The following is a 246,963-nucleotide window of genomic DNA, read 5'->3' as shown; positions in this document are numbered from 1 at the left end:
AGTCCGGCACCATGTATCGCCACCTATGTACAGCCAGCCAACTTGCCCTTCAGCATCAGCTGCTGAGGTCCCTATAGTGCCCACATCCCAGGGTGGCTCAGCGGTGTGGAAATTTTTTAATGTGTGTGCCTCAGATCGGACCAAAGCCATCTGTTCGCTCTGCCAACAAAAATTGAGCCGTGGAAAGGCCAACACTCACGTAGGGACAAGTGCCTTACGAAGGCACCTGGAGAAAAGGCACAAACAGCAATGGGATGGCCACCTGAGCAAAAGCAGCAGCAGCACACAAAAGCAAAGCCACCCTCCTTCTCCTCTTCCTCCTCCATCCGGTGCATTATCTGCTTCTGCCGCTTTCTCCCTTCCACCTTCACAGGCACCCTCCTCCACTCCGCCTCTGCCCTTGAGTGGTTCCTGCTCCTCTGCCCACAGCAGCAGTCAGGTGTCCGTGAAGGAAATGTTTGAGCGGAAGAAGCCAATTTCGGCCAGTCACCCCCTTGCCCGGCGTCTGACAGCTGGCGTGGCGGAACTGTTAGCTCGGCAGCTGTTACCATACCGGCTGGTGGACACCGCAGTGGAAGATGCCAGGCCGCACTTATTTTTCGAGAAAGGCCATACCCCAACTGCACCGTGAAGTTGAGAGGCAAGTGATGTCATCTCTTGCGAAGAGCGTTGGGTCAAGGGTACACCTGACCACGGATGCCTGGTCTGCCAAGCACGGGCAGGGCCGCTACATTACCTACACAGCCCATTGGGTGAACCTGGTGGTGAACGATGGCAAGCAGGGCGCAGCGGACCAAATTGTGACACCTCCACGGCTTGCAGGCAGACCTCCTCTCCTCCTGCTACATGCTCTTCGCTGTCCTCCTCCTCCTTGGCTGAGTGGCAGTTCTCCTCTCCAGCTACACAGCCCCAGCTCCGCAGGGCCTATGCTGCATGCCAGGTAAGACGCTGTCACGCCATCTTAGACATGTCTTGTCTCAAAGCGGAGAGTCACACTGGAGCAGCTCTCCTGGCTGCTCTTAAGAAACAGGTGGATGAGTGGCTGACCCCGCACCACCTGGAGATAGGCAACGTGGTGTGCGACAACGGCAGCAATCTGCTTGCCGCTTTGCATATGGGGAAGCTGACACACATACCCTGCATGGCACATGTCATGAATCTAGTGGTTCAAAGATTTGTGGCAAAGTACCCTGGCTTAGCGAATGTCCTGAAGCAGGCCAGGAAGTTCTGTGGGCATTTGAGGCGGTCTTACACAGCCATGGCACGCTTTGCGGAAATTCAGCGCAAAAACATGCCGGTGAGACGCCTCATTTGCGATAGCCCGACTCGCTGGAACTCGACCCTGCTCATGTTCTCCCGCCTGCTAGAACAGAAGAAAGCCGTGACCCACTACCTCTACAACTACAGTAGAATGAAACAGTCTGGGAAGATGGGGATGTTCTGGCCCGACAACTGGACACTGATGAAAAATGCATGCAGGCTCATGCGGCCGTTTGAGGAGGTGACCAACCTGGTGAGCCGCAGTGAGGGCACCATCAGCGACTTAATTCCCTACGCTTACTTCTTGGAGCGTGCTGTGCGTAGAGTGGCGGATGAAGCTGTGAATGAGCGTGACCAGGAACCGTTATGGCAGGAACAGGCATGGGACCAATTTTCATCAGACCCAGCTGTTTCCTCAACACCTGCGGCAGCACAGAGGGAGGGGGGAGGAGGAGGAAGAAGAGAAGTTGTGTGCAGAAGACGAGTCAGACTCAGAGGATGATGAGCAAGGTGTTTCTTTGGGGGGGGGGAGGAGGGGACGGCGGCAGGAGAACACCCGCAGCAGGCGTTGCAGGGGGCTTGTGCTGCTCAACCTTCCCGTGGTATTGTTCGCAGCTGGGGGGAGGAGGTTGACTTACCTGACGTCACTGAGGAAGAGCAAGAGGAGATGGAGGGTACTGGATCCGACTTTGTGCAGATGTCGTCTTTTATGCTGTCCTGCCTGTTGAGGGACCCCCGTATAAAAAAACTCAAGGGGAATGAGCTGTACTGGGTGGCCACACTACTAGACCCTCGGTACAGGCACAAAGTGGCGGACCTGTTACCAACTCACCGGAAGGTGGAAAGGATGCAGCACATGCAGAACCAGCTGTTAACTATGCTTTACAATGCCTTTAAGGGTGATGTGATGGCACAACGCCAGCAAGGTACCACTGCCACTAATCCTCCTCCTCCCGTGTCCACGCAGTCAGACAGGACGCTCCAGCGATCTCATGGTGATGTCGGACATGCGGACGTTCTTTAGTCCAACGCCTCGCCGTAGCCCTTCCGGATCCACCCTCCACCAACGCCTGGAACGGCAGGTAGCCGACTACCTGGCCTTAAGTGTGGATGTAGACACTGCTGTGAACAGCGATGAGGAACCCTTGAACTACTGGGTGCGCAGGCTTGACCTGTGGCCAGAGCTGTCCCAATTTGCCATCCAACTTCTCTCCTGCCCTGCCGCAAGCGTCCTGTCAGAAAGGACCTTCAGCGCAGCTGGAGGCATTGTCACAGAGAAGAGAAGTCGCCTAAGTCACAAAAGTGTTAAGTACCTCACCTTTATCAAAATGAATGAGGCATGGATCCCGGAGGGCTGCTGCCCGCCCCAAGACTAAGTCAGTCCCCGCACACACAGCATCTCTGCCTGCACGCCGTGTGACTGGCTGCCTGGCCTGCCCCAAGAAGACTAAGTCGCTCCCAGTCCCTCCACACAGCATGTCTGCCTGCAGGCCGCTTGACTACCTTCTCCACCACCACCAACAGGGTCCGGGACTCCAGGCGGATTGCTGAATTTTTTTAGGCCGCTGCTAGCAGCGGCCGCTGTAATAATGTTTCTGGTGCGTGTACATGACTGCCTAATTTTTCTGGCTGCACTGCGAGCAGCTGCAACAACAAAAGAAAAGGCATGTACATGCGCCCATTCCCCTTCGTGATCATTACCTTGCCGTGGTGAAGGGGCTTGCGTATCACAATGAAGCAATGACCGGCGCCTAGATGAGTGTCTCGGGGCACACCCACGATAATAAGGTCGTTGCCTCATTGTGGTCAGACCAAATTTGATCAGCTGGACAGTCACTGTTCTGTCATTCAGCTACATCAGCCAGGCGACCATATGGGCTGTAAAGCCACCAAAACCTGCACTCTCGCCATGGTGCGCACCAGTCCAGCACGGCCGTCGCTACACAAACAGCTGTTTGCGGTGCGTTACACGGTGAGTTTGGTGTGTCAGTGTGAAGCAGTACCTTAATTGCACTACCTGATTTATACACATGCAAGATGTTTGAAAGCACTTTAGGCCTGTCATTTAGCATTCAATGTGATTTCTGCCCTTAAAACGTTGCTTTGCGTCAAATCCAGATTTTTCCAGGGGACTTTTGGCATGTATCCCACTCCGCCATGCCCCCCTCCAGGTGTTAGACCCCTTGAAACATCTTTTCCATCACTTTTGTGGCCAGCATAATTTTTTTTTTTCAAAGTTCGCATCCCCATTGAAGTCTATTGCGGTTCGCGAACTTTAACGCGAACCGAACCTTCCGTGGAAGTTCGCGAACCTAAAATTGGAGGTTCGGCCCAACTCTAATCCTAAAGGTATTCATTGGACTTTGGGCCCCTTAGCGTACTTAGGGTGTAAAAAGTGTCACACATGTGGTACCGCCGTACTCAGGAGAAGTAGTATAATGTGTTTTGGGGTGTATTTTTACACATACCCATGCTGGGTGGGAGAAATCTCTCTGTAAATGACAAAAAAAAAAAAAAAATTGTCATTTACAGAGAGATTTCTCCCACCCAGCATGGGTATGTGTAAAAATACACCCCAAAACACATTATACTACTTCTCCTGAGTACGGCGGTACCACATGTGTGACACTTTTTTGCAGCCTAGGTGCGCTAAGGGGCCCAACGTCCTAATCACAGGTCATTTTAAAGCATTTGTTTTCTAGACTACTCCTCACGGTTTAGGGCCCCTAAAATGCCAGGGCAGTATAGGAACCCCACAAGTGACAACATTTTAGAAAGAAGACACCCCAAGGTATTCTGTTAGGAGTATGGCGAGTTCATATTTTATTTTTTGTCACAAGTTAGTGAAAAATGACACTATGTGAAAAAAAAACCAATTTCCGCTAACTTTTGACAAAAAATAAAATCTTCTATGAACTCGTCATACACCTAACAGAATACATTGGGGTGTCTTTTTTCTAAAATGGGGTCAGTTTGTGGGGTTCCTATACCGCCCTGGCATTTTACGGGCCCAAAACCGTGAGTAGTCTGGAAACCAAATGTCTCAAAATTCAGGGGTATAAGCATCTGCAAATTTTGATGACAGGTGGTCTATGAGGGGGCGAATTTTGTGGAACCAGTCATATGCAGGGTGGCCTTTTAGATTACAGGTTGTATTGGGCCTGATCTGATGGGAGTGCTAGGGGGGTGACAGGAGGTGATTGATGGGTGTCTCAGGGGGTGATTAGAGGGGAAAATAGATGCAATCAATGCACTGGGGAGGTGATCGGAAGGGGGTCTGAGGGGGATCTGAGGGTTTGGCCGAGTGATCAGGAGCCCACACGGGGCAAATTAGGGCCTGATCTGATGGGTAGGTGTGCTAGGGGGTGACAGGAGGTGATTGATGGGTGTCTCAAGGTGTGATTAGAGGGGGGAATAGATGCAAGCAATGCACTGGCGAGGTGTTCAGGGCTGGGGCCTGAGGGCATTCTGAGGGTGTGGGCGGGTGATTGAGTGCCCTAGGGGCAGATAGGGGTCTAATCTGATTAGGTAGCAGTGACAGGGGGTGATTGATGGGTAATTAGTGGGTGTTTAGGGTAGAGAACAGATATAAACACTGCACTTGGGAGGTGATCTGACGTCGGATCTGCGGGCGAACTATTGGTGTGGGTGGGTGATCAGATTGCCCGCAAGGGGCAGGTTAGGGGCTGATTGAGTGGCAGTGACAGGGGGTGATTGCTGGGTGGCAGTGCCAGGGGGTGATTGATGGGTGATTGACAGGTGATCAGTGGGTTATTACAGGGAAGAACAGATGTAACTAATGCACTGGCGAATTGATAAGGGGAGGTCTGAGGGCAATCTGAGCGTGTAGGCGGGTGATTGGGTGCCCGCAAGGGGCAGATTAGGGTCTGATCTGATGGGTAAAAGTGACAGGTGGTGATAGAGGGTGATTGATGGGTAATTAGTGGGTGTTTAGGGTAGAGAACAGATGTAAGCACTGCACTTGGGAGGTGATCTGACGCCGGATCTGCGGGCGATCTATTGGTGTGGGTGGGTGATAAGATTGCCCGCAAGGGGCAGGTTAGGGGCTGATAGGTGGCAGTGACAGTGGGTGATTGACAGGTGATTGACAGGTGATCAGGGGGATAGATGCATACAGTACACGGGGGGGGGGGGGGTCTGGGGAGAATCTGAGGGGTGGGGGGGTGATCAGGAGGGGACAGGGGGCGGGATTAAAAAAAAATAGCGTTTACAGATAGTGACAGGGAGTGATTGATGGGTGATTAGGGGGGTGATTGGGTGCAAACAGGGGTCTGGGGAGTGGGCGGGGGGGGGGGGAGTCTGAGGGGTGCTGTGGGCGATCTGGGGCAGGGGGGGGGGGAGAAATCAGTGTGCTTGGGTGCGACATAGGGTGGCTGCAGCCTGCCCTGGTGGTCCCTCGGACATTGGGACCACGAGGGCAGGAGGCAGCCTGTATAATACACTTTGTAAACATTACAAAGTGTATTATACACTTTGTATGCGGCGATCGCGGGGTTAACATCCCGCCGGCGCTTCCGTATGGCTGGCGGGATGTTGCGGCTGGTGAGCGGAGACAGGCGCCGGCGGAGGATCGCGTCACGGATGACGCGATCGCTCCGCCCATGCCCTTACGAGGACCGCCGCCTCTGTGGGTGAGCTGGTCCTTGCGGGCTCCACTTCCCGGCCGCCCCTGTGCGTTAGGCGGTCGGGAAGTGGTTAAAATCCCCCCCCCCCAAAAAAACAAACAAATGGCTGTCAATTCACATCAGGACTAGGTTCCAGACAGCGGTTGTGCAGCCCACATTGTGTCCAAAGTCCAACCGCACAACTGGGACATGACAGTTTTCAGCCCAGACACCTCCAAAAAATTACACAGCAATTGTGTTTTGGGTTCAATATAGGTGGTATCAACACAGCAGCAGTGGCCTGTGGCACCCTGACGGTGGGAGCAGCATAGGCAGCAGGAGCAGGGCAATGCAGCAACAGCAGGTGTAACATCTGCAAGGAGCATGCCGGACATGGCACTTGGTAGTGGAACTTGGCACTTTGCATTTGTCACTTTGCACTTGGCACATGCAAAGTGACAAATGCAAAGTGCAAAATGCCAAGTGCCCCGAGTCGAGTGACAGTCAGACAGCAGAGGAGAAGACACTAGTGCACACTTATCGTCATACTGGCACTGCTCAGCAGCACAGCAGTTCTGTAGTAAGTTAACACAGTAGTACTACTACTCTAACAACTAACTAGCACTGACTGCAGTACTACAGTACTAACTACACAATAACAGAGTAATCCTATTCCCTAACCTAACCTATACTGTAGCTAAGGCTAGCAGACCAGCAGGCAGCAGCTGGCCTGGTCTGTGCACAGTACACAGACACATAGCAGCTGCCTGCAGCAGCCCTGCAGCACACACTCTGACTGTCACTGAATGAAATCAAGCTAGCTACCTAATTAACAATAGTGTAGTGATAGTGAAGGGGTTAATTACTGAACAGCTTTAGGTTTATCACTGTATACAGCACTTGCTAGGCCAGCAGCACTGGAGCATGTCTCTCAGTGAGCAGTGACAAGCAAGGACAATATTTCTCATCATGGCAGCCATCCTTATTATACAGGGAGGCCTGGCCAGGGTTCCTTTCTGTGATTAGGTGCTAGGGCTTAGGCTGGGAGCCCTCTAATTGGCTCAATGAGGTCAGGTGGGGCTGGCCAGGGTTCCCTTCTGTGATTGATTTCTAGGGTTTCTGCTGGGAGCCCTCTGATTGGCTCAATGATGTCCTCTCCTTAGTTACAGCATTCTGATTCGGATATCCAGGTATGCGACCAAATATCCACATATGGCTATGCGGATTTCAGCCCAGATATCCGGAATCTGAAAAAGTTTGGCTATCCGGGTTACCCGGATATCTGGAATCCGGATGAGCACCACTGGTAGGGACTAGATTGTGAGCTCCTCCGAGGGACAGTTAGTGACAAGACTATATATCTACTCTGCACAGTGCTGCGGAAGATGTCGGCGCTATATAAATACTACTACATAATAATAATGTCCTTTTCATTATAGCCTCTGGCCATTAACCTAAGGCCCAGCTCCTCAGACTGACAGCGGTATTCCGTATCGCATGCGTTTTTCCCTCTTGGTGCCTGATATCTATTCAACTGCTGCACCCATTTTTGGCTGCTAGATTGAGTGGTCTCACTCTATTGCGTCCATTTGCACGCGTATGCCAAGCATAATAATGCTAGACGTGAACACCAACTGTTTACTAGCTAGGGGACGTCTAGATGTGACGTTTTCAATTGTTAATCAACCCTCTACTGTCCACCATCTATACTGCTTTAGCTTAGTACATTGTATTGTTTCTGTCCTATATGCTTCTACTATCCTCCACTTCTTTCTTTCCAATATGGCAATTGTGTGGTCTTATTGTGATATACCACATTAGGAATTCCTTTTTATTCTTTTTCCCTTCCTCCGATCCTCCACCAATATACGTAGTGCGTGTGCGTGTGCGTGTGTGTGTGTGTGACTTGGGTTCACAGTTTGATATACTATGCACCAAGAGATCTATTTGCCTAATTTTTATACCTCTTTCCAGTTTTTTTTTACCTGGTCTTCCACCTCTCTCCCACCCCCCCCCCCCCCCCCCACCTTTTCCTTCTCCTCATCTTTTTCCTCACCTTCCCTTTTGGTGCCTGGTATCTATTCAACTGCTGCACCAATTTTTTGGCTGCTAGTTTGAGTGGCCTCACACTATTGCATCAATTTGTACATGTATGCCAAGCATAATTATGCTGGACGCGAGCACCCGTTGGCTTGTGTCTATCATATGAGTCAAACATACTTTCATGCACATGCGCTGCAGGACAGATGCGCTCCAAGCAGGCGCACACGCTTAGAGGCTTTTAGGGTGGCACTATCTTGCGGCGTGATGCCACCCGCCGGCTTCCAGGAAGTATGTACACCGGAAGCCCATATTTAAAGGTTTGTAGCCTCCGTAGAAGCGCAGCAGTGTGCAAAAGGCTGTCAGGCAACCTGTACCCAGCACCCACCATCACCACCATGCCTCCTTTCACAATTGGTATGTGCACCATCACTTTTTGAATACTGCAAGTTTGCTTCTATGAATTGTATTCTTTTGTACCAATAAATCAGCGTTCACAGCAGTGTCAGCTTCACATCTCCTCTATCCACTTTATGCATCTTGCTGAATTGCTAGAGCACGCTAGTGAAGCTGAGTAGGAGTCCACATTGAAATGGCACTAGTGCACAGCTCACCACGCATGTGATTGCACTGCAGTGCTAACCTGTAACTACTTTCTCGACTATTCCATCTCTCTTAGGCCTGGAACCCACTAACAGGCTGTTAATTAGTTACTGAGCAGTTGTGATTCGAAAAGCTCTTGCTAATGTAATGCTATGGGTGTGATCCCACTTGAGTTATTTGATTTTATAAAAATCCTCCATAGCATTGCATTAGCAAGAGCTTTTTCAAATCACTAGCACTTAGAAAAGGCTTTTAGTGGGTTTGAGCCCCTAGGCCTCTTTTCCGCAGGCAGTTGATAGGCAGTGAAATACTTCTCAAACTCTCAACTGCTTGCTGCTGCCTGGTAACTGCTTATTGTGCATACAGTTCATCTGCCTGTGGAAAAGAGACCTTAAAGAGGAACTCCAGTGAAAATAATGTAGTAAAAAAGTGCTTAATTTTTTTACCATAATTTATGTATAAATGATTTAGTCAGTGTTTTGCTCATTGTAAAATCTTTCCTCTCCCCGATTTACATTCTGACATTTATTACATGGTGACATGTTTACTGTGGGCAGGTTATGTAGCTGCTCCTAGCTGTTTTGGCTGTTAGAGACAGCTGTAAACAGCTAAATCCTGTCTGTGAACCTTGTTACATTGTAACAAACTGCCAAAAGTACCGCGGTCCCAGAGCTTCTTGTGGGAGGGGTTTCAGCACAAAATCAGTCATACAGCGCCCCCTGATAGTCTGTTTGTGAAAAGCATTATATTTCTCATGTAAAAGGGGGTATCAGCTACTGATTGGGATAAAGTTCAATTCTAGGCTGGAGTTTCTCTTTAAAGTAAACCAGAACTATAATAAAAGCAAGTCTTGATTGTCATAACATAGCAGCCATTTGTGATATTGCAAATAATACAGCAGCCATTTGGTATAACTTGTATCCATTTGAAGCCATGTTTCATTTTCTGTCTGTGTCGTGTATGCCTGCTAAAAGCAAGTCTGGCTTTGGGGGGTATAATTGTCACCTGGCTCAAGGAAGCTGCTAATGTGATTGTCTGTATGGCAGTGTGAAGTACATTAGCATTCAGTTCCTCTGGACACTGCGGTCTCCAGCAAGGAAACAGGTAATTACATAACAACCCCCCCCCCCTTTTTTCCTGAATCTGCTGAAAGGGTGTTGCATTGCTTTGAACTTTGTATGCATGTAGACAGCCCCATTGTCCCAATATACAAATCGGGACTGACTGAGTCTGGGAACTTCAAAGGCTAACCAGAAACCGGAAAATTTGCATGTCACAGCAAGCCCAGCTGTGCTGTCACACTTGAGGGATTGGATTATTACTGGATCTGGACATTTGAGTGGCCCCTGGCCACAAATCTGGCTATAAAACCTCAGCTAGGAAGACTTAGAGTTGTAGTTCCCTGGAGATAGCAAAGACACTAGAACTGCCCTGGTACAACCAGAACCACAGGCACCCGCAAACGACGCTCTGTTCATGCTGGTAACGTTTATTCCCGTTTTTTATTTTTAAGCAAACTGTCTTGTTGTGTGTCTTCGTAATTTTCTTTGTTTTTGTAAATCTTTTGTATATATTACTTTCTGCACTGTTCCACTTTTTTTCTGGAATATTAAATATTTATTTAATAAGTTTGACTTCTGCTGTACTAGTCAAAACTCATAGTCTGGAGAGACTGCAGTGTAATTTGCGTTACAAGTTCAGTGCCTTATTGTGCCTTGCTACTGTACTATTGTATTGTGTGTGTGTGTGTGTGTGTGTGTGTGTGTGTGTGTGTGTGTGTGTGTGTGTGTGTGTGTGTGTGTGTGTGTGTGTGTGTGTGGCGTTCCCGTATTCAGCCTAAAGCGCAAAGCTGACCCGAATACGGAAACACCGGACTGCATGCAGGCCACTTGACAGCAGAGTGGGACTTGTTGAAGTGTCTAGCAGCAGCTAGTGGTGGCAGTGAGAAGTGTTTTGAGGGGTGACAGCCTTGTGTTAGCTTGAATAAGGCTGCTTCCCCTCTCGAGCTGGTCAAACCCGCAGTCGGGAACCGTATCTGCAGGCGTGCCGTGGGGCTGGTTCCTGACATAATTGGTGTCAGTGGTGGGATCGTTTAGTACATTAGTACGCAGTTTAGCTCTCTATTCTGAGTACTAAAGGCTGGAAGCTGTTAGAAGCGACTAGCCTACAGAAGTCTACTCAGTGCAGAATCTACAAGTATATACTTTTTTTTTTTTTTTTTTTTTTTCACAAAGGTACACACTTGGCATTTTGCTTCCCCTCACCCCTTTTTCTTTTTATTTGGCAATACGATGGCTCAAAAAGCAACCAGCTATAAGAAACAGAATCAAAACGACTTACTCAACCTGTGTGAGCACAGAGGCATTGAGACGGTGAGAGGCCAGACTAAGGAGCAGTATGAGGCAGAGCAAGCCCGTGCTCCAACACCAGCAGATGCAGCTCACAACACATCAGAGGATGAATCACTCCCGCTACAGGATGCAAGTGGAGACAATGTCCTGGATGATCCACCTAACACAGAAATGGCATCTCTGGAAGCTGATCTACAGCTACTGGGCTCGGCTCATCCCGAACTGCGCCTAAAGCTGATCCTGGAACATGGGCAAGCAGAGAGGAAAATGGGACAAGCCAAGAGGGAACAAGCTGAACGGCAACATCAGACAGAGAGGGAAAGTGCCGAGCGGCGACACCAGGCAGAAAGGGATAGAGCCCATCACCAACACCAGCTGAAGCTGGCTAAACTTCAGCAGCAGAACCAGTCTGCTGGACCTGCAGAACGCGAAGGTGAGCGAGTCCACAGAATCCCCCTGGATAAGTTCCCCGCTATGGACAAGGACTCTGACATAGACACTTTCCTACGGGGGTTTGAAAGTACTTGTCAGTATGGGGTGCCCCAAAAGCAGTAGGCAAGGTATCTCACACCAGGGCTGAGAGGCAAGGCCCTGGAGGCATTTGTGAGTCTTCCCCAGGAGGAAGAAGTGGACTTTGAGGCAATTAAGCAAGTCATCATTAAGTGATACCACCTCACGCCAGAAGTGTATCGCAAACGTTTCAGGACAGTGCAGCGAGGTCCTAATGACAGTTACCTGGATCATGCTTGCAACCTGCGCACTGCCTTCCAGCAGTGGTTAAAAGGACTGGCAGTCAAAACCTTTGATGCCTTGCATGAACTGATAATAAAAGACCAGTTCCTCCACACTTGTCCTGTTGAGGACCAGCAGTTTGTACTGGACCGAGAGCCGAAGACCATTGATGAGGCCATGAAAGTCGCTGATTCCTACACTTCCCATCGAGCATCTGATTTCCGGAGGACTACTGCACCCAGCTAGAAGGGAGAAAAGACCGCAAGACCTTCTCCTCTGATCACCCAGTGAAGCCGAGCACTGCAGCCTCCTGGAGTTAAAACAGCCACCGTTGACACTCGGAAATGTTTTTTACATGTAACAAACTGGGTCATATCAGTGCTACGTGCCCAGAAAAGAGGGAAGCCCCAAAATCCAAGCTGTTTTGTGTGCCACCAGGAATGCAGGTAGCTATGCAGAGAATCTGCAACCTGTCATGGTTGGGGATACAGTTACCACCAGCCTGAGAGACACTGGAGCAGAGGTGACTCTAGTGCACCCCCAGCTTGTGAATCCGGAGGTGTACATTCCTGGCAAGACTATGGCTGTCAAAGGAGTTGGGGGTGTCAGCCCAGCCATACCCACTGCATGGGTCCACCTGGACTGGGGTGCCGGCAGTGGAATGAGAGAAGTGGGGGTAACTGATGCCATCCCCATGAACGTTTTGTTGGGTACTGACCTGGGACAGTTAGTGGCCCGATATGAGCCTACTCCAACCCCCGTGGAGCATGCATCCACACCAGAAGTCCAGGACTCATGCAAGGTACTGTTTGATAACTCTGTGCAAGTGTGTGTGGGGGGGGGGGGGGGGGGCTGGTGAGCCTCCAGGAGCTAAGGACTGTGTACTAGGAGCCAGCCCTAGTAAGTCTCCAGTGCCCAGGCCTGAAGGGGGACCGGTTACCATGAATAGAGATAATGTTGATGTAATATGTGATGTGTTGCATAATGACATGTGTAAGATGAACACTCCGTAAGCTGCAGTGGTTACCCACAGTGCTCACCGGGCTGCAGCAGACGAAGTTGTCCACCGAAGGGGCGGATGTCACTGGGTCAGAATCTTCCACTTCAGAGCCTGGTGTTGAGGGTCCAGAGGTCTCTGTTTGCCACCTCCCTGGTGCCTGTGGCCGACAGCGCTGAATTCTCTGAGGTTGTACAACTTGATAGCAGCCTGGAGGAACTCAGGGGCCTGGCGGACAGGACGAGAGAGGGTGTACTGGGAGCAAGGCAGATTATACAGAGAGGTTATTCCCTCTGAGCCGTCTGAGGTGGAGGAGGCAGACCGGCGGTTGATTGTTCCCCACAGGTACAGGGAGCAGCTATTGAGAATAGCACATGAGGTGCCTCTGGCTGGTCACTTAGGGATCCACAAGACCAAAGCCCATCTTACTCACAACTTTTATTGGCCCCACATGGGGATAGATATTGCCAATTTTTGTCGGTCTTGTGTCGCATGTCAGCGAGCTGGGAAAGCAGGTGACACGGACAAAGCCCCACTGAGGCCTTTGCCCATCAAAGAGGAGCCCTTCCAGAGGGTTGCTGTTGACATTATTGGGCCTCTAGCAATACCCAGCAGCACAGGGAAACGTTTCATTTTCACGCTGGTAGATTATGCCACTCGTTACCCTGAAGCTGTAGCCCTGAGCTCCATACGGGCAGACAAGGTTGCGGACGCATTGGTGCGCATTTTCTCACAGGCCGGTTTCCCAGCGAGATGCTCACCGATCACGGCCTGCAATTCATGTTGCGCCTAATAGAATGCCTCTGTAAGCAAATGCAGGTAGAACATATCATGGCCAACCCTTACCCGCCCCAGACAAATGGGTTATGTGTTGGTTGAATCGCAAGGGAGAGACTGGGAGTGCTACCCACTTACTGGTTTCTTATCATGAGGTGCCCCAGGCATCCACCGGGTTCTTGCCTTTTGAGCACTTATAGAAAGGTACGCGGACCCCTCGATCTCATTCGATAGGCCTGGGAGGGGCAGGATATGGATCCCAGGGTCTCCATAGTAGAATATGTTCTAAAGTTCCGGGAAAAGATGGATACCCTGGTGGGGTTGGTGCGCGAGAATCTTACTCAAGTCCAGGCCACCCAGAAGCAGTGGTATGACCATGGGGCTAGGGAGAGAGTTTATGAGGTAGGTTGCGAAGTGTGGGTCCTAAACCCGCTGCGACAGAATAAGCTGCAGGCCGCCTGGGAAAGGCCCTATACCATACATAGGAAAATTAGTGATGTGACATATGTGGTAGAGCTGGATGGCCGAGGTAAGCAGCTGAAAACGTATCATGTAAATATGTTAAAGGAACATCATGATAGAACCACTTGCGCTCTCCCTGTCTGCAGTTTACTACCGGAGGGTGAAGCAGAGGCCCTGGTTGACATCCTGGCCTCCATCCAGGAGACCGACTCGGTTACCGAGGTGCATATCAACCCGGAGTTGACAGCACAGCAGCAGGCTGGGCTATCTGATATGCTGACCCTCTACCGTGGTACCTTTTACAGCCTGCCCTGGTCTGACCAGCCTGGCTGTACACCATGTTGACACCGGAAACACCAAGCCGGTTAGACAGTAAGCGTATAGAGTCTCCCCTGAGGCTCAGGCCAACATCAGCAAAGAGATTGAGGAAATGCTGTCACTAGGGGTGATCCAACGGTCGCACACCGCATGGGCATCACCTGTAGTGCTAGTACCCAAACGGGACCAGAACCACCCGGTTCTGTGTAGATTATTGAAAACTAAATTCGATAACCGCTTCAGATGCTTACCCAATGCCAAGGGTCGACGAATTGTTAGATAAGCTAGCCGGCACGCAGTATCTAACAATCATCGATTTGAGTCGGGGATATTGGCAGATCCCGCTAACGGTTGAGGCACAGGAGAGATCTGCCTTTATCACTCCCTCTGGTTTGTTTGAGTTCAATGTGATGCCTTTTGGGATGAAAAACATCCCAGCCACCTTCCAAAGGGTTGTAAATGGTCTCCTGGGTGGCATTGGTATTTTACTCCAGAAAAAATCTCTAGGTTTGATAGTAATACCTCATCCCTATGCTGGAGGAATTGCAATGGAACCGGCTCACTAATACATCTTTTGGTTCTGTCCTAAAATTACCAAACTTTGGGGACAAGTGGAAACATTCCTTAAAAAATCTACCTGTGTTTTTGACCACTATAACACCTGAAATGGCACTTTTACATATTAAGACATGTGATCTTCCTCCTAGTGAAAGATTCATTTTCAATCATATTTGTGTAGCAGTTAAAATATCCATAGCAGATAATTGGAAATCCCATTATGTATCAACTCTGGAAGACATTCTGAAGAAAGTTGATTCTAATATAAAGGCAGAAAAATCATGGGCGATAAAAAAAACAGCACTATTAATGCCTTTTGGAAAAGGGCACATCTGTGGCCTACTATTTACAGGGAGTCTAAACTCAATGAAGTCTAATTTACCGTATTTTTCGGACCATAAGACGCTCCGGACCATAAGACGCACCAGGTTTAGAGGACAAAAATCAGGGAAAAAAATATACTAACCCTGGTGCATCCATGGTGCAGGGGCATCTTGTGGATCTTCTCCCCTTAATCTTCCCCCCAATTATTTCCCTCTTGAGTCCTTCTTTGACCATCCTGTGTCCTCCTCTCTCCATTTGTCCTCCTCTGTCTCCTCTGTTCCCATGTCTTTTCTGTTCCCTTGTATCTCTCTTGTCCCCCGGTGTTCTCCTACCCCCCTACCCATCTTTGATGTCCCCGGTGTCCTCCTTTTCTCTCCCCTGTGTCTCTGATGTCACCCCCCCCCCCATCTTCCCTGGTGTCATCCCCCTCCCCCATGTCCCCTGGTGTACTCCCCCCCCCCCCCCCCCTCCATCTCTGATGTCCCCTGGTGTCCTTTTCCTTCTCCCCATCTCTGACATGCTCCTGTGATCTGCTGCTTTCCCCCTTGCCCTTGGCTCTGATGTCCCCTGGTGTCCACTTTTCCCCCAGTGGCTCTGATATCCCTCTTTCCCTTCTCCCTTGTGTATCTGATGTGCCCCGTGTCATCCTGTCCCCATCTCTGATGTCCCGGTGTCCAACTTTCCTCCCTTCCCCATGTCTCTGATGCCCCCCTTTCCCTTCTCCCCCATATCTCTGATGTGCCTGTCATCCTTGACCCCCTCCGCCCTCTGATGTCCTGGTTTCCTTCTTTCCTCCCTCCCCCATGTCTCTGATGTCCTCCTTCCTCTGTCCCCCCCATGTCTCTGATGTCCTCCTTCCTCTGTCCCCCTTAAGGTGAGATCGTTACCATCAGCAAGAACGGTGTGGAAGATCCTCAGTGCGACGAGCAGGGATTCGGTCCTCGTTCATTCATGGATCCAGCTTTAAAGTACTTCCTTCAGGTTGCAGACGCCATGCGGCCAATCAGGAGAGGCGCTGCACGGACAACATCCAATCACTGCTGCCGCTGTTCTAACAGGACGTGATGGTCCCGCGGGCGGGACAAGGCTCTGTCATTGAGCCAATCGAGTGCAGTGATTGGCTCAATGACAGAGCCTTGTCCCGCCCGCGGGACCATCGCGTCCTGTTACAACAGCGGCAGCAGTGATTGGATGTTGTCCGTGCAGCGCCTCTCCTGATTGGCCGCATGGCTTCTGCAACCTGAAGGCGCACTTTGAAGCTGGAGCTGCGAATGAAGGAGGACCGAATCCCTGCTCGTCCGCACTCAACACCGATCACGCTGATGGTAATTATTTCACTTGCAGGGGGACAGAGGCAGCACATTAAGCCACAGGGGGCAACGATACACGGGGTGGGGGAGGACATCTGGAAACACGGGACATCAGAGATGGGGAGGAAGCTGAGGAAGACAAAGGCACATTAGAGCCCCTGGGGTTGCAAAGGAGGACATCGGAGACAGTTGGAGGGGGGAAAGGAGACAAAGGGGCACATCAGAGACAAAGGATGGCAGCCTCCACAGGACACCTTCGGACTATAAGACGCACTGACTTTTCACCCACGCTTTTGAGGGAGAAAAAGTGCGTCTTATAGTCCGAAAAATACGGTACTCAATCTTGATTAATCGTACACCCTCACATGGACAAAGGATGTTGTTAATTATATCAGAGACATTGTTTTGATAATTGATGCTGTGTGGCCTGACCTGGACTCCTCATTTCGAATACCATTGGACCATGTTTACTTTACAGTATAAGTATTTGCCGAAATGTACACAAATATTCAATTAAGAACTCACAATAAGCACATGTTAGTTTTTTTAGTTAGTATAGTTAGTTTAATTTGGTATAGTATAGATAAAATATTTCAGCCTACTTCAGTGAGGAATTTACAAACTCATATTGGAATTGGCAGTTAGTAAGACATATATGATTCATATACGAAAATATATGCAAATTGTTTCTAGCTTAATATGGTATATTACTGGAAAAAAAGTACAGCGGTTCTGTGGCGATAAAATTGTTAACGTTGATTTGATATCATAATAGGGATTGTATCTGGAGTCTCTGTAGGGAGGACTTAAGGCCCCCATTCTCCAGAGGTTCTGCTCCCTGGATTCCCTCAAATCAGATTTTGAGTTGTGCATCCTTTGATATCTCACATGCAGAATTGCTGTTTGTGGCAAATATACGCATTATTTATACCATCTAGATTAATTATTGTTTGTTTTTAGCTAAATTTAGGAAAAGTGCATCTTGCGCGTTTTCGCGTCATTGACGCGTTTTTGCGCTTTATTTTGGTGCTTACCGTTTTTGCGCGTTTGTACGCATTCATGGTTGTTAATACGCATAGACATACACTTGTACGCGTTTTCAATTTTTTTTCAATCAGTGATGCATACTTTCAAGTGTACTTGCGTAAAATTAACAGCTTATTGTTATACATGCGGAAATGCGTATGGGGATAATCCCTTATGCGTAAAATTCACTAGACAATTAACACGTAAGTTATAAACACAGATTGGATTTGATTTAGCTCACAAGAATAAAAATGTATATATAAAAATGATTAAGCAATATATAGACTTTATGCAACCATTTTAAAGATTAAAATTCTCAGGGATTATCTAGAACAGAGTTTGACAGCCTTTTAAATAAACTATATTACCTCAGATATATGTAGAATTACTGTATATCTACTCTAAGGATGTATAAATATGTTTAAGGTACATCTCTACAAATAAGTTATAAAGTTTGTACTTAATAACCTGTTGTAAGTAACCTTAATCTTATGTATAAAGTATTCATTTGTCAAGTGTAATAATGTCTGATATATATGATTAAAAAATTCTGTTTGAAAATTCCAATAAAAAATATTGAAATGTAAATGGTCTCCTGGAAGGATTGGAACACTGCACTGTCGCCTACATAGATGACATTGCAGTGTTTAGTGCCAACTGGGGAGAACACTTAGCTCAGCCGTCACAGGTCCTGGGACCAATCACTGCAGCAGGACTAACAGTCAAGCCTAACAAGTGTCAGATAGGTATGAAACAGGTACAGTACCTGGCACATGTGGTAGGGTGGGGGAGAGCTTTGTCCAGATACTGGGAAGGTAGATGCCATTGTGTCCTGGCCCACCCCCAAACAAACAAACAGATCCAGTCCTTAGGAACTGCTGGGTACTACAGAAAGTTTGTCCCCAACTACAGTGCCCTCGCCAAGCCATTGACAGACCTCACAAAAAAGAAGCTGCCAGGCAGATCATCTGGACGCCAGAACGTGAACAGTCATTCACAGCTCTGAAGAGGGCCCTCGCCAGCCCTCCAGTGTTGCAAGCGCCAGTCTTCAGCCGACGGTTTGTAGACCAGATGCCTCAGCCTTTGGCCTAGGTGCTGTGTTAAGCCAGGTAAACCAAGCTGGGGAAGAACATCAGATTCTGTATTTAGGTCGGAAGCTGCTACCCCGGGAGGTAGCTTACGCCACCATAGAGAAGGAGTGCTTGGCAATTGTATGGGCCCTACAAAAGCTGCAGCACTATCTGTACGGTCGCGTATTCACGGTCGTCACAGACCACAACCCTCTTAGTTGGTTACATCAGGTTTCTGGTGACAATGGCAAATTGCTGAGATGGAGTTCAGTTCTCCAGCAATATAACTTCACCATTCAACATAGGAAGGGAAGCAATCATGGGAATGCTGATGTCTCGTCAAGCAGACAGCTGTTTCAGCTGTGGCATCTGTAGTCCCCGCTGATGTGTGTGTTTGTGGTGTCTCCAGAGACAAGTGGCGGAAACAACAGTGATAAAAATGGAGTGGCCACAGGCAGGAGGGGGTTTTTAAGGGAACCTAAACTGAGGGTCCCACACACGATTATCGCTGGCTAGTGGGACTCAATCTTCTCTCCCCGGCCACCGGGATCCCTTCACCTTTGCTCTTCTTCCAAGATCCCAGTGGCCAATCAGTGGCGATGTGTCGTACACATATGTAGGAACGTGTACATTGTGACATCATCGGGGTGCTGCAAAATTTTAAAGTGGACCTTAACTTTTGCACAGGGCAGAAGGAAAACAGAGACATGTGTATAGAGCGTTTAGCCAGTCTGACACCCCCCCCCCCCCATCTGGACCCCTCGATTTTCTGCACTGCATAGAAGGTAAACGGAGAAAAATGCAGCCTCCTGTATATGTGTAGAGTTTAGCAAGCTTGATCCCCCATCTGGACCATATCTCTTACACAGCACAGAAGGTAATCTTCTCAAAAAATTAGCATATTGTGATAAAGTTCATCATTTTCTGTAATGTACTGATAAACATTAGACTTTCATATATTTTAGATTCAAATACACACAACTGAAGTAGTTCAAGCCTTTTATTGTTTTAATATTGATGATTTTGGCATACAGATCATGGAAACCCAAATTTCCTATCTCAAAAAATTAGCATATTTCATCCGACCAGTAAAAGAAAAGTGTTTTTAAAACGAAAAAAGGCAACCTTCAAATAATTATGTTCAGTTATGCACTCAATACATGGTCGGGAATCCTTTTGCAGAAATGACTGCTTCAATGCGGCGTGGCATGGAGCCAATCAGCCTGTGGCACTGCTCAGGTGTTATGGAGGCCCAAAATGCTTCGATAGCGGCCTTAAGCTCATCCAGAGTGTTGGATCTTGCGTCTCAACTTTCTCTTCACAATATCCCACATATTCTCTATGGGGTTCAGGTCAGGAGAGTTGGCAGGCCAATTGAGCACAGTAATACCATGGTCAGTAAACCATTTACCAGTGGTTTTGGCACTGTGAGCAGGTGCCAGGTCATGCTGAAAAATGAAATCTTCATCTCAAAGCTTTTCAGCAGATGGAAGCATGAAGTGCTCCAAAATCTCCTGATAGCTAGCTGCATTGACCCTGGCCTTGATAAAACACAGTGGACCAACACCAGCAGCTGACATGGCACCCCAGACCATCACTGACTGTGGGTACTTTACACTGGACTTCAGGCATTTTGGCATTTCCCTCTCCCCAGTCTTCCTCCAGACTCTGGCACCTTGATTTCAGAATGACATGTAAAAGTTGCTTTCATCCGAAAAAAGTACTTTGGACCACTGAGCAACAGTCCAGTGCTGCTTCTCTGTAGCCCAGGTCAGGCGCTTCTGCCGCTGTTTCTGGTTCAAAAGTGGGTTCATGCTTCCATCTGCTGAAAAGCTTTATGGAGATGAAGAATTCATTTTTCAGGACGACCTGGCACCTGCTCACAGTGCCAAAACCACTGGTAAATGGTTTACTGACCATGGTATTACTGTGCTCAATTGGCCTGCCAACTCTCCTGACCTGAACCCCATAGAAAATCTGTGGGCTATTGTGAAGAGAAAGTTGAGACGCAAGACCCAACACGCTGGATGAGCTTAAGACCGCTATCGAAGCATCCTGGGCCTCTATAACACCTGAGCAGTGCCACAGGCTGATTGCCTCCATGTCACGCCGCATTGAAGCAGTCATTTCTGCAAAAGGATTCCCGACCAAGTATTGAGTGCATAACTGAACAAAATTATTTGAAGGTTGACTTTTTCTGTTTTAAAAACTTTTTCTTTTATTGGTCGGATGAAATATGCTAATTTTTTGAGATAGGACATTTGGGTTTTCATGAGCTGTATGCCAAAATCATCAATATTAAAACAATAAAAGGCTTGAACTACTTCAGTTGTCTGTATTTGAATCTAAAATATATGAAAGTCTAATGTTTATCAGTACATTACAGAAAATAATGAACTTTATCACAATATGCTAATTTTTTGAGAAGATCCTGTATATTTAGAGAATTTAGACTGTCTTATTCCTCATTTGCCTCTAATCACAAGTTGTAATTTGATCTCTCCCCTGTGTCACCGAACAGCCATAGCATAGATGGCAGATGAGCTCATTTGAAAGCACAGGATGTTAAAGAGTAACTGTTAGGCATAAAATACACAATAACTTCTCTATTGCAGTCTGATATACTAGTAGAAAGGATACTAATCAGGCAAAAGTTTAAAATCTTTTTTTCATGTGCAGTTTATCTCCCCTTGCCCCCAGATCGTACGCAGGTGCAAAAGAAGCGACAGGCATGCTGAATCAGCCTGATTGGCTGATGCATCGGTCACTCACTTCTCTCCTCTGATTAGCCACCTTGGTCTTCCCTTCTCTCTGTAGCGGCTGTTAGATTGCAGGGAGGGGGGCCAGAGGCCATCTCCTGTCACTGTCCTCTGCCCCCTTCCTCCAGTGGCATGTCTGCACCCCCCCCCCCCCCGCATTCTCTCCCTTCCCTGAACATCGGGGGAAGGATAAAGGCAGCGCACAGAGTCACTGAATAATGGTTCCTGGTACTGCAGTATCCTTTTATACTCTCTGCACTACCGCCAGCAGGAAGGATCCAGCTGGAGGACACAAGATGGCTCCTGCCAGCAACAGGAGTCATCTAATTTTACATTACACAAATCACATAAATCAAAACATGGTCACTACAATACATCTGTTAAGTAGAGCAAGTATTTATCTACTTACATAAATGTTGGGGGGGCATTTTATAGCTAATAGTTTCTTTTTAACAATATAGCCAAGTGCCTTATTGTTATCAATTTTTGCCTGGATTTTGACTATCTGCCGGCCGGCTGCACGGACCTCTGCTTGGGTTTTGACTGCTCTCTGCCTGCTGCCTAAGACTGATAGCAAAGGGAATAAAGTCCAATAGGAATCACTCTTCTACTGCCCCAATTGTGAGGTCACCCTCTGTGCCATTCCCGGTTTCAAAATATACCACACATGGGAGGTATATTAGGTATGCATGTACATACTGTATAGTCTGGTGCCTTATTTGTACAGTTTCACTATTTAAACGTATTCATTAAATGTAATCATTTCAACAATTGTGTTCCAGTCTTTTACTTATACATGCAGGATGTCTACCAGGCCTTTATTCTGATATGTTTTGGTGAGTTAAAGGGACACTTAAGTAAAAAAAAAATTTTACACACCTAGGGCTTCCAATAGCCCCCTGTAGCTGTCCGGTGCCCTCGCCGTCTCCCTCCGATCCTCCTGGCCCCGCCGGCAGCCACTTCCTGTTTCGGTGACAGGAGCTGACAGGCTGGGGACGTGAGTGATTCTTCACGTTCCTGGCCACAATAGCGCCATCTATGCTGCTATAGCATATATCATATAGCAGCATAGAGGGTGCTAATGTGTCTGGGAACGCGAAGAATCACTCACGTCCCCAGCCTGTCAGCTCCTGTCACCGAAACAGGAAGAGGCTGCCGGCGGGGCCAGGAGGATCGGAGGGAGACTATGAGGGCACCGGACAGCTACAGGGGGCTATTGGAAGTCCTAGGTGTGTAAAGCTCTTTTTTTTTTTTTTTTGACTTGCGTGTCCCTTTAAGGTCTAACCATCTCAGTGTACGGCAGGAAAAGGAGAGATTCCAGGCTCCTCCTCCAAGGGAAACACAATTGACAAGAAGTTTAAAAAGCCCCCACCCCCTGCTACCCTCAGTATCTTGTGTTTCCGGCCTGCCGAGGACACAGTTGACAGCTGTAGTTTATCTATTTGGCGACTTTGTGTAGCTATGCAGAGCAGTTTGTTTGGGATAAGATCCCATCCTGGCCTGTGATCAGGCGTTGGGAAGTTTATCCTGCCTGCAATAGTTAGACATAGTGCTTCTGTTCCCAGGTGGTCATCAATCATGTCTGTGTGTTATGACACTGGGAATCTTCCCCCTTCGGTAGCCTGAAGGGTCGCAGATGATCTCACTTAGCTCGGCCAGGTGGGCAGTTTGAGCAGTGAGTGCACGCGGGTGCCCAGTGGCATCTGACAAGGGGGAGAAGGCTAGGACGAGACGGCGCCAAGATTTTTGCATATGGACAACGCCGTCCTCCAGCAGCCGTAGGAAGTGATCACAGCAGAAGCTTAAGGATGTGGTACTTCCGGATCACTCCAGTATAATGGAGGAGACTGAGACGCCGGCTGAGCGGTTGCTGTTACAAGTCATGGCGGATCCTCTGTCGGTAGACAACACGGTGATGTAGCGTTTACCATGTATTTGCTTGGGGGGGAGAATCTGAGGTGAACAGTACAAAGATTAGAATCCCTAAGTTTCTCTTTTCTCCAGATGGGGCTCAGCGATTGCTAAAAGCCCTTACCCCTGATCCTATTCCTGTGAGTTTACAGAAGTAATTTTCAGGTCTAGCATTTGCATAGGATTGTTACATGCTAGCTGTGGGGACTGATAATTATTTGCTGGGGGAATGCATTCACATGGCTGAGATTAGAGTGGTTTCCCTTGTATGTTTTGTGCTATTTCTTCTCCTGTGTCCAAACAAGCAAGCAATAGATGCAGGACTGGATGAAGGTGGAATGTTGCCATTGCAACAATAGGCTTCCCCGGGATTATAACAAATTAGCTGGTCAAGCCTGCACAGGAATAAAGTTGATTGGCAGAATTGGGTGTATAGAAACTTTTACCCAACAAATCTCTGAATAATTTCAGGTGGTCCCCTGATTTGCATTTGTGTGCAGATTATAATTTGCTTAGGCTGGTTAGCCCTGCATTTATTTGCTGAGACTTGTTAACCTTGATTTTATTTGCATATGCTTGTTAGCCTTGCTTTCATTTTGGATAGGCTTGCAAGACTTGATTTCTTTTGCAGAGGCTTGTTAAGCCTTGCATTTATCTGCATATACTTGTCAGCTTTGCTTTTATTTACATATGCATGATAGCTTTGCTTCAATTTACAGAAGATTGTCAGCCGTGCATTCATTTGCATTCATTAGCATTTATTTTGCTATGCTGGTTAGCCTTGCATTCATTTGCATATGCTGGTTAGCCTTGCATTCATTTGCATATGCTGGTTAGCCTTGTTTTCATTTGCAGAGGCTTGATAGCTTTGCTTTGATTTGAAGAGGCTTGATAGGGTGCTTGTCCGTTAGCCGGGCGCATCCTCTAGGTGGCGACAAAACTCCACCAGAGTTACATCTTTCCCTACTATCCATGTCGGCCTGAAGGGGGAATAGTAATTAGCGCCACCTGCCGGATGCGCCCGGCTAACGGATGGGTACCCTTGATAGCTTTGCTTTCGTATGCAGAGGCTTGATAGCTTTGCTTTCATTTTGCAGGCGCTTGATAGCTTTGCTTTCATTTTGCAGGCGCTTGATAGCTTTGCTTTCATTTTGCAGGCGCTTGTTGGCCTTGCGTTCCTTCTGCATAGGCTTGTTGGCCTTGCGTTCCTTCTGCATAGGCTTGTTGGCCTTGCGTTCCTTCTGCATAGGCTTGTTGGCCTTGCGTTCCTTCTGCATAGGCTTGTTGGCCTTGCGTTCCTTCTGCATAGGCTTGTTGGCCTTGCGTTCCTTCGCACAGGCTTGTTGGCCTTGCGTTCCTTCTGCACAGGCTTGTTGGCCTTGCGTTCCTTCTGCACAGGCTTGTTGGCCTTGCGTTCCTTCTGCACAGGCTTGTTGGCCTTGCGTTCCTTCTGCACAGGCTTGTTGGCCTTGCGTTCCTTCTGCACAGGCTTGTTGGCCTTGCGTTCCTTCGGCACAGGCTTGTTGGCCTTGCGTTCCTTGGCACAGGCTTGTTGGCCTTGCGTTCCTTGGCACAGGCTTGTTGGCCTTGCGTTCCTTGGCACAGGCTTGTTGGCCTTGCGTTCCTTGGCACAGGCTTGTTGGCCTTGCGTTCCTTGGCACAGGCTTGTTGGCCTTGCGTTCCTTGGCACAGGCTTGTTGGCCTTGCGTTCCTTGGCACAGGCTTGTTGGCCTTGCGTTCCTTGGCACAGGCTTGTTGGCCTTGCGTTCCTTGGCACAGGCTTGTTGGCCTTGCGTTCCTTGGCACAGGCTTGTTGGCCTTGCGTTCCTTGGCACAGGCTTGTTGGCCTTGCGTTCCTTGGCACAGGCTTGTTGGCCTTGCGTTCCTTGGCACAGGCTTGTTGGCCTTGCGTTCCTTGGCACAGGCTTGTTGGCCTTGCGTTCCTTGGCACAGGCTTGTTGGCCTTGCGTTCCTTGGCACAGGCTTGTTGGCCTTGCGTTCCTTGGCACAGGCTTGTTGGCCTTGCGTTCATTCTCCTCCGCATGGGCTTGTTAGGCCTTGCGCTTGTCAGCCTCGCGGTCTTTCGCAGGGGCTTGTCAGCCTTGCATTATTCTACAGAGAATTGAAGCGATAAGCTTTTTGGGAGAACCAAAGACTGATTGGTCCAGATATGCATTTTAGATGGGACTCTTCTTCAGTCAGGGCCAACATTTTGGTCGAAAGGTGCTTTAGGCAGCAGTCCCTCCCTCATGTGAGTAGGGGGTTACTTGCCTATCTCTCCTTTTCCTGCCGTACACTGAGATGGTTAGAGAAAGTTCAGTTTAGACTTACCTGGTAAAGATGTTTCTAAACATCTCAGTGTACGGCATACTACATCCCTCCCTCTATGCTGCCTTCTATCCTTTCTTCCTGACTTTTTTTGCACTGTTTTGGTGTGGATTGAGCTGTAGACAGGAGTCTGGGTCATGTTTGGGTGTCTCATTGGCCGGATTTCTTGTCTATATACTGAGGGTAGCAGGGGGTGGGGGCCTTTTAAACTTCTTGTCAATTGTGGTTTCCTTGGAGGAGGAGCCTGGAGTCTCTCCTTTTCCTGCCGTACACTGAGATGTTTAGAAACATCTTTACCAGGTAAGTCTAAACTGACCTATTGTATACCATATAGCAGCATAGAGGGTGCTAATGTGTCTGGGAACGCGAAGAATCACTCGCGTCCCCAGCCTGTCAGCTCCTGTCACCAAAACAGGAAGAGGCTGCCGGCGGGGCCAGGAGGATCGGAGGGAGACGGTGAGGGCACCGGACAGCTACAGGGGGCTATTGGAAGCCCTAGGTGTGTAAAGCTCTTTTTTTTTTGTTTGATTTGTGTCCCTTTAAGGTTTAACAATTGGAAGCCTAAAATTCTTGAGGAAAAGAAAAAGCACTGCCAGGGAGGTTAAAGGAAGCCAGAGCTGTAGCTTAGAGAGAATCAATACTTTCCTGGGAATTCCTCCACCCCCATATGCACATGCGAGTCCCTTGCCGTTCTCCTGCTGTATGCCGTGCAGCTGCTATCAGCCGTGGTCTTCTGCGTATGCGTGGACCTCCCACCCATACACAGAAGACCACGACTGATGCAACTGAGCCAGTTACCCTGGCTGATTGTGGCTAAACAGCAGACCACGTGAGGACGGCGTTGGACTCGCATGTGCTTATGGGGCTGGAGGAAGCCCCGGGAAAGTATTGATTTATTTTTATTGCTACAGCTCTGGTACACTTTAAAGCTTTCTGACTTGTGCTCCCACACGGGATGGAGCAGTTGCCATTCCGAAGGATGCTGAGAAAAGAAAAAACAAACTGACAAATGCATATGGTTTCAAGGCTTTATTTAAAAAGAAATCAATATAAAGTTAGTGAAACAATGCACCATGACACCTCAAATTAAGAAAAGTGTGTTTTCTAATCAAAATGCAAATATTAAAAAGTTTAATTACAGTGGTGCTAATAAAGTCAGATAAAATGGAGCAGATTCTCATTGACTGTATAACTGCTCCATTTTCCAGCTTTCCTTGCATCTATATATAAATCACTTCATCGCTGGCTTCTTCTCTTACCATAAGCTACAAACACTATAAAGAACCAGAATTATAATAACAATTGATACCTCAAAACATTTAAGTGCATTCGTTTTCTGTTTCTGGCTTATAAACCTCTATTCTTTAAACATAGATCCTCTATGCTGTTAAATTGCTCAGTGGTATAGCCCATTTTAATGTAATTTTCTCACTTTAAATGAGAGCCATTAAAACAAAAATAATGCAACCAACTTGGTAAAATTAGCAGCGCACTGATAAGACTGCCAAATATAATACATAAAGAAGCACTCTACCTAATTTGGCTTGGAAAGCATTACATTTGAGTGGCACATTTATCCTAGCTTGGGTTATGCAGAGTGCTCAGAATAATATTTCATACATACAGCAAAAACACTGGGTTGTTAAATTCTGCCTGATGCAGAATTATTCAGGCAAGAGTCCGTTTCCACTGCTGTGATTCCCATTAATTTCCTCGCATGCAAGTTTGGATGGGAAATTGCAGCCTATTAACATTAATAGGCTGCTGTCCAACTTGCTTGCAGGGGAATAAAATGGACAGCATGCAGCAAGAAAAAAAATGCATCACGCATGCAAATCCCTATAGCCATGCATGGCACAGCTGGAGGTATTCGGATGTGTTCTTGCATTGCACAAGTGTTGGTATGGCGTCTTGCAAGACGTATGCTGGCAACAAGGAAATTCATTTTTACCACAATGTAGACCAGGAAACTATGAAATTTCCATAAAGAATGTCCTACTACTTTGAGTTCTGAATTATTTGCATAAAACCCTTAATGTAGAGTTGATGCAGGATTACGCAAATTATGTACTCAATCGCGCAACGTGAAAATTAACCAAATTCAATTGGAATCCCATTGGTACATGTTCATGATGCATACATTTGCATAATTCTGAATCAACTAAAGATTTGCATCTAACTTGTCATCCTTAGTTTTTACATTAGAAAAAAGTCGTTTGTGATGCAGCCAAATATTAAATCTTTCATATGTACCAATTATATCTAGTAGTAGGTTTTATTTTTTTTACAATAGTAACATGCATTGTGGCAGCCTGGCTAACCAGATTGAACAAGTCTGTTAAGTATAAATCTGTTAATGGATATTATCTTAAGTTATAATTTCTTGAAGTCTGTGTAGTCTATATATGAAATATTCAAAGGTAATCAATAAACTAGTTTTATATTAATGAATATCCGTTAAATCCCTATATTAAAAGCGCTGTCCCTGCATCATCCTCAGTCCCTGTTACCATGTATCCGCCCCGTTGTGCCTGGTATGCATGGGTGGCACAGCTGAGGGGGGGGGGCCACGTTCAGGCGTGTGCACAGCATGCACCAAAATCCCCCCCCCCCCCCCCAAAAAGGGTGCTAGGCCACACGCAGGTGTGTGCACGCATGTTGCGGGTGAGTGCTGTGGGGGGATAAATCACAGCTGTGGCCTGGCATTTTTGCTAGTTAACCTATAAAAGGACCAGTACTGGCAAGTGCGGTCATAGCCTTAGTGTGTATATTCTACAGCAGTGCTTTTAAAAACTTTACTCCTGAAGTATCCAGAGCTCCAAGGCACTCTGTGAAAATACAATGCCTGAGATTGTAAAATGTGCAGTGTGCAATAGAGAACAGGCTATAATACATAACCGAGGTAGGAGTTTAAAAAGGATCCCAAGTTAATCAGGCAATCTTTGTGATGAGCAATGATTGAATGCAGCAATAAATAGCATAGGACTAGTGTTTCACATGGTCACATGCCTTTTATTTGCTGCTGTATTAATACGTTTACTGCTCCTTGGTAAAAATTGCTTGTGTCACACAAGACCAGTCTTTACACTTATCCCCGTGATTTCTGGCTGGTTTTTTTTTTTTTTATTTGTCAATTCTGCGGTTTGAAATTTCAGTGCCAAATGCCTTTGGTTGTTTTTTTTTTAATTTTACACATTTCATATGCCATTTTTTTACATTGCAGTCTTCCATGCATACCAATGAAGTCAGTTTACATGGTAGCTTACTGTAAATAATTAACTTCAAATTCACACATTAATTTTTTGCATACTGATTGCAAACTTTCTGGGTTTACATTTAGGCTACTTTCACACCAGGACGTTGCGGTTTGATGCGACGTTAAAGTTGCACCGCAAACTAACAACGTAACATGGCCAAAAAGTCACACTGCAGCGTTACCAACGCATACAGCATATACAGTAGAAAAGGTAGCGTTAAGTGTCGTTTTAACGTGCAACTTTAATGTCGCACTGTGAAAAAGCCCTTAATTACATGGATATCACATGCAAAAAATACAAATTTAAAAAAAAAAAAAAGTAGCACTGCTGGCAGTGTTAAAGAAAATCTGTAATGAATAAACCTCCCCTGGGGCGTACTCACCTCGGGTGGGGGAAGCCCCCGGATCCTATTGAGGCTTCCCCCATCCTCCTCTGTCCCACAAAGGTGGAGAAAATCCTCCCGGAGCGGTGGTGATGTAAATATTTACCTCCTTGGCTCCAGCGCAGGCGCAGTATCTGCTCTCTGCATGGAGATAGGCGAAAATAGCCAATCTCCATCGGGCCGCTCTACTGCGCAGGCGCAAGCCGCCTGCGCAGTAGAGCGGAGATCGGCTATTTTTGCCTATCTCCATGCCAAGAGCCGCAACAGCGCCCCCGCTGGAGCCAAAAACTGTAGATATTGCACAGGCCGACAAATTGTCGCCTGTGCGTTCCGTGGGCTGCAGCGACACCGCCGTGCGACACAGGAGGACGGAGAAAGCCTCGATAGGGTCCAGAGGCTTCCCCCTACTGAGGTGAGTACCCCCCAGGGGAACTTTTTTTCAGTACGGGTTTTCTTTAAAGACAGAAATATCTGACAAATTTGCATGAAACGTAATTTCAATGTGATGCCATAGAAATAGATTAACCACTTAAGCCCAACTGGACGAGATTTCTCGTCCAGTTGGGCTGCGCGCACTCCCGCGGGTCCCCCCGTGCGCCCCCCGCTACTGGCCGCTAGCCCAACGATCAGTGAAAGGGATTATAAATCCCTTTCGCTGATCGGACCCCCCCGGAGAAAAGCAGACAGCGTCTCTTCAGACGCTGCGGCTTTTCTGAGCTCTGGTCTCCTTTCTTCTGCCTGGGAGCGAGATCGATCGCTCCCAGGACTTTTTGATTCTGGCCAAATAGCAAATTACACCCCCCCAAAAAAAAGTTTTAAGACTAAACCTATAAATATATAAAAAACACTTGTTTACCTCCCACACCAAAAAATACCAACATACAAGTTTAAATTAAAAAAAAAAAAATTACAATAATAAAAAAAAAAACAGTTACTTAAGGGTCTGAACTTTTTAAATATTCATGTCAAAGGAGTATATCAATATGATTTAATAAATGATGGGCTTCTAAACAGTGATGGACGCAAAACGGAAAAAAATGCACCTTTATTTCCAAATAAAATATTGTCGCCATACAATGTGATAGGGACATAATTTTAACGGTGAAATACCCGGGGCATATGGGCAAATACAATACGTGAGTTTTAATTATGGAGGCATGTATTATTTTAAAACTATAATGGCTGAAAACTGAGAAATAATGAATTTTTTCCATTTTTTCTTTTTCTTCCTGTTAAAATGCATTTACAGTAAAGTGGCTCTTAGCAAAATGTACCCCCCACAGAAAGCCTAATTGGTGGTGGAAAAAACAAGATATAGATCAAATAATTGTGATGAGTAGTGATAAAGTTATTGGCAAATGAATGGGGGGGTGAAAGTTGCTCGGATGTTAAATTTCAACCCTTCGGGCTTAAGTGGTTAATTGTGCGACAAACAAAAATCACAATCTAGCATAGCCCTGACTGCCAGCGTATATGCTGGCATGTCCCAACTACGTCATGTGATGCCCTGTGGCCATGGAGACGTGACGCTGGGAGTGGCGATCAGGTGAGTGTTAATCCCTACTTATCGCTTGCTCGCAACTCTGCAAAGAGAGGGAGGGGAGGAGGAATCCTGCCACCTTGGGCCAGATTTACAGCTCATGTAGACCATAGTTTGCCTGGCGCTGATCTAGCACGATGCAAGTATATTCTGTTAAGTGTTAAAGGGGCATACAACTAGGTAAAGATTTGATGGTAGTCAAATGCAGGGCTGCGGAGTTGGCACAAACATCCACCGACTCAAACTCCTCAGTTTAGGATTCCACCGACTCAGACTCCTAATTTGCATATTACAATCTTGTTGATTGAAAGTATGTAACATGAAATTCATCTCTTAGGCCCGGTTCACATTAGGGGTCGCCATCCGGAATCGCCGTGCCGAAGCCGGACCGCATGCAGAACGGACGGAACGGACGCACGGCATAGCAATGAAAGCCTATGCGTCCGTTTCGACCGGACCCAGACTCCGGCATAAGACCCAACATGCGCTATTTTTTGGTCCGGCTCCTCCGGCAGCCGTATCCGGAGCGGAGCCGGACTGCACCATCCGGCCAATACAAACCAATGAGAACCGGAGAGCGCATAACACACTGGCTAAAAATCCAGATGTTCTACTCCACTTCCTATGCGTATTGAAGTGGCGATTTTGGATGGGGACACATGGGCAAGCATTTTGGAGTGGAGCAGCAGTGATTTTAAACGTGCTGGAGATGTTGGCAGTATGTCGGAGGTGGAGGTGAGTGCTAAACAGCGGAGGGCCTGATTCCACAGGTCCACCTTCTGCTGACCTCCCAGACCCCAACATTTTTATTCCTTTTCTACTATCTTTTGCCAAACTGATCCAGATCGCATCCTGATGAACACCTGATGCAAACTGACTGGATCTGGATCAGAACCGTACGGTTCCGATCCGGATCCGGTCATCCGGTCCGTTTGGCAGAGAACCGCAAGTGTGAACGGGGCCTTAACTGCCAATGCTTAGGAATTTTAAAAGACAACTGAAGTGAGAAGGATATGTAGACTACTATATTTAAACCATTTAGTCATAGACTAAAACTAGTCCTTGGTAAGAGTACTTGTAGAAGGTACAGACCGGAACAAAGAACATCTATCAGGTCCTAGGCAATGTGACTGTGGGTACATGTAAGAGTGATGTGCAGGTACTCTGCAGGGGAATGAGATTCTTCCTTTATTACACATTCTTCATGCACAATCTGAACGAGGTTTATGGGTGACAAACAACATCACTGTGTTAAATGTGCACAACATTCTCAGTAGATTCCCTGCAGCTCTGTGGGGAGTGCATATGTAGAGTATAGTACTACTGTGTAACAAAGTAAACCTGAGAGAAGAAATTAAAGTTTTATACATACCTGGGGCGAGTACATTTGAATTCGGCACCGGTAGACTTGGGCGCAGGATCAAGCTGTTATATGGCTAGTCCTGCTTCTGCACAAGTCCGGGCCAAACTAATTACTATTCCCCCTCCAGGCCGCCATGGAGTGGGGGAATGAAATAATTCGGCTTCCAGCGATTGCTGGAAGCCGAATTATTATGATTTTTAAGCAACCTCGGCTCCGTCTTCTGATGGCACCGACGTTACTCACTGAGCGCCGCTATAGACTGAATCCCTTTATAGTCTATGGCTGCGCCCAAATCTAGCAGCGCTGAAAAGCACTGCTCTGACCTGGGACTTCCTCCAGCCCCCTTCAGGCTAATCAGTCCCTCGCTGTCCTCCTCCGCCACCTGGATCTTCTGCTGAGTCTAGGTACTTGAGCCAGTCTGGCATAGAGCGCATGCACACACTCCGCTGCCGGGAGTGTACTACACCTGCGCAGCACTATTGCGCAGGAGTAGAATGCTCCTGGCTGTAGGAGCGGCAAACGGCCGGACTGCGCTGACTGGCTGAATTACCGGGACTCATAGCAGAAGATCCAGCGAGGGACTGATTGTCCTGAAGGGGGAAGGAAAAAGCTCCAGTTATGTATAAAACTTCTTTTCATCCGTCTCAGGTACCCTTTAATTCGTAGTCACCAAATTTTAACAACATATTAAATGATTTGATTTAATGAGCAAAGAGAGTGCATACATTTGTATAAATCAGCATCAACGCAGAATGATTTCCATGTCACTGACCATCTTGATTAGTGACACAGCTACACATCAGGCTTTATTCTTACAGCATAGAGGTTATTTAGTATATATAAGAGATTCCTGTGTACACATCATATATATAGTCAATCAGATATGTATATCTGACTTTAAAAATACGGGGACTGCTTTATTGAAGCAGCACAAGAAACGAATTTTGGTTTGTTTAATTTTTGTGGACTAAGCAAAGCTATTACTGTATGTATAAATTATGACTATTTGAGAAATAGAACATTTATCATATTTTCTATTTTACAGTTTAAATTCATTAGGAGTCTGTATTTTCCCCCGACTCCAGGCACCCAAAATTGCTCCGACTCCTACTCTACAGCCCTGGTCAGATGTACAAAATGATCTAGCACAGTGATCTGCAAACTTGGCTCTCCAGCTGTTAAGGAACTAAAAGTCCCACAATACATTTGACTTTATGAATTATGACAGTGGCTGTTAAACTGCATTGCGGGAAATGTAGATCCTAAACAGCTGAAGAGCCAAGTTTGCAGATCACCGATCTAGCAGGTAAAGCATGAACGGACTGCCTTATTTCCTGCTGTACACATGCATGCTTTCCTTAATCAAGATCACATACTACTTCCTTTTGGAGGGCGGAGAGGAAAAAAAAAAGTCTGCCCTTGAAAGACTCAACGCTTACTTACAAATAAGTAACTATAATCTTCCAGACTGTGTCGGGTAGATCCATACATAGTTTCTGCACAATAAACTCGGTGTCTCTCGGGGTACTTACAGAACTCTGATCTATGTACGTGCCTGGTCACAGGGATTAATCATTCTATTAAGGATTAGGTACTCTAAGCTTTAAGGAGACTTTTAAAGCCAATATAACAGCACATTTTAATAAAAAATTACATATATTATGCCTAGCCTATATATAAGCGTTAATGCAGAAAGAATGTACGACATTTGAAATTGTAACAACTGGTTTCTTTTGAGAACAGCTAAAGCCCACAAACTCTACATTTGCTCGCCTTCAGCTCCCCACCCCACTCAATCTGAAGAAAAGAACATCCTAGATTGATGAAAATATTAAACAAATGTGCTTTAGTTTTAATAGATCCTCATTAGGTTAGGTGTACGGCTGTTCCATATTCTTAACTACTCCACAGCCATCTTTACAAATAGCTGCTTGATATGCTATCCTTGCAGTCAGCATGAAAAAAAAAAAAAATCACATCAGTGTTTTTTTTTTTCAAAGACAATTTCAAATGCCTGACATGCTCTCTGAACTGACCCCAAAGAGGCTTTGAACAGGGTCTACTTATTTTGGGTTGCTGTCTGGGGTACAGCTTTAAAAGGCATATAAGTGGAATAATGAATTAATAAATACCAACATAAGATTTAAAGGGAACCTAAACTGAGAAGGATATGGATTTTTTCCTTTTAAAATACCAGTTGCCTGACTGTCCTGCTGTTCCTGTGTCTGAGGCCGGGTGCACACATGGCAGAAACGCTAACAGAGCAGGAAACTCTGCGTTGTATGCAGCAATGTCTATGGGAATCAGAAGTACCAGCATTGCACTTGCGATTTACAGCAAGCATTCTGCAGATGCTGGTAGTGTTGCACAATATGCAGGCTGGCTGCCAAAACGCACATAATGAAAGTCTATGGTGACGCATATGCATTGTGTTTTTTAATGCATTTTTCAATAAAAAGTATAGAACTGTGATATGTTTCCACTAGACAACCACAAATTTGCATTCTCCATGCATTTTGCATTAGAGAACCACAAACGCATTAAAACACATGCAAGAAAATGCATATGCATAAAAAAGCAGCAAACACTTAATAGCAAATCACAAACGCACCATCCGAAAATATTTTTTCACACTATGTCATATGTGAACCCAGCCTAATACTTTTAGTCACAGCCCCTCAACAAGCATGCAGATCAGGTGCTCTGACTGAAGTCAGACTGGATAAGGTGCATGCTTGATTCAGCCACTACTGCAGCCAAAGAGATCAGCAATACTGTCAAGCAACTGGTATTGTTTAAAAGGAAACATCCACATCCCTCTCAGTTAGGATTCCCTCTAACATTTGTTTTCAGACTTTTATGAGCTTTCCATGAACCAGAATTGTGTGGTTTATAATAAACAATTCATACATTTTACAAAACCTAGAATGATCTTTCAGATTTAGATCAGAAACTTCAGGCTACAGTTACTGCATGCTACATTATCAAGACCTAACCGTCTTTTTTTTATTATTTTGTCCTTCTTAAACCAGAACCATGCCCAGGAATTAAACTTTGCATATATTTTGATCAGGCAGTAGCCATTGTTACCTAGTGGTTATGCCTACAAGACAGTAACTAACAAGATGGACAGTGAGAAATGTACATTAGCAGAGGCCACAGGAGGCAAACCCCAGTTTAAAAAGACACTGAAGCGAAAAAAAATTATGATATTTTGATTTGTATGTGTAGTACAGCTAAGAAATAAAACATTAAGATCAGATACATCAGTCTAATAGTTTTCAGTACAGGAAGAGTTAAGAAACTCCAGTTGTTATCTCTATGCAAAAAAGTAATTAAGCTCTACGACTTTCAAAGTCGTGGAGAGGGCTGTTTTCTGACTTTTATTATCTCAACTGTTATTGAACTATTTACTTTTTCTCTGCCAGATGAGGTCATTAGTTCACAGACTGCTCTGAAAGAATAATTTTGAATGCTGAGTGTTGTGTAATCTGCACATATTATAGAATGATGCAATGTTAGAAAAAAACACTATATACCTGAAAATAAAAATATGAGAATATTTTCTTTGCTCCTAATCTTCTAGTAATTATTCATAGTACACAACCAATTCATTATATTATATTTTTTCGCTTCAGTGTCTAAGTTTCTCAACAGTCCTGCGCAAAAAAAAAATTCTTGTTTTTCATATCCATTACTGGACTAGTTGAACAGTTTAGATAGTACCTGAAGAGTCTTACGACTAGTGTTATTCAGGTTCAGATTTTGGCACTGAATGAACCTGATTGCTGCAAACAGCCAAGTCACAGGCTGAATGTTCCCCATGTATATACATGGAAGTCCACCCAGTGCTGATGCAGAATTTCAGTCATCCCTGATTTAGCCTACTTACAGTGATCACTATAGCCTAGTGCACACCAGAGCGGTTCGGCTGCGGTTTGCGATTCCGCTTGCGGATCCGCTAGGGTAATGTATTTCAATGGGCTGGTGCACACCAGAGCGGAAGGCGTTTCGTAGAAACGCATACTCCCGGGCTGCTGCAGATTTTGGATTGCGGATGCGTTTCTGCCTCAATGTTAAGTATAGGAAAAACGCAAACCGCTCTGAAAAACCGGCACTTCAGAGCGGTTTGCCAGGTGGTTTTTGTTACAGTAGCTGTTCAGTAACAGCTTTACTGTAACAATACATAAAATCTACTACACCAAAAACACTTCACAAAACCGCAAAATGCTAGCTAAAACGCTACAGAAAAAGAGCATTTCAAAATCTTGCGGATTTGCTAGCGGTTTTTGGTGTGCACCAGGCCTAAAAGAAGATGTGCTAATTAAGTTTTACCTATTGCTAAATCCAGTCCCAAACAGCAAGAATTTCTTACAAGGTTTTATAAAGCCAGGTGGTATAAGGAGCTACAATCTAATGTAATGCAGCAATCCATAGCATCTAAAGTATACCCGAGTTAACATGAACTATTGCCCTTTTTCTATCTCTTCCCTACTCTCAGACATATTCTGCCAGGAAAATTTTTATGGCTGCAATTTCCTTGTCTGTGATGATTACCATGTTCCTGACAAGGTACTACAAGAGATAAGCTGTCACTTGCATGCCTGAAAATGAACTATTCAGGCAGAAAAAAACATGATAAACAGCCTTGTTATCAATAGGTTTTGCATGTCACATGTTTCCTCAAGTACACTTTAAGTTCTATGGGTTTGTGGAGTTAAAGAAAAAGTGTGTGTGTGTGTGTGTAACATTTTAGCATTTTGGTAATCCTTAAGTATGCTGCTACAGATACAGGGATATCATTTATGATAAAAAAAAAAAAACCTTGACTGTCAAATATAATTAAATGGCACATACTGGAACACTACTCTTGATAAAGAGTTTACCTTTATGGTAGAAACAAATCCTTACCACATAAAAAAAAGAGGTAGCTCTGACAATAATTAAAGGTAAAAGGTGTAATCCACAGGATTCTGAAAAGTATGCAATTATAAGCCTCTACTCTTGTACTGCTTACCAGTGACAATGACAAGTGTTATTCTGGTACCATACATAACCACAACTTTTTTTTTGCTCCACAAAGTATATGTATAAAGACAATTTCCTATTACAGCTTTCTGTGCACTTTACGCACTGAAATTCTTCAATGGCACATAATGGTCGAACATTCACGGTTTTTGCTTATTTAACCAAATCATTTTACTTAAATTGCTGAAAGACAATCTTTCAACAGAATGTACCCAAAATGTGGTTATTTATGTAAATTACTTGATGCTACAATAGAACATCTGGGCAGTTGGTGAATATCACCAGAAGAGGGCACCAGGTGCTGTTCTAGATCACCACATCAATGTGTGGCATTGTGAGGAATATACTGTAATTAATACATATATGTGCTCTATGCTATGTAGTCTAAAGAACAGAGCTCAAATGTGAGCCAGTTAGGCATATGATATTAGCAAGTCAGTGTATATGCCCCTTGTGTCCCATCACACACCAGAAGCTCTTCATTATTTCTGGATGGCAAGAGGTATTCTCAATCCACTTCATTGCAAATTTCTTCAACCACCTCATTGAAGATACTAGGCTGGTCTGCATATACATGGTGAGACGCACCTTTGATTGCCTGTGGATAAGAAGATATCACAGTGAACCTCATCAAAAGGTATTGTAAAAACCATAATATTCAATTCTAAAGATATTTCTGTATTAACTGAACAAAATAAAGGCCTTGAAAACTATTTCTTCATCATTTAAAACGATAGCTATAATTTCCTTTTTGTGGAAATGTTTGAATTTAACATATAGAATAAATCTCGCTTCAGAGCTTAAAGAGGAACTCCAGTGAAAATGTAGTAAAAAAAGTGCTTCATTTTTTACCATAATTATGTATAAATGATTTAGTCAGTGTTTGCTCATTGTAAAATCTTTCCTCTCCCAGATTCACGTTCTGACATTTATTACATGGTGACATTGTTACTGTGGGCAGGTTATTTAGCTGTTTCTAGCTGCTCTGTCTGTTAGACAGCTAATAACAGCTATTTCCTGTCTCTGAACATTGTTACATTGTGGCAGTTTGCCAGCAGTACCGCGGTATTCAGAGCCTCTTGTGGGAGGGGTTTCAGCACAAAATCAGTCACACAGCGCCCCCTGATGGTCTGTTTGTGAAAATCATTGTCTTTCTCATGTAAAATGGGGTATCAGCTACTGATTGGGAAAAAGTTCAATTCTTGGTTGGAGTTTCTCTTTAAAGTTAGCAGGGGCACGTGTGCCCCTGCTAAACCGCCGCTATCGCGCCGCACAAAGGGGGTTCCTTCACCCCCAAACCCACCCCAGCACGACTTGGTCGTGCATTTGGTCGCTCCTGGAGGCAGGGCTAACGGCTGCAGCCCTGCCTCCAGTCGCGTCTGTCAGCGGCGCATTGCCGCCTCTCCCCCACCCCTCTCAGTGAAGGAAGACAGAGGGGCGGGGAGAGGCGGAGATACGCGCTGACAGACGCACGTGGGGCAGGGCTGCGGCGGTTAGCCCTGCCCCAACCAGGAAGCGCTCCCCCGCATTACGGAGGGGGATTTGGGGGTGAAGGGACCCCCGTTAAGCCGCGCTATAGCGGCGTTTTAGCAGGGGCACACATGCCCCTGCTAACTCAGAGGTCTGAAGCGAGATTTATTCTCACTTCAGTCTCTCTTTAAGGAACTAAAAGACAGACAATGCATTGCAAGAGTCTTACAGCCACAGTCAAATGCATTGAGGGACTAGTAGTTAATTAACAGCTGGAGGGCCAAGTTTGCCCATGCCTGGGTTATACAGTCATGCACCATAATGCTTCACTATAATGTGTTTGAATAAGCAGAAAATTACATCTGCCATAATCCTATGGACAGAAATATAATAGCCTTTTCACAAAAAGAACAACAAATGCTGGTTCACTTAAAGGATACCACAGCCCAAAGGCTGTGGTAAAATCAAAGTTGCAATGTGGAGGGAAAGAAAGATACATACTTACCGCTTCCCTCGTTCCCTGCCGACGGGTCCCGCTCATCTGTTACAGCTCCCGGTACCGACCCGACTCTCCTGACCCTTCACCCGGACATACTGTGCTGCGCATGCGCAGTATGTCACTATACTCTTCGCTTCTGCCGTCGCATCGTGACGGCAGAAGTACGGACACTCCCCCGCCTCCTCCTCTCCCAGCGTGTGCGCTCCAATCTAAAGCTAGCGTGACATGCTGGCTGGAGTTCGCACTGGGATAATCGATGTGGAGAGAGCGGAGGGGGGGTAAATTAAGAAAAAAAAAAACAGTGCCGGCTGGAGGGAGCGAGTGAGTGGGCGGGAGAGTGGGCGGGCAGGCAGCGAGTGGGCGGCGAGCAGGCAGCGGCAGTACAGCCCAACCATTCTGTACATAGATGCAATGACATCTATGGTACAGCGAGAAAATTGTCCCCACATTTATCTCTGCATATGTGCATGTATATACATGTGTATATATACATGTACACACATGTATATACATGCACATATGCAGAGATAAATGTGGGGATAATTTTCTCGCTGTACCATAGATGTCATTGCATCTATGTACAGAATGGTTGGGCTGTACTGCCGCTGCCTGCTCGCCGCCCACTCGCTGCCTGCCCGCCCACTCGCCCGCCCACTCACTCCCTCCCTCCCTCCAGCCGGCAGTGTCTTTTTTTTAACTTACTCCCCCTCCGTTCTCTCCACATCGATTATCCCAGTGCGAACTCCAGCCAGCATGTCATGCTAGCTTTAGATTGGAGCGCACACGCTGGGAGAGGAGGAGGCGGGGGAGTGTCCGTACTTCTGCCGTCACGATGCGACGGCAGAAGCGAAGAGTATAGTGACATACTGCGCATGCGCAGCACAGTATGTCCGGGTGAAGGGTCAGGAGAGTCGGGTCGGTACCGGGAGCTGTAACAGATGAGCGGGACCCGTCGGCAGGGAACGAGGGAAGCGGTAAGTATGTATCTTTCTTTCCCTCCACATTGCAACTTTGATTTTACCACAGCCTTTGGGCTGTGGTATCCTTTAATCAGCTATTTAAGCTAACAAACTGCATGTGATGAGCTCAAGGGCCAGGCCGATCAGTCAAGCCCTGCAAAAACAAAGAAACACAGGCTCAACTCACATGAAGCCCACAGATATACACAGGATCTCACAAGACGAGCAAGGAAATAGTAGGCAGTTGTATTACTGCCAAAATCCTACCTGCCCTCCCCTTCAGTGCAATACAGCCTATCACAATCCTACCTGCCCTCCCTTCAGTGCAATACAGCCCATTATCACAATCCTACCTGCCCTCCCTTCAGTGCAATACAGCCTATCATCACAATCCTACCTGCCCTCCCTTCAGTGCAATACAGCCTATCATCACAATCCTACCTGCCCTCCCTTCAGTGCAATACAGCCCATTATCACAATCCTACCTGCCCTCCCTTCAGTGCAATACAGCCTATCACCACAATCCTACCTGCCCTCCCTTCAGTGCAATACAGCCCATTATCACAATCGTACCTGCTCTCCCTTCAGTGCAATACAGCCCATTATCACAATCCTACCTCCCCTCTCTTTAATGTACTGCGCCAAAACTATACACCTTGTATACTCTTAACGGGGAGCCAGTGGAGAACATGTAATCCTAAAGTGCAAAATATCAATACGCCACTGTCTACTATACAAATTCACTTTATTCAAAAATTGCTAGTACAAATCCCCCCAAAACCCATTAAAAGAGCAGATCTGCAGTTTCTGTCCTAAGCTGACTAACAGCCGGCTGTGTCACTCATTGAGGACCATCATCACCACCGCATACACACAATAGGGTAGTCCTATTACTCTCGGGAGTAGCACACACGGTCTGCTATTATTGGACAGTTCACATTAGTGCTCCAGAGCTACAGAATCCCTTTTGTGGCAGCAGTATGCCGTGTTGTCAATACTTGGGAGCAATATTCACCCTGCTGGCAGGCTGTATTAGGGCTTGTTAGTAAGCGCTTGTGGTTGTTGTCAGCGTTAGTTCATGCAAAGCAACGTATTAGAGTTTGCCAACGAGGGCTCTCACCACCTCCTATTATGCAAGGCTCCCGCAATTGGTCTGCAGTGTTCTCACCAGAATTTTTTTTCCAGCCGGGTGGCATGAAAAAGTAGCCGGGTGGGAAATTATGGTCACGATGGGTGGGGAAAGAGGGTGATGTCTGCTACTAATAGGTGAGAATGGACAGGGAGGATCATGCTGGGGAGAAGAGTAGGTGGAGCACGCTGGTTGTTACCTGGTGAGGTAATCATGCTAGGCATTTCCGATAGGGAGAGAGGATTACTAAGTGATGCTAATGGAGAAAGGCATCTTGCACTGAATGGTGCCGTTTTGATGTGCAATCCGATAAAGTGCTGCCAAAGCCGGATTGATACCAGAAAGGGGCTGTAGACAGGGTGACTAATTTAGGCCCAAAACCACACATCCCCACAGACTGTTTTGTTATCTAATTCAAAAAGTCTCACAATAGTTTTGGCTGTCATAGCAGTAGCAAACCCAGTGTAGACATGCTTGTTGTTTGTCTATGGCTAAACAGCATGCACTACAAAGGAAAATGTTTGTGCTGTGGCTTCTCCTAAAAATCAAGCACTGGTAAACAAACATACATACTGTATACAGGAAATACAGTATATAGAGGACAGAGGGGGGGGGGGGGTGGAGTAGAAGAAGTGAATGCAAACTGAAGGGAAGAGGAATAAGTGTGAGTGTCTGGGAGGAAGATAGATTGTCTTTGAGGGACAGAGAGAATGTGTGTGAAAAGGACTGGGAAAGGGGAAAGAAAAAAAGAGGGAGAAAGTGTGTGAGAGATAAATGTGTAAGAGGGAGACAGACTAATGCAGAAAAGAAAATGTTTGTGAGTGCACAGCACACTGCAGGAAGTCGGCAGACTGATGTCCAGGACAGCTAGCTATGTAACCTCTCTGGCAGAGCAGTGGGGGAAGGGAAGCAGTAGTGGCTGTAAAGTTGTTTAATACCTGTCTTGGTAGCACAGAGACGGCAGCTGACAGTCATCACAAGGATTCCCTTGCTGGGGGACCATTACTGCTATCATATAACCATCTGCCCTGCTGCTGCTCTCCCCGGCATGAACGAGCACCGCTCCACGCTGTTCTCTGTGCTGTGACCTCTGATCAGGGGAGGCTGGGGCACGTGCTGGGAAATGTCCTGCATGGCCATGATGGGAAGATAGGAGGAGAGCCGTTCTCTGCACTACTCACTCAGGCAGATTAGTGAGTGACTCATCAGAGGGAACACAGCAAGCCCACGTTCTCTCTCAGTTCTTTCTCTGAGTGCTCCGACTCCTTCAAAGCTCCCGCGGTCTTGCTTTGTAATCAGGAGCTGAGGAGGAGGGCGGAGATTGTGTTAGAGTGACAGCGGGCCAGCTCCAATGCCACAGCCGCTGAGCACTGTGCTGTGCTGGACGAGTGTGGAGGACGGCAAATACGCTGCTGACAGGGAGTGATCACAGCAGCCGGGCGGGGACTGACCACCAGCCGGGCGCTCCGCCCAGTTAAAAGGCTCTGGGGAGAACACTGGTCTGGTTCACAGTCCTTGTGTTATACATGCCGCTCATGCTCCATCCACTCCGCGCTACCCTGGCCTCACAAGCCTGCTGCTCGGTGTCTCCGCTCCCAGCGTGTAACAACCACGGCTGTCGGGGAACTGGAAGTGACGTCACCGCTCTGCTCATCACTAGTATCGGCCGCCCACCGGCCTTCGTCAGATGATAGTGGGCGGCTGTTCCAACCTTCATTAACCTCCCTGGCGGTTAATTTTTTTTGCCAAATTGGCAAAAAAAATTTTTTTTTAATTTTTTTTTTTTGTTTCATGTAAAGCTACCAGAGTGGTAGCTACATGAAACACCACTAGAGGGCGCATGTGTCCCTCTAGTGCGATCGTCGCCGGCATCTATAGCAAACAGGGGAACGCGTATACAACGCGTTCCCCTGTTTGGCTTCTCCTGTCGCCATGGCGACGATCGGGATGACGTCATGGACGTCAGCCGACGTCCTGACGTCAGACACCTCCGATCCAGCCCATAGCGCTGCCCGGAACTCATTGGTCCGGGCAGCGCAGGGCTCTGGCGGGGGGGGGGGGGCCCTCTTTCGCCGCTGCGTGCGGCCGATCGCCGCAGAGCGGCGGCGATCAAGCTGTGCGCGCGGCTAGCAAAGTGCTGGCTGCGCGCACAGCAATTTACAGATTAAAAATCGCCCCACCAGGGGCTGAGATCTCCCCCTGCGCGGCATAGCCCGAGTTCAGCTCGGGCTTACCGCCAGGGAGGTTAAAAAGTCTTAGCATTCCTTTTTCATTTGCATACTCCTCCCACCCGCTGTCTTAAAGCAATATATTCTACTAGTGACAACATCATTGTCCAGGCCGTTCTATTATATGTTGCCAAGTGGAGAGATTCCCTTATGTTGTCTTACATTCTGTATCATTTGACAGTACCCATAATCAGCATGGAATCATCTTTAAAAACACTTCAAATACAATCACCTTGCTGCACATTCTTGCGTATACCATGCAACCAATTCACATGCATCCGCTAGCTAGATAAAACTAAAGCTAACCGTCTGCTGGGCACATTCAAAACGCTTATGATGTGTAGTTCAATGCTTCCAATCTATCACTTATTCATTGAGGCAAAAAAGGTGCTAGAGGGAGGTCAGAGTTTAAACCATGAGGAATTACAGTGCCTAACCTAAAAATCCAGTAGGACCAGTAGGACAAGAAGTCCAGTAGGACAATTGATGAGAGTACGTAGAAATTGTACAAACGGGGACGACTATGAGAGAAGCATCTGACATGTGTGAACGGTTCAAGAGAAGAGGCTACAATGATGAAACCCTATCTAGAGCTAGGCAGAGAGCTGATGCAACCCCTAGAGAGAACCTTTTGACGGGAACCATGAGTAAGCAGCAACCTAGAGACAATCACGTGAGATTGGTGACGCAGTATGGCACACACTGGAACCAACTACGAAAAGCCATGGCCAAACACTGGCATCTCCTACAATTGGATCCTCGAATTCTTGAGGCTGTAGGGGATTATCCTAAATTAGCAGCAAAAAGGGCGCAAAATCTTCGCGATATACTGGTCAAATCGGATTTTCGAACGGTTACGCCACAATTAACGCGAATGTGGCTCGGACCATCTATGCGACTGGTATGCATCGATGTGGACGGTGCAGTGTGTGCCATCTATGTGACCGAGTAAGTGGTTTTGAGGACTCACGAGGACGGAAAACATATGAGATACAATCATTTATAAACTGTGAAAGCAAATATGTTGTCTATATGATTACATGCCCATGCGGGTTGAAATATGTTGGCAAAACGACACAGATGCTTAAAAAACGGATTCAGCAACATGTATGTAACATCACTGGAGGTGATGAAACTAGCCCCTTAGGCTTGCACTTTATGTTGAATCACGAGAAGAACCCAGAAGGTTTAAGGTTCAAGGGTATTGTAAAAATGCAGATCCCTGGGAGAGGAGGGGACTTGGATAGAAAACTCTGCCAAATTGAATCAAGTTGGATTTTTAGGTTAGGCACTGTAATTCCTTATGGTTTAAACTCTGACCTCCCTCTAGCACCTTTTTTGCCTCAATGAATAAGTGATAGATTGGAAGCATTGAACTACACATCATAAGCGTTTTGAATGCGCCCAGCAGACGGTTAGCTTTAGTTTTATCTAGCTAGCGGATGCATGTGAATTGGTTGCATGGTATACGCAAGAATGTGCAGCAAGGTGATTGTATTTGAAGTGTTTTTAAAGATGATTCCATGCTGATTATGGGTACTGTCAAATGATTCAGAATGTAAGACAACATAAGGGAATCTCTCCACTTGGCAACATATAATAGAACGGCCTGGACAATGATGTTGTCACTAGTAGAATATATTGCTTTAAGACAGCGGGTGGGAGGAGTATGCAAATGAAAAGGAATGCTAAGACTTTTTAATGAAGGTTGGAACAGCCGCCCACTATCATCTGATGAAGGCCGGTGGGCGGCCGATGCTAGTGATGAGCAGAGCGGTGACGTCACTTCCAGTTCCCCGACAGCCGTGGTTGTTACATGCTGGGAGTGGAGACACCGAGCAGCAGGCTTGTGAGGCCAGGGTAGCGCGGAGTGGATGGAGCATGAGCAGCATGTATAACACAAGGACTGTGAACCAGACCAATTGCGGGAGCCTTGCATAAGAGGAGGTGGTGAGAGCTAGTGTTGGGCGAACAGTGTTCGCCACTGTTCGGGTTCTGCAGAACATCACCCTGTTCGGGTGATGTTCGAGTTCGGCCGAACACCTGATGGTGTTCGGCCTTTTAAGTTCGGGTTCGCCCCGAACTTCTGTATGCCCCCGAACAGGGCCGAACAGGGCCCCTGTTCGGGCGAACAGGGCCCTGTTCGGCCGAACAGGCCGCAATACGGCCCCCCTATGGGGTCGCAGGCATAAGGGGGGAGCATGCCCCGATCGCGGGGGGGGGTCGGAAATTCCCCCCACCCCCTCCGCTAGCGCTCCCCCCTCTGCCCGCTTCCCCATAAAAAAAGTTTAAATCAAGTTCAATAGTAGTGTACCTGGGCTGGTGGCATTGGCTGGCAGTGGAGTGAGGAGGAGGAGGAGGAGGAGTCCGAGTAGCAGAGTGACGTTGAGGCCGGGCAGCGGGCGGTTCAGCGCTAGTATCCTTGTGGTACTTCCGCCCTTTCTCTGACCTCACGTCCTCTGCATACGAGGGTACGCATCACGCGTACCCTCGTATGCGTCATCACGCAGAGGACGTGAGGTCAGAGAAAGGGCGGAAGTACCACAAGGGTACTAGCGCTGAACCGCCCGCTGCCCGGCCTCAACGTCACTCTGCTATTCGGACTCCTCCTCCTCCTCACTCCACTGCCAGCCAATGCCACCAGCCCAGGTACTATTGAACTTGATTTAAACTTTTTGTATGGGGAAGCGGGCAGAGGGGGGAGCGCTAGCAGAGGGGGGAGCGCTAGCGGAGGGGGTGGGGGGAATTTCCGACCCCCCCCGCGACCGGGGCATGCTCCCCCCTTATGCCTGCGACCCCATAGGGCCCCCAAAATGGGCATGTTCGGGGGTCCCATTGACTCCCATTGAGTTCGGCGTTCGGGCCGAACATGCCGAACATCTGGCCCATGTTCGGCCTGTTCGGCCCGAACCCGAACATCCAGGTGTTCGCCCAACACTAGTGAGAGCCCTCGTTGGCAAACTCTAATACGTTGCTTTGCATGAACTAATGCTGACAACAACCACAAGCGCTTACTAACAAGCCCTAATACAGCCTGCCAGCAGGGTGAATACTGCTCCCAAGTATTGAAAACACGGCATACTGCTGCCACATAAGGGATTCTGTAGCTCTAGAGCACTAATGTGAACTGTCCAATAATAGCAGACCGTGTGTGCTACTCCTGGGAGTAATAGGACTACCCTATTGTGTGTATGCGGTGGTGATGTGGGTCCTGAATGAGTGACACAGCCGGCTGTTAGTCAGCTTAGGACAGAAACTGCAGATCTGCTCTTTTAATGGGTTTTGGGGGGATTTGTACTAGCAATTTTTGAATAAAGTGAATTTGTATAGTAGACAGTGGCGTATTGATATTTTGCCCTCTCTTCAATGGCCATCATTCACAAAGCATTCCCGCATGCAACAGCTTACTTTACCAACCACTTAGCAAAATGTGTATTCATAAAGGCTGTTTCCGCATGAAAAGTTGACATTCCTGAGCAGAGCGATAAATTACCGCCTTGTGCGGTGATTATCTTAAAAGAAAAATGTAACAAAATGTCAATTCATAAAGATTAACACAAGCGGTATGCGGACGGGGAATACCGCTCCCTTAGAAGTAGCGATAAGCATGCGGAATACATTTAAGTGAATGGAGACAGACCTCCCAAGCAGCAGCAGAGAGAGCAGCGCACGGAGGGACCCAGGCAGCTTCTCTGTTTCCGCAAGCCTACCAACAGCCTTTTTCGGGAAATCACTGCACTTGTATCGCAACTGGCAACATTTTAATGAATGACCACCCAGAAGCACTGGCATAACAATAGGGGATGCGACCCCTGCCGTCGCGGGAGGGCCCGGGGCCCCCCTAGGGCCCGCTCAGGGACTTTTGGGGGGCAGAAGGGGTCGCAGCATAAGAGGAGAGTGTGGCAGATCGGTGGGGAGGGGGGGAAATTCCCCCCATCCCTCACCTCGGGCTCTTCTCTCAGCGCTCCCCCTCCTGCAAGCATTGGTGGTGTTCGTGGCAGCAGCGGCGGTGGCGGCAGGATGACTCATTACCTCCTTCTAGCTGTAGGTCTTCCGTTCTCTAAGTGCAACTTCCTGTTTACACAAGAAGTTGCATGAAGCACTTAGAGAACGGAATACCTCCAGCAAGGAGGAGGTAATGAGTCATCCTGCCGCCACTGCCACGAACACCACCAATGATTGCAGGAGGGGGAGCGTTGAGAGGAGAGCCCGAGGTGAGGGAGGGGGGGGGGGAAATTTCCCCCCTCCCCACCGATCTGCCACACTCTCCTGTTATGCTGCGACCCCTCCTGCCCCCCAAAAGTCCCTGAGCGGGAACTGGGGGGGCGTATTTTTTTTTTGCAGGGGGGCCGGGGATTTCTAGGTATGCCCCTGCCCAGAAGGCTAAAATACCGAAAGCGGTATTTTCCCGCACTGATTTTTGTTACAGACCACACTTTTATGAACGATAGCCAATGTATTAAAGTCAACCACAATCCTGTATGCCCTCCTTTGGTAAAATACTACTACAAACTAGTAAACTCCCATACCTTAACGAATATGTATTCTTGCTTCATTTTTGCTAGCAAAAAAGAGGCGTACAATTTTTGGAGGTCTTACCAATGTGCGCACATAGGAGTCAGGTCGCATCTCTTTGGCCTTATCTCCAGAGCTCCTGTCTAGCCACGTTTCTGCTCCATATATGAACGTGATGGGAAGGGTTTTCGGAATCAGATTAAGACGAGGTATCATTGGTTTCTTAGCCCAACCAAACCTCTCCATCATGGTCTTGAAAGCACTTTCACCACTATCAGGAACACAAAGATAATATTAACATTAACTTATTTATAAAGCACAAACATTATGAAATAAATGTGCAATAAATTAGGAAGGCATAAAGATAACAAATGTGTGACAAAGCATGATACAGTAGGGGAAGCAGACACTGGTCCGATGGTGTAACAGTGTGGTGTGTTACTAGTTTTTAAATAAAATTATTCAAATTATTAAATGACCACCTTGTATGGTAACTGTCTCAATACATGTCAATTCATAAGGATTAGAATATGTGGTAAAAACCAGAAACGTGCAGTGATTACCGGCAGCTCTGATGCGACGGAAACTGTGCGGGAGTCAGTGACTCACAGAAGCAGAGAAGGATAACCTATGACTGACAGGAGCAGAGAGCCAATAGGAGCAGCCAGTCTCCTGCAAGTCCAGTTGATAGGCTGTGACACCTTCTCGGGAGGAACAAGCCTCCCTACCCCCCCCCCCCCCCCCAGAAGGCAGAGGAGAGAGAACCGGAACAAAAGAGGTTTCCCCCTGCAGCCCTTCAGATGTTTAACCCTTTTGGTTCCTATCACAAGCCCTCTAGTGGCCAGACCACACAATGCCTTCCAATCGGTTTCAGCACACAGACCATGCAATCTGTGGTCGCAATCGGTGCGCAGAAACCGCTGGTATTTTGGCAGCAGACCTGCTAGAAGGGAGCTTGTGAGTTACGGTAATACAATTGACATACTATTTAAGGGTATAACTGCCACCACTCCTACAAAAGGATAGGAGTCCTTAACTATACTGAGACCAATACCTGCAAATAAAATGTTTAAACACACTCTATTTGATCTAGCTATCAACAATAGTAGCGACTCTTCAGAAACTAGAGTTCAGTTTGTGCGGCTGATGAATAGCAGGTGTAGCTGAACAAATAAAATGACTTTTTATAAAGTCTTTACTATAAATGCAATATAACTAATTAATATGTGCAGAAAATCATTAAAAACAACAATTAGAGACATTGGTAGCGCAGTATAAAAAGAAATGGGGAAGAAAATACTTAAGTTCATGTGGAAATATGTCCTTTCTGGGAAAACACGTGCAGTTCTTGGTTTCAGTTCAGGAGCCTAAGTTCAGACAAGATGGCCGCTACTGTTCCTTAACCCCCTTGGCGGTAATCCCGAGCTGAGCTCGGGGTATGCCGCCGGAGGTCGCCGCTCAGGCCCTGCTGGGCCGATTTTCATTCTGAAAAGAGCAGCACACGCAGCCGGCACTTTGCCAGCCGCGTGTGCTGCCCGATCGCCGCCGCTCCGCGGCGATCCGCCGCGTGCAGCGGCGAAAGAGGGTCCCCCCAGCCGCCCGAGCCCAGTGCAGCCGGAACAAACAGTTCCGGCCGGCGCTAGGGGCTGGATCGGGCGGCTCTGACGTCAGGACGTCGACTGACGTCCATGACGTCACTCCGCTCGTCGCCATGGCGACGAGGAAAGCAAAACAAGATAGGCCGCTCATTGCGGCCTATCTTGTTACTTTCGATTGCCGGAGGCGATCGAAAGTACGCTTCCGGAGCGCCCTCTAGTGGGCTTTCATGCAGCCAACTTTCAGTTGGCTGCATGAAATAGTTTTTTTTTAATTTAAAAAAAACCCTCCCGCAGCCTCCCTGGCGATTTTAATAGAACGCCAGGGAGGTTAAGGCAGCGGCAGGCTCACATGAAGATGGAATTGGAGGAATGAAGGAGGAGGCCCTGGCAAACACTTTTGAATAACCCACAATTTTGGATGGGGTCTCAAGTTCAGCCCAAGGGCTGGACGGGGTTCAGTTAACCTCCTGGGTGGGTTTCTAGTGCCCACCAAATATGACAGTTTTCATATCTCGGCTTACGCTTCCTGCACACACATAACAGTCGGATTCATATTCCTCAGAATATGCCAGTTCATAGGACATCAAACTTGGGTGCTTTCGCATGCCCGGTTACGAAGTAGCGGAATAACTCGGGTTCTGGTTAAGTCAGGGGCCTCAATTTAATATTAAAATATTCACCAGATCCGGACCAGCAGAATGAGATAACTTTCATACCTCTCATATGAACGGTATTCCTTTAACCGGGCTGAAAATCATAAACTCCATGCATTTCTAAGCTGTCTAGATGGCTCTGTTGAGTCTGAGCCCCTGCTGTGAGGAAAGCTCACTTTGCTGGGGGCTCACCAAATGGTATCCTTTCCAAATGGCAAGCTCACACTTAGCTATGATCTGCCTGTGACAGGAAAACCTTTGTTCCTTGCTAATAAAACAAAACCTTGGGACAGTCACAAACAACAGGCTTCATGAAAAGACTTCCTCTAGCAGCTATGAAAGCTAGATTTCCAAAAGAAGACCCCCCCCCCCCCCCCCAGACATAACATCCTGATCTGGCAACACAACAACAATCGGTTCAGGAATCCTATTGCATTTTATGGTCTCACAGCTCTTTCGTGACAGTTCCTGTTTGAAGATGTGAAGGAGCAAGTGGGGAAATCACCTAAGCATGGCATGTTTAATGTTTCTTGGAAACTCATCTAAACTGTGGCAATAAAACAACAGGTTAAGAAAGACTAATTGACAGATTCAGAGGGATTAGAACAAACATGTACATTCTAAAGGGATGTTGGGGATGCCTTTTACTATTGTAATGCCATCATTGCACAAGTATAGCTTGTAGCAAAACGGACACAAATCCACAATTCTGTTACCAAACAGGTTTTTTTGAATTGAAGCCCATTTTTCGATAACTTGCCAAATATCTACCCACCTGTGAAATTCTTTATGAATTAGCAAACAAAAAAGTCTAAAAATACAGAAGGCGGTATTTTACGGACCTGATTTTTTTTTTTTTTTTATAATGTTCATGAGAATAGAACAGCATATCTGTATCAGCAGTATAAAAATATAGTCAGTGATCAAGACATTAAAAAAGAAAGAAAAAAAAACTAGCTCAGTTCAAAACATTTGCATCTATGGCAGAGACAGTACAATTAATAGCACACAACAAGAGAAATGGTTCAGCGGTTAAAGATGTAGGTCTTAAAGTGGCATGACACAGACTTTAGAATACGCTTGTATCTATTAGCTACAAGATTTCAGAGCTGAATTTCAATTCTGGGTAGCCGCTTGACTATTACATAGCTGAGGGGCAGAGGAAGTGACTAGGACAGAGGTTGATGCAGTATCGAGTTCGGCCACATTGTAGCAGAAATCACATAGCGCCGATGAGCACTTGGCTATCATATAAGCTGTACTTACATTTGGCCTAGTGGTTCAGTATGCAAACAGGGGAAGAGATGGGAAGGTTAGACTTGGAAGGGGGGGATAAGATATGTATAAGAGTGGAGAGGAAGGTTGTCGATAGGCATTAAGAGGGAGGAGGTTAGGAGAGGGAACAGGACTTAGATATTGGTGAAAAAGTAACGTTTGCAATATCAGGTGCCATATAGAAGATGCAGCGGGTAAAGATTGTACGTGCAGTACAGAAGGAAGCTCTGCACAGTATACTCACATTCTTCCCTGCCTCCTTCCTCATAGTGATGCATTGCTGTGTCAATGGCTGACTTGTCACATGCAAATGGACCCAAACAGTGTGGCTTTCATTGGCCTGAACACACTGTCCGCCACAGCAACACTGCGTGTTTGGGCAAGTAGAAGTGGCACAGTTCACACAGAGATGCAGAACTACAAGGGAAGAGTGCGAGGATGCTGTGGAGAGCCTTCTGTTGGCAAGGCACTGCAGGATCAATCAGGTAATTATATAAATAAAAAAAAGGGGGGGGGGGGGGGGCATCATGGTAAACTATTTCTCTGGTATCTAGCAAGATGTACAACAGTTTTCTAACATCAGTTTCAGGTCTCTTTTAGACTTTATAAAGAAATGAAAGGTGGGAATCTGAGAAATAGAATTGTACTGAGTGACAGTAGCCCAAAGAGCCTTTAGTGAGAGGGGTTATGAACAAACATGGCATAGTGGAACAAAAAAGGAAGAGGGCACTTTGGCATGAGGGAGTTTATGAGATCAGGGATATAGCAGGAAGCGAATCATAAAAGGTAACTAAAGGCAAAGCACAGTATAGGGGTTAACAGATAGAACAGCACATAAGGAGTGGTGTGGAGTATGGAAAGCAGATTGACAGAGGTGGGGATAATACTAATGAATAAAACAAGGATCTAAATGTAAACTGACAAAAACTGATCACACAAGTCTGCAACAATATGTTTAGGAAAAACATGTATGAAAAGTTACTGTTACACAGCAATATAAAACGAGTTGCTTTACTGACAATGAAAGGTTTCTGCTACCATGGTCTTAAAAAAATCAGAATCAATTTATTTTCGCCAAGTTTGCACCTACAAGGAATTTGTCTTGGCAGTTGCTTAACAAACACAAACAATACAAGAACAGACAGTGTGCATATTACAAGTCCAGGACAGTATGTGAGTATAGTGGCAGTAAGCAATGTGAGAATTGTTCATTTACAGTTCTGTGCTGATTACTTTCCAGTCCTAGCAGCTCTAGAGTGGTTCTGCATTAAAGGGAATGGGAACCGCATTTAAAAAAAAATAAAGCAAATACTTAACCTCTTGAGAACTGCAGTGCTTAACCCCCCTAAAGACCAGGCCTTTTATTGTTAAAATGGCCAAGCTGCAGGGCCGCACAACACAGTATACGAGTGACCCCCCCCTCTTATCCCCCCCACCAACAGAGCTCTCTGTTGGTGGGGTCTGATCGCCCCCCCCCCCCCTTTGTTTATTTTTTTTAAATAAATATTTAGGTTATTCATTTTCTTTTTTTCCCTTTACCATTTTCTTTTTCTTTTTTTGTTATCCCTCCCACCCCCCAGCCAGCCAATAATGGCGATCAGCTGTCATAGGTTTCTGTCTATGAGAGCCCATCGCTCTCATGTGCCCCAGGGGGACAGCTGTGTCACACGGCTGTCCCCAGTACAGCGCTGCTGCTGCTGATCGCAGCGCTGTACATGTAAATACATGGCGGTTTTGCCGTGTAACAGCTCCGCCCACCAGGCAGGAGATGCGCGCGCAGCGTGCGGGCGAAGTCCTGCAAACTGCTGCCCCAGGACTTTACGCCAATCGGAGTTAGCTGGTCCTAGGGCTGCCGATGCGGCCACGACCATTGGCGTGACGCAGTCGGGAAGAAGTTAAAGTGGATCAGAGATAAACTTTTACTCATTGCATAATTGTGTTCCTTTCCTATTGTTTATAGGGCATTCCTCAAGCCAAATACTTTTTTTGTTTTTGTTTTAATACTCTAATTCCCTATAAACTAAATAAACCACGCCCACAGGTTTTCAGAGAGCCTTGGCAGTAGCAAGGGCTCATTGGAGCTCAGTCTGGGCAGGAGGAGGAGGAGGTGTTACTAGCCATTGATTTCAGAGGCAGAGGGGAGGAGGGAGGAATTAGGTTTTTTCCACAGGCTTAGTGATCAAGATACAGATAAGCCTGCCTCTGTGTAATGTTTACAAACAACATGGCTGCTGTCATTGTATCACAGGAAGAAATAATTTTCTATTAAAGCTGTTTGCAGCTATATTTGCTGTGTAAATTTTAGATACAATTATAGACAAGTTACTTGTTATAGTTAGTTTTTCATCTCGGATCCGCTTTAAGGAGAGGGAAGGCTCTGGGTTGTATAGAGCCTTCTGTCTTCTCTCTCGGTGCTCTCTATTCTGTGCTGGCTCCCCCCCCCGTTTCAATCCCCCGCCGAAAGGGTATTTGGAAGTCTTCGAGAGCCGTGCCCTCCCGAAGATGTGCGGCTCCATACTGCACACATGTGAGCGTGCAAGAGAGCGTGCTTGCGTAGGTGCAGTACAGTGCCGCCCTTCTTTAGGAACACTCGGGCTCCATGAAGACTTCTGAAGCCTCCTTCGGCCGGGTAAAGCAGTATTTCACTAAATTAGTCAAATACTGCTACCGGGCGAGCCAGCACTGGATCGGGGGGACCAGGAGAGGAGCGGGAAGGCTCTATAGAACCCAGAGCCTTCCCTCTCCTTGAGTAAGTATCTGTCTCATTCTTTTAAATGTGGTTCCCATTCACTTTAAGCATGGCTACCGCTTGAGGAAAAAAGCTGTTCCTGTGTCTGGAGGTTCTTGTAGCGATTGACCGGAATCTTACTCCTGAAGGCATGCGCTGGAAGATGGAGTGCGCTGGGTGAGAGGGGTCAGAGGCAATTTTGGTTGCTCTCTTTCTGCACCTGCTAGCGTAAAGATCCTTCAGGGAAGGCAAGCTACAGCCAATTATCCTTTCCGCTGTTCGGATGATGCGCTGCAGCCTCCCCTTTTCTAATGCTGAGCAGGAGCTGAACCATACAGTCATAAATGATGTTATGGCGGATTCGATGATTGCAGTGTAGAACTGCACTAAAACCGGTGAACTGTGTGTGAATGGAGGCAAGTTAATATAAATACTATTTCCAAAGTGTATTTGGAAATGGCACCTACGGTGGAGCATATGTAAAACACACATATGTAAACTGCGCCATTTACAGATTGATCCATTTGCCGCATCCCGACTAAAACGTCCTTTTTTGAGCCTGTTAACGGCACCAGGACGCTGCTGCTATTACCTGCTTAGGCAGCCGCTTCCTAATCCGTGGTTTCCCTCTCAAATTGTGTATAAGTGATCACAGCAGCGCGCCCGGCGCTGCTGTTGTAACGATGCAGGAGGCAGGAAAGCGCGCCGCTTCCTGTAGTGACGATGTGTATCGCCGTTACCAGGAGAACAGCTCTTTCCTGCCCCCTGCATCGTCACAGCAGCACACAGCTGCTGTGATCACATACACAACTTGAGAGGGAAACCACGGATTAGGAAGTGGCTGCCCAAGCAGGTAATAGCAGCGGGGTCGCGGGGAGCGAGCACTATACTGGCCACTACCTACCTATACTGGGCACTATACTAGCTATACTGGAGCACTACCTACCAATACTGGGCACTATACTAGCTATACTGGAGCACTATCTACCAATACTGGTCACTATACTAGCTATACTGGAGCACTACCTACCAATACTGGGCACTATACTAGCTATACTGGGCACTATACTAGCTATACTGGGCACTATACTAGCTATACTGGGCCACTACCTACCTATACTGGGGCACTATACTAGCTATACTGGAACACTACCTACCTATACTGGGGCATTATACTAGCTATACTGGGGCTCTATACTAGCTATACTGGGGCTCTATACTAGCTATACTGGGCATCAATACTAGCTATACTGGGCATCATACTAGCTATACTGGGCACTATACTAGCTATACTGGGCACTATACTAGCTATACTGGGCACTATACTAGCTATACTGGGAACTATACTAGCTATACTGGGCACTATACTAGCTATACTGGGCACTATACTAGCTATACTGGGCACTATACTAGCTATACTGGGCACTATACTAGCTATACTGGGCACTATACTAGCTATACTGGGCACTATACTAGCTATACTGGGCACTATACTAGCTATACTGGGCACTATACTAGCTATACTGGGCACTATACTAGCTATACTGGGCACTATACTAGCTAAACTGAGGCACTACCTACCCATACTGGGCACTATACTAGCTATACTGGGACACACTGGGGGGACCCCCGGCTTATATAAGGGTCAATAATTTTTCCCTGATTTTTCAGGTAAAAGTCGGGGGTCGGCTTATATGCGGGTCAACTTACATGCGAGTATATACGGTACACACTTCCAAAGCCCCCCCCCCCCCCCCCCCAAAAAAAAGTTTTAAACAAATAGTTGCCTTGGGGACTCAGCTTTTTTCATCTATATTTGATGAGGGAAAATTACTTTTATTTTACTACACAGGGGCTTTGTAGTTATGGACCGGACAAAAAACCCCAAAAAAAAAAAAAAAACACACAGAAAAACAACAACTATATTTCCAAATATATTGTCACCATACATTGGGATAGGGACATAATTTCAACGGTTTAATAATCAGGACAACTGGGCAAGTAAAATGTGTGTTTTATCCACAGGAGAATTCATTTTATCTATTTTCTTATTTTTCCTGTTAAACGCATTTAAAATAAAAAAAAATTCTTAGCAAAATGTACTACCCACAGAAAGCCTAATTGGTGACGAAAAAAATGAGGTATAGATTTTTTTGTGATAAGTAGTAATAAAGTTATTAGGGAATAAAAGGGAGGAACGCTGACAGGTGAAAATTGCTCTGGTCCGATAGGGTAAAAACCCTTGGGGGTGAACTGGTTGATATTGACTGAACTTTGTAGCAAGTGTTTTTGTAGAATCTCTCCTGCAGGCAACTATTGGCTGCCTGGAGCTATAATGTAATTGCGCTGGTTTTACCGTTTGTTTATATTTCCAAAATGTGTGTGACACTTCCTGTACAAAGGGCACATTGTGATAGGTTTCTTGATTTTAACTATTCGATTTAGTATTAAGAACAAATTGAAGTAATCTGACAATTATTAAATATATAAACGGTATATACAAATAATCCACTAGATGGCAGCATCTTACAAGTAAATTGCATGACTTGTAATGCTAAAGCTTACCATACTAAAGTGGCTAATTATTTTTGTACAGTTAAATCCAAAGGCCATTATTCCATACTGAACTTCTTGATCTGTCACTGGCATTTGATACTGTCAACCACACCTTACTCCTACAGATACTTGTAGGCATATCTGTATCATCTGTAGGCATAAAGGGCCTCGCTCTCTCCAGAATATCTTCATACCTCCCAAAATTTTGAGATGAGAAAGAGGGACACTTAAGCCACGCCCCTGCCACACCCCATATCACGCCCCGTCACACCCCTAGTCACGCATACCATAAAGATTTCCTAAGAAAAATGTGTGGTTTTATAATTCAAACCACATTGGTCCTTTCAATCCTGGTTCATTTTCCTTCAAATTAACATTTTAAAATTAGTAATATATCAATTTAAAGTATCTCCACAGTATATGTAGCCAGGTGTATAGGTCTCCCCAGTATATGCAGCCAGATGTATAGGTGTCCCCGGTATATGCAGCCAGGTGTATAGGTGTCCCCGGTATATGCAGCCAGGTGTATAGGTGTCACCAGTATATGCAGCCAGGTGTATAGGTCTCCCCAGTATATGCAGCCAGGTGTATAGGTCTCCCCAGTATATGCAGCCAGGTGTATAGGTCTCCCCAGTATAGCCAGGTGTATAGGTCTCCCCAGTATATGTAGCCAGGTGTATAGGTGCCCCCAGTATATGTAGCCAGGTGTATAGGTGCCCCCAGTATATGTAGCCAGGTGTATAGGTGCCCCCAGTATATGTAGCCAGGTGTATAGGTGCCCCCAGTATATGTAGCCAGGTGTATAGGTGCCCCCAGTATATGTAGCCAGGTGTATAGGTGCCCCCAGTATACCCAGGTGTATAGGGAGGCAGCCAGTGAAAGGGAGCTGGTGGCAAAGTGGCGGAGAAGGGGGGGGGGTGGAGTCCCCCCCCCCCCCCTTACTTCACCTTGGTGCTCCCTTTCCTGGCTCTCCCTTCCGGATCAATGTGTCTCCTCCGATGGCGCAGCAGCAGAGTGATAGCAGGCGGAGAGGACTTACCGATGTCCTTCCAGCCGGCAGAGGGAGCTGTGATCTGTGCGCCGCTAGTCTGGTCTTGAGTAGACCAGACTTGCGGCGCACAGATCACAGCTCTCTCCGGCGGCTGCGTAACAGCGGTAAGTCCTCCCCGCCCGCTGTCAGTCGCTGCGTCATCAGAGAGAGACACATTAATCCGGATTCCGGAAGGGAGAGCCAGGAAAGGGAGCACCAAGGTGAGGGAAAGGGGGAGGGGGAATTCCCCCCCTTCTCCGCCGCTTTGCCACCAGCTCCCTTTCACTGGCTGCCTCCCTTCCTGTGCAAACAGTCCGCCCCTGCGTCTGACCCCCCAGACAGCCGGGACACTGGGGGGGTCATAGCGGGAGAGCCCTCCCAAGTCGTGCCAGTCCCGACGAAAACGGGACGGTTGGGGACTATGTATCTTCCTATTTCAATTGAAGGTCTTTGACGGTGTCTCTCAGACCAGATCTCCTCACCTACATCCTTTGTCTGAGGGGGTACCTCAAGGCTCTGTCCTTGGCCCTCTTCAAGCATGGTGTTGGCAACTCAACTTAATCAACTCATTTGTGTTTCAATACCATTTATATGCAGATGATACACAACTGTACCTCTTGGCCCCAGACCTTAACTCCCTCCTCACACGTGTTCCTGCCTGCTTGTCAGCTACCGTATATCCTTTTTCATGACCTCTAGATTCTTAATAAAAGTAAAACAGAATGAATCATTTTTCTAATCTCTGTCCACCTCTCTGCCCGATATAACAATAAATGTTAATGACCCCCCTATAACTTCAGTTCCCAAAGCATGGTGCTTAGAGGTAATACTGGACTCCTCTTTCTCATTCCTCACATTCACTTCCTAACCTGCTCCTATCATCTCCAATTTAAACACATTTCTCACATCCTACCTGTTCTCACTCAGGATTGAAATTTGCCCACTTTCCCGTTTGCCAAAGTATCTCAGCCACCATTTCTGATGCTTTTCCTTGTAGTTGGCTGGCTACCAAAGTAAGCCTATTAATAAAGGAGTATGAATGGTACGTCTGACTTCATAACATAGCACTCAAGCTTTGACATCTTTGCCAATTCTTTTACAGTCGATGTCAATGTGTCCCATCACCTTCAGATGACGTTAATTGAGCTTCAGACTGACAGTGGCCTGAAATCAAAGTCTCGGGATATTGCAATTGAGCAGTTCTACCCCCTTCTGCCCCTTGACCCAATGCCACAGCTTTGACTTCATGCTGCCCGTTCTCTATCCATATTTGGGAGCACCTATCAGTGTGAACAGATGTTTTCAGTAATGAATCTGAACACAAGCACAGATTACACATTACTATTGACAAACCCCTCAGCTCTTCTGGTTTTTGAGTTTGAAACCCGTGCTATACACTAACTGAAGGTTGTAAATATGCATGGACCCGGAAGCAGCAGCTTAGTGTGGGCGACACAGTTGTGGGCGGCAGTGGCGGGTGCACACAGCTGCATCAGTGCATACTTAAATAGGCAGACACCTGTGGGCAGCAGCTTAAAAAAAAACACATCAAAGTTGGATAAGATTCTAAAAGCCACATATATTTCCAGTAATTACTAGCAAATAGCAATACAAAGGCTTTTTTTTATCTTTTCATTTGTGTGAAGAAAAAAAAAATGAAAGAAGAGATCTCACTGTGGGCATTACTATGGAAGACTGTGTCCAGGACATGCAGCATACGGCGACAATTCTTACTGGCTCTAATAAGGTGAGTAAAAGGAGTTAAGAATGATAGAAAGCAGATATACCTTTAAATAGTGTGTAAATCATCATCAGCTGTGTTCCTGATCCCGTCTCTCTCTGCCTCAGCAGTGTAAAGTAAACAGTTTACAGTCAGGGAGACGTGTAACCTAGCTACATAGTACAGCTCTGCCTCCCTCCAATGCCGCCACAAAATTGTTACAAACAGCTGGGTAAACTTTTTTTTTTTTTTTTAAACAGGCTGTGCTGAGACACCTCCGAAAAAAATTCTAGTGTTGCAGGCTAAAAGTTCTTTAATGTAAGCGGCATAGTGTGGGTTGAGGCGTAGTGTTGGCATTGCAGTTGAAGATAGCAGCATAGGAAGTTGCTTAGTGTGACAGTTGTGTTGTGCTTGCTGCACATTTCCTGGATATATAGAGAGCATGGCCCATTATAGTTAATCAGTGAGTGGCCATTAACCTAGAAAGTTGCATGGAGTGCAGCCACAAGAGGCTAAAGGCACCTGGATAACAAAAGAGACTAAAGCCCATTATGTGTGGAGAGTGACAGACACAAACATACCAACTTACCTTGGTGTCTGAGCATTGCAGTGGTAAATGTATTCCATGATGGTGTCATCTTCAAAGAACTCCTCGAATTTCACTTTCAAGTCTGGTCGAAACCTCCTCACTAATCTCGGCCCTGGCATTGACAACAATAACATTCTTACTATATAGTTGTGAAATTATTTCAGTTTCAACAGAGTTATAGTTTGCCAAATGATACTTCCAAGGGTTCAGGAGGTATGTTTGCTTGTGATCAAAGAGTGCGAATAAAGAGGTTGAGAACCAAACCGGTTATTCAACTACATATGTTAAAAATGATTTTCAAAGTACCCCTAAAGTGAGTTGGATATGGAGGTTGTCATTTCTTTCCTATTACACAATACCGATTGCCTGGCAGCTCTGCTAATCCACTGTGTCCAATACTTTTAGGTATAGACACTGAAGAAGCTTGCTGATCAGGTGCTCTGACTGAAGTCTGACTGGATTAGCTGCAAGCTTGTTTCAGGTGGGTGATCCACATACTACTGCAGCCATAAAGATTAGCAAGAAAGATAGGCAACCGGTATGGTTTAAAAGGAAATAAATATGGAAGCAAATACAGTGGCTTGCAAAAGTATTCGGCCCCCTTGAAGTTTTCCACATTTTGTCACATTACTGCCACAAACATGCATCAATTGTATTGGAATTCCACGTGAAAGACCAATACAAAGTGGTGTACATGTGAGAAGTGGATCCAAAATCGTACATCATTCCAAACATTTTTTTTTTTACAAATAAATAACTGCAAAGTGGGGTGTGCGCAATTATTCGGCCCCCTGAGTCAATACTTTGTAGAACCACCTTTTGCTGCAATTACAGCTGCCAGTCTTTTAGGGTATGCTAACTATAATCAGAGAAAAAGCTCATTGCTCCAGTGTGCACAGACACATAGCATAACATTAGCAGCAGATTTAAAAACTCAAAACGCTCAGAAAATCTCCTCTGGTGTGCACCAGGCCTAAGCCTGCTTTAAATTTCTCAATAACTTGATCCATGACCTGTCTTGTGTGTTCTTTGGACTTCACGGTGTTGTTGCTCCCAATATTCTCTTAGACAACCTCTGAGGCCCTCACAGAGCAGCTGTATTTGTACTGACATTAGATTACACACAGGTGCACTCTATTTAACCATTAGCACTCATCAGGCAATGTCTATAGGCAACTGACTGCACTCAGATCAAAGGGGGCCGAATAATTATGCACACACCACTTTGCAGTTATTTGTAAAAAATGTTTGGAATCATGTATGATTTTCGTTCCTCTTCTCATGTGTACACCACTTTGTGTTGGTCTTTCAGGTGGAATTCCAATAAAATTGATGCATGTTTGTGGCAGTAATATGACAAAACCTGGAAAACTTCAAGGGGGCCGAATACTTTTGCAACCCACTGTATATTCCTCTCACTTCGGGTGTCTTTCAAAGCACTAAGGTGAAGGTATTTAAAAAGCTGAAAACATTGAAAAATGCCTTCTGCAGTTTAGAGCACTTGCCGACCAGTGGCTTTCTGGCTGATCTGTGCTGCATAGGCTCTCCAGCCCGCAGCACAGATCAGGTTTTAGCCAGGGTGATCAGACTTACCCCCTTTTTTCCCCACTATGGAGATGTCCTGCTGGGGGGGTCTGATCGCCGCCGGCTCTCTGCGTTTTGCGGGGGGGGGCTCTTCAAAGCCCCCCTCCGCAGCGTTTTCAGCGCTCTGTCCCTCTCCCTCCCTCTCCCTTCCCCTCTGAGCTGCGCAGGACGGATATCCGTCCTGCGCATTGTAGGATAGGCTTCAGCCTATCAAATGACAGCGATCCCCAGCCAATCAGAGGCCGGGGATCGCCGATCTGCCTTACGTATGATGTAAACAGCAGGGATTTCTTCCCCGCATGTTTACATTTTGCCGGCGAGCCGCGATCGGCGGCTCTCCGGCTGTTCACGGAGACAGCCTCCGTGAACGGACATGGAAAGGCCGCTCAAACCAGCGGCCGTTTCCATGGAAACTTGCAGATGACCAGTTTACGCCAATCGGCGTTAGCTGGTCGTCAAGAGGTTAAATGAGTGCTCACTGCTACTACCACCTATTCCAGTAATGGCTAACCTTGGCACTCCAGCTGTGACAAAACTACAAATCCCATCATGCCTCTGCCTCCCCGAGTTATGCTTAGAGCTGTCAGAGTATTGCAATGCCTCATGGGACTTGTAGTTCCACCACAACTGGAGTGCCAAGGTTAGCCACCACTGACCTATTCTGATGGCGTAGGTCCCTGTTACAGTGCTTCAATATTACACCCTGCCAGTAACATTTCTGGTTGTAAGACAAACCTACCTTTGCCCTTAAAAATGGTTAATACTCCAGAAGCTGTGCTAGACACAAGCGATAGTGTCTGGGTGCACATAGAAATACCAGAGCCAGAATTTGGAAATATCTAAATTTTCATTGGTCAAAAATGCAAGTCACAGCCTGTTGAGCACTGAGGGGTTTTTTTTTTCTTATTTAGTTAAAGTTATTAATTTGCACTTCAGGTGCGACATTGATAAAACCAAACAAAACTCGAATGAAAATTCAGAAGCATTTTTGATTTTCAGCACTAATAACAATGGCTTCTAGAATTTGATAGAATCAAAACAAATTTTAATGTGCACATATAGAAAAATAGAAAGCTTATTAATCATATACAGCAATGTAACTCAAAATGTATACATTTCCAAATCATTGCACTGTGTAAGTCAGTTATAGTATGCACTAAGAGTTTTTAATCAGGATGATACCATTTATTGGCTAACTTAGAGATGGATAACCAGTGAGCTTTCGGCTCATAAAAAGCCTTCGTCGGACATAGTATACACTACAAATATTCAGCTTCTGTTTTGTGAATTTAGAACTCCAGCTATTTTCATTTTAACCCTCCTGGCGGTCTATTAGAAACCACCAAGGGGCAGCGCAGAACCACCAAAACCACTAGCAGATCCACAAAATGCTAGCGGTTTTTGGAGCGGATTTCAGAGCAATTCTAGGCATGTTTTCTAAACATGCCTAGCGGTTTTGGGAGCGATTTTGGGTAGCAGGTTACTAAAACTGTTACAGTAAAAGCTGTTACTGAACAGCTTCTGCAACAAAAACGCCTGGCAAACCGCTCTGATGTAGTATTTTTCAGAGCGGTTTGAGTTTTTCCTATACTTTACATTGAGGCAGAAACGCTTCTGCAAACCGCACACGTGCAGCAGGAGGCACGTTTGCGGTTTGCGGTTTGCTACAAACCTCAAACCACCGGTGTGCACCATCCCATTGAAATACATTAGCCAAGCTGTTTTACAAGCGGATGCGGCCGGCGGATCGCATCCAAAACCGCTCGGTGTGCACTGGGCCTTAGAGTTTCCACTGCATGGATTTCATTTCTCGGAGTGACTGCATTTTTTTTGTTTGTAGTGATGCTGACACCATCATGCACATTCTGGTGTGTGCTTTTTCACGAGTGCAATGCATTTTTACACAGTCACTTTTTGAACATTTCCACAATGTTCAACAGCATACACACGAAAAAAAAAAATTGTATTAAAGAAAGCAATGTTATGAGATTATCTTGCGATACCCCAGTTTAAGGGACAACTGAAGTGACAGGTATATGGAGGCGGAGATATTTATTTCCTTTTAAGCAATACCATTTGCCTTGTATGCCCCACTGATGCACTGCCTCTAATACTTTTAGCCATAAATCCTGAACAAGCATGCAGCAGATCAGGTTTTTCTGACACTGTCAGATCTGACATTATCATCTGCGTGCTTGTTTCTGGTGTTATTCAGACACTAATGTAAGCCAAATAGACCAGCAGGGCTGCCAGGCAACTGGTATTCTTTAAAAAGGAAATAAATACTGCAGCCTCCATATTCTTCTCATGTTAGTTGTCTTCTAAATGTTATTTCTCTAGCCAATCCAATCGCATAACACACACAATGGCAAAATACAAAATATTAAGCCATTAAACAAAATTTGTGAAACACCAGCAATTAGTTATTTCCCTTCTGGTTTCCTGTATCTCCTAGGTACAACAGTAATGCATTCGTTATTTCATGAAGCCTCACTTATTCTGCTGCAGTCTAACACACTTTAACCACTTTACCCCCTGCGGTACGGATTTCTGCGTCCCTTTTTCCATCCTTATAAAACCAAGGGACAGAGAAATCCATACCTCCTGCGCTACCGCCGATGTCCGCGCTCCCGGTGCTCGTGCAGAGATCAATGAACGGGAAAATCCATTCCCGTTCGTTGATCTAAGCCCCCGCAATGATCTGCTGCTTCTATGAGAAAAAGCGCGATCATTGTGATTTTCCCAGCCTCATAGTGCTTCCTGTAAGCATGAACAAAGACTCACTGTGGCCATCTTGTGGCGAAATAGTAAAACTACACCCTAAAGCATTTTACATATAAATACATTAGTTTTACACAATAAAATTAACTCATTACCTCCCACACTCCCCAATTTTTTTTTTATTTTTTTTATTTATTTTTTTGTAATAAAAAAAAACAAAAAAAAAAAACAACAACAAAAAACCCCATAAATAGTTACCTTGGGGACTGAACTTTTTAAATATTTATGTTAAGAGGGTATAACACTGTTACTTTATAAACTATGGGCTTGTAATTAGGGATGGATGCAAAACTGAAAAAAAATGCACCTTTATTGCCAAATAAAATATTGGCGCCAAACATTGTGATTGGGATATAATTTAAACGGTTTTATAACCGGGACGAATGGGCAAATACATTTCATGGGTTTTAATTACAGTAGCATGCATTATTTAAAAACTATCATGGCCGAAAACTGAAAAATTATTTTTTTCCCCCACATTTTTTCCTATTTTCCCATTAAAACACATTTAGAATAAAATAATTCTTGGCATAATGTCCCACCTAAAGAAAGCCTAATTGGTGGCGAAAAAAACAAGATATAGTTAATTTCATTGCGATAAGTAATAAAGTTATAGATGAATGAATGGAAGGAGCGCTGAAAGGTGAAAATTGCTCTGGTGTTTCAGGGGGTAAATCCCCTCTGTGGGGAAGTGGTTAAAGGAGTTATCAGGCTAAATGATGTAAAATAAGTGCCGCCTGTGCAGTACGCTCCGGTCCACATGGCACTGATTAACAGCACCGCAGGCGCAGTACAGGCCGACCTCCAGATCGCCCGGGACCGGGAGGCAGCAGTGGCGAACGGCTGATGGCAGAGCTGAGGCGAGGGACATGCTGGGAGCTAGGGGCTGGATGAAGCCCTGGGTAAGTTACACTTATTTTACTTCATTTAGCCTGATAGACAAAAATTACTTACGGTAATGTCTTTTCCAGAAGACGAAAAGGACAGCAACCCTGAGACTTGTCTCCCTCCAGCATTCAATGGACAGGAAGCTAGATAAAACATTTGCATATTAGATTAGATAGGGATTAGATAGGTATATACACATGGTTTCCCCTTACCCCATCAGTTGTAAAAAAAGACTCCACACAGAATGATGCTTCAAAATAAATTTTAATAGGAAATATCCGGGTGGGTAGTAAGGGTGCTGTCCTTTCGTCTTCTGGAAAAGACATTACCGTAAGTAATTTTTGTCTTTCCCAGGACGTCTCAGGACAGCAACCCTGAGATGATAGACAAGAACAAACTAGGGGGGGACAACAGCTTGCAACACTTTTCTGCCAAAACATAAATCAGAATTTGACAATACATCTAATTTATAATGTTTGACAAACGTATTGTGACTCGACCAGGTGGCTGCTTTACAAATTTGCTCAATAGTAGCTCCTGCCCTCTCTGCCCAAGAAGTAGAGACTGCTCTGGTTGAATGTGCCTTGATTGCTGACACCAGCTGCCTTCCTTGATGAACATAGGCTAAAGCAATGGCTTGTTTAATCCATCTGGCAATAGTTGGTCTCGAAGCTTGTTTGCCTTTGAATTTTCCTGCAAATAGCACCAGGAGAGCATTAGATTTTCTCCATGATTTGGAACGTTGAAGGTACTCGATCATACATCTTCTCACATCTAAACAATGCAACTTGCTCTCTTTTTGATTAGATGGGTTATTACAGAAAGATGGTAGAAAAATCTCCTGGGATCTGTGAAACTTGGAGGATACTTTCGGCAGAAAGGATACATCTAGACGCAGAGTAATTCTGTCCTCACCGATGATGCAATAAGGTTCATTTATTGAAAGAGCCTGGAGTTCCCCTATTCTTCTGGCAGTTGTTATTGCCAGCAAAAAAGCAGTCTTTAGGGTTAACAATTTTTCAGATATTTCTGCAATTGGCTCAAAAGGTGGTTCACATAAGGCCTGTAGTACTGTATTTAGATCCCAGGAAGGGATTTTTGACTGAACGATTGGTCGAAGTCTTTTTGCTGCTTTAAAAAACCGGACTACATACTCGTCCTCAGCTAACCTTCTCTCCAGGAAGACACTTAAAGCCGATACCTGTACCTTTAAAGTGCTGATGCTAAGGCTTTTCTCAAATCCACACTGTAAGAATTCTAATACAGAATTTGAATGTGTCAAGTCCCTTTCGTTCTTCAAGCACCATGAATTATAGGTTTTCCATGCCTTCTGATATATTTGGCGTGTAACCTTCTTTCTGCTCTGAATGAGTGTTTCCGATAATTTATTAGAGAACCCTTTGCCCTTTAGTATTTTCCATTCAGGCTCCATGCCGAAAGCCGAAGCAGACTCAGGTTGGGATGAAGCGCTGGGCCCTGTGTCAGAAGATCCTGACGACCTGGAAGAATCAGATAATCTGTAGCTAAACGTTTTAGCAGAGCAAACCAAGGTCTCTTTGGCCAGAAAGGAACAATCAGGATTACTTGTGCTTGATCTCGACATATCTTGTTCAACACTCTTGAGATAAGATGCAGAGGAGGGAAGGCATACATCTTGTGATGACTCCAGGTGATTGAAAATGCATCCACCTCCCATGGATCGTCCCGCGGGCACAGAGAACAAAATAGACGACATTTCGCATTGGCTCGTCTCGCAAACAGATCTACTTGTGGGGCCCCCCAGAGATTTGCTATCCTCTGAAACTCTTGTTCGTTCAGACTCCATTCGTCCTGGGAGAGATCTTGTCTGCTTAGATAGTCTGCTAGATAATTCAGGGTCCCCTTGAGATGTAACGCTTTCAGGGAAAGTAGATTCCTTTCTGCCCAATGCAGAATCTTTAATGCTTGGGATCTTAGACCACTGCTCCTCCTGGTACCCCCCTGATGGTTGAGATAGGCCACTACTGTACTGTTGTCTGTACGAATAGTCACATGCGTTTGGAGAATTTGAGCCTGAAATGATTGGAGTGCTTCCCATACAGCTTGCAATTCTCTGCTGTTTGAAGACCGTCTGCGAAGATGAACAGACCACTGCCCTTGCGCCAGAAGAGTATTCAGATGTGCTCCCCAACCCCAGGAGCTTGCGTCTGTCGTTATAACCGCCTGGGTTGGAAAATCCCAAAGGTTTCCCCTGGAGAGATGCTCTGTCTTTAGCCACCATAGCAGAGAATGTTTGACACTCCATGGAATTTGGAACTTCTTGTCCAGGGAGGATAGATGTTTGTCCCATTTGGATAAGATCCAGGTCTGAAGTTCTCTCGAGTGAAGTTGACCCCACTGTACTGCTGGGAATGATGCAGTCAACAGACCCAGTAATGCCATAGCTTTTCTTATCGAAATTATCCTCCTGCTCTGAAAAGAAAGAACAGAATTCAGTAAAAAAGTCAACTTTCTGGGAGGCAAAACAAGTTTCTTATTAGCAGTACATATTTCAAAGCCAAGAAACTCCATATTTTGTTGCGGCTGCAGGGATGATTTTTCCCAGTTAATCACCCACCCAAGTGACTGCAAAAATTCCAGTGTAAACTTCATTTGAAGTTCCACCGATTGGACAGAGGGACCCCAAATTAACAAATCATCCAGGTAGGCCATAATCTGAATAGAGTTTAATCTCAGAACAGCTAGAACCTCTGCCATGACTTTTGTAAACAGCCATGGGGCTGATGATAAGCCAAAGGGGAGAGCGTTAAATTGAAAATGTCTTACCTCTCCCTGAAGAAGGACTGCGAACCTCAGGAATTGTTGCGACTCTAGATGAATCGGAAGATGCAAGTATGCGTCTTTGAGATCCAATGAGGTTAATAGACAGCCTTCCTGCAGTAGGTTTACCACTGAGCGAATGTTGTCCATTCGGAATTTCCTGTAAAGTACTGCCTTGTTCAGCCTTTTTAGATTCAGGATAAATCTGTAGCTGCCTTGGGGTTTCTTTATGAGAAACACAGGGGAATAAAATCCTAGGCCTTCCTGGCATCTTGGTACTTGCCTGATGACTCTCTTTTCCAGGAGGGTGTTTACTTCTTTTAACAGTGCCTGTGACTGATCCGGAGTGTTTGGAGAGGGAGTCACAAAGAATTGCGTTGGTGGGCGCCTGATGAACTCTATTTTGTATCCCTGTGATATTATGTTTAACAGCCAAGTGCTCTGGAATGTTTCCTGCCATCTTTCGAGGAAGTGGGCCAGTCTGCCGCCCACCGGGATTCTGGCGTCATTGTTTTGATGGAGGATTCGTACTGGTGTAAGTCGGATTTCCTCTTGGTCGTTGCATCTTATTTGGTACCCACTTTCTCTTCTGGGTATTTTTATTCTCCGTTTCTTGTTTTCCTGATGAACGAAAGGAGCGATTGAAACGAAAATTCCTCCGTTTAATTGGAAAGTTCTTCTTACTATCAGCAGATCTTTCCAAAGTTTCTTCCAGCTTTGTTCCAAACAAAAGTCTGCCTTCACATGGGATACCGCATAGTTTAGATTTGGACGACGTATCTCCCTGCCAGGTTTTTACCCAAACTCCTCTTCTGGCAGAATTTACTAGAGCTGTGGTTCTAGCAGTTAGACGGACCGAGTCATCTGCCGCGTCTGCCAAATAATTTGTAGCATGTAAGATCTTGGGAAACATATTCAATATATCCCCTCTAGGCATCCCAGATGCTATTTGTGATTGTACTTCCATCAACCATACTTTCAAGGACCTAGCCACAGCTGTAGCTGCCACAGACGGCTTGAAGTTTAATGAAGCCGCTTCCCATGCTCTCCTTAGGATGTTATCCATTTTCTTGTCGATTGGATCTTTCAAGCAACCGAAGTCCTCAAATTGTAGATCCGCTCTCCTGGACACCTTAGACAAAGAGGGGTCCAGCTTAGGCGCGGTTCCCCAAAACTTCTGATCATCTGCACTATACGGGTATCTCTTGGCCAAAGATTTTGGCCAGAAGGCTCTCTTTTCTGGATTGTCCCATTCTCTCTTAATGATCTCTTTAAGACTATTGTGTACCGGTATAAACGACATCTGAGGGTCTGACAACGTTTCGTACATCTGGTCTAGGGGTGTTAACGTTTTCTTTTCTGTAGTGATCCCCATTGCCTGGTGCATGGCTTCTAACAATTCTTTCATAAAGTCTGTAGAAAAAGCGAATTTATGACTCTTGCTACTCTTTTCTTCTGCCTTATCTGTCTCTGAAGGAATTTCATCAAAGGAAGAAATTTCCGATCCTGCATCAGATCCCTCTGAATCTTCTGAAAGCAGAACGTCTAATTTTCTCTTTTTTGTAGGGGAACTATCAGCAGGGGCTGGATTTGACTGTTTAACCCCCCTAGAACCAGAGGGGCCCGGTATTGACCCCTCTGCCCTAGGTGGCGAGGCGGCCGAGCTTTTCATGGTTTCCACCGCTGAGGAAATTTCGGCTCTAATCCAACCTTTCAAGTCTTTAAACATTGAAGGCGATTCCTCTCTGACAACCTTCTCTGTACAGGATTGACATAAGGGTTTAGATGAAGATGATGACAAGTGACCCTTGCACACTGCACATTTCTTGGCGGGCTTGTGAGTTGCAGAGCCTTTGGGTTTGTCACTGTCATTTTTATCAGGTCTGCTGGGAAGTTCTGTCTTATCAGCTCTAGTTTCTGATTTCCCATCCACTTTACGAGTTTTAGGCTATAATAAAACAGAAACATAAAAAAAAATATCAATCAGCCTGAGAACCCTCTGATTAGTGCCAATATGAATCATAGAACCACAAATGATGCATACCAGAGAGGGTACGGAGCTTGACTCCACAGAGCCCTGGGAGGAAGATCCGCCGGCAGCCTCCATAGTCACAGACACTGAAAAAAGTGACTAAGTAAGTTTAATAGCCCTGCTATTATTCCTGCCCTGCCCACAGAATAAAACACATTTATCACAGGCCCCAGAAGATCCTACCAGTCCTGAAGATTTCCTCTCCGATAAGTCACGCCAGCCTCCACCTCCGTCAGCAAGGAGGAATCTGCGCTGAACGCCGCTCTGGAGCGCACGCCGGGCCAGGAGACTACCTGCTTCCGGCTTCTGGTCACGTGTGGTGCCAAACACGTGATCCGCGGGCGGGACTTCCGTAATCCGACGACTTCCGTATCCTGGGGAAGGCTCTAGCGTGCAGCGTGATCCCGCGCGAGGACAACTAGCCTGCGCAGACTAGGGGGATCGCACAAGCCGCGGCTCCTGCAACAAGCATGGGTGGCCAGCCAAATCCCCACCACTAGCATCCTGCTGGACAGGATAACAACTGATGGGGTAAGGGGAAACCATGTGTATATACCTATCTAATCCCTATCTAATCTAATATGCAAATGTTTTATCTAGCTTCCTGTCCATTGAATGCTGGAGGGAGACAAGTCTCAGGGTTGCTGTCCTGAGACGTCCTGGGAAAACTCCTTTATTGAAATGAAAAGGACTAGAATACCCCTTCACCTATAGTAACTACAAACTTTATGCTAAAAAATACAAATAAAATAAGTTAAAGGACACTTTAATTGTATCTATCTTCCTTTTCATGAAATGACTTTAAGATATTCCATTTTTAATTTTATGTTTAAAACTACTTTAAGTTTTAACTGTTTTATTGTTCTTGCTAAATGGCACATTCATTGAAGTATGCCAGAGCTAAAATCTATGAACTATTGACCCTTTTAATCTCTTTCCTGCTCTCAGAAGCCAATTTCTTCTAGGAAAGTGTTTTATAGTTGAAATTTATCAGCGAGGGACTGTAGTCACTTCCTGTCTGAGTCAGGACTGAGTCAGCCACTTACATACCTGATATTTAACTTTTTCAGGCAGAGAAAGGAAAAGAGGAACACAGCATAGTTATTTGTGTGCTGTACATACCCAAGTCTATCTCATGTCACCTCGGGTATCCTTTAAAAACAAAGTTCAAACAGCTCCACATAATAGTAGTAGAATATCTGCACAATTACTGTCCTGATGAATTGTGTTTATAGGCCTCCTAACAAAGTAGTGGAGGATTTAAACTGAATCTCCCATCGGTGTCTCTATAGTTATCATTGCAACTATGTTAGATATTCTAATAGCTGCTACAGGTGACTTCAAAGGGTACAGTCATGTTAAATTTGTTGATCGATATAAGACACCTCACCCCAAGGTCCTGCAGCTCTTACAACAGCTAAAGGATTGGATCGGCCAAGAACTGCAGCTATAGCTTTCACCCATGCAGGAGGAGAACGCATCTCACTGGGGTCTGTAGGCAAAGGAGGGAAGCCCCATGGATCAACAAGGATTAAGTGTTTCACCCTGAAATTGAAGACAAAAACACATGTAAACCAAGCAGAAGTGAGCAATTACTGTAAGATAAGACTTAAAAAAAAATCCCAAATACTTATGCATGGTTATTTTTTGTATTATAAATTTTAAACAGGAGAACATTGCCTATCACCATATGGTAGCATGGGAGCAGGTGAATGTAGATATGAAATGAACAGCGGAGTCTGAAAAAGCGGAAGTAGGAAGAAAATAAATATTGTTGTAGATAGGCTTTAAGGCTGGCCAACACAAGAGGTGTTCTGTGATTAAGGCCCGTTTCCACTGGTGTTTTGGATGCGAGGCGATTGTCGCATCGCCTTGCATCCCTCCGCAAGTACTTCAGGTTGTCTTCCGTACAACTGGATACAGCGTCATGTTGCTTCCCGTCAGTTGGTATGGGGACTCTGATGCGTGCTGCCGAAAACTGCAGCAGGTTATCCATAATTTTCCCCGCATCGCGTAGGTAAATTTACGTCAATGGGAACTACTCCATTGACGTGAACTGGTTGCAGTTTCCTTGCTTTGCCGTTTCCGCATCGCAACACGTCTAGTGAAAACGGGCCCGTATTAACTCAATTGTTGCTGGAAAAAAAAAAAAAAAAAAAAAAGCTAGCCCCTCAAGTCAGCTCTTTTTGTAGAAGAGATTAAAGGTACGTCTGATTTTACAGCTTGCTTCCATGTAAGCCTGTAAAGCCCATTAATAATTCTGGATTCTTTACAGAGATGCAATTTTATCTCTCCGGTGCGTTCACATCACACATGTCAGCGGTGCAGCGGGTTCCGACAGCAGATAGTGCATGGTGTGCGTTTACTGGCAACATGACTGTTCACAGTGGAAGTAAAGCATGCTTACACTGACATTCAATGGGCTTGATTCTACGGCATTAACTGCTAGCACAGGCGTGCTAAGCAGTTAACACACGGAGCGCCGCTTGCGCAGAATTGCGCGCACAAAAGTCCGCGATTGCGAGGCGCATGCGCGGCGTCAGAGAGGACGGATGTAACTCCTCACTGCTCCGCTCCCAGACCGAGTGCCGCCGCTAAATTGAGCCATTTTTAGCAAACCACCTGCTGCCAAACTACCTAGTGGGACGGCGGAACATGTCCAGAACCAAAAAAACCAAACCTGGAGAAGAACCGAGCACTCTGGACCCCCATATCCAACTCTCATCTACCACGCCTGGCCACTAGATCCAAGATGGCCGACAACACGCTGCAAGCCTCTCGCAGCTCCTCTCCGGCACAAGACGAAAATAGCAACGACATCTTCGAGGGTCAAGATGAAGAGGAACAAGCCTCAATCCCCTCTGCCTCGCAAGAAAACTTAATTACTACAATTCAGAAAGTATTCAGAATCGAGCTGAGGGCCGCAGTGAAGGACATCAAAATGGAGATCAGGGAGCTTGGAGGTCGGGTCGCTGATTTAGAAAAACAAACGGATGACATTACCGACACGCTCACAGCTGACAGGGCCCTTATTGATGCCCAGGCTGAAAAAAATCGATACTCTTGAACTCCGTCTCGAGGACGCTGAGAACCGGAATCGGAGAGCTAACCTGCGCATTAGAGGGATGCCGGAGGATATCACCGACCTCAAGCCCATGGCTCACAAGCTCTTCAAAGCCCTGCTTCCACAGGAGGATCTCTCCTCCTTCCGTATCATCCGGATCCATAGAGCCCTATACAAGCCCCGCAATACGGATCTTCCGCGTGACATCGTGCTCAAGCTGCACCATGAGGAGGTCCGGGACCTCCTGCTGGAAGCTGCCCGCAACCTTACAACTTTACCCGAGGTCCCCGACACGGTCCAGCTCTTCGCTGACTTGGCCCCCACAACGATCCAGCGTAGACGGGCTCTCCGCCCCATCACCCTGTCGCTACAAAAGGCTGCGGTAAAGTATAAATGGGGATTCCCCTTCTCGCTAAACTTCACGCACAATGGCCGCAGCCACACGTGTCGCACATTAGAAGAAGGGAGAAAGATCTTACAGGCTGCCTCTATTCCGGCCGAGCCGATGCCCCCGGCCCCTCTTCCCCAACAGCCCTCCAGACCAGCGAAAATATGGTCCTCCAAAAGAGCCCGACTGCGCACCTCACAAAATTAAGCGAGACCGAGGCCCTACACTCCTCTCGCTACTACTTCTACACATAGAACTCGCTCCCAGGAGCCACTAGAGCCGCTGAAAGGGTTAATACTCTATGAAGCCCCGTGAGTATCCATATGGCTATGAGGGATAAAAAGATATAACTTATGCCTACCCCTGCAATGACTTTATTACAATGGGCCACTAATATCCCCACTAACCCCCAATCTGTTTACTCCTGCCCTCTTCCCATCCCTAGGGGGTTAATAAAGTAATGCGCTACCCTTAACAATAAAGGCCGACCGAGATGACCACCTGAACACTGACTCTGAATCTAAATGGCCATAACCTACTGGGTCTGGCAAACAAAGGCTGGAAGCTTTTTACTTGATCTCGCACTAGGATAGACTATACTTTACCGAGATAAGGTCATGAACATTGACTCTGAACTTTATCAGCCACAAGGTATTTGACCAGGCGAGCAAAGGTTAGAAGCTATCGGTTTGACCTTGCACTAGGTCAGTCTATACCACTAAGGCCAGCCTTATCATCTGGAACATGCCCCCATCCCAACCATGGCTGAAGATACCTCGGGAACTAAACCTGCCTCACAGGCACCCTTACATAAAAATGTATCAGGCAAAGCCCTTTTGGCTCCCTGGGCTTGACATATTAATCTTTGATAATATACATATCTTGGTTCTGACTATTTCTATACTGTTTATTATAATGGCCACTAGATGGCAGCGGTGGAATGATATTTGTACTGTTTAGCCTGGCATACTGTGTTACAAATTTCAAAAATGGCATAAGGTCTGGGTGTTCAAGTGCTGCCTCACACTATGAACTGTGCTGTCAGTCTTATTTTATTGCTGGCAACCCACTTCATACATAAGGGACGTTTGTCCCATCAGGAAGTTCCTGAACACCTCATGGTCCATTCTGAGCCATGTTGGTTATGTTTACTGATGTTTTATGTTTTTTTCTATCTGTTTAAATATCCACTTACTAATATACTGGTTGTTATACAGTCTCAATGGTATCCGGGAAGAAGCAAATTGGCCCCTAGAGCACAAACGCTATTTTACTTTTATCAAAGCATCTCTTATGACCCTTTTTGAACAATGTCCCCGATTAATATTATATCCCATAATACCAAGGGCCTTAATTCGCCACAAAAAAGACGCAAGGCATTTATTGACTATCAAAAATGCTCTCCAGATATTATTTGCCTCCAGGAGACACATTTTACAAAACGAGCAACCCCTAAATACTATCATAAAAATTACCAACGATTTTTTGCTTCCTCGGCGGATACGAAACATAGAGGCGTACTAACCCTATTGCATAATTCATTGCCGTTTGTCCTAGACAAATGTGTAACAGACTCATCTGGCTGCTATGTAGTTCTTATTGGAACACTGCAATCCCGCCAGGTATGCATAATTAACCTATACGCCCCCCCAGAAGCTCCCTTGACCCCTTTAAGAGAAGTGTTAAAATTGCTAGAGGAATATCCTAACACATCTTTAATCTGGGCTGGCGATTTCAACATAGCCCCAAATTCTACATTAGATAGATCCCACGCCACGCCATCGGCAAAACAAAAGCAGCAATCTACTACATTGCAAACACTACTAACTGCAGCCCACCTTGTAGATACCTGGAGAGAATATAACCCCCTTATATGAGGATATACCTTCTATTCTCCCTCCCACCACACCTACTCCAGAATAGACATGATTCTCCTATCGACCCCATTAATACCTAATCTATCCTTCTCCAGACATGTCATCAGTGCGTGGTCCGATCATGATATTGTCTGGACAGCTTGCGCCTCCCTTACTACTCCACTTGCCCGCCCTCCATGGAGATTAAATGAGAGCCTGCTGGCTGATGGCGAAATAGTACTTGACCTACAGGAACGCCTTACAGAATATTTCACGATAAACGACACCACCGACATTAGAACAGACACACTGTGGCTGGCCCACAAACCCACCATTAGAGGCCAGATAATCAAAATAGCCTCCCAACGCAAAAAATCCCTGACAGAGAGGCAACGCTCACTAGAACACAAACTAACCCAACTCCAACTAGCCCATTCACACCAACCTTCTAGATTTCTCCAGAAGCAAATAGAGACCACCCAATCACAGATAAACATTTTGCTATCAAATCGCACAGAAAAAGCGATTCGCTGGACGAGAGCGAAAGTTTATGCACAGTACAATAAACCTAATACATGGCTTGCCAGAAAGCTACGCCAGACCCAAGCCCTTAACAAAGTCCATCAAATTAGAACTAAGAGGGGACCAGTCACGTCTGACCCTTTAAAGATCCATAGGGAATTCGCAGATTATTATCAATCCTTATATACAGCTAAAAACAACAGTGGCCCATCACACCATCCCAGTGAGTTTTTAAATAACTTAAGAGCCCCTCGCCTCCTCCCAGAAAAAGCGCTAGCCTTAAATATGCCGATCTCAACACTGGAAGTCCAGATGGCCATTAAACGCCTGAAACAAGGTAAGGCTCCTGGACCAGACGGTTTCTCGGCCATATACTATAAAAAGTTTAAAAATATCCTAACCCCATATCTAACTAGACTATTTAACACACTCTTGGATGGCAAACCCCTGGCTCCAGAGTTTCTACAATCTACCATTGCTGTGATTCCCAAGCCAAAAAGGGACCCACTGGACATCAAAAATTATAGGCCAATCTCACTGCTTAACTTAGATTATAAACTATTTACCTCAATCCTAGTGACAAGACTAAATAAAGTACTAGGCCCATTAATTCATAGAGACCAAGTGGGGTTCATCCCGCAACGACAGGCCTCTGATAATGTCAGGAAGGTCGTGGGCCTTCTCCATGTCGCTGCCTCCAGGAAGCTGCCTTTAGCACTGGTTTCGCTCGACATGGAGAAGGCCTTTGACACAATAGACTGGCCATACATGCTACAAGCTCTGCAGAGGGCGGGTATTGGGGGCTCCTTTCTAACAGCTATACAGACCCTATACTCTACTCCTTCTGCCCAACTTAAGCTCCCCACTGATAACCCAACCACAATCTCTATCCAAAGGGGAACCAGGCAGGGCTGTCCCCTTTCGCCAGCCTTGTTTGCCTTAACCATAGAACCACTGGCGGCCAAAATTCGCCAATCACCCGACATCCAGGGAATAACTGTTGCAAAAACCAATTATAAAGCCAACCTATTTGCTGACGACTTGCTCCTCACCCTAACATCCCCCCACACTTCCCTACCTAATTTAATTGACCTAATGAAAACATTTGGCAACATTTCAGGTCTCTCCCTTAATATTACCAAATCAGAAGTGCTCTTCACAAACTTATCTAAAACACAGGCAGCTGCTATCACTTCTTCTTTAGGTCTCTCACTTCAAACCAAATACATTACATATCTAGGAGTAAAGATAGCAGCTAACCCTAAAGAACTATTTAACCTAAGTTATAAACCAATGTTAGCTTCCTTAAAAGCAGGATCTAATCAAATGGAATATGCCAACTATATCTTGGACAGGAAGAATACAAGCAATTAGAATGACCCTTCTACCCCGCCTATTATACCTTTTTAGAACACTCCCGATCTTAGTAACCAAAACTTCCCTTAACCACCTGAGCGGTCTGGACGAGCTGAGCTCGTCCAACACCGCCGGAGGTCGCCGCTCAGGCCCTGCTGGGCCGATTTTAATCAAATAAAAAGCAGCACACGCAGCCGGCACTTTGCCAGCCGCGTGTGCTGCCTGATCGCCGCCGCTCTGCGGCGATTCGCCGCGAGCAGCGGCGAAAGAGGGTCCCCCCAGCCGCCTGAGCCCAGCGTAGCCGGAACAAAAAGTTCCGGCCAGCGCTAAGGGCTGGATCGGAGGCGGCTGACGTCAGGACGTCGGCTGACGTCGATGACGTCACTCCGCTCGTCGCTATGGCGACGATATAAGCAAAACAAGGAAGGCCGCTTATTGCGGCCTTCCTTGTTTATTCTGGGCGCCGGAGGCGATCGGAAGATCGCCTCCGGAGCGCCCTCTAGTGGGCTTTCATGCAGCCAACTTTCAGTTGGCTGCATGAAATAGTTTTTTTTTTATTCAAAAAAAACCCTCCCGCAGCCACCCTGGCGATATAATCAGAACGCCAGGGTGGTTAAAGACCTTCAAAGTGCCATCTTTAGGTTCATCACAAACAATAGAAAAGCAAGAATAAACCAGAGAATAATGTATATGAATAGAAGCCGGGGGGGACTGGGAGTTCCAGATCTATTTAACTACTATAGGGCTTCACAACTAGCCCAAATTGCCCAGATACATGCTGAACACTCCCCTCCCCTATGGGCTGAAATAGAAAATGGCTTACTGCAACCCCTCACATTCCAAGCACTACAGTGGTCATCTCGAGTCCCCCTATCCAAGTACCAAAAACTATCCCCGCTAACTGCCCATTCCTTATTGATCTGGAACAGACTCAAAATCCAAAAAGGACTGCAATCAAATATCCCCTCTCAGACTCCTCTGTTTGGTAACCCCAAATTTTCCCCCTGGTCTGGAGACTGGAGCACTGGGATGGTGGAAGGAAAGAGGTTATACCACTCTTAAAAAATTTTTACTGAATGACAAACTACCCACTTGGGAACAATTTAAAGAAACTACCTCCTTTCCGTCCTCTGAGTACTTCCATGCTATTCAGATTTATCATTTTATAAAATCGCTTTGTCCCAATAATATCACACTTCCACCTAGGACCACATATGAAGCTTGGTGTGCTTTACACCCCTTAGAAGGCGGTCTTATTTCCTACATTTATTCTTTGCTCTCCCAACCAACGGAATTCACAAAAACACGTACAATGCTGCAATGGGAAAGAGACTTAGGCACCACTCTGACAACTGAGCGTTGGTCTAAATGTTGTTTAACACTTACAAAAGGCAGTAGCTACTTTTCCCATATTGAAACCAACTACAAAATACTACATAGAACCTATGTTACACCTATTAAAATGCACGCAATAGCTCAGACCAACTCTTACCTATGTTTTAGAGGTTGTGGCTTGCCCGGAACTATTGATCACATTTGGTGGTTCTGCCCCAAAGTTAAAAAATATTGGTCTCAAGTCACCTCCTTTCTCAGCACAGCACTTGAAAAACCTCTTTATCCAGACCCCTTGCTCCTACTCCTAGGAGATAGGCCCTCTGGCTGGAATTATCCTCAGCACAGACTCTCCCAACACATAGCCAAGGCAGCCAGACTCCATATTGCGAGACAGTGGAGACAACCAACACTGTCAATGGATCTTACCGATCACATTATCATTGACATCCTAATCTCTGAACGAACGCTAGCCATTATCAACGACACCACTGATGCCTTCACTAGAACCTGGCAGCCCTGGCTTTCATGCTCACATACGATAGGTCTCCGATCCTGTGCCGTTTCCTTCTGAAATAAAATCAACTAATGCTCTTGATGGCCAAATACATTAACCCGGACCTCAAATTATCATATATGACTGGTATAGCTAACCTAAAATATGTATATTTTACACTGCTGATTTTGCTGTAAGTGGACTGTATTCTCTCACCTTGTACTGTTATACTTATACTATGCCCTATGTTAAGGGCTTATGGAAAGCAAATCTGTATTCATTTGATTCTTTTCAATAAAATACTTTTGAAACTAAAAGTCCGCGATTGCGTGACTTTGCGCGCGCAAAACTGCGTGAGGGGCACTTCGCGTGTTAACTGCTTAGCACGCCCGTGCTAGCAGTTAACGCCGTTTAGAGAATCAAGCCCAGTGTGACCACCACCATTGCAACACTGCTGCAATGCAACATGAATAATGTGAAAGTCGCCTAAGTCTTGAAAATGAGTTACAAACTCCTACTCTGTGTAGCTAATGCAGCAAGATATGAATTGCCTGGCTGTCCATAATCAACAAACTATGGATTCCTGTCTTATGAAAAAAAAAGTGCAGATATAATTTCTGTCCATTTCGGAACATCATATCTCACTGAATTGAAATGGAAAGATAATGGTCAAGAACAATATAATTACCGAACCTCTTGCAGAGCACTGAAATAGGTTGGTCCGTTTTCAGTGAATGTATAATTGCAAATCGACCTAACTGTACATTTCTCACTAAATGTATCATGGCAGTATGGAAGGTACTGATTTCCAAGCCCACTGCTAGGGCTGCGAATAACATCATTGCCACTCTGTGAAATGGCTAAGTGTTTCCAAAACCATTAGCAGTTAGACAGTTTCAACTTTAATGGAAACATGCTGAATGATTGTGTTACAGACATAAGTGCTAAACCGGGCTGTTTGCCAACAGACCATCATGGATAACATTACCTAGTCTTAACATCTTGAAAATCTACTCTCAAGACACCTAAAATACCCAATTATTAAACAAATTATACTTTATATAGATTTATCCAACCAAGTTTTAGACCTTGACAGCAGTAAAACTGGTTTTACAGCTCAAGTACAAATAAATCCAAAAGAACAGTTCCACAGAAGGAAAACCGAAGATTTATCCGACATGAGAACTGCAAGGGAGACAAAAGTGGATCTCGGAATCACAGCTGTCTGAAAACTATTAGCAAGAGACATTTAATAAAATGCAATAGTTGACTCCACAGCCCTGCTACATGGCAGAGAACCGAGACATGTTGAGTCGGTGCATGGATGCAACTCCATGGGGGGGGGGAGCAGCTGCTCGTATGAAAGAGCCCTCAGTGATGCAAGCAGGTGCCAGGATTATTTGTAACTCAACCGCTTGCCTGTAAATAATTAGAAGGGCTGGTTCACACTGCAAGAGCTTTTTCTAAGCACTTGTGATTTTAAAGGCTCTTGCTAATGTAATGCTATGTGTGTGTTCTCACTTGAGCAATGTAATTTTATATAAAAAAAAAATACTCACAGCATTGTATTGGCAAGAGCTGATCATGTCACTAGTGCTAAAAAAACAAAAAAAAAAAAAAACAATGTGAACCAGCCCCAAGTCTGAAACTCTGCCTATCTTGGCAAAAATCGCCATACTGTTTCGAGCCCAAAGTGTTTCCGGAGCTCTGTGGCCACCACTATTTGCGATATGTCATGGATCACCTCCAGTTGGGTGGCCAACACCTAATAGGTGGTTGCTAAACTGTAGGCGGGTCACGGCAATGCAGGTGGGGTGGCCACAGAGCTTTGTAAACACTTCGAGAAGCTGACGGGGCATTGGTGTATTTTAACACATGCATGGCACAAAGGCGACTTTGGCATTATAGATGGAATTAAAGTCAAATTACAAAGGTAATTGTTGGCCTACTGTAATAATTCATCAACAGTGCACAATACCGCAATTTTGCAAGATAAAAATGAACATTTAAATTTTTAATAGATTGTCTACTTGAAACTGCCAAGCAATGATACTTCTCTTACATAACAGTATCTGAGTTTAAAAGCCAATGCTGGACATGCAGGTATCTTAAAGGGAACTTAAACTGAGAAGGATATGGATTTTTCCTTCTAAAATACAGGTAGTCCTCGGGTTACGTACGCCTGCTTTACAAACGCCCCACCGATAGCTCCGCCCCATTGATGTCACCGCGAGCGCCGGATTCCTATGATTTACATGTTTTTAAGTAGTTTAACATTGACCTAAAGAGGGCATGTGTGTGGGGAGGTGAGCAGCTACATACCGCACACCTCCCGTGCCCTGGCGTCACCCTCTGCCTCTACTAAACACCTCCGTATCATTACAGAGATACGTGTCCTCTGACGCAGGCTGGGAGGCGACCCGGCATACTGCGCATGCGTAGCGCAGTACAGTATCCGGGTCAGAGGACGCGGATCTCTGTAATGATACGGAGGTGTTTAGTAGAAGCAGAGGGTGACGCCAGGGCACAGGTGGTGTGCAGTATGTAGCTGCTCACCTCCCCACACACACATTGCGTCTTTAGGTCAATGTTAAACTACTTAAAAACTTTTAAATCACAGAAATCCGGCTCTGTCCCGACTTAAGGACAGATTCAGGTTAAGAACGAGATGACAGTCCCTATCTCGTTCGTTAACCGAGGACTAGCTGTAATACCAGTTGCCTGCCTCTCCTGCTGATCCTGTGTCTCTAATACTTTCAGCCACAGCCCCTCAACAAGCATGCAGATCAGGTGCTCTGACTGAAGTCAGACTGGACTAGCTGCATGTTTGTTTCAGGTCTGTGATTCAGCCACTACTGCAGCCAAATAGATCAGATCAGCAAGACTGACAGGCAACTGGTATTGTTTAAAAGGAAACATCCTTATCCCTCTCAGTTTAGGTTCCCTTTAAGTATATTACAGCAAGTGCCCTCTCATTTTTTAAGATAATTCCAATTTCTAAAATATTAAAGTTTATTGCTAGTAACTGATCTTGCCTTTCAGATTTAGCTTACAGAAATAGACTCTCTCTTTCAAAACAATGTGATTTTTCCAGTTATAAATTTAAACAATGGCAGCCTATCAGAGGCGTAGCTAGGGCTTTCAGCGCCCGGGGACAGACTATTAATGCACCCCCTAAGGGGAAGGCTGCCGTGCCAAAAAAGGGGCGTGACCATATAATAAATGTGGGCGTGGTTATGGGTGGAGCCAAATGTACAGGAAGTTAGCAGGCTCACGCTCACCCACCCTCCCTCAGTATGTACCTTCCAGCATGTTCCAATACAAATTCAGCAAGCATTAGCCCCCCCATCAAGACAAATTCAGCTATCATGAGGCCCCCAACAAGACAAATTCAGCGATCTTGAGGCCCCCAACAAATCATGAGGCCCCCAACAAGACAAATTCAGTAACCATGAGGCCCCCAACAAGACAAATTCAGCAGTCATGAGGCACATAAATAGACAGCATTTCACATAAATAGGCAGATGCCCCCTTAATATGGTAGACACCTCTCACCTGGCAGCAGTTCCCCAAAATACACTCAATCCGACAGCAGTGGTTCCCCAAAAATAGGTAGCCCCAGGTCTATAGGTGTCCCCAGAATAGGTGGCCAGCAGTATAGATGTCCCCAGAATAGGTGGCCAGTGGTATAGATGCCCCCAGAACAGGTAGCCAGGGGTATATGTGACCAGTATATGTAGCCAGGTGTATATGTGCCCAGTATATGTAGCCAGGGGTATATGTGTCCAGTATGTGTAGTCAGGGGGTATACGTGCCCAGTATGTGTAGTCAGGGGGTATATGTGCCCAGTATATGTAGGCAGGGGGTCAGTGTTCTCCCCAGGCTCTTTTAGCCGGGTGCTCCACCCGGCTAGTTTTGGTGAGCACCCGGCTGTCATCTCTTCTGAGTTGTGCAGAGAAGCGCCGGCCCAGTATTCCCTCATCATGCCCCACCCGGCTACTTTTCCATGCCACCCGGCTGGAAAAATTTCTGGGGAGAACACTGGGGGATATGTCCCCAGTATATGTAGGCAGGGGGTATATGTCCCCAGTATATGTAGGCAGGGGGTATATGTCCCCAGTATATGTAGGCAGGGGGTATATGTCCCCAGTATATGTAGGCAGGGGGTATATGTCCCCAGTATATGTAGGCAGGGGGTATATGTCCCCAGTATATGTAGGCAGGGGTATATGTCCCCAGTATATGTAGCCAGGGGGTTTATGTCCCCAGTATATGTAGGCAGGTGTGTCCCCCAGCAGGAGGGGAGCAGCGCAGTGGAGGGAGAGCTATGGGCACAGTGGGGAGGGGCAGACCTCTCCCATCCCCTTCCGTCACCTTAGGGGGCTCTCCCTCCCTCGCTGTCCCCTCCACAACTAATGTCCGGGTGGCTGGCGGGACTTACCTGCGTCTAGTCGCAGCGCCGGATGGATCTGTCGCTACTCTGGTCTAGTCCAGACCAGAGCAGCGGCTGCAGGACCCGAACTTCCGGCGCTGGAGCGAGACGGAGGTAAGTCCCGCCCGCCGCTGCCAGCCACCCGGACGGACATTAGTTGTGGAGGGGACAGCGAGGGAGGGAGAGCACCTAAGGTGAGAGAAGGAGGGGGGAGATGGCCCCCCTTTTCCACCGCTGCTCACAGCTCTCCCTCTTCTCTGCGCTGCTCCCCTCCCAAAAAAAAAAAAAAAAACCTGCAGCTCAGCTGGGCGCCCTCGGGGACCCGGCGCACCTGTCCTACCCCGACCCCCCCTAGCTCCGCGTCTGCCTATCATATTTACTCACCTCTGAGGGTGTTTTATGGAATAAGAAGCAGCTAGGAATCCACCCAAACTATGTCCCAGGAGAATCATATCTTTAATTCCCATCTCCTCTCTCCATTGCTCAATGGAAGACACAAACTGTTCTTCTGCTGCATCTGGATCACTTGGGAAAGTTGGTCGGGAACTTCGTCCAAATCCCAACAAATCAAAAGCATGGAGAGTTCGACGTGAACTTAGGTGGTCCAAGTTCTGAATCCACAGTCCTATACCCCCTCCAAAACCGTGCACCATAACCAAAGGGGTTTTATCTCGTATTTCAGGGCTCACTGTCAAAGTCCAAATCTTGTTCTGATCTGGTAGAGATACATAGTGGGCTGAAAACCTATTCTTGATGCCTGAAAAGAGAAGAGGAATAAAGTATTAAAAAAAAAAAAAAAAAAAAAAAAACCAAAACAAAACAAAACAAAACAAAACAAAAAAAACACACCCACAATCTCTCTCTCGCTTGAACAATGAAACAATAAGTCCTATATATCAGGATTTAGAGGCTCACGGTACAAACAGGGATTATGCCTACATATATACACAGTGCTGTGAAAAACTATTTGCCCCCTTCCTGATTTCTTATTCTTTTGCATGTTTGTCACACTTAAATGTTTCTGCTCATCAAAAACCGTTAACTAGTAGTCAAAGATAACATAACTGAACACAAAATGCAGTTTTAAATGATGGTTTTTATTATTTAGTGAGAAAAAAAACTCCAAATCTACATGGCCCCTTTGTGAAAGTGATTGCCCCCCTTGTTAAAAAAATAACTTAACTGTGGTTTATCACACCTGAGTTCAATTTCTGTAGTCACCCCCAGGCCTGATTACTGCCACACCTGTTTCAATCAAGAAATCACTTAAATAGGAGCTGACAGAGAAGTAGACCAAAAGCACCTCAAAAGCTAGACATCATGCCAAGATCCAAAGAAATTCATGAACAAATGATAACAAAAGTAAATGAGATCTATCAGTCTGGTAAAGGTTATAAAGCAATTTCTCAAGCTTTGGGACTCCAGCGAACCACAGTGAGAGCCATTATCCACAAATGGCAAAAACATGGAACAGTCAGAATTTTTTAAAAGCGGACACTCCATCCTTCTCTGGGTGCTTGATGTGGTGACCAGGCACGTCACCTTAGTAACATAAGATAGCGAAGTACATCAGCGCACCAGTCTCCGTTCAAAATGCAACGCACATTTTATTGTGCATAAGTCCACATAATAGATCCGACAATTGTTTCGGGGGCCACACAGGGTACCCCTTTCTCAAGGCAATGTGCCACATTGCCTTGAGAAAGGGGGACCCTGTGTGGCCCCCGAAACAAAAACATGGAACAGTGATGAACCTTCCCAGGAGTGGCCGGCCGACCAAAATTACCCCAAGAGCGCAGAGAAAAAACTCATCCGAGAGGCCACAAAAGATCCCATGACAACATCTAAAAAACTGCAGGCCTCACTTGCCTTAGTTAAGGTCAGTGTTCACGACTCCACCATAAGAAAGAGACTGGACAAAAACGGCCTGCATGGCAGATATCCAAGGCGAAAACCACTTTTAACCACTTGATGACCCCAGCCTTTACCCCCCCTTAAGGACCAGCGCTGATTTTGCTGATCTGTGCTGGGTGGGCTCTACAGCCCCCAACACAGATCAAACACCAGGCAGAGCGACCAGATCGCCCCCCTTTTTTCCCCACTAGGGGGATGATGTGCTGGGGGGGTCTGATCGTTCCTGCCTGCGTGTGGCTGGCGGGGGGGGCACCTCAAAGCCCCCTCCACCGCAGGATTCCCCCTCTCCCTCTCCTCCCTCCCCCGGAGATCGGAGGCTGCACAGGAACGGATCTGTCCTGTGCAGCCTCTAACAGGCTCCTGCCTGTCATGTGACAGCGATCCCCAGCCGCTGATTGGCCGGGGATCGCTGATCTAGTACAACGCTGCTACTGTTAGCAGCGTTGTACAAATGTAAACAAAGCAGATTATTTCCGCTTGTGTTTACATTTAGCCTGCGAGCCGCGATCGGCGGCCCGCAGGCTATTCACGGAGCCCCCCGCCGTGAATTGACAGGAAGCAGCCGCTCGCGTGAGCGGCTGTTTCCTGATTAATTAGCCTGCAGCCGGCGACGCAGATCTGCGTCGCTGGTCCTGCAGCTGCCACTTTGCCGATGCGCGTTATGAGTGCGCGGTCGGCAAGTGGTTAAGCAAAAAGAACATTAAGGCTCGTCTCAATTCTGCTAAAAAATGTCTCAATGATTGCCAAGACTTTTGAGAAAATACCTTGTGGACCGACGAGACAAAAGTTGAACTTTTTGGAAGGTGCGTGTCCCGTTACATCTGGCGTAGAAGTAACACAGCATTTCAGCAAAAGATCAACATACCAACAGTAAAATATGGTGGTGGTAGTGTGATGGTCTGGGGTTCTTTAGCTGCTTCAGGACCTGGAAGGCTAGCTGTGATAGATGGAACCGTGAATTCTACTGTCCACCAAAAAATCCTGAAGGATAATGTCCGGCCATCTGTTCGTCAACGCAAGCTGAAGCGATCTTGGGTGCTGCAGCAGGACAATGACCCAAAACACACCAACAAATCCACCTCTGAATGGCTGAAGAAAAACAAAATGAACACTTTGGAGTGGCCTAGTCAAAGTCCTGACCTGAATCCTATTGAGATGTTGTGGTAGGACCTTAAAAAGGCAGTTCATGCTAGAAAACCCTCACATAAAGCTGAATTACAACAATTCTGCAAAGATGAGTGGGCCAAAATTCCTCCAGAGCGCTGTAAAAGACTCGTTGCAAGTTATCGCAAACGCTTGATTGCAGTTACTGCTGCCAAGGGTGGCCCAACCAGTTATTAGGTTCAGGAGGCAATTTCTTTTTCACACAGGGCCATGTAGGTTTTGAGGTTTTTTCCCCTCACTAAATAATAAAAACCATTTAAAACTGCATTTTGTGTTCAATTATGTCATCTTTGACTAATAGTTAACGGTTTCTGATGAGCAGAAACATTTAAGTGTGACAAGCATGCAAAAGAATAAGAAATCAGGAAGGGGGCAAATAGTTTTTCCCATCACTGTACACCGTATTTTTGGGACCATAAGACGCACCTTGGTTTAGAGGACAAAAGTTGGGTGGGGGGGGGGGGGGGGGCGCGAGGGGATACTACACCTGGTGCATCCATGATGCAGGGGTGTCTTGTGGACGTTTTCCTCCCAAGCTGTCTCTCTTCAAAAGCACCCATTGTGCATAGAGGAGTTAAAACAACTGGAAGCAGATGAGCAATGTAGCAAAAACACAAGGGGGAGAGATCGCAAATTCCAGCTCCACAGGCATGCTTTCAGCCCTCAGGATAGTACACAATGGGCATGATGCTATTCAAGGTGATAAGCAAGTTGCAGATGCGAGCCACTTATCACCTTGCCATCGCACGAGGATTACCGGCAAATCCTATTGCCAGTTTCACTCGTGCGATGGCCGATCGTTAGGGAGCACTACTCAGGCGAAAGCCTGAGCTAAGCTCCCATGATACGGGTGATGGGGAGCGAGGTTTACCCTGTGGTGCTGTCCATCAGCACCACGGCCTTGTTCCCCACACATGCGCACACCCGCTGAACATACACCGCCGCTGCATCTGGGGGCCTCCTTTAATAAGGAGACCCCCCAGAGCTCCCCGCCGGCAGCCACTAGTCTGTGCAACCCCCCACGCAGCTGCACAGATACTTGGAAGCAATTTCCCTCCCGCCGCATCTCACTGCAAGTCCCCGCCATGTAATTACAGTGTATGAGTCACTGCAATTACTCTCTCTATAGCAGAGAGAGTCCCGGCAAAGCATCTTTGAATCAGCCGCTGGGGCTCCCCATTGGTTCACAGTCTGGACCAATGAAAATGGCTCAGACTGTGAACCAATGGGGAGCCCCGGCAGCTGATTCAAAGATTTGGCGGGACTCTGCTATAGAGACAGTAATTACAGTGACTCATACACTGTAATTACACGGCAAAACTTGCAGCAGGAGCTAAGCGGCGGGAGGGAAATTGCTTCAAAGCATCTTTGCAGGTGTGTGTGTGTGTGTGTGTGTGTGTGTGTGTGTGTGTGTGTGTGTGTGTGTGTGTGTGTGTGTGTGTGTGTGTGTGTGTGTGTGTGTGTGTGTGTGTGTGTGTGTGTGTGTGTGTGTGTGTGTGTGTGTGTGTGTGTGTGTGTGTGTGTGTGTGTGTGTGTGTGTGTGTGTGTGTGTGTGTGTGTGTGTGTGTGTGTGTGTGTGTGTGTGTGTGTGTGTGTGTTGCACAGACTAGCGGCGGTCGGCGGGGAACTCTGGGGTCTCCTTATTGAAGGATGCAGCGGCGATGCCGTGCGTTAGCATGTTTAGACCTGCTTTTTGCAGGTCTAAGCTAAAGCTCATGCTTGCCAGGAAGGCATGCAAAGTGTAATGGGATAGGGTGTAAGGAGCTTGCTGGGCGATATTATCGTCCAAGAGAGTTTTTTTTAACGCCCTGCCTAGGGCTAAATGCAATTGGATCAGGTGACTTTATTGTCGCCTGATTATCGGACTCACCAGCATTTAACGCTGGCGAGTCTGACAATTGCATCAGGCCCAATTTGTGCTCAGTGGATAAATAGAAGCAATCCCGCACATACAGATTAGGGCAGATCAACTCATAAACAGAAATTTCCATGCATGGAGATTGCAAAGCCAGCAGGACAGTAAAGGTCCATGAATCTCACCACACTGACATTCATAATATATAGTGTAAATTATATTTTTCTTACACTGAAGGATCTTGGATTCTACTGCCTTTAATTTTGACATGGATGTTGGGCACCAGGACGGTATCCAGCCAGTTAACCAGCTTTGAGACCTATACCAAAAGAAAAAGAAAATCATAAAAAGATGGGGAATGCAAAATTAGTAAAGTGGATCCGAGATGAACTTTTACTCATTGCATAATTGTGTTCCTTTCTTATTGTTTATAGGGCATTCCTCAAGCCAAATACTTTTTTGGTTTTGTTTTAATGCTCTAATTCCCTATAAACTAAATAAGCCACAGGTTTTCAGAGAGTCAAGGCACTTTCAGACAGTAGCAAGGGCTCATGGGAGCTCAGTCTGGGTAGGAGGAGGGGGAGGTATTACTAGCCAGAGATTACAGAGGCAGAGGTGAGGAGGGAGGAGGAGGAGGGGGGGGGGGAATTAGGTTTTTTGCTCAAGATGCAGATAAGCCTGCCTCTGTGTAATGTTTACACACAACATGGCTGCTGTCATTGTATCACAGGAAGAAATATTCTTATTCTATTAAAGCTGTTTGCAGCTAGATTTGCTGTGTAAACTATCTAAACTTTAGATAAGATCTATACACAAGTTACTTGTTATAGTTCGTTTTTCATCTCGGATCCGCTTTAAATAATATTTTTTACATTGCATGACTTTGGGGTATAATCACTAAACTACGGCAATCGCAATAGCATGTAAGTCTTAAGCACGATAAGCAGAGCATGGTAACGGGTTTTTACCATGCTGCAAAACGCTCCACCTATCCTACCAAATAACATCCCAGGTGTTTGTGTCTGTGTGTCCTGGGAACCATACTGCGACATGCACATGTGTATGCAGGGCCACAACTGCGACCCAACCCAGCGCCCATTAATGACAAAGGGGACTAATTGTTAGTTGTGTATAAGACTTTACCACAGTTTAGTAAATATACCCCTGTATTTGATATAGAGATAAAGTCAAACCATTCTAACACAAGTTTAAAAACAGTAATCTTGCATGCCATGCCTATTTAAGATGGTGGACAGTTTTTGTTAGTAGTGAAACTATGATATAGCAACCCTAGAGTCTAGTTCAGGTATGGGCAAACTCAGCCCTCCAGCTGTTACGGAACTACAAGTCCCACAATGCATTTGCCTTTATGAGTCATGACTGTGGCTGTCAGACTCCTGCAATGCATTATGGAACTTGTGGCTTAAAGAGACTCTAACAAAAATTGAATCCTGTTTTTTATCATCCTACAAGTTCCAAAAGCTATTCTAATGTGCTTTGGCTTACTGCAGCACGTTCTACTATCACCATCTCTGTAATAAATCAACATCTCTCTCTTGTCAGACTTGTCGGCCTGTGTCTGGAAGGCTGCCAAGTTCTTCAGTGTTGTGGTTCTGTGATGCATCTCCCCCCTCCAGGCCCCTCTCTGCACACTGCCTGTGTGTTATTTAGATTAGGGCAGCTTCTCTCTTCTCTCTTATCTTTTACAAGCTGGATAAATCCTCCTCTGAGCTGGCTGGGCTTTCACATACTGAGGAATTACATACAGGCAGAGCTTTCTGCACTCTGCAGAAAGAAACAGCCTGACACTTCAGTGGGTGATAGCTGCAGAGGGAAAGAAACACACAAATGATCTATTGAGATTCAAAAGGAAGGCTGTATACAGCCTGCTTGTGTATGGATGTATTTTCTATGTGTGGACATACTGTACATCAACCTACTTCCTGTTTTGGTGGCCATTTTGTTTGTTTATAAACAAACTTTTTAAAACTGTTTTTAACCACTTTTAATGCGGCGGGGAGCGGCGAAATTGTGACAGAGGGGAATAGGAGATGTCCCCTAACGCACTGGTATGTTTACTTTTGTGCGATTTTAACAATACAGATTCTCTTTAACAGCTGGAGGGCCAAGTTTGCCCATGCCTGGTCTAGTTCCACAAAGATATTACATTCCACACATTTTTTCCCGTATGCAAATGTTCGCATTTTAATGTGCATTTTCATTTGCGTCTAACAATCATTACATGAAAACCGGAAGCGTGGTGCAGAACCGTCATCCATTTTTTTTCTGCACTAATTGTGACTTTGCAATGCAAATTTCCACATTGAAAATGTAACCAATGGACGTCAATAGATTAATTTTCCATTGAATGTGAATTTTTGCTTGCGGTACGATGCAGAAAAAAAATGGATGACAGTTCTGCACCACGCTTCCGGTTTTCATGTAATGATTGTTAGACGCAAATGAAAATAAACTCAAATACCACAAACAGAGCATAGGATTCAAAACTACATGGTCAAATCATGCATACAGTGAAAACTGCATGTCTAAATATTCTGAAAGTTTCTTATATTCAAGATTTACACTAAAACAAAGTGAAAGAGCCAAATTCCTATGCATTCCTACTAGTCGTGGAAGTCATACATCATATTGGACAAACCAACAGGGAGGTCTAAAAGCTTAAAGAGGAGGCATTTACTCCTTGGATATAAATCTCCAAAGTACAGTACATCTCCAGATTAAATATAAAGAATTTTGCCCTGCAGTTTTCACCGATTGCTGTAACCAGAGCAAGGAAAAAAAAAAAAAGAAAAAAAAAAAAAAAGGTACTTTTCCGTTAGCCGGGCGCAACCGCTAGGTGGAGTTAATTACTATTCCCCCTCCAGGCCCCCATGGATAGTAGGGAAAGAAGTAACTCCAGCGATCGCTGGCAGCAGAGTTACATCTTTCCCTACTATCCATGGCGGCCTGGAGGGGGAATAGTAATTAACTCCACCTCAACGATCGCTATCTTTCCCTACTATCCATGGCGGCCTGGAGAGGGAACAGTAATTAGCACCACATAGCGGTTGCGCCCGGCTAACGGCCAAACAATGGATTTTTTTTTTTCAAAAACTGAAATTTAAATCTGTGTGCTAAAGCAGCCATGGAACTCAATCTAATGCCAGCAGCATAGGAAGTGTCAAACCTTTGTGCAGGCCCCAATTAAAAAAAAAAAAAAAATGTAAAAAGCTGTAAATGAGCATGGTTCCCAGAACAATGCAAACCATGATTAGCGCCAAACAAATGAACTGGGCTTTATGCACCTTTCCCTAGCAACACGGTGTATATTGCCAGGTATTCAATGCACTGCATGGAAGAACCCATCCCTCGAAGGTATAACTGATTTACATGCTCTGAAACAAAAAGTAAAACAAAAAAATAAATAAATAAAAAAAAAAAAACACGTTTGGATGTACAAACACTTAGCTGACTTACACGAATCAAGTTTGCCTTATCCTAGCTGGTTTCATATTATTCTCAGACTTTGTGAGCCCGCACATCTCTGGTATTCAGGTCTGGTGACTGGTTAGGTTATTCAATGACTCGTAGGACTGCAGGTGATTTTTACCGTACATTTGTTCTAGGCGCCCATCATTTTGACACAGGGGGAGTGGCTCACCTGCTGCCGCACAAATTCCAGGCAGCGCTAATAAGTATTCACGCTCCAAGTCGTAGCCCTCAGAGCAATTGAGCCAGCAATCGCTGGATCCCTGATTACCTGTACATGGAGCACTGATTATAGCATTGCTGCTTTAGCCATGCTGAAAGCTATGCAGAGCCCTGCCCCGGATTTTTACTCAAGATACCATTTACACAACTTGGAAGTATGATTGGCATTATAACCTTGTTTGCAGGTAAATCTGTCACCAATTAGACGAAGACCCGTAGGAATAGCTCGTCACACAACAGTAGCCATTCTGGTTCAGAATTACTTCCACATAATACAAGCCTCCAATTTTCTATGCTCCAAAACAGACCCAAACACACCTCATCCGGGAATATGGGAGGTAAACATTCTGTTAACATCTGCCCCTCCTTTCTGCCATCTTAAGATTTTCTCACTGGGCCAAAAAGCTGTAGACATGGACTCCTCTGTCCAGAAGACTTTCTTCCAATATTCTTCTGTCCTATACTTATAGTTTTTGCCTGAGCAGGCATCACTTGTTATTGTAAAATAAAACCATATACATCTTAAATTATCATCCACTTTCAACTCCTTAGTGTACACCCAAAGCATGGCACAATGCAGTAAGGTGTAGTAAGCCATAACAACCAATTAATTTACCCTTTAGTGAGGTCATGTCAGTGGAAGATGAATTTTGAATAGCTGCAGTAAGAATCATGGATGTCATAATTATTGTCATAAAAACAAAAGTTGCCTGGATGCCATAACAATTATTTGAATTCAGGACAGTCACACACACCCAAAACAGAACAGCTAATGAAGAGAAATCTGGGTCAGAACACCTGAACTGCAGACTATTTCTGGATCCTGAGTTAAGACGGAGCAGCTAAATTTAGTGCAACAAAAATGGGCGTGCACTAAAGGCTGCCCTACCAAGATTAGGTGCCACTGGAAGGGGGGGTTATTAGTTGTCCAGGTTGGGGGTGGGGGGCATTAGTTGCCCACCAAGGTAGGGTTCAGTGTGAGAGTAGGGAGAGGTTTGGACAAGCTGAAATAGTGGCAAATATTACTGATATTTCACTTTATCAACCACGTTGTAGAATATCAGTAAATTTACCAATATTCCAGTACTGCTATAACGTGCTCCCTTAACCTTTTTTTTGTTAGTTTTTGTTTACACCTGCGCCCAAATTTCGCATGGCATTTTTAAATGTACACGAGTTAAGAACGTATTGAGGCAAAAGATCTGTTTCTGTGACTAGGTTGATATCGGAGGTCAGGTACAATGTTTAGTTTCAGATAACAGACTCTACAGTGTACATAGCTTTTTATTGTAGATCCTGTAACGATTGGTGTCAGCAAGCACAGTTTTTCTGATTATTGGTGATCTGCAGTATCACCAATAATACAGATGCTATACCTGACTATATGGTGATCTGCAGAATCACCAATAATGCGAGTATAGGGAGACACAGGACAACCAGATGTAGCATAGGTGTTTGGTGCAACAGTAATGTGTAGAGATACTCACTACCCCAGAGGAGCTGGTATAGAGAGGTATCTATTGAACCCAGGAATTCAACCTCCAGCAAGCTAGAGATGTAGACAACAATAATAATCAGTTCACTCGAGGAGCGGGTGGTATACAATAGGACAAGGTATTGATCACCCGAGGAGCGGGTGATTCAGACTGCACTGCAGCAGGAGATCACCTGAGGAGCAGGTGATGAAGAAAGTACTATAGTAGCTAGTCACCTGAGGAGCAGGTGATACAGACTGTACTGCAGCTACTGATCACCTGAGGAGCAGGTGATACAGACTGTACTGCAGCTACTGATCTGAGGAGCAGGAGATGCTGCAGCTACTGGTCACCTGAAGAGCAGGTGATTCAGACTGTACTGCAGTATCAATCACCTGAGGAGCAGGTGATTCCTAAACAGAGAATCCCTCACCAGTGACTAGGTTCACTGGTGAGGACAGGATAGTCAGACAAGCAGATTCGGTAACAGGCGGACAGATACGGTACAAAGACAGAAGGCTGAATCAGAGTAGTATTCAGGCAGAGTCGGCAACAGGATCAGATAGGCAAAGGCACAGAATCAGTAAGCAGAAGAGTAGTCAAAGCTAGCAGAAGGTCATAACAAATACAATTCAATTAGTACTTTAAGCTATCAACAGAATCTGGCTAAGTGTGGATCCCCAGCTCCTCCTGGTTCTAGGACACTATGGGATCTGACTAAGGTCTGAGTGCTAACACGTAGCATATGCAACAGCAGACGAAGAGCAACTGATAGGCAGGTCCAATATACAGGATCTTCTCAAAAAATTAGCATACTGTGATAAAGTTCATTATTTTCTGTAGTGTACTAATAAACAAAAGACTTTCATATATTTTAGATTCAAATACACACAACTGAAGTAGTTCAAGCCTTTTATTGTTTCAATATTGATGATTTTGGCATACAGCTCATGAAAATCCCAAATTCCTATCTCAAAAAATTAGCATATTTCATCCGACCAATAAAAGAAAAAGTGTTTTTAAAACAAAAAAAGTCAACCTTCAAATAATTATGTTCAGATATGCACTCAATACTTGGTTGGAAATCCTTTTGCAGAAATGACTGCTTCAATGCGGCGTGGCATGGAGGCAATCAGCCTGTGGCACTGCTCAGGTGTTATGGAGGCCCAGGATGCTTCGATAGCGGCCTTAAGCTCATCCAGAGTGTTGGGTCTTGCGTCTCAACTTTCTCTTCACAATATCCCACAGATTCTCTATGGGGTTCAGGTCAGGAGAGTTGGCAGGCCAATTGAGCACAGTAATACCATGGTCAGTAAACCATTTACCAGTGGTTTTGGCACTGTGAGCAGGTGCCAGGTCATGCTGAAAAATGAAATCATCTCCATAAAGCTTTTCAGCAGATGGAAGCATGAAGTGCTCTAAAATCTCCTGATAGCTAGCTGCATTGACCCTGCCCTTGATAAAACACAGTGGACCAACACCAGCAGCTGACATGGCACCCCAGACCATCACTTATTTTGGGTACTTGACACTGGACTTCAGGCATTTTGGCATTTCCCTCTCCCCAGTCTTCCTCCAGACTCTGGAATCCTTGATTTCCGAATGGCATGTAAAAGTTGCTTTCATCCGCAAAAAGTACTTTGGACCACTGAGCAACAGTCCAGTGCTGCTTCTCTGTAGCCCAGGTCAGGCGCTTCTGCCACTGTTTATGGTTCAAATGTGGGTTCATGCTTCCATCTGCTGAAAAGCTTTATGGAGATGAAGATTTCATTTTTCAGCATGACCTGGCACCTGCTCACAGTGCCAAAACCACTGGTAAATGGTTTACTGACCATGGTATTACTGTGCTCAATTGGCCTGCCAACTCTCCTGACCTGAACCCCATAGAGAATCTGTGGGATATTGTGAAGAGAAAGTTGAGAGACGCAAGACCCAACACTCTGGATGAGCTTAAGGCCGCTATCGAAGCATCCTGGGCCTCCATAACACCTGAGCAGTGCCACAGGCTGATTGCCTCCATGCCATGCCGCATTGAAGCAGTAATTTCTGCAAAAGAATTCCCGACCAAGTATTGAGTGCATAACTGAACATAATTATTTGAAGGTTGACTTTTTTTGTTTTAAAAACACTTTTCTTGGGGGGCGCATGCGCGACGCGCCGGAAGGAGGTAGCATGAAGTGGTAGCTCCGCTCGTAGCCGATCCACTTCGCCGCATAACGGAGGGTTCATTAGCGCCTTCGGACACAAAAACATAAGCCATCCCCTCCTGAACCGCTGGTGCATGTCTCGGAGGAAAAAAAACGAATCCTCATCACAGAGGTCAGTCACAGACTACTTTCTTAGACCAGGAGTGGCAGCCATGTCGATCCAAGATGGCCGCAGCTCTCCAACTGCGTCACAAGACTCCCTGCCAGATACAGGCCCAGACTGGACGGAATTAAGACCTGAAAGGGCGAAACCCCTTACCAAACAAGACTTAGAAGACAGCCTGGAGCAGATGTACACTAAGCTCGCAGGGAAGTTTCAATCCGAGCTGCGGCGGGTAGAGGCAACCTTAGCCCACGAGATAGCATCACTCGGTAGCAGGACTGACCTACTTGAAACCAAGCACGATGAATTACTCAAGTCCCATAAAGAGCTACAGGCCGAACATGGATCTTTGCAGGAGACGGTACAGACGCTTCAATTACAGTCAGAAGATCTAGACAATCGTAATCGACGGAACAATTTGAGGATAAGAGGCCTTCCCGAATCTTATCAGGAACTAACCCCGCATGTTAACAACATCTTCAAAACGTTACTGCCTGAGGCTGCTGAAGGCGCCTTCATATGCAACAGAATGCACAGAGCACTGCGAGCTCTACCAGCACCTAATTTGCCACCGAGGGACATTATCCTATGTATGAAGGACTTTTTGGTTAAAGAGCAAATTATACAAGCTGCAAGAACCACTGGACAAATTAAATATGAAGACCATGATGTTCAAATCTTCCAGGACATATCTCCAATTACACTGGAAAAGCGTAAAAGCATGAAAGCAATTACCTCGGTTCTGGTTAAGGAACAAATTCGATACAAATGGGGCTATCCCTTTAAATTAATCGTAACATCCAATGGCAAGACGCATGTCATCCAGACGCCAAAAGAAGGTGAAAAGCTCTTAGTATCGCTGGGCTTATCCAGGATGTCTCCACAAAAATCACTACGAGGGCCTCTGACCCCAATTTGGTCACAATCAAAGAACCGACCTGGCACCTCCTCTGCAAGAAGCTCTCCCCCGAGATCTCCAGATCCTACCTGATGCCGAATCGGAATGGGCAAGCATTACCCTAACTTTGTATTGCATTCTTTTTTCATATTATATGATAGCGCCATCGGGACTTTTTTTTTTTTCTCTTTGCACCAATATTGAACTAACTTTCAGATAGCAGCGGCTCCCTCTGGATTGGGCCTAGTGCACTATTCCCCCCCTCAGCGTTCGGATTTATATCCCCACCGCTGTTGTATCACAGGAACTCTTTCCCTAATAATATTGGGGTTGATACATGCTGAACTCATTACTTTACTGATAGTTCTACAGTAATGTTTGAACTAAGGAATGCCTTTCTTGTTGTTTTCTTGATTTTTATTTTTAGTAATTTTGTTTCGAACGCCTATGATATGCTTGCTCCAGGGTTAATTATACACACCGTGTTTTTATTTGTAAAATGTACATTCCGAGCCGATTTGAATACACTGGACCACTCTCCCAAAATTGCATCGCCTCTAGAAAACCCGAACATTAGCTATTTCCCCCACATTCTCTAACATGGCCCTCCGCCTGATCAGCCATAATGTACAGGGATTTAATTCCCCATCTAAAAGAAGGAAAGCCTTTAATCAATACAAGCAGCTTAAGGCTGATATCTTGTTTCTACAAGAGACTCACTATAATACAGGGGCTTGCTCTCGATTTTTTGACAGAGCCTATCAAAAAACATATTTTACTACTTATACCAATAAAACTAGAGGCGTTGCAATTCTAATACGAAATGGTATTGCTTTTATTCCTGCAAAAATATATAAGGACCCTGAGAGTCGATTTTTGATCATCCAAGGATCTCTAAATGGGAAGGATGTCACTCTCTGTAATATATATGCCCCATGCTCAGCTCAAGCAACATTCTTTCGTGATCTCTTTACAACACTTGGTAAATACACTTCTGGTCACTTGATAGTAGCAGGAGATTTGAACTGTGTGAACAATCCTCTGACAGAAGCTCAATCTCGGAAGTTAGCAAATCATTCCCCAAAACACTTCGTAGGGCTCTGAAAATGTATCAATTAACAGACCTTTGGAGGGCCTTCAATATGGGAGACAGATCTTATTCTTTTTACTCTAACCCACACAACACCTATGCTAGGTTAGATTATTTCTTTCTTTCTCCCATCCTGATGGCTAATGCCACTTCTTCAGATATCCAACAATGTGTGTGGTCTGACCATAACATTGTCATAGGTAATTTGGGCTGTCTTGGGATGCCATATTCGCAAGAAAGCTGGCGCCTTAATGACCTATTACTACAAGACCCTGCCATAGTGCAAGATATTCATGCCTCACTTGAAGAATACTTTCTATTGAATGATAATGGGGAGGTGTCTATTGGAACCTTGTGGGCTGCACACAAAACTGTATTAAGGGGTAAGCTTATACAATTGGCATCAAGCAGGAAAAAAGAAAGATTATCAAAAATTTTGAAGCTTACTGCTGAGTTAGATAAACTATACAGCCAACATAGCTTAACATTGAACCATGATAGTTTGCTCCAGATCCGAGAAAAGAGGCAGACACTGAATCAACTTCTCTCAGACTCAGTGGAGAAAACATTAAAATTTTCAAAGGCAAGATTCTTGCTTTATGGTAACTCACCTAGCACTCAACTTGCTAGAAAACTGACACAGTACTATAAGCCTCCCCATCTGTATAGATTGCAAAACAAACATGGTGCAGTTGAATCTGCTCCCCACAAGGTTCTAGAGATATTTGAAGACTTTTATACTAACCTTTTTAACGCCCCCCAGCTACCACCCAATCCTGATTTGGATGGATGGCTGGAGTCATTACCCTTACCTAAGATTACCAATGAGCAAAAATCCCTTCTGAATGCTCCAATCTCTACTAAAGAAATTGAAGTAGCAGTCTCTTCCCTAAAAAAACTCAAAAGCCCCGGGTCCGGACGGTTTTACTGGAATGTATTTCAAAAAGTTTAAACAAATTCTTATTCCCCAGCTACATTCTCTGTACAATGATGCTTTAAGTGGCCAGAAATTCCCACCAGACCTTACAAAAGCATTTGTATCCCTGATACCCAAACCCAAGTTAGATCACACCCTCCCACAAAATTGTAGGCCGATATCATTGATAAACAATGATATCAAAATCTTCTCAAAGATCCTGGCTACTCGTTTATCACCAATTATTATGGATTTAATCTCCCCGTCACAATCTGGCTTTGTCCCAGCGAGGCAAACTACGGACAACACCAGATTGGCCTGTAATATCTTACAGGATGTTAAGCTGAATGATCAAAGACTCCTCCTTCTGAGTTTGGACCTACATAAAGCATTTGACTCTGTCCTGTGGCCCTATTTATATGCAGTACTTTCAAAAATGGGCTTCTCTGGAGAATTTGTGCAGGCAATTTTAGCTCTGTATAATGATCCACAAGCAAGGCTGAGACTACCAGGAATTCTCTCAAACCCAATCTCGATCACCAGAGGCACCAGGCAGGGATGCCCCCTTTCTCCGCTACTTTTTTCTATAGCTATTGAGCCCCTTTCCTTAGCAATACAAACGAACCCTAATATTAAAGGTTATGTAAAAGAAGACAAAGAATATAAGCTCAGCTTATATGCTGATGATGCAGTATTATTTTTATCGCAACCTTTAACATCTATGCCCACACTACTCCCATTACTTGATCATTTTGGAGAACTGTCTGGTCTCAAAGTTAATCCCTCAAAGTCTCAAGCGTTGCCTATAAACCTACCTGAGCAGCTGGTAAAATTATACAAGGCTAACTTTGATTTTAAATGGGTGACCAAGGAACTATCTTATTTAGGGATTAAATTAACTCCTACTTTTGATGGTCTTATCAAAGCTAATTATGAGCCATTGCTTAAAAATATCGAAGGTACACTTAAGGAATGGTCACAGTACAGGATCTCATGGCTGGGTAAAGCTGTTGCTATAAAAATGGTGATACTCCCCCGCATTTTATATTACATGAGAGCCCTCCCTCTAAACCCTGGAAACCAGATAATCTCTAAAATGCAGAAGTTGTTAAATAAATTTGTGTGGGGTGGAAAACCTGCAAGGTTTAAGAATATCTGTCTATATAGGCATAGTTCTAAGGGTGGAATAGGCCTACCCAACCTATTTTATTATCATTTGGCAGCTAGATTTGCACAATTAATAGCGTGGTTAAATACAGACAGGAGAACTCCCTGGATACAATTTGAGAAAGACTCAGTTAGCCCGTTTAATTTAACTTCTATATTATCCTTTAAAGAGAATCTGTATTGTTAAAATCGCACAAAAGTAAACATACCAGTGCGTTAGGGGACATCTCCTATTACCCTCTGTCACAATTTCGCCGCTCCCCGCCGCATTAAAAGTGGTTAAAAACAGTTTTTAAAAGTTTGTTTATAAACAAACAAAATGGCCACCAAAACAGGAAGTAGGTTGATGTACAGTATGTCCACACATAGAAAATATATCCATACACAAGCAGGCTGTATACACCCTTCCTTTTGTATCTCAAGAGATCATTGTGTGTTTCTTTCCCCCTTCTGCTCTCATGCACTGAAGTTTCAGGCTGCTCTTTTCTTCTTGCAAACAGCTTTGCCCTTGTCTGTAATCCTCAGTATGTGAAAGCCCAGCCAGCTCAGAGGATGATTTATCCAGCTTGTAAAAGATAAGAGAGAAGAGAGAATCTGCCATAATCTAAATAACACACAGGCAGTGTGCAGAGAGGGGCCTGGAGGGGGGAGATTCATCACAGAACCACAACACTGAAGAACTTGGCAGCCTTCCAGACACAGGCTGACAAGTCTGACAAGTGAAAGATACATTGATTTATTACAGAGACTGTTATAGCAGAAAGTGCTGTAGTAAGCCAGAACACATTAGAATAGCTTTTGGAACTTGTAGGATGATAAAAAACAGGATGCAATTTTTGTTACAGTCTCTTTAAGAAAGCAAATTATAAAAAACAAATCGCTCAATTTAGTAGTGGCAGACACTTTTTTATTATGGCACACTCATGGAGTCAAGCTGAAGCTGCAGTCCACTAAACCTCCTTGCCTTTCATTTATTGGTCACCCAGAATTTCCACCTGCCTTTGAAGACCATTCACAATTCCACTGGTGGATAGCAAATTCACTGACCACCTCAAACCGATTTTGATAGGTGACAAATTTCTACCTTTTTCCTTGATACAATTTAATTATAACGTCCCCACAGTCGAGCACTATAGGTATTAGGCCTGAACGATTTTAGGAAAAAATTGAATTGAGCGATTTCTGTCCGAAATTGCGATTTCGATTCGATTCACGATTTCCTTCAAATCAAGCTTAGTTCCCCTCTCTGTGCCTGTTTATTCCCCCTCTGTCTCCCTGTCTCTCCTTGTGCCCCCTTTGCCTCTTCATGCCTTCTCTGGGTCTCTCATTTGCCCCCTTTGTTTCTCTGTGCCCGCTCTGTTTCTCTCTGTGCCCCCTCTGTGTCTGTCTGTGCCTCCTCTGTCCCCCAAGCTGCATCAGTTCTGGACATTAGTTTCCAGCACGAGTCCAGCGATGCCCGTCTATCCACTTCGCCTCCTGTTTTGCCAAGCACAGGAGCCGGCAGAGGGCGACAGAGGACGCAAGGTATGTCTAACGCTGTGGGCTGCACGCACTGGGACTTTGGGAAAGTTTGAAGGCGCTTCTTCAAACTTCCCCATGTGGAAATGACGTGATCGCGATATTCGCCGCTTTGACGATTCTGAAATTGTGACCTTGGTGATCACGATTTCGATTTAAATTCGATTTATCTTTCAGGCCTAATAGGTATCTACAAATTAAGAACTTTTTTATAAAACATACAGCCCCAAATGCCAGATTTAATTGCACATTCTTTGAAAACTTCTACCTAACTCCATTACCCAATTCTGGAATAATAACCAGAATATACTCACATATACTTGATTTGGCACAAGAGACTAAAACTAAAAGTATGTTGGACTGGGAGAGGGATCTGCAGCTTGACTGGGACATCCATGAGTGGCATAAAGTAGGCCTCAATTTGATCAGCTCTACTAGAACACCAGCATTAAAGGATACGGAACTAAAAATAGCTACCAGATGGGACAGAACCCCTGTCCATCTACATAAACTCTTTCCAACAGTATCTCCATTATGCTATAGGGGCTGTCAATGCGAGGGCACCCTTAGACACCTGTTTTGGGATTGCAGGGTTGTAAGTACGCATTGGGACAAGATTAAAATTGAAATGGGTGTACTAATTACACATACAATCACAATAGAACCACATCATGTGTTATTATTCGCTCCTAACCCTAGCATTCCTAAAAAATGGAAACGTGTGTACTATGCTATGATCAGTGCATTATTATGGGCAATCACTAAAAATTGGAAACAGCCTATTGTACCTTTGGAACAGGTCTATGCTAGGACAGAAGATATTAGACTCATGGACTTCATTTCTCACACTATGCATGACACTATTCTTAAATAGAATTATGACTGGGAAGAGTGGTCCAGTTCGCGGATTACTTCATCTAATAACTCTTAAATTGGCTCGGAAAGATGGAATAATAAGTAACCCTGAAGATATATATTCTCCTTAGGCGGTTCATTTGTCTTTGTCCTCTTAAAAGGACTATATAGTTTGAATTCTCTTAGGTTGATGTTATGTTATATCTACTTGCATATTCAAGAAAAGTGATCAACATATGCTTGAAGAACAAAATTGATATGCACAATGTAAGAAATGCGGTTGCTTTTCATTACTGAAAATTCTATGACTGTTCATGATTTTATCTTTCAATAAAACTTAGTAAAAGAAAAACACTTTTCTTTTATTGGTCGCATGAAATATGCTAATTTTTTGAGATAGGAAATTTGGGTTTTCATGAGCTGTATGCCAAAATCATCAATATTAAAACAATAAAAGGCTTGAACTACTTCAGTTGTGTGTATTTGAATCTAAAATATATGAAAGTCTAATGTTTATCAGTACATTACAGAAAATAATGAACTTTATCACAGTATGCTAATTTTTTGAGAAGATCCTGTATACTAAGAGCGCTCCACAGCGCCGACCCAGTCACTCAGCCAATCCGAAGCACTGCTGGAGTCAGCTGACCGGCTGATCAGCTGACTCCCCTTCTACTCGCAGAAAGGTCCTGTCGCATGGCGCAGCCCTCATTCTATGTGCAACTGAGGGACCAGGCAAAACTCCAATATGTAACTGCGCAGCGGAGGCCGCAGGCTGAGACGGGGAGACGGCCGCCATGCCGCTCACCGCAGCGGCGGCATCTCCGCTATCCATTACAGATACACTTTCCTTTATTTTCCAACTTCCTCTCAAATATCAAAATACAAATACATAGTGAGGTGCAGCAAAAGCTTTACTTCACTGAATAAAGACTGCCAAAAGGAATTATCTGCTAGTAATAGGTTGGCTGAAACAAACAAGTACTTGCCTCTGATTTCCTGAGTTATTACTTCTTCACAATCATTCTAGATCCCCAAACAAATGTATATTACAAAAGACAACCTAAGGGCTCGTTTCCATGGCCCCGTCGCTCTGCACTGCGTGTCACTCCCCGGAGGGGGGGGGGGAATAAGGGGCTTGCGATCCCACTCACTATCCCATATTTGGGATCCCATTCATTACACTGAATGGGATTGCCGGCTGAATCGCCCCCGAAATGCAGCAAACCATGTGCGGCGATTCAGTGGTTAAAGAGAGCCCGAGGTGGGCTCAAGAAAAAAGTAGGCTACTGAAAAAGGACTGAGGCAGCCCGAAACGCCTGTGCGTCATCAACTTCACAGATACCCACATATATACTACTTTTATGATGTAACATTTTAATGGAGTATTACTTAATAAAGAATTTTAGATGGTGCGAATCTGACGAATCTACATTGCCGCGTCTTGTGACTCCAAAGACGATTTCAGCACATCTATTATAATCCATCGGTGCGGTGACGATTGTGGATTCTGAATGAAAACAGCAGACAGTGCAGTCTATGCACTGACTGCTATACCTGCGCTCGCATTTCCATAAGCGTGCCTGAAAGCACATTATATGGAAATGAGCACTTAGTGAACACAGTACAACATTATTTAACATCTGATATCTTGAATGGAAAAAAAATATCAACTCCCATGTGAAGTAGGTAGCAGTCACCAATGATCCAAATATTACTGGTAATGAGTCAAATACTAGGCACACCCAAGCCCGTCTACTGCCAGCATTGGGCAATAATGTAATATAAATATCAATTTAAAATGACCTTTTCAGCATTGCAGAGCTGTCAGAAGGTCTCAACAAGCAGCACAGAGATCATTTTCCTTCTTTAAAATAACTTTTTAGCACACTGCAATTGAAAAAAGTACTAAAAAGTAGATGAGGTAGAAATGTCAAAATTATTCAGAGTATTTTCTTGCTTGTTTGTGATTTAAAAAGGAATTTTATTGATTAGGTGAAAATATCACCTGGGAGAAAACTTGGAGAAAAAGTGATTTTTATGAGGGTCCATGGGCCATATGCAATTCACTTTTTCTCTTGAGTTTACTCCTAAGTGATGTTTTCAAACCTGTCAATAAAATGCCCTTTAAATCACCAGCAATATTTAAAAAAAAAAAAAAAAAAATTAAATAGTTTTGAAATTACTTTCCCACCTACTTTTTGGTACTTTTTAAATTGCAAAGTGCTGAAAATTTATTCTAAATAGAAGATGAAAAATGAACACCTAGGAAAAAACACAGGAGAAAAAAAAATTGCACATGGGCCCATGGCTTAACAAAAAAAAACAAAAAAACAAAAAAAAAACCTCCAGGAATAATAGAGAGAGTTACTCAAGTGTATCTGCTGAAAAATTACAATGCGAACTTGTAGACCATGGGAATCCAGGAAACTACTGTGACAGCCATGATCTCCAAATGAACAAACAAAGTAGTAATCGAACCAGGACTGGTTGTACTCACAGAAGTACTCCTAGAGTGTATAGAAAATAAAAACGCATTCAGAAACTTATTGAGAAACCGAAACAAACATCTAAGGAACTGCAGGTTCCTTTCAGCTCAGTTAATGTCCTTCCTCTTATTATTCCACCAGGAGGAAAAAAAAAAAAAAAAAAAAAAAAAAAAAAAAAACTCAAAAATGGTACAAGGGAGAGAAAATTCTATCAGAAAAAAAAAACTAACCTCTCTTCTGTTCTGCTAACACTAACCTCTCTTTTCTTCTGCCTAACACTAACCCCTACTATGAGGCATTGGAGAAGAGAGGTTAGTGTCCAGTAAAGGAGAGGTGAAGTTAGTGTCAGGCAGAGGAGAGGGTAGATGTATTTTAGGTACCGGGAAGTTTTACTTTAGGCAGAGGAGAAAGGAGCTTAGCGTTAGCTAGAGGAGAGATAAGGTTAATATTGGGCACAGGGGTGTAAGTATAGTTCTCCTGGCCCCCACTCTCCTCCCTCCACAAGTAAAAGTAGCTTTACACACAACCCTCTCCCCCCTCAAAGTCACAGCAATAGGTGTTTTTGCGCCCTCCCCCCCCCCAACCAAAGCTAGGCAGAGCAGCAGTGAAGTGTTGTACATTACCTGCTCGCGGTGGCACGAAGGGTCCTCAGGAAAACGCATTGGGATGCTGTGCTACCAATCATCTTGCTGTTCTGGTCTTTGCATGTCATGCGATATGCATTGAGAGGCGCATGGTTTATGACACCCTGCTACATTGAAGAGGAGTGAGGAAGACCTGTCTTGGCGTCGGGAGCAGGTACTGTATAATGCTCTACTCCCGCTGCTGCCCTACCTATTGAGGAGTGCCCCCCCCCCTCCCGCGATGGTGGGGGTTGCAGGAGTTGTTACGCTACTGGTTAGGCAGAGGAGAGGTGAGTTAATAATAAGCCTGGTACACACCTTAAAATTTTAATTGGCAAATGATTAGCCAAAAAAAACACTTCCATGTAGTATGGGGGCCGAAAGATTTTGAATACTGTAAACTTGTGTTGCTAAGCTCTCATACTATATGGAGGTGATACAAATGACCAGTGATTGACTAATCAAAATTCAAGGTTTGTTCCAGGCTTTAGGCAAAGGAAAGGGGAGGTTAATGCTTGGCAGAGGAGAGGTCAGTGCTCTCTTGATGGAAGACCCTCCCGTCAAAGCAGCTGTTAACCAATCAGCTGTATAAAACTAAAATTAATTAACCATTTGTACAAATTGACATGTAAACATTTGGTATAACCGTGGTTCTCCCTTTGCAAATCATTTTCACATAGCACAACCTAGTAAAGATTGCATGTCTAAAGACAACCCCCTTAAAGCAGAAATACAGTCGACATAACATACAGTAAAGAAAAAAAAAAAATATGTCCAACTGTCTATATAGTTATTCTAACCACCAAAGAAATATCACCTGTGAGACAATGACCCCACCACCACCCTCTAGTTTTACTGTGATGCTCATTATACCACCGTATTTTTCGGACTATAAGACGCACCTAGGTTTAAAAGATCATGGTAAAGGGGCATCTTGTGGATTATGCCCCCTTTGTACCTCATGCCCCCTTGTACCTCTTGTGTCTCCCTGTGTCCTCCTCTGTCCCCCTTGTGTCCTCCTGTGTCCTTGTGTTGTCCGCTATGCCCCTTTGTGTACCCATGTGTTTTGTGTTGGAGGTTCGTATTGGCAGGCGTTCACAAGTCAGGAACTCCCTGCATTTGGACTATAAGCAAAAAAAAATTTCACCCCAGTTTTGAGGGAGAAAAGGTGAGTCTTCTAGTCCAAAAAATACAGTATATAGTTGGATTACTGTCCTATTGCTAATGAACCTAATTATTTGAGAGAGGTTGACATCAACAGAGACAAGTGGACTTGTAAATCTTTTGCTAGAGAAATGTAGGTTAGATTTTCCATGCCATGGGTTGCTCCAACCAGATTAAACTGGTTTGAGAAGACCTGCACTTTATATTTATCTTGAGACCAGCCACAAAATAGGAAGTAAGAACTCATTCTAAACCAGAGAATCATTTTTACCATTACCATATTTGTAAATAGCTGGTGAACTGTATTGCTACATTTGAAGTGCAATGTTTAGTGATAGGACGGCTACTTTTCACCTGGCCACTAAATAATGCTCACATAAAATCATGCAGAAAACGGCAGTAAATACCTTAGGTGTTCTGAATCTAAGCACACCTAAAAAGAAATGGAGAGACATACTCAAAAAAGGCAACAGGTTCATTACACACCCCATTTGTTGTCCCTACTACCAGTACTTCTACAAAGCTTCTTGGCTGACAAAATAACTCCATATACCACAATATATGTGACCTTCAATAGAACAAACAAATCTTCTGCATAGAGACTGCTGCTTTAATGGAATGGTTTTGCCAACTTAGTTTGAGTTACATTTCATTCAATGCTTCCTTAGACTGCTGCTGACAGGTGTTCTGCGTTTTCCGATCCATACACCACAGAAGTCTAAAAGTTTTTTTTAAATACAAAACTACTTCCACCTGCTACAGAAGTCTATAAGCATTTTTTTGTTTTCCTATATTAAAGAGGCACTATGGCGAACATAGCTGATTTTAGTTAATAAAAATAAATAACGCGCACAAGCGGCCCAAGTTATATAAAAAAAAAGCAGCACACATTTCTGCAGGTGGGAGGGGGGGAATGGAAAGATCCTCGATCTGTGATGAGGAGTTACATGCTGCTGGCGACGTGGTGTTTAATCTCTGAGGCCCCCTGCAGTGCCGAGAACACATACATAGTAAAAAGTCTACAGTGGTGTGAAAAACTATGTGCCCCCTTCCTGATTTCTTATTCTTTTGCATGTTTGTCACACTTAAATGTTTCTGCTCATCAAAAACCGTTAACTATTAGTCAAATATAAATATAATTGAACACAAAATGCAGTTTTAAATTATGGTTTTTATTATTTAGTGAGAAAAAAAACCCTCAAAACCTACATGGCCCTGTGTGAAAAAGAAATTGCCCCCTGAACCTAATAACTGGTTGGGCCACCCTTAGCAGCAATAACTGCAATCAAGCGTTTGTGATAACTTGCAACGAGTCTTTTACAGCGCTCTGGAGGAATTTTGGCCCACTCATCTTTGCAGAATTGTTGTAATTCAGCTTAATTTGAGGGTTTTCTAGCATGAACTACCTTTTTAAGTTCATGACACAACATTTCAATAGGATTTAGGTCAGGACTTTGACTAGGCCACTCCAAAGTCTTCATTTTGTTTTTCTTCAGCCATTCAGAGGTGGATTTGCTGGTGTGTTTTGGGTCATTGTCCTGCTGCAGCACCCAAGATCGCTTCAGCTTGAGTTGACGAACAGATGGCCAGACATTCTCCTTCAGGATTTTTTGGTAGACAGTAGAATTCATGGTTCCATCTATCACAGCAAGCCTTCCAGGTTCAGAAGCAGCAAAACAACCCCAGACCATCACACTACCACCACCATATTTTACTGTTGGTATGATGTTCTTTTGCTGAAATGCTGTGTTACTTCTACGCCAGATGTAACGGGACACGCACTTTCCAAAAAGTTCAACTTTTGTCTCGTCGGTCCACAAGGTATTTTCCCAAAAGTCTTAGCAATCATTGAGATGATTTTTAGCAAAATTGAGACGAGCCTTAATGTTCTTTTTGCTTAAAAGTGGTTTGCGCCTTGGATATCTGCCATGCAGGCCGTTTTTGCCAAGTCTCTTTCTTATGGTCAGAGTCGTGAACACTGACCTTAATTGAGGCAAGTGAGGCCTGCAGTTCTTTAGATGTCCTGTGGTTTTTTGTGGCCTCTCGGATGAGTTTTCTCTGCGCTCTTTGGGTAATTTTGGTCGGCCGGCCACTCCTGGGAAGGTTCATCACTGTTCCATGTTTTTGCCATTTGTGGATAATGGCTCTCACTGTGGTTCACTGGAGTCCCAAAGCTTTAAGGCCCATACACATGTCGGATTTCCGCGGACGGGTCGTTTGAACGTCCCGTCGTTCGCCCGCTAAATCAGGCGTGTGTACAGACTATCGTTCGTTTGATAAGAGTGAGCTTGAGCGCTCCGCCGGGCGGATCGCTCAAACCCACTCTTATCAAACGAACGATAGTCTGTACACACGCCCGATTTAGCGGGCGAATGACGGAACGACGGGGCGTTCAAACGACCTGTCGTTCGCGGAAATCCGACGTGTGTATGGGCCTTTAGAAATGGCTTTATAACCTTTACCAGACTGATAGATCTCAATTACTTTTGTTATCATTTGTTCCTGAATTTCTTTGGATCTTGGCATGATGTCTAGCTTTTGAGGTGCTTTTGGTCTACTTCTCTGTGTCAGATAGCTCCTATTTAAGTGATTTCTTGATTGAAACAGGTGTGGCAGTAATCAGGCCTGGGGGTGACTACAGAAATTGAACTCAGGTGTGATAAACCACAGTTAAGTTATTTTTTTAACAAGGGGGGCAATCACTTTCACAAAGGGGCCATGTAGATTTGGAGTTTTTTTTTTTCACTAAATAATAAAAACCATCATTTAAAACTGCATTTTGTGTTCAATTATGTTATCTTTGACTGATAGTTAACGGTTTTTGATGAGCAGAAACATTTAAGTGTGACAAACATGCAAAAGAATAAGACATCAGAAAGGGGGCAAATAGTTTTTCACACCACTGTATGTGAGAGAAAGGAGTGGGGCCGGACTCACGAGAGCTTCTAGCAATGTTTTCTAAGCTTCCTGTGTCTCCTAGCGGCTTTCCGCTGTCTGTGCAAGGCTCCCGGTGTATCACATGACCTGTTCTGGGTCAGGTAGTATGCCAGGAGTCGCGCACAAGACGGCGGAAAGCCGCCAGGAGCTTCAGGATACATAGAAGAGGTCGCTGGAGACTCGGTAAGTATTACAGTGGAGAAGGGGAGGTTTGTGCTTTTAGACCGGTTGCTCAAGTGACCAGCAAACACTTGTATCTGGCTTCAGGCGATCCCAGCTGGTGCTGGATACTGGGAACTTTGCTGTACATGCATTTATTTGCTAGAAGAAGCATAGTTGCGGCACACTTACACATTATGCATCTGTTACAACCAGACAACCCTCAATTCTCAAAAGAACCGCCACCCACACTAAGTTACCGTCCACAGATGATTCCAGGTCCGTGCATATTTACAACCTTTAGTTGGTGTAGAATATTAGTGTTAAAAACTGGTCAAAATCCTTGTAATATAAAAAAACAGCGCTGTGGTACAAAAATTCTCAAAATAATCTGTGGTACAAAAATTATGGACTCCTCAGTTTATGAAACCACCAACTCCAGGTACCCAAAAATTTCTCTGACTCTACAGCCCTGATATAAAAGATGATAGTTGCCAGGATGTCATAGTGATCTCTTAGCTTCCCGGTCCGTGAATACTTAGAACTCTGGATTAGTATTTTAAATGACTACAAAACAAGAGCTCAACTAAGTGCCACTGAGTCACTTATTTCTGTTCTAGTTCACAGCCAATTAATAAAAGAAATTTTCAAAATCAACAAATAACTAAATTGATACACCATGCACTCAGCAGTTTAAGGTGGGGCCTCATTTTTTTCTATTTATCTTTTGCAGCCCATTCCACTTGTATGCCTCCACCCCAAAAAAACAAACAAAAAAAAAAAAAAGTTATTTCAGTTTGCTCTAAGGATTGCAAAGATTGTGGTGTCAAATAATTCAGCTTAGCAAGGCCAGACCTACAATAGAGGCAAAGGGGGTCTCTGCAGGGGCCTCGCGCCGCCAACCCTGCTAAATTATGCCTGCTCCTCCCGCTCGCACTACTCCCCGAGGCCCTTGTGTGAAGCTGCAGTAATTAACCTAACAGTAATCAACCTATCTTGGCGGGCGGGGGGCTGCACAATCCGGGGCGCTCTCTCTCCACGCACTCCTCCACCTCCTCCATGACCTAGCGCATGTTTTGTGTAAACATGCGCCGGGTCATAAAGGGAGGAGGAGGACTGTGTGGAGAGACAGCACCCCGGACTGTGTAGCCGCCACCGCCCTGTCAGGATAGGTTAATTACTGCAGCTTCACACAAGGGCCCCGGGGCGCAGAGAAAAAAAAAGGTAATGTGGGGTGGGATGTATCAGTCAGAGGCCCCCCGATTTAGTTTGCCCCAGGGCCCCTTAAATTGGCCCTGCATCTTAGTTCTATCTGCACATAAAAAGTCACCCCACTGTGTTTTTAACACTAGCAGTTAGGAGTGCTGTAGTTTACTACCAGTCACCAGATTAGTGAAGATGTTGAAAATTAGAAACAGAACATGCACACACCTTTAGTCCATGGAAACAGAAGTTTTGCTCCTAGCGCCCAAATAAAAAACAAGTACCTTGGAAGAAGCTGCAGATAATACACAATATGGAAAATTGCATCACTGTGCAATAAGACACACAATCCATTGGAGAATAAGTCAATACTAGTCTTCATTTTTTTTGTAGTCTTTTCTTTCCTTTCTTATGTATGTGAAAGGATTTCCAAATTAATAAAGTGAAGATGGCCCCATGTAGATAGGCGACTGTACAGTCCACACTTGTTAGTATAGTGGCATAATCCCCTGTTAGAGCAGTCATGGACTTCAGCTTGAGGCCTAAAGCCTGTTTTCCATGAGCATCTGAACTGCATGCTTGTTGTAAGGCAGTCCAGCCTCCTGGGCCATGAGTGCCATTCAGCTGCACTTTCAATTTCATGCAGCCAAAAAGCAGCGTTTGTAACACCACACGTCAGTGACACTGCGTTACTCCGTAACAAAAAAGGCAACATGTCACGTCTGAGCATGACCACACTCGGATGTAAATCTATAGGAGGGGTCTACCTTTCCTGTGACGACCACTAGACAAGCACGCAGTCAGCGCAGGGCAGCAGCTGAAAGGCGGCAAATTCACCACCTTCAGCCTCCAGAGGTAAAGGGGCCCAAAGCTTGGTTCACACAGAAGGTTGTGAAGGACTGTAATTACTAGCGTCTCAAACCTCCTACTGGTCAGACTTCTGCACAAGCAGTCGAAAGCATTTTCGCATAGGTTTACACCATGTTCTGATCAAGAGGATCACTTATGTTTATAGATGATGGCAGTTGGTGTTTTTTTTTTCTCTTGTCTACCCCTTACAAGCTTATTGTGGATCAAACATGAACAAATTGCAAGGTGAATATCAATCACTTCTTGATATAGCTTCTATGATTTTACTTTTCACTTTGCAATGTATCGATTTACTTCTTTCCGCAGTACTATTTTTCAGGATGCTCCTTGGACTACTGTTGCTTAGATGGTGTCACCACAGACAACCCCCAATATTTTATGGTTTATTGGGGCCTTTCATTTTACTTCCGTTTGCTGAATCGGTTGTATCAAAATTTCCTCTGTAGTTAGTTTTTCCCATGATTAGTGCCCTTTGTTTGCAGCAGATCACCCACTGCATAGTGTTGTGGAAAAGCAGCCCGTATCAAGCACCACACGGCTCTGTAAATAGTTCCTGAATCTATATCATGGATTTTTTTCCTGTAATATATATTGTTTAAACAGTTGCTGGCCTTTGGATTCAAGGTTCCCCTCAAAGCCAAATGACACAAATCTGACACAAAAATGACACAAAAATGACAAAATCTGATAGCCGCTGTTCAGCGGCATCCCCCCAGCCCCTCCGATCGCCGGAGGACGGGATCTCTTGGAGGGCTTCCCCCGTCGCCATGGCGACAGGCGGGATGACGTCAGACGTCGTGACGTCAAAGGGGACTCCGATCCACCCCACAGCGCTGCCTGGCACTAATTGGCCAGGCAGCGCACGGAGTCTGGGGGGGGGGGGGGGGGCGCTGCACGACGAATTCCGGCGGATCGGCGGGTAGCGGCGGCGATCGCATTGCACACGCAGCTAGCAAAGTGCTAGCTGCGTGTAGCAAAAAAAAATTATGCAAATCGGCCCAGCGGGACCTGAGCGGTGGCTTCCGGCGGCATAGCCCGTGCTCAGCACGGGCTTACCGCCAGGGAGGTTAAGCAGTGCTTGGCATATTATTCCTAAGAAATGAAGTACAAAGTTTGCCTTCCATAGAAATCAAAGTAGATCTTGAGAACGCTTTATCTGAGTAAAAATTTGTGAACAAGGGCTAACTGAACATAGGCAGGTCTGTTCATAATTACTCATGGCAATAACCACTTTTCTTTTGCAGTCATGCCATACATCATGTGCTCAATTTAAAAATGTCCAGTTACAAATAAAGGTAACCCACGGTGAGAGGGATATGGAGGCTGCCATATGGATTTCCTCTTAAATAATACAATTTTCCTGGCAGTCCTCCAGATCCTGTGTCTCATACTTTTTAGCCATAGACCCTAAACAAGTTATGTAGATCAGGTACGCCGATTCAGGTTTTGCTGTTTTAGCCATATGCTTGTTCCAGGGTTTTGATTCAGAAGATCAACAGGCAACTGGCATTGTTTACAAGGAAATAAATATGGCAGCCTCCATCTACCCCTTACCTTATATTCCCTTTAATTATCAAAAGTGTCTGACTGGGAAACTGCCCATTTTGAACTTTTTTTCCCCCAGTTATACTAGTTTTATTTTAACAGATTTTAAAATTGCCAGCTCGTGCTACCTGAACATGCATTGATAACAGTCAGAAGTTCCTCAAGAGATGGCTGAAAAAATGCATTGCTATTTGAAATGTTACTACCAGTACTCTGACTGGCCACAGCACAACTTTACTCATGTCACTAGTGAAATTATCACTGTCCCTTACCCAACTGAGGAGGATTATTCCAAGTTCCCGTCCTGATTGGAAGTGCATACATCTCCAAAAGAGGGATAGAGACTACTACAAATACAACATTTCTTCGTAGGGTTGGTAATGGTTACCTTATAAATTTTTAGCACACTAATGGCATTGCAACGGAAGTGCAAGATCCAATGCAAAATGGACAGCACCGTCGGACTTCCATGACAATGGGAAGTATTAGTCTAAGTCAATAAGCATCGCAGGAATTTTAAACATGTTGGCAGCAGCACGCATGTGCGGAACGATGGGAATACCACGGGGGAATCCCAGTGATGTACTTCCTGTCCAACAGGGAACTATGCATATGACCCTGTTGGCGCACTCTGCCGCAGGGTCATATGACTGACATTTTCAGTATTGCAATGTGATGTGATGGGGGCAAGGCATCACAACACAAAAGCACAGGGCAGGTGTAAAACCGGCCTTGAGGAAATTGTCACAGTGATACTTTCATACACCAATGCAATGTGAATAGCTGAAAGTTTAATATATTGTCATGTTGGTCTTTGGTGTACATGCAAACACCAATTTAAAGAATATTCACCATTTATACATTAAAATGGCAGCAAGAATGCAGGGCAGGCAAGCATAGTGATCATTAAAGTATAACACCTTACCAGTAAAGCCGAGAATGTTTGGCCACAGATGGGACTATAAAGAGAATCTGTAGGTGGTGCACAGATCAACACCACCCAGTTAAGTTCACCTCTCCTGTATTCCACTCCGGAAAAGTCCTTCAGATATTATCTTGGATTAAGTTTCCATGTTCTGTTCTCTAAATAGACACACACAACAAGAGCATACAGCTAATGTTTTCTCAGTTCTCTCTGCAACTCTCAGATACAACAAAACACTGCATAAAGTAATATAATGAGTCATCTAATGCCTTACTCTGGACCTGCATGCTCAGTGGGAACATATGTTCTTTATCTAACATCCACAACTCTGCAGCACAATTTATCAACAACTTCATAGATAATACATATCAAGACACTAAATACCTGACAGCTCAAATCCAAAAGGAGTTTAGTAGGGCATGTAAAGCCCAATCTACACAATACGATTCTTTGTACGATTCGATTACGATTCTATTTACGATCCGATTAAATCAGACATGTCAGATCGGGATTTGATTCGATTCAATTCGAATTGCCATTGTAAAACAATGGCATATCGAATCCCGACCGGACATGTCGGATTTAATCGGATCGTAAATAGAATCGTAATCGAATCGTACAAAGAATCGTATCGGGTAGATTGAGCTTAAGGTATAGGCAACGACACAGATTCACATAGCCGATGTCCACAGGATTTAGCTGCTGAAAGATAGGTTTGGGTGCGAGCTCAGATATAACACTGCTGATGTCCAGAGAATTTAGCCACCACAGCTGCTATTTCTGTTGTAGTAGTTTAGTTTGTGTGATGGACTTCAGCTATTAAAGAACAGAAGTGGCAGATGTGAAGACTGCAGACCTACATAGCTTCAAAATGGTGTAAAGGGTAAAGACGACGGAAGGCACATAAGCTATCAGTTAGGGTTTGACTTAGTTTAGGAGAGTAAAGGTGAGTATACACATTTAAATTTGATTGGCCAATTTTACCAACTTCATGTTGTATGAGGGCCAACAGATTATGAGTACTATGAACAGATTGTGTATGTATTGTGTATGTGATATATGAAGCTCTCACACACCTTGTTTAATGGACATTCATCTGCAGATCAGACAATCATTTGCAGATCCATCCTGGTGGATCTGATCTGCAGATGAATGTCCGTTAAACATGGTGTGTATGACATCTGCAGATAGACTATGAATGCAATTTGCAGGAACTGATCTTTTGCATGTGTGCAGCATCTTGCAAAGATTTTTACCTGATAGGGAGTTCAGCTCAATAGAATAGACTGTGTAGGTATGGCTCTCATACTACAAGGAAGGGGGTAAAATTGGTCTGTGATATTTCCTTCTCCAAAGACTTTTATCACAAGTATGTACTTAGCCTAAAAGCAGCGGAGTAAGTTGGTCATTTTCTTACCTGGCCTACCAGCACACTTTCCCTGATGACTCCATGTCAGTATACTTATGGGCAAATCCCGCCTCCCTTTGCCCCAATAGGACATCCCAAGATGTTAAATAGACCTGCCCCAGGCCATGACTGCATTCTTTTTCTTGTCCTTGCCTCCAGCAGAGGATCCCTTGACGTTCTACAGTTCCTTACCTCCACCTTTTTTGTGGGTACCGGCAGGTTTTTTGAGCTTTTTCCTGCCAGAGTTAATGCTTCAGGTTGCTAAATGCTCCTAAGAGTCATGAAACCTCCCTCTAGCACTCTCCGGAGGTATGTTACTTTAAATAGGTCTCTCGCCACGCTCTACACTTAAATAGTGTTGTGGTGTTTCTCTGCAGCTGATTTTTTGCTGTGGAGCCATTTACCTTGTTTCCTGTGCTTGCTTGTGTTGGTACTCATACGCATTCTCAGTGAAAAATATCTCGGCAGAGAGTGAAGCCATAAACGGCTTACCCTGCTCCTGCAGAAACTCTGAGCCTGTGGTAATTACTATTCACCACCCCCTCAGAGCTGTTTTTTTTTTTTTTTTTTTTTTTTTTAAATACACTAATTTGTGCGGAACCCAACAAACTCCAGATGCCCAAATCAGGCACACAGCACTGATTCCAAAACTATCTTCACTGAGCAGATATCAGCTGGTTTGCCTCGGACTTTTAACCACTGCATAAGTCTTGTCATAGCTGTCTGCAGCCGAGACGATCACTATTACTGTAATATGATCCTGTGATCAAGTCTGGTCAGGAAAAACGACATGGCACAGAGCCATAAGGATTCCCGAGCCTGATCATCTATCCTAATTTTTTTTACAAACTTGCACATCGGTCGAAACAGCAGGTAGATTTGCCTATGTCAATGAACCTGAACAGGGCCAGGATATGGTTCCCCTGCACCAGAAGCTGATAGGCTCAACTAAGCTTCTCTAGAGCCATCACACAGGCAAAAGGTATCCATTACCTTTTATCCATACATCTAGCGAAAATGGGCAGATTCAGCCAGGAGACAAATCTCTCTCTAACTGAATATGATTAGAGAGAAATCTGTCGGCTGAAATAGATCTGGAATCGGCCTTGTAATGCCTCATCTGCCACCTCGCTGGGCCCAACGCTGTCCCCCTAATGTGCTCCGTCCTTCATCCATACACACGCCCCACATGGTTGCTGACGTACACGTGGGCCTTTGTGACATCACACAAGTGCACACATTATTCCGGCAACCATGTGGGGCACATGTACGGACAGAAGACTACGCCCGGAGCAAGCGGAGGCCATGGACAGGTAATGTATAGTGCACTGGGGGGGCACATTGCACAATAAGTGGGATATCACAGGGGGTTCTGTCATGTCCGTTGCTCGTTCTGATATCACACACAGTTACCGCCGTGCACCCAATTAAGCAAGTCGGCCCTACATCTTGCAGCATGTCCAAACGATTCATGCGACTAATTTCGGCCTGAAATCGGTTGCATACTTGATCGGGCATGCACTTGGCAGCACCAATTTTCATCCGATAATAATAGAGTCGGATGATCGATCCGCCACCAAGTCATCTGATGTGTGGCCCCCTCGGGACTAAGAGGTGCTCTCTGGCAGCCCCAATCCCCCCCATATATAGATGGATGACCCCAGGAAAGAAAAATAAAGTAGCCATGAGCCTTGACATAAAATAATTAAAGCCAGGTTCCCCAGATGAAAAAAAAAAAAAAAAAAAATAAGTAGCTATGTGTCCCAGACTGCAAAATTGTATTAGGTAGCAATTATGTGCCTAGATATTAGTAATCGGTAGACGTGCGCCCCCAGATATCAATATTAGGTAGTCGTCTCCATCAGGGCTGTGGAGTCGGTACAAAAATCTTCCGACTCCAACTCAGACTCCTCAGTTTATGAAACCACGACTCCGACTCCAACTCCGACTCAGGGTGCCCAAAATGGCCCCGACTCCGACTCCACAGCCCTGGTCTCCATAAATGTCAAAGTTAGGAAGCCATGTGAAGCTTCACAGCTTAGGAAAGCATAGAAGGTATCAGATTGTAATATTAGGTAGTCATGCTTGGCCTCCTGATGTCTGCCCTTCAACACCACCTCACCGTTTCCTGCAGCATGTGCAAATTGATGCCACTTTACAGCAGGTTACACAAGTACAGATACTGCGGAGATCAATGGAGACCGAGGACATCGGGCAGGAGGAATGCACTGGCGTGAAAAGAGAGTTGGACCTCCTAGCATACACCACTGTCTTCTCTGTACTGAGGGGGCAGATATGAGCCCGGGTAAGGTATGTCTCCTGTTACCTCTTCTCTTTACTGTACCCAGAGTATGAAGCCTGCATCACCTCTACCTAGACCTGGCCATAATGCTGAAGATAATTGAACAAATAGATTACTTTTATTAAAATTCAAAAGACATAATAAATGTCCAAAAGTAAATACTTACCGGTACCCAAGGAGAGAGAAGCCTTTCTATCCCCCAGACACTTCCCATACTGTCCTCAGCAGTTGCCTGGGACCCCCCTTAACATCCTCTCCCGCCACAGGCACGCATGCGCAGAACAGCCACACTGGTGCCTGAAGAGGAGCGCTGCCCCGATGTTCCTACCAATAAGCCCTTCTCTGTAAACTTCTGGACTGCCTCAAACAGCAACAGGGTACAGGAGTATGGTGTGGGTTTCCCTCTTCTGTTTTTGTACACAAAAGGTTCACCTCGGGTACACATTCACATAAAAATAAATAAAAATAATAATAATAATAATAATAATAATAATAATAAATATAAAAAGCAAGTTATTGGGTGTATCACAATAACAGGAAGAGAGAACATAAAGTAAATTTCACTCTCACACTGATAGTATTTTTGAATAAAAAAAGTAAGCAAAAAAACTATTTTTTTCAAAACATAATCACTGGAATAAAATATTGAAACGTCACTTAGGCCTCGTTCACATCAGGGCCATTTCTGTGCGCTTTTCACAGTGCATTGCAAGGTATTGATTTTTCCATGTAATTGACTGTGAACCTGAGCTGCTTTACAAAAACGTGGTGTGTCATGCATTTCTATGCGTTGAGCTGTAAAGCGCACATAATTGCAATGGTAATGGGTGCACCTTTTTTAGCGCATAGAAGTGAATGCGTTTTTAACCAGAAAGTGAAGGATAAAAAAAAAAAAAAAAAAAATCCAAATGAAAAACAAATCTGCTACAATAAGCAAAACATGCTGAAAACCCCCCAATCACACAAAAAAGAAAAAAAAGTTTAAAAAGACCCCAAGGTGGGATTTAATTATGTTAGTGGGGCACAGAGGCTGGTTGTGCACACTAACACCAGCCTCTGTTGCCCCATGGTGTGCCTCCAGGACCCCCCTGCGTGCCGCTATTCCCTCCGCAGTGCTAGCGACACAGCGTGTCGCCAGCACAATGTTTACCTATGCCGTGTCTGTTAGCGCCGCTTCCCCGCCTCCTCTGTATTGGCGCTACCCGCCCGTGTCCCTTCTCTCCCACTGATTGGAGGGAAGGGACGCGGGCGGGTAGCTCCGATACAGAGGAGGCGGGGGAGCGGCGCTGACTGACACTGCATAGGTAAACATTGTGCTGGCGACACGCTGTGTGTCGCTAGCACTGCAGAGGGAATAGCGGCACGCAGGGGGGTCCTGGAGGCACACCATGGGGCAACAGGGGCTGGTGTTAGTGTGCACAACCAGCCTCTGTGCCCCACTAACATAATTAAATCCCACCTTGGGTTCTCTTTAAGTGCATGTAAACACATGGGTCAGTTAAAAAAAAAACAACCCACACAGACAGAACTAAGGCCTAGCTCACACTACAAATCGCAAGCACATTTGTGAAGTGATTACTGCTGTATTTTGTGCCATTTGCGTTTTTTTGCAAGTGACTTTTGTATGCATTTTTGTTTTGCGATTTTGTGTGTGCAGACAAACAGGTAGTACACTCTTTGACCTGGCACTGAATGTCTTTTAAAGGGACTCCGAGCTGTAAATATAATCAAAATCTGAACTTACCTGGGGCTGTCTCCAGCCCACCGTAGGTCGGGAGGTCCCTCGGCGTCCTTCTGGCTCTTCTCCCAGGCCTTAGCTCAGAAATGGCACCCGGCGACATTGGGCCCGACACTCGTCCTCTGGCTCTTCTCCCAGGCCTTAGCTCAGAAATGGCACCTGGCGACACTGGGCCCGACACTTGTCCTCATCTTCCTGAAAGATGACGTCAGTCGTCACTACGCCGGCCGTGTCATCACGGCGGCCGGTGTGACAGTACTGCACATGCGGGGTTTAATCGCGCATGCGCCGCACTGTCACGCCGGCCGCCGTGGTGACGACTGACGTAATCTTTCAGGAAGAAGGCGCCCGACACTCGGGCCCAGTGTCGCCGGGAGCCATTTCTGAGCTAAGGCCTGGGAGAAGCTCCAGAAGGTCGCCAAGGGACCTCCCGACCTACGGTGTCCTGGAGAAAGCCCCAGGTAAGTTCAGATTTTGATTATATTTACAGCTCGGAGTCCCTTTAACTACTTGAGGACCTAGCCTTTACCCCCCCCCCCCTTAAGGACCAGCGCTGTTTTTTCAGATCTGTGCTGGGTAGGCTCTACAGCCCCCAGCACAGATCAAATGACAGGCAGAGCGACCAGATCGCCCCCCTTTTTTTCCCACTAGGGGGATGATGTGCTGGTGGGGTCTGATCGCTCCTGCATGCTGTGGGTGGCAGGGGGGGGGGGGCACCTCAAAGCCCCCCTCCACCGCAAGATTCCCCCTCTCCCTCTTCTCCCTCCCTGCCCGAGAGATCGGAGGCTGCACAGGAATGGCTCTGTCCTGTGCAGCCTCTAACAGGCTCCCCGCTATCATGTGACAGTGATCCCCGGCCGCTGATTGGCCGGGGATCGCTGATCTACTACAACGCTGCTACTGTAGCAGCGTTGGAAAAATGTAAACAAGCGGATTATTTCCGCTTGTGTTTACATTTAGCCTGCGAGCTGCGATCGGCAGCCCGCAGGCTATTCACAGAGCCCCCCGCCGTGAAATGACAGGAAACAGCCGCTCGCGCGAGCGGCTGTTTCCTGATTAATTAGCCTGCAGCCGGCGACGCAGATCTGCGTCGCTGGTCCTGCAGCTACCACTTTGCCGACGCGCGTTATGAGTGCGCGGTCGGCAAGTGGTTAAAAGTAAATTTGCCTGAAAAATGCTCACAAAATTTGCTGTTCAAAGCAATTTTAGATTTTTCCTATGTTTTGCATTGAAACAATCACACAGAAAATGGTGCAGGACAGGCATTTACAACTGTAAAAAAGGTCATCGCTCATGTGACAACACTCACATAGGATTTCATTACACAAGCGCCTTTAAAAACACTAGCTATTAAAAAAAATCTCAAAACGCTCATAGTGTGAACCAGCCCTAAGGGGGTACTTAATTTAGCATACCCTGTTATCCTTGAATGCTTTCCTTTTGCAGCTGGGTTCGCATGACATAGCGTGAAAAAGTAGTGTTTTGTGTATGGTGCGTTTGCGATTTTCTATTGCATTTTTGGTACGTTTTTCATGCATTTTAATGCATTTGCGGTTCACTAATGTAAAACGCATATGCATTTTGCATGCAATTTTTTATTTATGCAAATCACTAGGAAAACAGGAAGCGGAAACACATCAGAGATCTTTCATTTTTAATTAAAAAACACATAAAAAAAAAAAAACCAGCATGAAAAACGTAATGCATATGCGTTACCATAGACTTTCATTATGTGCATTTTGGCAGCCAGACTGCATATTATGCAACACTACCAGCATTTGCAAAATGCATACTGCACAAACAGTGAAACGCAGCTTCTTCTGTGTCCCATAGACTAACATTGCTGCATAAAATGCAGCGTTTCCTTCTACACTAGCATTTTTGCTAAGTGTGCACCCAGCCTAAAGTGTCCATTAACAGTACAATCAGATGCAATCTTTAAAACACTTTTTTTTTTGTTTTTTTGTTTTAACATTCGAAAGTAATCGGGAGGTAATTTGCAATTTTTCCCATTAATAAGACGAGTAGAGCATTTTATCTCTGCTAATACGAATATAGAATCCAACTTGCCGAACGATGGAATTTTCAGTTCCAATCAACCAAAGAATCGTTTCACAGCGATTCTTACCAAACACTGCACAGTTTTCTGTACAATTTGATCGTAAATATTGCATCGAAAGAGCGCATCTGATGAAAATATTGTAATTGTAATGGGCACCTTTATTACCGAGGGGGAAGAATAAAACTACATTGTTACATTATAGAGCAATAACTGAACCTGTATGACATTAACCGGTGGCAAAGTGGGTATTATAGCAACAGTAGCAATTATTCCCTTCCCATTTTAATTGCACTGTGCCAGTTTCTTTACATATGTTGCACGTCTGAGAATTATAAACACTATAATCAGGTCACCCCAACTTCACAAATATTTAGCTTAGTAAATAAACACATTATATACATAAATAAGTGATTGTCATACAAAGCGATTCGAGTGGCTTGAGTCTGATTTCTTCCTGTCTCCCTAGAACCACCTGTAGCTGATTACACAACACAGGGAGAAAGAGAGAGGGAACCAAATACATGATAAACACTGCTTATCTATAAACACTGTACTGTCCGACCCTCGGAGTTGCGTCTGTTTGATGTCTGTTTACATGATCAGAGTGTTTAGATCATGAGTGTGTTGTGTAACAAGAAGGCCTATCCAGCCCAGCGTTTCCGCAGTGATCGGCGCTCTCCCATCACACAGAGGATACTCACTGCTCCTCTAGCACCTCTAACTCCTCGGCCATCACAGGACCTGTAGCCGCCTGTAGTCCTGGCATAACACAGCTCGCAGAACAGCTGACCGACCTGGGAATAGAGGTAAAACCTAACAGCACGGGGCGGGGACAGAATGTTCACTCGACAGGAGGGTGGGGACAAGCCGAGCAGTATAATAACAATGGGCGGGACATAAGGGGTGGCTTTGCGCAGGAGACGCCCACCTGCAAACAATCACGCTCTTATATTCCAGGAATGAATGAGTAGGAATGGCTGACCATAGCCTGACATGGGAGGGGAATAGAAGTTACACAAGTTTCTGAGGGAGGAAACGCTGTCATTACTCCCATTTACATCATACAAGGCCTGCTGTGTCATTCTGAATGTGTTCATATTGAAAGTGCTTCAGGAAGCCCTTCACAAAGCAAATGCAGCTCGCTAAACCTGAATTATTTGCACTTAATATATTCATTTTAGATCAAATACATGGCGTGGAATTTGAATAGTGTTTTCTGATACTTATAAAGTACACCTGAACTGAGAGAGACATGGGGCTTGCTTTACAAAACGGTTCACCAATGCAATTAGCGCTATTGCGGACCGCAACGCGTACAAAAATACGCATATCTACGCGTGCGGAATGCGGCAACGCGTACTTTTGTACGTGTTGCGGTCCGCAATAGCGCTAATTGCATTGGTGAATGCGTCCAATAATACGCATGGCGGCCGGCGACTGGTGAGTCGTCAAAAACGAAACTAAGTGACAGCGGGGGACCGGAGGATTCCAGAGCGGCGCCGAGGGCACAGGACTGCTGCAGGGGGCTGGCAATAGCCCCAGGTAAGTGAAGCTCTTTACCCCCCCCCCCCCCCCCCGTTCAGTTAAGGTTCCCTTTAAGACTTTAGACGTGCTAAGTAGGTTTTAGCACCTCTTAGTAAATCAAGCCCATGGAGAGCAAAGGCTGCAGTTGCCTGTGTCAGTCCTGATCTCTTTGGTTGCAGTAGTGCCTGAATCACTCACCTGAAACAAGCATGTGGCTAATCCAGTCAGACTTAATTCTTATGCTGGGAATACACGGGTGCGCCGGATCGACTCCCGCCACGTCCCCACTCGTCCGCGCGGATCGATTACCGCTCGTCCCCGCCGGCGCTCCTTATAAGCTGCTCCTTATAAGGGGATCGAGCGGGCGAGGGTCGAGCAGCGTGATCAGACCTGCTGAATATTATCAGCTGGTCGATACACGGTACAGAAACGTACCGTGTATCCCCAGTATTAGGGCTGGAACCCAACAGACTGTTTTTTTGAGCATTTAGGGAGGTTTTCAAAAGGCTAGCGATTTCCCCAAACGCTCAGCTTATGGCAATGGATGGGCCAAATTCCACTGGAGTAATTCCAATTACCAAAATCGCAAACGCAGGACATGCAGCATTTTTGATCATTTTGCGTTAGCGTTTCTGCAATGTAAAGTATATAAACACTGGCGTAATTGCTCATGAATCGCTATACAGAACGATTTGCTAGCATTTTTAAGTTACTGAACACTGGAAAAAAAAATTAAAATTCATTGAAAGGACCAATCCGAATTAAAAAAGCTAATCGCAAATCGCTACATAATCACTGGAAAAAACCTTACACTTTTTAAAATCGTTACCAAAATCACCAGAAAGCGCTCATGAAATCGCTTACAAAACGCTCATTAAAAACTAGCGATTCCGATTAGCAATATCGCTTTTGTAGTGGGTTCTAGGCCTAAAACAAATTGATCTGCAAACTTGTCCAGGGTCTATGGCTAAAGGTGGCCATACATCAAGCGATTTGGTGGCTGATGGACCAAGAGACAAATACCGCAGGCCAATTCCTAATCGATTGCAACATAAAAACCTTTGGGAATCAGCCTCGTGACGCCATCTCCCCCCAAAAGCTTCATGTGTCCCCCGGTGGCGGTGTATTATCCATTTCAGCCGCCCAGACGTGAAGCTCACGTCCGGGCGGCTGCTCTGATGCGCTCCCGCGCCCGTGTCCCCGCGGTGTCCCCCGGTAGCCCTGGGATCAGTGAAAGGGAACATGTCCCGATCACCGATCCCTGTTCCCCGCAGAAAAACTGAAGCGCTCACCCGTGAGGCTTCAGTTCTTCTGCCCGGAAGAATTTTCGCATCCCCCTTGTACTTCCGCTTAGCGAGAAGTACAAGGAGGGAAACCAAAAATGAAGGTGGCCATCTTGTGGCCAAATAGTAAAACTACATCTACACTTTTTTTACATTACAATTTACACATATAGCAACATTAAAAATTGACTGTTTATGTTTTGCACCAAAATATTCCCCAAATAAATTTTTTAAAGGGAACCAGAGAGGATGAAGTATACATACCTGGGGCTTCCTCCAGCCCCATACGCACGGATCGCTCCCACGCTGCCGTCCTCCGCTGCCTGGATCCGCCGATACCGGATCCCGTCATTACCGCCAGTCGACCAGCGGACGCGGCCAATACTCCGCATCACAGGGTGCTCTCTCCATACAGTTACGCATGTGGCTGCCTACTGCGCAGCCGCATGCGTACGGGTATGGCGGGAGCCCCTGTGATGCGGACAATTGGCCGCGTCCACCGGAAGTGACGGGCCCGGTACCGGCGGATCCAGGAAGCGGAGGATGGCGGCGCGGGAGCAATCCAGGCTTATGGGGCTGGAAGAAGCCCCAGGTATGTATAAAATCTTTTTCTATTTTAGCTAGCCATTCGTCTCTGGTTCCCTTTAATGGAAAAAAAAAATTACAATTAAAAAAAAAAAAAAAAAAAATAGTTACCTAAGGGTCTGAACTTTTTAAATATGCATTTGAAGAGGGTATACTACAAACATTTTTTAAATTATAAGCTTGTAAATAGTGATGGGCGCAAAACAGAAACAATGATAAGTAGTGATAAAGTTATTAGCGAATCAATGGGAGGTGAAAATTGCTCCGATGCATAAGGTGAAAAATCCCCGAGGGCTGAAATGGTTAAGATACTTTACCTGCCTGCTGTACTTCTGCATTTGCGCCTCATGTGGCTGCTGTGGGGAACATGTGCTATATGGCAGTAGTCATCTGGAACCCAAAAAAAGTATGGCAGACATCGGCGGGTGGCATGACAGGTAAGGTATTTTAATGCACAGGCACTGGTGGGTACATATAACTTTTGGGAGGTTCCTATAAGGCTCCCGATGCATGTCACATGACGAGCAACAGATTTATGGAAGAGGAGATGGCGCTGGAGCAGGTATGTGTACTCAACTGCGCTGCTGTGCATATTATATTGGCCACACTTACTACTGGGGGTGGGAGCAATATAATAGTGGCATCAATTGTGATGGGGAGAGAAATGGTCACACCACATTTGTTGGGGATGGAGGAGGTTATGATGGCCACACTTTTTGAGGTGATTAGCCTCACTTGCTATTGGGGGGGTTATCGATATGTTTAGTCCAATGCATTAGGCCCCTTTCCTACTTGTCTTCTGCATCATGTGCAGCAGACAGTATAATGTCCGCTTTGATGGTCTGCAGTGATCCAGCTTGAGCCCGTCCCCTATAGGCTATAAGGGGGAACACATCTGCCTGGCCCGGGATTATCGCGGACTGCACAGAAGTGCTGTCCGCTTACTGACAAAGACTCCATGGATCCATTGCAGCGTGACAAGTATGAACAGCTCCTATCTATAACATAGGAGCCTTTCACTCTCCGCTTAGCAATGAGCGAAGAACAGACAAAAAAAGTCAGTTCTCCACTCAAGTGGGAACAGAGCTCAACTCTGCATATTCCGATGAGGGGAGAGAGGTATTAGGTTTGCCTTTGCTCAAAAAATCTAATTTAGATTAGAATGCTTTCTTTTTTTTGCATTGAACTCTATGGGCACACATCTGATTTTTAAAAAATAAACAGCAAAGCCCCAGAAAGTACTACTCTCCCCAAAATAATTATGAAGGTCAGGTCAAGAGAACATGCCCTAAGTGAAACAATTTTAAAGTGTACCAGAGACTAAGTAAATGAAAGAATTGATACTTACCTGGGGTTTCCTCCCGCCCATAAACACGTGTGAGTCCCTCGCCGTCCTCCCATGGTCTGCCGTTCAGCTGCGATCAGCCCCAGTAACTGGCTCAGTCGGGTCCAGTCTGGGTCTTCTGCGCATGCCCAGACCGCCCACACATGCGCAATAGACCCAGACTGATGCGACTGAGCAAGTAACCGGGGCTGATTGCAGCTGAACGGCAGACCGCGGGAGGGCGGCGTTGGACTCACACATGTTTATGGGGCAGTAGGAAGCCCTGGGTAAGTATCAATTCTTTCATTTACTTAGTCTCTGGTACACTTTGTAAACCTGCATAGATTTTTTAAGGTTCAAGAATTAATACTGGGTTGGTATTGTGGCAGTTGTTTGCTCGGTACTTGTGTATTATCCCGTCTAGCAGAACGGGCTCAGCAGTTAGACAGGCTGGAAAAGTGTGCCCTGTGCGTCTTGAGAAGCTGATTCACCGCAGATCAGCTGCCCCGTTCCACACAGCTTTCCTCACTGCGCTGTCTTGGCTTTTCCGTCAGCGATCAGACCGCAGAACAATAGAGAGCAATAATGAAAGAGGCATGAAGCCTTCCAGCCTGGAGGAGGGGAATTACAAGTGATTCTAGCGGCATACCAACTCTGCCTAATCACATTACAGGGAAGAGGACTTGCTGAGCACCAGCACAAGGTGATCCACCTCACACCCCCTGCTATGTACAGCGCTGTGCCCTGCAGCAATCTGCCCGCTATCATACAGCTTGTCTATAAAAGGGTCTCGCCCCTAATCACAGCCCACCAGGGGAGAGCTTACCTAAGCGGGGATCAGCGGCTGCTGTCTATGGAGCGGAGGTCACTGCATTCAGTATGCTGTACAGCCCGTCTACTCACATCTTACACAGACAAGTGCTGTGACTTCGGGACGGGCTACAACACTGGGCAGTGAAGAAAGCTGAATGGAACGGAGCAGCTGATCTGTGGTGAATCAGCTGCTCAAGAAGCACAGTGCACACTTTTCCAGCCTGTCTAACTGCCGAGCCCGTTCTGCTAGATGGGATAATACACAAGTACAGTTTGCTCTTTATGGCAATGTTTCCACTGTAGCCTTGTGTTTTCACATCAGGAAACTTCCATGTGATTTTACTGAAAATAAAAAAAAACCCTGCATAGTATTTTACATGTTTCTATGCAAATATCCGCGTGTGATTCTTCACAATGGCCCTAATTTACATGTTCTGCCTAGCAACAATATGACAAGTTCCTTTTTCCAGTAAGAAAATGGTGGCGAAAATTAACATTTTATTGTGATTTTTCACATTATATATGAAAAATCGGATATGAAATGTTTTTTCCACACATACAAAAGCATGCAAAAATTCCCATGACATGGAAACTAGCCTATTCACAAGCATTGGTTTTCATACAAATGCAAATTTTCATTGTGTAAAATCATGGAAAATCGCTCAAATAGAAACCTAGCATGCCTTTGTCCACAAAAATCTTCTTTCCCTTGGCTGGAAAAGTCACTTTGAAAATTAGAGAGAAAAAACACAGTGGGGTAGTGCCTACAGTGCAAAAGGGCCAAACTCCACCGCCCAGCAAATGCCACACCCTGGATCAAACCAACAGCAAAATAGAGCCAGGCTGCCTACTGACCAGCGGTGATGATCAAAGCAAGACAAATATGCAAATTCTGGTTCAACAGGCCAGAGACAGAAATTTGAATGTGCTAATAAGATCTGGGAACTACCGTATTTATACGAGTACTGTATTTGTTGATCTTTATAAACACGCTTCTACTTGCTGAAACACTCCTGACACAAACGTACACAAAAAGTGCATGTTGTGAAGTTTCTGTTTGCACTAACATAGGTGATTGTGGAACAAAATGCCAGCAACGACATATTTTCCAATTTATTTTATTTTACTAGTGCTGTGGAAGAGGTAAGTGTAGATGTAAGAAGATGTTCTCCAGTGAGTCCTTTCTCAATCAGCCTCTTATACTTTCAAGTTGCTAGGATTCTATTACAAAAGCATCTGTGCAAGTGCAAACAGAAACTTCTCAACTTTACCTTTACGTACGTTTGTGGCAGCAGTGTTCCAATACGGTGAAGTATGTTTATAAAGCTTGGCAAATACTTCTGCAAATGCACTGCAGTACCCTGAAGCACTTTCCTCTCAGGTCACTTCAGACAATACTGTTCACGCTAATGGCATATGAGGTAAGACAAGAAATGAGTAACACTGTAGGTCTCATTCTCACAGGAGGGTAAAGTTCATTCCCATGGGAGGTTCAAATACGAGCTTGTCAGGCTGTTCACCCTCCCTGCTGCCAACCACAAGCGCTCTATAGCTATAATTACCGTATTTTTCAGACTATAAGATGCTCCTGACCATAAGACGCAGCTAGGTTTAGAGGACAAAAACCAGGGGGAAAATATATACTAAACCTGGTGCATCCATGATGGAGCATCTTGTGGATTTTGCCCCCTTTGTACCTCATGTCCCCTTGTGTCTTCCTGTGTCCTTCTCTGCCCCCCCCCCCCCCCCCTTGTGTCTTCCTGTGCCACCTATGTGTCCGCCTCTGTGCTCTTCTATGCCCGTTTGTGTCCTTTGTTTGTCCCCCTGTGTCCTCCGGCGCTCACTGGCTGCAAAGGGCTATTCAGCACACATTGTGCTCACTACAGCTACAACAGGTGCTAAAAACTAAATAAATCTCACTATTTCAGTAGCAGAGGACACAAAAAGTCATTTTTCAGCAGCAGAGGGGAGACGTCAGCCAGCAAATCAGCTCTGTTCTCATAGCATAAGGTAAGCGTGCCCCCCTCCCAGACTTATTTATGTGGATGATGTGATCGGGAGGGAGAGAGTGGAATTCAATAAATATTTCTCTTGAGTTTTCTCTCAGGAGATATTTCCCAACTACAGTATATCTACAAAATACTTTTTCAGCACCTAAAAAAGTGAAAAATAATTAAAAAGAATGTAAGGAAATAAATATCAACCTTCAGGCTCTTTGCACACTATGCACAATACTTTGCGATATGATTCAGTAAAATTGCAGCAAAACTGAAAACTTACATTGTGTGTAACTGTTACCTTACGATCATATAGTACGGCATACAGTACAATTAAATGATACAACACCACTGTATCATGTGTTTACGCCACTGTGACCTTCACTTCAACACCAGGGGCACATACTGTATCTCGCCACATACACATACCTCGCCACATACACATACCTTGCCGTTCAGAGCAGTGCACGTGAGCGCTCGGGACACACACACAACCCCCCATGGCATAGTGATCGGTGAATGGGAATTCCCAAAGCTGGTCAGAGTCCCCAGATGAGATGCCAATGGTCATTCATAAAATGAAAGTAAGACACACAGTTTTACATTACTTCCTGTGTACTGTTCAGTGTTAATTATGTTTGCTCGGTGCACAGGATAGTGTGGAGACATCTAGTGGCCAAAAAAACGAAAACACACCTACATATGTTAAAGCGGAACCTGAACCCAGAACCTCCTTTCTGATCTAAAAGATAAACAACAGCATAATAACCTTTAACGAAAAACATTTGTTACAGCTGATACAAATCCTGCAAAAAATCTTTAGTGTATCTGCTTTCTGCTTTCATGGAAGCCGACATATTAACATCGTGTTTACCAATTAGCTCTCTATCGTGGCAGGCAGCTGACACAGCTGAGGGATCAATTTACAACTTGTGCTTAGTAACAGAAAAAGGGGGAATTAGGCTAAACTCTCTAAATACATACAGGATTACTTTCTATATGTTTGTACTGTTCAGGTCCACTTTAAATTAAATTTAAAAAAAAAAACATTTGAACCCCTTATTTCCCCCTCCGGTATAGTTACCAATATAAAATATTTGTTTAAAAAAAAATCATAAATAGTAACCTTAGGGACTATAAAAAATTTTATATAAATTTTTTATTAGCAGAGTGAAAAATACAATATACAGAAAGAAGAATTGTAAGTAGAACATAACAGCTTGCTCAATTAAGGGACTCAACGTTTTTAATATGCATGTCATCCGTGTATATCACTATTATTTTTGCTAATTAGGGCTTGTAATTATTGATATAGTATATAGAAATGGAAACAGAAAAAAATACACCTTTATTTCCAAATAAAACATTGTTGCCATACATTGTACTAGGAACATAATTTAAATGTTACCACCCAAAGAAAGCCTAATTTGTGGTAAAACAAAAAAAAAACCCAATATATGGATGATTTTGGTCTGATAAGTAGCGATAAAATTATTGGCGAATGACTGGGAGAAGCATGATATGTGAAAATTGCTGAGAGTAAATAACCTGTGGTGGGGAAGTGGTGAAAGTATGCCCCACTGCCACTGAAAACACTAACATTACCCTTTAAACGCACTGCATGCAGTGTGCTATCCTGATAGAACCAACCACGCTGCACTGATTTGCAAACAATGTGCTAGCCCCTTGGAAATATGATTGCATCTCGTTGTGATGCAATGATATTGTGAGTTGGAACGGGATCACATTGTATATAGGGGGCAGATTCACAAAGCTTTTTTTTTTTTTTAAATTTCTTACCTTACTTGTTAACTCCCAGTTTATCTCTCCTTAAATGACTTAACTTATGATTTATCTCTCCTTATCTAACAGAACTCATGATTTATCTTTCAGTGGGCTTGATTCACAAAGCACTACCGTGCTATGCGTTTAGCACGCAATGTGACGCGCGTAAAGACGTACCTGCGTGCACTAACGAAGGTGTTCGCGCGTGATTGCGCGCACTTTGTCACATTAGCGTGCGCACGTAAATCTTTACACGTGTGAACCTTCACGCACGTCACATTGCGTGCTAAACGCATAGCACGGTTTAGTGAGTCAACCCCAATATCTGCTTATCTCATGAATTAACTCATGCATTAACTCTCCTTATAGTTAAAGTGAAAAATAAGTAAGCCTTGTGTATCAGCCCCATAGTGTGCAAGGAGCCTTAAGCAAACCTGACACGTGCAGTGTTACCAAACACTTCCATTTGGCTTCATGTAATTGCAACCGAATGGCACTTGTGGCTGGCCATTCAGCCATCTGTGGAAAAGAGCCCTAAGTCTGAAAGAACGCCATAGTTTTTGCTTGCTGGGGTTTGAAAAGAAAATTGATTGACATGGTAATCGCATATCGCTTGTAAGGAAATTATGAAGAAAAGTTAAAGTGAACCTGAACTCGGAACTTCCTCTCTGCTCTAAAAGATACGAAACAGCATAATAACCTTAAAGCGAACCCGAGGTGGGTTTGAAGATTGTTATCTGCATACAGAGGCTGTATCTGCCTATACAGCCCAGCCTCTGTTACTATCCCAAACCCCCCTAAGGTCCCCCTGCACTCTGCAATCCCTCATAAATCACAGCCACGCTGCTGACAAACAGCTTGTCAGAGCTGGCTGTGTTTATCTCTATAGTGTCAGTCTGCTGCTCTCCCCGCCTCCTGCAGAACTCCAGTCCCCGCCTGCATCCCTTCCCTCCCTGCTGATTGGAGGGAAGGGACGGGGGCAGGGACCGGAGCTCTGCAGGAGGCGGGGGAGAAGCTGAGACTGACATTACAGATGTAAACACAGCCTCACAGCAAGGCTGTGATTTATGAGGGATTGCAGAGTGCAGGGGGACCTTAGTGGGGTTTGGGATAGCAACAGAGGCTGGGCTGTATAGGCAGATCCAGCCTCTGTATGCAGATAACATTCTTTAAACCCACTTCGGGTTCTCTTTAAAAGAGAGTCTGAAACCTCGTAAAATGTCACTTTTTATTTAACAATTCCCTTCTACACTATCACCACAGCTAAAAACCCCCCAAATCCCCGGGGCAATATTGGGGGAGCGCTTCCTTGTAGAGGCAGAACTTAGCACTGTAGCTCTGCCTCTACTAGCGTCAATCCCCGCTGATCGCCGCCTTTCCCCGCCCCTCTCAGTCTTCTTTCACAGAAAGGGGCGGGGAGAGGCGGCAATCAGCGGGGATTGACACTAATGGAGGCAGAGCTACAGCGGTAATCTCTGCCTCCCCGGGCAGCAAAATCCACAACTTTGAAAGTCAACGATTTTTGCCCCGTTATTTTGGGGTTTAGATACAGCGATCTGCCACGAGGATGCAGCGTTTTAGCCAGGCTGATAGTGTAGAAGGGAATTGTTAAATAAAAAGTGACATTTTACGAGGCTTCAGAGTCTCTTTAAAGAGAAACATTTCTTTGTTACAGCTGATACAAATCCTAAAATAAATCTGCAGTTTGTCTACTTCCTGCTTTCACGGAAGCAGACATATTGTTAATATCCTGTGTTTACCAAATAGATCTCTGTCGTGGCAGGCAGCTGACACAGCTGAAGGATCAACTTGCACTTAGTCATAGATAAGGGGGAATTAGGCCGGTGTCGATTCGGATGATCTACGCTAAAAATAGCCTTCAGGGATTTCCGAGTTAAAAAAAAGATAGAGAGCCTAGAGTTTGTAAACCAGAAGGGGGATTACCAAATGAGGCAGCATATCAGAAATAGCAGTTTGTGAACTGTTAATGGGCTGATGCGGTGAACCCGAGGTGAGAGTAATATGGAGGCTGCCATATTGCTTTCCTTTTAGGCTACTTACACACCAAGACGTTGCGTTTTAGGGGACGTTATGGTCGCATAACGTGCCCCTAACGCAACGCATGGTGGTGTTGAAGTTGGACGTCAGATTGAGCTGCGTTATGCAGCTCTCAAAGCAGCAGCTCCAGGTTAGTGATAGGAAGTCCAGATCTTTTTAAGGATTCGGATCATTTGAATTAGATCATTGAAAAGATCCGAATCTTTGAAGCGAATCATTTGAATCATTTTACTAGGGAAGCAGACTGGGTGAAATGACTAGCAGGACAGGACTTTCCCTGCACTGTACATTCTGTATGTTCCTGTTTCTTGGAGACAGACATCCACTGTGAACCGAATCTTTCATTGTGCTGATCCGGATGATTCGACTCACAAAAAAGATTCGGATCAAATGAACGATTCGTTCATGATCCGGACAACACTACAGTCCTACCTCGAGTCTCTGCAGTGCAGTGAATATTAATTAGCCATGTGGCTGGCTGCGGAGGAGGAGGAGGAGGAGGAGGAGGAGGAGGAGGAGGAGGAGGAGGAGGAGGAGGAGGAGGAGGAGGAGGAGGAGGAGGAGGAGGAGGAGGAGGAGGAGGAGGAGGAGGAGGAGGAGGAGGAGGAGGAGAGACCTCCTCCTCCAACATTACAGAGCATGTGCAAACAGTCTAACGTGGCGTTGCCCAGTATAACATACAGCATGCAGCACTTTGTTTAAATGTGGTGCGTTACTATGTAACGCAACGTGTGCACTGTGAATGAGCACATTGATTTTACAGTGCTGTGAGTTAGGCTGTGTTACTGGCTGCTGTAATGTGGGACTTTAACGTCCCACTGTGAAACCAGCCTTAAACAATACCACTTGCCTGGCAGCCCTGCTGATATATTTGGCTGCAGTAGTGTGTGAATCACACCAGAAACAAGCATGTGGCTAATCTTGTCAGATCTGAGAATAATTTCAGAAACAACTGATCTGCATATGCTTGTTTGGGGTCTATGGCTGATAGTATTAGAGGCAGAGGATCAGCAGGGCTGCCAGGCAACTGGTATTGCTTAAAACGAAATAAATATGACAGGTTCCATATCACTCTCTCCTCGGGTTCACTTTCAAGTGTGCTGTGAGTATACAAATGGAACCTTTTCAACAACCCAACATGGTAACTATGGGGCAGCACGAACTATGGATGTGCAAGGCGAATGTTATCTGCATGAGTAAATGCAGGCCTATCATGCTAGCATGGAGCTACTTACTGTCCGCATGGAGCTACTTACTGTCCACATGGACCAGGGGCCTTCGAATGGGTGTCAAAAATCATTCTATGGTAAGCTAACACTATTGTAAATCTAGCTCTGGAAAAGACAGATGGGGACTGCAACCGTGTTCACAAGGGTTCAACTCAAACAATGGCTACAACTTGCATAGGAGTACTGACACTGGACTTGCACTAAGTAGCAGAGGGTTGCCTTCTCCAATGAGTCATGTTTTGAGTTCAGTTCCCCAGACCTTAAAGGGTACCTGTAACGAGAGGGATATGGAGGCTGCCATATTTAGTTTCTTTTAAATAATACCAGTTGCCTGGCTATCCTGCTGATCCTCTGCCTCTAATACTTTTAGCCATAGACCCTGAACAAGCATTCAGCATATCAGGTGTTTCTGAAATTATTGTCAGATCTGACAAGATTAGCTGCATGTTTGTTTCTGGTATTATTCAGACACTACTACAGCCAAATAGATCTGCAGAGCTACCAGGCAACTGGTATTGTTTAAAGAGACACTGTAAAACCAAAAACGTTCCCTGGGGGGTACTCACCTCGGGAGGGGGAAGCCTCCGGATCCTAATGAGGCTTCTCCCGTCCTCCTCTGTCCCACGGGGGTCTCGCTGCAGCCCTCCGAACAGCCGGCCCGACAGACCCAACAGCCTGCTCAATATTTACCTTTCCAGGCTCCAGCGGGGGTGCTGTTGCAGCTCTTCTGACGGAGATAGGCGGAAATAGCCGATCTCCGTCGGGTCTGCTCTACTGCGCAGGCGACTTGCGCCTGCGCAGTACAGCGGCCTGACAGAGATCAGTTATTTCCGCCTATCTCCGTGGGAAGGAGCGGATACTGCGCCTGCGCTGGAGCCAAGAGGTAAATATTTACGGCGCCGCCGAGGAGGATGGGGGAAGCCTCAATAGGATCCGGAGGCTTCCCCCACCCGAGGTGAGTACCCCCTAGGGGAGTTTTTTTCGTTACAGATTTTCTTTAAAAGGAAATAAATATGGCAGTCTCCATATCCCTCTTTTTAGCTGTCCTTTAACCCAAATTGTGCATATTTCGGACCAGTCCGATTGACATTTTTGGGGACTGGGTTCACCATCTTGAACTCATCAGCAAATGTCAGACACACTCCAGTCAGTATAGCCTCAGATACTTCTAACCAACATCCAGCACCCTATTGAGTCAGTTCTACAGCGTTTGGTTGTGGTGCCAATTATTATGGATAGAGGAAACAGGAAGGTAAATGGTTCCCCATACTACAAACGTAGTATGCAAAGTGTCCTTTAATTTTTCAAATATACATGTCACATACAATGATGTGTGCAAGCATTACAACATACTGGCTAGAAAGACAGTAGGCAGTGGGCAACAAATGAGAACCCAAGGGTGCACCTTGCGGCACTTTTGATGAGGCTGTGTCACCTGGCACCAGCACTTCTTGGTATTTGAAAGACTGCTGCAGCTACGTCATTACAGCTGCCTGTGCTGGTGCCCTCCTGTGAAGGAGAGAACCAGAAATTAATACAGTGCTTTAAAGGACAACTGAAGTGAGCGTGATATGGAGGCTGCCGTATTTATTTCCTTTTAACCAATACCAGTTGCCTGGCAGCCCAACTGACCTATTTGGATGCAACAGTGTCTGAATCACACACCTGAAACAAGCATGCAGCTAATCCAGGCAGATTTGTCAAAAATGTCAGAAACGCCTGATCTGCTGCATGCTTGTTCAGGGTCTATGGCCAAAAGTATTAGAGGGAGAGGATCAGCAGGACAGCCAGGCAACTGGTATTGCTTAAAAGGAAATAAATATGGCAGCCTCCATATCCCTGTCACTTCAGTTGTCCTTTAAGTCTGGTTTTTACTCATATTAAACATATTACACCGTCCCTTATTAAAAAGCCTAATAAGTGCTGAAGGGTTTGTATTGTAGATGCCCTTTATGAGGGATGTACTTTTGTTGACACATGGGAAACCTGGAAGGCAGTGAGGAAACTATTTGCACTGCCATATCATGTTTCCACAATGGCTTCTTGGAATGGGAACAAAGAGGGATATCTAAAATAGGCAATCTCTGGTCCTTTAAAAAGAATTGGTGGAACACTTTTCAGTAACTTAGGGCGCTCTATGGGGTTCCCAAACATCACTTCCTCTACTATGCCCAACTGAAATCCTTTGTACATGCTCAAATAGTAGATGTTAGGTCAATAATGGAGCTAGACCTATTTGATAGGTTTCTTGAACTTTAGGGGGGGATCAAAATCCCTAGCAGATATACTCCAAGACCTTCTTAATGTAGAACGTTTGGCCAAATTAAATATGGATAAATGGATCAAAGATAAAGACACACCAGACATAAGTGACTCCATTATTGAAGCAAAAAACCTGGTACGATCTCTTGTCTTAAGTGAAAACTGGAGAATCACCTTATAAACGGATACATAGGGCCAGATACGCCTTCAATATAAAGTACAAGACCCCCGTTGCTTACTACACCCCGAATTGCCCTAAATGCCAACCCCCGAATGCAGATATGTTCCATTGTGAGGTAATTAAAGACTTTTTGGAAAAAGTTCAGCGCTACATACACCAGGTTTGTAACATTTCAGTTGCGCTAACCCCTCAGTTGTGTCTTTTCAATAGTGTGCCTAGTGTACCTGTCCCCCCTGGTGCCTTGGGAATCGCCTTCAGAACTGACACATCTAATACTTATTACAGCAAGAAAAGTCATCTATAATAAATGGATATACTCAAGTGCACCCACTGTTTCACCTGTTTAATTAAGACAATCTGGAAACCAAGCTCCACAAAAAATGGTCTACCAAAAAAATTCTTCCCAATCTGGGAACGTTTTATTGTAGCAACTTACACAAATCAGGAAATTCTAAATTTGATGGACCCTTATAAATATACATCCTGGTATGCAGTCACAGATTTGCAAGGCACCCTAGGGAGACTTAAGATCTGTTAATCATTTCATTGACAAGGTCTACTGGTATGGTAGTCTGAGCGGGAATAACTGTTATATGTCAAGTTTTCTTATGTACATATATTGCTATTTTGTATTTCTGCAGGGCAGGGCAGAGCAGGTTTTTTTCAGGCTGGGTTTTGGCAGAGAGCAGGGGGTTACAAAGTAAGTAAAAACATAACTTCTTACTGCAATAGCCCTAGTGGTGATAAGATGTACCTGGAATGTTGTTTACAGCATTATGATTATACACATTGGGCTTGATTCACAAAGCGGTGCTAACTGTTAGCACGCCTGTGAAAACCCCCTTAGCACGTCTAAACAAGCTTTTCGCGCGCAAAAAAATGAACACATATTTTGTCAGAACTAAAATATACCAGTTGCTGTCAGTTATATATCAGCAGCTGTCAGTTACAACTGAATGTGCAAGGTAATGTCCATGTTTCCCTATGGCTCAAGTGGGCGATATTGCAGTTTAACAGTGTGCTGACCAGGAAGCTGTTGTGGGGTAATGGCCATTTTCAAAATGGAGGACGGAGAATTCCAATGATCACAGTGGACAAATGGGACGCAGGAGAGGAGAAAGAGATTGAGGAGTGGCGTACACAGGAGGTAAGTATGACCTGTGTATGGTTATTTTGACTTTTTATTTTCAGTTCAGGTTCTCTTTAAGCTTTCAGGCATCAATCAGTAACCCATTTAATCTGATTATCCCTGAACAAAGTTCTACTTCAACCTACAGGAAGCAGGTAAAAAAAAAACAAAAAAACTGCCGTCTTTGAATTTCACCTCAAATATTTGTATAGTATCAAAGATTATGTTGTGTTGTTGCAATATAAATTTTACCTATAACAATATACCTTTACATTAAATACTACTAATATTAATGTATGGACCACGACTATACATATATATATTATTCACCAATGTTAGTATTATTTCTGCTTCCATATACCTTTCCCAAATTATCCCAGGTATGTGCTTTGCCCAGTATAATTAGGAAGAGCTACAGATCTCCTGCCATCAGCATGCGACCAAAGGCATTGACGAGGCACTATGTAGTACAGTCACTCTCGTAGCAGGGTCACAAAGCATGACGGGAAGTGTAGTCCGCGCCTCTCCTACGTCAGGTTCCGTCGGTGACATGTGACGTGTAGTGGTCTGTACAGCCGCCACGTCTGTCAGCAGCTTGGCTTCCGGTTTGCCCGGCTCCCTCCAGCAGGCAGAGATGTCGGTATCCGTGGTGTCAGTGGTCTCCCGTTTCTTGGAGGAGTATGTCAGCTCCACTCCGCAGCGCCTGAAGCTGCTGGACGCCTATCTGCTGTACATCCTGCTGACCGGGGTCATGCAGTTCCTGTACTGTCTGCTGGTGGGCACCTTCCCCTTCAATTCATTCCTATCCGGCTTCACCTCTTGTGTGGGCTCCTTCATCCTGGGAGGTAAGATGTGGCTGAGCAACTGACTGATGCCCACATCACAGCTTCTGATTCCCTCATCAGCCCCTGTTACATTTTTTGTGTTATTATTAATTTAATGCTGTATCGTAAATAATGTTCAGTATGGCCATTGCGATGCAAACGATTTAGAGGTAAAGAATTATGCAATTTGTTATGCAGCTTGAAAGATGGCCAATCAACTATTTTTCAGTTGCATCCTATAGGAAAAATTCTGGAATGCACTAAAGCATAAAATCACAAGGTGAATGCATCCTCTGCTACTAGATGCATTTACATATTTACATTGTCAATCAGAAGCAGAATGCAAAGTCTCAACCTGCTGTATTTTACTGCAACCGTATAGCAAACGCGCTGCAAATGGGGCACAATGGTAGCCGTTCCCACTAGGCAGGTTACCGTAAAAATGTCGACCGTCCCGTGGATTCAACTCGGCCTCCCCCATTTGGTCCACTGTAGAGGATCAGAGACCAGAAAAAAAGCATGAGGTACCCCATTGGTTTGCAAATGACCAATAGGAATTACTGCTTTACAATCCGCATTGAGAGCCCCATGCTTCTTCTGGTCTCTGATCAGTTTTGGAACAGCAGACTGATGGCGACATGGAAACAGTGGATGGAAATGGCAGCAATGTGACAAACGTGATGTAGATGTGCTTAACGCATCGTTTCTGCATCCACTGCGTTTTCATCACAATGTGAATCAGCCCTCAGGGCTCTTTTCCACTAGCAATCGCAAAATGCAAACAATTGTGATTTTTTTTCATCAATTTTGTATATGCAGTGGCGATTTTGCATTTATCTTTTAACACTGAAGCACAATCACAGTGGAAAAGGGCCCTAATTCTGTATCAAACTGGTTTGCTTTTCATCAGCCTTCCCTAAAGTTCAGCAGCGCTAGTCTAGAGGACCCAACTGGAAACCTTATTGGGAAATTCAGCTTATGTGGTTAGGTGGACAGCACACTTTTGTTCTGATCTGCTAGGGTTTAGATGCTGCCCATAATTATTCATACCCCTGTCAAATTTTGACTTAAAGTTACTTATTCAACCAGCAAGTCATTTTTTGATGGGAAATGACATAGGTGTCTCCCAAAAGATAAGACAATGCATAAAAGACATTATTGTGGAAAAAAACATTTTTCAGCTTATTTACATTTTAGCAAAAAGTGTCCAGTCCAAAATTATTCATACCTTTCACAAAATGGGCTCTAGTCTCAAAGACTTCCCGCATGCGGTAAAGTACATGCGGGAAGTTTGCACCCAAAATACCGTCAAGTTTGAATTCTCAAAATGTTCCGCATGTTTTTTCCGCATGCGGAAAAAGTGTGGTAAAAGTGCGGGATTCTTGCGGAGAACTTTCCGCAAAAGTCGGTATTTTCCGCAATAAAAGATCAATTCTCAAAAATGTTCAGGCGCATCATTTCGTCGTTAATTACCGATTTTTTTTTTTATCACCTACAAGTAGTAGGTGATATATTCCGCATCCCATTGACTTTAATGAAGTCTGGAGGCTTAAGGGCTGTGCTTGCTGGACTCTAACTTTTTTTTTTTTTTAAACACTTTTTCATGCGACCTTTTTACCGCATGATTCCCGCATGAATAATGGCCATTTCCGCATCTTTTTTCCCGCATGCGGCAAACATGCGGAAAATGTTAGTGAATGCTGAAAAAATGTGGAGTTTACCGCTGGCGGGAATTTACCGGTAAAATTTTGCGGTACTTTTGGCTCTTTGAGAATAGAGCCCAACGTCTTAGTCTGTGGTAAAATCCAAAGTTCCATACCAATCTAAATAGTCCAAGCTGTTTTAAAGCATCCGAATTACCCTGATTAATTGGGAACAGCTGTTTTTATCAATCCAACAGGTGAAAAACAGCAGCTCTCTGCAGTTGGTTTGTGGATAGTCATGGCTAAGACGAAAGAGCTTAGTGAGGACCTGCGGCTGCACATTGTGGCTGCTCACAAGGGCTACAAGGTCATTTCTAAATGTTTTCCAGTGGCTACAGTGCAAAGTATTATTAAAAAATACAAGATGTTCTGCACTGTGGAGAATCTGAGGATGTGGTCGGAAGCCAAAAGTGACACCTGTGCTGGCCAGGAGGATAGTGAGAAAGGTGATAAAGAATCCAAGGATCACCACCAATGCCATCCTGGTGAATTTGGGCTCTGCTGATGGCAATATCTCAAGGCACACAATTCAAAGGGCACACAATCCAACGGACACTAATGGGTTCCCCTGATGCAGAACAAGGACACCACTTCTCCAGATAAGGCACACAAAAGGTTGCTTGGCCTTTGCAAATGCTCATCTCGACAAAGAAGAAGACTTCTGGTCTTCTGTGAAACAAAATTGAGTTGTTTGGTCACAATGATGTTTCCTTCATTTGGCGTAAAAAAGGAGAAGCCTTCAACCCAAAGAACACCATCCCCACTGTCAAACATGGTGGTAGGAACCTAATGCTTTGGAGGTTTTTTTTTCTAGGCAATGGACCAGGGAACCTAATCACAGTACCGGCACCATGAAAAAAGGTGGGGATTCTCAACGACATCAGGTCGTCTGTAGAGAAACTTGGCATTGGCCACCAATGGACATTTCAGCATGACCATGACCCCAAACACACAGCAGAAGTGGTGAAGAAATGGTTAGCAGACAACAACATTAACGTTTTGGAGTGGCCCAGCCAGAGTCCTGACTTAAATCCAATTGAGATGTAATAGCTGCGGTTGTGGCACACTTTACCCCAAAGTGTGGGTGCATAGCCTAGATGGTGCTAAGCCCAAGCACCACAAAAGTCAATATTTCAATAAAGTTCAGGCTAGCACACCTACTTCAAAGTGCAATCGTTCCTCTTTTATTGCTCCATCAACACAATGATTAGTAATCATTGTGTTGATGGAGCAATAAAAGGAGAACGATTGCACTTTGAAGTAGGTGTGCTAGCCTGAACTTTATTGAAATAAATCCAATTGAGAATCTGTGGAGAGAGCTAAAGATCAGAGTGATGGCAAGAAGATCCTCCAACCTGAAAGATTTGGAGCTTTTTGGTAAAGATGAATGGGCAAAAATACCCGTGGAGACATGCAAAAAGCTGGTCTGCATTTATAGGAAGCGTTTGATTGCTGTAATAGCTAGTAAAGGCTTTTATATTGATTATTGAGAAGGGTATGAATAATTTTGGAATGGACACTTTTTACTCAAATGTAAATGAAAGCTGAGAAGTGTGTTTTTTCTCTTAATAATTCCTCCTGTACATGGTCTTATTATCTTTTTGAGAGACACCTATGTCATTTCCCATCAAAAAATAACTTGCTGGTTGAATAAAGTAACTTAAAGAGACTCTGAAGCGAGAATAAATCTCGCTTCAGAGCTCATAGTTAGCAGGGGCATGTGTGCCCCTGCTAAAACGCCGCTATCGCGCGGCTAAACGGGGGTCTCTTCACCCCCAAACCCACCCCTGCAAACCTTGGTCGCAAACTTGGTCGTGAATTTTTTCTTCCTGGAGGCAGGGCTAACTGCTGCAGCACTGCCTCCAGTCACGTCTATCAGCGGCGCATCGCCGCCTCTCCCCCGCCCCTCTCAGTGAAGGAAGACTGAGAGGGGCGGGGGAGAGGCGGAGATACGCGCTAACAGACGCGCGTGGGGCAGGGCTGCGGCGGTTAGCCCTGCCCCAATGCGGAAGCGCTCCCCGGCTGTACGGAGGGGATTTGGGGGTGAATGGACACCCGTTAAGCTGCAGGATAGCAGCGTTTTAACAGGGGCACACATGCCCCTGCTATCTATGAGGTCTGAAGCGAGATTTATTCTTGCTTCAGACTCTCTTTAAAGAGAGACTAAAGCGAAAAAAAAATTATGATATTATGATTTGTATTTGTAGTACAGCTAAGAAATAAAACATTACGATCAGATACATCAGTCTAATTGTTTCCAGTACAGGAAGACAGACTTAAGAAACTCCAGTTGTTAGCTCTATGCAAAAAAGCCATTAAGCTCTACGACTTTGAAAGTCATGGAGAGGGCTTTTTTTCTGACTTTTATTACCTCAACTGTTCCTGGACTATTTACTTTACCACTGCCAGAGGAGAGGTCATTAGTTCAGACTGCTCTGAAAGAATCATTTTGAATGCTGAGTGTTGTGTAATCTGCACATATTATAGAATGATGCAATGTTAGAAAAAACACTATATACCTGAAAATAAAAATATGAGAATATTTTCTTTGCTGCTAATCTTCTAGTAATTTTTCATAGTACACAACCAATTCACTATATCATATTTTTTTTTTCGCTTCAGTGTCTCTTTAAAGTCAAAATTTGCCAGGGGTATGAATAATTATGGGAAGCACTGTATGTTGTAAAAATAATATGCCCACATTATTCAGCCAATCACAACACTTTGTTGAACTGTTCCCTATGAGGTTTCCTTATGGTTTTGAAGGGTACCTAAAGTGAATAAAAGATGCCAATTTAACTTAACTTGTGTTTCTTCAAGCCCCATGAAGTTCTCCTGGTTCCTCACCGGCATTCCGCTTTGCTCCATTCAGCAGCAGTGTCCTTCTGAAAGCTGTCCATCTCAGCCAGCCGCAGGCTACTGTGCATGTGCTGGCCCAGTGGAATGCCTCCTCGTTTGTGCTCATGGCCATTGGAGCGCAGTCAGGAGGAATGTGGCCCGGGCATGCACAGCCACAGATGCTTATTGGAGGAGTGTGGAATTATGCGAGGGACCAGGATGACTGCAGGGGTGCTGGAAGAAGCCCCAGGTAAGTTAAGCTGGCCACTTTCATTTTTGCTTTAGGTTCCCTTCATCTAGTACTGCAGCCTTCTTTTCTGTATGCTCTAAAAGCTAGTGTACATTCTAGAAAATATCAGCAGTTACCGTAGGAACCCCTTAGAATATCTGTGCTAATTGGGTACATTGTGAAATTCACTACCTGACCATGGACCTGACACACTAAACTGCAGTAAAATTCATGTGTACAGGGAGCACCCGGCAGTATTACTTTTAGTAGTGCTGGGGGAGCACCGCACCTTTACTGCCACAGTTGTTACCGAGTTAAAGCATGCTGCCATGGTAACGCTCATGGCATTAAAGGGTAAACGTGCGGTGCTCCCCCAGTGTTAGCAATGGAAAAACTGCCTTGCACTTTGTGGCTGCGCACTGCAACTTTACAGCAGTTTAGTGCAACTGGCCCTTTGTTTTCTGCACCTCCCTCTCCTTAATAACCTATTTAATGTCCTAACTAGAGGCGATGTGCCTGGATATATGTATTTTTTTTTTGTTACTGACCCCTGTGGCTAGGGTTTTAATTCAGTGCACTCCCTCCTTCACCTGTATGTGTTTTTTTGGTCAGCATGCGCACAGCTTATGCTGGTGTATGCGCATGGATACATAACGTTAGCTCCCTTGTGCGATTGGTAAGATGCGCTATCTGTCCCAGGAGAGGACGTCAGGATGTGTGCTCCTAATCCCTAAATAGGTTTGATGCAATGAATGTTTGCATGTCTGCACTATGCATGTTACAGGGCCAGAGTTCGGACACCTATGTTTACCTGAGTACTTCTGCGCAGTATAGGTGACTAAGTATAAGAATGCATTCTTCTGTGAACTAAGACCCCGGCTTTTAACTTAGCTGTAGGGATAACGGTGGTGCCTGGATGAGTGAATCTGTGAATGCATTTGTTTAAACATTTGCATGCGATAGTGCGAAGGGTTAATAGATTTTTCCTTGTTTTCACTAGGCATGCAATTAAGTGTTTTGGAGATCTAAAGGTCATGGGTTGTCACAGAAAGTCTGTAAGGCTGTGTTCCCACTTAAGCAGAGAACGGACTATTTTTTGTGCATTCTCAGGTCATTACTAAATGGACAGTGAAAGGCTCCTGTTTTATAAAGAGGAGCTATTCACACTTGTGGCACTGCAACGGATCTGCAGCATCGAATGCAGTAAGCGGACTGCTCTTTAGCCTATCGGGGTAAAGCATCTGCCCCTGGCTACAGCCGGACCATCGGAGGGGGACATTACACTGTCTGCTCCCGCTTGTCCAGCACAAGTGGGAACTGAGCTTAATTCAGTTCCCAGGTGTGTGTTGCATTTCTTATGAGAATGCACTGCATTGTACATTTTGCTGCATTTGCACTTTAGTAGCAGTAAATGAGTGTGCTCTTCAAACATGGTCCAGACCACAATTGCATGCGCTTTTTGCACTAACTGCTTGAAAATGGAAATGCGGAAAGAATATGCAAGTGTTCATATACAAAACTTTCTAGTGCACACAGGAAACTGCATGGCAATGTGCAGCTTTTTCCAATTGATAAATGGATTTTCGTACAAAGCCGCAAATTACTAGTGTATTAATTGATATTAAAAACAGGGCTGGTTCTAGACTTTTTGCTGCCTGAGGCAAACTTGAGAGGATGTGCCCCCTCCTCAATCATTACAACAGTTCTACTGCTACAACTTCCCTTCTGCTGTGCAAGTCAAATGAAACACTGTTGCTCTCCTGCCTCCCCCCTCCTCACTCACTGTCAGACTCCTCACACAGCACAACAAGCTGCTTTTCCCCAATGATGACCTTCACCCTGCTCTCCTCTCACTTCTCCCCCTACTATGACTGCATGCTGTTACAAAAATGCTGCCCCTGTAATGGCTGCGCCTGATGCAAATGTTTCACCTTGCTTCATAAGAGAAACGGCGGATTTAAAAGGCTTATATAGTACACCTTTGTATGACTTTGATATGAATATTAGATGTATTACAGTTTTAAAAACAGATATAGATGTGAATGGTTCTTTGTGCTCTGTAGTGCTTTTTACAGTATGTCAGCACTATATATAAAGTGAATGTTCATCCTAAAGAAAGCATAAAAAATGCATACTAAATTGTCATCAAGTAATATGTGCTCTTTTCTTTGTCCTTGCAGTATGTTTAAGAATCCAGATTAATCCGCAGAATAAAGGAGATTTCCTGGGAATTTCTCCAGAAAGAGCCTTTGCAGATTTTTTGTTTGCAAACACCATTCTTCACCTGGTTGTTGTTAATTTTGTTGGATGAGTTCTGTGCTTTTCTTATAAGGTATGTATATCTCTGATGAACTTAAGACTTCCGATGCGAATATCAATAAAAAGATTTTACTCACCTGGGGCTTTCTCCAGCCCCTAGCAGCAGTCGCAGGCCCCCAATGCATTGTGCCAGATGACGTGGGCACGAATGCAGGTGCAGAAGAGCAGACCCACCAGAGGACTGGGGCTGCGGCGTGTGACTAAGACTGCTGCTAGGGGCAGGAAGAGGCCTCATGTGAGTAAAATCTTTTAAATTATATTGGCATCGGAAATACTTTAAAATAACCTGTTAAACTTCTTTGACCTCAGCAGATCTTTGTGTATATCAACTAAAAAATGATACTTAAGGAATATGTAAACTTCTAACATAAAATACACTAAAGCTGGCCATACACTGGCCCGATTTGCCGTTGTTCGACAGCAAATTCTATCACTGGGATCGAATCTGCTGCCAATCGTTCGCCCTAAACGCACCCGCCGATCCAATTTCCTCCCGAAATCGGATCGGTCCGTCGACCGCGCCGTGCAGGAAATTACCGTCCGCCCGCGGATAGGGAGCGCGTCGGTAGCGGCGGCCGATCCGATACAGGTATACATTACCTGACGCTGGCTCCCGGGCATCTTCTCCGCGCTGCACCGCTCTGTTCCTGCTCCATCCCAGCGTACATTAACTTCCTGTGTCACTCCAGTGACCAGGAAGTTCAAATAAAGGGCGCTCTATTTGAACTTCCTGGTCATGGAGTGACACAGTGTACGCTGGGATGCGTGCAGCGTGGAGAAGAGGACCCGAAGCCAGCTTCAGGTAATGTATATGGGGTGGGGGGTGGGGGAGACAGGCGGCAGGAGCAGCTCAACAGATTGTGATCGGTTTCAGGCTGAAATCGATTCACAATCTGTTTGCAGTAAAGGCAGCCATACGATCCCTCTCTGATCAGATTCGATCAGATAGGGATCTGTCAGTTGGTCGATCTAATGGCAAATCGACCAGTGTATGGCTACCTTTAAGGTCTATACACACATCCAGTTTTTTTATCTGCAGATGACTGGCCAATTTTACCACTGCCATGTAGTATGAGGGCCAACACATTTTGAATACTAAAGCTTGGTACGAGATAAAATTCTTTGAAAAATGAAAGATCAAAGATAATCAGCAGATAATCTTTGTAAAAAAAAAAAAAAAGTTCACAAAAGATACAGACGAAAGATTTTTATCTCTCAATCTTTCAGATTCATCTTGATGGTTCTGATCTGCAGATGACTGTCCGTTAAACAAGAAGTGTATGAAATCTCCAGATATTTCTTAACTTTTGTGTGCACACGAATGTGTGAAAAAGAAAAAAACAAGACTTTGAAAAGACAAATTGACTATGAAAGCATTTTGCAGGAACTGATCTTTTGCATGTGTACAGCATCTTTATAGAAAGATCAGTCCTTCAAACCTCCTTGACAAACCTATGTAATAGATTAATACCTCAGTTTGCAAATATTTTTATCTGATGCGGGTACTCAGCTAAATAGAATAAACTGTGTAGGTATGATCTCATCTCTCATTTTTCCAAAAACTTTTAACTTATGTGTGTACTTTAGCTTTTGTTAGCCCAAAACTGCTCCCTTAAAGGGAAGGTTCAGGGAGGGAGACAAAAAAATAAAAATCCATATCCACTTACCTGGGGCTTCCACCAGCCCGTGGAAGGCAGGAGGTGCCCTCGCAGCCGCTCCGCAGGCTCCCGGTCGTCTCCGGTGGCTGACCCGGCCATGCCCGGCTGCCAGGTCGGGCTCTTCTGCACTCCAATCTGCGCCTCATGGGGGCGTGCTGACGTCATCGGACGTCCTCCGGGCTGTACTGCGCAGGCGCAGTAGTTCTGCGCCTACACAGTACAGCCCGGAGGACGTCCGATGACGTCAGCGCGCCCGCGTGGAACGCAGAAGAGCCCGTCGTTGGAGCGCAGAAGAGCTTCGCACCTCCTGCCTTCCACGGGCTGGAGGAAGCCCCAGGTAAGTGGATATGGATTTTTATTTTTTTTTTTGTCTCCCTCCCTGAACCTCCCCTTTAATATCTGAAAGAAAATGGTGTGTACACACACATATGCACAGTAGGGCAGCACGATTTTAGGAAAAAATTGAAATTGCGATCTTTTTTATTTTTTTTTATTTTTATTTTTTTTTCTCAAATTGCGATTTCGATTTTCTTCACGATTTTCTTCAAATCCAGCTTTAGCACTAAATTCACAATGCAAAGTATAGTTTAGCCAGGTAAGCGCCTCCAGAATATTTGCTCCAGTATAAGATCCTGCTATAAATAAATAACATTTTGATGACAATTGAGGCAGACTGTGTACAAGAGAACTTGTTAATCTGGCCACAGAGCTTCCAGCAGGGTAATAGTTAAAGTGCAGAGTATCATAAATAACAGTGAGAGAAGGCTGAAGAATGTGAGAAGGGCAATGAGGAGTAGGAGTGGGTGATCTATTACCTCTAGACCATCACCCTCAGCATCGAGACAGCGCTGCGGCATTAAGGAAGTGTAGGGAGAGGGACAGAAAACCATCACTGCTTCTATAAGCAAGTGTGCAGAGAGGGAGCACAGAAGCGGGGCTCAGAGGTGCCAGGACAGGAAAGAGTTCGGAGCCCCTCCTTCTAATAGTCTAACCTTACAGTGATGCCTTTCCTCCTGGCTAGCTCTCGTCACTTTCAGCAACTGCTGTTAACGCGCTGGCTCTGCCTCTTTCCCTCCCGGCAGTTCCTGGGGCCAGCAGATGAAAATATAATCATGCATCACTGCGCCCCCCCATGTTGTTGGAAGGGGAGGCATGGCAGAAGCTAGGACTGGCAGTGAATATTTATGATTGTTAATGAGCCGGGCAGCGAGGAGCGAGTCCAGTCCAGAGCAGCACACAGCACCACCAATCACTCTGTACCACCCTCTGTACAGCTCCGCCTACCGCCTCCGTCATACCATCTCTATCTAGCTATTGGTGGCGCTGTGTGCTGCTCTGGACTGGACTCGCTCTCCCCCTGCTGCCGGGCTCATTAACAATCATAAATATTCACTGCTAGTCACGGCTTCTGCCAATCAGTGGCTCCCAAAACCGAAGCTACTGACGATCCTGAAATCGGCTGCACGTGAATCGCGGTTTCGGTTTAAAACCGCAAAACTGTGCAGCCCTAATGCACAGTATTTGGAAATCCCCTTGGGGTCATCCTCTATTTTGCAGGAACAAACGGTGTATAGAGGCGTAGCTCTTGTATTCTAGAGTGACATGTACTGTTGCTAGGACGTAGGGAGGAGAGACCATGGCATGGCAAATGATGGAGTGGTTTCTGGAGGGCAGGGTAAGAAGCGGGTAGAGTTCGCTTGACTGGCACTTAAAGATGCTGCATGCCAGAACCATCTGTACTCGCGCTACATTCTTGGCTAAGACAACCCTAAATAGCTGCCTCGACTGAGTTCCAACTAGTGTGACTTAAATGGAACCCAAGGTGAGGGAGATGTGGAGGCTGACCTGTTTATTTCCTTTTAAACAGTACACATTGCCTGCCTCTTCTACTGATCCTCTGCCTGTAATACTTAAAGGGGCACTACAGCAAAAAACTAAAATTTAAAATATGTGCTAACATATACAAATAAGTACATTTTTTTTCCAGAGTAAAATGAGCCATAAATTACTTTTCTCCTATGTTGCTGTCACTTACAGTAGGTAGTAGAAATCTGACAGAAGTGACAGGTTTTGGACTAGCCCATCTCTTCATAGGGGATTCTCAGCAAGGCTTTTATTCTTTATAAAGATATCCCCTTAAAAGGATTTAAACAATGATGCCGGCCAGCTTCCCTGCTCGCTATGCAGTTTTTTGGCAGTTGGACAGAGCAACTGCCATTCACGAAGTGCTTTTGAAAATAAATATATCCCTGAGAATCCCCTATGAAGAGATGGACTAATACAAAACCTGTCGCTTCTGTCAGATTTCTACTACCTACTGCTGGTATCTTGCTATTTTGGCAGTTAAACTGTTGTTCAGGAAATGCTGTTGAAAACAAAGAAAGCCCTGAGAATCCCCCTTAAAGAGAATCTGTACTCTAATATTCTTACACTAAAAAGCATACCATTCTATTCCTTATTTTCTCCTGTGCCCCTCTGTGCTGTTTCTGCCACTCTCTGCTGCAATCCTGGCTTGTAATTAACAGTTTTAGGCAATGTTTACAAACAAACTAACCAGCTTCTAATAGGCTCAGCTAAGCATAGTGTGTGAGTGTGCAGGGGGCCTGCAGAGGGTGTGTATCGCTTCTACCAATCACAAGCAGCCCTGCACATTCCACACAAGCAAAGCCTTAGCCCGACAAACAGGACAGAGGAAAGATACATTGATTTATTACAGAGACAGTGTAATTAGGAAGAGCTGCAGTAAGCCCCAGCACATTAGAACAGGCATAGGAACTCATAGGATAGAAGAACTAAGGCTGAAAAAATTGTTACAGAGTCTCTTTAAAAAGATGGACTGGCCCAAAACCTGTCATCTGTCACATTTTTAACTGCCTACATTTTTCGCGAAAGAACCCCTTTAAGCCATAGACCCTGACCAAGCATGTAGATCAGATGTCTATGACAAATCTGGTAAGATTTGTCTTGTTTCAGGTGTGTGATTTAGGGCTCATTTCCACTATAGCGAATCTGCATGCATTGTCCGCATACGGAGTCGCACAGCCAATACAAGTGGATCGGCCTGTTTCCACTTGTGCGTTGTGCGGAGCGTTTTTGTGTGCGGGGAAAATCTGCACGGCAGAGCCGTCAGAATTCGCTCCCCGCACACCGCTAAGCGAATCGCATACAATGTATCTAATAGGGAAATCGCATGCGGTTTTGGCATGCGTTTTTCCCTGCTATTTCGCATGCGATTTCGCATAGGAGATAATGTTAATTTACACAGGCAGTGACATGGTTAAAATTGCCCACCTACTACCCTATGCGAAATCGCGGCAAAAACGCATGCAAAATCGCACCCGCATGCGATTTCGTCTGCGGTGATTTCCCGGCGATTCCGCACCGCACAAGTGGAAATGCAGCCTTAGACCCTTACATATTTTCTTTAACCCTCCTGGCGGTTTATTAAAATCCGCCAGGGGGCAGCACAGCCATTTTATTTAAATTTATTTTTTTTATATCATGTAGCGAGACAAGGTGCCCCCAGCCCCTCCAATCGCCTCCGGAGGACTTCCCCCGTTGCCATGGCGACGGGCGGGATGACGTCACCGACGTCGTGACGTCAAAGGGGACTCCGATCCACCCCTCAGCGCTGCCTGGCACTGATTGGTCCGGCAGCACACGTGGTCTGGGGGGGTGGCTGCGCAGCGACGGTAGCGGCGGAGCGGCGCCGATCGGATTGCACACGCAGCTAGCAAAGTGCTAGCTACGTGTAGCAAAAAAAATTATGCAAATCGGCCAAGCGGGGCCTGAGCGGTGCCTTCCGGCGGCATACCGCCAAGAAAGTGAAGCGAGCAGTGTGGAATGATGGCAAGGGATTATGAGGACTACAGGGGGCTAGAAGAAGCCATAGTTAGGCCCCGTTCACACTTGTGTTTCTGTAAAGAACGGACCGGATGACCGGATCCGATCCGTTTGCATACGTATTGATCCGGATCCGTTTGGTAAAAGAGATAACAAACTATATAAATATTGTTGGGGTCTGGGAGGTCAGCAGAAGGTGCACCTGTAGAATCAGGTCCACCGCTGTGTAGGGCCTCACCTCCACGTCCGATATACTGCCAAACAGCTCCAGCACAAAGTCACTGCTGCTCCACTCCAGAAATGCTGGGCCCATGTGTCCCCATCCAAAATGGCTGCTAGAAAATGCATAGGAAGTGGGGTAGAACGTCAGGTTTTTATAGCCAGTGTGTTCTGTGCTTTCTGTTTCCCATTGGTTTCTATGCACGGATGGTGCAGTCAGGCTCTGGTCCGGGTGCGTCAGCCGGATGATCCGGACCCAAAAAATAGTGCATGTTGGAAAAGTGTCCGGAGTCCGGATCCGATCCGGCTCTGGTCAGTACGGAACGGACGCGTGTGAACGGACGCATAGACTTTGCATTGCTATGCCGAACGTCCGTTCCGTTTGTACAGTATACGGTCCAGATCCGGCACGGCAAATCCGGACAGAGAACGCTAATGTGAACCAGGCCTTAAAGGAATACTATCGATTCTCATATTTTTTTTTTTATTTGACACAGGAATTGTTTGGGAAGTGCTGCTAAGTACTGGTGTATACATTTTAGTAGCAACTTCTATGTTTACTGTTAGCAATATACATTCAAACTTTACTGATGCCAAAACTGACGGCTGACTGAGCCATGAGGAGAGGGGATATTCCCCTCAAACTTGATCAGTTAACTCTGTGTGTAGCTCTGTGTGTGACAGAGAGAGAGAGAGAGCTCCCAACAGCTGCAGCTCCTGTGTCCTGTGTTTCTGACTGAAGTGTCTGAAGAGAGCAGAGGAAATGTAACTAATTCTCATAGCTTTTCATACTGTTTTTGCTTTCAGAGTTTGATATGTTTGATATTTGCTTTCTGTAGTCCTGATATGCAACTCTGGCTGTGCATTGAAGCAGACACCCCTTCTGCAATTGATTTGTCCCAATATAGCTAAATCCTACCCTCAATAAATTACAGTTTTTGCCTCTGATATTTAACTTGAACAGTAGGAAAATGTTTACACAGCTACTTAGACATTATTTGTACATTGTCATTTTTGAACACTTGGTTATCGATAGTATTCCTTTAAGTTAAACTGGTAAAATGTTGGAGAACGCTCAAAGCATAAGTTTTGTTGTATGCGTTTTAATGCGTTTTGATATGCGTTACACTGCAGTGAGTGTGCGTTTTTAATCCCTTTTCAATGCGTTACAGCACATAGGAAACGCAGGTAATTTTTTTTCTTTTAGTTTTCAACTTTCTACATTGTTCCTCTGTTGCATTCTGGGACTGATTTCCTGCGTTAACGGATTAACAACACGCATAGCGTTTTACATTGACTAACATTGTAACGCATAAAGCTAGCGTCGGCCGAAAAACTGCACCTGGGTGCTGTGTAACGCAACGCACAAAAAGGCTGCGTTATATGTGAAAGCTAAAATGAAAGTCTATGGACTTCCATTTCACCTTGGGTAACGCAAACTTTACCTGTTGCGTTGAAACGCAGAAAATCTGCCCTAATGTGAAAGAGCCCTAAGGGCCCATTCACACTTAGAAACACAAAACGCCGGCGATTGTTGCCCGCGTTTTGGGGGAGTGATTTTTCAGCGGAAAAATAACTGAACACTGCTGCTATTTTTTATTTTTTTATTATTTATTCCCTCTCCCCCCCGGAATTGCGTTTAGCGCTTCTATAGCATTGAAACGCGGCAATTAGTGCAAGTCACCCAAGTAAGAATGGGCCCATAGGGTTTAATTACACTAGCGCTTTCAAAAGCGCTAGTGTTTGAGTGTTTTGCCAAAATCGCCAGCAAAACTCTCAAGTGTGAATGGGCCCTTAAAGTGGATCCGAGATAAACTTTTACTCATTGCATAATTGTGTTCCTTTCATATAGTTTATAGGGCATTCCTCAAGCCAAATACTTTTTTTTTTTGTTTTAATACCCTATAAACTAAACAAGCCTTGCCCACAGCTTCTCTACCTTGGCACCTTGAGACAGATGTAGCAAGGGTTTATGGGAGCTCAGTCTGAGTAGGAGGAGGTTACTAGCCGGTGAGGCAGAAGGGAGGAGAAGAGTGGAGTGAAGTTTTCACAGGCTGAGGGCTGGAGATACAGATCAGCTTGCCAGTGTGTAATGTGACAAACAGAACATGGCCGAGCTCTCTCATTGTATCACAGGAATGAATAATCATAAAGTGTTGAAGCTGTTTGCAGCTAGATTTGCTGTGTAAACTATCTAAACTTTAGTTAAAGAGACTCTAACAAAATGTTCCGCCTTATTTCTTCTATCCTATAAGTTCCTATACCTGTTCTAATCGGGTCTGTCTTCCTGCAGCCTTTCCTAGTTGCACAGTGGCTGTATTATCTCGGTTATATAATCTAATCTTCTTTCCTCTGACGGCTTTGGGCTCAGGCAGGAATGTGCTGTCTGCTGTTATAGGCAGAAGATATACACACCCTCTCCACGCCCCCTGCAGTCTCTGTGTGAGTCAGACAGAGCTCCTCTCAGCCTATCACAGTCTGGTCAGCTGCTATGTCTTTTGTTTGTAAACACTGCCTAAAACTGGCAACTACAAGCCAGGATTTCAGCAGGGAGTGGCAGAAACAGCACAGAGGGGCCCAGGAGAACATAATGAATAGAATGGTATGCTTTTTATTGTAAGAATTTTTGAGTACAGATTCTCTTTAAGATATATAGACAAGTTACTTGTTATACTTAGTTTTCATCTCTGTTCCGCTTTAAAGTGTACTGGGAGGGGGGGGGGGGGGGGGAGATGGTACACAGATGCATGTTCCCTGCTACATGACATGCCTCTGTTCCCCCACCACTGCGCTTTCGTCCCCTGAAATTGGCGACATGCGAAGTGAGGAGAGGTGTTGCCTGCTTAAATGCCCACTGGGGGCATTCCTGCAGGCTTTCCCCAGCTGCCATTAAGCAGCCCTGCCTCTCCATAGCCGCATCCCCTGCCGGCTCGATTGATAAGGAACATCGCGGCCGCATCTACGCGTGTAGATGCGGCTTTAGTCTTTACTTTTTGTTCTGCATTAAGATACCTGGGATGACTAGTACTTGCACCTCACCTTTAGTAGCAATCTGTACATCCCCTGTGTTTCTTACAGTTACTCATTAGCAGTTGACAATGAGAAGCAGATAATGCATAAAAAAATTGCATAATTCTGCATCAATTTGCAACTACTTGCATCTGATTGTCTATCCTTATTCCTCATATATCTTTATTCTGCATAACAGCCTGATCTGTGCTTTCTGCAGATCCGTTCTTTTTCTGTTATTCCTTAGCTCAGATATCTGGAGCACGATTGTGTTATTTGAGAAACATGTTCATGGGTAGTAGGCGAGATGCTTGCACTGTAGAACAGACCCGATCAGGTTCTGCTATTTCTGCGGAGCCTGAGGGGGAAGATGGTACTGCATCTGCACTGGATCCCTAAGGCAAATATTGCCATCTGCAACTGTCCTGGGGTCCCAGCGCTGGATCGGGGCTACTGTGGACGGGGGAAGCCTCAAGGTCCTGAGGCTTCCACCAGCCGAGGAAAGTACCCCCCAAGGGGCACTTTTTTCTATTACATATTCTCTTTAAAATGTGATCATACCAAGAAATAACCATTTTGCTAAACCAACTGCCTTGATACAAAATCCTATAAATGTGATAATTTTTCTACTAAACCTGATCCGGTTATCATAACAGGAGACCCTGAAAATTTTGCTGAGATTCAGTTGATTATTTCTAAGCAGTCTAACGATTGTTGGAAGTTGTTTAAGATTGTTTTAAGAAAAATATGTTATTTAATACCATTATTTTTTAATCAGTTTGTTGGCTAGTGGTGCTTTTACTTAAAATGTATTAATGGACTTCTAATCCACTATTTTTGCGTTTTTATGTGAATTGTCAATTAGGAGAGGTCAATGATACACTAATTATTAGAATTTGATGCAAAGTTATGCAGCTTCAACTGCAGCAGCTTTGTAAAGAAAGTGTGAAAAAGCCTGCATTTGCTGTTAGTTAAGAAAAAATAAAAGTATGGTATACTGTGCATTTAGATTTGCAATTATATTTTTATCCACTGGAGGGCAGTGTTTCCTTTATTTGCCTGTGATACTTTATAATCACCAGTATGTAAGTTAGCAGAGGTAGATGCATAATATGAATATTATTGATACCTGAAGTTGCTTATTAAAATATACTGCAGCACAGGAAGTAAATTGACCAATTAAGCTGCCTGGAATGTTTTTTTTTTTTCATTATTTATACAACGCTGACTCATGCACAGCACTTTAGGTTATATTGTTTTGTCACTAACAATCCCTCAGAGGGGCTCACAATCTAATCTATACCATAGCTATATGTCCATCATATTCTAATGCTGGGAATACACCATACAATTTTCTGTTATGCTGGAAATACACCATACAATTTTCTGTTATGCTGGAAATACACCATACAATTTTCTGTTATGCTGGAAATACACCATACAATTTTCTGTTATGCTGGAAATACACCATACAATTTTCTGTTATGCTGGGAATACACCATACAATTTTCTGTTATGCTGGGAATACACCATACAATTTTCTGTTATGCTGGGAATACACGAGTCGACCCGGCGGCTCGATTAGCCACCGGATCGACTACCGCCGCGTCCCCGCAGGTGCTCCTTATCTTCCGCTCGTTTTCTTCCCATTGTCCGCCTGCGGGGATCGAGTACAGAATCGATCCGGTGGGGTATCGAACCTGTCGGAAATTATCAATCGAGCCATCAGCAGCACGATTGATGAGAACAATCCATCCGTGTATGCCCAGCATTAAGCCTCATCTACACGGGTAGATGAGGCGGCGATGTAGCTTATCAATCTAGCCGCTGATGCGGCTCGATTGATAAGATCTGACAGGACGGATCTCCCCACCGCCGATTCCCTGCTCGTTCCCCACAAGGGGCCAATTGCAGTGAATCGAGCGGAAGATAAGCGGGGACGAGCGGGGAATCGAATCCGGCGCACCCGCGGAGAGCGGGGACGCGGAAGAGAATCTACCCGTGTAGATGAGGCTTTAGATTCTTCTGTTAGATTTTTCAGTTAGATTTTCTGTTAGAATGCGTAATTAGATTATTTTCTGTAGAGACTGGTCATTATCTCTGGTGCATTGACTTCTGGTTATCTCCTGCTGAGTAGAACAATGCCTAATTGCTCGGCAGATAGCTGGTAAGATAGATAAAGTTCAACATGTTGGAAATGTATCTATCTGGCAGGTAAATCTTAAACTCAATCTACACGATACGAATCGATTACGATTCTATTTACGATTCGATTAAATCAGACATGTCTGATCCTGATTCGATTCAATTCGATTTGCCATTACAAAACAATGGCAAATTCGAATTGAATCGAATCGATTTACAGATCGGACATGTTGGATTTAATCGGATCGTAAATAGAATTGTAATCGAATCGTACCGTGTAGATGGGGCTTAACAAAAAATGGTATGGTGTATTCCCAGCATAAGGCTAATTTAGAGGGAAGCCAATTAGCTTATCTGTATGTTTTTGGGATGTGGAAGGAAATGAGTGCCCATAGGAAATCCACACAGACAGAGGGAGAACATACAAACTCTGTAGAGATAGTGCACTGGCTGGCATTTGAACTGGGCCCTCCATGCTGCAAGGAGAGAGTGCTATTTACTACACCACCATGCAGTCCTATGTGTCAAACCCCGAGGAAGGTGACCATAAAATTTTAGTTCCAAAATGATCATACAAATAGGTTTAAAATGTATTACTTGTAACCGTGTTTTTGAAGTTGAGTTCAGTTCACCAGTGCAGTTTTGACTGGATTTGTACGATGATCTGGTCAGTCAATCAGATCTGCTTCCCTATATCCTTGTGATGTGCTCATCCTACCTAATAAAAACTAACTCTCCCTATGTACTCCTGTCCCTGTGTCCTTGGGTCCGTACTATTTGCTACTGCGTATGTGAGCAGCACGGAGAGTCGTTGGGACAGGCGGATAGGGCCAGTTAGCCGGGCAGGAGTGTGCGCGGGCGGATGTGGGTGCGTTTGGGCGGGAGCGAGCGCATACACACTGACACTGCGGTGAGAGACAGACCTAGAGCCCGTTTTTAAACAGGCTTAGGTCTACTAGTTGCAGTATGAAACGATCAGCATGGAGCAAAGTCATTCATAATTATGACTAATTGTCAGCCAATCAGATCCTGAAAATCAGTAGTTAGTGCAGACAAAGCCCACATTCATGGAGACCATATAGCAGCAGCAGCAGCAGTGTGGCCTTACAGGAGATATTGGTATCACTTATACTATTTGATTATATTAAATGTAATGTTATCACTTGTTTTTATTAATAGAGCCTGATTTTCTCTTGCAGATTCCTGGATTATTTCTTTCTCTTTTTTTAATACCTGGTTGGACAAAGTTTACACATTGCTGAACATCAAGAATCATTATCGGTGTCTGTCTGCACACTACGTTTTTGTTTCATCAGCGGCAGATTCTGGAGCCATGCTTTATGGTCCAAAATTGGGGAGACATGGCCAATAAAGATGTGGTTTTCATATATCAGTGTGGTACTCTATTTATTTTTTAATTAAAGGATATGTTACAGATCTGCCAAATTAATCCAAAACTGCCCAGATCAGTTACCTATAATGTATTACAGCAGAATCTCATTATAGTAAACTCTGATATTGTAAACCTCTGAATATAGTAATCCTCAGGTTTGCATATGTGTAAATATATAATGTATGACCAATTCTGATATAATAAACTTCTGAGATAGTAAACTAATGTTCCTGGTCTCTTGGAGTTTACTAAAAAGGGATTATACTGTACTCATTTTACTTTCTGAAACGATCTGAGGAACACCCTGGCTGCTGTGGTTTGCATGTGCTTTGTATTTGCCAACGGGTCATATGGGTCCCAAGAAGATTGTGGCAGAACTGACAGACCCTGTAGCCACAGCACTGCTATGTAATAAATGTAAGGGCAGCAGACAGGTGGTGAATTCACTGCTTCTTTCCTGCACTGGCCAGGTGCTTGTTTGTGCGTGGTCCCGGTGCTCACCAGGCGCCGCCATCCATCCACCATAATCAAATCTGAGCACAGCCACTTCCATGCTCAGACACAACATAAAGCAGTTCTCTGCCACTGGGTAATGCTACCGCTTGACCCATGTGGTGTTACAACTACTTCCATTTAACTGCATTTAAACTGCACCCTAGTGGTCTTGTGGGCGCAGCAAGTGGGCAGTTCAGCCTCCTGTGTGAAAGACAAAAAAATTACCGTAATGTACACAGCAGAGGGATTCAAATTTCATCTGGGGGGGGGATATGTAACGTGGTCACTTGAAATAGTACAAGAAAGCTTGGCACGATAGAGGAGTGCTGATGAGGCAGAAGCTGTGGAATATTGGTTAGCATTTCTGCCTAGTAGCCACTTCAGTTGTCTACTGGCTTAAAGTAGGATTAAACTCTGACATAATATGCAATAAAAAGGTGTTTTCCCTACTTTTTATTACCCATATAGTTACCATATTTGCTTATGTACAATAATATTGTCTGCTTACAATTTCCCAGAGTACAGTTTGTCTGCTCTGACAGCTGCCATTGCATTTTATTGCATAGCTGCTGTATTTATATATTATGTAAATACAAAATTACATTTTTGTCAAATTTAACAATATTAGCCACATGCTTGTTTCTGGTGTGATTCAGACACTACTGCAGCCAAATAGATCAGCAGGGCTGTCAGGCAACTGGTATTGTTTAAAAGGAATTACCTATAGTAACCTCCATATACTTCTCGCTTCAGGTTACTTTCAACTAGATCTTTGCATTGGAAAAGGAAGGAAACCTGAGAGTAATGAAATTAAAGTATCAATACTTACCTGGAGCTTCCTCCAGCCCCCTTCAGGCCGTGGGCTCGCTTGCCATCTCCCTGGGCTGCTGCAATTGTCCACTGGCTGTCCAGATATCTTTGTCAGTCGCATGCTGTTGTGCATGCTCGGCCATCCTCCGCTGTGGTTTGGAGCATTCTGTGGTGCAAGTGGATTGGAGTGGCCTGGGGAGCTGCCTTCAAGCAGTGTTCTCCCCAGGCTCTTTTAGCCGGGTGCTCCACCCGACTAATTTTGATGAGAACCCGGCTGTCATCGGCATTGCCTACTCATCCTCTTCCTATGCTGTAAGCAGAGTTGCACAGAGAAGTGCCGCTCCTGTTCCCCCCCCTCCCCCCCCCCCCCCCCCGGTTGTGCCCCACCCGGCCACTTTTCCTTGCCACTCGGCTGAAAAAAAAAATTGGGGGGTGAACTCTGGCTTCAAGGGGGCTGGAGAAAGCCCCAGGTAAATATAAATTCCTACAAGAAGAATGTTCTTGCGCTCCTCACTGGAAGCTGCAGTCCAACAAACACAGTAGTAATCTTCTTAACTGTTGGGGTCAATGCTCTATGCTGCTCCACGTAGTAGGGCAAAGAGAGTGTCTGTAGAAGAAATGGAGCGCACTATAGTGCATTACCTCAAGTTTTTTTTTATTGCAATTTAAAAGTTATACTCACAAGAGTTAAAAGAAATGGCGCTTTTCAGCGGTGAAGCCAACCGCTTATATTCCCAGGCAGGGCGGCAGCAGCGCACTGTGGCCAGCAGCGCGAGTCCTGGTGGCTGGGGAAGACCGTCTCGCTGTCGGGGTAGGCGTGGCTCGGATTCAGTATGCGTGCAGTGTCATACTGAATCCGAGCCACGCCTACCCCGACAGCGAGACTGTCTTCCCCAGCCACCGGGACTCGCGCTGCTGGCCACAGTGCGCTGCTGCCGCCCTGCCTGGGAATATAAGCGGTTGGCTTCACCGCTGAAAAGCGCCATTTCTTTTAACTCTTGTGAGTGTAACTTTTATATTGCAATAAAAAAAAACTTTGAGGTAATGCACTATAGTGCGCTCCATTTCTTCTACAAGTATAAATTCCTCTCAGGTGTCCTCTAATATACTGATCTAGTACATTCTGCTCTGGTACACATTAAAGTGTACCGGAGAGGAATGTACTAGACCTGTAGGAACACTTTGCAGTGGCAGTGTTTTATACACAAATGTATAAGAGATAATCAGGCTGAAATAATGTTGCATCATAAGATGAAAACTAAACAGGCTTGTTTATTTTCAACAGAACTAGGATTTCTCTTTAACAGAAAGAACTACACTTCTGTCCTAACTTGTTAAAACAAACCGGAAGTAAGAAATTCACATAAAGTTTGATACTTGCCTAAGCAGAGGGAAAGTTCTGGATGGTATAGATCGTTTCTGTTTCTTCACCCGGCCCTTCGTTCCTTTACTGTCCGCAGGTAAAGCTATTTCACCTGTTCTGTTGAACAGCTTTTCAGAACTATCCATGTCCCTGAGTAGTTCCGAGGACGTGTGTATCTCTACTGCACGTGCCCGAGTAGTTCCGAAGTCCAAGCAGGTGGAATAGCTTTACTGGCAGACGTTGGCTGAACGACAGGCCGCGTGGAGAGTTGGGAAGCTCTGTACTAACCAGAACCTCACCTCTACTCAGATGCTGTAAGTATCAAATCTGAAATTTCTCACATCATGTTTGCTTTAAATATGTCTAATTGATTCTTAAAGATAAAATGTCACCCTGTGTTTTCTTAGTAGAGCTAAGGCGAGGTTCACACTAGTGCAAATGCAATGTATGCATAAACGGCGCAGTAAGCACATCCACTCAATACCTGAGCATATATGGTGGATGCGTTCACACTGGCTGCTGTGATTGCGTCGCCACCCAACCACCGGTACTGCCACCACTTTATTTTTGTCCGTACTGGAGACAGGAAGCATGGGGCTTCCCACTGACCTGTAAAAAAAAAAAAAAAATTGTGAATACTTCCTGGCAAGAGGGGAGGATTCTCATTGGTCCACATCAAGTTGGCTGCTGTCCTTTCCAGTAATGGATACTGGGAAGGAGTGATGGTCATTACCACTTTCCCATGACCATGAAATGGATACACCAAATCTTACAGCAACATAGTGGGAAGGGGAGCCTGAACGTAAATAAGAAAAGTGTTGACAAGCAGTGGGAGCCTTACTGGTAAGGCAAATATTTGGCCCATACACTCACTAAGGAAGAAATGGTTGTATTATGAGATATGCACCAAGAATCTAGCATGTGCACAGCTGTCCCATGATGATTGATATAGGCATGATGTGCTGACTTTTAAGTTTTACAGGTATGCCAGGAAAGTAGCGAATGTTATGTAATTAGCACAATTTCCATTACTTGGGTAACGCTCTATGCTACTGTACTTACCCAAAAATTCAAACTATCTGTACATGGCAACTTTACAGAAGGTTAGTGCAGCAGGCCTTATGTAACCTACCTATGGTCGCGTAGTGGAAAGCACTCTTGCCTCGCAGTGCTGGACCCCTCATTTGGATTAAAATACTGGGTGTAAAGTAGAGGGGTTAGTTTATCCACTAGTGACATGAGCCCCCCCCCTTCCATACAAGAACACATGTCCTCACTCCAGCTTGCATCCACAAGTCAGATGTCGAAACTAATCTCTACCACTGTAAAGGTGGCCACACACCATACAGTTTTTTTTGTTTTTTTAAATATCTGTACAATTTAAGAATTGCAATCAATTTTTCTGACTGGTCATATTTTTGAAATGTTACAATGTACCACACACGTATGTTCAATTTTTCCCCAATTATGATAAAAATGATTGGAAACTCTTTACAAAATTGCTAGGGTGTATGTATATTAATTGACAATCTAACACACACCATACAATCTTTAGAAAGATTGAAGAAAAATATCTGGCATTCCGGATCGATCAGAATAGAAGAAAACGGGAAATCCGATCAGATTTTTCAGTCGAATTAAAAAAAGCTTTTTATTTTTTCGGGTGATCCGATCGGTTTTATCGAATTGCTGTAAAATCGAATCATTTTATTGTATCGTGTGTGGCCACCTTCAGTCCTGGTTTTCTTTTCTCTGTTGTGATCTATTGTAAGGCCCGTTTTGGGGTGTGAGGGGAAACCGGAGTGCCTGGAGGAAACCCATGCATATATAGATGTGAGATAATAGTCCTTAATCTTATTATTAACCATCTGAAGGGGCTTCAAGTGTCTCCCAAACCTGCAGCCAATTCTCCCTAGGGAAAAATGTCATCCTCTCAACCATCAGCCAAACTGAGGCAGTATATGGGGTAAAAGTGAGTTGGATTATACTATCTCCCTGCCAACTATTATGAATTTGCTGAGATACTATACATTAAAATAAAAATCAGCACTACTCTACTGTGTAAGAACAGCTTTCACTCTGCAGTCAGTAGGTGGCAGGCATGCGCCATAAAAAAAACCATTACACTGTACTTCAGCTCTTCAGCCACAAGATGGAGCAGTACATATAAAAAACAATTACATGAAACACATTTTCTAAAATCACATCTGCTGTGAACGAGCTGTACTTCAACTCTTCAGCCACAAGATGGAGCAGTGCATTTAGTGTACAATACATTTCTGTTATCCATCCAGACTGTTATAAGTTGTTCTCCAATGTTTGCAAGAGTGCAATAAATTATTCTGATTGTAAAGTTTGCCACAGATGTTTTTTTTGCATGTTTAGGGCTAAGGACAAGGTCATGGTGTATTTTGTCTTGTTTAATTACATTAGGATCAGGGGCGTAGCAATAGGGGGTGCAGAGGTGCCCTCTCAACTTTAGTATAAGCTCTCTATTGGTCCTGTGCTCATAATAATCACTTCTATAGAGACTTTGAATAGTTGGAATCATTAACAAATTGCTCCCCATTCCCTTCTTGCACCTCTGACACTAGAAGCCATTGCCAGGTTTTTGTGCAATGTCTCACTTGTTATGTATAGAGTGCTTGGTGGGGCCCAATGTAAAGCCTACAGCTCCTTAGCAACGCCACTGATTAGGGTATAGTCAATAGTATACATTTATAATTTTAGCTGCATAAAAATTGCAACAAAACCTGCAATAACATAGAGAAATGCATGGAAATGTACCATACAGTACATTTATTTATAAGGCTCTGTTCACACAAGGAAAAAACTGGCAATCTTTGTCGGTTTTTATGGATCACAAAAACGAACAGTAAACAGATCTCAATGGATCCTATGTTATTAATATGGCCCTTCTACACATATGCAGTTGCAATGAATCAGTTGGCTCTGATGTGGCCAAAAACGCAAAGTCCCGCCCTGCAGGGATCCAGCGCGGGCTCCCCCAAAAATTCCCCTCACAAGCATTGTGCATGCGCAGCAGCGTGTGACAATATTTACCTTCAGGGCTCCAGTGCATGTGCAGTAGTGGCTCTCTACTCGGGCTCCGGTGTAATCAGTGGAGCCTCATCCGGGCCACTCTAGCTGCATCTGTGCAGCAGTGTGGACCCAGCTGGGCTTGGCTATTCCACCGAAGCCTGAGAAGAGAGCATCTACTGTGCCTGCGCTGGAGCCCTGAAGGTAAATATTGCAGCACGCTGCTACGTTCGCGCAGTGCTTGTTGGGAAGCACTGCGCTGGATCCCCGAGGCTACAGAGGATGGGAGAAGCCTCATTAGGATCCTGAGGCTTCCCCCTCCCCAAGGTAAGGTGTACTTAAAATAAGGGTTGCGAACATTTGCTGCCTAATAACACTTCAAAATGCAGGTATGCTGAATGGCTTATGCTCTCCATTGTTTTCAAATGTTCTTAAAGGAATACTGAAGTGAAAATAAACAATTGTATCTATCCTTTTTCTCCCAAAAATTTCTTTTTTAGATATTCCGACCAGGTCCCAACTGGACTGAATAAATTAGCTTTATTCTACATCCTTAGAATGTGCACCCTAAATTTGCTTGTTTTTGCATACATTGGGAGTCTCCTTTTACTTGTAACATTGACAGCAGGTCTCCCCAACATGCATGTATGCAGCATTAACCTGGCAGAGGTTTGACCTTCATTTGTAAACCTGCACTGGAAATTTACAGCTAGAATGAAGGTACTTGGAGTAAAGGCTCATACACACATCACACTATAGTCTTTGGAAAATGAAAGATCACAGACCAATCTTACACCCTTCATGTAGTATGAGAGCCATACCTTCACAGTCTTTTCTATGGAGCTGAACTCCACATCAGACAGAAATCTTTGCAAGATGCTGCACACACTCAAAAGATCTGTAGCTGCAAAAGGTCTGTTCCTGCCAAAAATCCATTCCTGCAAATTGCAATGATAGTCTATGAGATCTGCAGATCATCATACACACCTTGTTTAACAGACATTCATCTGCAGATCAGATCCACCAGCATGGATTTTCAGATCTGCAGATAAATGTCAGTTAAATCCTGTGTGTATGATGATCTGCAGATCTCATAGACTATCATTGCAATTTGCAGGAATGGATTTTTGGCAGGAACAGATCTTTTGCAAATACTGATCTTTTGTGTCTGTACAGCATCTTTGTGTGCAGCATCTTGCAAAGATTTTTTTTCTGATGGGGAGTTCAGCTCCATAGACAAGACTGTGTAGAGTATGGCTCTCATACTACATGAAGGGTGGTAAGATTGGTCTGTGATCTTTCATTTTCCAAAGACTATGGTCTGATGTGCGTATGAGCCTTAACACCTAGAATGTTTCCAATATTTTTGAAATGAAACGAGTGTTTTATGTAGAAGAATGTCCTTTAGGTCAGTTATATACATTGCAAGGACCACATGCAACTTTATTGCAGAATACCACCATTGTTAGTTATTGATATACTATACAAGTATTTTTAGTGAAAGTAACTGCTGATAGGAGATGCCAGAGCCTTGTTTAGTGTTCATTCCTTTTACTACATAAAAAACTAGCTGCATTAATCAGCGATATACTGGTCACTGTAGTAGGGTAGAGATGTCATTCTTATATTGGATATGTATCCACTGGAGTCGCTGAGAAATGTTAAGAGCTTGCATGTTATTATACAGGTATATTCAGTATGGTCACATAGGGCTTGATTCACTAAACCGTGATAACTCATATCACGGCCAAGCTATTTTGCGGACAATCATGAATTTTTGAGCGCAATTGTGTATTTTTGCATGCAATTGCAGGCACATTTGTGCGATTGCGCATGGAAATTAGCAGAATTGCGCATGAAAATGCTAGTGCGGCCGTGATATGAGTTGTCACGGTTTAGTGAATCAAGCCCAGAATGTGAACATAATAGCAAACACTGAAAGCTGAAATACTAGTTTCAGGCGGTACAAGAATTAAACAAAAGTTGATTATTTCTTGCATTGAGAACTAAAAAGACAATCCTGTGCGTAGGACACCCGAGGTGAGATGGATATGGAGGCGGCCATTTATACAGGCAGTCCCCTATTTACAAACGGGTTCTGTTTCGGTGGAGATTGTTAGTAAGCTGAATTTGTTTGTAAGTTGAGACCTGTGTTAAAGTACTCCAGTACTTGAAGTTTTAGACCAGATACGGAGGACACAGCGGCAGAACGAGAGAGCTGACATGACAAGGCACAAAAGGCAGCGATCGGATCCAGGAGTAAGGGCCCGTTTCCACTAGAGCGAATCTGCATGCGTTTCCTGCATGTAGATTCGCATAGACAATACAAGTGGATGGGACTGTTTCCACTTGTCAGGATTTCTGAGCGTTTTTCTGTGCAGAAAAAATCTGCACGGCAGAGCCATCAGAATTCGCATACCGCTATGCGATTCGCATACAATGTATTTAATAGGGGATTCACATGCGGTTTTGGTATGAGAATTTTCACGCGATTTCGCATGCAATCAATGGAAAAGCACACAGGCACTGCCATGGTTAAATTCACATACATCGTCATCCATGCGAATTCGCATACAATCGCATGCAAAATTCGCATCCGCATGCAAATTTTTACTGCGGCGATTCCCACCGCACAAGTGGAAATGGGCCCTGAGTAAGTTGTGCGGTGGTGCTTTTTTTTTTTTTTTTTTTTTTTTTTTTTTTTACCTGTCTTTAACCACCCTGGCGTTCTGATTAAATCGCCAGGGTGGCTGCGGGAGGGTTTTTTTTAAATAAAAAAAAAACTATTTCATGCAGCCAACTGAAAGTTGGCTGCATGAAAGCCCACTAGAGGGCGCTCCGGAGGCGATCTTCCGATCGCCTCCGGCGCCCAGAATAAACAAGGAAGGCCGCAATGAGCGGCCTTCCTTGTTTTGCTTATATCGTCGCCATAGCGACGAGCGGAGTGACGTCATCGACGTCAGCCGACGTCCTGACGTCAGCCGCCTCCGATCCAGCCCTTAGCGCTGGCCGGAACTTTTTGTTCCGGCTACGCTGGGCTCAGGCGGCTGGGGGGACCCTCTTTCGCCGCTGCTCGCGGCGGATCGCCGCAGAGCGGCGGCGATCAGGCAGCACACGCGGCTGGCAAAGTGCCGGCTGCGTGTGCTGCTTTTTATTTGACAAAAATCGGCCCAGCAGGGCCTGAGCGGCAGCCTCTGGCGGTGTTGGACGAGCCGAGCTCGTCCAGACCGCTCAGCAGGTTAACCTCCCTGGCGGTTTATTTATTTTGCCAGGGAGGCTGAAATGGGGTTTTTTTTAAATTAAAAAAAAAATATTTCATGCAGCCAACTGAAAGTTAGCTGCATGAAAGCCCACTAGAGGGCGTTCCGGAAGCGTACTTTCGATCGCCTCCGGCGATCGAAAGTAACAAGATAGGCCGCAATGAGCGGCCTATCTTGTTTCGCTTTCCTCGTCGCCATGGCGACGAGCGGAGTGACGTCATGGACGTCAGTCGACGTCCTGACGTCAGAGCCGCCCGATCCAGCCCCTAGCGCCGGCCGGAACTGTTTGTTCCGGCTGCGCTGGGCTCGGGCGGCTGGGGGGACCCTCTTTTGCCGCTGCACGCGGCGGATCGCCGCGGAGCGGCGGCGATCGGGCAGCACACGCGGCTGGCAAAGTGACGGCTGCGTGTGCTGCTTTTTTCAGAATGCAAATCGGCCCAGCAGGGCCTGAGCGGCGCCCTCCGGCGGCATACCCCGAGCTCAGCTCGGGATTACCGCCAAGGAGGTTAAAGCAGGATGGCACAAGGTAGCGTGATCAGGGAGGATAACTGCCATATCTTCCTCGTCCATATTCGACAATCTAGTTGAAGATTTTGGCTGATGAGAACGGGGACCCCTGGGGCACTGAACTAAGAGAATGGTGCTGTGACATATGTTGCAGCACCATTCACAAAACCGCACCTTTTATTAACCTTCCTGGCGGTAAGCCCGAGCTGAGCTCGGGCTATGCCGCCGGAAGGCACCGCTCAGGCCCCGCTGGGCCGATTTGCATAATTTTTTTTTTTTGCTGCACGCAGCTAGCACTTTGCTACCTGCGTGCAGTGCCCGATATCCGCCGCTATCCGTCGCGGCCAATCAGTGCCGGCAGCTCTATGGGGTGGATCGGAATCCCCTTTGACGTCACGACGTCGGTGACGTCATCCCGCCCCGTCGCCATGTGCAGGGGTACTTTAAACATGGGGAAACTTGGATAAATGATTTACTTTCGACCAAAATTGTATTTGGACATATGGTATAAACAATGTTTTTTTAGTGTTTTCAATGTGCTTTTAAAGAGTTTTAAACTATTTACGACTGTTTATTTGATAATGTAACATCTAACATCTAACAACAGAAATATGTAATTTAATTAGCTGCTCACAGCTGCTAAGACAGTTTCATCTGTCTAAACAAACAGAGAACACAGAGAAGTGTATTTATTAGGCAACGATCTGTGGAATAAAGAGAACCCGAGGTGGGTATATTATACCTTAATAGAACACAGAGGCATGTTCTGTGCATAATGACATGCCTCGATGTCTCTGTATTGCCGCCTCTAGTCGTCCCTCCCCCCCCCCCTCGGGTGTGCACACGGAGGTGGGCAGCGGTGGGGACAGAGGTGGGGGAGCCGATATAGAATGACAGGCTGCAGGTAAATACAAGGGCACAGCAGACCCGGGGGGGGGGGGGGGGCGGACTAAATATGGCAATACAGAGACACAGAGGTATGTCATTATGCACAGAACATGCCTCTGTGTTCTCTTAAGATATAAAATACCTGCCTCTGGTTCTCTTTAAGTCACAGATGTCTGATCTGCATGCTTGTTCAGGGTCTATGGCTAATAGTATTAGAGGGTGAGGTCCCCAAGGACAGCCAGGCAACATACATTGTTTAAAAATAAATAAATATTGCAGCCTCCTGGTCAATGAGAGAATAATAATTCTGGCTTATATGCTAATCTCAATTTTTTTTATCATGGACTTTTTTAAAACTTGTGGCACGGAGGCATAGTGGGCAGCACGGTGGCGTAGTGGCTAGCGCTCTCGCCTAGCAGCACTGGGTCCTCTGTTTGAATCCCAGCCAGGTCAACATCTTCACGGAGTTTGTATGTTCTCCCTGTGTCTGTGTGGGTTTCCTCCGGGCACTCCGGTTTCCTCCTGCATCCCAAAAACATACAGATTAATTAATTGGCTTTCCCTTAACCACTTGCCGACCGCACGCTTATACCGTGCGTCGGCAAAGTGCCAGCTGCAGGACCAGCGACGCAGTACTGCGTCGCCGGCTGCAGGCTAATTAATCAGGAAGCAGCCGCTCGCGCGAGCGGCTGCTTCCTGTCAATTCACGGCGGGGGGCTCCGTGAATAGCCTGCGGGCCGCCGATCGCGGCTCGCAGGCTAAATGTAAACACAAGCGGAAATAATCCGCTTTGTTTACATTGTACGGCAGATCGGCGATCCCCGGCCAATCAGCGGCCGGGGATCGCCGCCATGTGACAGGGGACAGCCTGTCACTGGCTGCACAGGATGGATAGCGTCCTGTGCAGCCCGGATCACCGGGGGGGGGGGGGGGGGGACAGGTAGGAGAGGGAGTGGAGGAATCTCGCCGCGGAGGGGGGCTTTGAGGTGCCCATACCGCAACACCCAGGCAGGCAGGAGCGATCAGACCCCCCCAGCACATCATCCCCCTAGTGGGGAAAAAAGGGGGGCGATCTGGTCACTCTGCCTGCACCCTGATCTGTGCTGGGGGCTGCACAGCCCACCCAGCACAGATCAGCTAAAACAGCGCTGGTCCTTAAGGGGGGGTAAAGGGTGGGTCCTCAAGTGGTTAAAGGGATACTGTAGGGGGGTCGGGGGAAAATGAGTTGAACTTACCCAGGGCTTCTAATGGCCCCTCGCAGACATCCTGTACCCACGGAGCCACTCACCGATGCTCCAGCCCCGCCTCCGGTTCACTTCTGGAATTTCAGACTTTAAAGTCTGAAAACCACTGCGCCTGCGCAGCTGCATCCTCACTCCCGCTGATGTCACCAGGAGAGTATTGCACAAGCCCAGTATGGTCTTTGGTCTGCGCATTATGCTCCTGGTGCCATCAGCGGGAGCGAGAACACGGCAATGCAGGCGCAGTGGTTTTCTGACTTTAAAGTCAGAAATTCCAGTAATGAACTGGAGGTGGGCCGGAGCATCGGTGAGTGGCTGCGCGGGCACAGGATGTCTGTGGGGGGCCATTAGAAGCCCCGGGTAACTTTAACTCATTTTCCCCCGACCCCCTACAGTATCCCTTTAAGGAAAACCTGAACTGAAAATGAAAAGTCAAATTAACCATACACAGGTCATACTTACCTCTCGTGTAGTCTACTCCTCAATCTCTCTCTCCTCTCCTGTGTCCTGTTTGTCCTCTGTGATCAAGGGAATTCTACGTCCTCCATTTTGAAAATGGCCATTACTCCATAACAGCTTCCTGGTCAGCACACTGTTAAACTGTAACATCGCCCACTTGAGTCATATGGATACATGGCACCATCAGTTGTCCTCTCAGCTATAACTGACAGCAACTGATATATAACTGACAGCAACTGATATGTTGTCAGAACTGGTAGCAATTACTGTCAAAAGAAAATGGTGAACTTCGGAGAGGAACTGATGGCAAGGTAACTATGTAATGTTCATTTGAAGTTACCTCGTGTTTATTTTAAATAACTTTTCTCAGTTCAGGTTCCCTTTAAAGGGAACCTTAACTGAACGGGGGGTAAAGAGTTTCACTTACCTGGGGCTATTACCAGCCCCCTGCAGCAGTCCTGTGCCCTCTGAGCCGCTCTGGAATCCTCCGGTCCCCTGCTGTCACTTAGTTTCGTTTTTGACGACTCACCAGTCGGCCGCCATGCGTATTATTGGACGCATTCCCTACTGCAAATAGCGCTGTTGCGGACTGCAACGCGTACAAAAATACATGTTGTCACATATCTACGCGTCCGCAACAGCGCTAATTGCAGTAGGGAATGCGTCCAATAATACGCATGGCGGCCGGCCGACTAGTGAGTCGTTAAAAACGAAACTTAAGTGACAGCGGTGGACCGGAGGATTCCAGAGCGGCTCCGAGGGCACAGGACTGCTGCAGGGGGCTGGTAATAGCCCCAGGTAAGTGAAACTCTTTACCCCCCGTTCAGTTAAGGTTCCCTTTAAATTGGCCATAGATTATATATGTACTACACAATATAGACATATGACTATGACAGGGATTAGATTGTGAGACCCTCTGAGGGACAGTTAGTGACAAGACAAAATAACTCTGTACAGCGCTGCATAATATGTAGGCTCTATATAAATAAAATAATATTTACTTATTTTCTGCCATCTAGGGCTGATTCACACTACAAGAGCTTTTTAAGTACTAGTGATTTGAAAAGCTCTTGCTAATGCAATGCTGTGGGTGATTTTTATAAAATCACATTACTCAAGTGGGATCACACCCATATTATTATTATTTATTGTATTTATAAAGCGCCAACATATTACATAGCATTACATTAGCAAGATCTTTTAAAATGACAAGCGCTTACAAAAAGCTCTTGCAGTGTGAACCAGTCCTGATATAGTTCCTATGTGACAGCGCATTCTGCTGTGTATTTATCGCATTCTTAAGAAGCTCCAGAGTTCTGACTTTTCTCTAAGAGCCAGTTCACACGGACGCTTGGCGGGCATTTACCGCCAGCGTCCAGGACTTTTTTTTATCGGGCGGCGCGTATCGTTTATCGGCTTTTGCGCAAATGTGCCATTCGGATCCCGATTTTCCCTGTCATTCCTTGTGACCCTGGACACTACATGCGGCGTCCAGGGTCAATTACCGCCGCATCTTCATGTTCCCCTGCGGGGTAGAGATGGGAAGTTCGGATCTTTTCAATGATCCGGATGATTCGAATCGGATCATTGAAAAGATCCGAATCTTTGATCCGAATCTCGGATCATTTTACAATGGAAGCATTCGGGGGTGAAATGAACAGCAGGACAGGAGAAGGAGAGGGGGGTGGACACGCAGAGAAGGGGAGAAGATGGACAGAGGGCAGGGAGTGGACAGAGAAGGGAGGAGGGACGAGCAGAGAGCAGAAATGTTTGTTTGCACACAATACCCACATGCTGCAATCATATGCTCAGCTTTACATATATTTCACCTACATACATGTTCATCTGTATACTTTGAATGGAAACGTCACAGTGAAAGAAAGCATTCCCCAAAGATAAGTGCAGCTGTTCAGAGCGAGTGCAGGAGCCAGGAGGATCATATTGCCCTGCAATCACAGTGCCTGCAAAGTTACTGAGCTGAGCTGTGCTGAGCCAAAACTTTCCAATGTGATCACTGTGCACAACTACGGAACAGACAGCCTATAATGAGCAGCACATTTCAGCCAGTATGTGTGCTCTACACATATCTGGCAGTGGCACCGATGTCCCCTCTACCTGTCCCTGCAAGGCTGGCTCCCCTGAGTCCCCTCCAACAGAGCGATCCATCTCTGCTCTGCTTCCAGGACCCTGCTGCCCGCTGAGAGGGGGCGTGTCGCTCCTGGCCCCGCCCCCTTTTGCGATCCGAATCACTCATTTTGATGATTCGGATGTTCGACTCACAAAATAGATTCGGATCAAAGATCCGAATCGTTCATGATCCGGACAACACTACTGCGGGGATGCCGATCTCGATGGGTAGCTGCCAAAAGCCCCAAACTCTGGATCAGGGATCTGTAAGTCTGGGTAGGGGCTGAAGGTAGGGCATTACTCTCCAGACTAGTCATGAGCATGAAATTTAAAATCATAAACACTGGTTCGCACGACAGCCGGGGGCCCCAGGTCTCTCTCACTAGCTGGGGCCTGGAGCTCTCACTTCCAGGGACTTCACCCCCACTGCCTCTAAACTGAATGCTAACTGCAACACACACATATGCTCACTACCAGTTCAAGCTATTTCCTACCTCTATCTGGTCAGCAGGTGCCAATCAGCCAATCAGGTGTACGGTCATACACCCTTTGCCTGCCATACCAAATCAAGCAGGAATTGCATAAATTAGCATTCAGGTGGGAGGCTCGGTTGGACGTAATCGTTATTACATCTTTTACAGGGACCGCCGCGTGTAGGCATCTCCCACACAGTCCCCTCCCTAACCACTCACCTGTCAACTGCATCCTGGAAGCTGCAAAAAAGAAATTTAAAATCACAAACACTGGTTCGCACAACAGAGGGGGGCCCCAGGTCTCTCTCACTAGCTGGGGCAGGCAAAGGGTGTATGACCGTACACCTGATTGGCTGATTGGTGCCTGCTGACCAGATGGAGGTAGGAAATTGCTTGAACTCGTAGTGAGCAAATGTGCAAACGAGATAAACAGAGTAACACCAAGAGCCCCAAGCCCCAATAGTATGTATTGACAAAGGGGATAATGACAAAGAGTAATAGTTGTTATACTCACAAGCATGGGTCACCAATAGGCAACCCCTGTAAAGGCAGGTGGGGAGATTATCCTGACCCCACTCAGGAATAAGAAGTCGCTCTCTGTAGATAGTAGAAAAGGGTCGCAACCCTCCACCCAGGGTTGATACAATATTATATAGGAGAGAACAGAGGCGCCAACAGGATAAAAGGGGTTTTAAAGGAGCTTAAAAGCCTAAAATATTGGTAATTAGAGGAGGCAGTGGTGGACTTACCTCCTCCAAGCAGACACAACACGACTGTACATTCAGTCTATTAACTTACTCCAGATTAAACAAAGCAACGCGTTTCACGGGTCAGTGCCCGCTTCCTCAGGCAACAGAAAAAGGAGTTACAGCATCTAGCAAAACAAACAACACTCGGCACCTCTGGTAGTGAGCAAATGTGTGTGTTGCAGTTAGCATTCAGTTTAGAGGCAGTGGGGGTGAAGTCCCTGGAAGTGAGAGTTTCAGGGCTCGCCCACATTTGCCTCTAGGTATCGCATGGTGGTTTGGGGGCCCCAGCTAGTGAGAGAGACCTCGGGCCCCCGGCTGTCGTGCGAACCAGTGTTTGTGATTTTAAATGTCTTTTTTGCAGCTTCCAGGATGCGGTTGACAGGTGAGTGGTTAGGGAGGGGACTGTGTGGGAGATGCCTACACGCGGCGGTCCCTGTAAAAGATGTAATAATGATTACGTCCAACCGAGCCTCCCACCTGAATGCCAATTTATGCAATTCCTGCTAGATTTGGTATGGCAGGCAAAGGGTGTATGACCGTACACCTGATTGGCGCCTGCTGACCAGATGGAGGTAGGAAATTGCTTGAACTGGTAGTGAGCAAATGTGTGTGTTGCAGGTAGTCATGAGTATGCTCAGACAATCACTGTGCTTGTAGTTTGGCTTCTGCAGCAGCAGTGACAGGGCTAGTTTTTAATGTGAAGGAGCAATGGCAGTTTTTGTAGTGGGGTTTCCAGCAAGTTTATCTATTGCCACACACATTTTTTTAAAATCTATTTTATCGTCAGAAATTCAAATTTTACACTCAAGGCATCATATGACAATGCACATTGTATTCAGGTTTGTTAACTCTGTAGGCACACAGTAAAATATACAAGCTGTAGCAGACTTTACATTGACCATTGGCCATGTACATATTGATTTCAGCATGCAGGAGTAGGTCCTATGCAGGGGCGTAGCAATAGCCATAGCTACTGCTATAGGGCCTTGGAGATCAGAGGGCCCAGATGGTACTTGATGTGTTCACCATTAACTTTCCTTTGTTTCTCTACCCTTTGACTACCCTCTCAGTGCCCATGGACTATACACAGTGTACATTTTATGAAAATGCAAATTGCCCTATCAACTCATATCCATGGGGTAGGGGCAGGTGGCATTGGTCAAGAGTTTTCTTTACTGTTGCGTTACCCTGCTTGCAGAAAAGGTAGCACAGTGCAAAAAGAGTGCCCAAGTGTAAAAGGGGCCTCGATATACAGATCTAGTTAAAGGGAACCTGAAGTGAGAAGTATATAGAGCCTGCCATATTTATTTCCTTTTAAGCAATACCAGTTGGCTGGCAGCCCTGCTGATCTATTTGGCTGCAATAGTGTCTGAATCGCACCAGAAACAAGCATGGAGCTAATCTTGTCAGATCTGACAATAAAGTCAGAAACACCTGATCTGCTGCATGCTTGTTCAGGGTCTATGGCTGAAAGTATTAGAGGCAGAGAATCAGCAGGATAGTCAGGTAACTGGTATTGCTTAAAAGAAAATAACGATGGCAGCCTCCATATACCTCTCCCACCAGTTGTCCTTTAAACTTGCCCTAAATATTAATTTATGTAAAGGACTAAGTCAATTGTAAAAGGTTGTGTTTAGTCTGTTATCTTATTTGACAACGTTTTATTTTCCTATGCAAAGCCAGGATTTTATCCTTTCTTGTAATAGAATACTTAGTTACCTAGGAACTAGATGTATATTGCTTATTGCCATCTTATGTTTCATTGGTCTTATGCTTCTTGTGAGGTGTTACATATATTCAGAAATACGACATGCTCGGTGCAAAGCCACTTCCTGGCACAGACTTGCAGCAAACAGGAAACCCACAGGCGTGTGAGCAGCGTGCTTTGCTAGTGCTCAGTATCATGGAAAGAATCTTTGTGGGTCTGAGGTGGAAATGAAACAAGCTCTGTGGTAATAAAATAGTACTGCACCTATCAAGAACAAAGAAATGACATTGCCAGCTCCTGCAAATGTCATGCAGTTGTTATTTTACATTACTATTAGAGAGGCCCAGCAAACATTAAATTAATTGCAACCCGCTTTCACTAATTGGATAAGCTTATATTTACACAGCTAGCTAGCTGAAGAATGAAGGAAACTCACACTCATTAAAAATCTAAACATTTGCCTGAGTTGTTCAAGCATATTTCTAATTAGACTATTTAAAAACTATCTTTATATTAGAGTATGGAAGCGATTGTGGTTTTCCAAAACTGAATGGAAGCTCTAGTTGCACTGTGTGTGGTAGCAAGGAATCTGCACTGAGGGCCAGTGCACCCCAGAAACCGCTAGCAGTTTTTGAAGCGTTTTTTCAGATCGATTCTAGGCATGTTTAGAGTGATTTTCTAAACATGCCTAGCATTTTTTGGAATGTTTTTGTGTTGCAGATTTTATATTTTGTAACAGTAAAGCTGTAACTGTACAACTTCTGAAACAAAAACGCTTGGAAAATTGCTGTGATCTAGCGCTTTTCTGAGCGATTTTCCACTTTCCTATACTTTACATTGAGGCAAAAATGCCTGAGAAATCTCAAAGGCTTCAGGACCCGAGTTTGCGTTTGGGGAAAAAACGAACCGCTCTGGTGTGCACCATCTCTTTCACAGCCCTTTCACATTCATTAGCCAAGTGGTTTTTACCGTGCAAGCATTTTAAAAACGCTCAGAACCGCTCTTGGTGTGCACCAGCCCTCAGTCTGTATGGCTTGCCTAGTGCTTCCCATCTTGCTGCATGAGGTATTGACTGTACAGACAGGATCCCTTATTACTCCGCAGCATCTCTACTACACCCTGAACAAGCATGCAGCAGATCAGGTGTTTCTGACATTATTATCAGATCTGACAATACTAGCTGTATGCTTGATCCTGGTGTTATTCAGATACTATTGCAGCGAAATATATCAGCATGACAGCCAGGCAACCAGTATTGTTTAACCCCCTTGGCGGTACAATAAATCCGCCAGGGGGCAGCGCAGCACTTTTTTTTTTTAATTTTTTTTAAAGCATGTAGCTAGCCTACATGCTTCCCCCCTCCCTTCGCTATCCCTCCCACCCCTCCGATCGCCACCGGCGCTTTTACCCTGCAGGGCATCCCGTTCTGAACGGGATTCCCTGTATGGGCTTCCCCGTCGCCATGGCGACAATCGCGATGACGTCACAGACGTCATCGACGTCCTGACGTCAGCGGGTGTTCCGATCCACCCCTCAGCGCTGCCTGGCAGTGATTGGCTAGGCAGCGCAGGGGTCTCGTGGGGGGGGTGGGCGGCGCGGCGAATCGGCGGGTGGCGGCGGCGATCGTTATGCACACGCAGCTAGCAAAGTGCTAGCTGCGTGTAGCAAAAAAAAATTATGTAAATCGGCCCAGCAGGGCCTGAGCGGCACCCTCCGGCGGCTTACCCCGTGTCCAGCACGGGGTTACCGCTAAGGAGGTTAAAAGGAAATAAATATGGCAGGCTCCATATACTTTTCACTTTAGGTTCCCTTTAACTAGATCTGTATATTGAGGCCCCTTTTACACTTGTAAAAAAGAAGGGGCGCTCTGAGTCTTCAAGTCAAAATGGAGTATCCCACTCCCAGGACAGGTCTCACCTTTTTATAAATTGGCCAGCACAGCGTACTCGGCCACGATCAGCATATGTCCCTCTCTGCCGAGCCGGGGACTGGGCTCTCCAGATCGGACTGTGTGGTTGTGACGTCACTCTCCTGAGCGCTTCCTGAGTTGTTACCATAAAAACTAAGACGCACGCTCCTACCACAATGGCACTGCAGGCGGCGTCTATACGATGGGGAATGGAGGTGATCTAGTTTAGAAGGCCATCATGGAGGCAAAATGGACTATAATATTTTATTAAAATGGCAAAATGACAACGCGTTTCACGGAGGATCAGCCTCCGCTTTTTCTTGACTTGAAAAAGCGGAGGCTGATCCTCCGTGAAAAGCGTTGTCATTTTGCCATTTTAATAAAATATTATAGTCCATTTTGCCTCCATGATGGCCTTCTAAACTAGATCACCTCCGTTCCCCATCGTATAGACGCCGCCTGCAGTGCCATTGTGGTAGGAGCGTGCGTCTTAGTTTCTATGGTAACAACTCAGGAAGCGCTCAGGAGAGTGACGTCACATCCGCCCAGTCCGATCTGGAGAGCCCGGTACCCGGCTCGTCAGAGAGGGACATATGCTGATCGTGGCCGAGTACGCTGTGCTGGCCAATTTATAAAAAGGTGAGACCTGTCCTGGGAGTGGGATACTCCATTTTGATTTGAAGACTCAGAGCGCCCCTTTTTCTTTTTTACATTGTTCCAGTGGCAGTGGCCTGATCGCGCCTGGGGTTTTTCCACTGCCTCGATCTCCATCCTTTTACACTTGGACACTCGTTTTGCATTGCGCTACTCTTTCTCCAAGCAACACTATCCGCGTCATGTTGTGCCGAAAGCTTCCGCAAAGTCAACAACGCGTTAATGTGTGACTTCCACGGCGAAGAAATGCATTGAAGTCAATGGCCTCGATTCACAAAGCGGTGATAACCCAGTTATCACGCCTAAAAGACTTTAGGCGTGATGACCTTTTCACCACTGAGTTATCACCGATTTTTCCTGCTCTTCGCGCGAAGTTACCGCGCGTAAGCGCGTTCGCGCGTACGCGCGTGAGAGCGCGCGCAAAGTCCCATAGGGCTTAATGGGAGCTTCGCGCGAAGCGTCGGGTGTTGCGCGCGCACTTACGCGCGTACGCGCGGCAACTTCGCGCGAGTTTCTACTTATCATGCCTAAAGTGACTTTAGGCGTGATAAGGGCCTTTTCACCACGGTGCTAACACTTTGCACCGCTTGGTGAATCGAGCCCAATGGGTGATGCAAGGATTTTAAATTGGTTGCCAGCGGTGCGGCATGCATGCAGGGCCGGATTTAGGCCATGGCCTAGGGCACCATAGGAGCAAGGACACTAAAGTGCTGGCTAAACTTAGGCAGTATTTGCAAGCTTGCAAATGCTGCAATGCAGGGAAATCAAGTGCGTGCCTGACCATGGTACTCTGCTGCCAGCGGCCTGTGCAGTGGCCACCTTGCACTCTGTGCACATTTGCATTGTGTTAGGCGGCAATGGACTTGGGCAGCATTGGAGACAGAGGGGAAAAGGAAGTTTCTGCACTCGAGACAAGCTGAGAAAGGAGTCACACTGATGGCTGCTGTGGTGTGAAGGCGAGCTGGCTACCTATACTGAAAGGGGGCAGTGGGAAAAAGAGGGATTAATGGAGTCATCTGGCTACTGGAGGGAAATGGGGAGGGGTCATCTGACTACCTATACTGGAGGGAGGGGGTGTCATCAGGTTAACTATACTAGGGGGAAGGAGTCATCTGGCTACCTATACTGAAGGGGGGCGGCTCGTGCCAGTGGCCTTGGGCGGTAAAGAGTACAAATCCGGCCTTGCTTGCATGCGCAGAATGACATAAATATGATGGGGAAGCTGGGAATCCCAGTGATGTACTTCCTGTCCAGCACGGAGTACATCACTGGGCGAGGGACGGCAAAGGGCTTGTATGCGGGGTGGCGTTGCTATGCATATGACCCTGTCAGCGCAGGGCCATATGAATCTTTTTTTGTTGCAGTGCAATGTGAGGGGGCAGAGCATTGCACTGCAACACTCTGGCCAGGTGTAAAACTGGCCTAAAGGAAACCTGAGTGGAATGAAATGAAAGTATTTATACTTACCTTGGCCTTCCTCCTGCCCCCTTCAGGCCGTGGGCTCCTTCGCTACCTCCCCGGGCCGCTCTGATCTCCTTCTGACCATATATTTGTCAGTCGCGCTCTGACATGCATGCATGCACGGTCTGGCCAGGTCAGCCTCCATCGTGCTTCTGTGGCCAGGAGTGTTCTATGCAGGCAGATTGGAACGGCCTAAGGAGCTGGGGAGGGAGCCCATGGCGTAAGGGGGCCAGAGGAAGTCCCAGGTAAGTATAAATGCATTAATTTCATTTCTCTCAGGTTTCCTTTAATGTACAGATTTAGTACATTCCTCTCTGGTACACATTAAGGATAACCTGAAGTGAAAGGCATATAGAGGCTGTCATCATCATTCCTTTATAAACAATACCTGGATGTCGCTCTGCATTCGCTTTCGCATGTCAGGATATGCAGGGTTTTGCCAACTAACTCAACGCAAAATGTTTTGCCCTGTGGGGCATTAGTTTGCGCAGCATTTAGCACTTATCCAGGATCGCCATGTGGAGGGATCCCAGAATTATGTTAGTATTTTTAAATGTAATGAGGTAGATTCTTTACCGCTTTACAGTTAGAAATACTAAATAATCAGACTACCAGTATAGGTAGCCAGAGCTTGCCCCTCCCCCCAGTATAGGTTAGAGAGTGCCTCCCCCCATGTTTACCCTTTAGCCACAGAACTAGTAACGTCAGAAGTATTGGCTTGGCCCAGGGTGCCTGACCGAAGCCAGCACATAGGCCGTTACTACTAGAGTTGGGCCGAACGGTTCGCCTGCGAACGGTTCCATGCGAACTTCCGTGGTTCGCGTTCGCGTCCCGCAGGAGAACCTTTGCGGAAGTTCGGTTCGCCCCATAATGCACCATGGAGGGTCAACTTTGACCCTCTACATCACAGTCAGCAGGCCCAGTGTAGCCAATTAGGCTACACTAGCCCCTGGAGCCACTCCCCCCCCCCCCTACTAAAAGGCAGGCAGCGGCGACCATTACGGTCACTCGTGTGCCTGCATTAGTGAGAGTAGGGCGAGCTGCTGCACACTCTCTCTCATAGGGAAAGATTAGTTAGGCTTAGCTTGTCCCTGGCTGCATACCTGTTCTGTGAACCCACCACTGCATACCTGTACTGTGTACCCACCACTGCATACCTGTTCAGTGAACCCACCACTGCATACCTGTTCTGTGAACCCACCACTGCATACCTGTTCAGTGAACCCGCCACTGCATACCTGTTCTGTGAACCCACCACTGCATACCTGTTCTGTGAACCCACCACTGCATACCTGTTCTGTGAACCTACCACTGCATACCTGTACTGTGAACCCACCACTGCATACCTGTTCAGTGAACCCACCACTGCATACCTGTTCTGTGAACCCACCACTGCATACCTGTTCAGTGAACCCGCCACTGCATACCTGTTCTGTGAACCCACCACTGCATACCTGTTCAGTGAACCCACCACTGGATACCTGTTCAGTGAACCCACCACTGCATACCTGTTCAGTGAACCCGCCACTGCATACCTGTTCTGTGAACCCACCACTGCATACCTGTTCTGTGAACCCACCACTGCATACCTGTACTGTGAACCCACCACTGCATACCTGCATACCTGTACTATGAACCCACCACTGCATACCTGTTCAGTGAACCTGCCACTGCATACCTGTTGAGTGAACCTGCCACTGCATACCTGTACTGTTCAGTGAACCCGCCACTGCATACCTGTTCTGTTCAGTGAACCCGCCACTGTATACCTGTTCTGTTCAGTGAACCTGCCACTGCATACCTGTTCTGTTCAGTGAACCCGCCACTGTATACCTGTTCTGTTCAGTGAACCCGCCACTGCATACCTGTTCTGTTCAGTGAACCCGCCACTGCATACCTGTTCTGTTCAGTGAACCCGCCACTGCATACCTGTTCTGTTCAGTGAACCTGCCACTGTATACCTGTTCTGTTCAGTGAACCTGCCACTGCATACCTGTTCTGTTCAGTGAACCTGCCACTGTATACCTGTTCTGTTCAGTGAACCTGCCACTGCATACCTGTTCTGTTCAGTGAACCCGGCACTGCATACCTGTTCTGTTCAGTGAACCCGCCACTGTATACCTGTTCTGTTCAGTGAACCCGCCACTGCATACCTGTTCTGTTCAGTGAACAGTTTGGTGTGTCAGTGTGAAGCAGTACCTTAATTACACTACCTGATTGATGTATACACATGCAAGATGTTTTAAAGCACTTTAGGCCTGTCATTTAGCATTCAATATGATTTCTGCCCTTAAAACGCTGCTTTGCGTCAAATCCAGATTTTTCCCGGGGACTTTTGGCGTGTATCCCACTCCGCCATGCCCCCTCCAGGTGTTAGACCCCTTGAAACATCTTTTCCATCACTTTTGTGGCCAGCATAATTTTTTTTTTTCCAAAGTTCGCATCCCCATTGAAGTCTATTGCGGTTCGCGAACTTTAACGCGAACCTAAAAATCGGAGGTTCGGCCCAACTCTACTACTCCTAGCATACACCAGCCGGGAGACAGCTAGGAGATACAGTAACGTCAATCCACCACAAGTGGTTCATGAGTTAGCGGGATGCTGCCAGACACTCAGAGCAAGGAGGGTGGACATCGCTAAAAGGTTTTAATTGATATGCCTAAGAAATCGCCATGGTCACGTTAGTGCAATAGAAAGCACACGGTGATAGGATCTTTCAAGGAATGCGCGTTCAGAAGGGGAATTGCATTATGTATGTGGAAGTGCAAATACAGTTTCACACTATCTGAATGTTGATTTTATTGCGGGACTATTTATACAGAGAAGCCTAGTAGAATATCACTTTATGCCGGGAAAACTGAGAGACGGATTTTGTTTGTAACTTAGAACCATAAACTGTGGAATTGTAGAGGCAATATCAAAAGTATTTAAAGAGAACCAGAGACGTTTGCAAAAAGATTTTATATATACCTGGGGCTACCTCTAGCCCCATAAGCCTGGATCGCTCTCACGCCGCCGTCCTCCACTGCCTCTATCAGCCGGTACCGGGTCTCGTTCCTTCGGCTAGTCGAGCCAATCGACGCAAGCGCAGTGCGTCACTGCCGGCGGACGCGGCCAATTTTCCCCATGCACAGGGGCTCCCTCCATATCCTTACGCATGCACCTCCATACTACGCAGGCGCATGCGTAAGGATATGGAGGGAGCCCCTGTGCATGCGGAAAATTGGCCGCGTCCGCCGGAAGTGACGGGACCCGGTAGCGGCGATAGAGGCAGCGGAGGACGGCGGCGTGGGAGCGATCCAGGCTTATGGGGCTGGAGGAAGCCCCAGGTATGTATAAAAGCTTTTTCATTTTTTTAAATTCTCTTCGTCTCTGGTTCCCTTTAAAGAGATATAACTTCCTCATAGGTGCATACTGACACTGGAGAGCGCTGCATGATCATTCGTTTTATATATGTGTGTGTGTGTGTGTGTGTGTGTGTGTGTGTGTGTGCGTGCGTGTGTGCGTGCGTGCGTGCGTGTGTGTGTGTTCTGGATTTTTCAGCAGCGAGTAAATTGTAGTTGGGTAACAAATTCAGGATTTGTGGATCATATAATTTATGTTTGTCCATTGTAAAATCTTTCCTCACCTTAATTAACATTCTTAAATTGATCAGTGGTGGCAACATCTTTACTGCTGGCAAGGTGCATCACTGTAAAATGCTTGTTTTGTGTTCCAAAGTGAGCAGAAACAACACCTGGTTCTCCCAGAGTGCACTGCGGCAGAAGGCTGTGTGATATTACACTCCCAGTAAACATCACTAGGAGGGTGGGGTTACATACCAATATGCAGCAAAATATAGATATAGAAAGGGTTTCTGATACTGTACCCAGGATAATTAAATTTAAATTGGGTATTCTGTATAATGTATTATATTCCTTTAAAGAGACCCTGAGAGTCGTGCACAGTTGCACACGACTCCCAAAGAAGTCATGACCAGAGGAGAACCAGAGCCACTAGCAGGAGAAAGGAGGGGATCCAGAGGACGCAGAGGGACCTTGCAGGCTACAGGGGGCTGGAGGAAGCCCCAGGTAAGTTCAAATTCCATTTCTATTGTCTGTTCAGCATCCCTTTTAAATGTTGTTATGGTGTCCATTTAAAACAATGTCTCTGGATCATTACATCACAGATTGTGGGTATAGCCAAACCTACAGTGCCAGAGTACCGAATCAGGGCCCTCTTAAACTCATGCAGAGCCGTAGAGTTGAATGCAAATCTGGCAGCATACCCCATGTGACTATTCTCCAGTATCTTCTTTGATGCGGGGACTGGTCTATGGAGAGACTGGGGTCCAGATGTCCTTTGGCTCCCTGCTTGGTATCAAAATAGGCCCATTTAGGAGAAATGATATTGCAAAGCTGGTGGTAATGTGGTATCGCATGCAGCATTACTTCCAGTTTGTAATCTAAAAATCCACTAAAGGATAATTTTACACTGCATCCTAAATTATTATGCAAATTGTATTTAAGTGTCATAAAGATTTAATATTGGCAGGCTCTATGCCTTTGTCATCCTGCTAGTGGCAGCACTGGTGAACTTTATTATTATTATTAATTTATGTAGCGCCAGCATCTTTCGTGGTGCTGTACAATAGCATACAGGGTATAACAATACAAGTATACAATACAACAGTTGATACAAGACAAGAGGGTATAACAGCTAAAGTAGTGAACAAATTAATTACCGTATTTTTCATAATATAAGACGCACTTTTTCTCCCCCAAAAATAGGAATAAAAAGTGCCTGCGTCTTATATTCCAAAGGCAGGGAATCCCCGACTTCAGAACCGCCTGCCGATGCCAACCGCCGATCCGCAGGATTGTCGAGGACTCCCTGCCTTGTCCCCCTGTGTGGTCTGCCGGTCCGCTCCCCCGGTAACAATAACTGCAGATCAACTCACCTTTCTATGGATTCCAGCGCTGTGTGGTCTGCTGTGTGGTCCTCCGCCTCCAGCATGTCAGCTACACCTGTAAATGAAAAGTTAGTGCAGAGACGCTCACCTACTCAGCGGCAGCCGCGGTGGTGGCAGCACGATCTGCAGACATCTCTCCCGGGAGGCTTCCCCTAGTGACGGCTCCTGCTAATGACTCATTGAGTCATGGGGAATGACTCATTGAATCATTAACAGGAGCCGTCACTAGGGGGAGCCGCGCAGCTTCCCCTAGAGACGGCTCCTGTGAATGATTCAATGAGTCGTTCCCCATGACTCAATGAGTCATTAGCAGGAGCCGTCACTAGGGGAAGCCTCCCGGGAGAGATGTCTGCAGATCGTGCTGCCACCACCGCGGCTGCCGCAGAGTAGGTGAGCAGACATCTCGGCCTCCCGGGACCGAGATGTCTGCAGATCGTGCCGCCGCCCCTGAGTAGGTGAGTGTAACTTTTCATTTACAGGTGTAGCTGACATGCTGGAGGCGGAGGACCACACAGCAGACTACACAGCGCTGGAATCCATAGAAAGGTGAGTTGCTCTGCAGTTATTGTTACCGGGGGAGCGGACCGGCAGACCACAGGACAGGATGGGGACTGGGGGGGGGGGGGGCACACACATGGACATGCACAAGAGGGGGCACACACAGGAGGACAGGAGGGGGACACAGGGACTGGAGGACCACACAGGAGGGGTGAAGGGGACACAGGGACTGGAGGACCACACAGGGGGGGTGAAGGGGACACAGAAACACACACAAGGGAGGCAGGAAGGGACACAGACACACACAGGGGGACAGGAGTGGACACAAGGGGCCTGGAGGACCACAGAGGGGGGCTGGAGGAGACACACAGGACATGAGGGGACACATGGGGCAAGAGGATCACACAAGGTGGCAGGAAGGGATGCCACACACAGGGGGACAGAAAGGGACACATAGTGGACACAAGAGGACAATGGGGAGAACATGTACTGTACAATACGCTCCTGGAATATGGACGCACCAGGTTTAGTATATACTGTATACATTTTTTTCCCCCAGATTTTTGCCCTCTAAACCAGGTGCGTCTTATATTCCAGAGCGTCTTATATTCCGAAAAATACGGTACATATTTTACACAGGGGTGGGAGGTATGTACACCCATTACACCGCACTGTGAGTCAAAAGGAGAAGAGAGACCTGGCAAAAAGGCCTTACAGTATAAATGCTTAAGGTATAGGACAGTAGGTAAAGGGAAGCTGTGTGTGGAGTGGTAGAAATGGTGGTTAGTGGGCAAGGTGTACTAGGTTGGAGAGTATGCTTGCCTGAAGAGGTGAGTTTTCAGATTGCGCCTAAAAATAGTAAGTGTGGATGAGTGGCGGATGTGTTGAGAGAGTGTTCCAGAGGAGGGGAGAGGATCGAGAGAAGTCTTGTAAGCAGGAGTGGGAAGAGGTGATCAGGGAAGAAGATAGGATATCATTAGCAGAGCGGAGATTGCATGTAGGATGGTATCTGGAAATGAGTTGATTTGAATGAACTCTGGTGCTGAATTATTCCGTCCACCAGCAGATGGCTCTTGTCTTGCTGGGAGTTGTGCAACTCCCCGGCTTGCCAGCAGCCAGCAGGAACTATGAGGAGATTCTGGACGGTCACCTGATCAATGTGCTGCATATTGAAGGGTGGACTTCCTAGCAGCACATTGCTAGGTCATTCTGGTACTCCTGCAGTGTTGTGACTCTAACAATTACACCTGTGTTCCCTGAGCCTTGTTCCTGTACTATGAACTCCTGGTATTGACCCTTGCTAGTCCGACTATTCCTTGCCTACTGATATATTCTGATTGTCTGGTTTGATTATTGCCTGTCTGACTTGTCTCTTGTATGTCGATTTGGTTTATCCACTCCTGTATATATTATGAGATCTGTGTTCCTGTGTGTCCCATTGTATATATTGTGTGATCTGTGTTATTGCATATTTGTTGTATATATCTGTATAGTTAGTTAGAGGGGTTCTGCTAATGTGATTCATCGTGTTTGTATGATTGTATGATTGTATGTGTATGGTGGATGTATATTTGAATTGCTGCACCTATGTAAATTATTTTCTTATATAGGATTTCTTGCTCCTGCCATGTCTTGATAAGAACCTGCATGTGAAGATCCTTACAAATATTTTGTTTTTCAATTAAAGGGACCCTGACCAGTGAATAAAAACAAAATCTAAACTTACCTGGAGCTTTCTCCAGCCCACCGTAGGTCGTGAGGTCCCTCGGCGTCCTTCTGGCTCCTCTCCCTGGCCCTGCTCAGAAATGGCTCCCGGCGCAGTTTAATCGCGCATGCGCAGTACTGTCACGCCGGCCACCGCGATGATACGAGGCCAGCCGGCGTGGTGACGACTAACGTCATCTTTCAGGAAGAGGGAGCCCGACACTCGGTCCTGGTGTCGCCGGGAGCCATTTCTGAGCAGGGCCTGGGAGTGGAGCCAGAAGGACGCCGAGAGACCTCCTGACCTCCTGACCTACGGTGGGCTGGAGAAAGCCCCAGGTAAGTTCAGATCTTGTTTTTATTCACTGCTCAGAGTCCCTTTAAACTAAGGAATCTTGATCACTGAAATTTATCTCGGACAGCTTTGCTAACTAGTTTGCCAGGTGAGCCCGATTGAAGGATAAACTACTAAAAAGGGTGTTCCACATTATTAACCAGACCACCATTTTCAAGCATTATGAGAAAGAAAAAGGATCTCTCTGCTGCCGAAAAGTGTGAAATAGTTGAATGCCTTGGACAAGGTATGAAAACCTTTACATTACACAAAAACTTAAGCATGATCATCATACTGTTAAAAAATTTGTAGCTGACTTAGTGCACACACGGGTTTGTGCAGATAAAAGCAAAACGAGGAAGGGTTCTGCCAAACAAATATTAATATCCTACTGATATTACAGTAGGCAATATCTGCCAAAAGATTAAGATAGCAGGAGCTAAAATGCCATTACAAAGCAGCGAACACATATTTGAAGCTTCTGGTGCCTCCGTAGTCCCGCAAATATCCAAGTGCAGGATTCTCCAGACGATTTCAGTGCATAAACCTTCTATTCAACCACGCCTAACCTAAGCTCAGAAGCAGAAACCGCTGCAGTGGGCCCAGAACTACAGGAAGACTAATTTTCTAGTTTATTGATAAGTGCCATGCAACTCCAAAGGTTCTCAATAGCCCATGAGGATCCAGATGGATGGAGAGGTGGGTGGTTGGTTAACAGCCACAACATCCTAACAAGGCTGCAATGTCAGAGAGGAGGTAATATTTTAGGCTGGAATCATTGGAAGGTGTTAAAATGACCTTCAAAAAGTATGTTGAGTTTCTGACTAACCACTTTCTTCCATGGTACAAAAAGAACTGTATTCTCTGTAATAAAATCATTTCATGCATGACGATGTACAATCTTATGCTGTAAGGATAACCTTTGCATCATTGGCTGCTATTGGCATAAAAGGAGAGAAAGTCATGGTGTGCCCCCCATCCTCCCCTGACCTTAATCCTATTGAGAACCTTTGGAGCAACCTCAAGCAAAAGTTCTATGAGAATGGGAGGCCGTTTAAATCCAAACAGAAGCTCTGGGAGGCTATCCTTTTATCCTGCAAAGAAATTCAAGAACAAACATTCCAAAAACTCAATGGTTGCGTGAATTGTAAAGCTACTAAAAAATTATTAGGGATCCTATGTTCATATGTAACTTGACCTGTTAAGATATTTTTGATTGAAATAGCTTTTTATCCTAGTAAATATGACCTCCTTATGCTGCAAATTCAACAAATGGCCATTTTCAGTTTGACCTATTCCTTACGAGCTATGTTTTGAAACTCTGTTGTGCATAATAATTTGGAACAGTGCATTTTTATTTTTTTATTTTTAAAAAATATACTGTTATCATTAGGAGGTTTGTTCAGTAACTTTCAGATTATACTGGTTCATGATTTAAAATAATGCTGACTGCCACTTGCATCAACTATTCCGAAAAATCAGAGAAAAATATAATTTGCATAATCATTTGAAAGGTAGTATAAGCACAATGGGGGTTGATTCAGAGGACTTAATTAGTTAACGTCTTCAAACTCTCTCCCTGGTAGTACAAAGTACTACTTCACTTACTGAAATAACAGTGTTTTGTGACTTACCTGACTTAGAGATGACTGACTCACTATTACTGGTAACTTTCCTGCCCACAACTAACTGCTCAGAGCTAGAAAAAGTGAGTAAGCCACTGGCCCATCACTCATCACTCTGAGACCACCCACTCTTCATCACAACTACCCTCCCTGAGTCATACTACTTACTCAATTTGTATCACATACTTCAATTCAAAAACGTTTGAAAAACACACAAATGTGTATTTTTTATGATTTTTTTATGATTTTTTTTTTGTTTATGATTTTCCAATACAGTAATATAAACATTCTTAAATGTATACAAACACACCTAACAAAGAAGTTCTCCCTCTTGTGCTAGAAGTATACAAAAAGATTCAGTTACCTAGTAACTAGCAAGAAGCTTGGAGATAACAGAAGTGATGTTGCAGTGACACCTGTTGGTTGTTTTCCATGAAACAAACCACATTAGTAAATGTTAATTAGTGTGAAATACTTATAAATAAAGCTGCCAGTGAAATTACACAGTACACAGTAAACTGCAGACAGCAAGCTCTTGAGTAAAAATATATAATATGATGGTCTTGTTTTGAATATTCTAGTAAACTCTTCTATACAAAAATGCTTATATTTTACTATTTTCTTACAATGTAAAGTTTAATTATTAATTTTCTTGTGACATGCCAATTAAGTAAGTGGTGGCTCCTGTGTGAGGTTCGGTGACCTGTCTGCTTACTCTCTATAACCCATACTGCGGTGCCTGCAGCCCAGAGGTAGTGTTGGGCGAACAGTGTTCGCCACTGTTCGGGTTCTGCAGAACATCACCCTGTTCGGGTGATGTTCGAGTTCGGCCGAACACCTGATGGTGCTCGACCAAACCGTTCAGCCGCATGGACGAACTAAGAGCGCATGGCCGAACGTTCCCCAAACTTTCGGCTAGCGCTGTGATTGGCCGAACGGGTCACGTGGTTCGGACCCGAACGCGCTCTGATTGGCCGAACGGTCACGTGGTTCGGGTAAATAAATACCCGAACCACGTCATATCTCCACCATTTCTCTGTGGGTTTAGCTTTGGGTAGGCAGGCAGGGTAGTTCGCTACGCCACGCTAGCCAGGGTCCCCCCCAGTCATTGTGTGTCGCTGCTGGGAACAGTAGTACACCGCTCGCTCAGCCACACTATATATAGCATTGTTTACTGCCACTGTGTACCTCGCTCAGCCACACTATATATAGCATTGTTTACTGCCACTCTGTGTACACCGCTCAGCCAGACTATATAGCATTGTGTGTACTGCCACTGTGTACCTCGCTAAGCCACGCTATATATAGCATTGTGTTTACTGCCACTCTGTGTACACCGCTCAGCCAGACTATATAGCATTGTGTGTACTGCCACTCTGTGTACACTGCTCAGCCAGACTATATAGCATTGTTTACTGCCACTCTGTGTACACGGCTCAGCTACACTATATAGCATTGTTTACTGCCACTCTGTGTACACCGCTCAGCCAGACTATATAGCATTGTATGTACTGCCACTCTGTGTACACCGCTCAGCCAGACTATATAGCATTGTTTACTGCCACTCTGTGTACACGGCTCAGCCAGACTATATAGCATTGTTTACTGCCACTCTGTGTACACGGCTCAGCCACACTATATAGCATTGTTTACTGCCACTCTGTGTACACCGCTCAGCCAGACTATATAGCATTGTTTACTGCCACTCTGTGTACACGGCTCAGCCAGACTATATAGCATTGTTTACTGCCACTCTGTGTACACGGCTCAGCCACACTATATAGCATTGTTTACTGCCACTCTGTGTACACCGCTCAGCCAGACTATATAGCATTGTGTGTACTGCCACTCTGTGTACACTGCTCAGCCAGACTATATAGCATTGTGTGTACTGCCACTCTGTGTACACCGCTCAGCCAGACTATATAGCATTGTGTGTACTGCCACTCTGTGTACACCGCTCAGCCAGACTATATAGCATTGTGTTTACTGCCACTCTGTGTACTGCTCAGCCACACTATATAGCATTGCGTAGTCTGCCAGTCAGTGTGTATATTGCTGGGATCAGTAATACTCCACTCACCGCCAACCACTATATGAGCTCACCATGAGTTCCTCAGAGACCTCCGCTGTGAGCAGCACTCCCAACAACAGCAACAGCCAACGCCCCACGCAAGCTATAACATCCACCCCAGCAGCCAGTGGTCAGCAGCAGCCCTCCCCGGAGGAGAACGTTGTGTCCATCGGTCCGTCGCCAGAGCGATTAATGAGGGCTGCCATTGAGGAGATGATGAGGCCTGATGTGGAGGAGGAGGTCTGGCTCAGGCCAGCATCCCAAGTTAATGTTGAGGACGATGAGGGGTCTGTGTCTGGGGATGTTGGGGTGGCAGAGGTGGGTCAGACTCAGGAGAAGAGTTGTATGATGAGGATGATGATCGGGACCATCTGTATGTGCCTCAGAGTCCGACCCCGGAAAACATGTTGTATCGTGTGTTTAGGTACTAAAATCTGCGTTCCCAGTAGTGTTGGGCGAACAGTGTTCGCCACTGTTCGGGTTCTGCAGAACATCACCCCGTTCGGGGTGACTATATAGCAGACTATATAGCATTGTGTTTACTGCTACTCTGCTGCTGGCAATAGTGGTACACCGCTCACCCACCACTGTATAGCATTTCTGTACTGCCACTGTACTGCTGCCAGTCAGCGTGTACTTTAAGGATAAGTGAAATGAGGAAGAAATCCGGTGAAAGAGGGAGGGGCAAGGGAAGAGGTGTTTCCCCTGACTGTTCACGGACAGGCCACAGGGGAGCACCCAAGAAAACCCACTCAATACCGCCCATGTTGTCCAGGACAACCACCATCACAGATCCAAAAGAACAGGACCAGATAATTACTTGGATGACCTCTCAAGTGTCCAGCAGTGGGTTAAGCAGCACCAGCACATCACGCACGAGGTCCGAGTCCTCAGCCAGTTACAAGGAGCCAGTGGGCACAAAGCTGACACAACCGGCAGCGACACCACGCACACAACTGCCAGATAACCAGACGACGTTGGAGTGAGCTGCGCAGAGGTTGTTCTGGGGAGCTCTACTCCACGGCGGCGGCCCCCCACAATGACATATGACGAGTTTGAGGAGATGGAAGAGGAGGGTATGGACAATGTGGACGTAGACCCAGATTTTGTTTGTGAAGGAGAACATCGTCGTCGTAGCAGCAGCACAGATGAGTCTGTTGAAGAACCCACTGCTGCACGAGTTCGCCTTGTGCCACAAGGTAGGCGGCGCGCAATTTCAGGCACCACAAGCGTGGAAGTTCAAGTGAGAGGCAAAAGAGGCGCAAACAGAAATTGCCAGCAAGGCAGGTGCTCCAAAGTCTGGTCTTTCTTTGAAGACTGCACTGAGGATGTTACCATGGCGATTTGCAAGGTGTGCAAGACCCGCCTGAGCAGGGGGAAAAGTATTAACAACCTCTCCACCACCAGCATGAGCCGCCACATGCTATCCAAACATCCCACTCTGTGGGCAAACGCGGCAGGACAGGGTACCACCAGCAACACTGCCTCCCTTGGGTTCACCAGACTCACCACCAGACCCGCCTCAGCAGCAGCAGTAGCCCAGCCATTGCGTGGTTCACAACATTCACAAACATCAGACGACGCTGACACTGTCACTTTCCAGAGTAGTGCTCTTGAGGTCTCCCAGTGTTCATCAAACACAACAACCAACAGCCCTTCGGTGTGCAGCCCTACGGTTCAGTTGTCTGTCTCGGAGATGTTTGAGCGCAAGAGGAAATTGCCAGCAAATGACCCCCGGGCCGTGGCAGTAACAGCCAGCATAGCCCAGCTTCTGGCCTGCGAAATGCTGCCATATCAAGTGGTGGAGACAAACAGCTTCAAGGGCATGATGTCAGTGGCCATCCCACGTTACGTGGTTCCCAGCCGCTACCACTTTGCGCGCTCTGAGTTGCATGAGCACGTGGTCAGCAAAATAACCCGAAGCTTGAAGAATGCCGTTGCCTGCAAGGTTCACCTCACCACTGACACCTGGACGAGTGCGTTCGTCCAGGGTCGATACATCTCCCTTACCGCGCACTGGGTGAACCTTGTGGAGCCTGGCAGGATTCCTCACCTGCTACGGCGCGGGTGTTGCCCACGCTGCAAACAGCTGCACCGCCGTCCCTCCCACTGGATAACAACAGCAGCACCTACCTCTCTGACTCCTTCTCCTCCAACGCATCTCAAAGCTGTACCTCATCCGGAAACGCTAACCCAGCACCAGCAGCAGTAGGATCTTGGAAGCAGTGCAGCACAGCTGTTGGCATGCGTCAGCAAGCGTTGCTGAAGCTGATCTGCCTTGGGGATAAGCAGCACACAGGGGAGGAAATTTGGAGGGGAATAAAGGAACAGACGGATTTGTGGCTGGCACCGCTGGACCTGAAACCGGGCATGAAGCTAGACACCTGGCACGAACTGGCAATGTACGCAATAGAGGTGCTGGCTTGCCCGGCAGCCAGCGTTATGTCGGAACGCTGTTTCAGTGCTGCCGGAGGCATCGTCACAGATCGGCGTATCCGCCTCTCCACAGAAAATGCAGACCGTCTGACTCAAATTAAAATGAATCAATCCTGGATTGGAAACGACTACGCAACACTCCAGGACCCCAACCAAGTAACATGACCAATGAACATCTGGGATGGTTTAGCGTTTCCGATCCCTGTTTATTGAACCTCTCATCTGTGTTACATTTATGACTGCATGGCGGCAAAAAGCATTGCTGCTATATCCGCACGCTTTTTGTCCTCATGCAAGGCCTGTGTTGTTGTGTCTCAAAAAGCATGGCCTTCTCCTCCTGCGCCTGCTCCTGTTCCATCACGTGTGCTGCTGCTGCTGGGTTAGCGTTGCCGGTCCCTGTTTATGGAACCTCTCATCTTTATTACATTTATGACTGCATGGCGGTACAAAGCATGCTATCCGCACGCTTCTTGTCCTCATGCAAGGCCTGGGTTGTTGTGTCTCAAAAAGCGTGGCCTTCTCCTCCTGCGCCTCCTCCTGTTCCATCACGTCTGCTGCTGCTGCTGCTGCTGCTGGGTTAGCGTTGCCGGTGACGGTCCCTGTTTATGGAACCTCTTATCTTTATTACATTTATGACTGCATGGCGGTAAAAAGCATGCTATCCGCACGCTTCTTGTCCTCATGCAAGGCCTGGGTTGTTGTGTCTCACAAAGCGTGGCCTTCTCCTCCTGCGCCTCCTCCTGTTCCATCACGTCTGCTGCTGGGTTAGCGTTGCCGGCGCGTGGTCCCTGTTTATTGAACCTCTTATCTTTATTACATTTATGACTGCATGGCGGTACAAAGCATGCTATCCGCACGCTTCTTGTCCTCATGCAAGGCCTGGGTTGTTGTGTCTCACAAAGCGTGGCCTTCTCCTCCTGCGCCTCCTCCTCCTGTTCCATCACGTGTGCTGCTGCTGGTGCTGGGTTAGCGTTACCGGTCCCTTTTCCTGGAACCTCTTCTCTGTATTACATTTATGACTGCATGGCGACAAAAAGCATGTTACCTGTGCAAAGAAACATGACATTTTCCACATTTAAAAGACAGTTTTTCCTTTGAAACTTTACAATCAATTTTCTCAAAAACTATAAGCTCTTTTTCAAATATTTTTTTTTCCTCTTGTACCCACTCCCAAGGTGCACATACCCTGCAAATTTATGTATGTAGCATGTAAGGAAGCTTTACAAAGCACGAAAGTTCGGGTCCCCATTGACTTCCATTATGTTCGGAGTTCGGCGCGAACACCCGAACATCGCGGCGATGTTCGGCGAACGTTCGCGAACCCGAACATCTAGGTGTTCGCCCACCACTACCTAGAGGACTCATTCATAAAGTCCATATAACCTTATACTTATGGCACTGTATAGATGCATGCCCTGTGACTTCTATGAGAAATGGATACATGATCTGGACATTATGAGTTCACTTGACAGAGCTGCAATATATGTGCAGAATTGGAATATCATAAAACCAGATCCACAGGCTTGATCTCAGTCAGTGATTTGTAGCATTATACGCAGAAGTAGACAGGGACGCATTTAGGTCAAGGCCACCTAGGCCGTGGCCTAGGGCATCACAGGAGCAAGGGCTCCAAAGCAGCAGGGTGAACTTATGCAGCATTAGAAAACTTGCAAATGCTGCAATGCAGGGAGATCAGGCGAGCGCCTGACCACGGTACTCTGCTGTGGCCTCTGGCCACCTTGCTCTCTGTGCATGTTTGCATTGTGGCTATGGACTTGGGCAGCATTGGAGACAGAGGGGAAGAGGAAGCTTAGGCACTGGAGACAAGCTGAGAAATGAGTGACACTGATGGGTGCTGCGATGTCAAGGCAAGCTGGCTACCTATACTGAAAAGGGGGGAGTAGGAAAAGGAGGGATTAAGGGAGTCATCTGGCTACCTATACTGGAGGAGGGGTCTTCAGGTTACCTATACTAGAGGGAAGGGGGAGAAGTCACCTGGTTGCCTATACTGGAGGGAAGGGGGGAGGAGACATCTAGCTACCTATACTGAAGGGGGGCTGCTGGTGACAGTGGCCTTGGGCGGTAAAGAGTACAAATCCGGCCCTGGAAGTAGAGCAATGTTGCCTGGCAACTAGCAAGAGAACAATGGTAGCCTCCGTCCATAGTAACTGCATTCTAGGTGTTCTTTGGTACAACAGGACTGTTTGTTTGGAACATAATAGTAAATAATGCTGTAACTGCTAGCAGTGCACACCCACGAAAGAAAGTAGGCATGCTAACCTGTGATATGTGAAGATATGCGTAATTGCTGTGTTCCCTAGAGCCACTTGTACTGGTGCTTATAAATAGTTGAGATGCCAAGTCACATAAAACATCTCTGAGACGAGGCTATTCACACCCGAGCTGTAGCGGTGACGCAATTACAGGTCAATGGAACACAGTCATTTGTAAGTGCTGATGCAAGAAATACTATGGAGCCACAAGCAAAAAAAAAAAAAAACATGCATTTATAGGCCTAAGGAAGCTTTCAAATGGGAAAGCCTGCTCTGAGCCAAAGTTATGTGTCTGCAAATGTCATCTGTTTTAATGAATTCTCTTCTGACTCGCACTGACTCATAGCTTTTTTTATTTGGGCCTCCCTAAATGCAGGAGCAGAGGGGGCTACTCAAGTTCTGTCACTGTTCCCTGAGTCCACCTTACAGGCTGGAACTCTGTATGGTAGGGGTGCTGCTACCTAAATTTCAGTGACCCTAGCAACATATGGGTAGCCCCTCCACTTAGCATGGAGGGCCTGTTAGCACAGGCAGCAGTGTAGACAGCTCGGCAGGATTCTGGCCACAGTGGAGCTCAGAGTAATGTGGCCTTATTTAATAAATGTGATGTGAATGATGCACTCTAACACCAAGGAATCAAAAGTTGTCTGAATGCTTTTTTTACATTGTGTTGCACTTCGCAATCTGCAGTGAAAGAGGTATCCAGGGTGTGCACTGTGGCTTGTGTGAACTGGTCACAAAAGCCAATGTCATAATGAACAACAGTTTTGCAAGCAGGAAATTGTCCAAATGAACTTTCACATAACATTGCACAGCATTGCTAATAAAAGAGCGATGTGACAGAAGAGCACACTGTTCTGTTGCTGGTAATACTATCCTGACAGAGGTACTCCATTTTGTTATTTGCCACTGATGATCCCGTCACTGGGTGAGAATTGTATCCAGCAGCATAGGCCTAAAGCAGAAGTGGCATGGGTGTTGCATGTCTGCAGCATCATAATACTGTGTGAAGGAACAAAATTCATATAAAGTACAGAGTATATGCGTCTGAAGACAGACAGAAACTTTATAAAAATGGTCCTGTTGGTGTCTGTTGACAAAACAGGCCAAACCAGACTTTTGTAGTATTTATATAAAAGTCATTTCAATGTATTGATTTTCTTGCAAAAGCTAGTTTAGGCCTCTTGCACACTACATGCGATTCCGATATGCGTTTTTAATCGATTTTAATATGCAATTACGATTTTCAATCGGTACTGCGCGCTGCGTTTTTTCTACATTTTTCTTTTTGTTTTAATAGCATCCAGGGAAAATTGGAATCACAAATCAGATTTGCAGTGTGCAGGGGGCTTAAGTGTTTGTACTTATACTTTTATTAATATCCTCATGGAGGTTGTATGGTTTACATCAGTTTGCATGGGTTTTCTCCAGGCACTTCGGTTTTCTCCCATATCCCAAACACATACGTACTGATAAGCTAACAGGTCCCCTCCCACTCCTTCCTCAAACTGGCCTTAGACTGAGGTAAGGACTCAATCCTTAGCGTCTTTAAAGAGACAGTGACATGAACATGCACTCTGTAAAGTGCTGCAGGAGATGTGCACTTCCTGCCACATGTATTGTATATCCTGCCTACTGTATTTTGGTCATGTGATGCTGATGGCAAGGAAAAAATGAGATGAAGCAAGTTGCTGTCACAGGGTGGAGGTGGGATAGCTGTGAACGGGAAGCAGAATTGAGTACTGCAGGTAAATTTACTCTATACCTTACATGCTCTATATCCGTACTGGTGAATCAGGGCTGTTGCACGGAGAAAAGTAAAAATGGAGGCACTTAAAAGGGCACTACAGCGAAAAATTTTAAATATGTGCAACCATAAACAAATAAGAAGTACAATTTTTCCAGAGTAAAATGAGCCATAAACTACTTTTCTCCCATGTTGCTGTCACTTACAGTAGGTAGTAGAAATCTGACAGAAGCGACAGGTTTTGGACTAGTCCACCTCTTTATTGGGGGATTCTCATGGGTTTATATATTTTCAAAAGCACTTAGTGAATGGCAGTTGCTCTGTCCTACTGCCAAAAAACAGGGAAGCTGGCCAGCATCATTGTTTAAATCTTTTGTAGGGAATATCTTTATAAATCATAAAAGCCTTGCTGAGAATTCCCTATGAAGAGAAGGGCTAGTCCAAAACCTGTCACTTCTGCCAGATTTCTACCACTTACTGTAAGTGACTGCAACATAGGAAAAAAGTAGTTTATGGCTTATTTTACTCTGGGAAAACTGTACTTCTTATTTATCGATGTTTGCACATATTTTAAATTTTAAAATTTTTCGCCATAGTGCCACTTTAACCGAAGCACTTTAAATGGGGGCACTATAATAAGGACACTTAAATGGAGAGAGAGAGAGAGAGAGAAATAAAACTGAGCCAAAACCTTCATCTGTAGGTTGGTCAACTCACATGTGGTGGTTAAAGAGAATCTGTACTCTAAAATGTTAACAATAAAAAGCATACCATTCTATTCATTATGTTTTCCTGGGCCCCTCTGTGCTGTTTCTGACACTCCCTGCTGCAATCCTGGCTTGTAATTGCCAGTTTTAGGCAGTGTTTACAAACAAAAGACATGGCATGTGATAGGCTGAGAGGAGCTCAGTCTGTGACTCACACAGAGCCTGCAGGGGGCGTGGAGAGGGTGTGTATAGCTTCTGCCTATAACAAGAAGAGCTGCACATTCTTGTTTGAGTGCCTGAGCCCGACAAAGCCGTCAGAGGAAAGAAGATTAGATTAGATAACAGATAACAGAGATAATACAGCCACTGTGCAACTAGGAAAGGCTGCAGTAACACAGACCACATTAGAACAGGTATAGGAACTTATAGGATAGAAGAAATAAGGCTGAACATTTTGTTACAGAGTCTCTTTAAGTAACTTTCTTTAACTTTCTGAACATAACTGTCCCCCCCGGGTCACTGGAGGGTTTTTCCTGTCTAACGCAATGTATAGGGCCTGATCCATGGGTTCCCTCCCTTTCAGCGTTTCCTTGCTCTTTAACCACTTGCCGATGGGCTTCAGCCTGTAGTGTTGGTGGTATAGTGGTGAGCATAGCTGCCCTCCAAGCAGTTGACCTGGGTTTGATTCCTGGCCAATGTATGTGAGCGTGCTTTTGACATCCTACAAATCCCTGGAAGATGAGATCCTCCTCCGGAGGAGGAGAGGGAGGAGAAGGAATTACACTTCCTAATAGATGTATACACATGCAAGATGTTGTAAAGCAGTTTAGGCCTGCAATTCAACATTCAATGTGATTTCTGACCTTAAAACAGTGGTTTGCGTCAAATCTAGGTTTTTTTATTGAGACTTTTGATGTGTATCCCACTCAACCATGTCTCCGTCCAGGTATTAGACCGCTTGAAACATCTTTTCCATCATTTTTGTAGCCAGCATAATTTTTTCTAAATTTCCAAGTTCGCCTCCCCATTGAAGTCTATTGCGGTTCGCGAAAGTTCACGCGAACCGAACTTTCGCGGTAGGTTCATGAACCGGGTTCACGAACCTAAAATCGGAGGTTCGGCCCATCTCTACCTGCTAATTGGCAATGATGAGAGCTCCACTCGTCCTGCCCTGAGCCCCTGCGGATCCAATCACTTTAAAGTACGTTATCCTCGCACTTTTATTGAGCCAATAGGCTTCCAGTGACTTGACAGGAAACTTGACAGGCAGCCTATTGGGCCAATCAAAGTGCAGGGATATAAAGGCATGCTAAGTCTGATAAGCCACCTTGTGCTCGATTCACTAAAGCGTGCTAACACTTATCACGGCTGTGATAAGCGCTTTTGCATGCGATAACTAACGACTTTGCGCGCGTGTTATAACTGCACACAGCACATCACGTGATGCGCTTCAAACTTTGTGCGCGAACAGCATAGAACAAAACCCCCCTCAAAAATAACCTTTTATATACACACACTAAATGGTCCAATTGAAAACAGCAGGAAACTAAATTACACTGTGCACGTAAAGAATATCACGCGCAATGAATTACGCCATATTGAATTAACTAACATGTTTCACAGCACCATTGCTGATATCAGTACCAAACTCTGGCTGCTTAACGCCGTAATTATCACCTGAAAAGCGCGCTTATCACGTGAAGTGCAACGCTTTACACGCGATAAAAATTATCACGCGATCGCTAAACTTTTCATGGGTAACATGCGCACAATGGTTTACATGCGCGTTTGCGCGTGAAAAGCTTTAACACGTGATAACTGTTATCACACTTTAGTGAATTGAGCCCCTTAACTCGGATAAGGCACTCGTTAACTCTAATAAGGCATGCTAAGCGTGCAGAAAGGGGAGCTATAGTGATAGTGAATCAACCCCCATGTTTTTAAATTTAAAGTTTTAACATTTTTCTGATGTGCTTTAAGTAAAGGTTTGCTTTAAAATAAACGTTATAGTTAATATTCTAAAATTCTACCAGTTCTACCTCTAAACTTAATACCAAGTGCTACCTGCTTGTGCCTTCTGGAACTTTCTTGAGCACCTAACCCAGGCTGCCCATTTGTGCAACTCTCAATTCCACTTAGCATTGTCATGGTGTTTGCAATGCCAATTCAAACTTTACTTAGTGGTTCTTTCTCATTAGGGCCTGAGCCCACTGATGCAATTTTATCCAGTTCTGTCTGCTTTTTATAATCTCTAACATTGTTTAACTGAAAAGCGGACACAACTGCTTCAGTGGGCTCAGGCCCTTAGCTTGATCAGTGGCCTCCCTGGCCATAGTCCTGTACAGGACGCCAGAAGAGGAGTGCTGAATCTCTCTGTCTTCTGCAGGTTAATGTATTCTGGAAGGTGAATCCAATCATTTCTCTATACTCAATCATATCTTTTAGGTGAGAAAAAAAAAACTATTTTAAAGATGAATTATTCCAACAGAAGTGCATTTGGTGAGCACAGCAGAAGGTGAACCACCATGTGAATTAGTGACTTGGAACTGGACTAATGATATCAGGAGCTTGAAAAAAAGTCTAGCTGCACTTGTTTTGGCATTGACAGGATTTGGGAAAATGTTGCTCAGAGACTCCGAAAATGGTAAATACTCAGAAGGAAAAATGTACTGCTTCACTCATTACAAATGCAGTTTTTTGACTTGACACTATAATGTAAGGCACATATACAGTACAATGGGCAGCAGTCAATAAATTGTACTTTATGAGGTATTTACCGCTTTTCTTACAGTTACCTATTAGGCTCGGGTCAAGTTTTACTGATCGGCTAATGGAAATGTCAACAGCTGATTTTGGCCGATCCAACTGATTGATTAATTCAGATGACTACTGAGCAGATATTGTGCAGTTGTGTTTTTATGACCCTTGCAAGATGGAACCCCAGGCTCTGAGGGTCCCCAGGGGTAGGCAAGGGAAATGGCGAGAACTTACCGGCCAGGGGTAGGCAAGTTTTGCTGGGGGGCCCTGTGATTTGTGGTTAAGCCCATGGTAATGACCTCAGTTCTCTTTAGCAAAGCATTACCAACATACAATATGCATATCCATCTAATGCAATTCTGTTTCAGGTACATAGGTGGCAGTGTTGGCCAGAATTTTATACATCATGCTAAGTAATGCGGGTGTTCTCATTAAATTTGATGGATAAACCACCATGTATAGGTTAAAAATACTTCCAATGATCTGATCCCAATTCATCTAGCATTATTTCATGTAGTGACAATTTGGATGCAAAATCTGCAAAGTCCCAATCCATATCTTAAATGTAAATAAAGCCTAATACAGTCTTAAATAGGTTAAGTGCAGTAAATAAGTTGAACTGCAGTACATTCCGTGTAACTATTGTTCCTCATCATGATAATCAGTGGACCTATGAAATTATTTCAATATCATACCCAGGACAAGTAAACTGCATTTATGTACAAGACAGATGAGTCTTCAGAATAGTGTAAATACAAGCCGGTAATGTATTACCAAGAATAATATATCTGTCATTTACATGATGTTATTGTTGACGTTACATGCATTGTTGTGTGCTACCACAAAGACATGGCACACTTCTCTGTCACTGTGGTTGCCCACCTGTGACACACATTCGCTTGTGATGCACATCCTGTTGCTCACGTACGACTGTTTGGTCTGTATTTTTAACTTGGCAGCCTTGAAAAGAATGTGGTTTACAAATCGAGGAAGGCTTCAAAGCTGGCCTAGTTTTGTTGAAAACAGTTTCCTGAGCAATAGGCTGGCCCATCACACCTGTGCAACTTCCCTTCAAGAACCTGTTGGCCTACATTTTATTTTTATTCTGACAGCAGTGGAAAGTGTCTGACTGGAAAGTGTGACGTCAAGGAAACGGCGTGGGAAGCCGGATATCAACAATATACGAGACTGACGATGTGACAGAAAATACATAAAAGGAAAATGTATTTTCTCTTTGAAGTGCAATAATGTAAGTGTCACTTGTTGACATGTGTTAACTAACAGAATAGTAGCTCATTATATGCAGAATATCTGCATGTTGTACAGTGTGTTTAGTAATATGGTTGTTCCTCAATGTAAACACGCTTATTTACATTTACTCTTTACTCTTTTGCACACTAATTAATGCATTCAAGCCTAATTAGGATGTATACAGTGTATATATATATATATATATATATATATATATATATATATATATATATATATATATATATATATATATAATATTCAGTGGCAGAGCAATAGGGGATGCAGAGGTTGCGACCGCACCAGGGCCCTCCTTCATCCATCTTATTAGCTTTTCATTGGTTAGCTTTTCATTGATAGAGGTAATCAACACCTCTACATGTCCATTGAATAGTAGTAATCCTTAACTAAAGGTTTCTTTACTCTTATTACACCTCTCTGACACTGTAGCTGTCCTTGGTAGGTTTTGGGGTTTCATATCCATAGAGTGCTTGGCGCCCCATGTAAAACTCGCACTGGGGCCCCAAGCTCCTTAGTTATGCCACTGTATGTATTTGATTATCTGCAGATTATAATGACCCCTTTTATAAGGGTGTGTCACTTTTCCCACCATTGCTGCTATAATATGACAATTACCAATTATAAGGGGAATAACAGCAAATGTATAAGAAGATTGCCATTTTAAGATCGCCACATAACCTTCCCCACTTTCGTAGTAGCAATCGCTATAGGTTTCCCTGCAGAGCGGTGGTGGGTGAGCCGTACACCGTGCTTTATAGTTTGCAGCAGACCAGCACTTTTAATAGTGTTACATGGCCACTGTGCAAGTAAATGGGCTGCATACTGCCACTTCTCTAATAAGAATTAACAATAGGGCAGCACAATGGTGTAGTGGTTAGTGCTCACGCCTTGCAGTGCTAAGTCCCAGTTCAAATCCCAGACAGGGCACTATCTGCATGGAGTTTGTATGTTCTCTGCGTGGACAGGTTGACTTCCACTAGTAAGCATTTCATTACATCAGGAGTAAATGGAGGACAGTGAGGATGAATTATTAAGACGTGCTGAGAAAGCAGGAGGAAAAGTGGTGCAGTTGCCAAGAGCAACCAATCAGCAGAGACCAGATTGTTTCCTTTGGGTAACAAATCACACCTAATTTTCTTTGTATCTGTTTTAATAAATCCACCTTATTATTTGCAAAAGGGGAAAGTGTACCAGAGCATATTATAGAGGCTACTCTGTTTCAGCATAGCAGTGCTGTTTATTGATGTTGGTGGTGATGGGGGCAAGGAGTATAGCAAAGGTGTCAGTTTGAGGTCCAAGTTAACTCTTAGTTCTGCTGAACTAGTATCTTTGTCTTGCTAGAAAAAAACACGGCCATGGACAAATAGTAATGTTGCAAATCCCCGTCAAGGTGCCCACCAATGATCCAATCTTTTTTTTCTAATTTTTATTTACAATTTCTATGTAATATAAGGTAACTTCCTAAAGTATCCATTCAATATATTCACTCAGTTTACCCTTTTACTACATAGATTTGGTAAGATTGGACAAAAAAGATTGGATCATTTGTGGGCACTTTGACACACTTCAAATGCTGATTTTCATTCAACAATTCACAGTGTTTATGTAATTAATCACTGGTATTTTATCTATTCTGCTGCTCCATTCATTTGAACAAAAAAGGTTCTGTTTTATACACACTTCATTTGTAAAAGAGGAATCCTGCTAGAGTACTGTCCACTATAAAAAAAACGGTGTTAATAAAATGTCTTCCAGCACTAGCACAAGCTGTTCCCAGATCAGGTTCACAGCTTTACTTCATGGACTGACCACCAACACAGAGAGAGGAAGTTTAACAGATCCCATTCAGGCCAAGTGTGTTATGCTGGGTACACACGATACGTTTTTCCGCTCGATTTTCCACTCGATCGTTTTTCCGCTCGATTCTGCGCTTGATTCTCTTATCTTTTGCTCGTTTTTCTTATCTTTTTCCATTCACTTCTATGAGAAATCGAGCGCAGAATCGAGCGAAAGGAATATCGGACATGACGGGAAATTATCTATCGGATCCATCTATCGAGCGGAAAAATGTATCGTGTGTACCCAGCATTAGAGAAGACTTCATGGCAGGCAAATATTACCTCAATCAATGTACAGTACACATCATTTTTAACCATTCACTGCTTGGCTGGCCTAGTTCTGTAGTTTCATTTCTTCAGACAACGGTACAATCTTATTAGAAAGCTACTCCATTCGTTCCTGTAGCTTTGTATTGTTGTTTGTGTACCTATTGAGCAGGTTTTCTCTCTCTTTCTGTCCCTGTGATAGTTGGCAATGTGATAAAAGTAAAATTCTATCATTTTACAGCTGTCATAAAAGAAGGGACTAAATGCTCTAATTGGATGCTAGTCTATTTGACATCAAAACAGGATTTTCCTTCTTTTGGTGGAGATTTCTTTTAACTGTCTGATACTGAAAGTGAGAGAACATCCAAGAACTAAAACAAAGGAAAACATTGAAAACATTAAACTTTAAAAAATCCCATTGATCACAGTTAAAGGACAACTGTAGTGAAAAGAATATGGAGGCTGCCTTATTTATTTCTTTTTAAAGATACTCAAAGCTGGATGAAATAAAATGTTTTATACATACCTGGGGCTCCTCCAGCACCATACGCTCCGATCTCTCCCACGCCGCCGTCCTCCGCTGCCCGAAGCTTCGGTACCGGGTTCCCGCACTTCCGTCAGTCGGAGCCAGTCTGACGTAAGAGAAGTGCGCTCTTTGCGTATCTCTCCAGCAGTCACTGGAGAGATATACGTAGGGGCCGCCCTTCTCCTGCGTACACTGGCTCCTACTGACGGAAGTGCGGTGACTCGGTACTGAAGCTTCGGGCAGCGGAGGACGGCAACGTGGGAAAGATCGGAGCGTATGGTGCTGGAGAAAGCCCCAGGTATGTATACAACGTTTTGTTTAATTCAGCTCTGAGTCCCTTTAAAAAATAAGAATTGCCTGGCAGCCCTGCTAGTCTATTTGGCTGCAGTAGTGTCTGAATAACACCAGAAACAAGCATGCAGCCAATCTTGTCAGATCTGACAATAATGTCAGAAACATCTGGGGCTTGATTCACAAAGCGGTGCTAACTGTTAGCACGCTTGTGAAAAGCCCCTCTTCACGTGTAAAAAAAAAAAAATTTGCGCGCACACTTTTTTAAAATCACATCGTGCGCAAAGTCCCGCGTGCAAAACTTTGCGCACACACAATGCGGTGCGCGCGAAATGTCACATCGCGGTGCGCTGAAAACGGCGCACCCGATTCGCCTATAAGGTCCCATAAGGTGCGATCTTAACGTCGATGTTTCTCGCGCGCAAAGTTTTGCGCACGGGACTTTGCGCACGATGTGATTTTAAAAAACGGTGCTAACCTACTTAGCACCCTGGTTAACACGCCCAAAGTCTTTAGGCGTGCTAAATAGGTTAGCACTGCTTTGTGAATCGAGGCCCTGATCTGCTGCATGCTTGTTCAGGGTCTATGGCTAAAAGTATTATAGGCAGAGGATCAGAATGGCAGCCAGGCAAATGGTTTTGCTTAAAAAGAGAAAAATATGGCAGCCTCCATATCCTTCTCGCTTCAGTTGTTATTTAATCAACTGATTGATCAACCAACCAACTACCTAACCAATCATTTTGATTGGATTAACACTTTGTAGACTGGAGTAATATCAAACTGCTGACTGTTTTGTGTGACTGTTCTGTTTGCTTTGCTGGAATATGTGTGTAAGCACTGAAAGGTAAATGATTAGTTTCAACCATCAATCATTTCCCAGATGACCCAGCACAGTGCTGAGACACCTGGCAAATAATTCCTTTTTAATATGACACCAAATCCCCACATTTAGAAGATGAAACTCTTCTAAATGAAACTGAAACTGTGAAGGTAGCAGACTACATTCTGTAGTCAGCCTCATCTCATCAGGTCCTATGCCATTCTATATGATGAGTTTGTATCCATGAAGTGCAGGATAATCCCTGGGCATTAACGTTAAGTAAGAAATTAGGACAATGCTGATTTGGAGGGTGCAACAACTCAGCAGGGGAGCCAGGGTCAGTTCTATTTGAAATGGGGACCTGGGGCAAAAAAACAAAACAAAACAAGGGGGCCCCTAGATGACACTTTCTGACATTGCAAGGGTTTACATGGCAGGTTCAGAGTGTACCAAAGATGAGAAATAATGAAAGATTTATACATACCTGGGCCTTCCTCCAGCCCCCTCTGCAACGGATCGCTCCCACACCATCCTCCCCTGCCTTCTTGGTCTCCCTTTAGCAACCCCTTAAAAGATACCCGAAGTGACATGTGACATGATGAGATAGACATGTGTATGTACAGTGCCGAGCACACAAATAACTATGCTGTGTTCCTTTTTTTCTTTCTCTGACTGAAAGAGTTAAATATCAGGTATGTAAGTGGCTGACTCAGTCCTGACTACAGTACAGAAGTGGTGGCTTGATGGTGTAATAGTTAGGGCTCTGCCTCTGATGCAGGAGACCAGGGTTTGAATCTCGGCTCTGCTTGTTCAGTAAGCCAGCACCTATTCAGTAGGAGACCTTAGGCAAGTCTCCCTAACAACGATACTGCCTATAGAGCACGCCCTAGTGGCTGCAGCTCTGGCGTTTTGAGTCCGCCAGGAGAAAAGCGCGATATAAATGTTATATGTCTTGTCTTGTCTTCACTACAGTGTGACCCTCACTGATAAGAAATTCCAACTATAAAACACTTTCCTAGCAGAAAACACTTTCCTAGCAGAAAAGAGATAAAAAGGGGGATTTCTTATCAGTGAGGGTCACACTGTAGTCACTTCCTGTCTGAGTCAGGACTGAGTCAGCCACTTACATACCTGATATTTAACTCTTTCAGTCAGAGAAAGAAAAAAAGGAACACACCCTAGTTATTTGTGTGCTAGGCACTGTACATACACATGTCTATCTCATCATGGCACATGTCACTTTGGGTATCCTTTAAGTTTGTCAAGTCGGGGCCAGTCGGCGCATGCGCATTGCTGCTGTGCGCGCCCTCCCGTCTTGCTCCTGTGGCTGGGAGCATTTTGGGCCTGTGCAGTAGTATTGCACAGATGCAGAGTGCTCCCGGCCATGGCAGTGCCCCCCAACAGGCCAAACTTACGGGGCTGCTAACGGGAAACCAAGAAGGTGGAGGAGGACAGTGTGGGAGCGATTTGTGCGGAGGGTGCTGGAGGAAGCTCCAGGTATGTATAAATCTTTTATTATTTTTCATCTCAGGGTCACTCTAAAGTCAGCCCCCCATAGGGTTTACATGGCATTGGTATGCTTGAAGTAACCCCTACCAGCAGAGTTTACATGGCATTAGCCGCCCCTTCAAGCCGCAGGCTTGAAGCCTCAACCACTACCCCTTCCCCTGCCCCCTTTCATCCTCTTCCATCACTTATGGCAGGCCATGCTGCTTGTCAACTTCAAGAACCTTTCCACCGGATTGAGCAACCGAGCCTGACTCACCAGCACAGAGTCAGGCAGGCACACCTGATGCGAGGTGATTTAATCCAGCCTGCAGAAACTGCGGGCTTCTTCTCTCCTTGCAGGCAGACACACTGACGGGACGTCCATGCCTGTGTTACATGGGGGAGCGACGCGTTACGGCTGGCTGCGTGTATGTAATACACACGGCCAGGTAACCATAGAGACCAGGATGCCGCCAACTCCAGAAGGAAGCAGGTATGTATGGTTTTGTTTCGGTCGGTTCCCCGCCTCAATCACAATCTCGCCTGTGCCCACTTCCGCAGCTGGGACGTGAGTCAGGCGTGTGTCTTTTTCGTTCTTACCACAAGTGCACTTTGTTGTCTGCTGCTTGCTGACAAATGAAAAACAGACAGGAGAGTGGAATCATCTGGACCAACAGAACACACAGCTGTATTACTTTTCATATACTTTATATAAGGGACTTTGTGGGAACTTGTGATATGGGAGCAGGCCCGTTTCTAGGGCCGTGCAGCCACCCTGAGCTCTGAAGGAGGGGAGGTGTCATGATGGAGGGGGAGTCGCGGCTGGGGCGGCCGTACCTCTCCCACCCTTCCTCTCCCGGGCCGCCCTCCATGCTCGCCATGCTCCCCCTCTGCTGCAGAGTTAGTGCAACAGAAAGCACTCTAAACAACTCACCTTCCTGCGTTCCAATCGCCAATCACTTGCTGCTGCTCTCCTCCTCTGCATAGCCGTGTGTACACGCACTACTTCCTGTTTAGCAGGAAGTAGAGTGTGTATACACAGCTATGCAAAGGAGGAGACCAGCGGCAAGTGATCGGTGATTGGAATGCAGGGAGGTGAGTTGCTCACTGTTTACAAAGCTTTCTGCTGTGCTAACTCTGCAGCGGAGGGGTGAGCACGGAGGCCGGCCCGGGAGAGCAAGGGAGGGAGAAGTCTGGCCGCCCTCCCTGTGTCTGACTCCCCCCTCCATTATGGGGGGGCACCTACCTATGTAACCTATATTGTGGGCATCTACCTATCTAACCTATACTGGGGGTCAGCTACCTATCTAACCTATACTGGGGGTCAGCTACCTATCTAACCTATACTGAGGGCAGCTACCTATCTAACCTATATTGTGGGAACCTACCTATCTAACCTATACTGGGGGCAGCTACCTATCTAACCTATATTGTGGGAACCTACCTATCTAACCTATACTGGGGGAAGCTACCCATCTAACCTATATTGCGGGTACCTACCTATCTAACCTATACTGGGGGCAGCTACCTATCTAACCTATATTGTGGGAACCTACCTATCTAACCTATACTGGGGGAAGCTACCCATCTAACCTATATTGCGGGTACCTACCTATCTAACCTATACCAGGGGCAGCTACCTATATAACCTATACTGCGGGTACCTACCAATCTAACCAATACTGGGGGCACCTACTTATCTAGCCTGTACTGGGGGCTCCTACCTATACAACTTATACTGGGAGCACCTACCTATCTAACCTATACTGTGGGTACCTTGCTAGCTAACCTATACTGGGGGCGCCTACCTAGCTAGCCTATACTGGTGGCACCTATACTGGGGGGACCTATAGCCAGCTACCTATACTGGGGTACCCATGCCTGGCTACCTATACTGCGGGCACCTATACCTGGCACCCTCGCCCTGGGTGCATTTTAGCCTAGAAACTGGGAGATACAGCTGAGACACTTATTTTAGGGGGGGGGGGAGACACACAGTAAGGCATTTGCTATATAAAGAGGGTACTCCTAATGGAAGCACTTGGAAGGAAACATGACTATGCATGGTTAGAGAAATGCCAAACTACATACTGTACATATTACAACAGCAGCGTGGCTCAGTAGTAAAAGACTCCAAGAGCCAAACTAGCCCTATTCCCCCACAGACCTCTCACTGAAACTAGTGGGCACATTATTGAATCAGAACTATAACAAAGAAACCTTCAAACTGTTGAGTGCTGAACTAGCATGGGAGAGTATTTCACTTTGAAACTACAGTAATGATCTCTCAGGTCCCCAACATTTAGGCTTGGATCACTGTGCAACACAAATATGGCATTTTTGCCCATTTTGCCAGATCTCTGTGAAATGCAAAAACTGGAAGTCAGGCTATTAATAGGATCTGTTCACACCTGTCAGTCCTCAACACTGTATGGAAAGCAGATGCGATTCCCACAGAGGCCTGTTGTGGAAATGCAGCTTCGGACTCCAACAAAATACCATCGGAGACGACACTGCACTGCCTGAACCAAACAGGTGGTTTGTGATCAGGCTCAGTGTGAACCCAGCCTTGGATGGTATTGTTAAAGAGGACATGACATTCCAACTTTCGGAAATGTGTGGCTGGCAGCAAATTCAAAATGAGAATTAGAAAAATTGATACATGTACAGCAAGTTTAATGCCTGGAACACACTAGCAGCTCTTTTCTAAGCGCTTGTGATTTGAAAAGCTCTTGCTTATGACGTAATGCTTTGTGTGCGATCCCACTAGAGGGATGTGATTTAAAAAAAATAAAATAAATAGCCATAGCATTGCATTAGAAACAGCTTTACAAATCACAAGCATAAATCACAAGAAAAGTGCTGCTAGTGAGTTCCAGGCCTAAATGTAATAACATACATTTAGGGAAAAAAATAACACCCGAATACCTGTAATAGTTTTTAAAATAAAAACTTTATTTGTTTGTATGTCCTATATAATCACACTGTTATAAAATAACTCATAATTACTGTATATGTGTCTATTTTATACAAATATAACATTAACATTCATGAATGTCCAGTGAAGGATGAGCTTGAGAGGAAACACAAGCCCAATATTTAATAACAAGCATGGAAATCTGTATTTGCCATTTCAACTACAGAAAGGAAAAATGTATAATAAACCAAATTTTGTACGAAGGCTTTGCATAATATGAAAACATTTGCATAAATAAGCATACGAGCTATTTAATATAACCAAACTTGGTGTATAACTGAGTACATGTAAAAGGTTTGCCTCTGTCTGCACATGTTAACACTTTTGGGCTTGATTCACAAAAGGGTGCTAACTTAGTTAGCACGCCTAAAAGCCCCTTAGCATGCCTAAAGAACTTTAGGGTGCATAAAGTTTCCCACTGCTCGTAGTGCGCGAAATGTGCACCAGGTGCGATGAAAAGGTTGCACCGGGTGCTCCCGAAACATCTCACTATGCGGCGTTTCGGCAGCACCCGGTGCAACGTTTTAGGCGCACGCGGTGCAATGTTTTCATTGCACCGGTGCGGTGTTATTTGCTCTATGGGCAGTGCTAAACTTTGCGCGCCATCAATAAAAGCTTTAGGCGTGCTAACTGCTTAGGACCCTAGTTAGCACGGCCAAAGCGTTTAGACATGCTAACTGAGTTAGCACCCTTTTGTGAGTCGAGCCCTTTATATTTTCACTTTTATACACTATAATACATTGCCTAAAACACTCAGTTGCAGGCAGCACACAGTACGTGGCTTTGGTACAAACTGAAGGTTTATAGAAGTACTTTTCCACATTTCATCTATTTCAAGGGGACACAGTATAATGGTATCTGCAGAAATGTGTAGAAATTCTGATGATATTACGCTGATCTTCCAGAAAACCGGTTCCTGTTATGCAGAGAAACATATGATTAAGATAATGCCACAATAGAGAGAGAATATTGCTAGCATGTTGAGATGGAAACAATGATTGCATACTGAACAGTATAACTTGTTCATATTTTTGTTTCCTGTAAAATAACTGTGAAATGTCTAAATTACTGCTGAACTGTACCCACTCACATGTCATTGTGTTCAAGTGTATGAACAATTTCCAAAATTATTTCCACATGTATTCCCACCCCTCCCCACTCTACCTTCTCTCCACAAGTTTATCAGGAAGTAGCGTGTAGCACTTAGAGATTATTCCTCAATGGTGGAACACCGAGGTATGCCTGTGTTCCTGCCACTGCTGCTGCCTCCTATTTAATGCAGGATGGGTACGCACTGAGGAAAGAGCCTGAGGTGAGGGGGGCAGAGTGGCCCCCCTCCACGCCGATGTGGGGGCCAATGCTCTCCCCTCATGCTGCGACCCATCCTGCCCCCCAAATTGACCCTGAGCGGGCCCCAGAGCGGCCCCGAGCCCCCCGTGGGGCAGCTGCAGGAGCTACAGCCCCTATTGTTATGCTACTGACATTCACTTTGCTACTCTGATAAGGCATGTTAACTCTAACAAGGCACGCTATTTGTTACAGTGAACCAACCCCCTAATGTAATGCAAAAAAAATGATTTAGAAAACTGTATTTTTTTTTTGGGGGGGGGGGTAATTTAAAACATGTGTAAATTGAGAACTCTTTACCTTACAGAGTTATTACTCACCTTAAGATGACCAGAGTTGTAGAGTTATTACTACATTGAAAACAACAGCTTTGGCTGTAAGGAGCCTCAAACCAAGTGCTTTTTGGGACAGTGTATTTAGAATAGGGTCTGTAAAAAAGATGGAACATCATGATTCACTGTACACACATTATTTATATAACAGTATAAATGGTCAGCCACCCCCAACAACAGTAAACAACAGTGTAAATGGTCAACCGCCACCCCACCCCCCCAAAAATAAAATAATTATATATATATATATATATATATATATATATATATATATATATATATATATATATATATATATATATATATATATATATATACATATATATATATATATATATATATATATATATATATATATATATATATATATATATATATATATATATATATATATATATATTACATGTTTTGATGTTGATATATGCAGCATATATTCTTAAAGAACAACTGAAGTGAGAAGGATGTGGAGGCTGCCATATTTATTCCCTTTTAAACAATACCAGTTGCCTGGTTATCCTGCTGATCCTTTGCCTCTAATACTTTTACCATAGGCCCTGAACAAGCATGCAGCAGATCAGACATTATTGTCAGATCTGACAAGATTAGCTGCATGTTTTTTTCTGGTGGGATTCAGGCACTACTGTAGCCAACTAGACCAGCAGGGCTGTCAGGCAACTGGTATCGTTTAAAAGGAAATAAATAAGGCAGCCTCCATTTTCTTCGTATATTCTTCCCACTTCAGTTGACCTTTAAAAAAAGGTGTAGGCCTTGTTCACATTATGAATCGCCCAGCGCTATCACAAGCGATTTATTGCGATTTTTTTATCGCCTTTCCCTGCATTTTCTAAGCGCTTTTGCAGAGGGATTTTTATTTTCACTACCTGACATCAGTCATCTGACTCTCTTACCCGGAAATGAAGAAACACAATGTATTTATTCATGAAAGCTCTTGAGAAATCGCTATACAAAGCACTTTTTCAAGCGCTTTACGATTTTCCCTATACCGTCCATTATAGGCGAATTGCCCAGAAAATGGTACAGGCAGCGCTTTGGTGAGCGGATCGCAATTGAACCGCTCATATGTGAACACTCCCATAGGGAATCATTGCACAAGCACTTTTAAGGCGATTTCTGAAATCGGCAGCGCTTAACCACTTGAGGACCTAGGGCTTTCTACCCCTTAAGGACCGGCCACTTTTTTTCCATTCAGACCACTGCAGCTTTCACGGTTTATTGCTCGCTCATACAACTTACCACCTAAATGAATTTTGGCTCCTTTTCTTGTCACTAATAAAGCTTTCTTTTGGTGCTATTTGATTGCTCCTGCGATTTTTACTTTTTATTATATTCATCAAAAAAGACATGAATTTTGGCAAAAAAAAGATTTTTTTAACTTTCTGTGCTGACAGTTTTCAAATAAAGTAAAATTTCTGTATACATGCAGCACGAAAAATGTGGACAAACATGTTTTTGATTAAAAAAAAACCCATTCAGTGTATATTTATTGGTTTGGGTAAAAGTTATAGCGTTTACAAACTATGGTGCAAAAAGTGAATTTTCCCATTTTCAAGCATCTCTGACTTTTCTGACCCCCTGTCATGTTTCATGAGAGGCTAGAATTCCAGGATAGTATAAATACCCCCCAAATGACCCCATTTTGGAAAGAAGACATCCCAAAGTATTCACTGAGAGGCATAGTGAGTTCATAGAAGATATTCTTTTTTGTCACAAGTAAGCGGAAAATGACACTTTGTGAGAAAAAAAAAAAAAAGTTTCCATTTCTTCTAACTTGCGACAAAAAAAATGAAATCTGCCACGGACTCACCATGCCCCTCTCTGAATACCTTGAAGGGTCTACTTTCCAAAATGGGGTCATTTGTGGGGTGTGTTTACTGTCCTGACATTTTGGGGGTGCTAAATTGTAAGCACCCCTGTAAAGCCTAAAGGTGCTCATTGGACTTTGGACCCCTTAGCGCAGTTAGGCTGCAAAAAAGTGCCACACATGTGGTATTGCCGTACTCAGGAGAAGTAGTGTAATGTGTTTTGGGGTGTATTTTTACACATACCCATGCTGGGTGGGAGAAATACCTCTGTAAATGACAATCTTTTGATTTTTTTTACACACAATTGTCCATTTACAGAGGTATTTCTCCCACCCAGCATGGGTATGTGTAAAAATACACCCCAAAACACATTGTACTACTTCTCCTGAGTATGGCGATACCACATGTGTGGCACTTTTTTGCACCCTAACTGCGCTAAAGGGCCCAAAGTCCAATGAGTACCTTTAGGATTTCACAGGTCATTTTGAGAAATTTCGTTTCAAGACTACTCCTCACGGTTTAGGGCCCCTAAAATGCCAGGGCAGTATAGGAACCCCACAAATGACCCCATTTTAGAAAGAAGACACCCCAAGGTATTCCGTTAGGAGTATGGTGAGTTCATAGAAGATTTTATTTTTTGTCAAAAGGTAGCGGAAAATGACACTTTGTGAAAAAACACAATTAAAATCAATTTCCGCTAACTTGTGACAAAAAATAAAATCTTCTATGAACTCGCCATACTACTAACGGAATACCTTGGGGTGTCTTCTTTCTAAAATGGGGTCATTTGTGGGGTTCCTATACTGCCCTGGCATTTTAGGGGCCCTAAACCGTGAGGAGTAGTCTTGAAACGAAATTTCTCAAAATGACCTGTGAAATCCTAAAGGTACTCATTGGACTTTGGGCCCTTTAGCGCAGTTAGGGTGCAAAAAAGTGCCACACATGTGGTATCGCCATACTCAGGAGAAGTAGTACAATGTGTTTTGGGGTGTATTTTTACACATACCCATGCTGGGTGGGAGAAATACCTCTGTAAATGGACAATTGTGTGTAAAAAAATCAAAAGATTGTCATTTACAGAGGTATTTCTCCCACCCAGCATGGGTATGTGTAAAAATACACCCCAAAACACATTATACTACTTCTCCCGAATACGGCGATGCCACATGTGTGGCACTTTTTTGCACCCTAACTGCACTAAGGGGCCCAAAGTCCAATGAGTACCTTTAGGATTTCACAGGTCATTTTTGTTTCAAGACTACTCCTCGCGGTTTAGGGCCCCTAAAATGCCAGGGCAGTATAGGAACCCCACTAATGACCCCATTTTAGAAAGAAGACACCCCAAGGTATTCCGTTAGGAGTATAGTGAGTTCATAGAAGTTTTTATTTTTTTGTCACAAGTTAGCGGAAATTGATTTTAATAGTTTTTTTTCACAAAGTGTCATTTTCCGCTAACTTGTGACAAAAAATAAAATCTTCTATGAACTCACCATACTCCGTACGGAATACCTTTGGGTGTCTTCTTTCTAGAATGGGGTCATTTGTGGGGTTCCTATACTGCCCTGGCATTTTAGGGGCCCTAAACCGTGAGGAGTAGTCTTAAAACCAAATGTCGCAAAATGACCTGTGAAATCCTAAAGGTACTCATTGGACTTTGGGCCCCTTAGCGTACTTAGGGTGTAAAAAAGTGCCACACATGTGGTACCGCCGTACTCAGGAGAAGTAGTATAATGCGTTTTGGGGTGTATTTTTACACATACCCATGCTAAGTGGGAGAAATATCTCTGTAAATGACAATTGTTTGATTTTTTTACACACAATTGTCCATTTACATAGAAATTTCTCCCACCCAGCATGGGTATGTGTAAAAATACACCCCAAAACACATTATACTACTTTTCCTGAGTACGGCGGTACCACATGTGTGACACTTTTTTGCAGCCTAGGTGCGCTAAGGGGCCCAACGTCCTATTCACAGATCATTTTGAAGCATTTGTTTTCTAGACTACTCCTCGCGGTTTAGGGCCCCTAAAATGCCAGGGCAGTATAGGAACCCCACAAGTGACCCCATTTTAGAAAGAAGACACCCCAAGGTATTCCGTTAGGTGTATGGCGAGTTCATAGAAGATTTTAATTTTTGTCACAAGTTAGTGAAAAATGACACTTTGTGAAAAAAAACCAATAAAAATTAATTTCCGCTAACTTTTGACAAAAAATAAAATCTTCTATGAACTCGTCATACACCTAACAGAATACTAGGGGGGGGGGGGGGGTCTTTTTTTCTAAAATGGGGTCACTTGTGGGATTCCTATACCGCCCTGGCATTTTACAGGCCCAAAACCGTGAGTAGTCTGGAAACCAAATGTCTCAAAATGACTGTTCAGGGGTATAAGCATCTGCAAATTTTGATGACAGGTGGTCTATGAGGGGGCGAATTTTGTGGAACCGGTCATAAGCAGGGTGGCCTTTTAGATGACAGGTTGTATTGGGCCTGATCTGATGGATAGGAGTGCTAGGGGGGTGACAGGAGGTGATTGATGGGTGTCTCAGTGGGTGGTTAGAGGGGAAAATAGATGCAATCAATGCACTGGGGAGGTGATCGGAAGGGGGTCTGAGGGGGATCTGAGGGTTTGGCCGAGTGATCAGGAGCCCACACGGGGCAAATTGGGGCCTGATCTGATGGGTAGGTGTGCTAGGGGGTGACAGGAGGTGATTGATGGGTGTCTCAAGGTGTGATTAGAGATGGAATAGATGCAAGCAATGCACTGGCGAGGTGATCAGGGCTGGGGTCTGAGGGCATTCTGAGGGTGTGGGCGGGTGATTGAGTGCCCTAGGGGCAGATAGGGGTCTAATCTGATAGGTAGCAGTGACAGGGGGTGATTGATGGGTAATTAGTGGGTGTTTAGGGTAGAGAATAGATGGAAACGCTGCGCTTGGGTGGTGATCTGATGTCGGATCTGCGGGCGATCTATTGGTGTGGGTGGGTGATCAGTTTGCCCGCAAGGGGCAGGTTAGGGGCTGATTGATGGGTGGCAGTGACAGGGGGTGATTGATGGGTGGCAGTGACAGGGGGTGATTGATGGGTGGCAGTGACAGGGGGTGATTGATGGGTGATAGGTGATTGGCAGGTGATTGACAGGTGATCAGTGGGTTATTACAGGGAAGGACAGATGTAAATATTGCACTGGCGAATTGATAAGGGAGGGTCTGAGGGCAATCTGAGCGTGTAGGCGGGTGATTGGGTGCCCGCAAGGGGCAGATTAGGGTCTGATCTGATGGGTAACAGTGACAGGTGGTGATAGGGGGTGATTGATGGGTAATTAGTGGGTGTTTAGAGGAGAGAATAGATGTAAACGCTGCGCTTGGGTGGTGATCTGATGTCGGATCTGCGGGCGATCTATTGGTGTGGGTGGGTGATCAGATTGCCCGCAAGGGGCAGGTTAAGGGCTGATTGTTGGGTGGCAGTGACAGGGGGTGATTGATGGGTGATAGGTGATTGGCAGGTGATTGACAGGTGATCAGTGGGGTTATTACAGGGAAGGGCAGATGTAATTAATGCACTGGCAAATTGATAAGGGGGGGGGGGGGGGTCTGAGGGCAATCTGAGCGTGTGGGCGGGTGATTGGGTGCCCGCAAGGGGCAGATTAGGGTCTGATCTGATAGGTAAAAGTGACAGGTGGTGATAGGGGGTGATTGATGGGTGATTGATGGGTAATTAGTGGGTGTTTAGAGAAGATAACAGATGTAAACGATACATTTGGGAGGTAATCTGACGGCGGGTTTGCGGGCGATCTAATGGTGTGGGTGGGTGATCAGATTGCCCGCAAGGGGCAGGTTAGGGGCTGATTGACGGGTGGCAGTGACAGGGGGTGACAGGGGGTGATTGATGGGTGATAGGTGATTGGCAGGTGATTGACAGGTGATCAGTGGGTTATTACAGGGAAGAACAGATGTAATTAATGCACTGGTGAATTGATAAGGGGGGGTCAGAGGGCAATCTGAGCGTGTGGGCGGGTGATTGGGTGCCCGCAAGGGGCAGATTAGGGTCTGATCTGATAGGTAAAAGTGACAGGTGGTGATAGGGGGTGATTGATGGGTGATTGATGGGTAATTAGTGGGTGTTTAGAGGAGAGAATAGATGTAAACAATGGATTTGGGAGGTGATCTGATGTCGGATCTGTGGGCGATCTATTGGTGTGGGGGGGTTATCAGATTGCCCGCAAGGGGCAGGTTAGGGGCTGATTGATGGGTGGCAGTGACAGGGGGTGATTGACGGGTGATTGACGGGTGATTGACAGGTGATCAGGGGGATAGATGCATACAGTAAACAGGGGGGGTGGTCTGGGGAGAATCTGAGGGGTGGGGGGTGATCAGGAGGGGGCAGGGAGCAGGGGGGGGATAAAAAAAAATAGCGTTGACAGATAGTGACAGGGAGTGATTGATGGGTGATTAGGGGGGTGATTGGGAGCAAACAGGGGTCTGGGGGGTGGGCAGGGGGGGGGGGGTCTGATGGGTGCTGTGGGCGATCTGGGGCAGGGGGGGGAGAAATCAGTGTGCTTGGGTGCAGACTAGGGTGGCTGCAGCCTGCCCTGGTGGTCCCTCGGACACTGGGACCACCAGGGCAGGAGGCAGCCTGTATAATACACTTTGTAAACATTACAAAGTGTATTATACACTTTGTATGCGGCGATCGCGGGGTTAACATCCCGCCGGCGCTTCCGTATAGCCGGCGGGATGTTGCGGCGGGCGAGCGGTGACAGGCGCCGGCGGAGGATCGCGTCACGGATGACGCGATCGCTCCGCCCATGCCCTTAGAAGGACCGCCGCCTCTGTGGGTGAGCCGGTCCTTCAGGGCTCCACTTCCCGGCCGCCTCTGTGCGTTAGGCGGTCGGGAAGTGGTTAAAGAAACCCCGAAAGCGCTCTAGCTGCGAACAAGCCCTAAAAGATAAGGTAACTTACTTGTGTTAAAATTCATACCGATACGAAGTGAACTGCAAGTTGCAAGCGTTTCATCTGAAATAAATCAAGTGATAATTAGATGACAAATAAATTACAGATTTATAAAAAAAAAAAGCTTGGATGTGATTATATTCACGGTCAAATCTCCTCTTCCAAAAATGCCAAAACAATGGCAGGTTATTGGCAAAGAAATATTAATTTTGGCCATTTAAGTAACCTAATCAATTTTCGGGGTTTAGCGGACAGACAGAAATTGTGGAAGATGGAGGCATACATGTAACATCATACCTTACTGTCATACCTCAATGTTATCTTCTGAGGGTGACAGATACAATGGCTTGAAAAAGTATTTGGCCCCCTTGAAGTTTTCCACATTTTGTCACATTACTGCCACAAGCATGAATCAATTTTATTAGAATTCCACGTGAAAGACCAATACAAAGTGGTGTACATGTGAGAAGTGTAATGAAAATCATTCATGATTCCAAACATTTTTTACAAATAAATAACTGCAAAGTGGGGTGTGCGTAATTATTCAGCCCCCTTTGGTCTAAGTGTAGTCAGTTGCCCATAGACATTGCCTGATGAGTGCTAATGATTAAATAAAGTGCACCTGTGTGTAATCTAACGTCAGTACTAATATAGCTGCTCTGTGATGACCTCGGAGGTTGTAGAATAGAATATTGGGAGCAACGACACCATGAAGTCTAAAGAACACACCAGACAGGTCAGGGATAAAGTTATTGAGAAATTTAAAGCAGGCTTAGGCTGCAAAAAGATTTCCAAAGCCTTAGCCATCCTACGGAGCACTGTTCAAGCGATCATTCAGAAATGGAAGGAGTATGGCACGACTGTAAACCAACCAAGACAAGGCCATCCACCTAAACTCACAGGCCGAACAAGGAGAGCGCTGATCAGAAATGCAGTCAAGAGGCCCATGGTGACTATGGACGAGCTACAGAGATCTACAGCTCAGGTGGGAGACTCTGTCCATAGGACAACTATTAGTCATGCACTGCACAAAGTTGGCCTTTATGGAAGAGTAACAAGAAGAAAGCTATTGTTAACAAAAAAGCATAAGAAGTCCAGTCTGCAGCTTGCCACAAGCCATGTGGGGGACACAGCAAACATGTGGAAGAAGGTGCTCTGGTCAGATGAGACCAAATGGAACTTTTTGGCCAAAATGCAAAACGGTATGTGTGGCGGAAAACTAACACTGCACATCACTCAGAACACACCATCCCCACTGTCAAATATGGTGGTGGCAGCACCATGCTCTGGGGGTGATTCTCTTCAGCAGGGGCAGTGAAGCTGGTCAGAGTTGATGGGAAGATGGATGGAGCCAAATACAGGGCAATCTTGGAAGAAAACCTCTTGGAGTCTGCAAAAGACTTGAGACTGTGGCAGAGGTTCACCTTCCAGCAGGACAACGACCCTAAACATAAAGCCAGGGCAACAATGGAATGGTTTAAAACAATACATATCCATGTGTTAGAATGGCCCAGTCAAAGTCCAGATCTAAATCCAATCGGGAATCTGTGGCAAGAACTGAAAATTGCTGTTCACAAACTCTGTCCATCTAATCTGGCTGAGCTGGAGCTATTTTGTAAAGAAGAATGGGCAAGGATTTCAGTCTCTATATGTGCAAAGCTGGTAGAGACATACCCTAAAAGACCGGCAGCTGTAATTGCAGCTAAGGTGGTTCTACAAAGTATTGACTCAGGGGGCTAAATAATTATGCACACCCCACTTTGCAGTTATTTATTTGTAAAAAATGTTTGGAATCATGTATGATCTTCATTCCACTTCTCACATGTACACCACTTTGTATTGGCCTTTTACGTGAAATTCCAATAAAATTGATTCATGTTTGTGACAGTAATGTGACAAAATGTGGAAAACTTCAAGGGGGCAGAATACTTTTGCAAACCACTGTTTCTGTGCTAATATGACTGGGCATTATAGATAGAGATGGGCCGAACGGTTGACCTGCGAACGGTTCCAGGCGAACAACGAAGGCGAACTTTTACAGAAGTTCGATTCGCCCCCATAATGCTCCATTAGGGTCAACTTTGACCCTCTACATCACAGTCAGCAGGCACATTGTAGCCAATCAGACTACACTCACTCCTGGAGCCCCACCCCCCTTATAAAAGGCAAGGCTCTCCGGCCGTTTTACTCACTCGTCTGCCTACAGTAATTAGTTAAGGGACAGCTTCTGACAGACTCTGCTAGGGAAAGATTAGTTAGGCTCTTGTAGACTTGTTAGCTTGCTCCTGGCTGATTGTTATTCCTTATGGATCAAAACCACCCTCTGCTAGGCATGATTTCATTTTTGCACCTCGCTTTATCGCATGGGCAAAACGGTTTCCATAGCCCTGTAAGAGAAAGTGTAATAAGGGCCCTGCCGTAACATAGATATTACGGTAGCTAAGACTACTCCTGGGCCTTCTTGTAGTTGAAGAGATGAGTGAACTGTGACACCACACTTAAAAAACAAAACAAAAAAACAGCAAACAGAGAAGCTTCCCCATATTGGAGCATTGGATTTGTTAAAGTCTTAAGCCAATGTGCTGTAAGACACAAGTAAGCTTTAGGTTAGTAGGAATGGTTGCATGGCCACCTAGCTTTTCATCCTTCCCAGGCCAGCTCGGCTGGCTTCAGCCTGTAGTGTCGGTAGTATAGTGGTGAGCATAGCTGACCTCCAAGCAGTTGACCTGGGTTTGATTCCTGGCCAAGGTATGTAAGCGTGCTTTTGACATCCTACAAATCCCTGGAAGACAAGATCCTCCTCCAGAGGAGGAGGAGGGAGGAAGGGAGGAGAACACACACTCCTTGATTGATGTATATACATATAGTAGTGTAGGCCTGCAATTTAGCATTGAATGGGATTTCTGCCCTTAAAACACTGCTTTGTGTGAAAACCAAATTATTTTCTGGGACTTTTGATGTCTATCCCAGTCAACTATGTCTCCCTCCAGGTGTTTGATGCTTTGAAACATCTTTTCCATTACTTTTCTGGTCAGCATAATTTTTTCTAATTTTTAAAGTTCGCCTCCCCATTGAAGTCTATGGCGGTTCACGAAAGTTCGCGCGAACCGGACTTTTGCGGTAGATGCCAACACTTTTTAGCTCACAAGCTACTGTACAATTTGCAAACGGTCATGATGTTCGTCCATCACTAGTGGCCTTTCTAAAATATGATATATATAAATAACAGACAATCCATAATGTATTTATAACTTTAGGGTTTAGAATTTCCATTACTTAGAGTTTTGAATTTTCAAGTAGGAGGTTGCTTAACTGCTTATGGTTTTAGGATGTAGATCAGGGCTGCCCAATAGGTCGATCGCGATCTACCGGTAGATCGCGACCGCCTCCTTGGTAGATCGCGGCCTCTTGGCCGCGTCTCGTTAATGTTTGTTGTGGCCAGCAGCTCGTGTTTAGCTGCTGGCCGCTGGCCAATAGAATGCATGCAGGCGAGGAGAGAGGGAGGAGAGAGGCGGCGCGTCCGCTGCGTCATGGCTGGGGGCGGCGGAGGGCAGCCTGTGTAATGTGCGTGTGTAACGTGCCCGGCGCCGCCCCCAGCCATGACGTAGCGGCCGCGCCGCCTCTCTCTTCGCCGCCGCTTCTCTCCTACATCCCATTGGCCTGCCAGAGTCTCTCCTCGCCGCCTCTTCTCCTCTGCCTGCAGGTACATATACCTGGCTAACCTACACTGGGGGGCCCTATACCTGGCTAACCTACACTGGGGGGCCCTATACCTGGCTAACCTACACTGGGGGGCCCTATACCTGGCTAACCTACACTGGGGGGCCCTATACCTGGCTAACCTACACTGGGGGGCCCTATACCTGGCTAACCTACACTGGGGGGCCCTATACCTGGCTAACCTACACTGGGGGGCCCTATACCTGGCTAACCTACACTGAAGGGACCTATACCTGGCTAACCTACACTGGGGGGCCCTATACCTGGCTAACCTACACTGGGGGGGGCCTATACCTGGCTAACCTACACTGGGGGGCCCTATACCTGGCTAACCTACACTGGGGGGCCCTATACCTGGCTAACCTACACTGAAGGGACCTATACCTGGCTAACCTACACAGGGGGGCCCTATACCTGGCTAACCTACACTGGGGGGCCCTATACCTGGCTAACCTACACTGGGGGGCCCTATACCTGGCTAACCTACACTGGGGGGCCCTATACCTGGCTAACCTACACTGGGGGGCCCTATACCTGGCTAACCTACACTGGGGGCCCCTATACCTGGCTAACCTACACTGTGGGCCCCTATACCTGGCTAACCTACACTGGGGGCCCCTATACCTGGCTAACCTACACTGGGGGCCCCTATACCTGGCTAATCTACACTGAGGGCCCCTATACCTGGCAAACCTACACTGAGGGCCCATATACCTGGCAAACCTATACTGAGGGCCCATATACCTGGCTAACCTACACTGAGGGTCCATATACCTGGCTAACCTACACTGAGGGCACGCAACCCATGCTGCAGGCACATATACCTGGCTAACCTACGCGGGGGGGGGGGCGTGCTTAGCATTTGAGACGTTGGTAGATCTCCTGGCCTCGGCAAATGTAAAAGTAGCTCGCGAGCCGAAAAAGTGTGGGCACCCCTGATGTAGATTCTACAGTACATACCGTATATACTGGAGTATAAGGCGACTGGGCGTATAAGACGACCCCCCAACTTTTCCTCTTACAATATACAGTTTGGGGTATACTCGCCGTATAAGACTACCCCTGTGTGTGAGCGAGCATGCCGGGTGCCAGGCAGAGTTGTAAATACCGTACTTATGCATTCTCCGCCTAATTGCTCCTACCGTACTTATGGTGCAGTCCCCTGGTTAATAGATCGCATTCTCCGCCTAATTGCTCCTTGCAAAAAGCCGCTTGCGCGGGTAGCAGTGCCTCTTCCGTGGTCACCTGACCGGTGATGCGTGCGCTCCACTGATGACGCTCATGGAAGAGCCCGGCAATCTCTTCTATGAGCGTCATCAGTGGAGCGCACGCATCACCAGTCAGGTGACCCCGGAAGAGGCACTGCTACCCGTGCGAGCGGCTGCTCGCAAGGAGCAATTAGGCGGAGAATGCGATCTATTAACCAGGGGGCTGCACCATAAGTACGGTATTTACAACTCTGCCTGGCACCCGGCACCCTCCTGACTGACATCCGGCGTATAAGACGACCCCCGACTTTTCAGAAGATTTTTAGGGGTTAAAAAGTCGTCTTATACGCCAGTATATACGGTACTAGTTAGTGCTGCTGTAAGTTTTTGGATGTAAAAACTATGTCCCACATTAAAAACCGACACCACTCATGCATGGTCCTGTGTAAAAGTGAATGATTGCTGCTAGCAAATAGCAACAATTATTCAATAAAGTTAGGCAAAGAAAAAAAGTTTTACAAGTTACATTTTGTTTTAAAGTGACAAGGTCTCAATAAAATGAAAATTGTTTGTATTTACTATCCCCAGTTAAGTTTAAACCCCTACCTAGCCTAGCCTATTAATCACTTGTTAACCCCTGGAATACTTACTGTATACCGTATTTCGCGCCGTATAAGACGCTCCGGAATATAAGACGCACCCAGGTTTAGAGGTCACAAACCAGGGAAAAAATATATATATACTAAACCTGGTGCGTCCATATTCCAGGAGCGTCTTATACATGTTCTCCCCCAAATGGTGTCCGCCTGTGTCCCCATGTCCCCTCCTGTGTCCCTTATGTGCCCTCTTGTGTCCCTTATGTGCCCTCTTGTGTCCCTTATGTGTTCTCCTGTTTACCTTTATGTGTTCTCATGTATCCTTTGTGTTCTCCTGTGTCTCTTTATGCGACCTCCTGTGTCCCATATGTGTGTACCTGTGTCCCTTTATGTGTCCTATATGTGTGTACCTGTGTCGCTTTACTGTATGTGTCCCATATGTGTGTACCTGTGTCCCTTTCTGTTTCCTCCTGTGTCCCATATGTGTGGCCATTCCCTGGTGCCAAGTGGGTGGTCGTATCTCTCCTCATGTCTCTGATGCCTGTGTACAAGTGTATCAGTAATGTTCAGGCAGCCGGATCACATACCGCATGGCCGCCGCCGCCGGGAACTGCCTCCTGTGTAATGCTGCTGGCGGCTCTTGTCCCGTGTGCCCGCTCGTTCTACTGCATCTCCGCTCCACCATTTGCCAGTGTAAATATCGGGCAGCTGGCTTCCCTATCGCCGCGAGGATTGCAGACCTTGTCCCCTGTGCGCGGCTGGCTCTATTGAAAGGCTCGTACTGATGACGCAATCAGAACGAGCCTTTCAATAGAGCCAGCCGCGCACAGGGGACAAGGTCTGCAATCCTCGCGGCGATAGGGAAGCCAGCTGCCCGATATTTACACTGGCAAATGGTGGAGCGGAGATGCAGTAGAACGAGCGGGCACACGGGACAAGAGTCGCCAGCAGCATTACACAGGAGGCAGTTCCCGGCGGCGGCGGCCATGCGGTATGTGATCCAGCTGCCTGAACATTACTGATACACTTGTACACAGGCATCAGAGACATGGGGAGTGGGCACACACAGGCAGGGAATCCCCGACATGGCGGCGGTTCTTATCGGCGGGCGTTCGGAGGTCGGGGATTCCCTGCCTTTGCCGTATAAGACGCAGGGACTTTTTCTCCCCATTTTTGGAGGAGAAAAAGTGCGTCTTATATGGCGGAAAATGCGGTATATGTTTATACACTTTTAATGATTGGCGTATGTAGAATTCGGATGTGATTGCTAGGGAGAAAGTTTGGGGCCCCAATACAGATGCATTTCTCTGCTATTGCCTAGTGATGCATCTGTACAGCACTACGGCCCCCTAACTGATACCCTAGCAAACGCATCTGATCTCTACAGATGTGCAGGCTGAGAATAATGGCCCACCAAATGCCCAGCTAGTAATAAAATATGTGGTATAATTTTAACTGAGAAGGGTCAAAATCTTTAGTTTTATATGGTTTATAACTGTAAAAGTCAGGAAAGTAAAATGACTATAAAATAAAATAGTTTTTGGAAAAAAATATTACCTAGAAAAAGCCTACTACTAAACTGTCAAAAATTTCAGGAGGTGGTAAAAACCATGGAACGCAAACCAGTTAACATTTTGTGCACAGATACTACAGAGCTCTTTGGTGGTATATTACCATCAATAGGTGTCAGGAGTAGGAAAATTACCTCTGCAGCGGAGAGGGGCGCGGCCGCCGCTTTCGCGTACGACTCCATGGCGGATGCCGCTGCCGCCTCCTCAGCATCACATCACAGCAGGTCAGGTCTCTCCAGGTCACATCAGAACAGAAGGGCGCACGCGCGCACACAGAGACAGGACCTTTATGCGCTGAGGAGGAGAGTCAGCTGACCGGCCGGTCAGCTGACAACTCAGTCTGATCCTTCGCTATCTCATTGGCTGAGGCTAGTGGGTGGAGCCGCAGGTACACCTTAGGTATTTAAGAGCGTAGCGGTCAGTGCATCATTGTCTGCTGTTGCTGAAACTTTGCGGTTAAGCTCTCAGACCTTAGATAGTTCCGGTGTGCTTTGATCCGGGAGGAAACCGGGGATTTCACACAAGATAGGAATTGTTTGATAGCTATAATTATAATTGATATTATTGCCTCTATGTGTATGAACCTTGCCTGAACTCCGTTTATCCTTTTGCCTCACGATTCTGTACTCAGTCTTCTGTCTAGTTGCCGACCTCGGCCCGACCCCGATTCTGCTGTCGCTCTCTGATTCAGTACCTCTGCATATCTGATTGTTGCCGACCTTGTAAGCAAAAATTAAAAAAAGCAAAAATTATGTGCCATCACTCTGCAGGTAGGAAAATTAGAAAACCCTTTATTTGTGAATAATACGCAATAGGATGAACATAAAACCAATTAAAAGCACTGGAGCGCTCCACGTACAAACTGACAGGCACACCCCCACATACAAACTTCCAACCACACAGGGGTACCGGTACCACAACAGATAAGCTGCCCTGCGGGAAGGGGGGAGCAATGCGGGGATGCAAGCCGTCTGTAAAGTGTCAACTTCCTGCTAGCAGAGACAATATGGCATAAATCAATGGCACTAACACAAGGCAAGTGTGCAAGTGTGTAGTCTCTTCACCCGCACCAGCGGGACTCACCACTCTTCCTCCCAGTGTAGACCAAAGAGTATACTGTGCGCACAGTGGAGGCTGTATATTTTCGCCGGGCCTCAATCCGCGAGGAGAGGCATCCGGCCACAGGTGCCCAAAGTTGCCAGCAAAATCCAATACTGTTTCCCAGCACGAGACACTCCGGAGGCTCCAGATTACAATTGCGGGTTAGAAAACCCGCCCACCTACGCGTTGCGTCCGCCTCCTACGGACTTCAACTGGAAGTAGCTGGTCACATTGTGTCACTTCCTCCTTTATTTGCGTATCAACGCCGGTCCCTCCTCCTCCATCGCCCCCTCTTCCGACTGCAAGCCTCAGCATCACGGAAGCTGCACACAAAGACACAGCATGCACTATAGCGAGACAGGGACAGATCCTGCCCCACAACAGAGGCAAAAGAGGGGAACCAGATTCTTCCAACCACTAGATCAAAGTTCAGGATGTCCGGTACCAGATATTAATTATTTGGCCCATCAAAACAGATTGCTGCTAGGCAAAATTTCAAAGGTAAGGTGCAAAGTCCAGATCATTGTTCAGACCAGCAGGTTCAAGTGCATTGACATATAAAATGCTACCTAAAGACCCTACACTAGCCTTTAAAAGTGATTTACAGCGCCTTGTAGACAGAGCATTTTGCAATGGCATTGTGAATGAGCATGAGAAAAGGTTTTTGGTACCCAATCATCCCTCCATACCCTACTTTTATCATATACCAAAAATCCATAAAAATGCATCACAACCACCAGGAAGACCTATTGTGGCAGGGATGGAGGGATTGGTTGCTAACATTTCATCCTACGTGGATTTCTTTCTCCAACCGATTGTACTACAGACTCAGGCTTATACGCGGGATTCATTGCATGTTATGGACATGTTACAAAATTATAAATGGGAAAATGGGTACCTATGGGCGTCCCTGGACGTCACATCATTGTACACCTCTATCCCACATGAAAAGGGTATAGAGGCAGTCCAATATTTTCTGATCAGAGATGGATCACTCCCTTTTCCGCAGGGCCAGTTTATTTTGGATCTATTACAATATGCTTTGTCCCACAATTATTTTAGTTTCATGGACAAATTATATCTGCAAACCTGCGGGACGTCGATGGGGGCGGGGTTTGCCCCAAGCTTCGCTAACCTGTATATGTCCTACTGGGAAAGTGAACACATATGGTCAACCAATCCCTTTGCAAAGCATTTGGTCTTTTATACTCGTTATATCGATGATATCCTAATTATCTGGGATGGGGACATTGACACTTTTGAACAATTTGTCGGTATGTGTAACACTAATGCCTTTGGTTTAGCTTTCACTCATGTAACTTCCATCAGCAGCATTGTATTTCTTGACTTGGAACTTTACCCTAATGAAGGAGGGCAGATCTGCTCTAGAACGCATTTCAAGCCCTCAGCAGGGAATTCTTATCTACATGCTAATAGCTGTCACAACACAAAGTGGATCCAAAACATTCCAAGGAGCCAGTTCTGCAGGTTACGGAGGAACTGCACCTCAGATAGTGATTATGCGAACCAAGGAGAATTATTGAGCAGGAAATTCCTGGAAAAGGGATATAATCCAAAACACATACAGACCACACAGGATGAATACAGGGAGAAACCCATCCGTAGGAATAAGTCAGATATAGAAACCACACACTCACCCATTATTTCTTTTGTCACTCCTTTTTCTGCAGGACACAATAAGATTAAGTCTATAATAACTCAAAATTGGCCCATTTTAAAACAAGACCCGATACTGAAAAATATCATTCCCGAACGTCCCAATATCATCTTCAAGAAAGCTAGATCTGTTAAAAACACAATTGCGCCCAGCAATATAAGGAGGATCATAGAGAAACCCCCAAGTATGTTCCCAGTTATAGTAGGGAATTTCAGGTGTCATGTGAAGAGATGCGGTTGTTGTTCCTTCATACAACACCGAGTAAAAACGATCACTGACGGGAAAAAACATACCACCACACTAAGGGATTTCATAACATGCGGGAGCGATTATGTGGTATACCTCCTTACTTGTGGATGCTCAAAGGTATATGTGGGCCGTACCACTCGCCCCCTTAGACAGAGACTGGGGGAACACAAACGGAACATCTTGGATGAAAGTGAGAAGCATAGTGTCCCCCGCCACTTTAAGGAACATCATGAAAGCTCTGTTTCTACCCTTAAAATAATGGGGCTTGAAGTAATCCCAAAAAACTTACAACAAGGTGAAAGATATCGAAAACTCTGTGAACGCGAGACCTTTTGGATATTCAAAATGAATGCTCTCAGTCCCAACGGGCTCAATGAGAGCCTGGAAATATCTACATATTTGTAAAAAAACTCTTAAAGAAAAATATCTAATGACTTTTCGAGAACTGTTGCAATAATTATTGATGTTCTTTTTTTTGTGTCTTTTCTCTCCACAGCAGTCCTATCCCCCTAGCAGATATCGCACTAGATGAGGGTGGTGAGTATAACATAGGATAGGTATTGGCCCTAGTAGGGTAAAATAGAGCATCCACCTATATTTGGATTACGTAATGTTTTCTTCCAATTCATTATTCATTATGATATGCATGCCCTGATGATCCCACCCCCTTGGATTCAGATCCTAACGATATACTGTCCCTCTGCTTGGCTGGCCCTAAATTTCCCCCTCCCACTTATCCCATTGCACCGTCACTCTCCTCACCCTTTCCTCACCTCCAATGAGCCACCCAGGAGTAGGCCCAGGAATGCCCCTGCAGTCCCATTATTCTGGGCCCCATAGACAACAGATAGGGGCAAGAATCAGATCATTCCATATTGATTGATCTAATTTCAGACTCTCAGGGTGGTGTGAAGGTTTACAGCACCTTTGAATGTTCCAGAGGGAGTACCCCTCATTTAACCCCAGCCCTGAAAACTTCATAGATTGACCAAACTACTCTTGGATTTTATTTGCAGTTGGTATATTGTTTGTTTTATCCAGATGTCGATGGCAATGTTATTTTCCAGACTAATAATACCATGAGATGAACCTATATTTCTATTCCTATATAATTTGTTTATATAAAAAAAATTTTCTGTATATGTATTTTTTATATATACAGGAGGTTTTTTATATATTTTTTATATACCTTTTCAGGTGTTTGCCTGATAAGGGTGCTTTTATATGAGATTGTTTTATTTATTTTTATATATATGTACGTTTAAGTCTTGAATTTTAGTTGTTTCACATCTGTCTCAAGATGATATATGTGTAGCACAAAGAGTTACGAACTATTGTATGGTTTTAATAATATTGTTCTAGTTGCTGCATGAAGTTGCGCTGTTACTAACCTCTGAAGGAGTTGCTCTGTCTGCTGTTAGTTTTGACATTGTTTTATTGCAGCTAGCAGATCGTACAATAGGTGGGTGCAGTGCACTGCGAACCAGCATCGCTGAGGTCATTATTTCCTCCCCACATCATGCCTAGACACTGTCTCCCTGTCCGTCCCTGGTTAATAAAGTTATCCTATTGTAATCACGTCATGGCTTCCTCAGTACCATGACAACGTATGGAGGTGGACTTAAAACCCTCCGCATTGCGTGCAAGCGTCATCTGACGAAGGCGCAGAGCGCCGAAACGCGTAATGACGCTGCACGCCTACTGAACTCCAGCCACGCCCACCCCGACAGCGAGACGGCTCTCCCCTACCACCGGGTCCCGCGCTGCTGGCCACAGTGCGCTGCTGCCGCCCTGCCTGGGATAGTAAGCGGTTGGCTCTACCGCTGAGAAGCGTTTTTAAAACTTGAATCTTGTGAGTATAACATTGAAAGCTTGAAATAAAAAAAACCAACACTGGTAATGCACTATTGTGCGCTCCATTTTCTTTTATAGATTAACTTCCTTGCCCTAAATATTTGGAGCGGCACAGTACATTATCTCCCCAAGATAAGAAGATTGACAAATTGTATATGTGACTGCCATTACCAGACAGGAGCGCAAGGATTTTTGTTGTTTTCAAGTGCATTTAGGGTGTAGATCCAGCGACTCTCCTTCTGTAACAGCATCCTCTCTCTGTCTCCTCCTCTTCCCTTATCGGGCAATTTGTAAATACCCCTAAATTTAAGGCCAAGAGGGTCACTCCTATGTACTGTCCCAAAATGCTCTGCTATAGTGCTCCTAAATTCCCCATTTTTCTGTTTACCACATCTGATATCACTTAGATGTTGTCCAATGCGTTTTTTTAACGCTTTCGTGGTCATGCCTACATAAATCTTTTTACACGGGCAAGTAAGTTGATATACCACCCACTCAGATCTGCAATTTATGAAGCTCCTGATTTCCCACTCTCTATCCCCTGTAGAATTAAAGAAGGTTTTTGTCACATCAACATGCGCGCACACCGAGCATCCTCCACACCTAAACATACCGTTAGGGGCCCTACCTCCTAGCCAGGTGCGAGCAACTTTTGCAGTCACCTGAGAATGAACCAGGGTGTCACCTAAATTTGGTGCCCGACGGGCCACCATCAAGGGTCTTTCACCCACTATTTTTGACACCTCTGGATCAGTTTGCAGGACCCCCCAATGCCTAGTGAGAATTTCCCGGATTTTTTGCCAATGACTGTTAAAGGGGCTAATAAATCGAATGACATCTGGGGTACCTCTCCTGTCCCCAGTACCCCCCCTCAGAAGACTCTGGCGGGGGGTATGTGTGGCCCTATCAACACTGGAGCACAATGTGTCATGGCTGTATCCCCTATCACGAAAACGCTCATATAAGGCTCTGGCTTCTACCCCAAAATCTAGGTCCCGCGAACAATTGCGACGAATGCGCAAGAATTGACCGGTAGGTATACCATTTTTGAGGCTACGTGGATGATGGCTGGTGGCGTGGAGGAGGGTATTACCTGCTGTTGGCTTCCGGAAGGTCCTGGTAACCAGGCTTTCCCCCTCCATCCAAATCCACAGGTCCAAGAAGGAAATACCCGAGGAACTACATGTGTACGTAAGGTTGATGTTTCTCGCATTTTTGTTTAATGCATCAATAAACCATTCCAACCTTTCTTCACCTCCACTCCACACCACCAGCACATCATCCATATACCTGAGCCAAACCCGTACGTATTGTTCAAACATCTCCATGACATAAACATCCTGGCGCTCCCACAGGCCTAGATGTAAACAGGCATAGGCAGGCGCGCACGCCGCGCCCATCGATGTGCCGCGCACCTGTCTATAGTGGGAGCTGCCAAAAAGAAAACAATTGTGCTCCAATATAAATCGCATGGCCTGACAATTAAAGTCATTATGGGCAGAGAGATCTGGATAAGCGTCATGCAGAAAGAACTCCAGGGCAGCCAAACCCATCTCGTGGGGAATTGACGTGTAGAGGCTCTCCACGTCAATCCCCACTAAGATGTCACCCGCCTCAACCCTAACTCCCTCCAGATTCCTCAGAACATCCCGAGTGTCAAGAACAAATGAGGGCAGAGAGGACACTATACCCCGGATTTTGGCATCAATCCATTTTCCCAGACGTTCAGTGGGACCATTAATGGCGCTAACAATGGGACGCCCTGGTGGGTTATTCAAGTTCTTATGGACCTTGGGAATGAGGTACAAGAGGGGAACGGAGTAGGTAGTTACTCTCAAATACTCCTTTTCCTCAGAACTCAAAATCCCTCCTTCCCCTGCATCGTCCACCAACTGGTTAACACCCATCACGATCCTATCAAATGGATTGGATCTCAATTTTGTATAGGTGTTTACGTCCGATAATTGTCTGTCAGCTTCAGCAAAATACGCATCCTTTGTCCACAAGACCACATTTCCCCCCTTGTCACTGGGTCGAATCACAATGTCCTCCGTCTCCCTTAACTCAGCCAACGCTCTTCTCTCACCCCGGGACAAATTATCACGGCCTCTATGATTCCAATTGAGTGTTTTTAGGTCTTCTGAGACCAATTTAAGAAAAATCCCTAGGGCTTATCAAAAAAAAAAAAATTTAACTGAGAAGGGTCAAAATCTTTAGTTTTATATGGTTTATAACTGTAAAAGTCAGGAAAGTAAAATGACTATAAAATAAAATAGTTTTTGGAAAAAAATATTACCTAGAAAAAGCCTACTACTAAACTGTCAAAAATTTCAGGAGGTGGTAAAAACCATGGAACGCAAACCAGTTAACATTTTGTGCACAGATACTACAGAGCTCTTTGGTGGTATATTACCATCAATAGGTGTCAGGAGTAGGAAAATTACCTCTGCAGCGGAGAGGGGCGCGGCCGCCGCTTTCGCGTACGACTCCATGGCGGATGCCGCTGCCGCCTCCTCAGCATCACATCACAGCAGGTCAGGTCTCTCCAGGTCACATCAGAACAGAAGGGTGCACGCGCGCACACAGAGACAGGACCTTTATGCGCTGAGGAGGAGAGTCAGCTGACCGGCCGGTCAGCTGACAACTCAGTCTGATCCTTCGCTATCTCATTGGCTGAGGCTAGTGGGTGGAGCCGCAGGTACACCTTAGGTATTTAAGAGCGTAGCGGTCAGTGCATCATTGTCTGCTGTTGCTGAAACTTTGCGGTTAAGCTCTCAGACCTTAGATAGTTCCGGTGTGCTTTGATCCGGGAGGAAACCGGGGATTTCACACAAGATAGGAATTGTTTGATAGCTATAATTATAATTGATATTATTGCCTCTATGTGTATGAACCTTGCCTGAACTCCGTTTATCCTTTTGCCTCACGATTCTGTACTCAGTCTTCTGTCTAGTTGCCGACCTCGGCCCGACCCCAATTCTGCTCTCGCTCTCTGATTCAGTACCTCTGCATATCTGATTGTTGCCGACCTTGGCTATACTCTGACTACGCATCTGTTTGCTGATTTTGTACCGACTACTGACTGATCCGTTACTGACCTTGCCTGAATGACCACTCTTGTTTTAAGTGATAGACCCCACAGCCAGGGGCTATCACTTACACGTGATACTCCCCACTGCCAGGGGTTATCACATAGGAGTACTCCTGAACTACTGTGCACCCAAACACGTGTGATCACACCTTATTAAAATACTGACCATTGCTGTACTTTTATATGTTGTATTGCTGATCTGTGTGTTGAGCTCACTCTGACCAGCAGAGTACCACCGTTCATTACAATAGGCATAGGGATATTTTAAGTGATATAAAAAGAACAGATTTGGTGTTGAAAATTTATTACAATTAAGCATTTTATAAGAAAATGTGAAGTTTTCAAGATTTTACATCTATAGGTAATTAATATTTCCATGTAACAAAAATTTAACTTACCTGTGTCAGGTTGTAGGGGTGCAGCCTTTCCATCATAGGTCACATCACAGGCAAGGTCATGAGAGGATTTTGCATTATTCCATATGACTGTACTGTATCGCCAAGTGTTATCCATAGATGTGTCCAGCACAGCATTGTCATTGATATTACGCTCCAATCTATCTACTGTCAGAGTTTTGTTAGGGCTTTTGAAATCTGTGATGAGGCACACAGAGTTTGGAAGGTTCTCATTTGGTTTTGATGACTTCAATTTATACACCGAAGGAATTTCTTGACCCTTTTCTGTAAATTAAGAGAAAGGTTATTATTTTCTATTATCTGTTCATAGTTTTCACTACAACTGTATATACGTTCTTGTAATAACTAAAAAAAAAACTCTTGTTTTCTTTTCTCTTCTTCTGAGCACATTTAAAGTCCAACTCATTTTTCAGTTTTAGATACAGCTGGAGAGATTAGCGTATATGCCAGCTTGTTATTGCTGTCTGAGTCTTTGATTAAAAAAATTAGAACACTTCCTGTGTGTATGACCCTAAGAGGCTAGGTCTAATTCACTTTTGCTCCAATGTTTCCAATGTGATGAATACATTTGCTCTTCATATATTTGTTTTGGATGCACCCTAACTGCAAATAATATGTCTGATCTTGCTAAACAAACCGCATATTGTTTAGGCGAGTTCCTCTTCTGATGCTCACAGTATTATACAGCCTTACACTAGGACTATACAAATGCATCCATGGGTGACCTATGTCTAATTGTGTTCTTACTTTTTAAGATAAATGTGAAAAGTGTTACTTATATACAGTATGTGATGTTATATTATATATCAGTTATGCCCCGTGATATAATGTTGTGAAAACAGATAAACAACATACATCCAGATGGAAAGACCTGACTATTCTTACACCTCCGCTCAGTATGCAACTGAAAGCAGCTGCATCTAATGACATTCCATTACCCAAAACTTCTGATCAGATTGTAGATTGGTCTCTATATAGTGTTTACACATTTTTGTCTTAATAAAAAAGGACTTTGAACTTTGATGGATGCTTGTAGAGCACTTTATCTAAACTGTAACCCCATCAGTCAGTTCTAGCAGTCTATTTCTGGTCAGCTGATATTACTCTACTGTAGATGTGTGGCATTAACTTAACAGTTGTGCAAAAAAGTATTGAGGTTTCAATAAACCTCCGTAATTCTTTAGATGTGGAGGGCCATGTTTTCAGTGCTAAAAGTTGGTCAATTAGGTAAGTCCTTATTAGCCAATTTGGCCAAATGATGCCCATGTCTTTGTCTACCTTAAAGAAAACCTGAACAGAAAATTAAAAGTCAAAAAAGGGATACACAAGTCATACTTACCTCCCGTGTAGTCTACTCCTCAATCTCTTTCTCCTCTCCTGTGTCCTGTATGTCCACTGTGATCAAGGGAATTCTCCATCCTCCATTTTGAAAATGGCCATTACCCATAACAGCTTTCTGGTCAGCACACTGTTAAACTGTAACATCGTCCACTTGAGCCATAGGGAAACATGGACATTACCGGGGATATCAGTTGTCCACTCAGCTATAACTGACAGCAACTGATATATTTCAGTTCTGACAAAATGTTGTCAGAACTGGAAGGGATCATTGTCAGAAGAAAATGGTGAGCTTCTGAGAGGAACTGATGGCAAGGTAACTATGTAATGTTAATTTGAAGTTACCTCATGTGTTTATTTTAAATAATTTTACTCAGTACAGGTTCCCTTTAAACCTATAGACCTCAATACAGTTGCACGAAAATTCGTTTTCTGATGCCCACACATTAGAGCAGTGGTCCTCAAACTAAGGCCCGTGGGCCAAATGTGGCCCCCTGAGGCTTTTTTACCGGCCCTCCACACACAAAATGTATTACTTATAGATCCAGTCAGCTACATCTTTAGTTGGTACGCATATAGAATAGCAGTGTAGCAGCGCTGACACCACCCATCCACATGGAAGCCAGAAAGCAGTAATTTGCTGGTTTCCAATCAAATTCCACATCAGGTGACACTGCTGTCCAATTGGGTATGCTTCACTGTCTGGCCCGCAAAGACTTCTACATCATTTTATGTACACTCCGGCCCCCCCAGCAGTCTGAGGTATGTTGACCCGACCCTCAACCCAAAATGTTTGGGGACCCCTGCATTAGAGGATTCCTTGAACATAATTTGGCATAACTTGCAGAAATCCTGCAAAATCATAAGTGTGAACATAATCATAATTGTGAAAAATATGTGAAGATTCACAAAAGCAAATGTTTCCATTACGATCAATACTAATCCAAAAATATGTGAAAATGGAGATTAAATGGATTGGTAAGTAAATAAATAAATAAATAGATTTCACTTATATACATAAAGAGCAGGCACCAATGTTAAAGGGACACTTAATCCAGGAATAAAAAAATCAGTTTTACTTGCCTGGGGCTTCTACCAGCCCCCTCCAGTTGTCCCGTGCCCTCGCAGTTACTCATGGAGCCTCTGGTCCCCCGCCGCCAACTAGTTTTGTTTTCGCTGACAGGCCAGGGCCAGCTTCTGAGAGGAACTGATGGCAAGGTAACTATGTAATGTTAATTTGAAGTTACCTCATGTGTTTATTTTAAATAATTTTACTCAGTACAGGTTCCCTTTAAACCTATAGACCTCAATACAGTTGCACGAAAATGTGTTTTCTGATGCCCACACATTAGAGCAGTGGTCCTCAAACTAAGGCCCGTGGGCCAAATGTGGCCCCCTGAGGCTTTTTTACCGGGAGTCGGTGGGCTTTCTGCGCCTGTGCAGGCCTGCCCATGCGTATCCTTCTTCATGTTCCCATCCTCATTAGCGTCCTGCACAGGATGCTATTGCGGACGGGAACGCGAAGAGAAATACGCATGGTCAGGCCTGTCAGCAAAAATGAAAGTAGCTGGCGGCGGCGGACCGGAGGCTCTGTGAGTGACTGCAAGGGCACGGGACGGCTGCAGGGGGCTGGTAGAAGCCCCAGGAATGTAAAACTGATTTTGTATTCCTGGCTTAAGTGTCACTTTAAATACATATCAGGTTTTACTATGACTTTTGTCCTGGAACCAAAAATAAGTTTGCCAAAATTCCCATAAGCACACAGTGCTTATTGCATGTCATAAATCCTTCTTCATTCATATTAATTATATCCACAATTAAAACCTTATAAAAATATTATATTATCTCTTCATCTGATAATATTTTGTTGAATGAGGTAAGAATATAATTTATTTTTATAGTCCATCTTTCTTTTTTCTTCAGTTTATACTGCATTGAAGAATAGTGGCCCATTCTTTTTTTTCTAGATTTTTTTTTCACCAGTTAATAGAATTAATGGTGAGAGGTCTGCTGTTCTTTTCCCACCTCCCCTTCATAGAAAAGGATTCACATATTCTGCCTTTCCAAGGGTTGCCTTTGAGGCTGAAAGATGTTAGTCAAATGGGGCTTTATAATTCCATCTAATATCTGCACTATCCTTAAGAAATGGGGAAATAGACTACAAAAATGTAACCATATTTTCAGTATTAAAATTATTAGTATGATATTTTAATATGCTTGCCAGGATTTACAAACAGTTTGATTCCCTTACCAAACATGAATGTATCAATCAATAATATTAGCACAATGATGCAAAGCATAGCATGACCCAAAAAAATGACATTCCTTTATGAAAGTGTGTGTGTTAGTTACCAGGCTTTAAAACCAATTTGGCTCCCTTTCCAAATATTAGCTTATCATTAACATTAGCACTGTGATATATAGAGTAGCAAGAACAACTTTTCATTCCATGCAGTGTTAAGAACTGTTAGCTATCTTCCTTCAAGTGTTGTTGTAGTGTGTATATAGTATATAATATTATTTATCCTACCTAAGTACCTAAGTACAGTACCTGTGTCTGTGCTCTGCGTCCGTGTCAGCCATTGAGTACACAGGTTGCGTAGCCTCGACCAATGCCATGTGCGCAGGTGGACTTGGGTGTGCATGATAAGTATGATATGGGTGGTTGATTTATATTTTTAATAACTTGTCTATTCTATAAACCATGCCACATCCTGTGTAAAGGAAGTCTATTCTAAGTCACTAGTAGGTAGAATATTTACGGTACATATTTTATTATCTATAAAAAAGTTAATTCTATACCTGTTACTTCAAGTTTGGGAAACTGGTTAAAACTTTTTGTAACCAGGTAGCAGTATATATACAGTATATGTATATATACTGTATAATATATATATATATATATATATATATATATATATACGCATATATATATATATATATATATATATATATATATATATATATATATACACATATACATATATATATATATATATATATATATATATATATATATATATATATATATATATGTTTATATACACACACACACACACATATATATATATTGTATATGTGCCTTTAATTCCATTCTCAAAATAATATGGTTATCCTTCACAGTCAAATGTTTGAATTCTCCGAAGGTCACACATCACTCTGCATTTATCATATGCACCAACTAAAAAACAACTCTTAAAATAATGGTCTATCAAATAAAATAATATCTTACTTACTTGGCAGAACAATCAGTTTTGTGCCACTGCCAAATATCTGTTTGTTTCCAGTATAAGCACAGTCAGACACACCAGTACATAAACCATTCTTCCCCCTTCTATTTTTCCAAATGTCCATGGTGGTTTAACTATTTATTTTCCTTTAATAGGTCTTATTACATTATATATTATAGTAATGTAATTTTTCTCTACTGACATTGATGTATAATAAGGAAATCATTATATTGTGGAATTCTTCAAACAAAAAAAAGTTCTGTGTTTTTTTTATCATTTTGGAAAAAAAAATAAAAAATGATTACACCCCCCCCCCCCCCATAGAGAAATCCTTGCTTATTATAATAACATGTATAATTTAATCAAACAGGACTGAACCAATGCATCAAAAGGGAAGCTTAACAATATTTCAGCACTAACATGGAGCACCATAAACCACTGTTAAGTCTCTTGTTATAAAAACCTCATAATTTTGGATTTTTTGTTACAAAAACTGGCATCAATACAAACTAAACAAAAAGAAGGCCTATTGGCTAGAAGCTTACTTTGTGGCCTGGAACCCACTAGAGCACTTTTTTGAGCATTTAGGGAGCACTTTAAATCGCTAGCGATTTCCCTAAACGCTCTGCAATGGAAATAAAAGTGACAAATTTCACAGTAACGATTGTGATTAGCAAAATCGCAATCGTAGGACATGCAGCATTTTGGGAACGTTTGCGCTTCAATGTTAAGCATTGAAGCGCTGCCAAATCACTCATGAATCGCTACACATAACGATTTATGTGCGATTTTAAATTACTGCGAACTATAAAAAAATATATAATTAATTGAAAGGACCAATTAGAATTAAAATCGCTAATCCCAAATCACTATCACAATTGCTACCAAAATCGCTGGAAAACGCTTATGAAATCTCTTACAAAACGCTACTTAAAAACGCTAGTGATTGCACTAGAGATTTGTGATTTTTAGTGGGTTCCAGGCCTTAATCTTTTTATGTTAGTCAATAATGCATCATCCTAATTGAAAACCTCCTACCATATAGACATATGCTATTATTCATACCTCAGTCAAAGGCCAGCTTGTGTTAAGCTTCCTGTATAATTTTGGGATGTGAGCAGAAACTATTGCATCAAGATGAAATCCATCCAAATATGCTGACAACAATCACAAACTACTGCCAGCCAATAAGAATCAAGTTCAACATTATTACTACTGCTACAAGAAGAAAATATAATAAACATCAAATTTCCTGTACCAATTGTGTGGCAATATTATGAATGCTTTGATATAGAAAAAAAATAATAGCTGTAAGGGCTCTTTTCCACTAGCTGCGATTCGCTTAAAAAAAAGCGGGTCACCTGCGTTTTGCTGATCACTATTGCAATGTGATTTCAATGTAAATCGAGGTGCAGTTTTTCTATTAGTGCATTTCGATTTTTCCCCGAGTGCAATCGTAGTGCTGCCACGATTGCGTTTCGCTCCCGATGGTGAACATTGCCATTGCCTCAATTGGAAAAAGAAGCTTTTGCAAGTGCAAACGCATTTGAGATTGCGCATGCAAGTAGAAAAGGAGCCTGATAGTATAACGTTGCTTGAAAAGGTTAATCTAAAGGTTTTCTGAAAGCTTACATCTGTAAAGAATATAGTTAGCCAATAGCAATTATAATTTACTACAGCTTTCTGCTACTGTCTATGATTAACACATTGCTGTATACTACTATACTAAAATAAGCTGTATCCCTTTAAAAACAACACAAACAAGCATTTGACCCAGCAATCATCTACAAAATCTCCACAACCAAAGATGTAGTATAACACAAGCTTTGCAGCATTAGTGAGCCAAGTTAAATTCCCTGTCAGGACACTATCAAACTTGCATTTTCTCCTCATGTCTGCACAGGCTTCCTTCAGACACTTTGGTTTCCTCCTACATCCCAAAAACATGCCGGAAGGTTTTAATTAACTTCCACCAAATTGACCCTTAAAGGGAACCTGAACTGAGTAAAGTTATTTAAAATAAACACATGACGTAGCGGCTAATGAATATTACATACTAACCTCACCGTCAGTTCATCTCAGAAGCTCGCCATTTTCTTTTTACAACGATTCCTTCCAGTTCTGACAATATTTTGTCAGAACTGAAATATACCCGTTTCTGTCAGTTATGTATCAGCTGCTGTTCGTTACAACTGAATGTGCAAGGTAATGTCCATGTTTCCCTATGGCTCAAGTGGGAGATATTACAGTTTAACAGTGTACTGACCAGGTAGCTGTTATGGGGTAGTGGCCATTTTCAAAATGGAGGACAGAAAATGTCATTGATCACAGTGGACAAACAAGATGCAGGAGTGGAGAAAGAGATTGAGGAGTAGACTACACAGAAGGTAAGTATGACGTGTTTATGTTTATTTTGACATTTTCAGTTCAGGTTCTCTTTAACTATGGTAGGGACATTGAACTATAGCTGTGGTAGAGAGAGTAGATTAAGAGCTCCTTCAATGGACAGTGATATGACTTATTCAGTGTACTCAGTAAAACTAGAAAATGTCAGCACAATAAAATACATAATGATGACAATAATAATATGTATTTATTACCAAATTAGCAATAATAATGTATTTGGTCCTATTAATAGTGTGCTTTTTGTGTTGTAAAATAAGACATACTTACTGGGGTTGACAGTTACCACTGTCCCTTGTCCAAAGATAAGCTTATCGGTTCTATAATCACACAGTGACTTGCTGCATAGCACATACTGCACTCCACCACTGAACATGGTGGAATAATGTATCAGTCATAGAATATATCTGATATATACCTACAGTATATGGACTAAAATTCAGTAATCATTTACTATCATTATTAGTATATTCTTCTCAGCTCTGCAAAATTAGATATACTTACTGGGGTTGACATTTAGTGTTGTCCCTTGTCCAAAGATAAGCTTCTCTGCGCCATAATCACACAGTGATCATCTCATAGCAAATACTATGTACTATATACCTTTATAATGTACACATCTATTAAATACAATTGCATTGCTTTGTTTTTCATTTTGAGGCTACATATCTCATACAACAAGTATATTTTTAGTGTAAAATAATCTGTACTATAACGGATAGTGGAATATTAGTACTTTTTTTTTTATCTGTCTCTTACCTTTGTTTTTAAGCTGTGTATATGCCAAACCAAATTCTGGGCACGACCCAGTCGTGCTTGGCGAATGAAACTGATTCTGATTACTGATACTTTACTACCAATACTTTCATGCCTATTTTTCCTTGCGCCTTTTTGTATAGACACCTTTCCATCACGTTGTAAGCATAGTCACAATCAATAATAACTTTGAATAACTTACATATATCAATTTTCCCACCATATTTTTTCAACTTTCTTGCTGAGTACCAGTGTGCATCAGGGTATTGTTTTATTTTGCATAACTGTCACAACAAGTTCAGATCTTTAATATGGAATAACATGAGCTAGACTCCATCATGTTTAAATATAAACCAGTAATTCCGTTTCTTCCATGTCTGTTACAGTATGTCTGTCCATGTCTCCCAACTCTGTTAATGTCTGTAATTTTTTCTGATTCCACCTAAATTCAGAATCTGAATAGTTGTTGCACATGTGAACATATATTGCAAAAGTAACTGCAATATCTGTATAAAAGCGTAAAGCTGTTTCTGAAAGAGTGCTTACTTGGTTTTACTACTAATTTTGTTGCACCGACAATGATGACCTAAAAACCATTAGTACACAGTTTTATAGCAGTCTACAGTAACATCTATTTCTTGTGATGTGTAAACTCTGTACTCTAAGCCTTCTTTGTAACTCAAGGTTAAAAGTAAAATAATGACATTATTCTGTACCATATTAGACAGTAAATGATATATGATTAAAGTTAACCTGAGATGAAGGGATACAAGAAATGTATACATACCTGGGGCTTTCTTGATCCCTCGCCAACCTCTTCTGCCTCCTAGATCCTTTGCCTACGGCTTTTGGTAATCCAGCCAGTCGGGGCACAGTGCGCATGAGCATGCTGGCCGCGTGCCCCATCACGCTCCCGTCGCCAGAGGCGATCTGAGCTTGTGCAGTACTACTCCGCCGGATTGGCCGGACTGCACCTGTGCCAACTGGCCGACTTAGCCATTAGCCATAGCGGAGGATCCAGGAGATGGAAGAGGATGGCAAGAGACCTATCAGCCTTCATTTCTTGTATCCCTTCATCTCAGGCAGCAATGTTAAAAGCTATAATTAGCAGCTATTAGTGCTTATTTGGGGGTGCATATTAGTTTGGGGCCGCTCAGTTCGGCGCGGTGAGAGCCGAATGACGGCTGTCACCGCTGCCACTAAATTTCCGAAGTGGCGTTAAATACTATTCCCCCTCTGAGTTGTCGCAACTCGGAGGGAAATGTAATTCAGGGTCTGGCAGCTGCCAGAGCCCCGAATTACCGCTACGTGCCCCGTGCAGCATAGCATTGCTGCTATGGGGTGCCCAGTGTCGGCGCACGGCTCTCAGAGCCACGTGCCAAAATCAGCTGATCCACTTATTTGGGTGTCCCAACAGCCAATAAAATAGCTGCTAATAGTGTCTGATCACAACTATTGATATTGCTGCCTATGGCTGCGCCCAAAATATTGGCAGACAGGTTTAGGCGGCCAGGGATATTAAGGCTTAGGCATTGGCAGGAGGAGAGTATTTTAGTTGCTTTTTTCAGGCCTCAAAGGTCTATTACTGATAGGGCATAAAAACATCTCCGGTAAGAAAAGTTAGGAGAAAAGTTAGTTGGATAGGGGCCTTAGACTCTATAATCATAAGAAATTAGAACTTTGGTGAGAATTGTAATTACCACTATATAACTACCATAATGTTTACCTGGTTTGATATCTAGTTTTGTCCCTTGTCCAAAAAGCAGTTTCCCATATCCACCTCCTGTATCTGCACTCTGATTCTACTCTTTACACCAAGTGGTGGTCACCGCATTTTCATAATAGGCAGTGAATAGTGCAGACTCTTTTTTAGTTATCTTTCATAATGTTATGTCAATTTTTAGGTGTCATATTGCTGTTTACACACCTTGGTCACCTATGTTTGTATACTGGAGGTCTAGTATTTAACAGGTGTAATTTTAATTCTTAAAATGCAGGGTTCTTACCAGCAAATTACATTTTTTTCTCTACTGCCAAACACACTCATGTTTTTTCTAGTCACAGAATGTGTCACATCAGAATAGTCATAGTTGAATACCTGTGTGCATTCATCAGAAAAACTACAGATACCCAAGTGCACTGGTGTGCCAGAAAGAGCCACTCACTGACACAACTTGTTATTAAGAGAAACTGTACATAACTGTTGTCACTACAGGATAACAAACTCTAAATGAAACAATTGCTATCCTCTTGCTCCCACATGGGGTCATCATAGCCTGCTTCTACAGACATGTACATTTCTGAGGTCATTGGAAGAGAATTGAAGCAAACAGTGCCAGTGGCTGCTGTTCAGTTATTAGGCAGATGGTTAATTAACCAAAACATAGAGGCTTTGATTGTCACAGTGCAATTCCCTTCCTAGGCCAGTAGAAACTTGCATGTTTGCTCATTACTGTGAGTGACCACCTGCATAGCAGGAGTATTGCCTGGAGGTTTAATAAAACAGCATCAAAACAGAAAGGCTTGAACTGCACTAAAGACAGCCATTTCTCTTAGTTATTGAGAATACGAGTATGACACCCCACTGCTTTATTTACTACAGTCATATTGGATCTTGTACAAATAGTACAGCATGCATTGTGCAAACCAGATTAGTTTTATAAGTAGAATTAAAGAAAAGCCTTAACTAATAATTTTATAAAAACAACTAGTAACAATAATTATGATTAAGTTGGCAACCTTGGTCATATTGTAAGTAAAAGCAAGAGGTTTTGAATCCGGATGATTGCTTTTTCTGATGGCTAACACAGTACAATACCCTATTGCAACAACTATATTGTAAGTAAATTATTTCTTGTAATTGAAGTGATTGATACAAATTTCATAATATATACACTCATAATTTGTAAGATTAAGAATAGGCTTCAAAATAAAAATAAAAACACTTACTAGGGAGCACAGCGAGCCTTGTGCCTTCACCAAAGAAGTATTTCCAGTTGCCGGTACCAGCACAATGCGAAACCCCTCTACATAAACTAGGAGGCAGGCCTTTTTTGTAGGGGCTCCTAAAGCTGTTCACTCATGTCTTAGTCTTTATACAGGTACAGATACTGTTATTTTATTATATGCACCCAGGGCATGTGAATTACTTTGCTGAATACTTAGGGTGAGAAAAGCTTGGAGTACCAGCTTGTAGGTACCGACCTAATGACTGTTATACCCTACTACCGAAACTCATTTGTTTGTAGCTACCAGTTAATAAAACTAAAAAAAACAAACATCATATACTACCAACTTTATTTACACCATGTGAGATCTTACATGTTGTATACAGCTATATAGAACAATGAATTGTCTGATCAAACAAGCACAGACTTCTCACTGGAACTGTACAGTCAGTTTCATGCTATTTGTTAGAAACATCAAATTCAAGCAAGTGGCATCGCCATGTGATCAAAAATTCACTAGAAGTAATGTTAAGCACTAATATATATAAAGTGTTCAAAGTCATGCCATGCATAAATAGAGAAAATCACAGGATACCAGTGAAATGATTGAATAATCTCCCCATAAATGGAACTTAAATGATTAGATCAGTGGAGTGAGAAAGACTGGAGCCTTGTACATACATCAAATTTTGATTGGCCAATCATTGGACAATTTTTCCACTTCCGTAGTACGAGAGCTTATCTACACAATATGTTTATAGTATTCAAAATCCATTGGCCCTCGTGCTACATGGAGATGGTAAAATTGGTCAGTCAAAATTGCATGTGTGTGCGCACGCTTTCAATTATAATTGGCCAATCACTGACCAATTTTACCACCTCTATTTAGTCTGAGGTTTTACCTATACAGTCTACACATAGTAATCAATATCTGTTGACGCTCATACTACATGTGGAAAAATTGGTCAGTAATTGGCCAATCATAATTGTAAGTGTGTACCAGGCTTTAGGCTGGTTAGTATTTTCCATCTGATAAGGCATGGATGAACAGTGATAATATGGAACTTGTAAACGTTACTTTGTAGGCTGTAATAGTGAGATCCTTTGATATGCACTGAACACTGGATATGGATGCCAAGTTCATTATTTCAAAGCAATCTGAGTGTGTTTGGCCAGTATTAACACTCATTGGTCTTGATTCACTAAACCGTGATAACTCATATCACAGCCGTTTTCACGTGTATTTTTGCGTTTGCACACGATTGCAAAAATAATTTGAGATTGTGCGCAATAATTCGCGATAGCCTGCAAACGTGTCCGAAAATGGCCGCCATATGAGTTATCACGGTTTGGTGAATCAAGCCCATTGTAATTCAACTGAACTGAACTTTATTTCAACTGTGCACTGAAAATAGCACTCAGCACAGTGATGCTTAATTTGAGTTCATTTTGGCAACCTATGTAATGCTGGCAACACACTGAGAGATTTCTGTCAGATGAACTCAATTTACCAACAGCACACGTGATCATTAAGGCATGATGTGCAGTGAATAAACATTGGAAGAACGTCAAACATGCTATCATATGCAGTGCACATGCCCAGTTCATTTTTGCATCAAGCAACTGTGCTTGGCATAAGATAGTCATGGTTGCATTTCTGATAGATGATAGCTAGATAGATTTTTTTCCCACTGAAAGTAAGATTTTTACCAGACTAGCGACCTATGTTTAATCAACAAAATCTGGTAATATGCATAAAAGCCAATAGTAGATCAGCAAGCCATCAAGGAGCAAATGTTTTTCATGTCATCTTAGTTGACATGCAGTGGAAATAGAAGCAAGCCTTTTTAGTTAGGGCAAAGTGGATGAGAACAAGTCCTGTGGTAGATTCTATTGATGCCTGTTTTGTTTCCTCTCGATACAGTATATACTATCTATAAATGGATACCTGCGTGTCTAAAATTTGGACAATATTATATGTACTGTATATCCGGTATGGGGAAATATATTCCGCTACATTCAGTATGTTTCAGTGCCATACCAGTCGAAGCAGATCCGCAACACATCAATGGTTCCAGTAAAACCCCACTTTTATATTACTTCAAGGCAGATCCTGCATCAATGTACAGTAAAATAAAAGTGGAGTTTTACTGGAGCTCTTGATGTGTTGCTGATCTATTTCAACTGCATATGCTGACTGCCTTGGAGAAAAATTATTTTTCAGCACCAGGGCCGGATTTCTGAAGGCCACAAAAGCCTGGGCCTTGGGCGGCTATAACCCAAGGGAGGCACTCAAACATGAAAGAGGAGGGTGAAAATGGGAGGAACACATGAAATGAGGAAACTGATGCTCCAGGGAGCTGTCCATGAAAGAAAGGGACCGCTGTATGTGGATGATACACATAGATGAGGAAGTTGCACAGGGCATGGGAGGGACACCACTGCACAGCAAAGGGAAGCCACAACATATTTGGCCTACGGG

General features: G+C 44.9%; 2 protein-coding genes and 1 gene segment (V, D, J or C); 1 reads left to right on the top strand and 2 right to left on the bottom strand.

Annotated features, from left to right (window-relative positions):
* Positions 1 to 26,465: 26,465 nt before the first annotated feature.
* ABHD4 (abhydrolase domain containing 4, N-acyl phospholipase B) lies at positions 26,466 to 138,367 on the bottom strand. Of its 4 annotated transcripts, XM_068241873.1 has the most exons (8): positions 114,289 to 114,413; positions 107,057 to 107,082; positions 88,664 to 88,752; positions 83,885 to 84,257; positions 71,445 to 71,599; positions 59,971 to 60,082; positions 47,906 to 48,092; positions 26,466 to 37,619 (listed from the first exon to the last, which is right to left on the bottom strand). In XM_068241873.1, exons 3-8 carry the CDS (start codon positions 88,701 to 88,703, stop codon positions 37,530 to 37,532), a joined length of 957 nt encoding a protein of 318 aa, XP_068097974.1. In that variant the 5' UTR covers positions 88,704 to 88,752; positions 107,057 to 107,082; positions 114,289 to 114,413; the 3' UTR covers positions 26,466 to 37,529. The 4 variants fall into 4 exon arrangements, with proteins under 4 accessions (XP_068097974.1, XP_068097965.1, XP_068097946.1 ...); XM_068241864.1 differs by lacking the exons at positions 107,057 to 107,082; positions 114,289 to 114,413 and adding an exon at positions 138,330 to 138,367; XM_068241845.1 differs by lacking the exons at positions 107,057 to 107,082; positions 114,289 to 114,413 and adding an exon at positions 122,500 to 122,631.
* A 148-nt stretch (positions 138,368 to 138,515) lies between these two features.
* Positions 138,516 to 158,143, top strand: DAD1 (defender against cell death 1). The gene is made up of 3 exons (XM_068271537.1): positions 138,516 to 138,813; positions 145,743 to 145,894; positions 157,955 to 158,143. Exons 1-2 carry the CDS (start codon positions 138,603 to 138,605, stop codon positions 145,871 to 145,873), a joined length of 342 nt encoding a protein of 113 aa, XP_068127638.1. The 5' UTR covers positions 138,516 to 138,602; the 3' UTR covers positions 145,874 to 145,894; positions 157,955 to 158,143.
* Positions 158,144 to 210,065: 51,922 nt separating this feature from the next.
* Positions 210,066 to 242,439, bottom strand: LOC137531553 (T cell receptor alpha chain constant-like). The segment is given in 6 exon segments: positions 210,066 to 210,786; positions 211,538 to 211,645; positions 218,332 to 218,385; positions 233,789 to 234,070; positions 241,048 to 241,145; positions 242,321 to 242,439. Coding segments are annotated over 5 exon segments (660 nt in total).
* Between the last annotated feature and the right edge of the window lie 4,524 nt (positions 242,440 to 246,963).

The sequence above is a fragment of the Hyperolius riggenbachi genome, chromosome 1, assembly GCF_040937935.1.
Source record: "Hyperolius riggenbachi isolate aHypRig1 chromosome 1, aHypRig1.pri, whole genome shotgun sequence".
In the NCBI taxonomy this organism is placed as follows: Eukaryota; Metazoa; Chordata; class Amphibia; order Anura; family Hyperoliidae; genus Hyperolius; species Hyperolius riggenbachi.
The sequence above is the reverse complement of the archived record's forward strand: the minus strand, read 5'-3'. Positions and strand labels throughout refer to the sequence as shown.

Coding starts and splice junctions, on each gene's coding strand:
- ABHD4 (XM_068241845.1), bottom strand. CDS start 122,564: ATGCCAGGACTACAGGCGGCTACAGGTCCTGTGATGGCCGAGGAGTTA. Junction 84,258..88,663: donor AGAATCCAAGATCCTTCAGT/GTAAGAAAAATA, acceptor TTCTCTTTTCAG/GCATCAAGAATAGGTTTTCA. Junction 48,093..59,970: donor TGCAATGCTCAGACACCAAG/GTAAGTTGGTAT, acceptor TGTTCCTGATAG/TGGTGAAAGTGCTTTCAAGA.
- DAD1 (XM_068271537.1), top strand. CDS start 138,603: ATGTCGGTATCCGTGGTGTCAGTGGTCTCCCGTTTCTTGGAGGAGTAT. Junction 138,814..145,742: donor GGGCTCCTTCATCCTGGGAG/GTAAGATGTGGC, acceptor TTGTCCTTGCAG/TATGTTTAAGAATCCAGATT.